Source organism: Crinia signifera, chromosome 2 (assembly GCF_055691185.1).
Source record: "Crinia signifera chromosome 2, ASM5569118v1, whole genome shotgun sequence".
Taxonomy (NCBI): domain Eukaryota; kingdom Metazoa; phylum Chordata; class Amphibia; order Anura; family Myobatrachidae; genus Crinia; species Crinia signifera.
Genome location: NC_139218.1, coordinates 69,023,566 through 69,311,923, shown reverse-complemented (window position 1 = coordinate 69,311,923; position 288,358 = coordinate 69,023,566). Strand labels below are relative to the sequence as shown.

At 44.5% G+C, this 288,358-nt stretch overlaps 4 protein-coding genes across 13 annotated transcripts in view; 2 read left to right on the top strand and 2 right to left on the bottom strand.

Moving 5' to 3' along the window:
• Positions 1 to 8,558: 8,558 nt before the first annotated feature.
• ABHD15 (abhydrolase domain containing 15) lies at positions 8,559 to 15,093 on the bottom strand. Its single transcript, XM_083172324.1, has 2 exons — positions 13,998 to 15,093; positions 8,559 to 9,460 (listed from the first exon to the last, which is right to left on the bottom strand). Exons 1-2 carry the CDS (start codon positions 14,852 to 14,854, stop codon positions 8,935 to 8,937), a joined length of 1,383 nt encoding a protein of 460 aa, XP_083028450.1. The 5' UTR covers positions 14,855 to 15,093; the 3' UTR covers positions 8,559 to 8,934.
• A 1,707-nt stretch (positions 15,094 to 16,800) lies between these two features.
• On the top strand, positions 16,801 to 35,932 carry TP53I13 (tumor protein p53 inducible protein 13). The gene is made up of 9 exons (XM_083172323.1): positions 16,801 to 17,025; positions 19,205 to 19,279; positions 21,048 to 21,083; positions 22,017 to 22,075; positions 23,757 to 23,835; positions 24,613 to 24,741; positions 28,400 to 28,606; positions 29,033 to 29,867; positions 32,600 to 35,932. Exons 1-9 carry the CDS (start codon positions 16,954 to 16,956, stop codon positions 32,707 to 32,709), a joined length of 1,602 nt encoding a protein of 533 aa, XP_083028449.1. The 5' UTR covers positions 16,801 to 16,953; the 3' UTR covers positions 32,710 to 35,932.
• A 23,970-nt stretch (positions 35,933 to 59,902) lies between these two features.
• GIT1 (GIT ArfGAP 1) lies at positions 59,903 to 198,241 on the bottom strand. 7 transcript variants are annotated; one of them, XM_083172319.1, is made up of 21 exons: positions 197,904 to 198,241; positions 118,373 to 118,506; positions 111,347 to 111,459; positions 110,580 to 110,685; positions 107,972 to 108,058; positions 106,554 to 106,684; positions 105,087 to 105,181; positions 102,274 to 102,316; positions 96,330 to 96,356; positions 90,971 to 91,019; positions 90,553 to 90,625; positions 71,544 to 71,641; positions 71,142 to 71,253; positions 70,755 to 70,882; positions 69,233 to 69,379; positions 68,316 to 68,531; positions 65,089 to 65,178; positions 64,019 to 64,095; positions 63,535 to 63,717; positions 62,739 to 62,802; positions 59,903 to 62,320 (listed from the first exon to the last, which is right to left on the bottom strand). In XM_083172319.1, exons 1-21 carry the CDS (start codon positions 197,953 to 197,955, stop codon positions 62,108 to 62,110), a joined length of 2,238 nt encoding a protein of 745 aa, XP_083028445.1. In that variant the 5' UTR covers positions 197,956 to 198,241; the 3' UTR covers positions 59,903 to 62,107. The 7 variants fall into 7 exon arrangements, with proteins under 7 accessions (XP_083028445.1, XP_083028441.1, XP_083028447.1 ...); XM_083172315.1 differs by having other exon boundaries at positions 69,233 to 69,424; positions 197,904 to 198,240; XM_083172321.1 differs by having other exon boundaries at positions 69,272 to 69,379; positions 197,904 to 198,240.
• An 85,730-nt stretch (positions 198,242 to 283,971) lies between these two features.
• The window catches only part of ANKRD13B (ankyrin repeat domain 13B), a 167,271-nt gene continuing 162,884 nt past the window's right edge, over positions 283,972 to 288,358 (top strand). For 2 of the 4 annotated variants that reach the window (XM_083172314.1, XM_083172311.1), the window contains exon 1: positions 283,974 to 284,611. In XM_083172314.1, the coding sequence (XP_083028440.1) occupies positions 284,510 to 284,611 (102 nt within the window). In that variant the 5' untranslated portion in view covers positions 283,974 to 284,509. Of the gene's footprint in view, positions 284,612 to 288,358 lie in introns of all 4 variants that reach the window. The other 2 variants (XM_083172312.1, XM_083172313.1) reach the window with 2 other exon arrangements.

The following is a 288,358-nucleotide window of genomic DNA, read 5'->3' as shown; positions in this document are numbered from 1 at the left end:
ATATATAAAAAAAACCTGCACCCCCAAAAAGGGGGGGTAGCAGACACAAATCTCTCTATCTATCACTATCTCTCACTATCTATCACTATCTATCACTATGACACTGCAGCAGCAGCAGTGACAGTTATTTATATATAAAAAAAACCTGCACCCCCAAAAAGGGGGGGTAGCAGACACAAAATATAGCTCTCTCTGTCACTATCTCTCTCTATCTCTCTCTCTCTATCTCTCTATCACACTGCAGCAGCAGCAGGAAGTCTCAGGAAGTCAGATCCAGGAAGCGTCCAGCACGCTACAAGCAGTGATCAAGTGATCAGGTAAGGTATTTGCAAGGATCAGGTAAGTATTAGCAAGGATCAGGTCAGTATCACGGCAGATAGGCACGGTGACCGCTCTGCACGCTATTCCAGACCGGAATGGCGTCTGCAGCGCAGTCACCGTTAGTTTAAATGTCGCGCCTTGGCTGTGATTGGTCCGTGGGTCCCACGGACCAATCACAGCCTTGGGGGCAGGTGGGGTGAGGGTGGGGTGAGGTGTCATCGTCACCGATGACCCCCTCATGCCCCCTGACACCCGGCGGTGATTGACACCTGTGTTACCAAGCGTCTGATTCGCTGGTAACACAGGAAAACGCTGTGAATGGCTGTTCACACTGAACAGCCAATCACAGCGATCGCCGACGGGGGGGCGGCATCGCAGCCCCCCCTGGGCATGCAGGGACATGTCTGCTGTCAGGGACAGCAGACATCGTCCCTCTGTCACTGCGTCTCGAGACGCAGTGACAGTTTAAAGTCATGACGTATATATACGTCATGTGTCGGGAAGTACTTCCCGGCCATGACGTATATATACGTCAAATGTCGTGAAGGGGTTAATAGACTGCAGCATTGCTTATTACATTCAGGTGTATGTGTTTGAGTAGTAATCAGCGTAAATTAGCAAACCCAGGCGCACGCAGGCATGCGGTATCTGTAGGGGGGGTCTGAAGTGGCGGTTGGCGGCCGCCTGTTTTGTGTCCGAAATGAACGGTGCTTTAGGCGATCGTGCGGTAGTAGCACCGTTCATTTTTGGTGCACACCCCCGTGTACGCCCATGTTTACGCCCATTTTCCCTCATTATTTCGGCCGCTCCCCTCAACACGCCCCTATGCCGCCCCCAATGCCCGTACTCTCGCGTACAGGTTTTTTCGCACGGAGAGACCCGTCCGTAAGCGTTGTGGAGTGTTCGCGCCTGCGCATTGGCGATTGTACGCATGCGCAGATCATGAAAAACCCCGGAACGTACGCGTACGGCCCGGCCGCACCAACCAGAATAAGGCCCTTAGTCAGCTAAGATGATTAGCGTTAGAAAATACACTGTGCCAAAAGTTATGCGTAGGTGTCGTGCACCAACTCAAAATGGCATGGATTGCATATGTATATATCAGTGGTAGCCAACTCCAGTCCTCGAGAGCTACCAACAGTTCACATTTTCCAGACAACCTAGCTGCTGCACAGGTGCACTCATTACTCACTAACACGTTTTAAGAGATCCACAGGTGGAGCTAATTACTTCACTTGTGATTCTGTGAGGAGATCTGGAAAACATTAACTGTTGGTAGCTCTCGAGGACTGGAGTTGGCTACCCCAGATCTATATAATAAGTTGAAGAGTGCGTGTCTGTCACATTGCGGACAAAGCTGTTTTTGGGAAATTTCACTGAAATTTAAAAAACACCAAGTTAATTTTCCCTGATTAATGCTCTGAGAAAAAAGATTGTCAATCAGGGAAATAAATGACAAAGGAACAACTACATACCTGATTTCATTGCTGTCATTGGGCGGTATTCAATGAGCCTGATTCGACATATTTTTATGGCGAATTTGTGCTGTTTGGCGAATTTTTGACAAAAACGGTGAATCACCCTATTCAATGACCACATGGCGAATACATTTGAAGGTTTTTTTCGCCATGATTCACCGAGTAGCAATCGCTATTTTTTTATGGTGAAGTGGAAGGTGAACTTTTAAAATAAAGTGTTTTGTGTTTTACAATTGGTGTCAAAAAATCGGGAATTTTATTCTGAGGAGGGGCATGCTACTTTTATTCATGTGCTGTAAGCACATGAATATATATTTAATTTTAAAAAAATATATATATATTATTTTTTTTTTACACAGCAGCCAGCAGGGGGCGCCGGAGCCGAGCCGCTCATTACATATTCATATATTCACTGCACTCGATCGTTACGATCGAGTATAGTGAATATACACTCCCCTGCTGGCACCCCCGGGGGGCAGCCTGTGCTGCCTGGCACCCGGGGAGCCCACCTGCCCCCCACAAACGTTCAGGGGCAGGCAGAGAGACTTCCATCTCTCTGCCTGGCACCCTCCTCAGGCTCCCTGCGGCATTTGCCGCAGGAACTCATATTCGCTGGTCAGGGGCAGCGAGCCCCTGACACGTTGAATACCGGAGCCCGCCGGCTCCGGAACGTGGCGAATGTGCAGCGAATCCTAAAAAGGATTCGCTGCACCTCGCAGGTATTCACATTGAATACCGCCCATTGAGTATGAATGACATTCTTACATTATGGTGAAGGCTTTAAACAATTAGGAATGATTGAGGATATACATATACCACACATCACACACACGTACACATTGTACACCACAGGCACGCAACATACATATATACGTAGCGCACCTCACACACTTACATGTGGACAGATACACACATATAACACACATGCAGTACAACACAAACCCACATGCAGTACAACACACATCCAAAAACCGTACAACAAACACACAGAACACACACTTAAATATTGCACAGATACTGAAACAAACAGAACACACACAGTTAAACATTGCCAGGATACACACAGCACACTACACTACATATATACTGTATGTAGCGCACCTCAAACACTTGCACATTGTACAGATACACATAACACACCACTCACAGTACAACTCACACCCACATTCAATACAACACACACCCAAAAACAGTACAACATAGCGCACCTGACACACTTACACATTGGACAGATACACAACACACCACTCACAGTACAACACACACCCACATTCAATACAACACACACCCAAAAACAGTACAACATAGCTCACCTCACACACACATTGGACAGATACACACAGCACACTACACACACACACACACACACACACACATATATATATATATATATATATATAAGTCGATGGGGTGGTGCGGCACTCTCAGCAAAAGAAGACTCGGTACACAAGTATGATACACCTGATACTTGTGTACCGAGTCTTCTTTTGCTGAGAGTGCCGCACCACCCCATCGACTTGTGAAACTTTCCCAGTGAGGGCACCCAGCCAAGTACAGCATTAATTAGCGCTGAGGCGCAAACGTGAGTGCCGGTCTACTACCGTTCCTATATATATATATATATATATATGTGTGTGTATAATTCCCGCACAAGGTAGAAAAATGGTCTGCACACCAATTTATGCAAATATGAAAAAAGCTTTTATAAGCAGAAAAGTCAAATAGCACATGGCAACATACTGTGTAAAAAATTCTGTAATAAGTGGGAAGGTTACTTTTCGAAGGTCCAATGCATCAGTGAAACTGCATAATCTGTAGGACACCCATCACCAATTACAAAGCAGGATACCCAGGGTAAAACAGTATAACACACAGAACACATAAAAAATAATTGCATCATAGCATACCCTCCAACTGCACTGAATTTGAAGTTTAACAGTCTGTACTGGCAAATAAAAACTGTACAGAATGTATGGGGTATGGATATTGGCTTAATTGGTGTTTGGTACACTTACAGGGGGTCCCCAATTGATGGGATATTTTCACTGCACACAGTGCTCATGCCCATAGACTAAACATTTTCAATGCACCCACTGATGCTATGGCTGGATCATTGTATTGGCACAGCGGGTGCAAGGAAGAATTTGGCCCATTGCACCCATTCCCAGTGGTGCATTGCGTCCGGGAAGTGGGATGCAGTTACAATCCCGGCGTTCAGAATCCCGATGCCGGAATCCCGACCGCCGAAATGCCGACACTTTCTCCCTCCTGGGGTGTCCACGACACCCCTGGAGGGAGAATAAATTAGTGTGCCGAGCGTAGCGAGGCACCGGGCCCGCTGCGTGGCGAGCGCAGCGAGCCCGCAAGGGGGGACGATCCACGTCCCCCCCTTGTCGGCATTTCGGCTGTCGGGATTCTGAATGCCGGGATTCAATACTGAATCCCGGGGAAGTGTGTGTCGCATCATGACATCACGTGGCCAGGCCTGCAGACTTGCTCCCGCACTAAGGGGCTGCCCCACTGTTTGGTAGTGACACCTGGTGCATGCACTTTACAGGTCTCCAGACGTCAGAGACTGCTGCAGCAACTCTTTGGTGGGAACGGTGAGGGGAGTGGCAGTGAGCTGTGAATTTTAATTAATTATGGCGTGGTAAGTAACACTTACCCAGGTCTCCATTCACTCAGCACCTGTAATTACATACCCTAGAAAACTGTACCATTGAAAGTATAGAAATGGAGGTGTGGCCACGGCCCATTCTGAATTTGTACCGATTTCTGACCCTTAGATGTTGGAGGGTATGTCGTAGGTGGGTACTAGCACGGCGCCCACGATATTTCCTCGCACAACATATAATCACATCGCATGCCATACACCCAATGCTATGCGATTAAAAATTGTATGAGCCCCCATGCGATTCTAAATTGTATAAGCACCCTAATGGGGGCTTACAATGTAAAATGCACACCCACGCCACCCCCACTATGAACGTGAACCCGAAGCGTGGCAAGCGCAGCGGTAAGCGTCCTACGACCTTTTCATACCCCCCACTATCCACGTCGGCGTGGAGTTTATTTTATATAGTGTGATGCGTATTACTTTACATGTATTCCGCGTCCCCTCGCTGCGCTCGCCACGCTCTGGGCTCGGTGGCTCGCTGCGCTCGCCACACTATATAAATGAACTCCACGCCGACGTGGATAGTGGGGGTATGAAAAGGTCGTAGGACGCGTACCACCGCCCCTCGCGGGCTCGCCACGCTTCGGGTTCATGTTCATAGTGGGGATGCATTTTACATTGTAAGCCCCCATTAGGGTGCTTATACAATGTAAAATTGCATCGCATCACATTGTATGCCATATACAATGCTATACAATTTTAACATTGTATGACATCGGGGGACATCTCCTCGCATTGAATACCATTGCATGCCTTATGGTCTGCGATGCGATGGGCGCCGTGCTAGTACACAAGTATCAATGCCAACACATTCTAACATGGTGGAGGCGGGATGCAGTGTAAATCCTGGCGGTCGGGATCCTGGCATTCAAAATCCCGACACTTATAAATTAGTGTGCCGAGCGTAGCGAGGCACTAGGCCCACTGCGTGGCGAGCGCAGCAAACCCGCAAGGGGGGGGGGGGTGGATCAACGTCTCCCCTTTGTCGGGATTTCGATCACCGGGATTTAATACTGAATCCGGTGGAGGCTTTAACAAATTACAATGTTAGGTCTTTGGCACAGCATAAGATGAAATTTCACAGCAATTTTGGAAATAAAAAAAAGCCCAAGGTTTTCCCGGGTGGGTCAGCTAGTCTATAAATCAAAGAACTCTGGAGAGCTGTTGACCCATGCTGACTGGATAGTTTCCCACAGCTTCCTGATATTTGTAATTGCAGTATCTTGGGAGCTAAATAATCTCTCCACCATGTCCTATACAAATGCTCAATTGAGTTAATTTTAGGTGAATGTGGTGGCCACGTCATTCATGTGAACTCTCCAAAATGCTACTGAAACATATTCTGGACAACTTGGGACTGATGACACGGTGCATTAACCTGCAGGAATATTACATCATTATGAGGGTACATTAAGTTCTGAAATGGGTACCAATCACTGGAACATAGCTATGAGTTATTGTGTTCATACAGACCAGCGGGCCCCAGTCATGCCACATTAACTAACTGATTAACGAACTACCACCAGCATGCACGGAGCCTAGTTAATAACTTGGGTCCATGTCCTCCTGGGGTCTGTGCCACCCCTGATACCTATAATTAGCCAGAAACAACTGGAGCCTTGACTCATTGGACTACACCACATGTGGGGCATTCTGGTGGGTTGGTCATCTACTCCCATATTTCAGTTTTGCTAGTCTGCTACCATGGACAATTCTGGCCAAACCCTGCTGGTCGCTATCATAAGTGGTCAGCCACTGTGCTGGGTGGAAATGCCTTCCATAAGGTATACCTGTTATACATGTGACACTGTAGATCAAAGTATATTGAATGCCCCATCCATCGAGCACTCACTATCATGCCCGGTTTGATAATTTGTCACCTTGCCATGAGCAGCATAGACCATGCTCAAACTGACTCAAGATGTCTGATTACAGCTGATGCAGGTCTGGCCATGTCCATGATGTCACTGTACAGTGACGCCACCTACCATCGCTTTTACTTACTGCTATCATATTGCCGATTCATTGTACAGTTGTATAACAAAAGCAGACTGTAACCATACTTTCATAGTCAAGTCAGACTGCCTGGTATGATGGCTACAATCAGAGGCAGAACTCTTGGAGGCAATGGAGTCATCTGCCGCCGGGCTCCTGCTCTCAAGGGGGCACCTCTTCACCACTGCCAGTTTAAATCCATTAATTGAAAGCCATCAAAATCGCTTCTGTGGCTGAGTTCTGAAATATATGTGTGTTCTCCCTCTCTTTCTGTATATACATACAGTATATAATATATATTTCATAATAGACTATTTTAGATATTTGAATAACGTTGTGTGTGGGAGGGGGGCACCAATATTAATCTTGCCTCCGGGCAACTGGGACAAACTTACGCCACTGGCTACAATAATCAATGTATAGAGCTGTAAGCATAATATAAACTATGGAATAAAGATAAAATAATTCCCCAATACTATAGACTACTAAAAGCATATCTCACAATAGGTGGAGGTTTGCAGAGTCCAGTGTCAGACTGAGACTTAAAGGGCCCACCAGGGAATGGAGTGTTAGGGGTCCTTGTTTAGGGGTGTGGCTAATCTCCACAGGGGGTGTGACCAGCTGCCACAGAGGTTTAGCTAATGATTAGGGAGTGTAATATCAATGAATATATAGTATACTTCTAGTTTATGCATAATAATGTACCAGATTAATAATGGCAATGGACTGTAAAAAATGCACCATTGCCCCAAGAGGAGATATGGCCCTCAGGCAGTGGGGCCCACCGGGGGTTTCCCCTGTACCCCCGAGGGCCAATCAAACTCTGGCAGAGTCCAGTTAGCTACAACACAAGCCCGGTGAAATCAAATCCCCCAGGGGTGTGCATGGTACTGATGCATTTATGGTTTATCCGGTTCCCCCGATACAACAGTTTCACTACCGCATGGACCAGTGGAAGTGAAAGGACATACCACATATGCACCCAGCTATCACTACAGTTTGGAGGAGGATGATTGGAGATATGCTAATTGTCTGAACACCTTTTTTGTGTGGTTCTCATTGAAGAGTTCCCATTTAAAATAACAACATAGGTGTATATGATATGGTTACTGTTTTCTAACTATGTGTAGTCTGTTGGGGAGGGGTGTCCAAGCATATTTTATTTTGTGGCACATTTTCTCCCCACCTCTGCTACTGACATTTGAAGAAGCATTCCTTTCAATCAGGAGCAACAATGATAACTACTGGCCCTGTCTTTGAACAAGCTGCCCAAAATGACTTGGCTTCAGGAAGACTGGAAATTTGGGGAGTATTTCATACATTAACTAATTAACATTAATTCACATTTAATGAAAAATAATAATTAATTAACAGTAATAGCCTGCATAATTAGAAGACACGGGAGAATTGCATCCAACATTTAGGATTGATGGTTCTTATGTATTATCTGGGCTCCCATGTTAAATGCACCCCATTTTTTCATACCCCTACTATCCAATTACGCATGGAGTTGATTTTATATAGTGTGGCTAGCGCAGCGAGCCACCGTGCCCGAAGCGTGGCGAGCGCAGCGAGCCCCGCAAGGGGACGCGGTCTCATAAGAAAAACGGGAGCCCAGATATTACATAAGTACCGGATTGATACTTCTAGAGATAATGGGGGAAATTTACTAAAGGAAATTTGTAAAAAATAGGTGTATTTGTATTCCGAAATTCACTTATTTTTGACTTTTACTATCCCAAAAATACGGCAATTCGTATTCTTATTGATAGCACATCATTACGAATACGAATTGCCGTATTTTCGGCATAGTAAATGTAAAAAATAAGTGAATTTCTGGATACAAATACACCTATTTTTTTACAAATTTCATTTAGTAAATTTCCCCCAATCTCTTGAAACCTATTATGGCTCCTGAATGTAAGGAATGGCTGGTAGTGAAATACACAATGTATATAACATTATAGAGGAGCAATTTAGCTACAGCAATCATTTATCGACTCAAAATCTTCTATTTGCAACTGAAAATATATTTTGGACAGTGGAAAATAATAAAAACCTGTAATGCAACACACGTAATAAGTAAGTTCTGTTATCAGATAATTTAATGTTAGACATTTGTATCTGTCTTCTATGCCATAGTTCGTATTGACACTGTAGGAATCGGTGGCATTTTGCAACTTGAAAGTGGCTTTGGGCCAGATGTACTAAGCTTGAAAAGTGATAAACCACCAGCCAATCAGGTCCTACCTGTCATTATTCAAATACAGCCTGTAACATGGTAGCTAAGAGCTGATTGGCTGGTGGTTTATCACTCTCCATTTTATCACTTTTCAAGCTTAGTACATCTGGCCCAGTCTGAAAAGAATGTTTTTTCCTAGCAATAACTTAACCACTGCAATCCAACGACTGCTTTATATATTTATTACTGTATATCAGAAAACAGTGGCTTACAATGAGCAATTATCTGGTGTAGGACCTTTTCCAACTAAAAATCTCCTCTTCGAGGTCTCTGTATACAGAGGACTCCCGCCTTTGTAAGGTTGGTCTTCTCCGCCGGCTCATTATATTGGAGCTTCTCCTTCTTGGGAACCCCTTTGTTTTTTCTTCAGTTCGGAAGAACTCTGTCATGGATCTAAAGTAGTCTAGTGTAACTTCATGACTCCATGCTACAGGAGACCCTGTAAGAAACCCGCAATGGCCGCCATAATGTGTTAGCAAAAGTAAAAAATAAGGATTTGTCCTGAAAAGTTCAATGGGAAGGGAAGAATGCGGTTGTCCTCGAATTGGATCATCTGTGCTACAGATACAAAGAACTGGCACCGCAACTTCATCCACGTCCCGCAGAGGCTCATTGCGTTCCCAATATCTGTCCCAGCTTGTCTTCTCATTCTTATGTTCACAGTACAGGATCTCGTGGAATTCTTGTACGGAACTACTATTGAATAACTTCTCAGTGGGTAAAACTTCTCCTAACGCCGTGGAATATCTGCAATGAAAAAGATATATAGGAAATGATATCAGGCCAAAAATTATGTATTTATGATTCTCCTTTAAAACACATCTGTTGAGCCAATCAGAGGGCAGGATAGGTATGTATGTATACGCTGCTTCTCCTGAGCTAATGTATTATTTATTATTATTTATTAACGGATTCTTATATAGCGCACACATATTCCATAGCACTTTACAGAGAGTATTTGAACATCAGTCCCTGCCCCAGTGGAGCAAAAAAATCTATATTCCCTACCACGTGTTACACGCACACACAGACATTCTAGGGTTAATGTTATTAGGAGACAATTAACCTACCAGTGTATTTTTGGATTGTGGGAGGAAACTGGAGTAAACCCATGCAAGCATGGGGAGAATATACAAACTCCACACAGTTAGGGCCATGATGGGAAGAGAGACCATGACCCCGTGCTGTGAGGCAGTATTGCTAATTATTACACTGTCTGTGCTGCCCAGAGAAATCATAGGGGAAATGATGGAGAAAATGACATCTACATATTCCATAAGGCCCTATACATATGGATCTGATATATTAGGGGAAATCTACTAAGATGGGATGTTGCTATGGGAAACCAGATTCTATATTTTTTCTTCTAGAAGGTGCTAAAAGTAAATTTTGATTGGTTGTCCATGGCAACATCCCATGTGAAAAAGAACTACCATCTTAATAAATTTCCCCCATTAAGTTTTATACCATTATGTTTTGGTAGATGTATGGCAGAAATGTCCAAACTGTGGCCCTCCAGCTGTTGTGAAACTACACATCCCAGCATGCCTTGTCATAGTTTTAGCATTCCCAAATAGAAAAACTGTGGCAAGGCATGATGGGACGTTTCACAACAGCTGAAGGGCCATAGTTTGGACATGCCTGATGTATGGAGATAAGAAGGAAGCTCATGCAATAATGTCAGAAATTATACAGAGTGCTGTCATTGTTGCTAAAATGGCTCTGTGACTAAATAAATAATAGTGAGGGGCCTCGTGGTCGATGGATTGCTCACATCTCCAGTAAACAGAGATCAGTGAGTTCGCTCGCAGTCCCCCTTAGCGACAGTATGATTGATATGCTCCTAAATTTCGGGGACAGTGATTGAGCAGCGACAAGAACTGTGCTGAGCTCAGGGTCTGCGTCTTCGGATACAGACTTCCTATACGCAGCGATCACTTTGAGTCAGCTGAGGCTATGCTGCATCGTCGAAGGCAGCACTTGGATCTGCGATGCCGTTGGTGCGAATTTTGTCCTCAGAGGCCTCCTGCAGCATTACAATATTTTTTCATCGCTTTTTCCATTGTGTTTGGATGCAGCAGTGATGAGAATAGTGTCAATGTCTGAATCAGGCTCAATGTACAGGACTATTTTCTTTTGTACTTCAAAGATAAAGCAAAGATTAGGACATACTAATATAGACAGATGCATTGGGGAAAATATAGATTTATAAAAAATCTATGAACAATTTATTTGAGATATTTTTACGTCAATTCTATTACCTCACTCCCACCAGTCTGGATGAGTAAGTGCTGCTATATGTCCCGCTTAGGGCCTTATTCTGGTTGAATTGCAAAGCTTTGGTTGATTCGTAAAGCTTTGAATGCAAGTCATTGAAATGCTGCCCATTGCTAATTGTTCTTTTTTTGTAGCCTGCCATTGTCGGGATTTCTTTCCCCCTCTATCATGTCATTGAATTTGGCCTTATATTTTGGGTCTGTGAATGGGGAACTTCTGCATCAGGGGGCGTGGCTTTGCGGCAATGTGAGCTGCCATGCTCCCTCCCTCTGCATGAATAGACACTGTACAAACGGATTCAGTATTGAATCCCGGCGGTCGGGATCCCAGCGTTCAGAATCCCGACAGCCGAAATGCCGACAAGGGGGGGACGTGGATGGCCCCCCCTTTGCGGGCTCGCTGCGCTCGCCACGCAGCAGGCCCGGTGCCTCGCTACGCTCGGCACACTAATTTATTCTCCCTCCAGGGGTGTCGTGGACACCCACGGAGGGAGAATGTGTCGGCATTTCGGCGGTCGGGATTCTGAACGCCAGGATCCCGACCGCCGGGATTGTAACTGCATCCCGTACAAATGCACTCACCTCTATTCACTGCTTCGCTGCTAAGCAGAGCAGCGCATGACAAGCAGACTTTCAACTGACCCCCACACTGCAGGACACTGCTGCGGGCAGGTGGGATAGCATAACAGTTATAAAAAAACATGACCTGTGAAAATCGGCACAGTTAGGCAATATGATCAGGCCTTAGAACAGGTTAGGCAAAGGGGAGAGCTGCCCCGGGCCCCAATGATCAGAAGTGCCAAAAGACTAGCCCCCCCACACACACACACACACACACACACACATACACACACACACACTCAGCCTCTGCTCAGCCCCGCACTCGCCACTGCCTCTAGCTCAGATGCCAAGCCTTGGTCAGACGCCAGAGCTACATGGGACTCGGGGAGGCAAAGCTAAATGGGGAACGGGGGGGGGGGGCAGAGCTACAGGGAATTGGGAGGCTGCTGAGCCTGAGCACAAGAGGGAGAAGAGAGGCTGCTGAAGGGCCACCCATCCAGTGAGATTGCACTCTGTGGGTGTTTTTAAAGGTAAGAGTGACTGTGTGTATATATGTGGAGTGGGTTAGAGTTAGACTGCAGGGGCGAGGTGAGGTGAGAGTTAGGCTAGTATTCATTCTAGCACCCGCTATCTTTGAAAACCTATGCAGTTCCTCTTCCCTTCCTGGGGTGTCACTGTCTGCTGTAGTGATTCTAGCTCAGTGTGGTCTATATATCAGCAATGATATGCAAACCAGACCTGTGTTAGAAACACCACAGCAGACCGCGACACCCCAGGCAGGCAAGAGGAACTGCATAGGTTTTCAAAGATGGCTGGTGCTAGAATGAACACTAGTAGGCTGCAGGGTACGAGGGTTAGGATTAGGCGGCGAGGGTAGGGTGAGGGTTAGTGTTAGTGTGAAAGAGCATCAATGTGATAAAGAGCAGACCGCGGGGTGAGGGAGTGCGTCAGTGTTATAAAGCGCAGGCTGCAAGTGAGGGAGTGCATCAGTGTGATAGAGCGCAGGTTGCGGGGTGGTGTGTCATATGTGTGATAGAACGCAGGCCACAGTGTGTCCAGTCTATGTTCCAGCATGGGGGGGTTTGATAGCGTTTGAGGGGGTGGGGGTCACTCAGAGATATCATTGTATAGGGCACCAAGATTTCTGTTGCCGGCCCTGGGTATGATATAAGCCTAAAATATGATTAAAAGTGTGGAATTAGTACTGATTTAATCCACACAATTATTACCATCCTTATGAATACAAGCTAACAGGTAACCTGATAAATTGCCCATCAAGGGCAAGAAGTTAGTTCTTGATCACCTCTGACCCGACCGGTACATGCACAGCTCAAACACTTCAGATAATTACATTACAGTGGCCGGGGTTACACATTGCATTGCACTTGCATTTAGACCACAGAGGAAAATTTAATTGAGCCCTGAAAGCATAACTGGCACTTACCATAAGTGTGTTCATTTGGTACAGTTAAAGCAGTGCCTCAAAACATGGCCTACTTGGATATTTTAGTCTCTGGAATGAATTTCAATAAAGATGCATTCCTCCCTAATTCAGTTTTTAATGAATAGCCACACCTCTGGCTATCAGTATGTATGATGAGGTTTTGCCCAAAATATGTTGCCTTTATGGAATAATGACCATGTATCATATTTTTCAGGTAATTTTGAAAGTGGTGTCAGCGACACACAATTACATGGATGGTACTGATTGCTATCATAGTGCTCCTCTAGTGGAAGTGAGTTTCATCCTAGTTACTATTTGAAGAATGACAACCCATATTGAAACAATTGATTGCTATAATAAATTACATTATACCAGTTATACTAAAAATGGTATTTTCGGATGTAAAAAATATTCGATTTGTCCTAGTCATTTATAGCTAAATGTTACAGTTCTAATGAATACACATACTGTACAATTATTTATATTGCAAATGTTTTTGTTTAGTTATTGTTCATATATATCATCTATATATATGTTTAGTGTCCATTTGTGTGCCTCCGAAACACTGCGATCTGTTGGCAGCGAGTGAAACTACGGGGTGAAATCTAATAGGATGAGAGATTCAGAAAGTGAGAGATTTCGTAAGAAATCTGCAGGGTTTTTTTTTTTTTAAAGCGGCAATCATCTACACTGCAAAACCAGTTTGATTTGGAAGTGTAAATGATTGCCACTTTAAAAAACTAGAGATTTCTTACCAAATCTCTCACTTTCTGATTCTCTCATCCTATTAAATTTCACTCTACATCTCTTTCACTCTTGCATGCACAAACACAGATGCAATCACAAGGTACAGTAGCAGACTAGCTTTCGAAGCATTTGCTTCGAGAGGGCTTACTTATAATTGGTTCTAACTCATCAATAAAAAATGACAATTGAAAATATACCGGTTATACTATACTCTTTTAGATTCTAGGCAGATTATATTGATATATTTTAAAATTACCTGCTAATGGTATGTTTCTGATAAAGTAGTAGTGCCCATTCATACAGCCTGGGCAACTTAGTCTCAAACCACTCCTGGCAGCGGAAGACTGGAGAAATGCAGGATACAGCTGTCAGGTAGCTGGATGAACCACACTCCCCCAGATAGGACAGCAGCAATCCAGACCCCAGTCCTTCGCTGACTGCAAAGAGCAAGGCACTTGGATGCCTGAAACGAATATAAGTAACAGCTTCTTTTAAGTCTCCTGGTTCCCCAAATTCCTGCAACCTATGTGTAGTTAATGGACAATCATTTTGCCCCCTTCTGTTAAAGATGACTGGATAGTAGCCTTTCCCTAAAGCCCGTAGACAAAGATGCTGAATGTTTCTCGTCAGCTTCCCAAAATGGTTGGGAATGACCAGAAGCAATGGTGGGTTGCCTGTGGAATTTGTCATTCTTCTTGTCTTTAAAGTCTGTCTTGGTCCCACTACCCAATCCAAGGCAACAATGCCATCATCCGTGAGCTGCAAGTACTCCCTGGCTAACTCCAGTGGTATGTCGGCTGGTAGTAAGTGTTGAATAAGTGTCTGAAGATTTGGCCAACTAATCCACCAGTGAATTTGCTCAAACTGTGGCAAGCGCTGAATATCTTTTAGTAGCCAATGAGCAAGAGCCGATGGTTTGCATATAAGCTGAAAGCCTCCAGGATGGGACTCTCCAGATCCTCCAAACACATCTCCAAAGCAGTCATCCTCTTCACTGTCCCCAGCACAGTCTTCTTTCTGCTTCACAGACCAGAATATGGGTCTGGTAATAAAACCAAGGAGACATTTAATGCAGCACCAGATTGAATGCCACAGGGCTGGTACTGAAATCATAACGCCTTTGTACCTTCAAAAGGGACTCCTGGTCTCCTTTTCCTGACCCTTTCGTTAGCACAAACATTTTTCTATCTGTTTACTTAGCGAATGCTTTATTTATTTAAGTTCTCAGCTGATGATTGGCTGTGTGCTTCAGAGAAGGCTGAATTCTGGCCGTGCCAACATGTTTAAACAGTGATTTGTGTTTGTCTTTAAGTGGAACCTTCAGCTATATCCTTGGTGCCAATGCACCTGGGAGCTATGACCTATTAGGAACAGTAAGGATTCATTAAGAGTATGCTAAATAGATATAGGATCAAAATGTGTATAACAGCAGGTGTACTGTACATTACAGTTTGCTGTGGTTGTGGGTTTCATTTGGGATGAATTATGTTAAGTATTAGTTTTGAAGTCCAATGTCACTTGCAGTTGACTACAGTCTGTTGGATTTGGGAGTTGTGTAAATAAACTTCTGGTTGTTCTATTGTTCGCTTTTACAGGTGCCCTGTTCACTTTGCAAACAAAATGTAATCAGACCTTTTCATGTTATAGTATATATAATTTATATAATTCCTTATGCTGAGCTTAAGCGAAGTGTTTGGATAGGGGTTAGGGGCATAACAATAAATACATGTAAGCCAGGCCTGGTCAACTTGTAGCTCTCCAACTACAAGTTCCAGCATTTGATATTAGAGTATGCAAAAACTGTAGCAAAGCATGCTGGGATAGGTAGTTTCACAACATCTGGAGAGGCACAGGTTGGTCAGGTGTGATCTATTTTTCAGGGTAGAGATTAACAAGCTGTAACTACAGTTCAAATCAGCATTAACTAGATTAAAGTAAACATGAAACTAACAGTTTATCAGAATCCAGTCACTTTGTCGACAGCTACCATATTGACTTTCATAATATCGACACCAAAATGTCAACAGTAGAATGTTGACATGGTTTAGAATGTCCCATTGGAAAAGTTTGATTCCACAATAGTACTGTCTGAAAAAGTAGTAATCGCTCAATCTATAAGAATTACATGATTATTGTAACATAGATCAATATGCCTAACTCATGGTGGATGATAATATGCATTGGTGGTGCTCTTAAGAGTCAAGGAAACAATAAAATAAAATAGACAATACAAGTTAAAATAGGACTTTTGGGGAACTAAATTAAATATAAGCATGTGGACTGATTGCCTATGTGTCTATCCACAGTGAATGGCTGTCAAAACTGTAATTGGAGGATAGCTTCAGCGTCCATCATTCAGAATGCTGAATGCCAGTGGCTGCAGCTGCCTCAGGAAAAATCACTGTGGCTGGAAGTGACTTCCTATTGGAAGTCCAACCTGCCAATCACCTTTGGCTTCTATCAACTGCAGCTTGAGCAGCCCATAGAACCTGGGGTATGCACATTTGCGTATGCGTAGTACCCAGGGCCGGCACCACCACTAGGCAAATCTAGGCATTTGCCTAGGGCGCCGGCCACTGGGCTATTTTTCAGCAGGCTCCAGCAGGAACTGAGGCCCTTATTCTAGTTCACTCTTTCTGACAAAATATTTCTTAGATGGACAAAACCATGTGCACTGCAGGTGAGGCAGGTGTTACTTGTGCAGAGAGAATTAGATTTGGGTGGGGTTTTACACCTGACTCACCTGCAGTGCACATGGTTTTGTCCATCTAAGAAATATTTTGTCAGAAAAAGTGAACTACAATAAGGGTCTCAGTTCCTGCTGGAGCCTGCAGAAAAATAGCCCTGGCTAAGGCTATATGTGAAAGGAACAGGCCAGGGACGACCATCGATGTAAAAAACACCAATCACTAATCGATGGTCATTCGAGAGCCGCTTGAATGATTGTTTTTCGATGGTGGCCATCACTGACGGCCGTACAGATGATCATCTCTCCACAGTTGTGAGAAAAACGTGTCTCAGGAAAACACAACGCAAGCAGTTGCTGTGACGATAGGGGCGGAGCCCGGCATGTCCAATAGGCGGGTACTTGCGCTATCCGTTTGCTGGTTGGCGGAGAGGCGGCCGCGCTGGAAGAACGTGACGTGCGGTTACGGAGGGGCTGCTGCAGGCCGCCGAGCAGCCTCCGGGATGTGCTGCTGAGAGCAGCCGGAATGTTGTGGTGGCTGTGCGCTGTGGTGCTGCTCCCGGGCGGCGCGGAGAACGCTGTGTGTGACGATGGCCAGGTGAGCTTGTCCTGTTCTGATGGCTACATATATGTACCCCTGTACCCTGTTCCCACATACCCGCTCTCAGGCGCCTAAGTGCAGCCTGGGACTGGAAGTTTCCCGGCTGCATCCCAATAGCTGCTGCTATTTCCCCTCCCCTACTGCGTGCTATACTCTATGCAGAGGACGCTTCCCGTGCTGCAGAGTTGCTACATGTTGTGCTTCTACAAAACAATAGCAAAGTTGTTTGTCAGACAGAGTCGCGTTCTGATTGGACCCCTCCTTCCCTATGTAACATCAAGGGGAACCATATCTAAAAAAAGTTACAAATAAATAAACTTTTTTTTCCATAGGTTCTCAAATGGCTGGTGGAGAAGGGCGAGCGCTGTGGTTGCCTGCTCTGGACTGGGTGTTGGGGTTGTCTGCATTATGTTTCTGAGATCATGTTGAATTGCTGCACTTTTATCTTCATATGTGGGATGCGGTCATTTGATCTACAGCACAGGTCTTCAACCTGTGGCCCTCCAGTTGTTGTGGAACTACATGTCCCAGCATGCCCTGGTTTTTTTTTTTGGCATGCTCTTATAGGTAAAAATGTGGTAATGCATGTTGGAACATGTAGTTTCACAACATCTGGAGGGCCACAGGTTGAAGACCCATGGTACAGCATGATGGTCCACAGTCATTAGGTTGACACCATTAGGTCGACATAGGAAAAGGTTGTCATGAGTCTAGGTCGACATAGGAAAAGGTAGACATGGGTCTAGGTCGAAAGGTTATTAGTTCGACAGTGTCTAGGCCGACACTCAAAAGGTTGACATGGGGTTTTTTGAGCCGACATGTGCCGACAGGCGGTATTTCATGCCCTACCATTCACTAGGGCGTGGTGGGAGAAAAAATAGTGTGCCGAGAGTAGCGTGGCACCGTGCCCAACGCATAGCTAGCGATGTGAGGGGATGCCGTGGATCCATGTTGACTGTGTTGACATCCAGGTAAAAAAACAGTGAAAAACCCCAATGGCGACCTTTTGACTGTCGACCTAGACCCGTGTCGACCTAATGACTGTCGACCATCATGGTGTAGACCAAATGATCCCAAGCCCATATATGGCCAAGGAGCATGGAAACAGGTGCAACTGTTTCCAGTATCTCATACACACACGAGGTGTGTGTATGAGACCTGAGATCCTCACGTGTTTTGTTCACAGCTTGTCAAAATAAACTTTTTGTTTGGGATTGATACAGCGGAACTCCCAATATAGTGTGTGTGTTTGGGGGGGGGGGGGGGGGTTATACAAAGAGAGAGTGGAGACAGGAGAAGACTGTTGTGATGATGGTTTGGGTTAGTGTGTGAATTTGGTCCGTTGCTGGTTTAAGAATGAGCAATCCTTAGTCATTTTAATTAAAATTGCCTTTATTGTAAATGAAGACATTTAACCGTATTACACACCTTCCTATACCATCATCAGAACATTCTTTCCCTTCCCCCGCTATATCGATATGTGCTTTATCAATCCCAAACACAATACTTGAATTAATGACAGGACACCCCCAGATACAGCAGCATTATTCCAATATAGAACGCAGTACACACACTACTCTCGCCATATAACAAATCTGAGCCTATTATTTTCTGTAGCAGGGCTGGGCAACACCGACCCTCCAGATGTTGATGAACTACACATCCCAGCATGCCTTGCATCAGTTTCAGCATGGCCACATAGCAAAACTAATGCAAAGCATCCTGGGATGTGTAGTTCATTAACATCTGGAGGGCCGGTGTTGCCCAGCCCTGTTCTATAGGGGTCACCCCTGTTCCTAATGCTACTTCTGTCTTTGAACTTTTAGTTCAGACTTGTGTTCCCCTGCAGTTACTGCCAGCTTGCACCACAGACTCCTGCCTTTTGGGAATAATGTTGATATACCTGTTTTAATGGTGACACAGCGCCACCAAATTACATCTTATTTTCTACCTTTGCTACTTTGGACATTGTAAATAAGGTTTCTCGTGGTCATTTATATGGGGCCACTTAAATATAATTCACTAGCAAACCCTGGCACGTATCGGTGTCTTTAATTCAACAAATACAATAGTTCTCACTGCTTTGGGCTCATTGATATGTGTGCCTTTTATGACACACCACTTAGATGTAGGCCGCTTTGGACATTGTAATGAGGCTCATACATCTTTCTTTCAGTTCAATATACAGCTGGACCTGCCAGATGACCGTGTCTATTTGTGCACCGGAGACTATATTCCTCTCCCAAAGCGGGTAAGAAAATGGCAGGTGGTTGTCTTTCATAAATTGTATTTATTTTGCAGACTTGGCTCTTTCTGGAATTGCAGTTGGTGCAATTAACCTTTCGTGGAGAATGCTGTCTGTTTTTTCTTTACACTTAACTTTAGAGCACATCACTTCACAACTAAAAAATTCTCTACGCAATTTAAATTAGTGGCATCTGCAAAGATCAACCGTTTATAAATAGTCAAATGGTTGTCACATTGAAGATCGGGGCACTTTTAGTTATTTTAACCCTAAACCTAACCCTCCCCCTGGTACCCAACCATAACCGATCCCTTCTGGCAGCCTAACCAGAAAAATCATGTAAAAAGTCATCCTTTTAACATTGTTGACCAAACTTACATTTAACTGGAGACATTTTGACTGTTTACCCTCTGGTGTCGACCTGTTGACTATCTTTCATACATCTGGGTACCATCCAGTGATGGGTAACAGGATATACGTCGGGATGACATTTCTCTTACTTTCTGCGGTAAGTTAAGTCAAAAGCAAGTGTGCAATAACATAACAAGGCATTGTAATAACGTGTTTACAAGCCATATGCAGGCAGACTAGGACGACCTGCTATCCATCTATATAACCTAGTCAGATGAACCATAAAGGTATTAGAAGACCCTTTGACATTTTATGATTATAAATGCATATTATTTTACAGCCTGGGCTTTAATATGGAAGTCTTTAGTGATCAAAACTAATCATATCACATTTTACAGCAGGTGACACATTACTCCTATTATCTAGTTCTGAGAGCAATACAGATAACATAGGCCCTTATTCATATCTGATCGCAGTACAAATTTGTTCTCAAAATGGGCAAAATCATGTGCACTGCAGGTGGTGCAGATGTAACATGTGCAGAGAGAGTTAGATTTGTGTGGGATGTGTTGAAACTGAAATCTAAATTGCAGTATTTACCCTGCACAGAAACAAAATAACTCACACAAATCTAACTCTCTCTGCACAGGTTACATCTGCTCCACCTGCAGTGCCCATGGTTTTGCCCATTTTGAGAACACATTTGTACTGCACTTCAGATCTGAATAAGGGCCTTTGTGTGTAACTATGTGGGTCTTTATATACCTTTTTATAAAACTAACTAGCTACCTGTGCAATGTCTGAGTCTATTATTAACCTAGCAATGTTCTTATCATGGATTGCATGTGGAAGGTGTGCAGACTGTTTTCACTTGCTGTTTGACCTTGTGCCTACCCTGCTGCGATCTACAGGAGGCTCCCTGAAATAGTAGAAATTTCCCTGATTTCACCTAACCCACATTACACCAGCTGTTTGGGGGGGGGGGGGGGGGGAGGAAGAGATATCTGAGAGATATAAATTCAAATGGGAACATTAGTGCCATTTCCCTGCATTGGTTAAAAGGCAAGATGATCGCTATTCATTTTAAATAAGGTTTCTCCTGGCCATTTATATGGAACCACTTCAATATAATACACAAGCAAATACTGGCAGGTATCAGTGTTTTTTCTTCCAACAAATACAGTAGATCTTACTAATTGCTTTGGGGCTCGTGTACATGTAATTCGTTCTATGACATGCCTCTCAGATGTAGCCGTACACGGCCGCGCTTTTCCAAAAGTAGGCAAGTGTGCGATGCCGTGCAGAAGGGCTGCGATTTGTGTGCATCAGTTTATTTACAAAGAGATTGATGATTCTCTCTGCATCACTGTGATTGGCATTTGTTTCATTGTTACGCTTATGTTTTGTCACTGTTCCACAACAGGTTTTACCCAGTGTTGCCATCCGGTATAAGCAGGAGGTAAGAGGCACTTAGCAGTCCTTATAACTTATGTTGCCTTTATCATAGACATTGTCGTTTTCTGCTTCTACTGTCTGCCATAATTTATCTAAATACACTGATACCCCTTTCACAATGCATCATCCACCTGGGTTATTGGTGGGTTGATTACCTATCAACCTGGGTCGAGGTGCGGTGTAAAAGCACCAAAACCTATAACCTGAGTCCAGCAACCTGGCTTTCTGACCAGGGTAAAAAGAAGGGTTAATCCTTGGTCAACCGGATCGCTGTGCAGTGTGAACCGGTAACCTGGGTCCTATTCACACTATGGAGGATGGTGATCAGGTGCTGCCCCGCCCCCAACTGTCATCAGTGACCTTGCTTATTGCCGAGTTGCTGTGGGAGTTAAAACCTTCCAAATTCTGGGACAGACCCATGTCCAAATCAGGGTGGGACCCAATATTTGCGATGTGAATGGGGTATTACTGATCTTCCTAAAAATAAATTTGTACATATACATCACTCTGCTTCACATTTGTCCAGAAAGGAAATATGAATGTACCTACCAGACATAACTTAAGTATGTTCTAGTAGGTTTTTTTTATAAAAATGTCCTATTCAGTACTTTCCACTTCTAACTTTAACTTAACCTGAAATATAGCAAATGTATAATGATTTTTAGGATAAGGGTCAAAACCCATTACTTGGATCAATTCTGACAAAGTAACTGGAGTAAATGTCATATTACCTGTTTGTTAGTAAATGATGAGTAAACATGTATCCGGACACACTTGTAGTGACTGCATCCCGATGTGTACAGCTATACTTGCTGAATAAAATATACAGTATTACCATGACTTGTATTTGTAATTCAGATTTAATAATACCTATTGCACTAATGTAAGCGAACGATTTAATGCCTTTAAAGTGCTGGTAATATCTGTTCTCTTACAGAATTCCTATCACGCTTGCATGGACACTGCAATAGAGTATACAGCTACAATACCAAACAGGTTAGCAGTGCTGCAGTCACTTGTATTATAGTGTACATGTTGTCCTCACTTTGTGGATAGGGAAGCCAATCCTGGGTCATGTTTTCAAATGCAGAATTTGAAAAAAAACGGACGATCCCGCCTGACTCCACAAACTGCTTAGAAGCAGTCCCTTGGTGAGGGGCACATGGCGAGGGTTGTCCTGTGTGTGTGGCTGCGCAGCGCAACATATAACACACACAGCACAGCCGCAAAGCATGTTTTCTGGGCAGCTCCTGAGCATTTCAATCCTGAAAACCCAGGCGAAATTCCAGAATCCCAGGAACACGAAGATCCCGGGATTGGCATCCCTAATAGTGGAAGCAGACATCCTTTTTTATTTCTCACCTGAAAAATGTGATGGGATGTTGCTATCAGCATCCAATCAGATACAATCTCTTATTTTCTAGAAGGTGCTAAGTAAATAAGTAGATTCTGATTGCATTGAGTGATTTTTATTAATTTTCCGAAACACAGAATAACAGAGCAAACATCAACAACTTTATCAACTGAAAATTCAAATAAAATAAATTAAAAGAAAGAAAATAATTCATGATTGGTTGTCCACAGCAACATCACATGTGAACTAGAACTCCCATCTTTAGTAAATTTCCCGTTATGAATTGAAAAATGGCATATCTCGGTGTAGGTGTTTTTACTTTTTAAACCAGAAGGAGGTGATGGAGTTGGGGGAAAGAAGGTAAAGGGAGAAGGGATTTCCTCACCCCTTGCCCTTTCATTAATGTTTGCTCAGCTCAAATTGGTTTTGTTTACATGTTTATCGAACTTTATGCACTACATATTAAAATTATAAACGAACAGCTGTTATTTTATAAATAATGGTGGGAAGCTTGTTATCTGCCTCAGTGTAAATATCCTGTATTTTGACTAGTTGGCTGCAACTTCCTATAATCTAGCAACCACACTAATACAGTGGTATGCCTAATCAGTAATCAGCAGCAGCCATTTTGTTCATACCCTTGCATCAGCTGCACCTCATTGGCCAGAGCTATAGTTCCTGACAGAGATATGTGTCTGCATCACAAGATCATGCACTTACAGTACTTGGCCAACGCTTGCCTGACCTTTCATTTTCACGTTCCGCCTCTCCGGTATGCATCCATTTATTTTGGACACCTGCACTGTACTGCATACAGAACTGCATATTTCATACAAAAAATGGGCAGACAATGAATGCTTTATGTGCTCAATGAATTTGGAAGATAATTACCATGGCAAATACGGGTCCTGTTGGTTTAAGTAAGCTTATTATAAGACGACATACACTTCTTTCAAAACCATTTCCTGCAGTTTCACAGCCTGGGTCCAACATAAACTGAAACAAAGTGCTAACTTTTAATAATGAATCCTTGCAACTCCACCTTCCAAGGCAAAGTGCAGGAGTCTGGGTTCAAGTGTTTTACACCATAATATGGTATAAATCAGAGACAGACAAAGACTTTTTTTTTCAAACACACTCTCCCTTGTTTGGGTGTCTTAATGACTTCCTAATATCTTTACTACAAGTATTCTGAGACTGCCCATTTCTCATGCAGATCAGGAGGTGATTCACCATAATAATGATGATGTCTTCTTATGTGCAAATTCATATCTGGTTTCCAATAGACCAATATAATCTGAATGCATTTGTCTTCTCATTCAGTGGAGCACATCGACCCATATGGGCAAAGTATGGAGAATACATGTACTGCCCACCTCAACGATGGGTCCACAACCTGCAGGTGGGTGATTCTGGGAATGTGCGGCTGGAAGGTAATGTACGCAGCATGCATGGATGACCTCCCCTTCGGATGTCCTTCTGTTACTGGTCATTACCAACTCATTTATGACTACTGAGGGTGAATCGAAGATGGGTCTGGGAGCTCAGGCTTAGCTACACAGTTGTCTTAGCAGTGGCTCTAGTTGCTCTGTACACCTGAACCGTAAGGTCTTTTGAACAGGGCCATCTTTATCTTTTTGGTTCGCACTACTTATATCCTGATCCCCGCAATGTGTATCATTATCAATAGAAAATAAAAAATATAGGTTATTGGGAACCAAATCACTACTGCCGACTCTAACAAAATGGGACCCATGTGCACTGCTGTGGAACAGCGGCGATCACACTAAAGATGGTGGTAAAATGTTCCGGGCATGAGCCCATGGTGGGAGACGAATACAACCCATGCCTTCCATCCCATATTCACTTTGCTCAGAACATCTTTCAATTACTGCTCGCATCTATTACACTTTAGTGTGAGTGTGGATAAAAGTTTCAAGTTCCCAAAAGTCGGGACAGTCTGCTAAATCTGGGACTGTCCCTCCTACATGGGAACACTTGGGAGGAGTGATATTGAAATGCACTAAATGGTGCAAGACTATCTGTGGCAACCATTTTCTTTTAGTATTCTACAACTGCTCCAGAATAAGTTATGTCATGCTTTTGTTCTATTGTAAGGAATAATAATAATAATTATTGTAATGTTGGGCATGTCATGGCTTTATCCTATGTATTGCAGCATGCAGGTGTGGCTTTCCTGTACCATCCTTGTGTACACCCCTATCTGAAGGAAGCATTCTCCTTGGTGGCCAGAAGCTGCATACCAAACCATATAATCACACCACTCCCGACACTCTCCAGAGAACGGGTAAGACTCCTCATAACCTTATCCTGTGCCCTATGGAATGCCAGATCGGTTTTTCATCGCCTAGCCATTACTGTAATCTGGGTCACCCCCTCTGGCACTACTTCTTCTGCTGCTCTCTCTGCTGGGGGTCTCACATTCTCACATACACCCCAACCAGTGGGCCGCCATGGTGGTGTGGTTAGATTCCTACCAACTCATACCCTCAGAAACATCTCTTACATTCTCTACATTTTAGGTCCACACTCTACGCCTCTTCCAACCTGTTAATCTTCAAGTCATTTACATTACACTCATATCCCGCCCCCTGGCACTCCCACAAAATTCCATACTGGCTTCCACACTTCCTCTCTTCTGACATTCCCTCCATTATTTTAGTGACTTTAACATCCCTATCAACATTCCCATAGAAAACTCTGCCTCAAAACTTCTTAACTACACATCTTCACTTGGTCTCTCCCAGTGGACCTCCTCACCCTCCCATGTGAATGGAAGCTTAACTGTCCTACCTTTTGACTCGCCTCTCTCGCTTCCCTTACTTCTGCTCTGGATTCTGATGCTCCCCCCCCCAACCACTATTCACCCTCGCAAACTAACTCCTCAACCGTGGCACACCAAATGCACTGGATAACTGTAAAAATGCTCACGTACTGCTGAGCGACAATGGAGGAAATCACGCTCCAAGGCAGACTTCCTCCATTTCAAACTCATGCTTTTATCCCTCAATGCTGCACTTTATCTTGCCAAACAGTCATACTTCAAGAACCTTATCTCCTCCAAATCTAAAAACCCCTGACACCTCTTTTGCCACGGTCAACTCCTTCCTCTGCCCACCTCCCCTCCACACTCTCTTAACTTTGCCACTTAATTCACCATAGGCAACCAACCACCACCTCTTCCTCATGATCCCTTAACCTCCCCCTTACCAATTTTGACAGACAAGAGGTGAAATTTAATTGGATGAGAGATTCAGAAAGTGAGAGATTTGGTAAGAAATCTCCAGTTTTTTTAAAGAGGCAATCATTTACACTGCAAAGCCAGTTTGATTTTGCAGTGTAAATGATTGCCGCTTTAAAAAAACTGGAGATTTCTTACCAAATCTCTCACTTTCTGAATCTCTCATCCAATTAAATTTCACCGGTACTTGTGTATTTTGGCGGCGCCCCCGATGTCCGTCGTACGATGAACGCATCGCATCGTATGCCATGCACCCGATGGCATACAATGCGACGCGATTTTGACCCCCTATACGATCAAAAATCGTTGGGTGCTTACAATGTTAAATGCACCCCCACGCCACCCCCCCACTATAAACGTAAACCCGAAGCGTGGCGAGCGCAGCGAGCCCGCGAGGGGCGGCGGTACGCGTCCTACGACCTTTTCATATCCCCACTATCCACGTCGGCAAGGAGTTGAGAATAGAATAGTGTGGCGAGCGCAGCGAGCCACCGAGCCCGAAGCGTGGCGATTGGACGCGGATACCTTCACAGGTAAACGCGTCCCTTCGCGGGCTTCACAGGTATCCGCGTCCCCTCGCGGGGCTCGCTGCGCTCGCCACGCTTCGGGCGCGGTGGCTCGCTGCGCTCGCCACACTATTCTATTCTCAACTCCACGCCGACATGGATAGTGGGGGTATGAAAAGGTCGTAGGACGCGTACCGCTGCGCTCGCCACGCTTCGGGTTCACGTTTATAGTGGGGGGGTGGCGTGGGGGTGCATTTAACATTGTAAGCACCCATTAGGGTGCTTATACAATGTTTAATCGCATCGTATGGCATCGTATGCCATGTACAATGGCATACAATTTCAAAATTGTATGCCATCGTGCACTGTCGTACGATATCGCGTCGCATCGCATACCATCGTATGCGTTATGGTATGCGATGCGCGCCGCCAAAATACACAAGTACCATTTCACCCGTTGTGTTAGTGGAAGGAAAACATGTAATGTATCAATCATAACTTAAGGTGCATAAAAATCCCAGCATGCTCTGCAACAGTTCTGCTATGAGGGAGTGCTAATTACTTTAACAACAGCTGGAGAGCCACGTCTGCCCTATATGATGGTCTAAACCATAAGCACGAAAGCACCCCTGCGTGTCATCAGCAACATCCTCTAGCGAGAGCTACACTGTGGACAGATAGGGGAAATTACTGAGATGGGAGTTCTATTTCAGATTGGATGTTACTATGGGCAACCAATAAGAATCTACTACTTATTGTCCCTGGCTTAACCCTTTGAGTGCTAATGTTGCTGTGAGAAATATCTGCTAAAAATGCCAGCATTGCTCTCAGCGACTGTTCTTTTACCATAAATAAATATAAATGCAGCCAAGTTAAATAATAGAAGTTTAGCTAAATATTGCACCCAGAACAGTCGCTGCGAGCAATGCTGGCATTTTTAGTGGATATTTTGAGGGATTCAGTATGAAATCCCGGCGTTCAAAATCCCGACGCCGGAATCCCGACAAGGGGGGGAAGTGGATCGCCCCCCCCTTGCGCGCTCGCCACGCAGCGGGCCCGGTGCCTCGCTACGCTCGGCACGCTAATTTATTCTCCCTCCAGGGGTGTCGTGGACACCCACGGAGGGAGAAAGTGTCGGGATTTCGGCGGTCGGGATTCTGAACGCCGGGATCCCGACCGCCGGGATTTTAACTGCATCCCATTTTGAGGATCTCACAGCAACATTGGCACTCAAAGCGTTAAGCATTGTTCTTTTACTATGTATTGTAAATATTTGAGTTTAGTTTTCTTTGGCAGCTGGAATCTATTAATGAATACAAATAAGCAGGCTACTGTATAACTTGTGTTAAGAAGTTTATTTAAACATTGCACGTTGGGAACAGACTTTTTTTTTTTTTTTTACAACCAGTAGCTTTATGTGTAATGAATGTTTGTCTTTGCCAGTCCTAATGTCTGGTACATTGTATGAAATTAGTGCAAGCTGATCTCCTCTGGAGGCTTGATACATCTGCCCCATAGCATTAGCTGTATGCTTGTACACATTCAGGGTAAAAAAAAAAAAAAATGTTTTTTTTTGGCTATATTGGCTCCAGTTATGTCTGACTGCTGGGTATTTGAAGTACACACATGAGTTTCTCTATAGACTAAAGCTGGGTACACACAGGAAGATCTATCTGCAAATCAATTGATCTGCAGATATATCTGTCGACGAATTGGGCAACATGTTCACCATACACACTCCCCAATCTATCCTGCCTGATGTCACAACTAGGTGGGCAGATTTAAATACGCCTGCCCAGTTACAGTCAATCACTGCGGGCTACTGTGTGGGTATATGGGTGGATTGCACCTGCACACAGCGGAAGCAGAGTCACCTGTTATACTACACAACATTAAGGAGTTTTGATTATGTGTGTGTGTGTGTGTGTGTGTGTGTGTGTGTGCCTGCAGTACAAATTAGTTATTTCTCTTTTTGTTTGGTGCCTTGATACTTCGTCCACATATAGTTACCAGGGTGTAACAGACATTAGTATCCTCCTTGCTGTCCAGTGGTGGCTTTTAGTGTGTGTGTGTGTGTGTGTGTGTGTGTGTGTGTGTGTGTGTGTATCTATCTGTTCATTATTACTCTCCCCCCCCCCCATCCTATTAATGAATTGTTACCACTGTGGGCGTGTCATTTCTGTTTCTTCTCCTCCCAGCCTATAGCCTTGGCTGCATGGTGCTCTACTTTGGAAATGTCTCACATAAATGTGACTGACATAAGAGATTGGCTGAGGGAAAACACATACAATGTTTACAATGATCGTTATAATGCTGAAGTAGACGGCTCCTACCAGCATTTACTAATCCGGCCATCATCGGCGGCCGCTGGTCGCACAGTTATGTGCTCAGAAAAGACATTACAGGTAATTATGCCTATTCTGACATTTCACTCGTTTTCTGCAAGGAAATCTAATTTCAGAAATGTTGAATAATGAAGTGCCTATCAGTGTGAACAGAGCTTTAGTTGAAACAATTATATTTATGTGCTTTTATTATTATTTTTTTCATTTAGATACCTTTGGAGATGTTAGACGATATGGTAGAGCTTTTTTTTTTTCAATAAGGCAGATTTTATATTTATTGTGCATTTAGGTAGGTTTCATAGTTATGTCCTTATGTATATGAAACATGTATACTATATATTTATAACAATTATGGCATATGAGATACAGGATGGTGACAATGAGAATCTTGGCTGACGTTTGACAGTGATTGTTTCTATTTTAATATTAATTTCCATTTTCTCCAAAATCCTGAACTTGCCCACCATTTATTTGGAATCATTTCAGCTAATAAAACACTTTTCACACCATGGAGCCAGGCTAAAGAGGCATCTCGTAAGTAAGAGGTGGAGAGCAGATTTAAGAGTCCTCTTGGGTGGTAATGCATCTACCAGCACCATCTCCGCTACACCATCTGGGATACCTATAGAGCTGGGCACCAGAAATCAAACTAACCTTTCACGTGTAGTAATGACTGGTGATCTTCCTTCACCAGATCCTGTAACACCAGTGCCTTCTCTATATGTACCTAAAGACCAGGACTTTGGGGATTCAATAGCTGGCCTCCATAGCCGAGAGACCAAAGTACCTGTGCTGCCTGTACAAACCAATGTAACCTATGTGAGAAACATCTCTCAGAGCTCACCTGACCCTATTCTGGCGCACTCCATTGGACAGAATAGTACAGAGGGAATGGGTCATAAGGAAAAGCCAGCAACACCTCCAGTTTCAAAACTAGTCTCCCCGGAATCCCCATCAAATAAGTCTACAAGCTTGTTCACCGGTGTTCCAGCTGCTGCAAAACCACCAGATAATTTAACTGACCAGAAACCTTTGCCCACCATTGCTGAGAAGCCGGAGTGCAGTTGTCAGCAAGATTCCACACCGCAAGCACCAGCCAAAGTCCTAAGGCGATTGGGTGCTGGTCAGCAGAAGAACTCCGATGTGTTTGTTTCCACCCCACGCACAGAAGAGGCGACATGGGCGGCAGCATCGCTCATCTTCCTCTTAGCATTGCTCACCTTTGCGGTCTTGTACACACAAATCTATAAGAAGTTCCGCAAGAGCCAAAGTCTGTACTGGGCATCTGGAAGTAACTCTGAAGAAAAGGAGACGGTGGCATGTAAGCACTATATTTTCTACTACTACTATGATGTGCATTATCTAGAATATGTATTGGTTTCACTATAGGATTTTTTTTTTTTTTTTAACCCTTTTAGTGCCAGCATCTGAGAGATGCGCAAAATATCTTCTAAAAATGCCAGCATCACTCACATTTGTTGTATAAATTCAAATTTAAAAATTTTGTGTTTAAAAAGATTATTTCCTATGTAAGGTAAACATTTACAGGTCATTATGATGAATAAAAATGTTTGCTTGACAATTTAACACCTATTTTGACAAAATCACTTGGCACTCAAAGGATATAGATAGGTATATAGATCGATAGATCTATCTATCTATATATAGATAGCAATTGTAAGGTGGGGCCCTTATGATGACCTTAGTGATTAGATCAATGTAGCCTTGTAGTAAATCGTAAAACAAGCAAAGTCCAAAATTTATAAACCTTTATTAAAAAAAGTCTTATTCAACACGATAATAGTGGCTGTTCCAGACTATTAAAAGGTTCATTGGTGAATTTCAAATATTTCAGAATAGCAATATGTATTTCAGCATATTCTGAAATATATTTGAAACTCACCAATGAACCTTTTAATAGTCTGAAACAGCCACTATTATCGTGTGGAATAAAACTTTTTTAAATAAATGTTTATAAATTTTGGACTTTGCTTGTTTTACGATTTACTACAAGGCTACATTGATCTAATCACTAAGGTCATCAAAAGGGCCCCACCTTACAATTGCTATCCATACCTTTCCTTTTTTCCCCCATCCAACAGGGGATCTTGTAAGTCAGGCAGCCCAGACACAGTAACCATAAAATCTGTGGCGTGAACCAAGAGTCTGATAGTAGGCAGCACCCCAAAAATCAACATAAGGCAGAAAGCCCAGAGTAAAACTAAATGCTAATGTTAACCCTTCGTTGCATGATTTTTATTTTTTGTTATATATTTACCTGCTTGTGTATTGTACTGAAAATGAAAAATAATGAAACAAATCATAGGCAAAAAATACAAGATTTATTTAGAAAAAATGCTCTGTAGCAAATGTGATACAACGTGTAATGGTATACCTATATCCCTTATTTATATGGATATGTAGCAAATTTGAAACGGTATGCAATCAACGGTTAAGTAGCCAAAGCTATGTACAGAAAGTTATAAAAAAGTGAAGAATTTTATTAAAATATTCAATTAGTGTTAGTGAGATTATTAGTAAGAGAGAAGTGTTAAATAGAATGTAATAGTGTGCCACCCCCAAAGACCTCTAGCCACATCCATCCAGGGGCACTGCACCCAAAAACCCTTTTTGACCCCAAGTTGGATCTTCTAATTAACTAGTATAGAGTCTTGTCTTGGCTGAGCTACAGTATGTGTGGGGTATAGAAAACTCTTTTTTTTTTTTTTTTTTTTTTTTTTATTGAAGCAAATATACATTAATCAAAAAGATTTGATTCAATTTCATATATACTTTATTAAAAGGAACATTCATTCAATTGCGTCAGATAGTCAATACATTAGGGATGGTCACAGGTAAATGTCAATACCAAAAACATTAACACATTTACTAAATTCTATTCTCAGGTGGAGGGCTATATACATTCTCATATGAACACGTCCCATAGGGGGCCTATATGACCTACTTCAGAGTTCATCATTTGAATCACTAAGATGGTCCCCACTAAGGGTTTATGTATTCTATCTCTTAGCTAGTTACCCGTTGGTCCTGGGGGTCTTTTTTTTTTATTAATTAGTATTACTTGAATTAGTGAAGTGCTCCATTGGGGAGGAAATTATGAATTTAATCCTAACTCATAAAAAATAGATAAATAATCATACCACAAATAATATAAAATATACAAAGCAATTAGACAACAAACAATATAAAAAGAACATATAAAACCGCTTATGTGCCGCCTGTATGAAGAGGGGTCCTCCCATAGGGTCATCCCCATATAAGTGCTTTTGATACTTTGTTGTGCCTAAGGTCCCTGATCCCCTGTGTGATAGGTGGTAACCATTATTTCTAAGATTTATTTCTTCCGATAGGAGCAGGTGCAGACAGTGACCTATTGTACAGCTTAGTCACAGCATAAAAAAATAATCCTACCAATCGCGAATTTTAGTAAATTTGGGTAGTACTTATCGGGTCTTCATTTTGTGCTATTCTCTTTTCATACCAACTCGTTATTTGGAAACATTTTCTTAGTTGTATTTTTATTGTATTTGGCTGTTTTTCTATAATCTTTCCCCATGTTTCAAATAGCTCTTTCACCCTTTTTTCTTTTTGGAGTGTCACCTCCACCCACTCCATACGGAATATGTAGAATAGTTTTTCCTCAAAAAGTTTCATTGTGGGGGCAGATCTGTCTATCCACCTGTGGAGAATGCTTTTCCTAGCTACAGCTGATATTGCCAGTAACAGTTTTTTTCCCCCATTTGCTATCTTTGTCTCCCTCCCAATTATCCCAAAAATCGCCCATTCTGGGGTTAGTGGAAAAGTGTATGCCAGTAATTTTATCGTGAACTGCCATACTTCCTCCCAGAATTTTTTAATCTGTCCACACTTCCATAAAACTCTTCTTGTAGAGTTGTACAGACGTCATTACGTAACTAGCTGCTCGCTTCTGTTCATATTCTAGTAGAAAGATGTTTAAATAGTACGTATAGTCTTTCTATTTCTTGTAAGAATGTTTCTCCGGATAATACGATTTTTGTTTCTTCAATATAGCGATTATTAAGAGGAGGTTGGTTCAAGGTCACAGCAAACGCAAGAAATGGATTGGACGCAAGAAAAGTCAAGCGAGACTGTATGAAAGCCTAAGTGAGAGTTCTGATTAAGCCCATCTATTCAATCTGGAATTAACACGTCATGTGTCATATTGTATGGTCTGCTATGCATGGAGTTAGCCATTTTGTGGCTATAATCCATATTCTTGGTAATACCATTTTGGAGAACCATGCCTAGCAACTCTGTGTTAGCATGTGTCACCGAGGCACAGTTTGAGGGACAATACTCCATCACCTGTTATGATGCTTCTATCAATCATTGTTGGAGAGAATGGTCTTTTGACTACTGCAATTGGAGTTATTGCCCCTTCAGAGCACAGGCTGGATGCTTCATAAAATGAAATGATCCTTATTTGAAAGTAATGTATCCCAGATAATCTGTGTTTGTGGGTCACAAATGACTGCACCAGCTGCCAACGCTCCCTTCTTTGTATGTCTTTATGTTGTGTATGTCTATGTGCATTAACTGAAGGTGCACACACACGGAGCAATATGATCGCTGGCAATATATTGCTCAGTGTCCCGTTTTCATCAGGGACCAGAGATGGTCACTGATGAAAATGACACACTGCCGGGAGAAGAGGCAGGGGAAGTCGCTGGTCGGAGGAGCAAGCTCCTCCGACCAGCAACTGTTAGGGGCTGAAAACGAGATTTATCGCCGGTGCACACTCAAATTGCTGGCAATATGGTCGACCATATTGCCAGCGATTATATGCTGAAATCGCTCCCGTGTGCACAAAGCTTTAGATAATTGTTAGAAAATTGTGACTAAGTACAAGACAGAGGCAGATGTATTAAGCCTTAACAAGAGATAAAAGCAAGGGTGATAAGGAGAGATAAATGTCCAGCCAATCAGCTCCTTACTGACTTTTTTCAGACACAGCCTGTAACATGGCAGTTAGCAGGTGATTGGCTGGACGTTTATCTCTCCTTATCATCCTGTTAAAGCTTAATACATCTGCCCCAAAGTGCCTAAGCATTCTGCATTCATCTACACTTACACCAGGCATTCCCAACCTCGGTCCTCAACGCACACCAACAGTGCAGCTTTTAGTGATATCCAGGCATCAGCACAGAGGGTTTAATCAGAATCGATCAGGTACTAAGTCACCTGTGCTCAAGTATGGATATCCCTAACACCTGCACTGTTAGAGTGCCTTGAGGACCGTGGTTGGGAATGCCTGCCTTACACGGTTGTGGAAGTGAGTGACACTTATTTTAGGAGTAATTTTAATCGTAATCAAAGTCTGCGTTCCTGGCTCTAGGTTTAATGGTATACTAATGATGTAGTTGGGAGAGCTAGAACGTTGCTTTTCTACATTGTCATATTTGTTTTAGAATGTTCACAAATTTAAAAAATCTATTTCTTTCACAATGTTGTCAGGTGCTTACAGGACAGGATCTTGTTACATTATTTTTTTTATACATATATTTATCTCAAAACAACACTTTACATGTCTTCAAAATGTAAATCTTTTTTTTTTAAATTAAATGGTTATTGGGCACAGTTGGTAGCGTAACATGTAACTTTGCTACTGTGCAAACCCATACTGCAATGCAAGGGGTCCAAATCCATTCAGTATTTTTTCAGGCTGGGTAAATACTAGCTACTATTGCATGTAGCCCGGAAATGCTGGATCTGTGTGGATGAATCAAGAGGTTCCCAAACCCAGTCCGTAGGTTTAAGTGTATGGACCACAGGTGACTTTGTTATTACTTCAGTCAATTTGATTTATTCATCTGTTCTGAGCCATGGATATACTTAAAACCTGGACAATTGGTACTCTAAGGACTGCTTCTGGTAACCTCTGGTTAATAGATCAACAATGTATAGGTCAATAGTGCTTAAGTTAAATGGTGCAAATGTTTTTATTTCATCTTAGCCTTCCCTAGTGGCTGCCTACCTATACATTTATTTTTTTTAAAGACCATTTTCATGATCTTTTTGTACTGATAGACCTATACATGCTGTCTTATGCGGATACCGTGCAGGACAGATTTGCTTGAATAATGGAAGTTAGATTCAAGTTTGGACACTCCCCTCTCGCATGTAATTTGCACATGTATCTGCCCTGCCTGCTGTGCAGCCCAGAATTGAAGCATGGTGTAGATTTAGGTAGACGAGTACAAAAGTTCGACCTGAACATGGTAATCACATTCTTTTATTATTTTTGCCAAACTCTAGCCTTAGCCGCCTCCTCCTGTAGCCTAACACTAACCCCTACCCCCTGGCAGCCTAACCCTAAGCATGTTAGATATAAAAATGGTCAAAATTTATTTTTCACCTTTTTTCAGGCAAACTGTAACCCTTTCAAACTCTAGTCAGGCTCAACAGCCCTAGCGCTAGTAGCAGATCCAGTGTGAGCCACTTTAAAATAAGAACATTAACCTCATTCAACATTCAATGTAGACCATATTTGAATAATAATAATAAAAAAAAAAATTGCAAAAATGTGGACTGGAAAATGTTAAGCATGGTTGAATTAATGCATGTTGACTATACAGTGTCAACTAATTTCACTGTTTTTAAATCTTTCGTCTGTATGCCATTCAGGGCAGCTTTATTTTTACACTGCCATTTTTAGATTTGAGTTAGAAGATGCCCCTCACATCTATAGCTCTCTGCACATGTTAGATCTGCCCCACCTGCAGTGCAGCATGGCTTTGCATAGGTGCACAGTTACTGCTTGTTAGTTTTTTATTTCTTCTTCTTTGTGCCCAACTAAGAATTGGCCCATGTGGCCCCTACCTGCAGGCTGGAGAATTGATGTTTCTCCGTCATTGCCATGTTGTATGTACTCCAGCAGTCTAACATGTATTGTAACTATATCCATTTAATATCTACCTCCAAATATTCTGATTGTGGGTGTGGCAAATTGATAGTGATCCCACTGGGCTGTGGCCAGTTACCTATATTGCACATGCAGCCTGTGATCATCTAGATGAATATAATCTGCTGACTGCTTTGTTAAAGGACCACTTGGCAAAACAGAAAAAAATAAAATCACATATTTAAAAAAACATTTTCACAAGCTCCTGAAAATTGTACATATGTGTGATTTATCTTTTTAGTAGGTCTTTTGTATGTCTTATTTTAAGTATAGTGGTCCTATTAAACCGCACAGGTCTCTCTGTAACAGAGAATTTACAATACAGCCAGTGAAGGCTTTCTGAATGACTATTTATAAATTACAGTATATTTTTGTACTGTTGTGAAGGATATACTCTGTATTACTCTTGTATATTTGTACAAAATAAACTATTTTAGACATTGGTTTAATAAAGTGTTATCATTTTACATATGGAAAAGCATGAAGTTGCTGGGAATGCTGATGAACAGGGATGTTATCTGTAAGGAAAGGTGGGTGTGTGTGTACATGCATGTATGGGTACTTGTTTCCTAGCATGGCGCCAGCGATTTTAATTGCATCCATCGGGACCCAAAAAACGCATGCGTCGCAAGCAACCAAATCGCGAGGGGCGGCGGTACGCGTCCTCCGACCTTTGCATACCCCACTATCTACGTCGGTGTGGAGTTGATTTTATATAGTGTGGCGAGCACGAAGCGTGGCGAGCGCACGCCCATTACTTCACAGGTATTACGCGGGGCTCGCCACGCTTCGGGCTCGCTGCGCTCGCCACACTATATAAATTCAACTCCACGCCGATGTGGATAGTGGGGGTATGAAAAGGTCGGAGGACGCGTACCGCCGCCCCTCACGGGCTCACCATGCTTCGGTTTCGCGTTAATAGTGGGTTGCCGTTAACAATGGGGGGGGGGGGGGGGCATTTAACATACACGCGTCCATCGCATACCTTAAGTTACCTTAACTTAAGGTATGCGATCACCCACGACGGGCGCAGTGCTAGGAAACAAGTATGTATGTATGTATGTAGCCAGGCAAGGAGCAACACTCTCGTTGAACATCCCGGTGCCTTTCCGATAAAGTTCCCCTGCCAGGAACCTCCAATATATAGAAATTCACAGAGGCACTCTGTAATAAGAGTCGACACCAGTAGCTTCAAACCAACGTTTCGAAGTTTTTACTTACAGGTAGTCTTCAGGGCATATGTACATATTAATATATAAGTATATATATATCTATATTATATTAATAATAATGCCTGAAGGGTGTGGACTACGCTATTTCCATTGATTGCTATGCCGTTTTTTATGCTTACAATTGGATCTTTTTTTCACAGTGGTGAGTTTGTATGTTAAGTTGATTGCAAACAAAAAGTCCAGTGCTTGTCTTTCACTCAGGATTAAAACTCCTGGTTGGATGACCAGCACAAACCTCCAAGAAAGTTACTAATGCTGAACCGGGTGCCGCGTCCGGTATGCTATGTATATAGTCGATAGCGTGGTTTCTGGCTTGTCGTCAAAGTGCGTCCATCACCATAGCAATATGTACACAAATAAACAAGTGTACATATCTAATAGAAGAATCTTATTTAAAAAAAGCATGTAAAGGAGCTGCAAACTGCTATGTACAGTAGATGCATACTATACGTATTCACTTTAACTCACAAGAAATAATTCTATATAAAATAATGTAAATGGAAAACATACCAATCACTACAATTATATGCCTTATGTGCAATATAGCAACAGGAAAAAACAGGTATGGATATAGAATATAGATAATAGGGGCCAGTTGTAATCAAAACAAGGCCTCTCTAAGCTATCGCTTCATTTACGGGTCATACAACGAATTCCCAAATTCTCATTAAGGCCTTTCGGTGAGATGGTATCTAAACGAAAAATCCATTTGGTCCCAGTGTAAAAGTTTCAGATCTCTATTGCCCCCTCTTTTATTTTAGGTGATATATGATCAATCATCCTGTAACGCAACAATGGTAGTGAGTGTTTCAGTGCCACAAAATGTTTAGGCACAGGAAGATCACATTTACCTCCAGTAAGGGCAGCCCTAATGGTGGACCGATGTGTCGTAATCCTTTTTTTGAAATTTCTTTCATTTTTGCCTATAAAAGATAGGCCACAAGGGCAGATAAGTTGGTATACCACAAACTTGAGTTCACAAGTAAGGGTGTATTTAATGTGGTATTTTGTGCCCAAGTGGGGATGAAAGAATGTTTCCTGGTATGTATGCAGCTGCAACGATTGATATAAGGTTGTAAAATGGCATCCAAATGAACAGAGACAGAGGTCGGTTGAAAAAGTGATTGCCTAGCTGTTATAATGGGGCGTCCTGGGGGGGGGGGGTCTTTTTTTTTTTTTTTTCAACCGAGCTGGGATTGCCACTATTTACCTATCTATCTAATTACACAGAGTACGAACAGTGTGGCACTTGCAGTGAAACAAAGATAACATCAGTCAAAGGGTTACATCAATGTTTCATTCTTTATAGCATTTAATTCGGATATGTACAAACATTAAACATCTCGCCTTACATGCCCACCATGCTTGTGCACACGGATGCAGTCACAATCCCGGCGCCCAAAATCCTGGCACTTTGTCCCTCTGTAGGTGTCCACGACACTCATAGAGGGAGAATAAATAAGTGTGCCGAGCGTAGCAAGGCACCTTGCCCGCTGCGTAGCGAGTGCACGGTGCCTTGCACTCTCCACCATCCACCATCCACTTCCCTTCCCTTGTCGGGATTCTGGCCACCAGGATTACATGCCAACCCCGTGCACACAGTCCTGGCGCGGATGCCTCCTAATTGACTTCACGACACTCGTGACAGGTCCCAGACAGGTCTGTTGCCAAAGAGATCAGACAAGCATAAACTGAGCATGTTATAAATGTATGCGTAACAGATACAAGGTAACTTATCATATTATTCGGTATCTAATCATGAAATCCAATCTAAAACATGAATCCTAGGCAAATACTGGCATCAAGCAAGCAAACTACTTGACTTAATATGAAGAGACTATGCACCCACTTTAGCTGCTGCGCAGAGCGTATATAAGCATACTGATAAAACATGCACCTTGCACAGACCATCACGAAGGTCACTAGAGCAGGCTAGACCAGTGCGTAGCATAGTAGTTATGTCGTTATTTTTCACCCAGTGTGCAATTGGGATACAAAATGTTGTTTTCCTAGACAGAATTACCCCTCCTTTTTGGCACCTGAGTGACATCACCTCTGATTGAGCAACTTACCAACAAAAGTGTTGCACTCAAACATTATATCAACCCGTACACAGATGATTATATAATTTTTTATTTCTTTTTTACATGCGGAAGATCGTCTACCAGCTGTACTCTGTAAATGCTAGTGCTTCATTAGGAAGAACACTAGTCCATCACTGTACTTATATGTTAGTTGGGCGCCTTCTACATTTAGTACGCTCATACCCCAACTATCCATGTCGGCATGGGGTTGATTTTATATAGTGTGGCGAGTCCTGCGGAAAACTAAGCAATTAGCTTAGTGGGCGCCCAACTAACATATAAGTACCTCCATCACTCCTGTTCAGACATGTGGAAGTGAATGGGGAAAAAAAAACTTACATTGTTACATGACTATAATAAAATACTGCTTTTGCTGTAAGCCATATAACTTCTATATGATGGAAGATGTATTTCTTTTTCGTCCACTAGGGGGCACAGGAGTTCACGCTGGGTATGAGAGGTGAGGTAGCAGAGCGTGCACCAAAGGGTTACAAAAATGTACCCAGCATGCTCCCTGCCTCCCTTCTCCCTCATAACCCGCCCCCTGACCCTGGGTCACCAGTTTTTTCTTTGGTGCCAAGGAGAGAGCAGCACCATTATCGCGGCTGTTAGAACAGCCATGGGTTAGAGCTGCTGCGGCAGGTGCTCTTTTAGTGAATCACCGGCAGCGCAGCTCCATCACTCGGCGGCGGTGGCGACTGGGCTGGGGACTTCCGTCGCGGGACCCTCTCTCGGAGGCTCCCGCATGCTGCACTCCGTCCCCGGGCAGGTAAGCGGCGGTTCCCTGCTTGCAGGGAGCCGCGTCTAGCAGCGATCCCCCCCCCGTTTGTATGGGAGTCAGCGGGGGGGCAGGCAGTGAGGGTCTGGACTGCTCCACCTTTCCACTAGATCACCAGGGACAATTAGTCAGGCTATGTCCCGGGGGTTGATGCCTGAGGGGGAGGTTAGACAGCCTGGGAACCTACAGCCATACACATTGGAAATGTTGTATATTGGGCCTGGTTAGTACTTGAGTGGGAGACCACATAGGAACACCAGGTGCTGTAGATTAGTCCCTCCCCCACCCCTGGGGAAGTGCTGAGGCTTGCTCTCTGATTGCCCCAGGTGTCCCAGCTCCTCGTTAAGGTCCTAATCAGCAGCCATTCTGGCACTTGCTGGGTTTAGAGACGGAGGCTGCGGGGATTCTCCCCCACACCCTGCTCCTAGAAGCCTGGTGTGTGTGTAGTATTTCTCCTCTCCTGCTGCTGGCTGGATTGTTGAGTTTTGCTGATGTCTTCTTTCCAATATCATTGGAAGCTGGAAGACAGCCTGGGATCTACAGCTAATGCTGTATATTGGGCCTGGTTAGTACTTGAGTGGGTGACCACATAGGAACACCAGGTGATGGATTGCCCCAGGTGTCCCAGCTCCTCATTAAGGTCCTAATCAGCAGCCATTCTGGCACTTGCTGGGTTTAGAGACAGAGGCTGCTGGGATTCTCCCCCACACCCTGCTCCTGGAGCCTGGTGTGTGTGTGTGTGTGTGGTATTTCTCCTCTCCTGCTGCTGGCTGGATTGTTGAGTTTTGCGGATGTCTTATTTCCAATATCATTGGAAGCTTGAAGACAGCCTGGGATCTACAGCTAATGCTGTATATTGGGCCTGGTAAGTACTTGAGTGGGTGACCACATAGGAACACCAGGTGCTGTAGGAGTACGGAGGGTGTAATGGTTAGCATTACTGCCTCACAGCACTGAGGTCCTGGGTTCGATTCCCACCATGGTCCTAACTGTGCGGAGTTTGTATATTCTCCCCGTACTTGAGTGGGTTTCCTCCGGGTACTCCGATTTCCTCCTACAATCCCCCCCCCCCAAAAAAAAAAAAAAAAATATATATATATATATATATATATATTTTTGCCCCAGGTGTCCCAGCTCCTCATTAAGGTCCTAATAAGCAGCCATTCTGGCACTTGCTGGGTTTAGTGATGGAGGCTGCTGGGATTCTCCCCCACACCCTGCTTCTGGAGCCTGGTGTTTGTGGTATTTATCCTCTCCTGCGGCTGGTACTCTGATGCTGTCTTCCTTCCAATATCATTGGAAGAGATGAAAGTTTGAAACACTGTCACCATTCATAGTATTGGCTTTGCATATACGGTGTCTCCCTTTCAGCTTGCTGAATTGTTGAGTTTATCTGCCCATACCAAATGGCTTTGCTAAAGCTTTGTGGGTAAGGCTGCAAGTGTGTTGCTTGGGTGTCAGTGTTGTAACTGCTGGTGTTTTTTGTCTTTTATCATGGACAGTATGCCTAAGGCGAAACCTGGCAAGGAGACTCCATCTCCGATGCAGCGTACCTGTAGGGTATGTGTGGACATACTCTCTCGGCAGGAGGAGGATATCTGTTCCAGGTGTTTGGCCCTGGAAGCAGATCTTCTGCTGCCTTCACAGCAGGAACCGGCCTGGGCTTCGACCTTGACTCAGGTATTGACATATTGACCGCTTGTCAACTCCTTACCTCCTGCGCCCCTGCCCCCTGTGCCCATGCCCCCTGTGGCAGTGGCCAACACCAGTGTTGGGGCAGCTCCTGCTTATGTAGCGCCCCCTTGGTGGCAATCCTTTGCACAATCTGTGCAGGGGTTGACGGCTACTCGGGCGGGCAGGGATTCCAGGAGGCAGTGTAGGCAGCAGAGTCCCGATGCGGGTTCTCCGCGTTCCGATTCGGATTCCAGCTCAGTGGTGGAATCCGCAGGGGCCGATGACACTTTGTCCTCAGTGGAGGTAGAGTCTCTGATGCAGGAGGTTAAGGCAGTCCTCCAGAGGGAGGATGAGGCTCCTGCCCCTAAAAGTAAAGACCTGCTTTTTAAGCGTCTTAAGAAAGTATCGGCCCAGCTCCCGCCTTCGGCCCTCATGGAGGATTTATTGGAGACTGCGTGGTCTCAACCGTTTAGAAAGTTCCAGCTTTCCAAGCGACTTACTACTTTTTAACCTGTTCCTCCCACAGAGAGGGCTAAGTGGGAAAATTCTCCCCTGGCGGATGATCATGTTGCGCGATTAGCTCGCGCTTCAGTACTGCCCATTTCGGATTCTTCATCTTTGAAGGACCCCTCTGAGAATTTCCTCAGGACTGCTTTTCACAGGCAGGGGCCATTGGGTGTACCACGCTTGCCGCGTCATGGGTGGCCAAGGCAGTGTTTGAGTGGGCGGGCAAGGTGGAGAGAGGTTTGTCCGACGGCACTAGTCCTTCCTCTAGATTTTCCTCATCCACTAAGGGAGCCAAGCCCTGCACCAAGCAGCCCTGGGCTACCAGACGTCCAGTGGCTAAACAGGTCAGGGAGGTGGTATCCAGGGGCTATGCCCTGACATTCCGGTTCCCCCTCCTCAGTGTTATTTTTGCACGGGTCTTCCAAAGGACCCAGCGAAACAACAAGTGCTACAGCTTTCCATCTGCTCTCTTTTGGACTCGAATGTCATTGTTCCAGTTCCTCAGGAGCAGAGAGGTCAGGGGTTCTTCTCCACCCTATTCTTGATTCACAAACTGGATGGTTCTCACCGTCCTATCCTGAATCTGAAGTCGCTCACTATTGTTCTGCGAGTGCCGAAGTTTCGCATGGAGTCCCTGCGTTCGATCATTCTCTCACTGGAGCCAGGGGACTTCATGGCCTCGCTAGATATACTTCACATCCCCATCCGACAGGAACATGAGCACTTTGAGGTTCGCCCTTCGGGTCGAACACTTCCAGTTCAGGGCGCTACCTTTTGGTCTATCTACGGCTCCCAGGGTGTTCACCAAGGTGATGGCGGTCAGGGCTGCACACCTGCACCGGCTGGGGGTTCGGATGATTCCATACCTGGACGGCCCACTGATTTTGGAAAGTCCCCAGACCTACTACGGAGTCATTTGCAGGTCGTGATTACACTTCTGTTATCTCACGGTTGGAGGATAACCTGGAAGAAATCGTTTCTTACTCCTTCCCAAAGGACACTTCACTTGGGAGCTCGGCTGGGCACTCGGTTGTAGAGAGTATATCTTCCAGAGGATAAGATCCACTCCCTTCAGAGGAAGATTCATTCCCTTATAGGTCACAGAAGGGTCTCAGTACACAGGTGTATGGTGGTGTCTTCGACATGGTAGAGTATACACAGTTTCACTCGCGCCCACTTCGGCTTTACACTCTCAGCCAGTGGACAGGAGATCATACTCGTCTAAGGAGTCAATTGATCACACTGCCCCCGAAGGTTCGCCTGTCTCTCACATGGTGGTTAAAGACAGACAACTTGTCTCAGGGCCGCCCGTTTTGGATTCCAACCTGAGTCTTGCTTACCACGGATGCCAGCCTACGGGGCTGGGGAGCGGTTTGCAATTCTCAATCTTTTCAGGGTCGCTGGACGGCTCAGGAGAGTCGCCTTCTGATCAATCTCCTGGAATTGAGAGCAATCCTTCTGGCTCTTCAGAGGTTGGGGTCCCTCATCCGAGGGTGCCCTGTAAAGATCCGGTCCGACAGCACCACGCCTGTGGCCTTTATCAACAGGCAGGGCGGGTCATGCAGCAAAGGAGCGATAAAAGAAGTCTCCAAGATATTCAGGTGGGCGGAGAAGCAGATTTCTGCAATCTCTGCAGTCTTCATCCCAGGGGTTCTCAATTTTGAGGCAGACTTTTTAAGTCGGCAAGATAGTGTAAGCATTCCCCCTGTTTCAACTCCTACTTCGCCTTCTGTGGAAGTTCAGGAAGGAGGGAGGAATGATGATCCTAGTGGCCCCAGATTGGCCCCGTCGAGGTTGGTACGCGGATCTATGGAACCTGTTGGTAGCCTCTCCTCTGAGTCTACCTCTGCGTCCAGACCTAATTTCACAGGGGCCATTCCGACACCTGGATTTGAGTCGCCTGGCTTTGACGGGCTGGCTGTTGAGGTGTCCCTCTTTAGAGGTTTTCCGGGCACTTCAATCGTCTCCTTTCGAGCCTCAGGAGGAGGTGGATCTGAAATCCTGGAAGGTGGCTTCTTGTTGGCTATTTCCTCAGCACGAAGGGGGTCTGACATGAGTGCATTATAATGGAAACCGTCTTTTCTGGTATTTCACCCGGACAGGGCGGTTCTTTGTACCAAACTGGATTTTCATCCAAAGGTGGTGTCTGAGTTTCACCTTAACCAGGAAATAGTGGTGCCTTCTGTTCCAGGTTCTTCTGAAGCTGAAGCTTCTCTTGATGTAGTCCGTGCGTTGCAGATTTATCTTCGCAGGACTAAGTCAACTTGTAAGTCGGGTTCACTGTTTGTGTTTTATGGGGCCAATAAGAGGAGCTGGCCCGCTTCCAAACAGTCCTTGGCGAGATGGCTCAGATCAGTGGTTCGCCAAGCGTATCTTTCCGCACTGATTACTCCCCCGGAGGGGATTACTGCACATTCTACCAGGTCTGTGGGTACATCCTGGGCCGCTAATCGAGGCGCCTCGGCTGAACAGCTCTGTAAGGCGGCTACTTGGTCCTCTTCCCAGACCTTTATCAAGTTTTATGCATTTGATACCTTTGCATCGGCTAATGCACAGTTTGGTAGACATGTGCTTTCCGCAGTCCAGGAGCGTCCCCCACCCGTGAGGGGACAGCTTTAGGACGTCCCAGCGTGAACTCCTGTGCCCCCTAGTGGACGAAAAAGAAAATAGGATTTATGGTCTTACCTTGATAAATCCCTTTCTTTGAGTCCATAGGGGGCACAGGACGCCCTCCCAGACGCACCTGGTAGCGGGGCTTCCTATGTAGGAAAGTTCCATGGCTTTAGGGCCTGTATGCTATGTGGGTGTGCGTTTGCTCTTCCTTCTTCTCTGGCTCTGCTCCTACCTTGGGCTTGCTAACGAAACTGGTGACCCAGGGTCAGGGGGCGGGTTATGAGGGAGAAGGGAGGCAGGGAGCATGCTGGGTACATTTTTGTAACCCTTTGGTGCACGCTCTGCTACCTCACCTCTCATACCCAGCGTGAACTCCTGTGCCCCCTATGGACTCAAAGAAAGGGATTTATCAAGGTAAGACCATAAATCCTATTTTCTCTTAGGTTTAGGTTTGTCTAGTCAGCACATGTTTCCAATGGTGTAGGAGTGTAAATAAGATCTACTGCCACCATGACAAAGTATAATAATCACTTGCATAATCCATAAACGGCTTCTTACTTTATTTATTTTTTTTTACACTCTTAGCCAGTCACTTACTCTTACCTGGTTATACTTATCAAACAGGCAATCTCTAGGTAATGCCACACCTATTTTATTTCACCCAGCTAGAACTGTACTGCACACATATAATGCAGCACCCTTTCCACAGGCATTGCCAACAAGTTAGGGCTGGCTGGCCAGTTATTTTTGTACTAGTGGATTTTCTAAATAAAATAATGTAGCTTGCCAACACGAACCACTAATTATAAGGGGTGGAATACAAATGGATGGCTTTTTGCTGGTTTACGTGGCACAGCAGAGGTAATGTGGAGCAGTTGAAAAACACATATGATCTGTACTACAGCAGCTAATGCCTGGAAAATGAAACCGCATAGGGCTGGAAACTGTCACCTCCCAGGAGGTCAAGTGAGGGCTGATGGAGCTGGAGCTGGAGCTCAGCATGCCAGAGCCAGGAGGGCCCGGTGGTGGTTACTCGCCTCCTCTCACCCCTGCGGTCAGCTGGATCTATCCCCCTTCTCTGCTTCTCCAAGGGACCGGGGATGGGAGCTCCACGTGCGTGCAACAATCCCCGGCCTCACCGGAAATGGTAACATACTGCAGGGAATCGCAAAGTTGCCAGTTATGTTGATGTTATCATGTGGACATTGTTTATATGTGAAACTCAAAACAAAAGGAGATGGAACAAACTAAAATATCAAATACTGTTATGGAACAATAAGGCAATACAATGTTGTGTAATTGTATATAAAATGACTTTATATATCAACTTGTTAACGAAAAAGATTCCCCATCAATTAGTTAACATCTCTTATTAGTAAAACACTGTATAAGTCAAAGGTCTATAGTGGAAATCCCCAAAAAAATAGATAAATGTCAATGGAAAAAACACTATCGACTACAAGTCCCAGAGTATGCTTTCACTACAGCAATTAATGCCCTGTTGTGCATGGCCTGACAGGGGGCAAATATAAGTGTCAATGGAGAAATCTTCCCAGTTATAATCTGCCAAGAGCCTAGACCAGTGGTTCCCAAACTGTGTGCCTAGGCAATATACATGAATGGGGATTTCCAACCATGGGCACAAGGTAGATTGAAGTTTCTGAGTCTTCTTGTGTTCTCCACAGAAGTTTCTCAACCATATAGGGAAATTTAGAAAAGAGGTTGGTGATTAGATATGACCATCCCAAAAAGACTAGAACAGAGAGATGAATGTATGATGAAAGATGGATGGGCGTACCCTACTTACGATAGGCAGGGCAGCGTAAAGGCACGTAGCAGTTTCTTTTCTTCTAATCTCTCTTTTTCCCAGGTATATTCCTCGGTTTCCGTGAATAAACGTGTGGAGGAAAAATACAATGTATAGGTTTATACTGTGTTCACTGTATATCCAGAAATAAACCTGTGAATTTTACTATCGGATCAAGAGAGGTGCTTGGATCGTACCTTACTCACCAAAGGTTCAAGTAAGGTACACATATAAAGGTTTCTTTAATCAAGAGAGACTTCTCATGTGGAGACCAATGATATATTGGCGTACCCCAACTCACGTGGAAAGATGTATCTTTGTACACGTAGCGTGTTCTTTCTAGTGGGGCTCAACTTCAGTCAATAGACCATATTTCTCTCCAAATGGTGTAGTGATAATAAAACAATATAACAAAAATGGTGTCAGTATGATTATAAGTGGTGATATACCTCTTTGAACTGGAGGTATCTATATGAAATTTTAACAGGTGACTGTGTACTTTTATATTAACGTGACCAAAGGGTACTCATATCGTACCATAACTCACACTTGGTTGTGCGAATGAACACCCGTAGAGGTATCTTTTGTAGAGGATAGATTCCCTCCACCGTGATTTCACTCGTGTTTGAGAAAATAGAAGTAAAGGAATATATACCAGGAAAATAAGGTCTCTGGAAATGCTGAATTTGCGTACGCAACTCACAATTATGAGAATGTTTCACCACATATAATGGTATCTTTTATCCTTAGATGGGGATCCCTGATGCCAATATTTATCTCCAGAGTATTCCAACCAAAGTCTCTTCAAAGTTATTTTTTATTGTACAATAGCAAAAAGATAAAAATCCTTCATCCCAACAATGGGCCTAATTCTAGTTCACTCTTTCTGACAAAATCCTTCTTAGATGGATAAAACCATATGCACTGCAGGTGGGGCAGATGTAACTTGTGCAGAGAGAGTTAGATTTGGGTGGGGTTTTTCTTCAAAGTGAGATCTATATTGCAGTGTAAAAATAAAGCAGCCAGTATTTACCCTGCACAGAAACAAAATAACTCACCCAAATCTAATTATCTCTGCTCATTTTACATCTGCCCCCCCTGCAGTGCAAATGGTTTTGTCCATCTAAGAAGATTTTGTCAGAAAGAGTGAACTAGAATAAAGCCCAATGAAAGGATCCCAATACATCCAAAAAGACTCTCCACAATAAGTCCCAAAATAGACCACAAAAACAAAAAGCAGAATAAAAAATTAAAAAATATTTTTAAAAATACATAAAGTCCAGAAAAAACGTCCAAAGGAAAGGATGATGGCTGCTCACTCTCCACAGAATTCAGTCAACGCATTTCGGTGTTTACAACACCATTTTCAAGACATCTGTCTCATCATGTCTAGACCGTTTCCCCACATGCTGCTATCACAGCTAATAGCAAAGTCAGTCATTGTTCATTCTGAAATCTAATCAGTAAACCCAGGATTCTTAGGTTCTAACCTATTCAATTATAATTAAAGTTGTATTTGTTTTATGTACCCGGGAATAGCATACTTAATTTCTGCAGGACCTAACTTGACCTAATCTGGGTTTTACTCCCTAAAATGACCTATTTTGACTTTTAGAACCTATCAAGACCTAATTCTGTTACTGAAGTTGAAACTATATACATTTACTGTGGAAATGTGTGCAATGGATAGTTATCATATGTAATTCATATATATATATATATATATATATATATATATATATATATATGTTACCTGACAGCCTTGCTGTGTAGTGTATGCTGCGGGACTGCTGGCTCCTGAGATTTGTGGGTGTGAGCCTAAGCACCCACGATTCATTAGCTTCTATGGAAAAGTTGCAGAATCAGTCTCAGGTGGTATAGCGCTCCCTTGATGTGTGCGCATCACAGGAGCAACCACTGCAAGGCAGAAGCAAGACACATCTGCAGTGGCATCACAAAGGGGATGCAGGCCACACCCAGGTGTCATCCACTGAAGGGTGACCCAACGTGATGGCACCTGCTCAGTGACAGGTGCTGGGTGCTTTACTGTAACTGTATGTGCAGCTCCTGTAACAGGAACTAGGTAAGCGCCCACACTGCAGACAAGGCAGTCTCTGGGGGCAGCCCACATCTCCCAGACCCCAGAGTGACAGGTTGGGATGTGTAGCCACGCTCCTTTCACAAAGCCAGGCTTCCATCCCGCAATGCCATGCTCCCTTTTTAATGGCTGCCACCCCGGGTGTAGAAGGGGTAAATGATGTGACTACACATCCGTAATAAAGGCATAGTGCTTCAAACATAAAATATGTTGCATATTTTTGTTTTATTTTTACGCAATGCATAAATTCCAAAAATGTAATTTTTAACACCCAACAAGAAAAGAAAGTACTATTGTGGGTGCACGGAGGCTCAAATTTAAAGGTAATAAAATAAATCTTTTATTAATTTGTATTAAAACCTAAATAATGTATTGGAAATGAAAGGAAATACGTGTATTAAAAAAAAATTGTATATGGATACTGTTTCTATGTTGTTAGGTAAGAGTTTTTCTGCCCCAATATGCATAACGTACGAGTATGTCACTTACTGCTGGTATAGTCCAATTGGGTATTACAGGTTGAGTATCCCGTATCTGAATATCCGATATCCAAATTATTCCAAAAACCATACATTCCAGAAAGCTAATTTTTTTTTTTTTTGTGCTAAAACTTACTGGGGACATCTGTAACAGCACTACTGAGGACATCATATGTAACTGGTACTATATATGTGCAAGGACATGATTGCTTGGCATTCAAATTCAGTGCCTGATATAGGCCTTTATTCAGATCTGATCGCAGTACAAATTTGTTTGGAAAATGGCCCAAACCATAAGCACCGCAGGAGGGGCAGATGTAACATGTGGAAAGAGAGTTAGATTTGGGTGAGTTATTTTGTTTCTGTGCAGGGTAAATACTGGCTGCATTATTTTTACGGATCCGATACGAAATCCCGGCGGTCGGAATCCCGACACTGGAATCCCGACCGCCGAAATCCCGACATGGGGGGGACGTGGATCGCCCCCCTTGCGGGCTCGCTGCGCTCGCCACGCAGCGGGCCCGCTGCGCTCGCCACGCAGCGGGCCCGGTGCCTCGCTACGCTCGGCACGCTATTTTATTCTCCCTCTATGGGTGTCGTGGACACCCACGGACGGAGAAAGTTTCGGGATTTCGGCGGTCGGGATTCCAGTGTCGGGATTCTGAACGCCGGGATCCCGACCGCCGGCAAATTGACCGCATCCCATTTTTACACTGCAAGTTAGATTTCAGTTTCAACACACCCCACCCAAATTTAACTCTCTCTGCACATGTTACATCTGCCCCACCTGCAGTGTACATGGTTTTGCCCATTTTCCAAACAAATTTGTACTGCAATCAGATCTGAATAAGGGCCCTCGTACACAAACTTTGTTTCATGTTTTGAAACCTTGTTTTTTGAACAAATAAAATATATTTGTGTGTATTTCATGTGGTTGATAAATGCAAGACACTTCAAAATACATAATTCAAATATTAAAATATTCCAACATATAGAATAATCTTTTATCCAAAATTCTCGTGGTCCCGAGCATTTTGGATAAGGGATACTCAACCTGTATTTCCAAAGTACTGGTATCTTTATTTATAAAAAAAAAAAAAAAAACCTCTGCCACAAATGTATCTGTGGCTATAAATAGTGGCAACTATGTTTCAATATTTAAATAAGCTGTTGCAACAAAGAGGATACTGTGCATGATTATATATCAGTATATTCCTACATTCACCTAGCAGTATATATACCAGTGCACCATTCGACCATTACAATACATGTATATCCTGCCCTTTCAACAAGGCTATTCATTCCATATCAGGGATGATCGGTAGGTATCCTAATTTAATAATCCTATAATGTGGAGGTGAATAAATCATCAATTTTTGAGTATATATGGTACATTAGGTGTATTCATTGTTTATTAATTTACTACAGTAAGTGCTATTGCATTCTTCGGTACTTGTGAGTTATCCGGGCTGCCGATTTTTTCATCGCGCCCGAAATCGTGGGCATCGCGTCGGTCGTGGCCGTTATAAGGAGCCGCGACGCGATGCCCACGATTTCCCATAGACAGTAATGTTAAAAGACACGATGGACCCGATTTCCGACCCGATTTCCCATAGACAGTAATGTTAAAAGACGCGATGGACCCGATTTCCCATAGACAGCAATGTTAAAATAAAATGACCATGTGAAATTGGCCAATATGGCCATTTCACATTGGATATGTTTTAAAAAAAAAGGTTTCATGGCCCCCCACCACCGTTAACGCCACCCCGCTATTGACGCCAACCCGAAGCGTGGCGAGCGCAGCGAGCCCGCGAGGGGCGGCGGTACGCGTCCTCCGACCTTTTCATGCCCTACTATCCACTAGGGCGTGGAGTGAGAATAGAATAGTGTGGCGAGCGCAGCGAGCCACCGAGCCCGAAGCGTGGCGAGCCCCGCGAGGGGACGCGGACACCTTCACAGGTATCCGCGTGCCCTTGCGGGCTTCACAGGTGTCCGCGTCCCCTCGCGGGGCTCGCTGCGCTCGCCACACTTCGGGCTCGGTGTCTCGCTGCACTATTCTATTCTCACTCCACGCCCTAGTGGATAGTAGGGCATGAAAAGGTCGGAGGACGCGTACCGCTGCGCTCGCCACGCTTCGGGTTGGCGTCAATAGCGGGGTGGCGTTAACGGTGGTGGGGGGCCATGAAACATTTTTTTAAAAAACATATTGGCCAATTTCACATGGTCATTTTATTTTAACATTGCTGTCTATGGGAAATCGGGTCCATCGCGTCTTTTAACATTACTGTCTATGGGAAATCGGGTCCATCGTGTCTTTTAACATTACTGTCTATGGGAAATCGTGGGCATCGCGTCGCGGCCCCTTATAACGGCCACGACCGACGCGATGCCCCCGATTTGGGGCTAAATCGCGGGCATCGCGTCGGTCGGGTGTCCTTAAGTTAACCAAACTTAAGGACAAAATCGGCAGCCCGGATAACTCACAAGTACCCATTCTTCTTCTTTTTTTTTAAACATTACTTTTTAGTGAAAATCTTTCACAAATATATGTGGTACAGAAAGAAGAAAAGGGGGAACCAATAGGGGAGCCAAGTTCACGTAATATTACAGATTCTCCAGGCTATGTTCAGTGCCCAGACTGAAAAGCCCAGAAAATTCAAGGGATTGCCACCGCTTAATGCCGGGCAGCGCAGCTCAGCCGATCACTGAAATCAGCTCGCTTCAGCACTGCCCAGCTCCCTCTGCATGTCTCTTCCTCCCCCCCCCCCAGCTGTTGTGTTACAGTCTGCGACTTGTGACATGCCGGGTTGCCAGGGCCGGGCAGCGGCTGACAGTGCTCAGCGGCGCTACCCGGCCCTGGGAGACAGCGTGGTGGGTTTTTTTTAGGGAGTGCTCCCCCTAAAAGAAACTCGCCCAGTAGGGAGTGCTCCCTAAAAAAAAAACACCACTGAAGGGGTTAAGGCCCAGTCAGCCCTTTACTGAATCATCAAAAATAACAAGAGTTAAATATAATACTGATCATCACCAATCTTAGTGGGGAGAATGTAATACAGACAAGTCAGTAGGAGAACTGTATATAGTCGAGTGTCCCATACGTTTTCTATATAGGTTCCAGCCAAACCATTTCATAAGAATAGAAGATGGAGAGGAGGAATATTTGGCCCCAGCTGTTTCTAACATGTAGTGTTTATGAATCTTATTCTGAATAACTACCAACGAAGGGATCGCCTCCGATTTCCAAAGCTGAACAATTGCAGCCTTTGTTGCAATCAAGATGTGTCCCATAACATATTTATCTCCAACAGACAACTGGTCCAGGTATAGGTGAAATAATGCTATAGCAGGGTCTTCAACCTGTGGCCCGCTGAGTTGTTTTGAATGGCCCGCCGCCTGTCAATGGCGTGTAAAAAACCTCTGCCAGGGACAGTGGCGGATTTAAGGGGGGGAGCACCCGGGCACGTGCCCCCCCTGTCATTTTGTAGCTGAGGACCAGGGCTTTCCAACGAGCCCAGCCCCGTGTCTCTAGCCCCCCGGGAACCGGAGATATCGCCTGGTAAAGCTGTAACGTTTTTTCCCCATAGGATAATATGGGACCCATCAATTCCAAACCCCCACCCGGTTCCAACGGCTGCCAGTTCCCCCCCTGGCATCACAGAAGCTTGTGGTTGATCTTATTCAATTCCAAATCGCTGGGCCTTCAATATGTTCCATATCGGTCAATCGGTTCCAGAGACATTGTGTGTAAACTGATTTTTTTATCTTTGAAATGTAATTTCATGGCTGTTCATGTTTTTGAGGGCAGATTACTCTGGAACCAAACATTCCAGTTTCACTGGACCAAAATCATTCAAAGCCCACTCAAAAGTTCTTCAATATAATACTTGTCTCATGTAAATGGGTCAGTTGGTTCCGAAGATATAACCGGTTAAATGAGATAACTGGTTAAAGGGGGGAGGGGTGGTTTTCTCTCCCCCTCACACCAGAAAATGCAGGGACTAGGCTGGTGTAAAAGGGGCCAACCTGGGAATGCATTTTCTGGTGTGAAAGGGGTATTATTTCAAATAGCCGGGACCTGCAGTGCTCTGAATACAGCCAGGCTCTGCCACTGTCAGTGGCTATCACTTCTGCCTAGCGGCGGCTGTCCCCCATTTACCGCGAGCATGTATTCCCCCTTGGCAATGAGCATGTAATCCCACATTGCAACGAGCATGTAACCTCTGGCAATGAGCATGGAACCCTTGGCAATGAGCATGTAGATAAGAAGCACTTAAGTAGCATAATTTTTAATAGGCATTATGGTGTTTGGCATAATACATAATGGACATATTGGCGTGTGACTTAACGTGTAATGGACATTATGGTGTAAATGTTTAATGCGCGCCTTTGGTGGACAATGTCCCTGTTTATGAAGCGTATTGTGAATTTTGGCTTAATCTGTGTGGCATTATGTGAATTCTGGCTCAATCTGTGTGGCATTATGTGAATTTTGGCTCAATTCATGTGGCATTATGTGAATTTTGTCTCAATCCGTGTGGCATTTTGTGAATTTTGTCTCAATCCGTGTGGCATTATGTGAATTTTGGCTCAATCCAGTGGCAGAACTCTGGGAGGCAATGGAGTTATCTGCCGCCGGGCTCCTGCTCCCAAGGGGGCACATCTCCTTCCCTGCTAAATCAGTTCATTGAAAACCGTCAATAATGCTTTTGTAGCTGAGTTCTAAAATATATGTGTTCTCTCTCTCTAAATATATATATATATAGCTACACATATATATATATATAGAACACATATATTTTATATAGTATTTAAGGTTGGTTTGTGTGTGTGTTGGGGGGGGGGGGGGGCACCAATATATCTTGCCTCCGGGCAACCGGGACAAACTTACGCCACTGGCTCAATCCATGTGGCATTATGTGAATTTTGGCTCAATTTGTATGTAATTTTATGAATTTGGCTCAATTTGTATGTCATTTTATGAATTTGGCTCAATCCGTGTGGCATTATGTGAATTTTGACATAATCCATGTGGCATTATGTGAATTTTGACATAATCCATGTGGCATTATGTGAATTTTGGCTCAATCCATTTGGCATTATGTGAATTTTGGCTCAATCCGTGTGGCATTATGTGAATTTTGGCTCAATCCGTGTGGCATTATGTGAATTTTGGCTCAATCCATGTGGCATTATGTGAATTTTGTCTCAATCCATTTGGCATTATGTGAATTTTGTCTCAATCCATGTGGCATTATGTGAATTTTGTCTCAATCCATGTGGCATTATGTGAATTTTGGCTTAATCCATTTGGCATTATGTGAATTTTGGCTCAATCCATGTGTTATTATGTCAATTTTGGCTCAATCCGTGTGGCATTATGTGAATTTTGGCTCATTCCATTTGGCATCATGTGTAAGGGTCTAGTATTTTGTTGCATAATGTGTAGAAGTTGTATATGGTGTTGTACACTACACTCAAGGACACGCCCCCTGTTGAGTGGCCACACACCCTTTTCCAGAGCGCGCCTTCGGCGCGCGCACAACTACGTCCTTCACTTTTGTTGCCATGGTGGGCCTGCATACTTTAAATGACAGGGCCTATTTTTAATCCCATTCCCACCCTCTCTCTGCTGGTCTCTTAGCATGTACACTGGAACCACTAACACCGCCCCTCCCCCACCTAAACCCTCTTTTATCATGGTGCCCCCCCCAGTCATTTTATCCTGGATCCGCCCCTGGCCAGGGACATTGCAGAAGATTCAGGCAGGTTTCTTAGGGAAGGGGAATCTGGCTAAATGCAGTGCTAACTACAGGGGTAGGGGGCTGCAATGCGGTGCTGACTATGGGGGGGGGGGGGGGGCTGGCTGGATGGCTGCAATGCAGTGCTGTCTATGGGGGAGGGTGCAGGCTGCAATGCACAGTGCAATGTGGTGCTGACTATGGGGAGGAGGCTGCCTGGCTGTGCAGTGCTGACTATGGGGGGGGGGGGGGGGGGTGGCTGGCAGTGCAATGTGGTCCTGTCTATGGTGAGGAGGCTGCCTGGCTATGCAGTGCTGACTATGGTGGGGCTGGCAGTGCAATGTGGTGCTGACTATGGGAGGGCTGGCAGGCTGTGCAATGCGTTGCTGAATATGGAGGGTAATACTGGTGGCATTTTGTGAGGGACCCTACTGGTGGCATTTTGTGAGAGGCACTGCTGGGGGCATCATATGTATAAGCAAGAGTATTGGGGGCATTATAGTGCAAGGTGCAATGGGCATCATGGTGTGAGGCATAATGTGCAATGGGCATCACGGTGTGTGGCATAATGTGTCATGGGCATCATGGTGTAATGGGCCTTCATGTTTATATGTCACTGTGCAGCATTCAGCCAACTTAAGCATGGAAGGACAACAGCCATTCCAGCTGTAACCAATGTCTTGTCATGCAGGTTGCAAAAGTGAGGTGTCAGGTAATTGTTTTCCTGCCAGTTCACTCTCTTATAATTAGACCACGCCCTTTTTAGGAGCGTGCGCCTTCGACGTGCGCCATTTCTTCAATATCAAATTATTTATGGGGGGGGGGGGGGGGCTGTATTTTTATTCTGTTCACACTGGGACCATCATTGTCTAGAAATAACCCTGGTGCTGACTATATATTGGGGGCAGGGTTTATGTGTATGGGCAGCTGTGCTAAATATCTATGCGGGGGCTGTGATGTCTGTCTATGAAGAGCTGTGCTAAATACTACAGTAGAGCTTAGTGGCCCTCGGGCTTCGTTTAATTTTTTTTCAATGTGGCCCAAACTGTCTTAAAGTTTAAAGACCCCTGGTCTACAGGGATGGTCACACCTATAATTGCACTTATCATCTAGAACACCTTACCCCAAAGAGGTTTGAGATGTGGACAAGATCAGAAAATATGGTAGATATCCCCTACCCCCCTTCCCCCACACTTCCTCCAGCAAAATTTGGATGTGGTAGGCCAAATTTGATGTTGCCTCACTGGAGTGAAGTGTACACTCTGTAACAGTTTGAAGAACATTTCTGAGTGGTTAATGCATTTGGAAAGCACAGATAATGGAACCCCCCTGATTTTCATTAAGAAACCTGCCCAAGTCCCTCTCCCACTTAACTTGAAATTTTAATTTACCCTTTTTGTCATCTAAAATTTGAAATTGGTACCACCAAGGGATTCCCCCAAGTTTGGCTTTAATGGAGGCTGGGAACACTGGTTTCTTCTGTGGATAGGAAAGATTGAAGCCAATGTCGTATTTGTAAAAACTAGAAGAAATCCTGTTTCTGGATGGCGTAATGTGTTTGCAACTGAGAAAAGGACATTAAACCATCTCCAGAAAACATATCTCCTATCGATTCTAATCCACTACTAATCCAATTATCTAGTGCCAAATTCGGTACTTGTTTCAAAGCACGGCCCCCTTCGGGGTTAATTGCATACCTTAAGTTAAGGTACTTAAGGTATGCGATCAACGCGATGGACGCGATTTTCTGTCAATTACCAGCCTTTATTGCCGGCAAAGAGAAAATCGTGTTGATCGCATGCCATTATAATGGAATGCGATGCGATCAACACGATTTTACATAGGGTACAATGTTAAATGGCCCCCAGACCCCATTTTTCATTGTATGCCCACCATTGTTAACGCCACTCCACTATTGACGCCAACCTGAAGCGTGGCGATCGGTGGCGGTACGCGTCCTACGACCTTTTCATACCCCCACTATACACATTGGCGTGGAGTTGATCTTATATAGTGTGGCGAGAGCAGCGAGCCACCAAGCCCGAAGCGTGGCGAGCCCCGCGAGGGGACGCGTAATACCTGTGAAGTAATGCGCGTGCTCTCGCCACACTTCGGGCTCGGTGCGCTGGCCACACTATATAAAATCAACTCCACGCCGACGTGGATAGTGGGGGTATGAAAAGGTCGGAGGACGCGTACCCCTGCGCTCGCCACGCATCGGGTTGACGTTCATCGTGGGGTGGCGTTAACAATGGGGGACCGTTTCATCCATGAGGGGGGGTATGCAATTAAAATTGGGGTTTCGGGGGCTTTAACATTGGTCCAATGGTAAAATGGTCTCAGGGACCGTTTTATATTGATTCCAATGTTAAAATCGTGTCGATTTGGTTGCATGCGATGAGATCGACGCGATTTTTTTGGTCCCGATGCTTAAGATAAAAATCGCTGGCGGCGTGCTAGGAAACAAGTACAAGTATCAATAGCATCAATGTCTTTAATGACAAAAAGGGAGATGGTAAGGATGCCTCCTCAGAAGCCAAGAACAATTTATGCCATACATCCAGCGTACTCCTCATTAATGTACAGGAACCCACCCATTTACGCGTGGTAGAGGGCGGCATCCACAATAGATCATGAAGGTTCCCCGGGGAACAACTACTGCTTTCCAATAAAATCCATGGTTTTGGTGTTCTAGATCAAACCAATCCCTTGCCTGAGCAATTAATCATGTAAGTGGTATTTCTCAATACCTGGAAAAGCTACACTCCCTGCCAATTAAGGCAAAATTAGAGTTCTCCTCGTTATTTTTGGTTTGGAACCTGTCTATATATATTTAAGTAAAATCTGGTTGAATCTATTGTATAGTAGTTTTGGGAGAAGGCGAGGAGTAGCACAAAACAAATACATCAGTTTCTGCAATAATACCATTTTGGCTGCTGCTATCCTACCTAGCCATGAAACCTCATGTAGCATCCAGTCTCCAGTCAACCCCAAAAAGCCTTCAACAATGGGCCATAGTTACAATCAATTAAGTTGTCCACATTTGCCATTACATTCTTCATCAAAACATCCCTCAATGACCCAGCATGAGTCAGTATTGAAATATAGGTTACAGCAGTCAATTTGTATTTTCACTGTGACACCACACAGTACCATCCCGCTCTCAGAATGCAGCCAATTAGTTCAGATACAACTAGCTCAGACAACCCTGTCAGGTCGGAAGAAAGCAGGGAGCTTTCTGTGGAGAAAAGAGAACTCAGTCATGCAAGGTCTCCTCCTCCTCCTACTCCTGTTCACATAAAGGTGTTGAAGTAAGGCACTACCAAAATGAAACAAATCGTTCATGTTTCTTCAAAAGATGCCTGCTCAGGAAATAAAATCTCTTTACCAGGTACTGCCTGCGGTAGGAATACTGTAGAGGTCCATCCCATGGCCAACACAAATTTCCTGGCTGTGACCAGCAGTATGCACAACAAGCTCATATCTATCTTTTGGACCTAAGAGCTGGCAGATTGACTCTATTCTCTAGAATTCCCTCAGGAAGTCTCAGTTCAGCTCTGTCTGAACAAAACGGCTATTTTCATACTTCTACATAATGTCGATCTCGCATTCGCTAGGAGGCAATAGACATCTCAAATTGATAAGTACAGCGGTTCATGCTCTTGATTGCCACATACATACCAGGAGAGTTAAACAACCTAGGCAATTTCTTATCCAGGAACAGGTATACCCTGGATCGGGCAACTCTCTAGTCCCTTTGGAGGTGTGGGTTCAGATGCCACCACTGGCAGACCAGAGAATTACTTAGACTATGGGTTGTCCACATTCACATCGCCATCAAAAACATAAGTTCCGACATTCATATCCAATATTTGGATTGGGAAGCTACCTAGGTAGCTGAAGTAGGCACCACAAGGGGTGTTCCGCTAATAGCTGCGGTACTTATGTAATATCTGGACTCCCGTTTTTCTTATGAGACCGCGTCCCCTCGCGGGGCTCGCTGCGCTCACCACGCTTCGGGCACGGTGGCTCGCTGCGCTCGCCACACTATATAAAATCAACTCCATGCGTAGTTGGATAGTAGGGGTATGAAAAAATGGGGTGCATTTAACATGGGAGTCCAGATAATACATAAGTACCTAGCTGCCACTAAAAACTGGGGTTGTCAATCCCAACGGCACAAAAAAAATATACAAAAAAGTGGCGCTTCGTTTGATGAAAGAATTGAAAAATTTAATAGCACATTAAAATACACATAAAATTACACACATTCACTGGAAATTGGGAATATATACAATAAATGGGGGTGAGGGTTTTTCTTGGATCTGTGATATGACTAGACCACTATTGGATATATATGGAACGGATAGATATATGCAGAGATGTAAACTGACTGTCCCGTCTCAATTGCAAATTGGTTGACGCTCAAGGTATCATGTAGTTCTCCCTCTGGTTTATTTATCAGTTACCGTATATACTAGAGTATAAGCCTACTTTTTCAGCACATTTTTTATGCTGAAAAGGCCCCTTCTCGGCTTATACTCGAGTGAGGGTCCCACTTGAGTCAATAAGTTTTCCCAGTTTTTTTGTTGTGAAATTAGGTGCCTCAGCTTATATTCGGGTCGACTTATATTCGAGTATATACGGTAGTTAACTGGTTGCCAAGTGTACCATGTGGAGATAATAAAAGCAGGATATAGAGTGAAGTACAGTTTTTAATACATAATATCCATCTCCGGGATGGAGAAATCCTAAAGGTAGCTGGACAAAACACAATTACCAGCAGCGGTGGAACTGGTAGGCAGTTCTAAAGTGCTCATGTGCAGTGTCCCGGGGCAATACACAGGTCCAAGCTCCCATCTGCAACCGGAAAATATCTGGAGTCCATGTAAGCTCCTGTACAAAACACTTTTGACCATGATAAAGATTCCAGCAGGTATTGAAACGCTTTGGTCGTGGGGGACAGAGACCAGGAGCTTGGACTACAGCTATTTGCCGTTTGCAGATGCCTCTGGCATTCTCATGCTATTATATTTTCCCACCACGCCATAGTGGATGGTAGAGTATGAAATACCGTTTGTCGGCATAAAAAAAAAAAGTGAAAAAAAAATCATGTCAACGGGGACGCCGTTACTTCAGCAGCCACTAGAGGCTTACCATTACAGTCCATATTGCAAGCTGCACATTGGTCATCCTCTTAGACATTCTGTAGACATTATAGGAGGCCTTCTGATACTCAAAGAATAGCACCACCAGGTGTGTGGTAGGTGGTATGAATTGGCAAAGATATGTTGCTATTTCTTATTGAATGGATAGCTCTCATGTCTGCAGCACAACTGCCTGCACACACCAAATAAAGCATGCTATACAGTACCTTTTAAATAACGAAGACACAAGACAAAGAAGTGTTAGTTGTTTTATTTGATACAAATGTACATTATGCATCTTTTTACATAGTACACCCAGCACCAGCTCTTACAGACGACAGTATAAGCAGAGTATGGCATTTTAGGCAAAGAAAACAAACAAAAAATCATTACATGGAGCTTAGAGGCAGGCACTACCCCAAATACAGGCACATTTCTCAGTAATGGGGGGGGGGAAAGTAATTGCTGATACAGACTACCCTCAATGTGCAGGCAGCCAGGGAGGTGCTGTTGTTAAATAGCATTGGAGAGGTGCAGGGGTGTTGCTCTGCAGGCACTGCCAAACACTTTGATGATAGGTTTGTGTTGCACAAAATCATACTGTATGACTACAATGTGATATGCTTGGTTGAGCCCCACACAGCTTCAGTAGCTGCGGAGCCTAGGGTTTCCATGCCTGTGCCTAATTGTCATATCTAATGTCTATGAAATCTGTAGATGCTCCCAGCAATCTAGTCCATATTCAATAACCAGTATCCCTCCTTGTTATCACATAAAGGGAAACCCTTTCAGTCCAGTGGTTTATATTTTACATTGATCATTCTGATAAAAGAACACAAAATCAGATATAAAATGTGTGAAATGATGCAAAGCTGGGCGGCGAGGGGGGAACCGGCAGTGGTAGTGGAGGGGGGGGGGGGGAATTGAAAAAAAAACATCAAAGAAGATCAGTGCAAAGAACAGCAGATTGGGAAGACCAGATGTGTGTGACTGTTACGCCACAATTAGGACATCAGAGTCATTTATCCTATTTACAATCACGAGGAGAAGCTCCCTACTACACTGGCTACTGTGGCACCATCTTACCATCTCCTACAGCAGTCTTAAGCAACCTGTATTTTTACAGCTTGATGTGTGAGGTACATTTCCCAGCATGCTCAGCCAGGTATATGCAAAGTATGCCAAGAACTGTAGTACAACAAGCCACAGGTTGCTCTGAGCCTGCTTTATAATAAGCTTAAAGTGGTTTTATACCAAATATGCAGTCTTCTACATTTGTGGCCTTACCACCCCAATTACAAAAAAAGAGATGTTTATAATATATTATATATATATGTATATATATACAGTTTCCAGTGTAAGTCTAGTGTTGGCCTCATTGAATTAATCACAATGACCATTTAATACACATTGCAATGCTTTACAGGGAATTGGCTGATTAATATCTTTCCTTACTGGCAGCGAGTAAATCCACCAACAAAATATAAAAGTAGTTTTGTTCTGTGCTTTCCACATCACTTGTAGCAGGTTACACTTTGTGACTGTAACCCGTGCTGCCATTGTAAGGGCACCGGGGGGCACAAGCTTCCAGTTTGGGTGGATTATGCAGTTTGGTGTCCTGATTGTGCTCCTGTCCGTCAGTCACTCATTAACCTCTAGAGCAGTCAGCAGCAGGAACGATGAAATAAGGCGCAGTCTCATTACGTAGCGTACTTACCATGTTTAAAAGCCTTATTCCAATCGCCTACTCTATTTTAATATGCTAAATGCAATACATCACAGATCCGAGATCAGAGGATATTTGGACATGTCCGTAAATGGGGCAGTATCAGGGTGGGACGGAAGGTTGTTTTTCTTGCAGAGAGTAAAAAAAAATGTATAACTCATGGCACACATCAATTAAACAATGATAATTGCATTTAATAAACTGTCCAACTACTTTGGGCTAAAAGGGTTTTAAACAGGTCCCTTACGGCCTGTAAACCAGAATATCATTGTGCTTGATGACCCGAATGATGAACTCACCGGATCCTGAATGTAAACATTAAGCAGCTAAGAGGCTTTTGGCAGAGTTTATACTACGTGCGGCCCATACTGGTTACTGACAAATAACATGAGGAGTGACTGACCCTCGATCACAGGACAATTCCTAGAACCAGAAGCTTTTTTTTATAGGCACAAGTAAAAATAACTAGGCTCTTTCTGCACACATACATACAAGTGTGCAGTGTTCTGGAAATGTAGAAGCTTGTCGATTTTTACGATGAATGTACAGCAGGGCATTTGTAGGACTGCTGCCTGAATTGTGTCATATTCGTGGCTAGGAGTGTAGAAGCCTCGGGCTCATCCAAGGCTGTGAAGAGTCCCCATGTCCTTTTGAAGTCTAGGTAGATGTGACATTTCCAAAGAACACCTGTGTGCGGCTCTAGCGAAGGACACAGGGTTCCGAGAACAACAGGTGTCACTGCTTTTTCTCACGAGTGGTGATGGTGACCAGCTGTTTAGCAGCCTTGGCAATGTCGTAGGCGCACTGGATGACCTGCTGTGTTAGAAGCTGGTAGTCTACCGTGGCCCCGGGCTCTGGCGGTACAGTTTTGCGGCACTCGCTCTGCAGTCGGTATGCACTGGCATTAAGTAGTCGCAATGAGGAGCGTACAGTCTCCAGCGCTGGCTTCTACCAGGGGGCAACGGAAAACACAGTCAATTAAATCATACAAATATTTAATGCAGTTTATGGTAAGTTCAAAATACACAGCATGAGTATCACCCCCTCCCTCTTAGGGGTATTTACTACAGTGAGAGGTTTTAGAAGTCAGTGTCTGCTTGGGCAACAACTCTCACTTTAGAAAATTGACCTCAGAGAGATATTGTCCATAGCAACCCACTGGAATGTCGTTATTATCTGAAGGTGCTAGATAAGTGACCATTAGTATCTGGTTGCTAAAGGCAACATCCCTCACCTCTACAAACTCACACTTTAGTAAAAATACCCCTTATGAACCACAGCGGGATCGATCACCTTATATTCACATCGCCCAACTGACAACAGAATAGTTTAAATGCTTAGTACATACAAAATGACAAATCTTTACCTTGGGGAAAAGTGACGCCATCTCCGTTACTGCTGAGTGAATCTTTTCTGAACAAGGGACAAAACTGAAAAGGAAATAATAATAGGAGATCTCAGTATATCCATGTGGCAAACACTTACCAGATGTGGACGCTTGCACCCAGCAATAGCATTTGCAGCTTGACGTGTTAGCTATACCTGCAAAACTCGCGTTACCCTATTCATACACAATATAATGTACTGAAAATCCATCGTTTTTATAGTGGCTAGGCAGTGTTAGTAATAAACGTGATAGTCACATTTTCCATATATAATGGAATATAAGCACCCCCACAATTGATGCTCACCCCTTCAGAAAGCCAGTGAAAATCTTCTTTCAGGTAGTAGTCAAAATGGCAATGAGAAATGTACACTGAAACAACAGCTGAAGTGAATACACAAACAGCTATATAGTGCCATGGTCACATATATGTACACCAGGATTCCAGGACATTCGTACTGAAGTAACAACATTATATTTGCTACCTATAACCTGTACAACACAGAACTTATGCTGCTAATTTAAAACTGCTACTTTTCACTTGTGTGGCACCTTGGGCATTCGGGGTGTTCTGGGTGGTCCAGTGTTGTGAGCTTGTACTTTAGGAATGTTAGGGACCCACCTGATGGTCACCTGGCTAAGAACCTCAATTTGTCTCCATGTTAAATAGAGTTTATTATAATAATTGTTGTGACTGCCATTGTTCTTAGCGCATGGAGTGTGCACCTGCATGTTGCTTTACACTAGTTACTTTGAAGAGACAGAAGGCCGCCCTCACCTGTCGTGTTTAAACTCCTGTGCAGCTCTCAGCAGCTCCTGGATGTTCTTGGTCACTTGTTCGGTCCTGAGGATCACATCCTCTGTACTAGGCAGTGTTGGATCCAGTTCCACCTCTACATCTTCAGCATCTGCATGGAAATCCTCATCCCGAGACATTTCTAGGAACCTCCTTCCATCCAGCCTGTAACCAAACAAAACAAAAAAAATCTTCAGAACCTGAAAATAAATGTAATGAATACCTGCATTATATACTTAAAGGTCCAGAGTTGTCTCTTGCATAGGAGCAGGTGACCGCACACAAGCAGCACATCACAGGTATACAATAAAAAGACTGTTGCTCACTTATTAATTCAGACATAACCAGATCTGTGCTCAGCAGATTTCTCAAGGTGGAGATAAGAATATAGATCTTTATACACATTTGTGTCCCCTTCCAGTCACACACACACAATCCACAGGTTAGACCATTGTCATCTACTTACCCACTTCCTGTGTCTGTACTTTGTGTATTGTCATAATCGCTGTCTGTGCCACTGCCATGTCGGTCTGCTTTAGTGGGCTGCAGATAAGATACATACAGTATTAGTTGCAGTCTAGCTTTCCCTGCCCATGTACATATTTCTGCACCTCATTCTGTGCCCAATATCTTTCCAAGAGACAAATGTCCCAATTCCATTAGCCACACACAAGATGCCCACCACGATAATACATTTAACTCAAGTTAAGAATTGGCCAACAAGACTAATGATTAGTACTATATTTAAAGTGTGCAGGAGGTAGCCAAATCTAGCTAAACCAATAGGTATAGAAAAAGGGTAAATACATAATTTTTTCCCCTCCGTGATGACACGGCTTTCTAGTCATAATAGTGGATCAACCAATGCAGTGGCTAACTCAACTGTGTGCAGGTGGCAGGTCCACTGTAAAGACAGAAGACATCTTTTTCAGGACATTGCTCCTTTAAAAAGTTGTCACTGTGGTGTCTGAACATAGTAGATTGCATAACTTATAGGCTAAATCAAGAGGAAAAATGCTCCTTCCAAATGCACTGACTGTGACAGCTGGATGTTCCAGTAGTGGAATAGTTTTTAAAAATCTGTTTTAACAGCCGAGATGGACAAGGCAATGTAAACACAACATGTACCGAGACAAACACGCTATGTAGACTAAGGACATGCTACATCCTGGAAAAAATCACCTATTTCTGCATTTAAGTTATGCCAGACTAATATTAGTGTTAAGGAGCCCATACACGCTCCGTTCTGCGCCGTCCGTTCTGTACCATGAGATGCGCGCTCCCGCGCATCTCATCATACAGCACAAAAAGTATGTGCTGCACATACTTTTTGTACTAGCTTTTCATCGCATCGCATGCCGATGTGTACTAATTAAGTACATAACGGATCCGACGAACGGACCGTGTATGGATACCTTTACACTGAGATGGGGAATTGTGAACCCTCCTTGTAGTATAGAGAACATAATAACATTAAGAAAACATTTTGCAAAGTTAGTAATCAAATATCAATACAAAGGAGGGGGGGTACATCACCATATTCCGGGTACTGTCCGGGGGTCCGGAGAACAGAGGGGAAGACAAGGGGGGGAAGGGCACAGAAGAGGCAGAGATGCCTTTCCGGATCTAGAACAGGAAGGGGAATGTCAGGGAGCATGCACACAAACAAGTACTCTATAAACAAACTACATGCGACAATCATTGCACGTTTCTAGTGACTTCACACAGAACAGAGACACCTTCACCAATGTACACTACACAACTGTACGCAGAACTATGTATGCAGGACAAACACAGGGTGGATGCTACAGGTAGGGAAAGCAAATACATGCTCAAGGTCTGGGAGGTCACGGAATGTTAAAGCTTTTCTGCGTATAAGAGAATATTGTGTCTATTAAGCACAACGATTAGAACAATTTGGTTATTTTGCCTCTCATTTAGTATTTCCCTTCCCCTCAGTTCCCATTTATCAGGGGAAAGCATCAATGGGTAAAGGCTTGGACAATGTCCTCTCTTGCTTGGACCAACAGAGGCGATTCAGGTCCCCAAAGACTGGAGGTACAGGGTAATTGCCACATGATAGGAGCAAGCCTGGGACATGTACCACAAAAAGGGGCATATCTAGGCCGTTATTCTTCCTGCCGGACGGGGTGATGCAGACAACTGGGCAAACAGCCGTCTTCAACCAACATCTGATTGGACTTTTGGTACTTGTTTCCTAGCACAGCGCCACCGACTTTAATTGTATGTCATCGGGTCTGAAAAATTGGTCGCATTGCATTTCATGCTACCAAATCGCATGCGATGCGACCAAATCGCATGCGATGCGACATGACCGACCCGATTTTTACATTGGAGCCAATGTTAAATGGTCCCTTAGACCTGATTTTACATTGGACCCAATGTTAAATGCCCCCCAGACCCGATTTTTATTGTATACCCACCCTGATGGGTAATTACTATGTCAAATGCCCCCCCATTGTTAACACCATGGCACGATCAACGTCAACCCGTGTTGAGCGCAGTGAGCCACCGAGCCCAAAGCGTAGCGAGTCCCGCGAGGGGACGCGCATTACTTCACAAGTATTACGCGTCCGCTCGGTGGCTCGCTGCGCTCGCCACACTATATAAAGTCAACTCCACGCCGACGTGGATAGTGGGGGTATGAAAAGGTCGGAAGACGCGTACCATCGCCCCTCGCGGGCTCGCTGCGCTTTGGATTGATGTTGATCGTGCCATGGCGTTAACAATGGGGGGGCATTTCACATAATAATTAACCATCAGGGTGGGTATACAATAAAAAAATCGGGTCTGGGGGGCATTTAACATTGAATCCCATGTAAAAATCGGGTCTGAGGTACAATTTAACATTGGGTCCAATGGCAAAAATGGGTCGGTCGCGTCACATCGCATGCCATTATAATGGCATGCGATGCGACCGATTTTTTAATTGTACAGGAACATCTAAAAAGCCCGAAAATAGGGTCGGTCAGGTCTGATCGGGTCCCATCGCATACCTTAAGTTATGGTATGCGATAGGACCCGACGGACGCCGTGCTAGGAAACAAGTACCGGACTTTTTCATCTGATCAGACGATGGCCGCATTTAGCAGTGCATGTGGTCAACCCCCAAATGTATGGACCTTGCCCCAAAGCAACCTGCTGTCCAGCCAAAGCACCAGACTCAAACTTGACCCCAATGTGGACAAATCATGGTTTTGGCTCTTGGGTGCATCGGTCACAGAGCGATCGGCACTGGCAAAAGCAGCATAAATAAAGAATATCCCTATATAACTTGGCAAGTGTAATTGCTCCTCCTCTGTGTTCTGGGTCAGTGGCTCTTCAAGTAAAACCTTTTTTATTAAATACATTCCTAAATGTCCATGATAACATACAAGTGCAGATATTATACATGTCCCACATCAGCCATGGTCATTTTATTTTCTCAAACCATTATTGCTTTATTTCTCCCAAAGAAATATGGCTGAACTTAATAATGACATTTTTGCTTGAAAATAATGTTGGCACCTGTATATTAAAAGAAACATCAAACCCCCAAAATGCAGAGCCCAGTAATAAAAAGGTACAAAAACACATTTGCTGTAAAACCCAAAAAGCTAAATGCCCTGGTTCCATGAGATTTTAAACTCAGGAACTCTGTTTGGGTTCCTCAGGAAGTTCATGTTTTCCAGGTCACCCTCGGATCATTAAAATGTGTCAGTTGCTTATACACCTGTGCTCCTGCTGGGCGACCTGGGAAACATGAACATTCTGGGATTTACTGGGACCAGTAAATCCCATAAATATTTACACTGGAAAGATTTTCATTGACATGTACTGTGTTACCTATGTGTTTATAGCACAACATCTAAGAGTATAGCAGTACTATCATGTAAGAAGACATTCAGGGTGAAGGTATAATGTAATATTGTTATTACTTACTCAGTATTAACCCCTCCCTCTCATGCTCCTGAATGGTATTACTAAGCTAATTGAGCACCTGCCACTATCTATATGTATGTTGTGAGAGGCAGAAAGGAGACTGCATTATTAGGAGATGCAGGTCCTGATACAGTATGCCACATGGAGTATTATGGGGTTGCTCCAAGTTATCATGTGGCTCCTTGCTGTTCAAAGTAGACCCGATTTAGGATAACAGAGGTGTGGGGTGCGGTGCCCCTGGATTGGTTGGGTTGGATGGCACATCTTTACATTCTATAAACACTTTGCACTTACTATTATTATTTTGTTTTAACGAACACTCTCTTTTTTACATCCTCTTTTTCACTCTTTATATAATATATATAGCTTCAGCTTCCCATCACTAATAATTTATGAACACTATAGTTTATTCACTGGTGTGCTGCTCTGGTCTTTATGGCTAATGCTGATTTTTGGGGTGTGCTAGGGTCCCCCAATATACAGAGAAGAATATACAGAATTTGCGCAAATATATGTAACCAATATCTCTGAATTCTATTATCCTGTAGTGTTCAAGAGTGGTTACTAATACCATTCAGTGAGCTGGAAGAACAATATATTTATTACATACTCAGTATTTACCCCTCCCTCCCATGCACCTGAATGGTATTACTAAACTAATTGAGCATCTACCACTATGTATATGTCTGAAGGTATAATGTAACCTGACCCTTACAATAGAACATACAGAGTCTTTCTGGAATATTCTGACAGATGGCGCTGTAAGCTTAAGCTCTTAGAAGCAGCGGGAAACAATGCAGCCAGCAGATCTACATATTTACCCCAGAGTGGAAAGGCTGAAGTCGACTGTTCAGGTCGTCAGTGGATTGGCCAAACGGTTTTAGGGCTGAGCCGGGCTCATACATGGAGAACGCCTGCCGGTCTCGTCGGTGGGCTGCAGGTAACTGGTGCTCAGTCCTCTCTGGGTTTGCTGGTGGAGGCGGGGAAGGGCCTGTCTGGTGTCGGATCTGTGAGTTCTCGGACTGCAGTTTATGAATCTATTGTAAAAACAATATAGTGAGTAGGAATATAAAGAGGTACTTACTAATCGCATGCTGCCAAATAGTGCACAGAAAAGCAAAAAAGGAATAAGCTAAACCCAAATTCAGAATAGTATATGTAAAACGATCAACCCCCCTAATAGCACTGGTCTCTGATGTAACAGGTTGGGCTTACAGATGGGGTGCTGGACGGGATCCCGACTGTCAAAACATAGACAGCTGGGTTCCCGACGGCCACCAGCTATTTTCCCTTGTGAACCCCATAGAGGGAGAATAGAATAGGTGGTTCGCATAGCGAGCCCGCAAGGGGCTTTGTTGCGCTCACCATGCTGTCTGGGCTCGGCCAGTCGGGATCCCGACGTCGGGCTAATGACTGTCGGGATCCCGACGTCGGGCTAATGACTGTCGGGATCCCGGCTGTCGGACCCCTGTACCACACCCTTAGAGATGCTCCCCTGCAGGGTCCCGGCTGGCTTACTGGCAGGAGGTACTGTATGATCCGCCTGAGAACAAAACCCCTTCCATATAGATCCTTTCTATAAGAATACTGTTCTAGAGAATACCATTCAGACACTTTAACTACATACACATTATACAGAAATAAATCCCATATAGGTGTACACATATAGAACAGCAAGGTTGACCTGTTCCAGTCAGTGACGTTCTGGTATCTATTACAGACAATGGATATTACTTGCAGGCAGTAGTGTAATCAGTCCATGAGAAGGCGTCCGCACCTCTCTCTGAAGCCGACGCAGCTCCTCGCTTAGGTTGTTATTCACTTTCATCAGCTGTTGCACTTTGGCGTCCGACGTTGCTAGGGCTTTCTTCACCTCCAGATATTCCTGCAAAGTAATGGGGCCATCTGACAGGTCTGAGGAGTCCATGCTCTGGTACAGAGGGAGAATCAGTTCTCATTACATGCCTCACCGCTGTATCTATGTGCTGCACAGTCATCTTCTCTTTTACAACTAGAATAAAAACCGGCTGAGACCATTGTTTACCTTCACTAGCTGGAGGTGTAAAGCCCTGTACACGCGGTGCTATTCACTTTGTACTCAATTCCGATTCAATCAGGATTGAATCGCATGGCGCAGTGTACGCATTCCATTTGGACGATATGGTCTTGCCTGCACAGTGTATATTTCTATTAGATATCAATGCTGCACATCGGGATCAAACCAGCATCTAATGCGGCTGAAAACAGTTTGATGGCTATTCGATTGCGATTACATTTGGACTATATAGTCAGAATTGAATTGAATCCTAACCCTAATCGCACCATGTGTACGGGGCATAAAATAACAGGAGAATTCTCCTCTCTGGTTGGAGCTTCTAATATTCCATATGTATAAATTCACTTAAGCCCACTATGACCGATGTACAGATGTGTTATAATACAGCTAGCCTCAATATACCAGTGAGCTGCACGGAGCAGTATAGCGCTCCTTGTACCCAAATGTGTGTCAATCGCTATGTCATATGACAAAACTGCTTTATTTTATTTAATATGTTACACTTGTATATCTCTGTGCGACTGAGTCAGACATCCTATACAGGTTCTCAGCCACATGTAATGTACATGGTTTGGTGTGACTATGGGATATGGAATATGTGGTACTTATGTATTATCTGGGCTCCCATGTTAAATGCACCCCATTTTTTCATACCCCTACTATACAACTACGCATGGAGTTGATTTTATATAGTGTGGCGAGCGCAGCGAGCCACCGTGCCCGAAGCGTGGCGAGCCCCGTTAGGGGACGCGGTCTCATAAGAAAAACGGGAGCCCAGATATTACATAAGTACCGAATATGTTTGGCTTGACTACAACAGTAGTTCATGAGCACACATGTATAGACTGGGGATGGGACCTTTCAGCACTATAGACTCAATGTTACACTTATCAGTGTAGTAACTCGCTCAAGGAAGATATTGCTGAATGACCGCAAACAAGGAACTACATCTCGGAAAGTCTAACAGCAGCTTAGTACTTGGGGTATTGATTGCATGCCTGCTAACGGTCAGGTTAGCAACCTTCATGCGGCCTGGGTCATAAAGTCTGCTTCCATAGACACATGCAACAAACAGACCCAATGCATACACTCACAGGACTTTAAACTAATCAGTATTACACAGAAAGCCATGCAGTCTATCAGCATTGTGTGATGTCTATCAGAATCCTGCACTGCATGATGGGATATCACCAGGCCCTCTCACCCTGGCTCTGTTGTTCCTGGAGTTCCTGAGCAGGTCCTGGTCTGTGTCTTCATCAGATGCTACACTGTCATAATCGTGCTGGTCATCACAGTCATTGCTGTTGTTCCTCAGAGAATAGTCAAGATTGTCTAAAGAAAGACGTGTCACATACTAGAAGCATAACATTCTGTTCAACACAACATTCTGTGTAACGATATAGTTATAACACATAGGTAGAACATGTATATTGGATAGAACACACACATTCAATTACAAAAAAAAGACTATTTCTGGACAGTTTTGCTGGAAAAGAAACAGCAGTTAAGTGATTATTAACTGAGCATTGTATAATATTGTTAAATATCCCACGCTAAATGTATTACTCATCCCTCCAATATTGGTCTTTACCTGTTGAGATCACTGGGGTTTTGCCTTGCTGCCGTCTCTTGGCTTCACTGAGAATATCGATGATCAAAGTGGCAAATTCTCGGGCGTTAAACCGTGCCAGTTTCTGGCGACCCTAGAAAAATAATATGATCATTCATAAGGGGAGATTTCTCAAACAGTCAAAAGAGGACAAGTGGAGGCACCTAGCAATCAACCAATCAGATTCTGGTGATCGTATAACTGGTGCAAACTATAAAAAGATAGCTGGAATAAGACTGGTCGATATAGGCCACACCTCCAGGTGTCCCCTTTAGAGGGCTTAGTAAGCATCCCATACAGGAATAGATCTAATATAGTCATTTTAGAATAATTTAAGAAGAGCAGAGAGATGGTGAAGAGAAGACAGGAAATAGAACAGCGTACCTGATTCCTGGTGGCAGAGTACTCGGGATTAACAGGCAAGAATGGCACCGCGCTGCGTTCTGTGACCAGTGTGCTGTGGTTCTGCGTGGTCAGCCAGACTGTTGGGGAATGGCACAGATTTGGAAAGATGAGAGAGGACAAACATGTTTGCTCACGGATACATTTGTGTAATGGGATTTGTATCTATTCCCCACCCTGCGGCATATGAGCACAGTGTGATATATACTCTACATTCCATTTACACTCTGTACATTTTCGGTGGATAAGCTAAATTCTGATTAACTTATAAAAATAACTAAGCCAAATCTAAAGCATTTCTAAATCGCAGTGGCTGGGCAGGGAGGGTTGAGAAGTGATTTAAATTTATTAAAAAGTGGCTTGGGTTTAGAAGTTTGAGCAGAGATGAGAAGCTGGAAATATATTTGTTTGGCAGTGTCCAGGGCATTACGATAGGACTGGTAGATAGTCTTATACATGAGGTAGTCGATTGGAGTACAAGATTAACGCCACTGACGTTCAATTTTTAATAGGTGTCCTGTTAATTTAAGAGTGCCAAGGTTGACATCTAGGCTTACGTAGAGTATGATGGGTAGCTGGAGTTACTTCACCAAGGGCAGAATACCGCCGCGTACACATCGCTAGCCAGCTCCCAATGACTTCCATGGAACAGCGGTGCATGTGCATCGCGGCATCAAAGTAAAGGAACATCAGAACTTATTATTTTCTCTGCTTTATTTATCTCAAAAGTTTGATGCATCCCCTGTGTGATGAGGCCCTGTACCAAACCATTTACTCCTACTCAGTGACAAGTAACAATGGGCCTTATTCTAGTTCACTCTGACAAAATCCTTCTTAGATGGACAAAACCATGTGCACTGCAGGGGGGCAGATGTAAAATGTGCAGAGAGAATTAGATTTGGGTGAGTTATTTTGTTTCTGTGCAGGGTAAATACTGGCTGCATTATTTTTACACTGCAATATAGATCTCACTTTGAAGTAAAACCCCACCCAAATCTAATTCTCTCTGCACATGTAACATCTGCCCCCCCTGCAGTGCACATGGTTTTGTCCATCTAAGAAGGATTTTGTCAGAAAGAGTGAACTAGAATAAGGCCCAATGTGTCAGAGATTTGGTTCCTGACCTTGTGCATGACAAAACCACGTACATACGTACACGCAGAGAGACATGTACTCAGCCCCATAGTGTCTGCAGGCAGTACTGTACCCCTCTATGCTTACATCATACATCATTAAATTCTCCAGGCATTCATCTAGGGGCCGAAAATGCTCACACACACTTTACCATGGACAGATTGATTTTTATTCATGTAGGGACAATTTGAATGACCAGAATGTACTAAGAATAACAAAGGAAAACTTTGCAAACATCTAGCTGATTAAAGAAAGAGATAATTAAAGAAGGGCATGAAAACGGAGCGCTGCAGGCTGGCGGGAGCTAGTGAAACACGTCTGGCTTGTCCAAGAGAAACAAAGAGGTTCTCTCCCCCATTACAAAAAAAAAAAGAAACACCTGTACTTGTAGCACTCCAGGCTTCGCAGAGTCAGCACTAGTTTATTTCTCTGGGCACCCAATCACTAATTACATGGCTCGCATTAACCCCACGCTTGTTTTCCCAGCTGCTGCTATTAGGAGGATACAAAACAAAAAGCATATTCATACTCCCGGCTCACCCCACTACGCCCTGCCATCCCAGGAAGCAGAACTCTTTAACTCCACACAGACCAAGTAGGGTCAGATGTACTAAACTTTGTAGAGGGATAAATTGGTGCGAAATACCAATTTGCTTCAAAATGTAATTTTTAAAGATGACCTGTAACCTGTCATATAGAAGCTGATTGGCTAGAGCACCATTTAACATTCATAATGTGTGATAGCCAAAAGAAAATCCTTCTAAGATCTGCCCCCTTATCTATTTCCACTTTATCACTCTTAACATGCCCATAGACGCTCCGATGCGGGCGTCCGTTTTGTGCTTAAATAGCCCGCATCGCATCGCATGCCTTGTGTATGCGATGCGATGCAAAGCATGTACAAAAAGTACGTGCTGCGGGAGCGCGCATCTCAAAGTACAAAACAAACACCGCCGCATCGGAGCGTCTATGGGCACCTAAAGCTTAGTACATCTCCCTCTTCCCGTTGAGTGTTATTGGATGTTTGGGCACAAGCTACAGTCTGTACTCCAGGGATAGTGGATAGACACTCACTAAGGGATACATTTAATAAGACAGGATATTGCCAATATCAACCAATTAGATTCTACTTTTTTTATTTAGCTCCTTCTAGAACAGGCATGTCCAAAATGTGGCCCTCCAGCTGTGAAACTACACATCCCAGCATGCCTTGCCATAGTTTTAGCATTCCCTAATAGTAAAACTGGCAAGGGATGATGGGACTTGTAGTTTCACAGCAGCTGGAGGGCCATAGTTTGGACATGCCTGTTCTAGAAGATGCATAGAATCTGATTGGTTGCTATGGGCAACATCTAATCATCAACAGAACTCCAATCTTAGTAGATTTCCAACTAGGATTCTGAATTGTATGTTAAAGCCTGCTTATGTATCTAAAGGCCCTGCGCATCACAGTAGGTCTATTACGAAGAAGTCCCAATCCCCAACTGGGGGGGATGCTCTAACATCCGCGCCCCCTTACCGCCGGCTGCCGCCGGCTACCGCATACATAATTATTGCATATGCTGTAACATATGCAAAAATTATGGCAACGGGAAGCTCTTGCGTTAAGAGCTGTCCTTTGCGGTGAGTCAGTGGGTCCGATCAGGACCCGGCGGCTCCCCCCTCCCTCCCTTACCCGGTGCTGTGCTGCTGCTGCTGTGACGGGGGGGCTGGCTCTCCTCCTCCCTGCACCCGGAAGAGGATCATAGTGCAGGGAGGAGGAGGTCACAGGTCCGGGCAGCACAGCTCTGTGCTACCCGGACACAGGTGAGGGTGGGTCGGTGCGGGGCAGCGGGGGGCGGTGCAGGGCAGCGGTGGGTCGGGCGGGTCACGTTAGAAGCCCATAGGCTTCTATGGGGCATCGCCAGATTTTCCTGGCGATGCCCCCCGCCATGGTAACCCGGCAGGGGATGCTTAGAGCATCCCAAAATGCGGTTAAAAACCAGATAACAGGGTTTTTACCACATTTTTAGTTTAGAGAATCTCCCCCACTGTCTGGTCAGGAAACAGTGCTTGGGACTGGATGGGTGGGCTGGGTACAGTGTGATTATAAACAATCTATATGTGTCTACATTATCAGCATCACACTCAGAGGGGTTTATTTACGAAGATGTGAGTTCTATTTCAGGTGGGATGTTGCTATGGGCAACTAATCAGATTCTATTGATCCTCTCCTAGACTGTGGTAAATGAATAAGTAGTAGATTGACTGGTTGCCAATAGCAACATCCCATCTGAAATTGAACAGCGTTTGTATGTCAGTGTTCTGTTTATGCAGGAAATGTGTTGTTTACAATCCCAGAGCCCAATCCCCATTCTCCTCCCACACATACACAGATGGGGGTTATTACTGTTAATGCACTGTATAATATAATATTTATTATAACACTAGGTGTTTCATTGCGCTACGGGCGCTCTTCACACCGTCGTAAGGGGCTACGCCCCATTAAAATTATAAATATATTTTAATGTGAATTATGTTTGTTATTTGTGGATGAATGTGTTGAATTTTGGGTGGGGCGGATGGTGTTGGCGGGAAGGGGTGTGTTTGGTTAGGGATTTTGGTGGTGTGTCTGCGTGTTGACCTGGGAAGTGTGTAAGTGTAAGTAATGAGTACACCTGTGTGTCTGTGCGGTGACCTGGGAAGTGACAGTGAGTAATGAGTACACCTGTGTGTCTGTGCGGTGACGTGGGAAGTGTGTCAGTGAGTAATGAGTACACCTGTGTGTCTGCGTGGTGACCTGGGAAGTGTGTCAGTGAGTAATGAGTACACCTGTGTGTCTGCGTGGTGACGTGGGAAGTGTGTCAGTGAGTAATGAGTACACCTGTGTGTCTGCGTGGTGACCTGGGAAGTGTCAGTGAGTAATGAGTACACCTGTGTGTCTGCGTGGTGACGTGGGAAGTGTGTCAGTGAGTAATGAGTACACCTGTGTGTCTGCGTAGTGACCTGGGAAGTGTCAGTGAGTAATGAGTACACCTGTGTGTCTGCGCAGTGATGAGGGAAGTGTGTCAGTGAGTAATGAGTACACCTGTGTGTCTGCGCTGTGACCTGGGAAGTGTGTCAGTGAGTAATGAGTACACCTGTGTGTCTGCGCGGTGACCTGGGAAGTATACAAGTGAGTAATGAGTACACCTGTGTGTCTGCGCGGTGACCTGGGAAGTATGTTGTGAGTAATGAGTACACCTGTGTGTCTGCGCGGTGACCTGGGAAGTATGTTAGTGAGAGTGAGTAATGAGTACACCTGTGTGTCTGCGCTGTGACCTGGGAAGTGTGTCAGTGAGTAATGAGTACACCTGTGTGTCTGCGCTGTGACCTGGAAAGTGTGTCAGTGAGTAATGAGTACACCTATGTGTTTACGCCGTGACCTGGGAACTATGTGTTTACGCCGTGACCTGGGAAATATGTAAGTGAGTAATGAGTACACCTGTGCGTCTGCGCGGTGACCTGGGAAGTATGTCAGTGAGTAATGAGTACACCTGTGTGTCTGCCCTGTGACCTGGGAAGTGGGTCAGTGAGTAATGAGTACACCTGTGTGTCTGCGCTGTGACCTGGGAAGTGGGTCAGTGAGTAATGAGTACACTTGTGTGTCTGCGCTGTGACCTGGGAAGTATGTCAGTGAGTAATGAGTACACCTGTGTGTTTGCCCGGTGACCTGGGACGTGTGTTAGTGAGTAATGAGTACACCTGTGTGTGTCTGCCCGGTGACCTTGCTGCTGTGTGCAGGTCGGGGAGGGGTGTGTGTGTGCAGGCAGGGGGGGGGGGGTGGTGTGTGTGCCAGGGGTGGGTGTGCAGGCTGGGGGGGAGGGGGGAGCGGGTTGCTGCTGCCTTGTGCACCCCCCCCCCCCCCAAGTTATTATAGACAACCTCCTCCTCTCCCCCTCCTTCCCCAGACTTGCTGGCATCCCCCTTCCACATGTGACATACCTGTGGCGCCTGACACTCACAGGGCAGTCTTGCTTCACCCGGCCAGCGGCAGATTGGAAATGCCTGAGAGGAGCTACAGCCAGCCCAGAGCTTTACTATAAAGGAGGAGGCAGCTCTGCCGAGTCACAGCTGCATCATGCTTCTGCCCCTGGCTGCCAGAGGCTGCTATGTCAGCACCACAGATCTGCAGCTGCGCAGACTTAATTTATTCACTGCACTCCCTTCCGCCCCCATCGACGCTGGCTGAGCTACATGTGTCTGTGAGTATTATAATAGGTGTGTGGTATTGCGGGGGGTGTAGTGCAGGCAGGCAGGGGCCAATATGTGTGTATTAGCTCTTATATATTAGGCTACATGTGTGTGTGTATTATTTGTGGTGTGTGTGTGTATAAGGCTGGGTGGGGGGTGGAGTTTCATGTGTGACCCTGTCCAGCGTTATACACACACTCTCAGGATGATTGACACATGTAGCCAAATATATAAGAGATATTTGCAGATTACTGTATAACTGTATAATATAATATATATTATAACATATTTGCTGATTTCAATAATGCTCTTCTAGAAGGAGAGGAGCAGGAAATGGGACAGGTTTCCAGGAGATAGACATATGTATTTTTTTATAAAATATATACTGTATTAAAAAAAAAAGTTTTGTTTTGTTTACAAACCATCCATCTTCTCCATCGTAACCTTTGTATTTGTAAAGTCTGTAACAAAGCTCCCACCCTGAAGCCTCAAGACCCCATACACTACGCTGATTTGACACGATCCATATGGATTGGGCTGAGTAATCGTCGGGTCCAATGTTGGAGGTTGCACCTGCTGCCAGTCAGACCTCTAACTCTGTCCCCTTCCCAGCAGTGGGGAACAGGGTTACATGTGATACATCTTATGTGAAAGGACCACATGCGATACATTTCTGCAAGATCAAAAGGATGGCCATGCTGCTCAATGCAGAATCCGCCCTCCCTCCTGACCAATGCCGGCAGCAGTCGGTATTGAATCGGTAAAGGCAGCCTCCGGGTCAAGCCTTGTACACAGTGCAGGTTTTAGTGATGTACAGGCTTCAGCACAGGTGTCTAAATCAAAATTGCCGAAGTACTAATTAAGTCACCTGTGCCGAAGCATGGGTAGCACTAAAAACTGGACTGTTATACCAATTTCACATCGCAAATGCCGGGTCGCACCTGGGATGTGGACACAGGTCTGTTGCGGAAGCGGGCCAGCATTTGCGAGCTGAAGCTCCCTGGTCGCTGATGTCATTGGGCAGCGTGCCGGAGAAACGGCGCATCATTAGGGGGTGGGGGAGGAGGCAACACTTGGAACTGATTCTGCCTCCTCCCTACAGTGTAAACAGGAACCTGGGTCTGACCCGGGTAAAACTCTTCTTTTAACCTGGGTCAGATTGCCGGTTTGCTGGACCTGGGATTTTTTAAAAGGCCCTTTACCAACGCACAGTGACCTGGGTCGAGCCGGCACCAACCTAGGTCGGATCTGGGTTATTTGTGCGGTGTGAAAGGGGTATTATGCCTGCTCTAGGGTGATGGGATTCAAGAAAGTCTGGGACCCACTGCACGGATAATTACTAATGGTTGGAAACATTTTACTTGTCAGTGACAGAAACATTACAGAATATAACAATGGAATTATACATAGTATTATTTCATAACCTGGTGCAAATAGCTAATCGCATTGCAAGCTCAACCAGACATCTGTTGTAACTTGTACTGACCTGAAGAAACTACCTGATGGTTCGCTCTCAGTGCAGCACATCCACACATAATATTGCGAGAAGCTTTACCGTTATGTTATATTTTATTCTGCATTTCATTTCTAGAAATTGCTTGAATTCCCCATTAAATTCCTGTGAAATTTGTCGATTTGCTGGAATCCGAGATTAATAGTTTACACAAGTATGAGGCCACCTTAAATTAGAGATGTGCAGGCTCTGATTTACTCTGATTTCAAAGCAGGATCTTATTGGCTATCCCAAATCACATGACAGTTGTTGACAGTTGATAGCCAATAAGATCCTGCTTTGAAATTAGAGTAAATCAGAGCCTGCACAGCTCTACCTTAAATAACCAGAAATTAACAATGACACCCGTGAAATACTGTATGTAAAGATCAGCTTCTTTCTGTGAATATTTGTTAATTGTGTCGATCGGTATTCATTCATAACCAAAGTGTATGCTGTCATTAGCGCAAAAAGTTCGACACATGAAAAATTTGACATGAGTTTTTCATGTTTTTGTTTATGCAGTGTGCAACCTATGTGTACCCTATGTGGGTTAATCATCCCTAACCCTTAAAAAGTGGCAAATAAGAAAGCAGGACAGTGTAGACGGCTACAGTGACCCTAAGCAAAGTAACAGGCAACTAAATGGTGTCAAATATTCCCTTTTGTGTACTTTTCAAAAATGAGGGAAATGGCAGCAGCTGTGTTTCAGCAAATAAAAGTATCTAGAGAATGTTGGGTACATTACAGGGTCTCTAAAATACATCCCATCTGCTAGTTCAAAAAAACTTTCCAATACAACACAACATACAGTACATACAGTGAAGAATGAGGGTAATTCAGGCATGCTTGCTAGGCTGCGTATTTCAGAGCCTAGTGAGCAGGTTAATACCGCCCCACCGAACGCACGCCCCCCTGCCCGAATCCCCTCGCTATGCTGTGAGCCCGCAAGATGAAAAGTCCTCCGATGGTTACTTACCATTGAAGTATTTTTCCTCTGCACGCAGCCGAAAGGAAGCCTAGGACTTACTTTGCGGCTGCATAAGTGCGGATCTGCAAATTGGGGGCGGGTACTGACGTCATGTGACATCAGCTACCCACCTCGAGCAGGGTAACGCTTGCATACCCTGGGGGCTGTCCAGCGTTTCTATGGGCATGCCCACGAAATGTCAGATGTCCACCCCAGAATACTCCCTGCCTGTCAATCAAGCGGGGAGCGCCCCGGAGAATTAAAATTTCGCCTAAAGTAGTTTGCAGTGAGGGTCTGTACATGCGCATTTGCACACATGCGCAGACCAACTCCACCGTCAGAGAGGTTGAATTCATGCTCTACGAACAAGTCGAAATTGGCCTGTTTTAAGACCAGGAAAGGTCCGAGGTGTAATAGGAAAGACATATCCAGTCACTTGGGGATACACAGGAGTATATCCAGGAAAGTCAGAAAACTAAATCCAGAATCGCACAACTGCAGACAGGGGAAATGGAGGAACTTTTGGGTGGACACCAGCCTCATCAGAACCGGATAAATCCATCCTGGAGAGCCCCCCCCCTCTGCACACCACCAAACATGTTAATAAGCCTGTCGGTAGAGGCATATATAGCGTGCAGGATTTTTTGAATAGAGGTTTCCATAATTATGGGAAAATAGTTGCAGCCAGAGTTACAAACTTGGAGGAGAGCAGGCTAGCTGCTGTAGAGGATCACTAATATAAAATGGCGGTAGCTAGCACACTACCAAACGTACTGAGGAGGCTGACACAAGTAACACAACTGGCTGCAATCACGCTGAACTGTAACCAGATGGCGTGCCATAGGGAAAAATGGTTAGAGTCACCAAGATGCTGTCCACACTAGTCAGGGGGACCACAAAATGGCCATGATCGCACCCGGGGAAGAACCGATCAGCAGCCCAAGGGACCACTGCCGGACACCAGGAAGACAACCACAGGAGCTCCAGAGGAGAAACAGAACTAGGCATCCACCGGACACAACTAATCAGGCCGACCAGGCCACAGAGCGCACCAGGATGTATGTAAGAGAAAGTACCACAACAGATGAGGGATTTCAGAAGAGATTGCCCCATCACTCTGCCCAACCCGGAATGGAGATCTCTGCTGAAAAGCAGGATTGAGGAGGGCGAGCTGGCAAACATGACCTGCTGCTAGATACTCCAGGCCACTCCCATCAAGAAAAGTATTTTAGATGTAATCTTAGTTTAATATCTCTCTTGCTATCTTCCGTACACTTCTTCCTCTCATAAATGTACTTCTCTGCCTCATTTAGGCAAATGATTATGATACTTTATTTATATAGTGCCACAAGGTTTCTAGCAGCATCTTATATAAAGAAAAACAGGATACCAAAACAAGAAAAACAATACGCAGTGTACAAAACATAGCAGAACATGGACAACAAGGTTTATAAACACTGCTGCATCAGCAGCCACAAAACAAATAAGCAGCATAGGCTTAACTTAAGGGTTAGGTACTGCCACTGGCATTAGGGCGGAGATGATGGTGTGAGTGAGGAAAGGCAAGGCACATGTAGAAAGAGGATGTTGCTGGGGAAAGCTTGACAGTGATAGACAGACAGGGGTGACACACAGGAAGAGACAGTGAGCAGGAAGCAGTGGGTTAGGATGAGTCAGAAAGCTTTGATAAAGATGTAGGTCCAGAGAACCCATTTGAAGCTTTGTTGAGAGGTGGAGAGTATATGGAGAGAATTCCAGGGGTAGGGAGCAGCATGAGTAGAATCTTAGAAGCAAGAGAGGGTACATGCATTTAAGGAGCGAAGTGAACTGGTGGGAGTGTGAAAGAAGATTAAGTTAGAGACGTAAATGGGAGAGAATTGGGTGTGAGCTTGAATTAAAAGTTCATAGAGGTTGGACAACCAGTGTAGGGTTTATAGGAGCAGCAGCATTGCCAGCTTGAACTTGATATTGGGTGAACTTGATGGACTTATGTCTTTAATAACTATGTTACTATGCATTAATAAAGAGAGGTGGGAGATGAAGACCAGATAAAAGGAGGTTAAAGATGTCCAGCCTAGAAATGACCAATGAGTGGATGATCTTCTTATTTGCCTTTGGGGTGAGAAAGGGTCTGACCCTGGAGATACAGTATTTCTTAGACGGATACTGCAGGACTGCAAAAGGTACGGAATGTGCAGTTTGATGGAGAGGGTGTAGTCAAGGAAAACTCAGAGACAGCACACTTTGGGACTAGAGGAGATGGTTTTGCTGTCAGTAGCTAATGAAATTTAGGGTGGGAAATGATCAGCTCAGTCTTAGGCATGTTAAGTTTAAGAAAGTGCTGAGACATCCCAGAGGGAAATAGCAAAAAAGACAGCTGGAGATACCATTGGCGAGAGAAGGGGTCAGGTAAGGAAAAGCAGATGCGAGCGTCATCAGCACATAGATGATATTGGAGGCAAAGAGAGTTGGTGAGCTCATCTAAAGAGGATGCACTGTATAAAGCAGGGCTGGGCAACATCGGCCCTCCAGATGTTGATGAACTACACATCCCAGCATGCCTTGCATCAGTTTCAGCATGGCCACATAGCAAAACTAATGCAAAGCATCCTGGGATGTGTAGTTCATTAACATCTGGAGGGCCGGTGTTGCCCAGCCCTGGTATAAAGGAAGAATAAAAGAAGTGAATGAACAGGACCCCGGGAGACACCAATTGGCAGTATTAACTATTCTCCAGTTCATCACCGTTAGGAGTAATGAATATTATAGAAAAACTTCCTCCTTGTTAATGTCACGGAGTTGACATTTTCAGCTATAAACCAAGCAAATAAAATATATGGTTCAGTGTGTTAATCTGACATTACACTGCAGTGTTTGCTAAGAACTACCCACTCCCTTCCAGAATACCTTACTGTACCCTCACTTTTAGGACATAAAGATAAAATATCTGAGGCTGCAGTTATTTAAGTTGCTGTGACATCACTGCCACTCTGAACAAATCAAACAGTTCATGCAGTGCAGGTCTGCCCAGCTGTTTTGTCAGAGAAGAACCAACACACTGATCTTATACAAAACAGTTTAAAAGCGCAATAGGGATTATTTACAGTAGGTTAGTCTTCACTTTATTTTGTGCATACTGTATTGTTCAGTTCAGTAAAACAGTCTTGGATAAACCTTAATATAAAATATTTGCTTTACTTGCCTTTAATATATTTCCTTATTTGTGGGTGTTACAAGAAGAACCTCAACTTTTTATGCAGGAATAAAATCCAGTTCCCCTCTACAGGACAGACATATTTGCCCAGTGATACAAGGAGTTGTTGCTGCGTCTTACTGGACACTACTGTAATTACAGGACAGACATATTTGCCCAGTGATACAGGGAGTTGTTGCTGCGTCTTACTGGACACTACTGTAATTACAGGACCAATCTGTATTAAATGACTGCTGCATGCAAGCCAAGTCAATTCACTGATGCTTTTGAAGTTCTCATTAATAGTGGCAGACATAGGGACTATAGCGATTACCGTCTACTTGTAGCTGAAACTTTAGGAGGTTATTCTGGTCCACATGCAATGCTGCGTGTGAGGATTAATAGCCACCCGCCCCTGCTCGTCAAGTTCCCCGCATGGCTGCGAATGGTTGTTTTGCATAAACATCCATTCGCAGCCTTGGGGGCCAAATAATTTGATGGTCGCCAACCATCAAATGATTTGGAAGGTGCATGCAAAACTAAGACACTCTCTGGTGTCTTAGCTTTGCGTGCTCCTTGTACGGGAAGAGGGCGGCAGCCTTTCATGGGAACACCTATGAAATGCTGGGTGTTCCTTTGGGTGCAGCCGCCCCACGTCCCCCGCACTGGTGGGAGCGAATAGGATGCCGAGCCTGCTCGCAGCCAGCGTATGCACATGCACAGAAATGTGCATGCACATGCGTAGAAGAAAAACATTGCTCCCCCGAGCGTATGAACCAGTATAACCTCCTTAAGATGTCATTTCTACATTTTGAAAAGCGAAAACTCTGTTTTCCTGATGTACACACACTCAGCAGGGACAGAAGTTCAATCCGTTGTGCCACATTGCACAACATCTGCAGGCTTCACCAGGAAGCAGCTATTTATAAGCCGATAAACAGTTCCTATATGAGTAAGTAGTCTTCATGGTAGGTCAGTAGTACTACCCCCCCCCCCCCCCTCTTTTAATAATCACACACTAAGTGCCCAATTATATGTACTTTATATAAGGACTTCATGCCATTTCTCATTTGCCAAACACAACAGAGGACAAACAAAATGAAAATTTATTCTATAAAAGATTACCCATATAGTCCAAACCAGTGGTAGCCAACCCTAGCCCTCGAGAGCTACCAACAGTTCACATTTTACAGACAACCTAGCTGCTGCACAGCTGCACTCATTAATCCCTGACACATTTTAAAAGATAAACAGATGGAGCTAATTAGCTCCCTTGTGATTCTGTGAGGAGACCTGCAAAACATGCACTGTTGGTAGCTCTCGAGGACCAGGGTTGGCTCCCCCAGGTCCAAAATAAGTAAATAAAGGACTATAAGGAATTATGGAATGGATTTAGGCATTTCAAAAAGCAACATTTCTATAAACTTTCAGCAACAAATGATAATGATAAAGAATTAATTTTTACTATTAAATCAGCCATATCACATAAGAAGTAAGCCACTTGTCTAATCAGTATAGACTTTTCCTCAGGTAAAAGTGGATAAATTTAGCCTACCTATCCAGTGCCGTAGATATAAAATACCACGAAAAACCAGAAAGGTCTGGCTTCCGGCAGTTACGTGTCACCATCCAAATCAGAGAGCTTCCCAAGTGGATCACAGGGAATCAGACATAGGAAAAGGGCGACGGGGAGAGACGCTGCTGGTTTTCTTACAACAGAGCGGAGAGATTAACCAGCTGGCGATGTGGTCCAGTGTCTCGTCTGCACTGGGGGTGAGTAAGGAGATGCAGCATAAAAGGCTCCGTCTGCTTGCTTAACATGAAAACCTCTGTTAAAGCCTGCTTACACTGCTGAGAAATTGGCAGCTACATGGAATGTGGGATGGGTCAGGAACTGGTTCATTTAAAGAAAAAAAAAAAGTGTATCAACCACTATGTAAGATTTTTTTTTTCATTGCGCTCTTGCGGTTTACACATTGGTAGAAAATGTACATTCTGACAGTGAGGAAATTTAAAGATGAACAGATTGTGTTCCATGCCTATGGAAAAAGCGCTGGTTTAGTGTTAGATCATTTCTCTTCCCACATTCTCTTTGCAGCCCGGACATGTGACGTCTGTCTGGAGCAAAGAGGATGGGTTGTGCCAGGGCAAGAGAGAAAAGGAGAAAGGAATAAAGTTTTGTTGACAAAACTTTTTTCTTAAACTTCAAATAATGTCCAGAACCTCAGAAGAACACACAACACAGACTCGAGAGATAAACAGGAATAGGGAAAGCAGATACAATATACAGAGGAATTCACGGTCACCATAAATGGGTAACAACCATACAGTATCATACAACATCACAGTGCTTTGATCAAAGAATTCCTTGATTACTTCAATATTCCCTAAAATGTATATATGAGTCTTAGGGGGTATTCAATCCCCCGCCGTTATTTCTGACGGGGGAAATAGTTGCGGGAAGCTATTCAATGCTGTCTTTCCCGACAGCATTGAACAGGCATCTCGGGAAAACAACCTGACTTTAAAAGCAGTCGGGCTCCTTTTGCTGAGAGCGGCCTTGAATTGTCGAACTCACGGCCGGATCTCGCTGATCCATGGACGTTTCTTGGCACTTGGCAGACAGGACATTGAATCCCGCCTGCCAAGATGCAGTCGAGCGGGCCGAGAACGGGACCGGGTCACGACTATCTTGCCGGCCGGACAGTCGTGACTCGGGATTGAATACCACCCTTAGTCATCATAAAAGTCATGATAAAATACTACTTATATATTTGATATGTACCCTTTTCTTTAAATGATGTATTATTTTGCTTAAATATAAATTACACATTCTTTTATGCTTTTATCTTGCTGTATCCTGTTTCTAAGCATTAAAACCTTAACTGAAAATGAAAAGTTCCAGCTGAAGTTAACGTAGAGATGGTAGATATTACCAATCAAGTAACCCTGGTTTCTAACCAACACATTTCCCTTGCTACTGCAAACTTAACACAGAGTATATTTCGCACATGATTCTGGCCATGAGACAATTACACACTCCTCAGTGTGTTGAGCTGCATATATTAGTTAAGAGAAAATCGGGTGCAATATCTATACACTGTATATACACACACACTACATACACAGTTAATACACACACTGGATCGCCTCTTAATTGGAGTTGCAGCTCCTAACAGTAACTTGGAAGAGTACTTGGTAAAGCTGAATGTATTTAAAAAGAGCACAAATCTAATTGATAATAAAAATACAGGATTTATTAAGCATATTTTGCGAATGATTTGGTTTAAAATAGCATATAAAATATGTACAATTCAATATAAGATATATATCGCATCACAAACACAATACCACTTTTTTAATTCAGTTCAATTAGTTACAGAGCGCTATGCTTGACCTCCTGTTTAATGTCCCGTTAATGCTGGGAATAAAGTTCCTTAATTCGCATTTTAATATATGCAAATATATAATGTGGATGCGATAAATATATTATATCGAATTGTACATATTTTATATGCTATTTTTAACCAAATCATTAGCATTATACAATATGATTAATAAATCCTGTATTTTTATTATAATTGGATTTGCTCTCTCTTATATAAAACCATTTGCATATGTTAGTTGGCAGCAAGGATTTCGATCTGTGGTATTGCCTCCTATTTGTCGGGCTGTCAAAATTGACATACCTTAGGCGGGGTGTGGCATAATGGTAATGTGGGCGTGTTTAGTGTGATCGGTGCTAACAAATTAATACATAAGCTGTTCGTGGCATGGGGTGGATCACGGGAGAGAGATGTAATTTAATCCCAGAATTGGCTTTTTCAAATATTAGAATTAGATGATTAACATATCTTGGTATGCAAATTATTATTTAAGAAAACTTTAAATGGAAAAATAGTTTTATGCATATAGACTTGGAATTTAATTACTTTTTAAATACTAAACCACAAAACTGTTCTCTAGAGAAATGAGACATGACTTTAAAATACATAGCCATTACTTAGTGTTATCCTGACAGACTATTGTGGCTGTCTATAATCATAAGGTATTACCACACGTATTACCATAGACCACTAAAAAATGTCCAATATCTATATCACAGTGGCCAGGTAGGTTCTCATACAGGTCAAAAGCTAGAGGGTAGCCATCTTACTTGTCCTCCCAGCCAACTTTTCTCATAACACATGCGCTGAAGCAGATTGTTGCATTATGCAGATAGATGCAACAGACATCTCTCAGGATTGATGCAAGGACTATAGGATAAATGTCTGCCCTCTGTTCATAGAAATGAACATATCTGATCAATCTTTTCTATGCAGAAGAATTATAAAGGTACATATGTCAATATACTACTACTTTGGATATGAAAACTAATTAGACAGAGGGGTAAACTTTTGCCCATTTATTTCTTCAAGGAATGGGTTCTATAATTACATGAATAAAGCCGTTTTAGGATCAGCATGATCTGCTGCACAGTATTGCCCCCATCATGTCAGCAGACAACTAGTCAAGACTTGAGTTGATTTGAGAGTCCCAAAGCCACAAATGCTGTGTTATGTCTGGATGGTTTTGGCATCTCATACTGCATAACCAGCATGTGTAATTAGACCGGGCTTTTTACACTGGTGTGCAAACGTGTACTGTGTAGCAAACATATTTCAGTACTTACGCAGCCATTAACCCACTGAAGACAGAATCACTACTGCAGAACACAGTAATAGATTGTTACACGCACTCATATAACCTCGGAGATTCTATAACCACTTTGTTTATTACACAGAGAGGAAGAGGCCTATAAAGCAAACCAACTAGATAGGTGAAGGCTGCACCCATGATAAATATATGAGGAACACATTGCTATGTACTAAATTTATCAGAGCCACACACAACCTATTCATAATCAGCTATAGCAAAGATGTAATTCTTTTTATAAAGACAATAGAGAAGAGTAAAGACATGGGGTATTTATTTATCAGTTTCTTATATAGCGCACACATATTCCACGGCGCTTTACACAGAATATTTGAATATTCACATCAGTCCCTGCCCCAATGGAGCTTACAATCTATATTCCCCACCACATGCACATGCACACACATACATTCTAAGGGAGCCAATTAGCCTACCAGTACATTTTTGGATTGTGGGAGTAAATCCACGCAAGTACGGGGAGAATATACAAACTCCGCACAGTTAGGCCCATGGTGGGAATCAAACCCATGTGCTGTGCCGGGTGCCTATTCGTTGCCGTCTTTCCCGACAGCAGTGAAGAGGCATCTCGTCAGAACGGATCTGACTTTAGAAGATGTCGGGCCCGTTTTGCCGAGAACGCCGGTGGATTGTCGAGATCACAGCTGTATCTCGACAATCCAGGATAGTTTTCGGGGACACGCCACCTTTTCGCCGATCAGTAGGAGGGACATTGAATCCCATCCTCCTATATACAGGCGAGCAGGCTGAAAACGGGCCAGGGTCACAACTGTCGGGACGTACTGACAGTCCTGATTGAATACCCCCCATGTCAGAGTAAAAGACATTGTCCTCATGCACCAGGTTTCAGTGAGAAAATGTAACCATTACTCTATAGCAAGAATAGGCCAACAGGGGACTTTCATCTGTGGTCCCCCAGCTTGTACTTGCTGCACTACACATCATTAATTTGCTCTGCTGTAGTCACAGCTGGCCCAGGCTCTAATAATCTGCTGTATTCCCAACTAGGCTTCACTCATGTGCTCAGTTGTTATGGCATAAGTGAGCGAAGAGGCTGTTTTAGAGAAAGTTTGGATATTTAAGAGGTGTTTGGGGTTAAATGGGTTCCAAAATAACAAAGTGTATGTGCCTATATGGAGCATTTTTGATAGGTATGTGGCTTCTTCTCTAAAGCATGTGGTGTTTCTTTCCTTGATTAATTATATTATTTTAACTTAAAAGGCCACACATACGGCTATTGAAGAGTATCAGTTTCTTCGGTACTTGTCTAGTTTCACGGTGGCAGCTACGTAGTCAGCGTAGCATCCCTGTCAGAATGAGCGTAGTGTTCCAGCGTCCAGCGTAGTTAAAAGTAGAGTAGTGTTTCCACGAGCGTCCCTGTCAGAATCAGCGTAGCATTGTGTTCCCGCGGCTGCTGAACGTAGCTGGAGAGGGGATCATGCGGGCGCTGGCGCTGTATGAGGTGCCCACTAGGCTTGCCAGTGACGCCGGGACCAGAGATGCAGTTCCCGGCAACAGTACGGTGAGTAGCTGCCTCACGGGACACTACGCTGACTACACAGGGTTGCCGCGGAGTCACTACGCTGACTACGCTATGCAGCCGTTGGGCTACGCTGATAACGTAGCTTAGGCTGCCGCCGTGAAACTACACAAGTACCGTTTCTTCATTGCTGCTCTACAGTTTACAAGACAGTGTTGGCATATTAAGGCCATTGTGCTCAAATAGACAGTTAATTTACAATGAATTTATAAATATGGGACTTGTACCCTTCTTAAAGTTATTAGTTTGAACAGGTTTTGTAAAGAACTGCTATGATTTTATATAATCAGTTGTTTTTTTACAAAAAATAGCTGAAAACAGAAGAAAGCCACATAAATTCAGCAAAAGCTGCACAAGGGTGCCCAAAGCCAATGCAATGAAAATATCTGATGGTGGAAAAGACGTCTAAATGCTATTTTCATACAATAAACAGATCAAGGGCCATTGTTAGGACAGTCAAAAAGTGTAGTGTCAAAGAGACATTTTAATTTTACACATTCACAAAACATGTTGATTCTATAACCAGAGTATAATACTATTCTCAAACCGAAGTTACCATACTCCCAGGCAACAGCAAACATTTCACGACACACTAGTCTGTTACAGACTGCTCGAACTACTGTGGGATGATGAATGCTGCATGACACTAAAAGGATGATTTCTCTGTAAAGGCAATATAAGGCCCCCTTGTGGGGACCCTAGGTACATCATACTGCCTACTACTTTCCTAATAAAGGTAAAGAAGGGCGCTAGAAAAGTGATTGCAAGGAGATTATAGAACAACAAATCAGCTCATCTGTAAAGAACAAAAAATCTTGTATCATATTATTTATGGACTAGTATCAGATCCAGTAGGAGACCCTTCAGCAACATTTGGATCAACAACCAGTGTACACACACAAGGGTTATCAACACATAGGGGGATATTGAATCCCGGGTCACGACTGTTGAGCTGATCCGACAGCCGTCACCCTGTCCTGTTCTCGGCCGGCTCGACTGGCAATCTGCAGGTGGGATTCAATGTATAAACGCCAAGAAGGGGGGCGTGGCCAATATGGCTGTGGATCAATCAATCATCAGCTTGACAATCCATGGCCATTCTCGACAGAATGGGCCCGACTGTTTCTACAGTCGGGCCCGTTCTGTCAAAATCCCTGTTCAATGCTGTCGGGAAAGACCACATTGTATAGGGCCCTGACGCTTCTTCCCCATGCCGGGAATATCGGCGGGAAATTGCATACCCCCTTAATTGGTGCTCTTCTCTAACAAAGAAAGGCCACGTCCAATAACTGTCTAAAAATATAATACTGGATGGCTGTTTCTAGATTAAACAAAGATGTGATGAAACTTCAGTCTGCAGAAAAAATAGTTCACATAACTAAAAAAAAAAGGAACACAGCACAATCTATTTCCGTATAAAGCAGATGTCACAGTTAATCACTTTTCTGTAAGGAAGGAAGATGTGTTCCAGCAAAGGAACCATGGTGCTGGGTTTCTGACAATCACAGTCAAGGTGGGAGCGAAACACGTGTGCAAATGGGGAAAGGAATCGCCACTGAATTTTGGAGGGTGATTTTGCTAATGATATTGTATTCAGTTTACAGATAAAAGCTGTTATATTTTATGTTTGTATTCTCTGTGTCGCTACGGTGAGGAGTAGGTCAAACAGACTGGTCACTTTTTATGCAGGGTGAACGTTCACTAAAAAGCGGGGCTGTGTTACCCCAAATTCTCTACCTGCATCATTTTCTCTTCGATCTACTTCATCGTAGACATCCATGGCTAGCTCCTCAAAGAGCCTGTTACTGAGCTGTGAATAAAGAGAGTGCCTGGTTAATCAGGAGGAAGCAACGGGGAGTGGGTAAGTGTCTATCAGAAGACAGAATACAGCATGGAGATGCTCTAGATAAAGAGATAATCACAAAGCAGAATTACCCAGCATGCAGATGAACTGACAGCTCTATAATTATAGTGGATTGCTGCAGTAAGTGGCTAGACGCACAATGCCACTCAAAGTAAGGCAGCAAGAAACCTTGATAGACCAGGGCAGGGAACATGGGAGAAGGGATGCTCACGTCCAGAAAGGTAATGTCAGTGAAACAGCCTGCAATCCGATGTACACAGAGAACACGCCTTACTGGCTCAGAGAACTTACAGCCTGAAGCTTCTTTTTGGCAGCTTTTGCGAGCTCAGACAGGTCCAAACTGTAACACAAAAATATATATTAACATACAGCAATGAACCATATTAGCCAAAGCCACTCCATATTGTGATAATGAGAAGACAGGACAATAGAGTGGGCACTGGCTTTTAATTACAGAATTAATATACTGTGTAATACAGGCATGTCCAAACTATGGCCCTCCAGCTGTTGTGAAACTACACATCCCAGCATGCCTTGCTATAGTATTAGCATTTCCTAATAGCAAAACTGTGGCAAGGCATGCTGGGATGTGTAGATCACAACAGCTAGAGGGCCATAGTTTGGATATGCCTGGTATAATACCATCAGTAGGAAGTGGCACAATAATAGGAAATGGTCTGGACCCGAACGGCAGGAAGAACATGTAGTATTCACAGCATCAATGACAGGAAATGGGGGTAGTTAGTGTTAGAATGACTGACCTGACTGTGACTTAATTTAGCAAATCTAATGGTAAATGAAAGTAATTATGTCATTAGCATGATGTTTTTTTTTTTTTGCTTTGTTCCAGTTTATTTTGAATGCCCATACAGGGAAAAAGTTATAGAAAATAAGTAAAATCAAATTAGATTTAGCCCAAACTTCATCTAATTTTATAGAGAAACACTTACTAAACATATGCATATTTATGTAGTTATTAAGATAAAGATGACTATTTTTAACCCAAGAGGCACACCTTCAGAGTCACAGGAGAATCCAGTAACCACCACTATTTCCAAAACCTTTACAGCTATTGTAAATTGATAGCAATGGAACCTTATTGCAACTAGTAAACCGTATGACTGTATTAGATGCATTGTTCCTGGAGCAGGTCATGCAGAAATGCGAAAACAGATATTAGCCCAGCTTCGCACTTCTGCACAGCGCCTGCAGGGCACATGCACTTGGGTATTCAATGTCGATGCGAGTGGCCGGCGAGGGGGTTAAACTGCGAGGATCACAGAAAACCAGTGATCCTCGCAGTTTAACCCCCACGCCGGCCGCTCGCACTATGCAACGTTCAGGGGGAATCCTCGCCGTCACAGAACGGCGAGGATTCCCCTAAACTGCGAGAGCTGCGGCTAGTGCAGCAAACTCGCTGTAATTAGCCTCGGCTCTCGCAGCTTTTGGAGGCACATACGCCAATTCTCCCTCGCTCAAAAAACGGAGCGAGGGGAATTTGCGTATGAGGGGGGTCAGTTGAATACTGACAGGGTGAGCGGTGACTGCGAGCAAAAAGTCCTGCTCGCAGTCACCGCTCGCCCACGGCATTGAGAAAGTGTCACAATTCAATTGCATCACGGAAGTACTAATTACTGTAAGTCACCTGGGCAGAAGCAGGGATATCCATAAAACCTGCACTGTCAGAATGCTTTGAGGACTGAGATAGGAGGAAGGTTTCATAAAATATCTCCTAATTATCTAAAAATGGGAACTTGGACTTTTTCAATTAGGAAAAATTTTAAGAAACTCAATTAGCGACACTGATTTCCTCTCCCACAACCAGTTTGGTCAGTGACTACATAGCATGTTTCAGTAATGCCCTGTACTACACACTGCACGATATGCCTCTTCAGTCCTGCCTGTATTATTGCTTTAATATTGGAACCCAGGCGTGTCGCTGTGAATTGAGGGTCAGCATTCAATAAAACACAGTAACTATTAGTAATGCATTGACATGCATGCAATTGTTTGCAACAGTATGTACAGCTTATAAATAGGTTGAACAACGGTTTGTTCTATTCGCTAAGCGTGATACACTGGGATCACTGCAGAATCCCCAATGTATTCTACAATTGCCAGCACAGTTCATAGTTGCCTGGAGACCCCAGCTTGTGATACAGACTCCTTTAATCCCTCACAAACGGCCTTTTGTTTGGGATTTCTTTGTTTTACTCAACTCCATATGCAATTGGCCATACAGAAATCTGTCACATAGAGACCCGCAAACCATTATGCCACAATTCCGATCAAGACCCTTACAACAATTAACATGTTCGGGTCACAGCTTATATTTATCATTTGGACAGTTTGCAGATCACCAAACACAATTAAGCCTTGTATGTGGGTATGTAGCCCGCACAATTCAGCAGCGCTTCTACATATTCATTAGAAGACCTTTTGCCACAAGAGACAAGGGCATGTAGAAAGTAGAATATAAAAAAGGTTTATATGTTCATCTATCCCAAGTATGGTCCCAGCATTCTGCACTATTATCAAATTATAGACAATATATTAATCTTGTCGTCTGGCACTAAAATGTATTTTGTAGAGATGGTTACACAACTAAATTTAATTGATGGTCCTATTAGGTTTACTAGTAATATTCAAGCTGACCAGGTGACGTGACACTCTGGGCATGACTGTGTTTTCAAAAAGTACGGATAGAAACAGTGTTATTTGCAACAAATCACCACCCCAGTGCATTAAAATAAGGCCTCCCTATTTCTCAATTTATAGAGTTGTGCATTAATACTCAAACTAAGGTGGCTGCAGTCGAATTACAGAAAAGGGTGACCCGTCTTAATGAGAGCGCTATTCTTCAAGAGTGGTGATCAGTAGATCCCTAAACATCTACAGAAAAGGAACAATTGAGAAAACCGCCAGTGGTCACCACACAGTTTGACACCATGGCACCTGCATTTGCTAGGTCATTAAAGATGCATTGGCCAAGTATTTATTCTGGGAAAACCTTGCAGGAAACGGTGTTTAAAGGGAGGGACAAATCTAAAGCAGCTTCTGAGGAGATCCACAAAAAAAATATGTCCATAACAAGTCTGGATGCACCTGGTTACAGCTTAAAAAAATCTGGGTGCATCAGATGCACCACTTGCAATGGTATGGTGCCTGGTGGTGAATGTACCAATCTGCATACTGGCGCAGTGGTGAGAATATATACATTGGCTCACTTTTACGTTGTCATATGTAATTTACATCTTAAAGTGCCCTTGCTTATTGTATTATGTTGGTAAGACATCGAGGAGTTTTTGTGGCCATATGGCCAATTAACATCTGTGAAGCACTAGAGGAAGGACAAACCGACAAACCAGTGGCATGACCTTTTATGCTTGGGGAACTCAGGTTTTGTCTTTGAAGTGCATGTTAATTATGTTGCAATAGGAAGCAAAATGGATTTTTGAATATCCACTTCCACAAGGGAGTATTCAAGAGCCAAATAGTCGCATAGCCAGAAAAACGGAACTAATCTGATACTTGTCTATTCAATTGCATGCGTTTTTTATGCTATTGAAGGCATTATTTTGCCACTGTCTTTTCACTTTCTTTTTTCAGCGAAAAGGCTTTGATGGCCAATGCCTCAAAATCACTGAAAATGAAAATCACTGAAAAAAAGTTTGCTGGCAAAGTGGCAAAAACAAGTGTATCAGCAATTCATTTGCCAATTCAGGTATTCTATGCCACTTTATAATTTATCCAGCCGGCGAATCCCCATTCTCCCTAAAAAATTTGATTTTTCTCATAGATCAAAAATCTGACCTAATTAAATACCCACCTAAATGGTTAAACAAAATGCAATGTAAGGCGAAACAGAAATCCAGTTACGGGTATATACAGTAAGTGTTTTTTTTATACCTAAAAGCACAAGGCATCAAAATGTTGCTTGCTTATCAGATGCACCTACAGATTGGAGTACTATGCTCAATAATTGTTAGGTAAAATGTAGGGCTTAGGGAAGTCAAGCTCAAGCATGGATATCCTTAAAGCCTGGACTGTAATGGAAGATATTAGGAAGCTCTGGTTTAGGGCATGTGGCTCATAGATGGCTATTTTAATTGAGCCGCTTTGCATAACATTTACTTGCTATGCTATAGTACTGTGCTATATATGTACTTATATAAGGAACTATATTGTTTATAGTAAACGCAGGAAGTGTTTTAATCTTGTTTTAAAAAATATATTATGCACTAAAAAGGTGGATATCCAATTACCCCAGAAAAAACATCCCGATATTTTTTTGTAATCAGGCTATCCAATTAGATTGCCTGATCAAAAACAAATTTTCTCCAAAAACACAGATTTAGTGAAACCTGTGTGTTTTAGGACACCGCATCCCCGTTTTTATTAACAACTGGGCTGCTTTTGGGGATCTTGCTTTTCCTGCCTTGGGCAGGCGAAATAAAATCCCTGCTAAGCTGCAACATGCGCTGGTTTAATCGGAACTAATTAGATAGACCCAGGTAATTGGATACTGCCCGTAATTTGGATCTACGGTCGTGGTAACAGAAAGTTTCTATGATATCCACCTGGCTATCAAAGCCCCTTGCAGCACGCCACTTCCACCTACTCCAGCTTATGAAAGCTCCCTCTAGTGATCATGCTATTGCTTCAGTAATAGGGGGACATTTATCAAAACTTGGAAAGAGATAAAGTACTAGCCAATCACATCTAAGTGGCATTTTAAACGCTCTTGTTAAAAGACAACAGGTGCTGATTGGTTGGTACTTTTTTTCCCACTTTATTATTCTCCATGCTTTAATAAATATATCCCATAATAAAGGCCCATACACATTGGGCGATTTTGAGCTGACTGATGCTCAAACTTGGTGTTTTGAGTGGCTTTCAGCTCAAAGCCGCCCGGTGATGCACGTTCCCGCATCATCGCCGGGAAAGCCATACGCTGACAGCGTCGGGCAGGGGGAAAGCAACTCAGTGTGTATGCACAGAGCGGCTTTCCCCCATCGATGACAGTGATCATTTTGACAGGAAAATTGCCCAGTGTGTATGGACCTTTAGTGACAGGAATCATGTGACTCATTATTATAGGAGTGTTCTTCCTATTGTTGATTATGACAGAAGCCAGAGATCAGTAGATGGAGCTTCAGCCAGCAAAGATGATTCGACAAAAGATGCCCCCTATTTAAGACTCTCTAGGGTTACCTTACTGAACCACATTGCTATTCAAATATTAACCTTTGCTCTGACTATAGAACATAACACAATACAAATAATGCTGCTTTATCTAGAAACAAGCGAGGAATTCAAAAATAGAATAGTCATCTTCTGTACAAACCTGTTATTATTACAATTACTCTTTTATTATATACTTAACAATGACATAGAGTATGTCCCCTTTATTATTTGCCACCTTACCTTCCACCACTATAGAGATTGACCAAGGTAATTGAGTCCCTGGGCAGATATCCCCCTTTAATTATCAGTTACTCATGTGTGGTTTTAACAAATATAAAAATGTAAAGAGGAAAGTGGTGATCATTGCAGTTATAGCGAAAGGCTGCCAGAAACCATTTATCGGTCTGATTAGTCCCTGCATAAAAGAATGATAGGTCATTGTCTACTATAAGTCACATAGTACCTCTGAGGCACACCCCTGGGTCGAGTTCTACATCCAATGCAGCACAAGAAGAAACAGGAGAGAGACAAGAGGTTAGACAGCAAGATATTGTTAGACATAAAGAAAGACAAAATCATTCAGAGAAGCATAATCATGGAAATTGAAGACCGAAAATGTACAAAGTATATTATATCAGATGTAACATGTGCAAAGAGAGTTAGATTTAAGCTAGCTATTTTGTTCCTGTGCAGGGTAAATATTGGTTGCTTTATTTCTACACTGCAATTTAGATTCCAGTATGAACACACCTCACCCAAATCTAAAGGTCCACACTCACTTTTACCATTTGAGATGCTTTTAGTGTGTATGGCCCGGCAATGAGCGCTGATGCACGCTCCCACATAATCAACGGCCGCTCATCTTCTGGTATTAGTCGCAGATGAGCGGCAGAGCGGCCTGCTTTGGAAAATCGTCAACCCCTGCGAAAATCGATTGGATGGGTGAAATTCGCTCAGTGTGAATGCACTGAGCAATTTTCAGCATCATCGCTGTCCCTATAGACTGTAAGCTTGCAGCAGGGCCCTCCTACCTCCAAGTCTGTCTGTTGTTACCCAGTTTGTCTTATCACTGTCTACTAATGTAAAGCGCAACGGAATCTGCTGCGCTATACAAGAAACTTTAAATAAATACATACATACACGCTGGGCAAAAAGGCCCAGTACCTTAAATCTCTCTGCACGTTACATCTGCCCCGCCTGCAGTGCACACAGTTTTGTCCATTTGAGAAAGATTTTGCTGTCATCTCTGAATCAGGCGCTATATACTTGTCTGAGATCGCATGATCATGAAAGATATACACACCTCATTTAACATGACAATGGTTCTCGATCAAGGTGCAACATGTGAATAATCGGATTAACCAAACATAACATTTTATAAGGCTTACTTCCAGATTAAACAAAAGTTACATATTGCAATTGTACAATCACATTTGTTTGTCCAGTAAAATAAAGTTTCATCGTGCAAATTTTAAGTTGAACATAGAGTAGAATTATATACACTATACTTTATTTGCGTGATTGTGGAAATATATGAATTATTGTATATGATTTTTTTGTTGCAAAAATAAATAGCATATCATCAAAATTGCACATGATTTATGATAGCTTGCAGTTCACAGACTTCACCCAATGAGGGAGCTCCAGTGACAGTAATTACTGGCTAGTGAATGCTGCAACAAACACTGCAGGCTGTGTTCATTCTGCACACATTACACTGTGTATACAATCATGTTTATGGTACTGATTAATGACAAATAAGTGGGTCTGAGGGATAAGAACTGCATGAAGTAAGGTTGTATCACGGTAAGTTTTCCCAAACATGTTTTTATAAATTGAGGGTAAACCAAAAGGCGTAATTCAATTATAAACGCAATCGAATATGCTTTGCGATATAAGAAACTAAACTATATAAATACATTTTCCAAGGCCCTATACAGAACCGTAAACGTCTTATCTGTCAGACACTCCTCATGCGACACAAACGTGACAAGTTTAGAGGTCAATGTCATTTTACTTCTGTATGAAAAACAGTGATTCCAGTAGCATGGTGACTATACTGCGCCTTATGTACTTGTGTGTGTCTGGACTCTCTGTCAAGCACAATGTGTGCATTAACCCTTTGAGTGCCGACAGACCTGTGAGTAATGCGCAAAATATCCACTAAAGATGCCAGCGTCGCTCACATTTGTTATATAAATTCAAATAACAAATGCTATATAAACAAAGACTATATATACTTCCCATATCAGGTAAACCTTACAGGTCATTATGATGAGTGTGTGTGTGTGTGTGTGTGTGTGTGTGTGTGTGTGTGTGTGTTAGTACATTTTTGGATAGCTGGAAAATGCCTCAGGAGGCCTTAAAACGATATATCCAATAGACGAGACGTTAACATCAGTGAACCATGACCCCTATGTTACCTTGATGATTACTGATCTTTTGGCTCCATGATGTAATTATCAATGAGTCACTATTCAAGAGGTGCATGCATCGTGGCTGCTTCATACATACACTACAAGCTATTACATATTCAGCCAAGTGATAGAAATTCCTCATAATAATTCCTTATTGCAATTATTTACAGATATCCGTTTCTGCATAGGTTAACTAACATGCAGGTGAACCAAGGTGATAACACACTTCCTTACGCAGTTATTTTACGGTGATTAAGAAGTCACTTAACTCATGTCATTCTTTCCTTTAAAGTTAGGATCATTTGTTGAGAATTCCTTCTCTGCAGTATTTATATGCAGCGCATACATCAATGATAAATTGCAGTATACTTTGCCTTTATCACAGCACGTAAAAATGTTAAATACGTATAGTAATTATTACAATGCAGCATTGATAAAACACAGAGGAATTTTCCAGCCCCGTGATGCTTGGCACTACCATTAAGTAAGTAAACCGTGCCAGGCACCAGCAGCATTCTAGGGTTCAGACCAGTTTAATTTCCTTTACCTGCCCATGCCATGATAACTAACCAAATACAGGATGAATATCTGATGTAAATCAATCTCTGAAACAATGGATGCTAGTGACTTCTACTGGAATGGAGAAGCTGCACTCTGTGCCTCTACTACACAACACAAGCAGGCATTGTACACAATGAATGCACACATAAACAATCTACAATACAATACACAGAGGAAGCCATGCAAGTCAGGTGTTCTCCGCCTGTCCGCATGTAAATTCCAGCAAAGACAAGTACATTAACTAGATATATATTATATGGCTCAATGCAAAGCACAAAACTAATTAGAAATCTCTACTTCATACAAACTAGCACCTTAAAAATTAAAGTACTTGCGTAATCTCTGGTATTTGGAACTTAATAAACAACATAATCAACCAATCAGCTGCTGTCATTTTCAGCCTGTAAAATGACAGTTAAGAAAGGTACTTTATCTCTCTCGGCTTTATATATCTCCCCTCAGAGGAGATGTGATGCAGTGGAGGGAATGATAGACAGCTGCTGGTGGTTGTAGCAGGTATGAGTCACCCACACCTAAAATCGACACGCAATGAATCGACCACATGGGCTCAGGTTGACCCCTGTAAAGGTCGACATGGGCTTACTGTAGCTTGACAGGGTCATTAGATTGAAACAAGCATTAGGTGGACATGGGCAACGTTGACAGTCACCAGGTCAACATGGCTTTTTCACTGTTTTTTTGTCCCAAATGTCGACACAGTCAACATGGACACCATATTGGTGCACCGCATCCCCTCGCATGGCTCACTGCGCTTGCCATACTTTCCACATACTGTTATTCTCCCTCCACATCCTAGTGGATGATAGTGCATAAAATACTGCCTGTCAGCACGTCGGCTCAAAAAAACTGAAAAACACATGTCGACATTTTGACAGTCGACGTTGCCCTTGTCGACCTAATGACCCAGTTGACCTAAGCTGACGACCTTTCAGGTGACGACCTAAGCCTATGTTGCTCTTCAGAGGTCGACCTTAGGTGTGTTGGCCTAATGACCATATACCATTGTAGCAGCCCTCTCGTAGTTGTGGAGAATTTCGTAGAATTGAGTGAAATACACCTACACCTGCAGCAATCCCGCGTGTGGGTACAAGAAGATTAGCAGCGGACTAAAAACAGGATGCAGATAGAAACGGTCACTTCCTGGTCACAACACAGACTTCACCCGCTCGGAAAATAAAAGGGAAAGGAATACCCAGACAACACAGCACTTAAAAGAATTTCACGGCAAAGCAGAAATAGGAACAATTAACTTAATTCTATGGACTCAAGCTCGAATATAGATTTTATTGTAGTCCCAATTGCAGAATATGACCTTCGTTTTATTAAAATGGAGTAGTAACTGTTAAGAGTACTATTGTATAAAACAAAGCAGGTATAAGTGTAAGTATAACTGTTCCCGCATGACATTGTAAATTCTTGCTACATGGGGATTTTCAAGGTTTGATTCTGGTCAATCAGATGTCAGCTTGTATTCAATGTTCCAACAGCCGGAATACAATTGGATTGTTGAAATCCACGTGTATTTGGTCGAAATGGCTGCAGGTTTGACAAGCCAGTGGTCATTTTTGACTATGCCGATTTGATTTATTTAGAAAGTGGAATCTGACAGGCTTCCATGAGGTCAGAAACGGTTGCATTGAATAGATGTGTGCTGATAGTTCCGACTGTCAGAAATATTGCCACCCTATATGGTTATATGTGTGCTTGATAAAAATATGGTTAATGTGAGACGGCCCATTATAAAACCATAAGTTATGGAGTACATACGAAAACAAACAAATCTAATAACAAGTAAAAAGCTATTTTAGTCAATGGAAAAATCGAGCTAAATTGAGGTGATTAACTAATTGCAAATTCTTTTCTTTTTGTATAATTAGATTACAAATAATGGTTTCAGTCATCTTCCAGGGAAACCCCCCAGAAACATTTAGTTATACTGTGTTTAATATAGCCGGCGAGACAATCCAGCTGACATCTGTCAAGGAACCTTAACAAGCCAATCAGACTCTCACAGTCCTCCTAGCTTGACTAATTTATTACAGACCTTGGAAGTTGGCCAGCTCTTGCTATTCAGAGATGTCAAGCCATCATAGTGGGCTGACAAGTTTAAACAATATATGGTAACTGTAACATGAAAAGTTAATAACAAAAAACTGATAGATAAGAATAGACTTTGAAGTTGTACAACATTACTGGCTTCCTTGGTCATCGCTACACACCTGCGCATCACTCTGCAAGTCCCTACACTTGCTTCCTCCATAACCCAGTTTAAATGACTCACCCTTACTTCCAAAACTCCGAAGCAACACAAAAAACTTTCATAGATCTTACATTTAGGGGTATATTTACTAAGGAGCACATTTTTTTTAAACTCACAATATTTTGCAGATTTAAAAGGGCAATAATAATACTAACCTGAGATCTGCCAAAATCAAGTGTTTTGTAGCCCTAACCTAATCTAGCCCTAAACCTCCCCTAAGTGCCAAACCCTAACCCTACCCTTAATGCCTAACCTTAACCACCTCTTCCCATGGTCTATTCCAACATTTTAAACGTTAACATTATGTCTACATGCCCCTGGACTGGTCGGGCTGGGTGGCTTTAGTGCGGCATGCACTTACATTCTATTAACACTTTTCCCTCACTAACAATATCTCTCTCTTATTTTAATTACATTTCATTTTTTTATAGCTTCGGCTTCCTATCACTAATTATTAACACTATAGTATCTCACTGGCGTGCCGCACTGGGCTTCCTAGCTTATGATAGTTTTTGGGGTGCCGCACCCTGCACCTAGATGTAGCGCTAGGGACCCCCAATATACAGAGAAGCCTTGACGCGGCTTGGGGGCATATCATACACCTGCGCAGGGATATGTAACCAATATCTCTGAATTCTATTATCATGTAGTGTTCAAGATTGGTTACAAATAATACTCAGTGAGCTGGGGGAAAAATGTCTTGTTTACTTACTCAGTATTAACCCCTCCCTCATGCATCTGAGTGGTATTACTGAACTAATTGAGCATCTACCACTATCTGTTTGTATGCAAAAAACAATATCAGTAGTCTGTGTTGTTACAATTCCCAAAAATGCTCTGTGTCCGGATTAAAAGAGGTGCCGGACAATCAGATAACGGATAATCAAGATAGATTTTTTTCAGAGGTGTTTCTGAATTTTCAGCATTGTAAGGGTTAATTGTTCCTTTAGAAGATTTATTACATTTCTCTGGTTATTTAATGTTTTATGTGTCAAATTTTATGACATGGCAAATTTGATATAAAGATAATGATATTTCAGCTGTAGAACACAGACTATTAGGACACAAGAGAAAGCAATTACCTGACAAACACATTTCTGCAATTAAGACTTTGGTGTACAAGTACAGAGGAGTGCAGATTCATTTACCTGTCCGCCATCTGAGGAATGATATAATGTCCATTTTTATGATCTAAAATGAAGAAATAATAAAAGAAAAAGAAAGGTCTAGTTAGCAGCTGAATAAATAAAGGATATTCTCTAGAAAACTGTCTGTAATCATTAAACAACATGGTTTAGTAAACTGCATTATGTAACCAGGTTTGCACAGCGGCCCTTATTCAGATCTGATCACAGTACAAATTTGTTCTCTAAATGGGCAAAACCATGTGCACTGCGGGTGGGGGCAGATGTAACATGTGCAGAGAGAGTTACATTCAGGTACGTTATTATGTTTCTGTGCAGGGTAAATACCAGCTGCATTATTTTTACACTGCAATTTAGATTTCAGTTTCAACACACCTCACCCAAATCTAACTCTCTATGCACATGTTACATCTGCCCCACCTGCAGTGCACATGGTTTTGCCCATTTTGCAAACAAATTTTTACTGCGTTTAGATCTGAATAAGGGCCATTGTCCATTATAAAAGCCCTCAAGTTCAAGTAACTGCATCAAATGCAAAATAATTAAGCTATACAGTCATCCATATTTCCCCATTCTGCTTTTGACAAGTTGTGTGCCTTTTCAAAACAAAATACAAAAAATGAACTTCAGACATATAATAAATGATGCGATTTTGTCTGGTAGCATGTAAGAGGTCTGTCTACATTTAAAACTTTGCATATGCAACCAGTGTTCACACACACACACACACACACACACACACACTCACCTCCTGTTGGGTTTATGCTCAACAGTAGCCGTCAGAGGCATAAACCATATGCACATCAGGATACGACCCAGCTTTGGTACTTGTAATTGGAAGGCACTCAGAGCAGAGTGCCGGTCCTACTCTATTGTGTGTGTGTGTGTGTGTACACACACTCCTTAGTCACCGGCACTCTAACTCCCCAGTGGGGTATCCTGCTCAGGTACCCTCTAAACAGGGACGTGGTCTGGTATGGATAGCAGCGAACACCCTCTACGTTTTAGGAACATATCCCTTTTGTCAGGACTAAGTACAAGTCTCTGAGTGCCGCTGGTGTTGTTCGCTGATATATATGGATGTGTGTTTGTGTACACGTGTGTAAAAACAAATTATGCACTTTAACTGTGTATACAACAACAATATAAAGCCTGTAAAGTGCTAAGGAAAATCCATATGTACGATGTCCAAGCTCCTCGTTTGGATACACACCACCAAGGGAGGTCATTTAAATTGGGTTATGGAGGAAGTCTAAAGGCCCCCCATACATTAGGCTGACTTCTCCTTAGGACAATTCGGACCCAATTCGCCTGTGAGCCGCCCGGCAGCTCCCCGGGAGGCTCACATACAATTGGGCACATGATGAGCCAATTCACATGTGATAAATCGCTTGCGATTTATCACATGTAACGGGGAGCTGCAGCGGGCAGTGAGGAGCAGGGGGCGGGCGGTGACTGAGGAGCAGGGGGCGGGCGGCGATACTTATCAGTGGGGCAGGCGGCGATACTCATCAGTGGGACGCCGGAGCGGGCATCGGGTCCTGACACTTTAACTACTGTAGCAGTCGGCGGTGGCGAGTGGTGACCTGGCCAGGCGGTGTGTGATGATTGATCACAGACATCAGCAGCGGGGACGGGCAGTGCAGTGGCGGGCATCCGATTTTTAAAATACCTGTCAAATGACTGGCCGTTCTCTGATTGGCTGAGAGCTCTCAGCCAATCAGAGAACGGCCAGTCATTTGACAGGTATTTTAAAAATCGAATACCCGCCACTGCACTGCTGATCACACCGCCCGGCCAGGTCATCACTCGCCGGCGTCGCCAGCTATTTAAAGCGTCAGGACCCGCTGCCCGCTCCGGCGTCCCGCTTATGAGAGCTGCTGATCCCACTGCTCCCCCGGTCAGTCATGAGGTCGGACGTGATCTTATGGGCTGACCGTCCGACCTCCCTGATCCGATCCGATACGCACGGGACCGCGCATCAGATCGGATCAGATGTCACACATCTGCGATTTTGGGACGATTTCACTCAGTTATCGGCCCAAAGTGCCGAAATCAGATGAAATCGTCCCAAAATCGCATAGTGTATGGGGGCCTTAAGATGAGATACTACTCCATCAGGATGAAGTGCGTTAGTTAGACCTACACATTTCAGATCAGCTGCAGATCAGCATGCAAGCATTTTTATTTGTTCTTGTCTTGTAAATTGCAATATATGTTTTTTTTTGTTTTTTACGACTTTTTGGATTTGTATCAAATTTGTGAATATCATATTGCTGATGGCTTCATGTGGAACACCCTTAAGTTTAGCGATAAGCTTAATTTATTTACCATTTTAATCAGTAGAGGCAGCTAGTGCATACCATTTGTATAGCGCTGTGAATAAGCTACATTTATGGCAAAAAAGGATACCCAACATTAACAGTATGCCCCGGGTGCTGCTGGCACACACTTGCCAGGCATCTCGCTCCATCTGGCACATTGTGGCTAGATGTACGAGTATCTGAATTATAGCCAGCAGAAGAAACCTTGGGCAACAGCATTATCTGAGATCTGCCAGACAGTACTTGAATTACTGACAACAGTATCAGCTGGTATCATCTTGTTGACATTATCGTATAAGACTAAAGGAAAAAAAAAAAACTACTGTGGCTTTACCATGCAGAACATTTACATGAACATCACAACAGTAAAGAACAATTAAATCATATTGTTACTGGCAAGTAACATATAAGACGTGTACACTCAACAATATATGACGAAAATGAAAATGTTTGATTATAGGTCTAGTTCAATGTTATCCGATGAGCACTCACCTGGCTTTCTCCCACACAGATAGAAGGCCAGCCTGTCCGTAAGTTCATACTGACACTCCACCAATCTATCTGCTAGATCATGGTGACCAGCCTGCCTGTAAGACATGAGTTCCCCGCTCAGACATATAGACACTAACCAGAAACTTAGCAAACATTTTTTTAGACAAAAGCTTTGTGTCCTGTTTCCCCTTTGTGGACTGCCTCTCTCTAATACAGATACTGCACGAATTATAGGTTAAAGAAATCCTGTTACTCTCCCAGCCTGGGAACATGAAGGTTACGACAGAAATCCTTTGCATCGGAGAGTGAGCGTGGAACCGTTGCCCAAAGCCCTAACTAGCAAAAAAATTTTTTAAATTCCTGCTAGAAGCTGTTTGGGTGCATTGGGCAACTGCTTCACTCTCGCTCTCCCAGGTTTGGTACATGTGCTTTCCTTGTGGAATATGAACTTTGTTGCATACAGACACACTTGCGTCAAACAAAGCTCATATATCTATTACAAAGTCCAATCTTTCTCTATATCAAATTTAACAAATCACTGTCCTATTTCAATGCAAATAAAGGAATATTCTTTAATATTATAGTCCAATGGGGACTAACTTTTTCCCATGACTTTGATGATTCTGTTATACAAACATTTGTACCCAAAATATGTACTGTATGTATAACAGAATCATTATTGTTCTATGGAAGAATGCTTTACAAATATAGGGGAGTGGGGAGATGTAGTCTGGATGCTCATGTATTGCAGTGTACAATGTGAAATCACTGCTAAAGCTTCCCATACACACAGTCTTTAGATGACCACTTTGTCAATATCTTTATGAAAAGCTGAGACCAAAGACAACAGAATACAAACACTGCTTAGCATTGCTGCTTCATTGCACTTGGGCCATGGGCATCATTCTGTCCAGGAGTTTGTATGACCACTCACTGGGGCAGATGTATTAAGCCTGGAGAAGAGATAAAGTGGAGATAAAGTGAAAGGAGATAAAGCACCAGCCAATGAACGGTGTTTCAAAATGACAGTTGGGAGTTGATTGGCTGGTGCTTTATCTCCTTTAAGGCTTAATACATCTGCCCCCATGTTGGAATACCTCTCACTCCCATATGGCAAATCATGGTGACACCGGGTGCACTTTATGGCAGGCTGAATTCGCTGGAAAGTGCTCACACCTCCATAGTGGTGCAAGTAATATCCAGCGAAGTTTGCCCTGCAAAGGGTGCGAGTTAGGGTTCATTTGGGTGCCGGTTTCAGCGTTAAAACGGCACCTGAATGGCAACTTGCACCCTTCGAGGTTAATAGGATCGCCCCCATAGACTGCAGTAATTGGGCACACACAATTCTCTTGGAACTCAAGTCCAAATTCACCCATATATATCAATATGGTATAATAGTTAAACACTTAATCAGATGAACATTACCTACGTGGATACCTATTATACTCTGCCACACTGGCATCTTACCTGCCATAATCAATGGGTGTTCTACCATTCACATCAGGGGCTCCAGGGTCCGCGCCATACACTACCAGAAGCTCAGCCTGAAGCACTTGCCCAGCTTTTGCTGCTACATGAAGTGGGGTGGTCCCTTTCTCCTACAAACACAAGGCGGGTTACTAATGATAGACACCAAACAAGGGTATAAAGATGGTGGAATATGGTGCAACAACGTTTTGTGGTGTTGTATGCAATGCACTCATTTACTATAACAAAATGGTGGTTGCTGTGAGGATGCGGTGCTTAGAAGCTGGACAGACCAGTGGCCTCCCTAAGTAAAAGCTTCCTCACATTCCTCATCTTATATAAGAATATGTTTGGAAGGACAAAATAATAAAATGAGACCCAAGCGGTAGAAAAAAATTAAATGGAAAAAGAATTCCCATTAGCAGTTTCTACCTAACAAAACATTTCCTAAGATTTGAAAAGAAAAGGCCTCAGACTTTACCAGGGATAGGCAACTTTTGGCTCACCAGAAGCTGTGGAACTACACATTCCAGCATTCTCTGAGAGTTTTGCTGTATGTACATGGATACAGATTTGTGCAGCCCACTTTCCATCAAGTCACAGCTAACAGACCAACAGAAACTGGTCAAATCTATTGATTTCTTCAAAAGTGATAAAATGGAGAGTGATAAACAACCAACCAATCAGCTCCTGCCTGACATTTTTCAAACACAGTCTGTGACATGGCAGGCAGGAGCTGATTGGCTGGCTGTTTATCACTCTCCATTTTATCACTTTTGAAGCTTAGTGCATCTGGCCCCCTAACAGAGTACAATGGTGCTTCTGTGCACTGGACCTTAACAGAAAATATTAGAGAACCTGATTCAGAGTGATAATCTCTTTCAAGAGATTTACGCTAATGCCGCCACAGCTACGAATGTGTATGCAGCGACTGTGCAAAACAATGCAAATGCCTGGACTTGTATTGAGACGCTCACCAGCGGCTTTGTAAGTTCCAGCAGCTGCAGATAAATCAATCATTGATTCCCTATAGCCACCCAGGATGGCAGCAAGTAAGATGCCAGAGCCATCGCGGTTGTGTAGAGTTTGTAGTCACAGGACGAGACCCGGCCAAAAAACGGTCACAACATGCCTACATTTTCATCACATTCCTCTTGATATTCCCCAAATGATCCCGGACTGCCAAACATTTTGCAAAGAAATCCTTTTTGCGACCACTGTCGCAAGGTCCCGGCATGTGCGCAGTGTGACTTACACGTGGTTGGCCTATAATCGTTCAACCGCATATCAATAGAGTTTGCGTTCATCTCTGAATCAGGCCCAGAATACACAAATGGACAGAGATGGGAGAATTATCAGGAAATAGCAGTCAGATGACACAGTAATATGATATCAGCAGTGTTGAGAGGAGTGATTACCGGGTGGAAGAAATTCGCCTGAGCTCCAAGAGACAGCAGACGTAAGCAGGTTTCCAGATTTCCAGTCCTCACACTGGAGTGAAGTTGCTATAATCAGCAAAACAAAGCACAAGAGATAAGATCAGGGGCAGCCCAACAGCACAAACCACTTACAGGGATTCCTTTCCACCCCGTTACATCATCACTGAGCATGGAACAGTATATGATAAACCAAAACAAAAACTATTTCACATTAATACAACAAAAATACATAGAACTGAAATAAATTAGAGCACAGGAGGTTTTTCAGCATAATGTTACAAAATATTTTAAGGCATAACAAATGCTTCCATTACCTATGATTAAATACTACGGTTACTTATAGATGATAGATAATGTCTAGGTCGACCACTAATGACCCTATGACCACTTGGGTAGTAAGGTATGAAGAACCACCTTTTATTGAAAAAAAATCATGAAAAACACATGTTGACCTTTTGACCATCGACCTTGCCTATGTCGACCATAAGCTTGTGTCGACCCTTTCGCAGAATCAATCGAAGGTATGTCGACCCTTTTTAGGTGTCAAGGTAGTCACTACTGTCAACCATTTGTGGTCGACCTAGATATCGTCTATCCACTGACTACATACCAATTACTAGTTGGCAAAAGGTTATCTAAATAAAAACCCCTACAGCAACCAATCAGATGTAAGAATCCAGCAGACTCAAGACTAATGAACGCCACCATTTTACCGTTTGCTATGATAAGGTTTGCAGATTGCATTAATATAACAGAAATGAAACGTGAGTGGACTTATGCCTTCAGAGCAATGTACAGTAGTTAATGACATCTGACCACGACTGGTATGGCATTATTGGAGATTAAGAATGATTATTAAGTTACAAACAATTGCTAAAGAAACAGCTGGAGTGGGTTGAGGAATCTACAAAAGCTTTTTGAGGATGAGAGAGACTGACAATATGTAAACCACAACCAGCATGGGAACAGGAGAGAGATGAGTGAGAGACATGTTGTTAATTGTCAATTTGTCCTCTAGCACATCTTATTATAAGCTCATCGTGGCAGGTATTTTGTAGGTTTGGGAGACCAGAAAGTTATATGTATGTCAGCCTTCTGTCCATGCCGACCTATGGTATGTCGACTATTTCAGGTGTCCTAGACATTGCCGACCCAGGGACCACATACCCTTTTCAGTATAAGGCCTATTTAAACAAGAACAACTTATTGAAAACTACAAGATATTAGCACAAATCAACAGGGATTTTGAATATGTCCTGTTTTCCAAGCTAAATGTATTAAGCAAAATTACAAGGCGTATTAAACCAATAGGTGGCAGGGATGTTATTCAGCAATGTGACAGTTTACTGCATTACTAAAATTGACCCAAGAGACTCCAACTATGCTTTCCAAGAATGCAATTATTGGATCTGTATGAAAATGCTAATGTAGTCATAAACCAAAATAGCTTTTAGGTTCATTATAATTCAATAGAATAAACTTTATCTGTACTTTATTGCAGGTAAAGTAGTGGAAAAGTTCTTAAAACAATTCTATTCTTTGTATGGAACCCATAAAGAAGAAGCGAGGGATCTAAACTATAATACCACACTACCAGGAAATCAACCAAAAGCTAGTGAAGTGGAGGGAAGCAAGAAAACAACCCGTAACAGTTTATTTCGAAAGAAGGAGCAGAATATTTGATGGACGCTGAGGGCATCTAATCAGCAGCTCTTGGCAATGAAGTCTTCAGACCACAAAGACTGATATCAGCACCAGGAGAATGGACTGCTACAGAGTAGTAGTAGTACGTTTACTTATGGGTTTGGGTAACAGGAAGATAGTAAGGGCCACTGAAGTTCAGCATCTACCACACATCATTTTTACCCCTTATGTTTGCAGTAATAATATCTGCACTTAGCTTATTGCATTTGTTATGAAAGGAGCACCGATGGCTGATTAAGCTAGAGGTGACATAAATCACGAAGGGGGATCATGCTGCCTTAGGGAACAGTTAGTGAGGAAGGGCTGCGTCTGGCAGCCAATGGGTGCAGTGGGAGGAGTTATTAGGGGAGAAAGGTCTGCTGACCAGAGAGTTGCTTCCTCTCTGGAGATTTTCCCCACCCACCCATCCCTATTTTCTGTCTCTATTTCTTCACTTGGGCGGCGGTAAAGAACGGTCAATTGTGTAGATGGAATGTGTGTAGATAAGTGGGTGCGCTCTCCAGGCATCGATTGTCACGAGCCATACTTCTGTGCACGGAAGATGGCTGCCTCCACCGACACTGGTGGTTGGCTGGGAGAGTTGGTCACCAGCGGTGTGTGAATGCTATGGTGATCCTACCCACCCCCTTTTTCTTTAATCTGATCGTTCTTTAGTGCCGCCACCAATATTATAGTCTTTAGTTTGTTGTCAAAATAAATTTGACATTCGTTATTTTGAAACGCCAGCACTTGTGTCCGTGTCGTTATTTTTAGATAAGTTAGTAAGTTAAGTGTTAAGGGTTGTTAAGCATGAGAGTACCGATGGTGAATTTAAAGGATAGCAAGCATACAATACTGTTTTCAGTGAAAAACGAAAGCACTTATTTTGCACTTGTTACTATACCTTGCTGAGATCTTTGGCAGTCACTCCGTCATCATCGCGGCAAGGTAACTTGTGCACATACGCGAGCATTTGATACTTGGCACGAATAAACTCAGACTTCGTAGGACTAGAAGGTAAACAAATAGCAGATTCTAAAGTCAAAATTTCTCTCAATCCTATTCTCAGCTGTCGCCTTACTTCCTGTAGTGTTGTCCCCTGTCTCCCTCACAATAAATAAACCTCTCCGCTCCTTCCATGTGCACAGATTTCATTTCTGCAGCGTAATCATAAAAATCTTCATTTTTGCACAGGATAACAGCAGACAGACCCATTATTTCTCTATCAGGCTACAGTAGGTTCAACTTATCCGGCATGGCCTGCTTTATATAAACTACTCTCAGTACATCCATTTATGAGATAACTTATCATTGCAATATAGGATAGCTACTTATATATATATATATATATATATTATATATTATATATTATAGTAAAGATAATATACAAACGCAAGAGAAGCCAATGTTCTGCTCTTGGTGGCGGTGTGAGACATTGGTTGCAGTCATAATACCGCTGGAGGACCTAGTGGATAATGGTCAATTTTTCCAGCAAAACTCATGAATACTGAATACGCTGCTTTATTTCTTATCTCTATTAAACTAAACCCTATAGAAAACTAGCATCAGGTAACACAAGACACTGTTAGGGAGTCAGCTACATGCCCTGATTATATATTCGGAAGATGGCGGATGTCACCCTTACTGTTCATTTGGGGTAACAATACTCACTGAAGTTTGTCTTGAGGGTTGGCTTTACGTCGGCCGCTCTGAACCTGTGCTGGGTCCAGCAGAGAATGTTCCCAGATGGAATTTGCTCCATTACTTGCCAGTGTGTGCACCATCTGGAGGGACAAAAAGTGTAAAGGATGAAACAGCGATGATAACAGGAAGGAGCACAAGGTAAACTAAGCCTAACACCGCGCCTCACCTCTATGGTGTGCCGGTAGACACAATGTGGCATGTGAGCTCAATTTGGGAATGCGCACACATACCTAAGCATTTTGTAAGCCAATGTCTGTCTGAAGACAGTATGGACATGCTATTGAAATAGTTCAACATGAGTTTTTCACCCCAAAAAAGGACTTTTTAATTCTTTATTAGTTACAGGTTCTTATATAGCGCAGCATATTCGGTTGCAATTTACAATTGGAAACAACAGCGATTAAACAAACTGGGTAGAAACAAATAGACATAGAGGTAGGAGGGCCCTGCTCGCAAGCTTACAACCGTTACCATCCCTGTGGACGTAGGGAGGAATATAATAGAGTGCTGAGTGCAGCAAGCCATGAGAGGGGACGTGGGACACGCTATACGGTGTCCATATCAACCTACATCAACATATAACACCAAACAATAAAAAAAACTCATACAGTTCTTTTCAATGTCGACCTTTTGACCATGTCGACCAATAGTGGTCGACCTAACAACCCGTAATCACAACATCAGAAGATTAAAGGACCGATTCAGGTTGGCTCGGTAGGCTGCGAACATCGCAGCTTACCAGGCGCCTGAGATGCTGCTCATCTGAAGGCCCCAACCCAGCCGCCAACACCGATTCCATGCGAGGTAAGATGCAAAGGGAAGACACATCCCCCTCGCATGCCTCCGCTGCAGGACCAATCATTGGATGGTCGCCGGCCATCCAAAGATTTCTCCTGCCTTTGCAAATATAAGTCAGTGAAAATTAACTATTTTAGTGTGCGTCGAAGACATTGAACGGCCGCGTACTGATGGGAACAACCAGCGTTTTCAAGGGGAAATCCATAAAACGTTGGGCATTTCCATGGGCGAGCCTCATTCACGCAGCCAGTCAACCCCGCCCCCCTCCCCGCAACGAATGGCCCAGCGAGTGTGTAACTTGCCGAGGCCGTTCGTTGCCTGGGTCTGCACATGCGCAAATACGCGCTTGCGCAGACCCCAAAACATTGAATCAGGCCCTAGATACAGAGAAAGCAATACTTCAGTGTATTGTCAAAATGAACAACAACTTCTGATTACAATTTTCTGAGCCCCATAAAGGTTCTCTCTCATACAGACATGTTCACTTTAAATATAGAATACACAGACATATGGAAACATTAGGTTTTTCTTGGATTGCATAACCAGACATAAGTAACACACCCCAAATCGTTCCAGAATAAAGACCGTCAATAGCAACATCTGGTGATCAGTTTCACACTCTCAGCTGGAATGCAGTGAAGTCATGAATTCCCCAAACACTACAGACATATACAGTATACTATAGTTATGTGTATAGTAAAAAGCCCTAGGGATGATTAGTTTTATCTCGCCAACAGGAGGTTTTTTCCCCCCTTAATACTAGAAATGTTTTACCATACTATTCATCTTATATTTTAAAAACCAGTCCTATTGCAGGAAAAACATTTTCTAGAATAAATCGTATATGGTGCACAGCACATATGGTTTCAGCATAGGATTCTTCTTTGCTTAAAACGTCTCAACACACAGAAATATATATATGTTTACTGGGACACTGCATGTTCCAACACACATACACATTCCAGCCAAAACACTGCAGCAGCACTATTTAAAAAGTAAATAAATGAGGTGTTCTCACTGAGGAAATTTCAGCACAAGTGAAACTCTGGTCTGCCAGTATATAATCTATCCAATACAATGAAATTACTATGACCTGCTCATATGAAATAAATCTACTGGTTCAGTCCAAACTCTATCTAGCTGGGTATTTATAGCATGCACCCCTCTTGGACGTTGGTTTGATTGATGTGTCGTGTCATCAGTGAGTTTGAACTGACGACTGTGAATAGATCTTTGGATCTATGTAAATGGAATGGTAAAGTGTACATTGTCTATACAATATGTATATATTGGACTCCCAGTACAATCTATAAGAAATAACTAATAATGTTTTAGAGTGACACAAAATGGTCTGGTAGTTGTTTAGAGTGCAGGTAAGTACTGTAGGGAAGACTTTCTAAATACAGCTTCTTTGTGAAGCTACAGTGCACACGCAAGGTTCCTTTTTCAGACAAGTGCGGAGTGCCAATTCATTTTCCAATACTACACAGGACGGGAATTGAAACACAAAATTTCCAGCTCAGGACTAAGCCAGGAGTGCTATAAAAGAATGAAAAATAATAGTAGTAACGGAATAAACTACAAGTGCTAAACCTGTCTACACTTCCCCTTTGCCATCTGCTATATGTGCAATTCCGGCATTTAAAAACCAAGGAAATTGATATATAAAGCATTATACACACACACACACATACTGTATATTACCTCAAGAAAATATTATTAAATGCAACAAAATTACATATAACAACACAAACGTTTCAGTGCCTCTTGTGTACTGTTTTGAATGCACTTTGCAAAATGACATGACCTGTCTCTTCTTAGAAAATGGTGCACAAGCTGTACGGAAACGTCAGTGGTGTAATAGGTCGTATAACTATGGTAGCCCACTGTCTATACAGGTTGTGGCATGTGATGCCTCAAACTGCCCTGTTAACGGTCCAAACACACCTCCATTGTCCAGTCCATGCCCAATGCCGCAACACTAAGACTGAGGTTGCATTTTGTGACTGCGGTTTGAGGTCTTGCGCATGCGTGCTGCACCGTGCTTAGGATCGCAAACTTCGACAAATAGTGAGGTTTACTATTCTGCATTTGAATTAACCCCACAGTCAATCTTTAGAATTCTAAATATAACCTACTGTATAACTCTTTACAGTACTGCTTTCTTGGTACTTGTGTATTATCACGGCGCCCCCGATATTGATCGCGCAATGTTTTCATCGCATCGCATGCCATACACCCGATGGCATGCGATGCGATGTGATTTTAGCCCCCTATTCGATTTAAAATTGTATAAGCACCCTAATGGGTGCTTACAATGTTAAATGCACCCCCACGCCACCCCCCACTATAAACGTGAACCCAAAGCGTGGCAAACGCAGCAAGCCTGCGAGGAACGGCGGTACGCGTCCTCGCTGTGCTCGCCACACTTTATAATATCAACTCCACGCCGACGTGGATAGTGGGGGTATGAAAAGGTTGTAGGACGCGTACCGCAGCCCCATTAGGGTGCATATAACATTGTAAGCACCCATTAGGGTGCTTATACAATTTTTAAACGCATCCCATCGCATTGTATGGCATTGTATGCCATATACAATGTCAAACAATTTTAAAATTGTATGACATTGTACGATATCGCATACCATCACATGCCTTATGGTATGCGATGCGATGGGCGCCGTGATAATACACAAGTACCGCTTTCTTAAATAAATCAAAACCCTGGTCTTTAGCAGAAGTTTGAATGCATGAAGGCCAAGTAACTGGGGTCAGCTTTGTAGAATGTGATGTCTTACACACACCAAAATAAAACGGTACTTGTTTCCTAGCACGGCCACACCGATTTACATCGGGGTGGTCGTGTCGGAAAAATCGGGTCGATCGCATCGCATGCGATTTGGTCGCATGCGATGCGATCGACGCGACCGACCGATTTTGGACCCGATTTTTTTTTTTAATGAAATGTAAATCGGGTCCCTGGGACCCGATTTTACATTGGATTCAATGTAAAATATTCCCAACCCCCCCCCCAAATTTAACGGCGTACACCGCACCCCACGATAGACGCCAACCCGAAGCGTGGCGAGCGCAGCGAGCCCGCGAGGGGCGGCGGTGCGCGTCCTCCGACCTTTTCATTCCCCTACTATCCACGTCGGCGTGGAGTTGAGAATAAAATAGTGTGGCGAGCGCAGCGAGCCACCGAGCCCGAAGCGTGGCGGGGCGCGTGGGGACGCGTATACCTGTTAAGTTATACGCGGCCCCTCGCGGGGCTCGCTGCGCTCGCCACGCTTCGGGCTCGGTGGCTCGCTGCGCTTGCCACACTATTCTATTCTCACCTCCACGCCGACGTGGATAGTAGGGGAATGAAAAGGTCGGAGGACGCGCACCGCCGCCCCTCGCGGGCTCGCTGCGCTCGCCACGCTTCGGGTTGGCGTCTATCGTGGGGTGACGACGGGGACATCTATAATGTGAAATGGGTCATATTGGCCCTTTTCACATTTTTTCACTATTTCAATGTTAAAAAATATTTTAACATTGAAGCCTATGGAAAAATCGGGGGCATCGCGTCGGGACCATTGTTAATGGTCCCGACCGACGCAATGCCCCCGATATTTTACCTTTCCCGACACGATTTCAATGTTAAAATATTTTTTAACATTGAAGTCTATGGGGAAATCGGGGGCATCGCGTCGGTCGCGTCGTGACCATTGTTAATGGTCCCGACCGACGCGATGCCCCCGATATTTTGTCCTAGCCGGCCAAATGGACCTGATTTCAAAGGAAATCGGGTCCATCGTATGGATCGTGTACCTTAACTTAAAGGTACACGATCCATACGATTGTGGCCATGCTAGGAAACAAGTACCAATAAAACAAAGTCCATAAATTAAAATAAATCAGAATGAACAGCATGCCAGACAAGGACATGAAAAACAAAAAGATCACTATTGTACATGCTGGTAAATGCACTACTAGCTTGTGTGAGTGTTGTCCTTTTCCAATAACGGTGCCAAGCAAATCTAGGAGAGTGGCCACTGGTTGGCGCAGTGCTCTGTATAGCAGATTTTCATCTATGTGACTGGGAATATTGGAATCTGAACTTGTTCAGGAAATTGCCTCTCTTATCTATGGACCCACATTACTTCTTTATTCCCTATTTGTATTTTTATTTGCATCACCTCCCTTTTCATTGCCCTATGCCCAAACCAAACTTACAGTAACTCATGGCCCTAGCTCTTGATTAAGGGCTGATGCAGTGGGTAAAGCTTGGTCACAAAACAGAGAAAGCTATTTCACACACAGCAGGATTCACCTTCTAGAAAAGATTCCAGTAGTTTTTTGGGCATTTTCTTTTCTTTCAATGGAAGGGAGAAATACATTGTGGTTTTCACATGGCACAAATACGGCAAGGTCGCCATGTTGCAGCCATGATAACCCGGACTAGGATGGCTGCCATGCCATCAGGTGCCGTCTCCGGAACATAGCGAATCACATGACTATATGCATGCTGTTCTACACAACCCATTACAGTCAACATAATACAGTGACAGTAGGGCAAAACGGTTGCAATTTGTTAAGTCTGAAATGGACCTAAAGGTGGGCATACACTACTGCGATGTATCGCAGCAGCGTACAGCCATCCAACCCCCCCTGAGCCACCCGGGACATTGCATCGCATGCGGTCCTTTCCAATGCGTACGGGACCGCGTATCGGACACAAAAGGGTAGTCATACACATCTGGTTAGAGACAATTTAATCGGCCTGGTCCAATGGGATCGGGTGAAATCGGCCCAAATCGGACTAGTGTATGGGGACATTTAAGACATGATCTCATTTATTGCCAACTTTTGAATCACCTGAAATCTCCCTACAACCCGGGAGGTCAACCACCACCACCATCACCTGGTGGAGCAGGGACATATCATATCCAGGCCCCCTCTTCTCTAGTCAGCAGCTCAAGGGAGTAGCACCAGAGTCTACAAAGTATACACAGGTCTCCATAAAGCTGGTGCAGTGGCCATTCTACCAGCGATTGTTTGATTGCACATTCGTAAATCACAGGAAAAGTGATTACAACACCATTACCTAGGTGATCTGTTCAGAGTAGTGGTACTCGGGAGAGGTAAATATTGAAGAACATGGGTGCAAGCTGTGGGGTGCAGCCTCCAATGCACACCCTGCCCCCATTTTAGATCCACCACTGAGGAGGAGGGATGTGTGGTTTAGATCATATTTACCTGCAAATTTGTGAAGACTTATTTTGGAAGGTGTTTTGATATTGGCCACCTCCAGTACAGACTCCTTGTAAAAGGTGAGCCACTTCTGGGTGCAAGGCAGAACAGATATATAGACTGCAGAGAGTAAAGCATAGTGGTATATTCAATGCCTTTGGGCAAGCAGTGCATTGGAACAAGGTAATATTTGTTGTACCTTTTATAGTAGCGCAAAGGATCTTTCTTTTAAAATACTTATGCACTAAAATCCCTGGCAATATGATATGCTATTACACCTTGAGATCTCTTTGATGGCTCTTTTCTAGGTGTATAGAACTGCATACAGAGCCCTTGAGGTGTATCATGTGTTTAGTCACTGATAGAAGGGAATCGGTACATCTGTCAGAATGAACTTAGGTCTACAGTCATTAGGTCGACCCCACTAGGTCGACTGGCAGGAAGGTCGACCTGACTTAAGGTCGAATTTGCATAAAGGTCGACATGAGGAAGGTCGACTGGTCATAAGGTCGACATGGGTTTTTCACTGTTTTTTTATCCGAATGTCGACACAGTGGACATGGACACAGTTGGCAATGAGAATCGGACCCTCGCTTCGCTCGCAATGCTGCGCTCGGCACACTATTTTATTCTCCCACCACGCCCTAGTGGATGGTAGGGCATGAAATACCGCCTGTCGGCACATGTCGGCTCAAAAAACAGTGAAAAACCCATGTCGACCTTATGACCAGTCGACCTTCCTCATGTCGATCTTTATGCAAATTCGACCTTAAGTCAGGTCGACCTTCCTGCCAGTCGACCTAGTGGGGTCGACCTAATGACTGTAGACCTAAGTTCATTCTAATAGATGACCGCTTCCCGATAGAAGATAGGAGTCTGTTCTGGGACAGTTACAGTAACCATAGCTGCCTATTCTGTGCTAGTGACTTTTTAAAGTGAGAGTGATTTTAAGGACCTGACCTGTAAAAGAGATGATGGCCAGGCGCTATGCCGAAGATGTTTGACAATTGAGATGTGTCTCCCCAGGCTGCGGTGCACGCTACAGCATTCATCACAGATCAACACTCCGCGGTTTATGGACGCCCAGCCAGGATCTGTTTATGAGAACAAAGAAGATCATTAGCAAAAAATTACATAATAATAATAATAATAATAAAAATAATAATAATAAACAACAACAATAAAATGTGAGTCAGCAAAGGACAACATGTATATAGCAATTAAACCATTGATTTAACGGACAATTGATGCAAAAACAAGCAAACAAGGCCGATGTACTGTATTCTACCTCTACCACAAACGTTTGTCAAACACAAAATTTAAATCATTTGCATCATTGAATAAAATATAAATGATTATAGTGATCACCAATACCAAATGTTATAGAATGGCTTAACAAGGTATGAGGAGTATTAACTTCCACAGCTATGCTGCACCGTGTATTGTTGCGGCTTTAAAATGGACAATAATAATTGTATATGAATAAGGTGCAAATGTATAAACCCCCCCCCATAAAATAATGTAGAGCCTGAAGTGTGTGCATAATTGTATGGTTTGTGGCTATGTACTAACATCATAATGCAGATTTCACAGAAATACTAACTCAGGGTTGCCGACTTTTGTAATCTCCTCTCCGGGAGAAGCCCGGAGAGGAGACTTTCAGCAGGACTTCAGGGGGTGGGGCTTGAGCGTGATGTCATTAAGTCCACCTTCAGGATGGAAAATAACCAGTTTTGCCAATCTCTGTGGCTAAAATGACGCGATCATGACACTTTAGCATCGCCCCCTCCTCAGAGATCGGCAATTCGGGTTATTTAAACGCCGTGGTCAGGGGGCGGAGCGGGGGTCCCCCAGAATCCAGGAGGGTTGCCCACATTTCCGGGGGGGGGGGGGGGGGGGTGTCATTCCGGGAGGGTAGGCAACCCTGTGCTGACGACACCACTAGGTTGACATGCATGGAAGGTCAACAGTCAAAAGGTCCACATGGGGTTTTTTACCTTTTTTTGTCCCGAACTTCGACACTTAAATGTAGCACCGCGTCCAATTGCCATGCTTCGGGCACTATTTTATTCTCTCATCACGTCCTAGTGGATGGTAGGGCATAAAATACCGCCTGTCAGCTCAAAATAAAAGTAAAAAACCCCATGTCGACCCATGGCAGTTCCACAATTATCAATACATAGGTCTCTTCATCATAACTTTATTATTGTATTTGTACCATAGGTGAAAATGAACACATATCTCCTGCTTACACCTTTCACTCGCTGTATGGGGACCTACATTCATAAAGCTCTGAAAATACGAAAATTCAGAGCTTTACTGCAAGACCATTCGCCATCTTCAGATGGCTTTTGTTCCCACACTTCGATTTACCTATTGGAAGGAATTTTGGTTGTGAAGAGGGATCCCTACCACTGTCCAGCTTGCTCCGCTGGAGGTCACACACATGTGAACCCAAGTTCACTCATGCACAAAAGCACTACAGAGTCAGAAGAGTCAAGTTTTGCAAAAAAAGATTTAAGCAAAAAGACTTGCATGGAAAGCTGATTTTCGTACCGCCGGTCTCCTCACTGGAGCAATGAATTGCTCTAGCACTCACTGCCAGTAAAAAACATAAAATCATCAGGGGGCCATCCGACCATGATATTTAGCATAATGAATCGGCCTCTAAACGCTCTAATATTTAAAAATAAACAAACATTTGTGTTCTATTTTAAAGTGTTTTTTTTTGCAGTATATTACTATTATTTTTGTTTCTTGGGTTTTTTTCTTTAAATGAAAAGACCACACCAGGTTGTTTTCACTTTTAATCTAGCACCTTTGAATTCCACTGCAAAATCATTTAGAAATCAGTACTTTACAAAGTAGGGACCTATTACATTTCTCCCCTTCCTGGTCTAAAAATGATAAGATAACTAATTTTAATGTTTTGTTCGTTTCTGAAAATGTTACGGTACTTGTGTATTTTGGCGGCGCCCATCGCATCGCATACCATAACGCATACGATGGTATGCGACGCGATATCGTACGATAGTGCACGATGGCATACAATTTTGAAATTGTATGCCATTGTACATGGCATACGATGCCATACGATGCGATGAGATTAAACATTGTATAAGCACTCTAATGGGTGCTTATACAATGTAAAGCACCCAAATGGGTGCTTACAATGTTAAATGCACCCCCACCACTATAAACGTGAACCCGAAGCGTGGCGAGCGCAGCGAGCCCGCGAGGGGCGGCGGTACGCGTCCTACGACCTTTTCATACCTCCACTATCCACGTCGGCGTGGAGTTGAGAATAGAATAGTGTGGCGAGCACAGCGAGCCACCGAGCCCGAAGCGTGGCGAGCCCCGCGAGGGGACGCGGATACCTGTGAAGCCCGCGTTTACCTGTGAAGGTATCCGCGTGCGCTCGCCACGCTTCGGGCTCGGTGGCTCGCCACACTATTCTATTCTCAACTCCACGCCGACGTGGATAGTGGGGGTATGAAAAGGTCGTAGGACACGTACCGCCGCCCCTCGCGGGCTCGCTGCGCTCGCCACGCTTCGGGTTCACGTTTATAGTGGGGGGGTGGCGTGGGGGTGCATTTAACATTGTAAGCACCCATTAGGGTGCTCAAAAGCACCCTTTAGGGTGCTTATACGATTTTTAATCGTATAGGGGGGCAAAATCGCGTCGCATCATATGCCATCGGGTGCATGGCATGCGATGCGATCTGATCCGTTCATCGTACGACGGACATCGGGGGCGCCGCCAAAATACACAAGTACCAATTTTACAATATATTTGAATTACATTCATTGCTATTTCTTATTGTATATTTATTTTATTCATTAACAGATTTATTAACAGATACAGCACAGCAAGTTCTGTTGCGCTTTATAATTGGAAATAGGGATAACAATCTGGGTAGTTACAGACAGTCAAATTGTTAGGAGGGCCCTGCTCGCAAGCTTACAATCTAATCATATATAGACTAATTAAACAGTGCAGTCATTTGCCAGAAATGGGACAAAGCCACTGTACTCTCTGCAATGGATACAACTGTACCCAAAGAGTACATTTATAAATGAAACTCTCATAATGCTGGAAAACCCTTTGTAGTTCTCAAGATACTTTTCTGCTGTCATTGCTTCAGTGAGACGCATTCCTGCAGTGATGTCATACAAGTGGGCCTGTATAATGAATGCCGAAGGAGAGGCAGGTGGAGCCAATGAACAGGCAATGGGTGAGTCAGAGGCCCAAGGCAAACAAAATAATGTAGCTTGACAAAAGTGAACACACAAAAGTATGCAACAGCGAAGTCCAATTGGGATGAATATTGTGTAAAGGAGTGCAATACATTCCAATGCTTTACAACATCATTACTTCTCTACACCAGAAAATGCAAATCTGTATTCACCCCCTCACTGAAATGTAATATTACTAACGCAGAAGTGAGCAGATGAAAACCAGCAATACAGCAGCATAAGGAGAAATATTTACTATCGGGTGATTCAGAGTGATTGGCACCAGTAAAGCTTACATTTCTTTAGATACAATATTTGAATTACGTGTCACTGAACCTTTGGCTCCCAGACATATTTTCACAGGAGGCAGCTTAAAATAAAACTGTTATCAGTCAGAGAAAGACAATTATATGCAAACCCAATGTCTCTGTGGTAATAAAATGCACAATCACTTTGTATTTTCTCCTGGTATAAACACGAGGACTCCAGCAGCACATATACCCTTATACCCTTTTTCCACCAACCTACTGTAAATATCCCGGGTTTTTGCAAGTGAATGTACACAACCTGAAAGTTTTGTCATGGGAAATGGTGATAAGTTAAAAATCCCAGGTCTAGTGACCCAGGATTTTTACCCGGGACTCAAGAAAAAGGTTTTTGGCAGGTAATAAATAACCGCATAAAAAGCCGTGGAAATGGCTCTTATCCACGTTTTTTTGACTCGGGTACGGGAGGCTGGCCATTGTGCAGACGCATCCCGCCTGTTTCCTGCCCTTTTGCGGCTGACTGCCCTGCCAGTGCCCGCACGTTGCTTACCGCTCCCCGTCAGTGTCCACCCACCGCTAACCTTCTGCTGCTCACCTCATGCCCTGCTTTCCGTATTTAGTGGAAAAGGAGACAACCTGGGAAAAATCCATGGAAAACAGGGCAGCGGAAAGGAGACATAGGAAGGAGATCCACCAAAGCCCAGGTCATAAATCCTGTGTGTGACCAAGGATTTTGGTGGAAAAGCAAGAACGAGATGAGCTCTCCAGAGCAGAATAATTTGAAAGGCCACTTGCATTTTCTGCAGACCTTTTCAGCAAATTCATTATTAAGGAAATAAATTGCTGTATTCAGGGGTTACAGTGTATCCTTACAATGGTGGTAGAGATATCTTAGGTAGAACCAACACCCACTGCAATGCTTACAGAAACACGCTGTGCAGTGCCTGCATTATATTGAATACATGGATATAGTTTTGTGTGACTTCATGATGGCTTCTGTTAGATCTTCTTTGCCTAGTGGAAAACCTTTTAAACTGCTCATTAACCTGCGCATCCCAACTGGAGAAATCACACCCGGGACGGCTAGCTCCAGCCTGCGCAGCATGATAATCAAATTCACCCAATGACCATACAGAACCATAAAAGATTTATTCAATGAAGAATTCATGCACCTTCATCTTCCTTGTAAGCATAGTGGGGGAAATTTACTAAGATGTGTATTCTACTTCACATGTGCTGTTGCTATAGGCAACCAATCAGAGCCTGTCTACTATCTTCTAGAGGGTGCTAAACAAATAAGTAGATTTTGATTGGTTGCCCATGAAGTAGAATATACATCTTAGTAAATTTCACCCAGTGTCTCTAATGACCACTAAAGCAACGTACAGCAATGGCAAAAATATAAATTTTCACAAAGTTTTCTGCCTCAGTTTTTATAATGGTAATTTGCTTATACTCCATAATGCCATTAAGAGTGCAATTAATTGGAATTCATCTGATCAAAGTCCCTCTTTGCCATGATACTGAACCTAATCCCAAAACATAATAATTTCTACTGCCTTTTTGCCCTGCCACAAAAGGACCAGCTGTACATTATCATGTGCGTGATTCTCCAGTTAACACCGGTGAGTGTTGATGAGGACAAGGTTGGCTCTATCGGTCATGCTCACCGAGTTAGAATAAGCTAACTTATTAATAAGCTTTAAAAAAAAAAAAGGGGTGGTGCTTGAAAACATTGTTCTTCCTCTGTTAACCATGGTTACGTGCAAGGAAACATACAGTCTTCATTGCTTAGAACAAAAAGGGCTTCACAGGCAAGGATATTGCTGCTAGCGAGATTTCAACTAAATCACACATGTATCGGACTAAGAAATTCAATGAGAGAGGTTCAACAGTTGTGAAGAAGGTTTCAGGGCACCAAAGAATATCCAGCAATTGCCAGGACCTTCTCCTAAAGTTGATTCATCTGCAGGATCTGAGCAACACCTGTACAAGCTTGCTCAGGAATGGCAGCAGACAAGTACAAGTGCATTTGCATGCATAGTGAGGCAACAACTTTTGGAGGATGACCTGGTGTCAAGAGAGGCAGCAAATAAGTAATTTGTCTCCAGGAAAAACATCAGAAACAGAATGACAAATGTACAGCGATTGCATTGCTGAGCACCGGGGTGAAGTCATTATCTCTGATTAGTCCACTTTTAAGATTGTTTGGTGCATCTGGAAATATGCTCGTCCGAAGAAGGAAGGGTAAGCGATATCATCAGATCTGTTTATGCCAACAGTAAAGCATCCCGAGACCATTCATGTGTGGTGCTGCTTCTCAGCCAAAGGAGTAGGCTCACTCACAATTTTGCCCAAAAACACAACCATAAATAAAGAATTGTACCAAATCCTCCTTTAAGAGCATCTTCTCCAGCATGATGGAGCATCTTGCCATAAGACCAAAGTGAAAGCTAAGTGGCTAGGGAAAAAAAAACTGGCCAGGAAACGCCTCAGACTCCCATTGAGAACTTGTGATCAATCCTCAAGGAGGCGGGTGGACACACAAAAACCCACAAATTCTGACAAATGCCAAGCATTGATTAGGCGAAAGTGGGTTACATCAGTCAGTATGTGGCCCAGAAATTGATTGACAGAATGCCTGGAGGAATTGCAAATTTTCTCAAATTATTATTAGATAACCAACGCTGTATATGTGCTAAAATATGCAGTTTATGTAGGTTATTTTTTTTGTTTTTTTAAGACACTTATGCCAATTTTGAGATCAACTGTAAATCAGCTCCAAAATGCACAATCTGTCATGCCGCAAAGGAGGAGCAGAGAAAAAAAATCCCAGAACCTAGCCCACATCTTTTCATTTACAGAAGCGGAACATGGGCATAACTAAAAGCAAAGATACAATAGCACTCATAGAACATTAACAGAATGCTTTAGGATAGAAATGGACAAGAGTTCTCTGATGCTCACATACAAAAAAATTAAGTTCCGGAGACTTGTGGACACAGGATCTTGCTGACAACATAGCAGTGTATGTACCCAGTGCAACTCTTACATGATAAAGCAGTGTTCACTATAGGTAAACAAACTGCCTTCAGGTCAGGAAAATTTTGGAAAGTTCGGTACTTATGTATTATCTGGGCGCCCGATTTTTTCATTGCATGCCACTACTTAAGGCATGCAATGCAATTTTTCATTGTACAGACCCGATTTTTAATTGTATAGTCAACCATGGGTGATTTCATTCCCCCACTATCCAATTACACATGGAGTTGATCTTATATAGTGTGGCGAGCGCAGCGAGCCCCCGAGCCCGAAGCATGGCGAGCGCAGCGAGTCCCGCGAGGGGACACGGATTACTTTACATGTATTCTGTGTCCGCTCGCCACACTTCATGCTCGGTGGCTTGCTGCGCTCGCCACACTATATAAAATCAACTCCATGCGTACTTGGATAGTGGGGGTATGAAATCACCCATGGGTGACTATACAATTAAAAATTGGGTCTTTACAATGAAAATCGCATCGCATGAATTGTATGCCACTATATTGTATGCAATGCAATGCAATGACAAAATCGGGCGCCCACATATTACATAAGTACCGAAAGTACTCTTCAGCTGCTGCTCATATACTGTTGTTGCATGCATGCATATAATGGAGTCATTACTTGGTAACCCCAGGGTGACCTGCCCTTCCCTCCTACTTAATCAAGTCCCAGCAAGCGCCAGAAATCAGAACTCCTACTACAGGGAGATAGTGAAGTCTTTATAAAAGAACACACTATGCTGATCAGTCTTCACTGGAGTGGTCTCTGCTACAATGGCAACTACACAAGGCTTCTAAACACAATGCAGGCAGCCTGAAATCTATTCCAGTGGTAGGCAACCGGTAACCCCAAAAGTGGAACAACATGTCACAAAATGTCCTGCATACAAAAGCCAATCTAGATAGTACATTTAATACACTTCTATACATTTGCTTACGACAGTATGCAATGACCAAGATACATAACATTCATGGGCAATTCCATAAAAAAAAAAAAAAACTACAGCTTAATTATAAAATGGAACCAACTAATAGAGTCTGCAACAATCAGATTGTTACGTGTGCAGTTAGTTTATGTGTCTGCGGGTCACATAATTGACAGCATCACCTCAAGACATTTTAAAAGGTTTTTTTTTCCTAGCTATTTTATGTCAATTTTTTTAGCACACACATTTTAATAATCCCTGTGGCATGCCGCCACAAGCTGTGAAATCAATGTGAAAACCCTTCCGTCAGGAAGTGCCCTTTAATTGCGTACTAAAGAAAGTAATGTGTGCTGTGAGTTCCACAATCAATTAGGTTTAATGGCGGAATGGATTATGTTAGCTCTGTAAAAGCAAACCTATTTTAAAAAAAAATATTGCAGAATTTTACACACATTTGGATGGCTGTTTTTGAAGTTTAGAGATTACAGTAGGCCTCACAAATCTAAAATTGCATGAATTCTAATCTTTTTTATAGAATTTTTGTAATGTGGGATTGGCCACATGTGGCCAAAAACAGGTGGTTGTTGTTATTACACTTCAAATTTCTGGTAGTATACCTCCCCTCTCAAAGATAAAATGAAGAGTGATTAACAACCAACCAATCAGCTCCTGTCTGACATTTTTCAAACACAGTCTGTGACATGGCAGGTAGGAGCTGATTGGCTGGTTTATCACTCTCCATTTCATCACTTTTGAAGCTTAGTGTATCTGGCCCATACAGATCCCTGAAGTCACAAGAGGGCACAATTAGGTAGTGGGTCTTGACCACTGCTTAACGGTCTGTCAAGCATTTATCACTTGGAAGATTGGGAGGAGATCCCCACAATTTTTTAAGTCGCCCAATAAGATGGCAAGTGTGTATATCCTAACACACAAACATACTTAAATGTAGGGCAGTATGTATGTGTAAATGTTAACAATACAACTTCACAGCACTCAGAGTCATGGATTTGATTCCCATCAACTGTGAGGAGTTTATATATTTTCCCCATGTTTGTATGGGTTTTTGCTCCAGGTATCCCAAAAAATGTACAGGTATGTAAACTGGTTCACAACAAAAATGAATTAAAATGTATAGTGTGTGCATGTACATGTGTTTAGGGCAGATTAGACGGGTCAAGGGGTTCTTATATACCATTAAACTCTATGGGGTAGATTCAATATGCTATATACTAACTCCGACTCGTGGGTTTCTGCTCGCTCCCTTCCTGGGTTTTGAGCAGAAATCTGAGAGAACTAGGATGGCGATGCGGTTTTTAAGTCCTAGAGCAGCGCAAACAGAATCGGTGAGGGGCACTTAAGTCGGAAAATCATACTCTAACTTAGCAGCATGCTGTCTAGAATAGGTCCGGGAGTTGCTCCCGGCTCTGGGAGATTGCACACCATATTAAAATCGCCTCCCAAGTTTCTATGTTTATACCACCTAGACACAATGGAGGCTGAATGAATATTTGTGAGACTGTAGCTATGCTGTCCAATGACATCACTGAGGCACATTACCTACATGCAGTGAGCATCCTCTAACGGACTGTATTTCTAAGGGGCAAAAAATAACTAGGGAACGAATTCATCAACAATGCAATATTATTACCCAGGATCGCATTGCAGAATGCATTAACTTCAGGTGAATGATTCACCCAGCACAGCGATGTGTTGAGTGCAGTACCGGTAGCTTCAGGCAAGGCCACCATGCTGAAGCTACTGCTATCTGAAAATGGTAGTAGTTGTACATCCTGGATATTGGTAAAATGCTGCAGCCCCATCTTCATACATCTGGGGTGCCTTGGAGCACTTGCAGGGGTGCCTCAGGTTGGTGGTCCAGAATCAATTCAAGTTATTTATGGCCAATGCAATAGGCAAAATCAGTGCTACGGTCATTTGGTCTAGAGTATGTTGGTCGACAAACATTGGGTCACCACCAATAGGTCGACATGGGGATAGGTCGATATGGGTCTATATATTTGAAAACATCAGCTGCCATCTGTGATTTGGAAAGAATACACTTATCGTAATAGGAGATTTTTATATAAGGGAAACAAATTCAAGTGATTTTTCCATATCAGCATTCCTCAAAGGTAAAGACTTGCACTAAAATGAAAGGTGCATACTGTACACACTGGATGTTTTTACCCAGAATGTCTGGGCTGGAAATCGCTGGGCTGAAAATCTCTCAGGGCATACACACTGAACGATTTTTGCCCATCCAAGTGATTTTCCAGGGGGTGGACAGCTTTCTATAGCAGGACGGCTGGTATGATGCGAAAGCGCACATCAGTGTTCATCGCCAGGCCGTACACACTGGGCGTCTTTTCAGCTGAAAGCAGCTCAACAGGCAAAACTGAACTGCTTTCAGCTAAAAATTGCCAATGTGTATGGGCTTAAAGCTTGCATAGTCAAACTGCTTAAAATTCACTAATACTACTTTTACACCAGATATTCCGGGTCCCACCAGAGTTTTGGACACGTCTCCAACCTGGGAGTTGCTCCCTTTTACGCCAACATCATTTCCAAGTGCTGGGAAACCCACTAACCGGGACCCCCGTGATGCTGACCGACACTCTGGGAGCAAGCTCAGCCTCCGGGAAAGCTGCAGGGCTGGCCCCAGCCTCTGTACGCCCCTAGCTTCGTTCTGTGAAGTGAATGGATGCCGCATCCATTCACCGCCTCACAGCCTCCGCTGCTGTCTGCATAGCCCCCTGCCCAACCACCGGACACTACAGTCCGGAGGTATGAGCTCTCCTATTGGTTGAAATGGGTCCCTGGGTCGGATGACCCGGGTTACCCATTTATACGGCCCCTGACTCTGGGGATGCCCCGTGTCCGACCCAGCGCATTTGCCGGGTCAGAAACCTGGAGAAAGGGACCTTTTTTTTTTTTTACCCCAAGCCCCGGCCCAAATTGGATCGGCAATAACTCGGGTTGAGGCTCTGGTGTAAAAGGGGTACAGTTCAGCAACAATATCCTGCTATAAACACCAAAGCAAGTGGGTGAGAGCACACCATCTAATATCAGCCATACGTACAGGTCACTACTAGTCATGGACTGTACATTTCCTCTGCAGACATCTATAACAATGAGTGATGCCATTGAAAATCACAGGAAGTAAAGTTGTAGTGGGAAATAACCAGGGAAAGGAAAATCAAATCAGGAACTATCACTATCAGAGAACATATTTTCCAATTAATTATTATAAAACAGAGGCGGTTTGTTGTGAGAGGATCAAAGTGTCAGGCTCTTCAGCAGTCAGCCTTGTATTACACAGCATTGCCAGTACTAATACGTTCAAAGGGGTGCCAGACGGGGTCCCGACAGTCGGGATCCTGACAGTCATTAACCCGACGTCGGGATCCCGACTGTTAAAACACAGACGGCCGAGTTCCCGACGGCCGTCGGCTATTTTCCCTCGTGGGGGTCCACGACCCCCATAGAGGGAGAGTAGAATAGGTGGCGAACTTAGCTCGCCACCGTGCCCGCAGCGTGCTGAGTGCAGCGAGCCCGCAAGGGGCTTTGTTGCGCTGGTCACACTGTCTGACACCAGCCAGTCGGGATTCCGAAGTCGGGATAATGACTGTCAGGATCCCGACTGTCGGTGAAACATACCACACCCATTCAAAGATAGAGGCCACAATGTGATAAAGACTCCACAGCAGATAGCGACACCCCAGGCAGGAAAGGTTTTTAAAGGTGCAGGGTGCTACGACATATGAGGCTTACTAGTAAATGGGGCATTACTGGTAAATGGAGCATAGTATAGAAAACTAAATATGAACAATACAACTTGTCAAAGGGTATTAAGAGAAAGAAAAAAAGGATGATATCACAAATTCCATTTCTGGTCATTTTGGGGCAGTACGGATGATGTAATGGTTAGCATAACTGCCTCCCAGCGATAAAGTTCTATTCCCACCATGGCTCTAACTGTGCGGAATTTGTATATTCTCCCTGTACTTGCGTGAGTTTCCTCCGGGTACTCCGGTTTCCTCCCGCAATCCAAAAATATACTGGTAGGCTAATTGGCTCCCAACAAATTAACCCTAGAATGTCTGGGTGTGCGTGTGTGTACATGTGGTAGGGAATATAGATTGTAAGCTCCACTGGGGCAGAAAAAAGGGGGGAGGTGATCAGTGCGCTACTATCTGCAGCTGGTACTAGGACTTGTCAGGTCCTTAAAACGTATAGGAAAAAAGGGGTGTGTGTACCAGCGCGGGCTGAAAAGAATATAATGAGCAAAAATTTGCAGAACGGTATCCTTTACAATATAGAATTTATTAAAGATAAAATTTAAAAAGCTGTAATAGCATATGAAATTTTGCAAGTCATAAAAGGGGGTTACAATGTTGTATAAAAATGTAAACCTGTGAACATTCAATTCTCAGCACAATTTATAGTTAAGAGTATAGCATATAATTTGCATATTACCACACTGACATCTGAAGGTGTAGTCCCATAATAGCAGGTGACCAGGTGGCCAATGGCGATCCCAAAACAGAGTCCAGATGGAGAATTAGGTGTCTCTGATGGGAAAGATGGTAGAACCTGGAGGATATGATGATTTCCGTGTCTGCCTCGGATAATGAGTCCGGATGGGATGGTGCAATGCACAAGTAGATGTCCTGGTTGGTGTGGATAAACTCAGGTTGTAGCGATGTGCTGGAGGTAGAATGGTCCACTTGATAAAAAGGCTCAACGCGTTTCCCTGGGCCAAAACACCCAGCTTCTTCAGGAGCAGGATATAACTGAGTCCTTATGCTGGGCTGTATAAATACCCCAGTAGTGATTGCTGAAGTGATTACAGCTGTACATTTGTGAAAGTGAATATAGGATACCGTTCATAATAATAATAAGATAATGTCATACTAGAAGGCAGAACTGACTTATTTCTCAATACATGAATGTGAACATCTAAAATTATGTATAGAAAGCACTTTAAATTCATTTTTCTTATTTTATTATCACTGAATGTGCGTCATGTGACCTGTCATGTGACCTGTCATGTGACGTGTGTGTCATACCCGGAAGTCCCAGTGCAGGTTTACATGGTTTTTTTTTTTTTTTTCCTTCTTCCTCATTCAGTCACATGTGTATCAGTAACCAATCCTGGGTCAATCTCATAGAATATGTTCAGAATCACGTCAATAGTATTAGGAACATTGTCTCATCGTCATAGAGACCAGATGTTAATTTATAACAAGAGTAAAGTTTAATCTTCTATTGCGTTTCTTCAAAATAGGAGATAATGTGTTTTTTGCAAAAACGATATGATGAGTCTTATCCATCGTATTAGTCATAATGGACATTTAACAATGTGTCAAATTAGTTGTGGGATGGATGTCTCACAGTCATGGACCGCCACTGTCCCAGTCCAGTCGTGATTAGACGCAAAGGCTGGGGCAGTCTTGGAGGTCCCGACCGAAGAAACATTCACCCCAACAGAAAAGGGAGCAAGAGAATATATTTTAATAATTATTTATAACAATAATATTAATTAATGTACAATATGATGGTAATAGAGAGAATTTTAATGAAGGGAGGGTTGGGGGAAATAAGAACCAAATTCATTATACTGGTGTAGAGAGGCTATGAATGTTATATATAAACAAGGGGTTATACACGATGATGCAGATGTCATTGGATTATTGAATTCAACTCCATACTTTCATTCAACCCATCTGGGTGCATGGAGTTAAACTTCAGCATCCAGTACACTTCCCGTTTACAAAGTTTATTAAATCGGTCACCTCCTCTTTGTGTTCTTTCAATAAGTTCGAGGCCCACTATTGTTAAAGAGGAAGGATCATGGTTGTGGCTTTTTGAAAAGTGTCGAGAAACACTGTGTAAATTATTTTGATTGATAATATTGCGTCTGTGTTCCATAAATCGGACGTGGAGGGGCCTGATCGTACGTCCGATGTATGGGAGATTGCATCCACATTGAAGTAAGTAAATAATGTAATTGGAATTACAATTCATAAATGATTTTAGGTTATATTGTTCACCTGTAATGGGTAAGTTAATTGTATTGACCCTTCGCGGGATATGTTGGCACATCGTGCACCGACCCTTTCCGCATTTAAAGAAACCTTTCGGTTTATTTGTTAGCCAGCTGGTTCCATCTGTTCCTGTGGTGGTTTTTTGTAATGTATTAAGATGGCTAGGTGCCAATAATGACTTGAGTGACCTATTTTTCCTATAGACCACCCTAGGGTTTTTGGGGAGAATTTCGTTAAGGATTTTATCCTGTTGTAGTATCCTATAATTTTGGGATATTATTTTCTTAATTTTGGGGGCTTGGTTGTTAAATTTGCAGATGAAGGTTATGTTATCAATCTCTTTGGATTGTTGTATTTGGGGGGCTCTTTTGACGAGGAGTTCTTGTCTGTTCATTTTTTGGACTTCCTCTAAGGATGCCTCAATCAGTGTATTAGGATAACCCCTATCTCTGAACGATTGTTTAAGGTCATCAGCCTGTTGTTCAAATGTATGGTTACACGTGCAATTGCGTTTGAGACGCATAAATTGACTCTTTGGAATGTTCCTCTTCCAAGGTAAATAATGTGCGCTGGTGTAATGCAGGTACGAATTAGTGTTGACTGGTTTGATATAATTTTGGGATACTATATGGTCATTATTGGAATGGAGAGTCAGGTCCAGAAAATTAATGGTGTGGGTGTCAAAAGTGTGGGTAAAGGTTAAATTAAACTGATTATTATTGATTTGAGTGACAAATTGTGAAGCAGAGTGAAGGTCCCCATCCCAAACAATAAAAAGATCATCTATGTAACGGCCATAGAAGACCAGGCTGTCACCCCAGCCGCCGCCCCACACATGGGTGTCCTCGACCTCCCCCATGTATAGGTTGGCGTAGCTGGGCGCAAACCTGGTCCCCATGGCCGTCCCATTCACCTGAAGAAAGTATTGATCCGAGAAAATAAAATAATTATGGGTGAGTATGAATTTAATGGAATCAATTATAAACATCCTATGTTTGCAACTGAGGTCAACATCGGCCTGTGATAGTCTTTTTTCTATCACTTTGCACCCTAGGTCGTGCGGTATGTTGGTATATAGTGCACTGACATCTAGGGTCATGAAGGCATAGGTGGGTTTCCAGACAATATTTTGGATTTTGGTTAAAAGGTCTGTTGTGTCTCTGATGTATGACCTCAGTTGCATAACATATGGCTGTAGAAAGTGATCAACGTAAAAGGATAGATTGGAAGTAAGAGAATTAATACCAGAAATAATGGGGCGTCCAGGAGGTGCAGTGAGTGATTTGTGGATTTTGGGAAGGAAATAGAAAGTGGGGGTGGTGGGAAATTTGGAAAATAAAAAAGTGTATTCTTCTCTGGAAATGACTCCCTCTTGTAAAGCCATGGTTAGTAATGTTTTGAGGTCAGATTGGAAGGTGGTAGTGGGGTCATGCGAGATGATGTTGTAAAATTCTTTATCTTTTAGTTGCCTGTCGGCTTCGCTAATATAATCTGCTCTATTCATGACCACCACTCCACCTCCCTTATCTGCCTCTTTTATTATCAAATCTTTATTTTCGGTAAGTTTTTTTAGGGCTATTTTTTCCTGTTTAGATAAATTCGAAGGAGGAATAGTTTTTTGAGAGTTGGAACAAAGATTCTTAAAATCTTCTAAGGTTATCTTATAAAAGGATTCAATACTGCTGCTTTTGGCAGAAATAGGGAAAAATTCTGACTTATTTTTAAAAATATTTTGTGATGTTTGTAAATCAAAGATTTTTTTGTATGGTTGGGTATTATCTGTATTGTTAGATTCCCATAAGTCTTCTAATATTGTCAGCAATGCGTTGTCGGTAGAGTCAAGGATTATTGGCACTGAACTATCTTCAGTTTTGTCCAGATGTTTTTGGCAAAAAATCTCTTGCGGCATAAAGTACGAATATATCTATTGAGGTCCACATATAGATCGAAAATATTAGGACCCGATGTTGGAGAGAACTTTAGCCCCTTTGACAAAACCGACAATTCATTGCTGTTTAGTTGTTTATCTGATAAATTGTAAACATATTTTTTGTCATTGATTAAGGTTTTATTTTTATTATGATTTATCTGTAATTTCTTTTGTATGAGTTTCCCCCCTCGTCTTCCTCTGGGCTTGGTTCTCTTCTTCTTTTTGGGGTCCCTCTTTGTTGGTATGCTGGAATATTCCAGCGAGTGTTTTTGGGTCTTGCCCCTAAAAAATGGTGGTGATGGGGTTCATCACTTCTATTCGTAATTGGCTTTTCTTTATGTGTATTCTCTCTGTTTCCCTCTGATGGAGTAGATCCATTGGATGGATGATCTAGTGGTGAATATCTATTCGTTACTGGAATCTCATAATTGCTATCTCTACTTATATTCTTTTTATGTTGGTCTCTGTTGTTAGATTGGTTATAGTCCCTTCTCGGATATTTTTGTACATTGGGATTATTAGTTCTCCTATTTCTAGAGCGTGATCTGTTTTTGGAGTATGACCTATTTTTGGTTCTATATGATCGTACTTGATCATTTTCATAGTCATAAGAGTCTCTCTGAAACTTTTTTTGTTTTATCATTAGAGTTTCTTTTTCATATCTTATGACTCTTTCATTAATTGTTTTGTCCTTCTCATTGAAGCCTTCCTCATTTTTATGGATATCCATGGATTTTTTCAACAGTTCTATTTCTTTTTCTATAGCATAGACTTTGTCCATTCTGTATCTGACAATTAGTTTCATTAATGATATAGAGCAGGTGTCAAGCAACTGGTCCCATTCTTTCTGATAGGTAATATCTCCCTGAAATATGGAGGGTTTAAATAGCCTGAGTCCCCTCGGGATCATTTGCTTATCAATATACTGCTGTAGATTGTTACTATCTAGCCAGTTGCGAGTTTCCGCTTTAAGAAGGTCTTCTAGTTTATAGAAGTCCTTTTGCCACTTGGATTTGTCAGGTACAGAATTGACAATATTGACCTCAGAGAATTGTGACATATAGTTCTGCCTTCTAGTCTGACGGTCTGAAAAGTTAGTAAAACAGCTCATAGTTGCTGCACTGATCGTATATGACAGCAAGAGAAAAAAGGGGGGAGGTGATCAGTGCGCTACTATCTGCAGCTGGTACTAGGACTTGTCAGGTCCTTAAAACGTATAGGAAAAAAGGGGTGTGTGTACCAGCGCGGGCTGAAAAGAATATAATGAGCAAAAATTTGCAGAACGGTATCCTTTACAATATAGAATTTATTAAAGATAAAATTTAAAAAGCTGTAATAGCATATGAAATTTTGCAAGTCATAAAAGGGGGTTACAATGTTGTATAAAAATGTAAACCTGTGGACATTCAATTCTCAGCACAATTTATAGTTAAGAGTATAGCATATAATTTGCATATTACCACACTGACATCTGAAGGTGTAGTCCCATAATAGCAGGTGACCAGGTGGCCAATGGCGATCCCAAAACAGAGTCCAGATGGAGAATTAGGTGTCTCTGATGGGAAAGATGGTAGAACCTGGAGGATATGATGATTTCCGTGTCTGCCTCGGATAATGAGTCCGGATGGGATGGTGCAATGCACAAGTAGATGTCCTGGTTGGTGTGGATAAACTCAGGTTGTAGCGATGTGCTGGAGGTAGAATGGTCCACTTGATAAAAAGGCTCAACGCGTTTCCCTGGGCCAAAACACCCAGCTTCTTCAGGAGCAGGATATAACTAAGTCCTTATGCTGGGCTGTATAAATACCCCAGTAGTGATTGCTGAAGTGATTACAGCTGTACATTTGTGAAAGTGAATATAGGATACCGTTCATAATAATAATAAGATAATGTCATACTAGAAGGCAGAACTGACTTATTTCTCAATACATGAATGTGAACATCTAAAATTATGTATAGAAAGCACTTTAAATTCATTTTTCTTATTTTATTATCACTGAATGTGCGTCATGTGACCTGTCATGTGACCTGTCATGTGACGTGTGTGTCATACCCGGAAGTCCCAGTGCAGGTTTACATGTTTTTTTTTTTTTTTTTTTTTTTTTTTCCTTCTTCCTCATTCAGTCACATGTGTATCAGTAACCAATCCTGGGTCAATCTCATAGAATATGTTCAGAATCACGTCAATAGTATTAGGAACATTGTCTCATCGTCATAGAGACCAGATGTTAATTTATAACAAGAGTAAAGTTTAATCTTCTATTGCGTTTCTTCAAAATAGGAGATAATGTGTTTTTTGCAAAAACGATATGATGAGTCTTATCCATCGTATTAGTCATAATGGACATTTAACAATGTGTCAAATTAGTTGTGGGATGGATGTCTCACAGTCATGGACCGCCACTGTCCCAGTCCAGTCGTGATTAGACGCAAAGGCTGGGGCAGTCTTGGAGGTCCCGACCGAAGAAACATTCACCCCAACAGAAAAGGGAGCAAGAGAATATATTTTAATAATTATTTATAACAATAATATTAATTAATGTACAATATGATGGTAATAGAGAGAATTTTAATGAAGGGAGGGTTGGGGGAAATAAGAACCAAATTCATTATACTGGTGTAGAGAGGCTATGAATGTTATATATAAACAAGGGGTTATACACGATGATGCAGATGTCATTGGATTATTGAATTCAACTCCATACTTTCATTCAACCCATCTGGGTGCATGGAGTTAAACTTCAGCATCCAGTACACTTCCCGTTTACAAAGTTTATTAAATCGGTCACCTCCTCTTTGTGTTCTTTCAATAAGTTCGAGGCCCACTATTGTTAAAGAGGAAGGATCATGGTTGTGGCTTTTTGAAAAGTGTCGAGAAACACTGTGTAAATTATTTTGATTGATAATATTGCGTCTGTGTTCCATAAATCGAACGTGGAGGGACCTGATCGTACGTCCGATGTATGGGAGATTGCATCCACATTGAAGTAAGTAAATAATGTAATTGGAATTACAATTCATAAATGATTTTAGGTTATATTGTTCACCTGTAATGGGTAAGTTAATTGTATTGACCCTTCGCGGGATATGTTGGCACATCGTGCACCGACCCTTTCCGCATTTAAAGAAACCTTTCGGTTTATTTGTTAGCCAGCTGGTTCCATCTGTTCCTGTGGTGGTTTTTTGTAATGTATTAAGATGGCTAGGTGCCAATAATGACTTGAGTGACCTATTTTTGTGCTGAGAATTGAATGTCCACAGGTTTACATTTTTATACAACATTGTAACCCCCTTTTATGACTTGCAAAATTTCATATGCTATTACAGCTTTTTAAATTTTATCTTTAATAAATTCTATATTGTAAAGGATACCGTTCTGCAAATTTTTGCTCATTATATTCTTTTCAGCCCGCGCTGGTACACACACCCCTTTTTTCCTATACGTTTTAAGGACCTGACAAGTCCTAGTACCAGCTGCAGATAGTAGCGCACTGATCACCTCCCCCCTTTTTTCTCTTGCTGTCATATACGATCAGTGCAGCAACTATGAGCTGTTTTACTAACTTTTCAGACCGTCAGACTAGAAGGCAGAACTATATGTCACAATTCTCTGAGGTCAATATTGTCAATTCTGTACCTGACAAATCCGAGTGGCAAAAGGACTTCTATAAACTAGAAGACCTTCTTAAAGCGGAAACTCGCAACTGGCTAGATAGTAACAATCTACAGCAGTATATTGATAAGCAAATGATCCCGAGGGGACTCAGGCTATTTAAACCCTCCATATTTCAGGGAGATATTACCTATCAGAAAGAATGGGACCAGTTGCTTGACACCTGCTCTATATCATTAATGAAACTAATTGTCAGATACAGAATGGACAAAGTCTATGCTATAGAAAAAGAAATAGAACTGTTGAAAAAATCCATGGATATCCATAAAAATGAGGAAGGCTTCAATGAGAAGGACAAAACAATTAATGAAAGAGTCATAAGATATGAAAAAGAAACTCTAATGATAAAACAAAAAAAGTTTCAGAGAGACTCTTATGACTATGAAAATGATCAAGTACGATCATATAGAACCAAAAATAGGTCATACTCCAAAAACAGATCACGCTCTAGAAATAGGAGAACTAATAATCCCAATGTACAAAAATATCCGAGAAGGGACTATAACCAATCTAACAACAGAGACCAACATAAAAAGAATATAAGTAGAGATAGCAATTATGAGATTCCAGTAACGAATAGATATTCACCACTAGATCATCCATCCAATGGATCTACTCCATCAGAGGGAAACAGAGAGAATACACATAAAGAAAAGCCAATTACGAATAGAAGTGATGAACCCCATCACCACCATTTTTTAGGGGCAAGACCCAAAAACACTCGCTGGAATATTCCAGCATACCAACAAAGAGGGACCCCAAAAAGAAGAAGAGAACCAAGCCCAGAGGAAGACGAGGGGGGAAACTCATACAAAAGAAATTACAGATAAATCATAATAAAAATAAAACCTTAATCAATGACAAAAAATATGTTTACAATTTATCAGATAAACAACTAAACAGCAATGAATTGTCGGTTTTGTCAAAGGGGCTAAAGTTCTCTCCAACATCGGGTCCTAATATTTTCGATCTATATGTGGACCTCAATAGATATATTCGTACTTTATGCCGCAAGAGATTTTTTGCCAAAAAACATCTGGACAAAACTGAAGATAGTTCAGTGCCAATAATCCTTGACTCTACCGACAACGCATTGCTGACAATATTAGAAGACTTATGGGAATCTAACAATACAGATAATACCCAACCATACAAAAAAATCTTTGATTTACAAACATCACAAAATATTTTTAAAAATAAGTCAGAATTTTTCCCTATTTCTGCCAAAAGCAGCAGTATTGAATCCTTTTATAAGATAACCTTAGAAGATTCTAAGAATCTTTGTTCCAACTCTCAAAAAACTATTCCTCCTTCGAATTTATCTAAACAGGAAAAAATAGCCCTAAAAAAACTTACCGAAAATAAAGATTTGATAATAAAAGAGGCAGATAAGGGAGGTGGAGTGGTGGTCATGAATAGAGCAGATTATATTAGCGAAGCCGACAGGCAACTAAAAGATAAAGAATTTTACAACATCATCTCGCATGACCCCACTACCACCTTCCAATCTGACCTCAAAACATTACTAACCATGGCTTTACAAGAGGGAGTCATTTCCAGAGAAGAATACACTTTTTTATTTTCCAAATTTCCCACCACCCCCACTTTCGGGAGTCATTTCCAGAGAAGAATACACTTTTTTATTTTCCAAATTTCCCACCACCCCCACTTTCTATTTCCTTCCCAAAATCCACAAATCACTCACTGCACCTCCTGGACGCCCCATTATTTCTGGTATTAATTCTCTTACTTCCAATCTATCCTTTTACGTTGATCACTTTCTACAGCCATATGTTATGCAACTGAGGTCATACATCAGAGACACAACAGACCTTTTAACCAAAATCCAAAATATTGTCTGGAAACCCACCTATGCCTTCATGACCCTAGATGTCAGTGCACTATATACCAACATACCGCACGACCTAGGGTGCAAAGTGATAGAAAAAAGACTATCACAGGCCGATGTTGACCTCAGTTGCAAACATAGGATGTTTATAATTGATTCCATTAAATTCATACTCACCCATAATTATTTTATTTTCTCGGATCAATACTTTCTTCAGGTGAATGGGACGGCCATGGGGACCAGGTTTGCGCCCAGCTACGCCAACCTATACATGGGGGAGGTCGAGGACACCCATGTGTGGGGCGGCGGCTGGGGTGACAGCCTGGTCTTCTATGGCCGTTACATAGATGATCTTTTTATTGTTTGGGATGGGGACCTTCACTCTGCTTCACAATTTGTCACTCAAATCAATAATAATCAGTTTAATTTAACCTTTACCCACACTTTTGACACCCACACCATTAATTTTCTGGACCTGACTCTCCATTCCAATAATGACCATATAGTATCCCAAAATTATATCAAACCAGTCAACACTAATTCGTACCTGCATTACACCAGCGCACATTATTTACCTTGGAAGAGGAACATTCCAAAGAGTCAATTTATGCGTCTCAAACGCAATTGCACGTGTAACCATACATTTGAACAACAGGCTGATGACCTTAAACAATCGTTCAGAGATAGGGGTTATCCTAATACACTGATTGAGGCATCCTTAGAGGAAGTCCAAAAAATGAACAGACAAGAACTCCTCGTCAAAAGAGCCCCCCAAATACAACAATCCAAAGAGATTGATAACATAACCTTCATCTGCAAATTTAACAACCAAGCCCCCAAAATTAAGAAAATAATATCCCAAAATTATAGGATACTACAACAGGATAAAATCCTTAACGAAATTCTCCCCAAAAACCCTAGGGTGGTCTATAGGAAAAATAGGTCACTCAAGTCATTATTGGCACCTAGCCATCTTAATACATTACAAAAAACCACCACAGGAACAGATGGAACCAGCTGGCTAACAAATAAACCGAAAGGTTTCTTTAAATGCGGAAAGGGTCGGTGCACGATGTGCCAACATATCCCGCGAAGGGTCAATACAATTAACTTACCCATTACAGGTGAACAATATAACCTAAAATCATTTATGAATTGTGTGGAAGTCTAGGTACACACACGCCATTTTGTGATAGTATGGCCGCCATTTTGGTTCGCAGAGTTGCGCAAATAAAGTTTCCATACCCGAGTATGTGTGACAATGTGGACCAGAAGAGTAGACATACTATCACACGTAAATTCATAATAACACACTTACACGAAAGGAAATATAGTTAAAAGGTTTAGAACGCCACACATAGCTTAGTTAGCCCTGCACACATCTGTCTGTATCGTGTTTAGTATCGTTCCGCTCAGCTCATCACGCAAAGTATTCCGGTCATTGCGAATATTTCGCAATGTACACTGTCCGATAGTTATGGACATAATCCATAACTCCAGAGACAGTTTCTGTTGTAAGTAGTTAACAAAGGAAACTAGCTCAAACCGGTTCTTATCCTTGCTGACGCCGAAACCACCAAACAAAGGACTCTTAAAGTTCCCTCCCCTGCACCTGGTCAGACCAGGTACAGCGTCTAACCTCCAATCACAGTGGACCGGACATATGATCTCTGGCCAATGAGAATGGCCTTTTGACCTCCCCCTTCTGACCCTATAAGATATGCGACCCAGAGCAGCCAGGGTCTCTTCGGCACAACTACTTTCCCTGGACCTTCCTACCGGACTATCGCTCATTCCTGAACGATAGTGAGCTCTGACCGGACTGCTTTTCACATACTAGATGACCACGGTAAACGGTTGCATTTTCACGGTATTTATTCTTAAAGTATTGTTAGCTGATTGTGTCTTGTATTTGTATTCTTTCCCCTTAGCAGAGTTTGTTTAGTATTCATTGTTATTGTATTGTATCACTTGTTATACCTGTTTATTCTTATTTCTGTAACCCCCTTTTGTCCATTAGGGACTTTAATACAATCTTTTTACGGAGTTCTAACCTCCTTACTTCTATTCAGTGGTCGTGTCTAGTTATTCGCATAATAGCGATAAGGTACATTAAGGACTCTGTCCTTACATTACGGACTCTGTCCTTTAAGGTATATTCGCACAATTGGAGACAAAGTCCTGCGAAAGGATCTCTTATTAAGGTATCGGTTCTTGGTGTATAACATACAATAGACTGTACGCTGCGCTGCGCTACGTTTTGTTCGCACGCAGTTAGGTATAACGGGTAAGCAGGTTACGGACACATTACGTAACCTGCGCTTTCCACTTATTGTCTCCTTGGTCATATCATATCAACATTAACAATTGGGGTGCTCGCCCGGTCGTTTCACAGTCCAGAACTCAGTACCAGGCGTGCGACTCGACCTATACCAGCAAAAGGGTGGAAGTATTTATTTGTTTCCATTGCTGGATAGGCCGATTCCACGGCGGTGCGGGGTTCGGGAAGTGCTAGCGCTGAACCCGGAGTACAATAAGTGAAAGCCACATGTTTTAAAGCATATCATACCTAAGTGTTTAGTAAACTGTACTTCTGCCTGCCACAAGTAGTTTAACGGGGTATAGTGTCTTGGGCTGCTTGTTTATTATAGTATATGTACCACGTGCGATAAGGTTCGCACACGTGGAATCTGTGTTTATTATAGTACATAGAGGATCCCCTCTGTGCAAAACTATAATTGTTTATTGTTAGCTACCGCAAAAACAGGGACTCCGCCACGTGGCGACAAGTCCTGGGCCTTTTGCAGTAACGTAAAGCGTCTATTGTGTATTACGCAAGGTGCGCGCGCACGTGCCCACATCGGGAAAGTTTCGCATCTTTGTACGTGGTTTACGGATTAAGTACGGGATTTATTTCGCATCTTGATACGTAACTCTCGGACAGAGTTAAGGGATTTATTCCACATTTAGGCGCAATTACTGCGTATAGCGAAACCCGAGCGCAACCTTGCAAATACACTATAGAACACGTGGGTGGCCGATTCATCGGCGGCCTGTGAACAAGCGCACGTACACACGTGGCTGTTCATTGGTACTGCACACGCAGCACACATAGGAAGAAGTGAACAGTATTTAAATCACTAGCTTTATTTAAACAGTATAGTAATATACTGCGAATGAAGCGGTGATTTAAGAAAAGAAAATAAGGTTTTCTTTTTGTTCATTTTCTCATAAGCAAGCAACTCAAGCATTATTTTAATAGATTCCTATAGCTTATTATAAGGGATTTATACCTGCATAAGAATCTAGTGAAAAGCTACCGGCCTGGGAAAAATTTTCTGTACAGAAATATTTCAAAAATAAGCATAAGACCTAGGTGTAAATAGCGCCCAGTGTGAAAAAGAACTGAGGCGGACGGGTGTGGGACGGACACAACCCAAGCGCAGTGTAATAGGACAGGTCCAGTTAGGACAGGGTGTACGTGCCGACGTACACATAGGAACTGCCCCTTCAGTGGAATTAATTCCGCTAGGAGGGTACAAGAAGATATATCGGAACGCACTTGTTTCCGATTAGCTACTTTAGAAATCCGATTTTTGGGGGTATAGGAAAACAAGTTTGTTATACCCTGGAAAAATTGTGCCGCATCAAGCAAGTTGGCTAGAAGTTCGCTGCTAGTTGAGAGCTTGGTGATTGAGTATAATACCTCGTATCCTTCGCACCTGCTTGACTGTGGGATGTTCTAGGAAGCTGTAGAAGTGAGTGTTTGGGGAGCTCTCAGATAAGTAATAACCCACCGATATCTATTAAGCTGTGAACGTTTATTCCTGTAACTATGGGTAATAACGGGTCACGCTGTGATAACGTGCATGTTAGGGAGGAAGCAAGCCAGCCAAAAGGATCGGCTGCTTTTATTATGTGCAAGAAGCACGGTGAACTCGCAGTTGTTTACCAAAATAAATGGAGAAAAATGACACAAGGCAGCAAGTTAGAATTTCCCAGTGTTGGTAGCTTCGATCCAGAAATCTTATCGGCAGTAAAAGATGAAATATGCCTACTCTCCAGCCGTAAGGAGAGAGTGAAGCATATAGATATTCTTAAATTGTGGCAGAAGGAAGGACAGGAACAATGGGGAATCAAAGGTCTGGCAATACCGGACACAATCAGCCACAATAAAAATGCAACCGTTGCCGCAATAGAATCAGCTCCCCCACCCCCATATGTGTCGAAGGGGTTAATGACTTATAAGAAAGACATAAGTAATAATGTATCCATTGCTAACTTGTACCCTGTTTTTACCCTCTATAAGCAAGATACAGATCCACAAGGGAGATTCCTGACATCAGCCATCCCTTGCGAAGCTAGCGGAAAGGAGAGAGAGGCTGAGACAGCCCAAGCTGCTGTTGCCGTTCTGGTCGAGGAGATGGCTGATGCCAGGAACACGATTGGAGACACAGGTAAGTACACACAACACAGCACAGAGATAGTTGCTCCTGAGATGTTGTCCAATGGTGCAGGGGGGATACAGATCCGCCCTCTGCACACAGTGGAACCTCCTTGTGGACGGGGAGACGGGGATGAGGTAATGCCTGTAAAGGATAGTAACATGCACAATACATGGACACGATTGGAACGTCATTCAATCATCAAAAATTTCCCTGATCCCAGCAAAGATCTGGCAAAGTGTCAGAAATTTGTAAGGGAGCGAGGAAATTCAGATGAGCCCACCAATAAAGATTGGCGATACATGTTGAGAGCTTGCCTCCCTTCGCACATAAATGTCCAGAAGTTCATTCGAGACAGTGGTGTGGAGGGCGATAAGATTTTAACTGAACAGGGCAACCAGGAAAATATACGCCTAATAAATATACAATTGGGTGTATATTTCCCAGGGACAGTTGAAAATACCCTAGGGTTCACCATCACACAGAAAGATGGTGAAGTAGCTAGCGAATATTTCAACCGGGGTTTGATGGCGATATCAAAATACACTGGTGTCTCTAAACCTAAGGACGACCCCCACTTGAGGGAGCTGATTGTGTCTGTGCTGGTGGAAGGGCTTAACAAAAACCTGAGAGCCAGAGTCCAAACTTCCTTTCCAAATTGGCGTGGAATGACAGTAGACGCCCTACGGAAATCTGCTGTGGACCACGACCGCAACATTAAGAAGCACAGGGAACTGCAAACTGACAAACTAATGATGGTTAGCATCCAAGCCCTTACTAATGCCCCAAACAAAGCTGCCTACCAACGAAACACCAGGGACACAGGTAGAAAGCCAATTATCTGTTACAACTGCAATAGGGAAGGTCACTACTCAGCTCATTGTAGGTCAGGAAACCCCAGGAGTTATCAAGACACATAAGCGAGAATGGGAATCTCACAAAGGTGAGACACGGAGATACCCAGCCCCTAGACAATGGGAGGAGACAGACAGGTCACGCAACATGCCTCCTCCCCATCTGATGACTGACACTGTGCTAAGGGCAACCCAGGTCAGACAATAGGAAGCAGGTCATACCTGCATCCTACAACCAGTTAGACTAACTCAATACCTTAGGGAGGAGCCTCAGATATGGGTAAGTGGAATAGTTTAAAAATAAAGTTTTTTTGTATCAAACCTGTTAACAAAATTCCCTCCTGGTCTAGGTTGTGTCAAGCAATTAGTAGCAGCAAGTGGGGTAACAGGAAAAATACAGCATTACCCACTGACAAAACCAGCAGATGTTACAAGCGAGCCTCTGCATACCAAACACTCTTTTCTGTTAGCTGCAGCGGCCCGACTAACCTCCTGGGTAGAGATTTACTATGCAAAATGGGATGTGTCATCTATTACACCCCTGATGGGGTATTTCTGGACACTCCTAGAAATCTTACACAAGAAGTGCAAGATATGCTGGACAGTCCTCAGAGGCTAATGTTGTATTCCACTGTTAGAGAGTCAAATCCATCTAAGGTAGCTAAAAACTACAGCACAAATACCGAGTTCCCTTTGAACTAAAGATGGGAAGGACACAGGATCAATGGCAACCATAGCTTCAATAGAAACCCTGTTAAAAACAGAAAGTATAGCGCCCCAAAGTACAGCTTCACCATTCGAAACCTGAGGTTGAGCTGGGAAAATACCCAGTGAAATAACAAGGTTCCCAAAAGAGAACTTTGAGCTAAATACCCCTAGACACAGCCCATAGTCACAACCACACTGGGAAACAGAAAGAAAGGGAGGGCTTATGAATCTGAACAGGAGTTGAAAAGGGTAAGAACCAAATAGTTGAGAGCCAATTCCCCCATAGTGCTAAATCCTGGCGTCCTCAAAATAAAAGAAAAATGTTTCTGTAGAAAATAAATGTACACATTACTGTCATAAATATCTTCTACCCTTTTTGAGTTTATCTCTCTCTCTTTTTCCAATTTTTTTCTCCTTCCCCTACCCTTCTGTTCCAGAAACCCACAAATCATAGAAAAACAGTTCGAAGAATCTGTCGCACCCCCAGCAGAGAAATACCATTGTGAATATGCGGTACCCTGTAAAGCGAGTAGTCACAATATAGATATTTTTCAGTAAATCTTGAACAAAGTCCAAATAACTTTAAGCATTACTCCTAATGTTGCCCAGGGCAACCACAGCCACCATCTTGTGAAAAGCAGTCCAAGTAATGCACAAAGCATTCCCCTTCTACAAAGAATGAAAAGGGTTGTAAAACGCATTTACATATAAATAGGTGCAATCACAATACCCATGTCTTCACAGACAGATGTGGACAATAAAGAAGGAGAAACAGGCCTGATTACAGCTTTTTGCCATGGGTAAAAACTGACACAAGAGACCATGTGATTTAGAATATTAGACCTGCTGAGGGGGCGGCAGATATAGTGACGTAAGAAACCTGGTGATGCCAGCCTGACCAATGTCGTACTGCAGTGTACAATTAAACCCTATTACTTAAGCACTTCATATTTGTCTACACAGTGTAGTTGCCATAGCACTACTGGTAAACAAAACTGAGAATGTGGTGTTGGGGTGTGTTTTAACTGTTTATGCTCCTCGTATAGTCTGGACACTCCTAAAATTCTGCCTAAACATGTGAAAAATATTCATCAGCCAAGTTCACTAAATGGGAACCTGCATTGATGTTACCAGTAAAAATGGGTAGTATTGTAAACCCAGCAACACTCTTACCAGGTGTGCCCACTAAGGCACAAAGGGTGGAGTGGTGCTGAGGTTGCTGGAATGGTGGAATTTAGTGGGAGCCGAGACGAATATGATTGCATGACATGTTTGAATCAGACCTTTGCAGCATGCCCCCAAAGGGTGGTAACAACCCATTGGAAGAGGTAATTCATTTTAATTCATTTTTTTTTTCGTTCTTTCCACAACACCGAGAGGGAAAATTGTACACTGGCTATACCGTAATAGATGGAAAAGGCATAGTAGAGGCTGAACCCATTGGACGGCTCACTCAGCAACAGCAGTCTCATTAGTAGTACTGCGGGCTGAGAGGAAAACAGCCAATATTCATGCCGACTCCAAGTATGTTTGTTGGGGTAATACAGAAGATCGTAGGCCCTATGGCGCCTCAGATGTTCTGTTTCAGTAGCTGGCACTCCAGTGGCGCAAGCGTTGTAAGTTTAAAAGATTTCTGACAGTCACACAGCTGCCGGACAGAGTGGCTGTTATCAAGTGTAAAAACCACATCCTCAATGAGGATTCAGTGTCACTTGATAATGAACATGCTGGCAAGGCAGCTGGGTGAGCCATGCGCTCTGCGGATAATGTTTGTGGTCCCCCTATAAATGTCAGTATATTCACATAGTAATACAAGATTTGTGTCCCCTGCAGGAGAAGCAGTCTGGAAGCCGAAGGGATGTGGACAGGAATAGAAAGATGGACAAGGTAAACCAGTGACTCTAAGAACATGCCAAACTGTCAGGACAGAGATAGCCCATGGCCTGATTTGTCTTGACAGGGAAGGTATGTGGAAAAATTAGTCCAAAATTACTGGTGTGCCCACAGACAGGTAAGACGACAGAATCATGCCTTACTTGTCTGGGGGAAACAAACTGCAACGGCTGTTCCCACAGAGCCATCTCCACATCCCTCCTCCAGCAGGATCCTCTGCAGGTAATACAAAATTGGCTTTGTACAGTCCACTCTAGAAGCATTTAAGTTATTTCTTTATTTTTATATATATATATATATATATGTTGACGTTTGTGTGTATAGATATGGCAGCCCAGAAGCACCCTTGAGTATGCAAATATATATAAAAGGTTTAAGTCATGTGTTAACCTTCAGGGACTGATGGTACACCCCATAATCTCCTTTTGTAGTAGTAAAATCACTCTCAGAACTCCACCTCATTGGTCCCCATCGAAACATTGCTTGGCGGGCAGCCACAGGTTATGGTAATCCCACAAGGAGATCCTAGACCACAAATGCAAGTGATGTATCCACACCTGGAAAACTGCAGAAAAAGGACTTTGTTGACACCTGTTGTGAACTATCATAACCATGAACCAGGAGATGTTGTTGTTGTTTCCCCTGCTTTGCCATATACAGGTTGCTTGATAGACCTTTGAAAAAAACCACCCCAAATCTTGTTGACCAGCACTACCTCAATAACAAAGTCGCAGAGAGAGAGATTCGGGTACGTTCATCCTACTGCCAAAGGAACTGAAAACCAGAAGGTCCTTACACTCGAGGGCGAAAGAAAGGAATCGCTAAGAGGCACCATTTCGGGAGGACTGGAGAGCAGCTAAGGTCAAGCAACCTGTACAAGCTACAAAAGGGACTGTGACACACCCCACTGGTAACAGGTTGAAAGGATCACTAACAAAATTTTTCCTTTCTCAGTTTTCTCTATTGTTGTGGGTCCTATTCTTGTCTTCCCCCCCACTATCCGTTCTTATCCTCAAAAGCAAGGATACCGCCGCCGCCCTGCTGCCAGGCATTGGACGGACGATACAGAGTTCTGAGAGTGTGTTACCCGTCCCAGCTTAGGTTAAGGTAGAATCTATAAACTTGACACCTTACCCAGGACCGGATGTTTAATACCATCATACTTAAAAGCATACCAAAAAGAGAGACAACAAAGAGTTCAAGGGTCTGTTGTCACAAACAATACCTACCAAAGGATGCCATATTTGTGAACGTGTATATGTTGTAACCACCCCTGTTTTTATTTTTATCCCAAAATTGTACATTATCCTTCGTGACCCTGAGTAGATTGTTCGATAAATGCGGCCCATCGTTTATCCATGATCCTGGATCGGCCGAGAGCAGATGGTTTACTCCCCTTATATGTTTATTTCATGGATCCCAATTTCTTTGTTAGGATTATGAATTTCTGTTTTGTCGTGTGAAATATTTTGTAATGTAACAGTTTTATATTTACTGTTAAAGGGTGGACTGTGGAAGTCTAGGTACACACACGCCATTTTGTGATAGTATGGCCGCCATTTTGGTTCGCAGAGTTGCGCAAATAAAGTTTCCATACCCGAGTATGTGTGACAATGTGGACCAGAAGAGTAGACATACTATCACACGTAAATTCATAATAACACACTTACACGAAAGGAAATATAGTTAAAAGGTTTAGAACGCCACACATAGCTTAGTTAGCCCTGCACACATCTGTCTGTATCGTGTTTAGTATCGTTCCGCTCAGCTCATCACGCAAAGTATTCCGGTCATTGCGAATATTTCGCAATGTACACTGTCCGATAGTTATGGACATAATCCATAACTCCAGAGACAGTTTCTGTTGTAAGTAGTTAACAAAGGAAACTAGCTCAAACCGGTTCTTATCCTTGCTGACGCCGAAACCACCAAACAAAGGACTCTTAAAGTTCCCTCCCCTGCACCTGGTCAGACCAGGTACAGCGTCTAACCTCCAATCACAGTGGACCGGACATATGATCTCTGGCCAATGAGAATGGCCTTTTGACCTCCCCCTTCTGACCCTATAAGATATGCGACCCAGAGCAGCCAGGGTCTCTTCGGCACAACTACTTTCCCTGGACCTTCCTACCGGACTATCGCTCATTCCTGAACGATAGTGAGCTCTGACCGGACTGCTTTTCACATACTAGATGACCACGGTAAACGGTTGCATTTTCACGGTATTTATTCTTAAAGTATTGTTAGCTGATTGTGTCTTGTATTTGTATTCTTTCCCCTTAGCAGAGTTTGTTTAGTATTCATTGTTATTGTATTGTATCACTTGTTATACCTGTTTATTCTTATTTCTGTAACCCCCTTTTGTCCATTAGGGACTTTAATACAATCTTTTTACGGAGTTCTAACCTCCTTACTTCTATTCAGTGGTCGTGTCTAGTTATTCGCATAATAGCGATAAGGTACATTAAGGACTCTGTCCTTACATTACGGACTCTGTCCTTTAAGGTATATTCGCACAATTGGAGACAAAGTCCTGCGAAAGGATCTCTTATTAAGGTATCGGTTCTTGGTGTATAACATACAATAGACTGTACGCTGCGCTGCGCTACGTTTTGTTCGCACGCAGTTAGGTATAACGGGTAAGCAGGTTACGGACACATTACGTAACCTGCGCTTTCCACTTATTGTCTCCTTGGTCATATCATATCAACATTAACAATTGTAATTCCAATTACATTATTTACTTACTTCAATGTGGATGCAATCTCCCATACATCGGACGTACGATCAGGCCCCTCCACGTCCGATTTATGGAACACAGATGCAATATTATCAATCAAAATAATTTACACAGTGTTTCTCGACACTTTTCAAAAAGCCACAACCATGATCCTTCCTCTTTAACAATAGTGGGCCTCGAACTTATTGAAAGAACACAAAGAGGAGGTGACCGATTTAATAAACTTTGTAAACGGGAAGTGTACTGGATGCTGAAGTTTAACTCCATGCACCCAGATGGGTTGAATGAAAGTATGGAGTTGAATTCAATAATCCAATGACATCTGCATCATCGTGTATAACCCCTTGTTTATATATAACATTCATAGCCTCTCTACACCAGTATAATGAATTTGGTTCTTATTTCCCCCAACCCTCCCTTCATTAAAATTCTCTCTATTACCATCATATTGTACATTAATTAATATTATTGTTATAAATAATTATTAAAATATATTCTCTTGCTCCCTTTTCTGTTGGGGTGAATGTTTCTTCGGTCGGGACCTCCAAGACTGCCCCAGCCTTTGCGTCTAATCACGACTGGACTGGGACAGTGGCGGTCCATGACTGTGAGACATCCATCCCACAACTAATTTGACACATTGTTAAATGTCCATTATGACTAATACGATGGATAAGACTCATCATATCGTTTTTGCAAAAAACACATTATCTCCTATTTTGAAGAAACGCAATAGAAGATTAAACTTTACTCTTGTTATAAATTAACATCTGGTCTCTATGACGATGAGACAATGTTCCTAATACTATTGACGTGATTCTGAACATATTCTATGAGATTGACCCAGGATTGGTTACTGATACACATGTGACTGAATGAGGAAGAAGGAAAAAAAAAAAACAAAAAAAAAAAAAACATGTAAACCTGCACTGGGACTTCCGGGTATGACACACACGTCACATGACAGGTCACATGACAGGTCACATGACAGGTCACATGACAGGTCACATGACGCACATTCAGTGATAATAAAATAAGAAAAATGAATTTAAAGTGCTTTCTATACATAATTTTAGATGTTCACATTCATGTATTGAGAAATAAGTCAGTTCTGCCTTCTAGTATGACATTATCTTATTATTATTATGAACGGTATCCTATATTCACTTTCACAAATGTACAGCTGTAATCACTTCAGCAATCACTACTGGGGTATTTATACAGCCCAGCATAAGGACTCAGTTATATCCTGCTCCTGAAGAAGCTGGGTGTTTTGGCCCAGGGAAACGCGTTGAGCCTTTTTATCAAGTGGACCATTCTACCTCCAGCACATCGCTACAACCTGAGTTTATCCACACCAACCAGGACATCTACTTGTGCATTGCACCATCCCATCCGGACTCATTATCCGAGGCAGACACGGAAATCATCATATCCTCCAGGTTCTACCATCTTTCCCATCAGAGACACCTAATTCTCCATCTGGACTCTGTTTTGGGATCGCCATTGGCCACCTGGTCACCTGCTATTATGGGACTACACCTTCAGATGTCAGTGTGGTAATATGCAAATTATATGCTATACTCTTAACTATAAATTGTGCTGAGAATTGAATGTCCACAGGTTTACATTTTTAGACAACATTGTAACCCCCTTTTATGACTTGCAAAATTTCATATGCTATTACAGCTTTTTAAATTTTATCTTTAATAAATTCTATATTGTAAAGGATACCGTTCTGCAAATTTTTGCTCATTATATTCTTTTCACCCCTTTTTTCCACTGGGGCAGAGACTGATCTGAATATTCAAGTATTCTCTGTAAAGCGCTGCGTAATATATGTGCGCTATATAAGAAACTGTTAATAAATAAATATCCTAATGACTTACATTTCCCATCTGTTCATTCGCTTTGCATCTTGTTTATTGATAAAAAATTTAATATTAGCACTTCAGTTTTTGAAAGCATCCCTAAATTTACAAAATCTTTTAAAAAAGTGAAACATTTGGATGTTGCCCTTAACAACCAATAAGATTCTATCATTTTCTAGGATGCAATCCTAGAGAAATTATAGACCAAGAGCGAGATGTACTAGACCTTGAAAAGTGATAGAATGGAGAGTGATAGACCACCAACCAATCAGCTCCTACCTGTCATTTTTCAAACACATCCTGTTACATGACAGTTAGGAGCGGATTCGATTTTGGTTTATCACTCTCCATTTGATCACTTTAAGTTTAGTACATCTGGCCCCAAAGCTGAGGATGCTATGGACAAAATCCTCTTTTTTGACTTTTAGAAGATATATACAAAACACAAGTCAAGTTCTTCCAAAGCAAGCTGAAACCATGTCTTTATAGTCCTTGCTTTGTGTGCTGGGGCATAGTCATGTTAGAATAGAAAATGGCCTTCTACAAACTGTTGCCACAAAGGGCAGTATTCAATGCTCTTGTGCGAGCTGTGACGGCGAGCAATACTGAAGCTCGCCTTAACAGTTCGCGGGTCAGTATTCAACTGACCCCCTGCACACGCCGTTTCACCTCGCTGACTTTTTACAGTGAGGTGGAAATGGCGTGTGCGGCCGCCAAAACAGCCAAAACGGGCTCCCTGCATTAGCCGCAAACCTTGCCGTTTGGGGGAATCCTCGCCATCCTGACAGTGAGATAAGGGGCAAGCTCAACCCTAAAAAACAGCACTGTACCCTTATCACTCCACCTCCACCTTATCACTCCTCCACAGTTGGTATAATGCAGTCAGACAGGTAACGCTCCCCTACATCCACCAAACCCAGACCTGCCCATCTGACAGAGAAGCGTGATTCGTCACTCCACAGAAGATGTTTCCACCGCTCCACAGTCCAGTGTCGGTGTGCTTTACACCACTTGACCATTTGGCATTGGACTTGGTGATGTGAGGCTTGCATGCCGCTGCCCGACCATGGAAACCCATTCCATTAAGCTCCGACCCCACAGTTTTTATGTCAATGGTATTTCGGAGCTCTGTGATTTCACATGGTCTTCCGCTTTCATGGCTTAGCTGCTGTTGTTGTTGTTCCAACATTTCATTCATGTTGCTAAAAAAAAAAAAAAAAAAGACAGCACTATAGTAGTGTTCATTCTAGCACCCGCTATCTTTGAAAACCCATGCAGTTCCTCTTCCCTGCCTGGGGTGTCGCTGTCTGCTGTTGTGCTTCAAGCCCAGTGTGGTCTGTATATCAGCACTGATATGCAAACCAGACCTGTGCTAGAAACACCACAGCAGGCAGCGACACCCCAGGCAGGGAAGAGGAACTGCATGGGTTTTCAAAGATAGCGGGTGCTAGAATGAACACTATATACTGTAGCATGGGGATTTCAAAAGCTAAAATAATTGAACAACAGCTAGTAAGTTAACTGGAATGTATAGTACCCAATACGATTATACAGCCATTTACAAAAAAGGGATTTTTGTAAGAACTTACCGTTCGAATCCCTTTCTCTGATATGGTCCTGGTGACACAGCTCAACACTGGGATGTAGGAGGGTCCGAAGGAGCCAGGCACCTATTCTAAAGTTTTAGAGGGTAGGCTCCTCCCCTACTGCATCCCTGGACTCTTCAGTTCATCTTTCAAAGCCACTGGAATACATTAACTCAGTACAAACGCCTGCACATATTATATGCACATTTTATAACAGAAACTGTTAACTTTTAACCATTTTAACATGAACATCATGAACTTCTGGCATACTTACTGAGCGTAAGGGAGGGATCGCTGTGTCACCAGGACCATATCAGAGAAAGGGATTCGAACGGTAAGTTCTTACAAAAATCCCTTTTTCTCTTTCAATGGTCCTGGTGACACAGCTCAACACTGGGACGTTCCAGAGCCGGTCCTTTGGGAGGGTACGCTCAGGTCTGCAGCTCTCAGCACTGCTCGCCCGAATGATGCGTCCTCCGACGCGAACTCATGGAATCTATAGAATTTGGCAAATGTGTGAACAGATGACCAAGTGGCAGCTCTGCAAACCTGCTCAGCTGTGGCCCCATGTCGAACCGCCCAAGAGGTGGCAACTGACCTGGTGGTATGCGCATTTATTTTGGCCGGTACTGGTCTACCCACTTTGGTGTATGCAAAGGCTATAACAGACCGCAACCACCTAGCAATAGTCTGCTTAGATGCAGGCCAACCAATTTTGTGTACGTCATACAATACCAACAATGTGTCAGTCTTCCTGACACTCTTCACTCTGTCCACATATATGCGTAAGGCACGCACAACATCCAAAGTTCTCAACTTGTCCCTTTTCTTAGAACCCTCTGGGGGTTGAAACACAGGTAGAACTATCTCCTGATTTAAATGGAAGGTAGATACCACCTTCGGTAAAAACTGAGGCACTGTTCTTAAAACAGCCCTGTCATCATGAAAAATTAAGAAGGGAGATTTACATGACAAAGCTCCCAATTCTGAAACTCTTTTAGCAGATGCTACTGCTAACAAAAACACTAGCTTCCACGTGAGAAACTTAAAGTCAGCCGACCTTAAAGGTTCAAAAGGTGCCTTTTGAAGGCATTCCAAAACCAGTGATAGATCCCAAGGTGCTACTGGTTGCTTGTATGGAGGTTTCAACCTGGATACTCCTTGTAAAAAGGTTTGAATTTCCGGCAAAATGGCTATCTTTTTCTGGAAATAGATGGACAAGGCCGAAATCTGCACCTTCAGTGACTGAAGGCTTAGGCCCGATGAAAAACCATCTTGTAAGAATTCCATCATTCTTGATAGCTTAAAATGAGATGTATGAGCCTTTCTTCTCTCACACCATCGAATGTAAGTCTTCCAGACTCTATAATAATTTGCCGAAGATACAGCTTTTCTGGCTTTTATCATCGTCTGTACTACTGCCTCAGAAAATCCTTTTCTTTTCAAAATGGTGGTTTCAATAGCCAGGCCGTCAAAATCAATCGATCGGAATCCAGGTGATTGAATGGGCCTTGTCTTAGAAGGTCTGGTCTCAGAGGTAGTCGCCATGAGTCCACAGACAACCTCTGAAGCCTCGAGTACCAGGACCTCCTTGGCCAATCTGGGGCCACTAAGATCACTGGAACCTTCTGCCCCTGTATTTTCTTCAGAAGTCTCGGTAACATTGGTACTGGTGGGAATGCATAAAGGAGATCTCCCTGCCAGTGAATAGTCATGGCATCCACCGCCTCCGCCAGTGGATCCCTCGTTCTGGCATAAAACCTGGGCACTTGACGGTTGACCCTGGATGCCATCAGGTCCACATCCGGGATTCCCCACCTCGAGGTGATCTGGTGAAACACCTGAGGGTGTAAGCTCCATTCCCCTTCCTTGAGCTCCTCCCTGCTCAGGAAGTCGGCTTCTATGTTCTCTATTCCTGGAATGAATATAGCCGATACAGCTGGAACATTCTGTTCCGCCCATAGGAAGATTCTGGACACTTCCCACATGGCCAATCTGCTGCGTGTACCTCCCTGGTGATTCAGATACGCCACAGCTGTGGCATTGTCGGTCTGAATCCTCAAAGGGAGGTTCTGTAACCTGTCTCCCGCCAAGGAAATCACTTTCCAGACAGCTCTCAGCTCCAAGATGTTGATCGGTAACGCTGATTCCTCTGCCGTCCACAAGCCCTGAAGCCTGAGATCCAGGACTACTGCCCCCCAGCCCCTGAGACTGGCGTCGGTAGTTACTACCAACCAGTCCCAGGTCTGTAATGACCGACCCCACTGAAGGGAATCTACTTCTGTCCACCATTTCAAGGATTCCTGAGTGTCCGAAGACAGCACTATCATCTCGGATTTCATGGTCAAAGTGTTTCCTGACCAGGCTGACAAAATGTTCCATTGGAACATCCGAGAGTGGAACCTGGCAAATTGAAGCGTCTCGAATGACGCCACCATTTTCCCCAGGAGCTTGAGGCACCTCCATACTGAAATGCTCTGAGCCCTGAGAATCTCCTGGACTAGGGTGACCAGATCCCTGGCCTTTATCTCCGGGAGGAAAACCCGATGAAGATGGGTGTCCATTATAACTCCCAGGAATTGGAGTCTTTGTGACGGTACCAACTGAGATTTTTGCAAATTTAAAATCCAGCCGTGAGCCTGCAAAAAACTGATGGCCTCTGCCAAGTGACTCTGCAGCATGGCTGCTGACTCCGCTTTGAACAGGAGATCGTCCAAATAGGGTATTACTGTGATTCCCCTGAGCCTCAGCACCGTCGCCATCACTGACATTATCTTTGTGAATACCCTTGGCGCGGTTGCTAGCCCAAAGGGTAACGCCTGGAATTGTAAATGCAGGTCTCCTATGGCAAACCTCAACAAGGTCTGATGCTCCGGGTGTATAGGGACGTGCAGATATGCGTCCTGGACATCCATGGACGCCAAAAATTCTCCCTGGTCCAGACTCAGGAGTACTGACCGTAGAGACTCCATTTTGAAATGGTCTACCCATAAATGAACATTTAGAGACTTCAAATTTAGTATTGGTCTGAAAGACCCGTCTGGTTTGGGCACCAGGAACAGCGTGGAGTAAAAGCCTTTCTTCCACTCTGTCTTGGGGACTAGTGTAACCACCCCTTTTTCCAAAAGGGAGTGCGCTGCTCTCACAAGAGCTGTACGCAGCCGTGCCTCCTTTGGTAAGGATGTGGGAATGAACCTCTTCGGAGGTGGCCCTCTGAAAGGGATTTTGTAACCCTGTGTTATGATGTCTAGCACCCAGGCATCCTGGCCTAGAGAGGCCCAAGCGTCCCTGAAGAGTGTGAGACGCCCGCCCACTTTTGTCACTGTCGGGCAAAGCCCCTGACAGTCATGCAGAGGGTTTATCCTCTCCTTTATTGGCAGGCTTCTTGTGAAAAGAGCCAAATTTTGACTTTTGTGTCTTGCCTCTAGAGGGCTGAAACCTTCCCCTGAAAGACTGTCCTCGAAAGGACGCACCACCTCTAGGGGAGGGCCGAAAGGACGGCTTAAAAGCAGAAAATCTGGATGTCTGTTTTGCTGAGGAGGCCGGCAGGAATGTACTTTTGCCGCCTGTGGCCTGTTTTATAATCTCCTCTAATTCGGTACCAAAGAGTACCTTTCCTTTGAAGGCTAATGTTTCCAGAGCCTTCTTGGACTCATTGTCTGCTTCCCAGGCTTTAAGCCAAAGCACTCTCCTGGCATTAATGGAGACTGTGGACACTCTGGTTGCCATTTTAATAGCTTCCTCCTCTGCTTCAACTGCATATTCTGCTGCTGCCTTAATCTTTTCTGCAAGCAGTAATGCACCCGGGTCAGCCTGCAGCATGGTGCATAATTCACCAGCCCACTCTATCATGGCCTTAGAAACCCAGGCTGAAGCAATAAGGGGTCGTAAGGTAAACCCCACCCCTTCAAAGATAGCCTTGAGGTTTCCCTCCAGCTTTTTATCCACAGAATCTTTAAAAGCTGCACCGCCTTGTACTGGTAATACAGTAGCCTTGGACAAACGTGCCACTGAAGCGTCCACAACTGGGACCCTTTCCCAGAGCTCCGCATGAGACTCTGGCATGGGGTACAGACTAAGGAATCGTTTTGGCATCTGAAGCCTCTTATCAGGAGTTTTCCAAGCCCCTTCTAACAATTCCTGTAACCCCTCATCTGAAGGAAAAGTAACAGCCTCCTTCCGCTGTCGCTTAAAAACACCTTTAACAGGAGTCTTATCCTCCACAGTCAGCTTTAAAGCCTGCTTCACAGCTACAATGAGATCCTCTATACCAGCAGCAGAGTTCTCTTCCAAATCATCACCCTGATCCCAGGGGATGTCAGTATACTCTCCTTCCTCTTCATCTACCACAGTAGTTAAAGCATAAGACCTTCTAGGGGTCCCTGCCACATCATCCATTTTGTCCAGCATTTCACTGAACCTGTTAATCCCTTTTGCAGTATCCTGCATCACCTGGATAAGTGCAGGATCTGCCTGGGTAAGAGGCAAGGAGCCAGACGACTGCTGAGATGATGGCATAGGTCTCTGTGATTCTACCAGCCCATCACTCTGCCTGTCCAAAAGCTGCACCAAAGCATTTACTGACCTGCCTAGGGCCCTGGCCCACGCAGGTTCCATCTGCTCTGCCCTATGGGGATCACTGCCCATGGGTCTCACATCAGCGCAAGTAATACATAAGCCCCCCTTGGCCATCTGCTCAGGGACAAACTTTTGTGTGCAAACATTGCACGCGCTCAGTGCATTAAGGGCTCCCTCCCCCAAAACCACAGCCTGATGCTCAGACATGATGCAAGTGATAAATGTATATCTATCAGTATACACAGTGCAAACAATGTACAAGCGTTTATACAGAGCAATGCACCCAGTCACTTATCTGTCTGTTGGTTTCAACTGCGGGGAAGCGATGCCCAGGAAATCCAAGTCACTCTGCCAGGATCAGTAAGCCAGCTCAGCTCCGCTGCAAGCGTTCTGAAAGGCGCCAAAGTCAGAGTGAAGGAAGAGACCACAGGTCCCTGCTGCTGCGGGGTCCGTGACCTTTTGGCGCCAACCACCCCCAGCAAGCCGCTCCTTAGGTAGGATTTCCTAGTTCCAGTGTCTCCCCCTCAAATGGGGATCACTTGGAACATGCCTGTCACAACGCTGCTGTCCTCTCATCTAGGAGCTCAGCGTGTAAGCTCCGCATAAAATGGCCGCCGCCATCACGGAGCGCCTGTCCCCCATGATCCCCACCTAAACGTGGAGCCGGTTTCAGGGTACTCCGGAGCCCAGGCAGCCTTTTAGAAAAGGCTATAAGCGCTGCACAGGGAGACCAGACAGTGTCTCCCCTGTGCACAGTGAGCTGACAGGACGCGCTTCTGTCAGCTCCTGCTGCGCAAGCAGTGTGAGGATTCACTATGAGAATCCTCACACTGTGCCTACCTAGCTAGGGTAAAAGTTAATAAAATAATAAAAATCCCCTAACTACTCTAATTCTTCGGCTGCTCCTGCAGCCCTTTAGAATAGCACCCACTCCAGTGGGCACCTAACACGAACTGAAGAGTCCAGGGATGCAGTAGGGGAGGAGCCTACCCTCTAAAACTTTAGGATAGGTGCCTGGCTCCTTCGGACCCTCCTACATCCCAGTGTTGAGCTGTGTCACCAGGACCATTGAAAGAGAAATCAATGAAAGAGCTGCAAGAAACAATGCCTTCCTACCACGGGGGGCCCCATTTGTTTATGAAATATGATTAGTAAGCTGCTGACAAAATCCGATATGTACAGGGCATGGGATCGCCACAGAAGGGTTATTCTGGACTGTAACACAAGTCTCACACAGGGAGAGTTAATGGGAATTTCATAGCTTGGTAACACACTGTTCTCCCTTCTCCCACTCACAGCTGGGTCTCCTCCCACCTCCATTATAACAGCTTGAATATATCAGGGTGATAAGAGGCTGCTTTGCAGATGGAATGAAACTGTGAAGAGAAAGGTTTATATACAAAGTACAGGTAATAGTGTCAGTCACCGCCCTGGTTTTATATAGACAATTAACTGCCAAATCCTGGCTGTACACACCAGGGAAGACCAGTGCAACACACACACACACACACTTACCATGTAAGGATTAAGTTACAATGGTGCCTGTCACAGCGACTGAGCTGTAAACTGCCAATCTGGCAACATTATTTTGTAAACCGCCCCATCAACAGAGCCAATTTGTATCTGACAACTAGGTATTGTTTCTTACGGAACATATTCCATAAGCAGCTTATTCAGCACTAAACTATGGAAGCTATTGTCATTTACAGAGCGTCTCGTGTGACAGGGGCTGAATACAGAGGACAATGCCTATATATTGACTGGTAAGCTGGACCCCTGGTCTGTATAACTTCTCTGTGTGGGCTCGTACACCACTGCTTTCTTAAAAGTGTTCTATGTGCATTCCGAACAGTCTTTATTGCACTTTAATGTATTAAAAAAAAATTACTTGTATACACACACACACACACTTTCTGATTAGTGTACTCATCCTGTTTCGATGACCATTACTCTCCGGTAACACACACACACACACACATATGGCAAGTGACAGCACTCACAACTGCAGCAAAAAGGATTTGAAATATTGTGCAAGATCCATTTGAAGCCATAGACATACTGTACCTGTCTGTTTTACAGAGAGGAAGGATCAGCACTCATAAGATAGATAGCTAGATAGATAGCTAGATAGCTAGATAGCTAGATAGCTAGATAGATAGATAGATAGATAGACCTGTAGTGCCATTAGACCTGTAGTGCCATGTATAACTTAACTATTTCAGAACAGAACAGAATTTTATTGATGCCAAGTGTATCAAAGATGCACAAGGAATTAGTTTCTATTTACACAACTTCATAATGCACCACATACAACATGACCAAAACAGGCACATCAATAATAACTTCAATGAAACACAAATCTTTATAGCATAACACATACATATTGCTCTGGCTGATCTACTATGATGATGCTTTGAAGCTTAAGGTTCAAGACCCCTAACCATGTAGCAGTATTCAATGCTGTTAACGAGCGGTGGGGAGGGGGTTTGTACGGAGAGGATGGCTTTTTTTGGTGAGGAAAAGCCATCCTCACCATCCAACGCCCCCTCGCCTTATTTAATGTTTTGCCCGGAATCCTGCCCGAATTGAATATACCCCATCGATCTGTAAAATATGGGTTCCCCAGTTCTCCCTAAACCAGACCGGAATTTAGGTGGTTAACTGCTTTTGAAAAATAATCTATTTCTATGACGGATAGTACCGTCCGCCAAATGGCAGCAGCTGAAACAGCTCATGAGCAGGGTGGGAATGATCATTAATGATCATCCCAACCTATTCCTCATTCTCGCCACATAGATACCATTAACTGAAGGGAGATTTGACCCTATGATTTTTTCTGCTGTCATAACTGCTATTTCTAGTGTATCCTTGGTGGTCCCCAGAACTTTGTATATCGCGAGCACCCGCGAGGGGGCTGGATGGCGAGTATGGCTTTTTCTCACCAAAAAAAGCCATCCTCACAATACAAACTCCCCCCTCACTGCTGCTCACCAACGGCATAGAATACCGCTACATGTTTGATGGTCCTGAAGCTTAAGCTTCAGGGACACTTCATAGTAGGATCAGCTCCTGATCAGAGCATTCAAATCAGCCAATGTCACTAGAATTGCATTAGAGTCATTGAACACATTCTCCAGTGCAGTTACAATTACTGTGTATCTAATTGAGGTGCCCCACATCACACATTCTAATTCTATAAAGGACAAAAGAACAGCATTGCTTTCCCAACACTTATACCAATATCATTAACAATATATAGCAAATATACGAGTCTAATGTATATGCTCAATATGGTTATTCACTCAGGCCTGGACAATGAACAATTACTGCTCAGATCTGTCCGATGCATGCAAATTCTCTCTCATTGTATGTTCATGAACTGTAATCGTTCAATATTAAAAACAGTAATTTTATTAATTATTACGTTAATTATTATTAATTTTATTACGTGAAGGGGCATGCAATTTGGATTCATGTGCTTGCAGCACATGAATATATATTTAATTTAAAAATTTTTTTTTTTTTTTTTACACATTACGTCAACAGGGGGCGGGGAGCCGCTCATTACATATTCACTGCACAATGGTCCCGCTCATTACATATGCATGGAGAGGGACCAGTGCAGCGCTCCCTCCACAGCGACCCCTGCCAGCTCTCCCGGGGGAGGGAGCTTCTGCTGCCTGTGTCCCCGGGAGCCCTCCTTCTCCCCCACACAATCTGGCGCAAGAATTCGCTGCACAGGGTGAAACAAATCATTGCATACATACCATTGTGTGTGTATTGAGGAAGGCAGTGATTGATAATACATTATGTACTTCTATTGAGTAGTGTATGGCCATCATAAAATGTAGAGCAAAGGTAATTTAAGGCTCATTCCTCAACATGGTGCAGGGGGTGTGGCACAGGGGTCCAACGTCGGGATCCCGACTGGCCGGACTCCAGCATGGTGAGCGCAACTAAGCCCCTTGCGGGCTCACTGCGCTCACCATGCTGCAGGCACGGAGGCTCGCCACCTATTCTATTCTCCCTCTATGGGGGTCGTGGACCCCACGAGGGAAAATAGCAGGTGGCCGTCGGGAACCCGGCTGTCGGTGTTTTGACAGTCTGTATCCCGACGTCAGGTAAATGCCTGTCGGGATCCTGACTGTTGGGACCCCGTCCGGCACCCGGTGCAGGAAGCTGTGGAATATTCTATAAAGAGGAAATGAAGGTTCAAACATTGAACTAAGCCAACTTGCATTTAATGTTCAGTTTACATCAACTAACATGAGGAAGACATGCAGCAACACGCAGCAGATTTTATATAGGAGTAGCACAATATTACAGAAAGTTACAATGCCATATTATTATTATTGACAATATTACTTGCTATATTATACAGGCTGAACATTTTCCTTGCATTATGCTTTGGCAGGTAGGGGACATCACTGTGTGGTCTAAATAATCCCTTCTAGAAAGGGAAACCAGTGCAGCTGTTTACTCTGATAAGCCGTCTCCCTACTATCTGTGCTCCTGTTGCAGATAAGTCATAAGTATTATTGTGTTTTATTGCATTTTACTTTATGAAAAAAAAAGGGGATTTTTGTAAGAACTTACTGTTCAAACCCCTTTCTCTTTCGTCCATCCTGGTGACACAGCTAACCTTGGGACGTTCACGAGCCGGTCCTTTGGGAGGGTACACTCAGGCTTACAGTTCTCATCACTGCTTTCCCAAATGAATGGTCCTCCGACACGAACTCATGGAACCTATAGAATTTTAAACAGTTGGGATTCTGTTGTTTGTCTACTGACCATTGGAATGCTAACGGTCATCCGGCACCCCGAGAATGAACACTGTAGGATGGATTGTAGTTGCTATAAAGGAGTTATGGGAAGGTCAGATTAAATGTAGTTAGAGCACCGGAAGCAGATAAGGATGGATAAAGTGAGCATATTCCTGCAATGTTCTGAAGAAGTGGATTGAAAATTGTTTCAATGGAACATTTATTCCTACGGTTCTGAAATTTCAATGGATACATATAGTTCACGTCTCTATTTCCATGAAAGGGCCATTGGATTGAATGTTACAAGAAAACAACAGAACAACATTGGTTAAACCACTCATGCTAATGCCTAGTATGCTCCACAGAGATCAAATGGCGTTGACAGGCTTTCAAAGTGCTTAAATTGCAACAAGCCATTACGAAAAACATACAGCACTGTAAATGCCCAGAGATGCATTACGAACACAAAAGGGTATGAACAAACTGAAAAGATGCATGTCCGCTACAAACGCACATTAGGGATATTACCCACTGGGGTATAACATTACCCATAAGCAGCCACGATCTAGACTTCCCCACATTTGTCATTTTTATTAGAAAGCTACTGCTGAACAGCGTAATTGAAAAGTCAAATAATCAGTATATGCTCAGTGATAAACCCGGCATAAAAGTGTCATCAGATCATTATATATATAAATAAAGCCACTGTTTGATACTGATATATTAAGTAATTTATAGCACTGAATAATGTACAAGAAATAACTGATTTATTTTGAATTCACTATATACTAGGACCATCATGCTCTGTTTTACACCTAGGCATTATTATGCCCAGTTAGTCAGAAATATCTTTTTCCATTTTGAAACAGCAGAAACAGAATGATTGACAGCTCTGCATAATTGGTCCTTGTGTAGTGGTAAGATCACACATAGGAGCAGAGCCATTTGAGAGGATTAGGATTATACTGTAGGTCGACAGTGGTGTCAACAGTCAATCGGTTGAACCATATCGTTAACATGTATAAGGTTGACACACAAACTGCAACATGGCTTTGGCCGACACATGAAAAGGTTGACATGCATTTATTAACAATATTTAGATTTTTATTTTACCCTCTCATACTTAGCCATCCAGTAAACAGTAACAGTAAAGTGCACCAAGCAGGGCAGTAGTAGAGCGTGACACCTTTCTGAAGCATAGCGAGTGAAGCGGTACACTTATGAAGGTCCATGTCCTCATGTGTCGACATTGACACCAAAATAAGTGATACTCATATCGACCTGTGCTTGCGTTGACCTTGTGCATATTGACATTTTGGGGTCAACCTAGACACTATTACTGTTGACTCCATGATCAACACCGCAATTTGAGAGCAGTTTAAATTACTTCAATCCTAGTAGTTCGAACACTACTGGATCCAATGATTGGTTACACATTTTTGGTGTTCGTTAAATGCAAGCCAATAGCCTAGCCTCTATAATTATCAGGGTTTGCAACTATGCGCTATAGCACGTATTTTACCCAAAAATGGACCAGAATTGCCGGGTCCCCGAGGATGCGCTCCACTGGCTACTGCATAATCTACACCTCCATGGCCCGGCTGCAGACCATAGCCCTCCATCCCCAGCTGCCCTGCCTCCACCCCGCACACTCCATCTCTATTGCAGGCAGCACAGTCTCTCCGAGGGGGGAAGGGCGTGGCCACGAGAGGACCGTGCATAAACTACATAAACTGGTTGCTAGGGGATGCAGCTGATGACTTATTAATACTGTAATATACTGTGAGTGTCCACGCTGAAGTGCGCTCTCCCTGTCCTGTCACCCTGCAGGGGAGCATACAACTTTTATATATTAGTCAAGAAGTAAGAAACTCACGCTTTAGATGGAAGAACATGTCCCATAATTCACTGCAAAACTAAGCTGGTCTCTGAGCCTGTATTTTTGTAAGGAAATATGCAGCCTAAGTAAGCCTTGTGCTATTAGCATGAAAAAAATAAGTAATTTATACATTTACTGGATCGACATGAAATATATATATATATATATTTATATACACACACACACACATACAGTAAAGAGGCAACCATCTGACAAAAAAAAACAGAATTTATCCATCTGAAAAGCAGGCAAGAATTGCATGGTGTCTAGGAGTTTTGTTCTAGGCTAGGCCAGTGGTTCCCAACCTGGGGTATTTTTTTTTTTTGGGGGGGGGGGTGTTTTGGGATCATTTGGTCTACAGCATTATGGTAGAAAGTTATTAGGTCGACATGGGGAAATGTCGACATGGGAAAAGGTCGAAAGGTCATTAGTTCGACATTGTCTAGGTCGACAGTCAAAATGTTGACATGGGGTGTTTTGGGATCATTTGGTCTACAGCATTATGGTAGAAAGTTATTAGGTCGACATGGGGAAATGTCGACATGGGAAAAGGTCGAAAGGTCATTAGTTCGACATTGTCTAGGTCGACAGTCAAAATGTTGACATGGGGTTTTTCATTTTTTTTTACCTGAATGTCAACAGTCGACATGGACACAGTTTAAAGGCACGCTGCCTCGCTACGCTCGACACACTATTTTATTCTCCCGCCACGCATGAAATACCGCCTGTATATGTCAGCTCAAAAAACAGTGAAAAACCCCATGTCGACCTTTTGACAGTCGACCTAAACAATGTCGAACTAATGACCTGTCGACCTAGACCCATGTCGACCTAATGACTGTCGACCATAATGCTGTAGACCAAATGACCGCATCCCGTTGGGGGTACTTGAAAATAATATCAGTAATGGCGGAAGAGGAGAAAGAAGTCTCCCATTGCCGTGGAGATGAACCATGTTGCGTCACTTCAGGTTCTGCATCTCCTTGTGCTTTTGATACCGCTCACTTCCACTCCACTCATAAGTACTTTGGATATTTCAGATTGAGGGGGGGTACTCATAAATGTAAATCCTAATCAATGGGTACGGGAGAAATAAAAAAATTTGGGAACCGCTGTTCTAGGCTTTTTCTTGCATTTCTTATATGCGTAAAAATTAGTATAATCACTTAGAACATTGGTTTTCAACTCGATTCCTGAAGTACGCAGGGGCGCCAACAGCTAGGCCGGGCCCGTTAAATTAAGAAGGGGCTGTGGCTACTGGGCAGGGGTGGGGCCACATCCCTGTAAAAAAAAAAAAAAAAATGGCGTCGAGAAATGACTGCTGCTGCTGCATCTCTCTCTCCCCAGCTCAGCGCACAGCACTGAGCAGTGTGTGCTGAGCTGGGGAGAGAGGCTGTGCTGCGGCTACAGCCTGTCATCTTTCTCCCCACTGTCCGGGCCCCTCTCGAGGCCCTGGAAGAACTCCCAACTTTCTTTAATCATGCACATCAGATTCTCTGTGCCATAGAAGGGGTGCAGGCAGCACGAGTTCCACACTTGTCCCTATCTGCTTACGCTCCGTATCGTTCCTATATTTATTGCAAGTGTAAAGGTAATGAGTTGGAAAATAAATTTTGCTTCCTAGTTTTCTGAAGTGCATTTCACATCTGCTCATATAATAAATGGTGGCACAGAGTGGATCCCCAGTAATACATTCAGCATAGGGTGGTCTTAATCCATCTCTGATACAGCATGATAACAATGTAACCAACGTCTTTGCTAAGAAAACATATTACAAGAATGATTTTACAGTATAACAGAAACAAAAAAAGTGACATTCCATTAATTATTTTTCTGTTTGCAAAGCAATTTAAAAATAAATCTGTAGTTCATCTGATGTCTGTAGTGAAACTAAATGGATTATCCCCGCAGACTGATTTCGCTTTGCAAATATTACATTAGCAGCTTAATGTTTCCACTGCATAGTCCCCGTATAGTCTATATTTAGCACACAGCGTGACTTTTGTTCTGTCTCCTCACTTTTAATTAGGACGCATTTTCTCCATGTGCTCCTCTCTTAGCCGCACGTGAGGCAGATGCCCAAGACAAGAACATCTGTGTGTCTGGGTTCGGTTATTTATTTAGTTACAGACTTTAAAACAGACTTTCCTAAAATCGCTAAACCTAATATGCAACACAGGATTAGCACTATACTGTATCATTTGTATCCGTAAATAGAGAAGATAGCAATGATGCGATTGGTGACAGCAATCTATTGGGGCCTACACACGGGGAGATGTGCTGATGAGTGTTCGGAGCATTGCTAGATCGCTCAGCACACAGCGCTGCATAGCAATCTGCCCATTGAGCGATTGGTCAGGGCCAGTACTCTCCAGTGAGAACACGGGCCCTGACACTGGCGATTATAGATTTATCCAGCATGCTGGATATTAATCGCAGGGCGATAGCGACGCATGGGTCTATGCATCTCTGTGGTCCCTACACACGGAGCAATCTAAGCGATCTGCATACCCTCCAACTTAACCCATTCCTTTAGGTACAAAATGCTGTTCCTGGACTTCCCTGACAGTGGCAGTTACAGGGGTGGGACTCCAGCACAGTCCAATATTCAAAGAGGAAGGGGGGGTCACATCAACTGCCAGTGAGTCCAGGCAGCAATGTTTGAGGTGGCAGTAGGTGTGGCTCCCCTTTTTGAATATTGGACAGTGGTGCAGTCCCGCCTCTGTAACTGTCACTGGCAGGGAAGTCCAGGAACAGAGAATTTTGTACCGAATGAAATGGTCCATGTTGGCAGATATGGATCTGGTGAGATGGCTTAGAAAATGTCCCTAAATCGCTACGTGTGAAGGGGCCATATGAACTATGAACTGCAAAGTGGAAGGGGTAATATTAAATTAAGGTAATAATACATTACATTTTATGTTATATACAGTTACAGGAGATCGTGTTTATTCTAGATCCTGCACCTGTAACAACCCAGCAGTTCCTCTTTTCTGCCTGGGGTGTCACACATCTTCTAGCATACTCTGGTTTTTAGCTCAGCGCAGAGATACAGACCAGAGTGTGCTAGCAGCATCAGAGCACAGCGCTACACCCCAGGTAGGAAAGAGAAACTGTTCAGGTTGTAACAGGAGCAGGGTGCTAGAACGCTTACTCCCCATACACACTACATGACAGTGGGCACAGCTGATATAGTTAACCATATCGGCCGCCCAATATTGTCCATACACACTGAAAGATATCATCCACCTAGATCTTTCAGCGACGTCACCGGGGCCCGCTAAACATGCAGGTCGTTTGATTATATTGGCAAATTGACCTGCATGCTTGGGAAAGCATCAACCATCGTTAACAGTGCGCGGAAGCACGCATCGTTAATGAAAATGAGTGTACACGCTACTCGATATTGTGAACAATATTGCTCAAAAGCCCTTTTCTAAGCTGTACAATATCACCTGGTGTGCATGGGGTGTAAGGAGAAATGGAGCATATTGGTTCCATACAGCGATTTGGGTGACAGTTAAATTAAATGCATTATCCAAACCGATTCTTTGCACATTCCCTTTCACTGGCCAAAAATCACCACAAGGAGGTAGAGAGGGACGCTTGGACAGATAATGCATATTCACAGCAGCTATTGTAGGTCAGAAAATCACAGTATACTAGTAATGCTATCTCTGCCATTTATTTAGCTATACATGTATTTCTGGATCACACATCAGACAGCTTTATGACGGGAGGATCACAAGTCAGTGGGATTGCATCACTAATAGTTTCCAGAGAAAACGGAGAGTGCCTTGTTAATAATGCACAACAGCCAACATGACCTTTAATTCATAATGCTGTAGAAAGCTTCTACAAAACACTATTCAAAAGGGAGTAAGTGTGTCCCAAAGTCACAGCTATGTTTTCAGCTGGGTAATTTAAGTGACACAATAAGGGTAATCTTCAGGGGATGCGGGCTGCAAATGATCAACAGTAATACAGTTGACAGTCAATAGGTCGACACATAAAAAAAAGGTAGACATAACTTACGTCGACATGGTCAAAAAGGTAAACACCAGCAATAAGTCGACGTGGGAAAGGTCAACAGGAAAAAAAGGTTGACATAAGATTTTCAATAAAAAAAAAAAAAAAAAAACACGTATACGGTGTCCCTGACGACCTATATTGACAAACACCCAAAAAAACGTGAAAAAACTCATTTAGATAGTTTCCATGTCAACCTATTGCTTGTGCCGACCTTTTGACCAAGTTGACATAAGGTATGTCAACCCTTTTCATGTGTCGATATATAATGGCCAACCTATTAACTGTCAAGATTGTTACTGTTGACCCTATGACCCATACCCATCTCCAGCCGTGCATGTCCACTTCAACCAAAGTCATATAAACCCTTAATCAAAGCTGGGTACACACCTGTAGATAAATCTGCTGATGGAACGGGCAGTGTGTTCTCCATACGGAATGTGATCATTTGGTCTACAGCAAGTTGGTTGACAAGCATTAGGTCAACATGGTTCAAGGTAGACATGGTTCTAGGTCGACACAAGCATTAGGTCGACAGTCAGAAGGTCGACATGGGGTTTTTCACTGTTTTTAGACCCAGACACAGTCGACACAGTTTGAAGTGCACCGCATAGCTCGCGATGCTTTGGGCACGGTGCGTCGCTGCGCTTGACACTCTATTTTATTCTCCCACCACCCCCTAGTGGATGGTAGGGCATGAAATACCGCCTGTCGGCACATGTCGGCTCAAAAAAACAGTGAAAAACCCCATGTCGATCAAGACCATGTTGACTTAATCCTTTTGTTGACCTTGAACCATGTCGACCTAATGCTTCTCAACCAACATGCTGTAGACAAAGTGACCGTATCCCCTCCATACACACTGACAGATCAGTCTTCATTGGCGTCACAACCGGGCGGGCATTTACATGTACCCGCCCAGTTGAGCTGTCAATCCCAGAAGGCTTACGCAATGATTGTACGGCAGCCGGCATATCACCCATACACCATGGCTCTGTGCGGCACATGACAGGTGTATTTATTCTTTTTATCAGCACTTAAGAGGTCACTGAGGGAACTAGACAGAACGAACGTGGGATACATTATGATTGGTGTCATTTCAGTAGGAACAACAACATGATGAAGTTTGTATTTCAGCACCATCTTTACACTGCCCACACCCATTCCGATCATCTTCATGTATTTCCTGTTGATGTGTGTGCACTATGAGGTGGTGTACAGTATAAGGTGTGGAATAGTAATCACCAGTGGAAAGATCTGCTCGAGCACAAACACCATGAGCAATTACTATACCGTGACAGTAGAAAAACAAAGTGACACTAAAGTCCTGTAACACAACTTTGAATATACATTCATCCCTTGATTTGTAACCATATATTTGTATTTGTTTAATGCGGGTATTCCAGACCTCAGTCCTGGAGGCACACTAGGAGTACATTTACTAAACCTTCTAAAAATGTAAAGAGGTGATGTGTCCCATAGCAACCACATTCTGTCTATCATTTCCCGATTTCATACTAGAAAGTGATAATCAGAATCTCATTGGTTGCTATGGGCAACGTTACTTCTATTCATATGTAGAAGCTAAAGTAACAACCAGCCATTTGCTCCCAAAAGCCGTAAAATGGGCCAAAATGGTCATTCAGATAAATTGGTTAAATCAAATGGATTTGACTAAACATTATTTTTGTCTGTTTCTCATTAGCATGGAAGGAAGTGTATTTACCAATAGCATGTCATTGTTTTTTAGTGTCAGCACAAGTAGAGTGTGTTGGTGAGGTTATTGCGTGTAGAAGTAGTATAGTTAGTATTAGGATAAGCTACTGTATACATACAGTACATGTGACATATACAAGCATTACTGTTATGCTGGGCACACACTAGACAACATGAAAATTATACAACTTCAGTCACTGGATCTTCCAGAGAATTTATAAATGTATATATCCGATCCGATGCGCACAGGACCATGCATCGGATCGGATGTCAAAAATTCGATTTCACTGCTCGATACATCAGAATCAGGTAAAAAGTGGCCAAACCAAACTAGTGTATGGGGGCCTTAACCCCTTCATGACAGAGCCAGTTTTTGCCTTCCTGACAGAGCCCTTTTTTTCAAATCTGGCATGTATCACTTAAGTGGGGATAACTTTTTTTTGCTTTTACTTATCCCAGTGATTTTGAGATTGTTTTCTCGTGACACATTGTACTTCAAGTTAGTGGTAAATTTTCGTCGATACAGTCTGTGTTTTTTTGTGAAAAATACCAAAATGTCGTAAAAAAATGGAAAATTTTGCGATTTGCAAAATGTTAAATTTTCTGCTTGTGAGACAAATAATCTTACCACTCAAAATAGTGAATAACTAACATAGACCATATGTCTACTTTATGTTGCCATCATTATTTCAACCTCATTTTCGTTTTTTTGGACACTAGGAGGCTTAAAATATGAATAGCAAATTCTCAAGAAAATTTTTTAGGGACCAGGTCAGTTATGATGTGACTTTGAGTGACTTGTATGTGAGACACCCCCATAAATGATGCCATTTCAAAAACTGCACCCCTCACAGTATTCAAAACAGCATTTTGGAAGTTTGTTAACCCTTTAGGTGTTTCACAGGAATTAAAAGAAAGTGTAGGTGAAATTTCAAAATTTCATTTTTTTTGCAGATTTGCAATTTTAATACATTTTTCTAAGGAACACAGTAGATTTTACTAGAGAAATGTGACTAAAAATTGATTCCCCCAATTCTTTGGTTTTCATAAATATCCTATATGTGGCCCTAGTGTGCACGGTGACCAAACCACAGGCTTCATAATAGAAGGAGCACCTACTTGATTTTGGAGCCTCCTTTTTATGAGATTATTTTTTAGGCACAATGTAGGTTTCTAGGCACCATAAGATGCTAAAAGTTAGGTACCCCCCCACAAATGACCCCATTTTGCAAACTACACCCTTCAGGGAATTCATCTAGGGGTATAGTGTACATTTCAAACCCCCAGGGGTTTCACCAATTGTGGTACAACTGGGCAGTGAAAATGAAAAAAAAATTAATTTTTCATTTTCACAGCTCAGTTGTATCAAAATTGGTGAAACCCCGGGGGGTTTGAAATGTACACTATACCCCTAGATGAATTCCCTGAAGGGTGTAGTTTGCAAAATGGGGTCACTTGTGGGGGGGTTCCACTGTATGGGTGTTTCGGGGGTCATTCAACCAGAATCTGTGCTGCAAAATCCAAAAATCACTCCTTCCCTTCTGAGTCCTGCCATGCACCCAACTGGTATTTTTTGGTCACACATGAGGCATTGCCGTACTCGGGAGAAATTGGGGCACAGATTTTGGGGTGCTTTGTCTCCTTCATTCCTTGTGAAAATGAAAAATTTTGAGCCAGATCTGCATTTTTGTGTAAAAAAATGTAATTTTTTACAGAAAAATGCAGTTCTGGCTCAAAATTTTTTATTTTCACAAGGAATGAAGGAGACAAAGCACCCCAAAATCTGTGCCCCAATTTCTCCCGAGTACGGCAATGCCTCACGTGTGACCAAAAAATACCAGTTGGGTGCATGGCAGGACTCAGAAGGGAAGGAGTGATTTTTGGTGGTGAAATGAATGGTGGGTGCTATGTCGCATTAGCAAGACCCCCGAAGCACCAATACAGTGGAACCCCCCCACAAGTGACCCCATTTTAGTCACCAGCTTTGGGAGGGGGGCTGGCGCTGCGGCTGGCGGGGGGGTGGGAGGGGTGCTGGGGCAGCCGGGTGGGTGGGAGGGAGGGGGGCTGCCGGGTGTGTGTGTGTGTGTGTGTGTGTGTGTGTGTGTGTGTGTGTGTGTGTGTGTGTGTGTGTGTATATATATATATATATATATATATATATATATATATATATATATATATATATATATATATATATATATATATATATATATACATACTTACTAGGTGATTCATCGCGCCCTACGGGCGCTCTTCACACCGGCGTAAGGGGCTACGCCCCTTAATTTGTGAACATTTGTATTGTGAGAAATATGGTTAGAATTGTATGAAAGATGCCCTGTATTGCAGCTTCTGGCAGTGGGTGAGGGTCCAGCGTGGCAGCACAGGAGTACCGGACGGTGGCCCTGAGTCAGTGTCTCCTCCTACTGGGTGGGAGTTAGGGTGCATGAGAGCAGGAGGCTGGGATATGAGGCATGATAGGGTTATGTGGGCAACACAGCGTCAGCGATTACCCAATGGTGGAAGTTACGGTTCAGGAGAGCAGGAAGCTGGGTAGTGATAGGGGTGTGTGGGCATACGGGGGACTAAAGAGGGTGGTGGACACTGTGGAGCTTCTGCCAGTGGGTGAGGGTCCAGCGTGGCAGCACAGAAATACAGGAGTCAGTGTCTCCTCCGACTGGGTGGGAGTTCGGGTGCATGAGAGCAGGAGGCTGGGCGGTAAAGCATGATAGGGGAATGTGGGCAACACAGGGTGAGGGGGTCTCCACTGGCGGAAGTTACGGGGCAGGAGAACAGGAGGCAGGGCAGTGTCCTCCCACATTGATGGCAAAAGTATTCAACATCGGCCATAAACCATTGATTATTTGAAAATCATTGATGGTCGATGGGCATCCCTAGAACTGGAGGAGGGTGGGGGACAGTATGCAGCTCCCGGCAGTGGGTGAGCGTCTCCTCCCACTGGGAGGGAGTGAGCGTGCATGAGAGCAGGAGGCTGTATAATAGTGGTATGTGGGCAAGACATTGATAAAAGTTGTGGCGCTGGTGCAGAGGGCAGTGGGGAAACCTGCAGTGCGGCAGCCAGGGCCGGATTTCCCACCTAGGGGCGGTACCTGCTTGTGGTGGTACAGGATCCCCCATTGTCACGGGAGTACGTGAAATGCGGGAGAGGGGGCCGCGGTGGTCCGCTGGGGGGTGGAATTGCCGGAAGGGGGTCTGGGGGGTCTGCAAATTGCGGGAGGGGGGGTGGTGTGTGGGGATCCGCGGTTAGCGGGAGGGGGCGGGGGTCCGCAAATCGTGGGCAGGGGCGTGGGGGGGCTTGAATCGTGGGAAGGGGGTTCCGCAAATTGCGGGAGGGGGGTTGTCGGGGTTAGTGAATTGCGGGAGGGGGGGTTGCGGAGGTCCGTGAATTGCGGGAGGGGCGCGTTGGGTGCCGTGAGTCAAGGGGGGGTGGTGCGGGGTCCGTGAATCACGGGAGGGGTCATGAATTGCAGGAGGGGGGGGTCGTGGGGGGGCTGCGAATCTCAGGAGGGGGGGTGTGGGGGGTTGCCGTGAATTGCATGAGGGGGGCGTGAATCAAGGGAGGGTGGGCGCAGGGGGGTGGTGCGGGGGTCCGTGAATCGCGGGAGGGGGCATGAATCGCGGGAGGGGGGGTCGTGGGGGGTTGCGAATCGCAGGAAGGGGGGTGTGGGGGGTGCCGTGAATTGCGTGAGGGGGGCATGAATCGCGGGAGGTGGGGTCCCCGAATGTGTGAATTAGGGGGCGGTCGCAAATCGCGAGAAGTGCCAAAAGGGCCCGCAAATCGTGGGAAGGGGGCGCTACGGGGGTTCCGTGAATCGCGGGAGGGGGCGGCGCGAATTGCGGGAGGGGGGTCGCAAATCACAGTAGGGGGGGGGGGGGGGGGTGTGCCGTGAATCGCGGGAGGGGGGGTCGCGGGGGGCCCTTTAAATGCCGGGAGGGGGGGTCGCAGGGGTCCGGCGAATCGCGGGAGGGGAGGATGCAGGGGTCCTGCGAATCGCGGGAGGGGGCTCGCGGGAGGGAGGGGTCGCTGGGGTCCCGCGATTTGCGGGAGGGTTGCGGGGGGCACGCGTTTCGCGGGAGGGGGTGGTCGCGGAGGTCCAGCGAATCGCGGGAGGGGGTGGTCGGGTCTGGGACGGATATTAGACAGCACTTACATCGACACCATTAGTTCGACAGCTCAATAGGTCGACATGGTTTTAGGTCGACATACCATTAGGTCGACGTGTCATTATGTCGACAGCTCATTAGGTCGACAGCTCATTAGGTCGACAGCTCATTAGGTCGACATGTTTTTAGGTCGACACTGCCATTAGGTCGACAGAGTCTATGTCGACAGTCAAAAGGTCGACATGGGTTTTTTCACTGTTTTTTTTTGCCCGAAATGTCGACACAGTCGACATGGACAAAGTTTGAAGTGTACCGCAGCCGCTCGCTATGCTTCGGGCACGGTGCCTCGCTGCGCTCGGCACACTATTTTATTCTCCCACCACGCCCTAGTGGATAGTAGGGCATGAAATACCGCCTGTCGGCACATGTCGGCTCAATAAACAGTGAAAAAACCCATGTCGACCTTTTGACTGTCGACATAGACACTGTCGACCTAATGGCAGTGTCGACCTAATGAGCTGTCGACCTAATGAGCTGTCGACCTAATGACATGTCGACCTAATGGTATGTCGACCTAAAACCATGTCGACCTATTGAGCTGTCGAACTAATGGTGTCGATGTAATGGCTGTCGATGTAAGTGCTGTCTAACAATAGTCCGGATACCGGGGTGGTCGCGGGGGTCCCGCGAATCGCGGGAGGGGGGTCGCGGCAGAGGGTAGGGATGTGCAGGAGTAATGGTGGATGGTGGGGGGAGGTGATGGGACTGTAGCCCTGGCTGGGTGGGGGGAGGTGATGTCAAGGGGGTGGAACGTCAGACACATGAAAGTGAAACTGTCCTACACAGGAACGTTCTCCACAGGGGTTGAGTGACAGATCTGGCTAAATATATAAGAGAGATATATATATATATATATATATATATATATATATATATATATATATATATATATATATATATATATATATATATATATATATATATATATATATATATATATATATATCTCTATATATATATATATATATATATATATATAGATATATATAGTTTTTCAGTGCATATATTTATTTTTTTTCCTTTTTCTGCAGCTTGATGCTGCTGCTGCGGGGGGGAGGGGGGAGGAGGTCATCGCTGCGTGCGCTTCAGACGCTCCGGGGGAGCCGGGGGAGCTGCTGCTGCTGCCGGGTGAGTGCCCGGCGGGTTCGAGGGGGGGCTGCACATCGGAGGTGATCGGTGCTGTACTTGACAGCACCGATCACCACCGATCCCTGTGTTACCGAGCGGCTTAGCCGCCGGTAACACAGGAAACGCTGTGAATGGCTGTTCAGATTTGAACAGCCAATCACAGCGATCGCCGACCGGGGGGGGGCACCCCTGCCCCCCCTGGGCGGCGAGGGGGGATGTCTGCTGTCAGGGACAGCAGACATCACCTAACTGTCACTGCGTCTCTAGACGCAGTGACAGTTAGAAGTCATGACGTATATATACGTCATGTGTCGGGAAGTACTTCCCGACCATGACGTATATATACGTCAAATGTCGTGAAGGGGTTAAGTCCTTTCAGCCTGCAATCAGATAGCTGCCACCCAGACAGAGTGAATTCCCGCCCCATGCAGTTCTGCAAATGAATCACTGATCTGCAAATCCATTTGTAACTCACTCCCAGTCTTTGCAAGTGTGCGCAGATCTGAACCTTCCACAATTCGGTGATCGAAGCCGGAAATGACCACACCGACACTCAAGGAAAACGCCAGTTTTTTCTTTTTTTTCTGATAATCCCAAGAAAATGGACGGTTACCACCCCAAAGGCCAGCTTCCTGTTAGTCAAGTTGTGTGGGGACTGTGGACAAAGTAATCCCTGATTTTAGTCTCTGTTTGGCCTTGCACATGAGCGCTACGCATGCACAGTCATTAAATATCCGATCGGCTTGCGAATTTACACAACAGCTATCAGGTCTGAATAAGCCCCTTCATACAACTATATCAAATTCAGAGTACCACTGTCATATTTGGGGTAATGAAGACAACACGCCTGAAACGTATGTACATATACGGTATAAAAAAAAAAAAAAAAAACATAAGATACAAATGTATATACATTTATTATTTGGAATCTACATTTCATTGTCTTTAACATGGTCTATACATGATTCAGGGCATTTTCTAAGTGATCTCACTAGATCGCTTAGAAAATGCAAGTATATTGCTCCGTGTGTAGGGTCCATATCAATGCATGTCACTATCGCCCAGCGATTAATATCCAGCATACTCACCAGAGAGTACTGGCCTTGACAGATCACTCGGCACACATCGCTTACACAGCGCTGTGTGCTGAGCGATCTTGCTGCGCACACTGGCCCTTATTCTAGTTGACTCGGACGGATGCGTATTTTTGGACGGCCACCGAGTGTTCTTAGCCCCGCCTACCGTACGGATCGCTCACACCGTCGGAATGCGGTAAGACACTGAGCAAATGGAACGCGAGTGGCTGTTTCATGTGAACACCTCCCCCATCTGTGGGAACCTCCCCCATCCTCCGATGGTCGCCGACCATTGAATGATGGACCGAGCGGTCAGACAGCTCAGAGTGCTCCAGACCCTGTGAAAGCAGGGATATGGGCGGGCAGCTGGCATCCGGCTATATCAGCTGTCCGCCCCCCACACGTGCGTCACGGCTGGATTACCATACGTACGCCCAGCGTTTACATGGGAACGCATATGGTAATGAGCCCAAACAGCCCTTCACGCCCCTCTCCACCCCCTGCCCGGATTGTTCTGACTGATCATTTTCTGTATGGAATTCACGTCGTATTCGGATGTGCGCAGCGTTCGCACATGCGCAAACACAATACATCGGCCGTCCGACCGAACACACAGCCGTCTGACTCAATCAGAATAAGGGCCACTGTGCGAAACAGCATTGCTCAGAAAGCTCAGCAAATCTCCTCAAGTGTAAGCCTCTTAATGGAGCTTCCCAGATTTATGAAGAAGAGTTGTGCACATTAGAAGGCTTAGTGATAAAGCAATGAATTTTCAGAAACCTAAATGAAACAAGAAGCAAAAAGTTTTAAAAAAACAAAAAAACAAAACAAAGAAACCATTATTCCTATGTACCTGTGGTTAAACATTCTCTAAGTGTACAAGTTAATAATCAAACAAGACAGAAACCTACAAAACGGAGCTTTAACAAAGGTACTTAAATTGTTCATCAGTGGGTGCTCAGTTAGAAATAATGTTTTCAACATGGTTCACATTAAAATGTTTTTCATCCCTCAAAATATAGAAGAAAAAAAAAAGGTGGTATATAGTTACAAATCTTCGACCCGTCCATTACAACCATTTCATGGATTGCTCTGATAAACCAACCCCAGCCGAATGGAGAATTGCCCAAGTTCTGGCTGATGCATAGGCCCCAATGCACAGTGTCACAAATGATCAGACATGAAGACTATGGGGGAGATTCAATCGCCGTCGAGCATCTCCCGTGGGGGAGATGCTCGACGGGCCCTATTCAATGCTGTCTTCCCCGACAGCATTGAACAGGGTTTCCTGTCAGAACGAGCCCGACATCTCTAGCTGTCGGGCTCGTTCTGCCGAGAACAGCCGGGAAGTGACGAGCTGCCGGCTGCAGCTCGTCACTTCCCGGCCGCAACTCGCGGCCACGCCCCCTTCTCGCCGCTCGGCGGCCGGGACATTGAATCCCGACTGCCGAGCTCCAGGCGAGCTCACCGAGAACAGGACAGGGGCACGGCTGTCGCGCTAGCTCGACAGCCGTGCCCCTGACATTGAATACCCCCCTATGAGAAGTTTAATAGCTGTTCAGGACAAGTGGTTATGACTAAAGAAAAAAAAAAAACACATAAGATGTACAGTATATATGCTATGGATATTACAGCATGCCTTTTCATTCATATTGTAGATCAGTGGTTCCCAACATCATTCCCCACGCAGTTCATGTTTTTCAGGGCAACCGGCAGGTGCACAGGCGTACTTATAAATCACTGACACATTTTAAATGATCCACAGGTGTAGCTAATTAATTCACCTGCAATTATGTGTGGAGACCTGGAAAATGCAGTCCATTTTCCATCCCTGGAGTATCACTCTCCCTATAGGCCTATACATGCACCGATCCCGGCGTGCGTTCTGGGCTAAACTAGTATCCATCGCATCGCATGCCTAGTGCATGCATTGTGCATGCAATGCAATGCGATAAAAAGACAGTACAAAAAGTATGTGCAGCACATACTTTTTGTACTGTGCGATGAGATGCCGCGGGAGCGTGCACCTCATCACATAGCATCGCACTGCCGGGATTGGTGCGTGTATGGGCACCTTTAGATCTGTATTTCAGCACTGATATGCAGACCAGACCTGTGCTAGAAGCAACACAGCAGGGAGCGGCACCCCAGGCAGGGAAAAGGAACTACATGGGTTTTGGAAGATGCAGGGTCCTAGAATGAACACTATGACATATCTGTATAAGTATTTAAGTGACCACACTGGGTAGATCTGGTCTTACAATGAGTGAGCAGATCACATATGCATAGAATCACATTCTAGTAACATCTCATTTAATCTGGTCTGTACCGTGTACGATTTTGGGCTACCAGTCCATATATAACACACATCCTAGCAAAGCAAATCTTGGCATGAAAGTGCGATTACAGAAATATTGTGACTGAACAGAAAAAAAAAAAGGTTATCAGAACCGTTTTCAGTGTGGAGCAGGCTAGCCCGGTCCATGTGATTAGTACTGGACCTATAGTAGCTTTCCATTTTTCCAGAGCAGCCACAGGATTTCTTACTCAAAACGTGTAATCTGGAGAGGTGTTTGAAATTTGAAATTCATGTTGCGCATAGACGAGTGGAAGTAGGAACAGATTACAAAGCGATATTTACAGTATTTGGTGCATGGATAGACTGGTTATCTATTTCACACATATGGGAGAACTACATATGGCACATAATTGACATGTGTCAAGTCCTAGGGGCTTTTACAGTACTCTGGCCTAGATCCCATGCAAAAAAGCAGTTTGTGATCAAATGACCAGCTGTTCTTTTAAAAATAAAAAACAAAAAAGTTAGTGAACATAATAGATAACAAACGGTATAAGCAAAAACAAAAGATGAAATGTGAAACTATTTGGCCATGCTAAAACTGTAACAGGGCATGCTGGGATGTGTAGTTCAACAACAGCTGGAGAGCGGAAGGTTGAGGAAGTGCCACCCACGTCTATAGACATAGACGTACCCCCTCACGTGTGGTGCCCGAATCCCAATGTGGGTGCAGTCTATGGCTCCCAGCACATTAGGAAATGCTAAGAACTGATAGAATACCACCTTCAGATCCCGCCACTCGGACTCACAACATGGGAATGTGATATATGTGCGCCACAGCTTCTTCAAGGCATATAACACCTGAGTTAAATGCTTATGCCCCTTTCAGACCGCACTTTGGAAACGGTATATTGCCATTTTTTTACGGTTTTAAAACGGTAATCTGTGCGGTCTGAAAGGTGCAGATTCAATTAACCGGTTTGAAAATACCGTTTTTTCAAACCGGTTAAAATGCAGGGTCCTACCCGTTTCAGACCCGGTATTTTGGGATCAAAATCGGGTCTGAAACGGTATTTAGGACCCAGCCAATGAGCTGGGTCCTAAATTCAGCGCAGTGAATATTTAATGAGCGCTCATTAAATATTCATAGCACTGGAGCCGCCCGCCGCGACCCCCTTGCGCGCGTTAACATTACCCGATCTTCCGGGGTAACATCCCCCGATCTCCCAGTGCAGTCTTCACCCCCCCTACCCTCCGTGCAGCCGGTACCTGAGTTCGGTTGCAGATCCCGGCAGTAGTAAGGACCAATGCGCTTATAAAAAAAAGTGACTTTCGGAAAATGTCTGCCCCATAGGAAAATCCATTTTAAAAAAACTGTCTTTCGTGTGGGGGCAGCCATTTTCCGAAAGTCACTTTTCTTATAAGCAGCAGCTTGCTCCCTCCTCCTGCGCAGCTCCTCCAAATGGGCAGTATCCCAAATGACCAGCTCTACTCCAGACAGCAAAACCTTCAGCTCTCAAAGCCTCACAGGTGCTCTTGATGAGTTTCTGATTATAGTAGAGGACACCTATGTAAAAGTTAATGATTTCCATTTTTAAGTTGGTCTGTTTCAAAATCGCCCATCAGAACCTGGTCTGTTCCTGTGGCGACATTTAGTAAAAATTTAGAGGCAAATTCCGAATTTACATCCTATTAAATCGTCAATATGTATACTTTATTGAAGTGAAGTGCAAATTCAAACTGACAGGTAACCATGTGCAAATTGACCGCGGAAAAATGAGATATTAAGCGCAATTCGCATCCTATTAAGTTGTCCATTTCACAAAAACGGGTGAATTCGGACGTTTTTTTGACTAACAATCATAAAAAAGTCAAAATATCTCATCCCATTAAATGTCACCCATAGTCATACTTGCCTACTTTTGAAAACTAGTTTCAGGGAGATTATAGTTGGTAGTAGAATTGTGCACAGTGCCTCATTGACGGGGCGTGTCATGCTCCATCCAAAGGGCGTGTCTAGTTCCATATATGGAGAGATTGTGAACGTGGCACCTAGAAGCGTGGGTGTGTACTGCTACATCTGAGAGGAATCTTTTTAAATTACTTATATCCAAATGTAGATGATCCCCAGAGCAGTTAGTAAGAGTTACTATACTTGCTAAAGTGCTGGGAAATGGTGCTGATGATTCAATGTAAATGTATCTCTCTCTCTCTCATTCCTTTTTCCCCAAAAATGCAACAGTGTAATGTGGGCAAGGTGACATGAGGGAGATTGCTAGACTAATTAAGGAGAGCGGGAGATTGCTGTTATTTCAGGGAGTCTCCTGCAGAATGCAGGAGGGTAGGCAGCTATGCCCATAGTATGTTCAGTATAAGGAAATAATGAGTTTTGAAAGAGACAAAAGAAAAATGTCAGAAAAACATAAAACAGGAGGGACGATCTATGGAAGCCAGATTCAACAATTTTATATATGCTATTGCCTTATAAAACTATAGGTTTAAGTAGACCTATTTTGCATTTAATATGGTCTGCAAAATTAGATACAATGAGGGGAAGTGAGTTAATGGGACAGTAATATCAGGATTAGTATGATAATAGAAGTAAAACTCTTACTTAAGAAACAATAAAAGAGAGATAAAGAAGGTCGTAACCACACCCATTTGTGACTGACCACAGCCCCTATGACATAACTTATCTAACTAACCATACGTCCCTCTGTCATCACAACACAGCATAAGTTATGATTTAGCAATTTCATATTCATTAACAGTTATTTATATAGCGCACACATATTCCGCAGCGCTTTACAGAGAATATTTGAACATTCACATCAGTCCCTGCCCCAGTGGAGCTTACAACCTATATTCCCTACCACATGTACACACTCACATGCATTCTAGGGTTAATTTTTTATTGGGAGCCAATTAACCTACCAGTATATTTTTGTATTATGGGAGGAAACCGAGTACCTGAAGGAAGCCCACGCAAGTACGGGGAGAATATACAAACTCCGCACAGTTAGGGCCATGGTGGGAAATGAACCCATGTCCTCAGTGCTGTCATTCAAAATCTGTAAACATTAAGGGGGGTATTCAATGCCTTGACGGCAAGCTATGGACAGTGAAAACTGTCAATTGCTCGCCATCAGTGTATTCATCTCACTCCCCTTCACTCACTGTTTCAACCTCACCTGTTCCCTGAGGCTAGGTGGAAACGGCGGATGTGGCCATTAAAATGGTGGAGTTCGCCGCAAAATGCGGCGGACTCGCTGCATTTGTGGTGAACCTCACTATTTAAGCGGATCCGCGCTGGCGAGGATTTGGCCCTTACATTAAATTAGGTGAGGGGACGGCAAGGGGGTTTGACGGCAAGGATGGCTTGTTTTCCTCACCGGCCGCATTAAATACCCCTCTAAATAATGTATGTAAAATACAAGAAGCATTTGCATCTAGGAGGAGTCTGTTTCAGCCTAAAAATGTTTACAGCTCCTGAATCATTTTTATTTCTTCTTAGTTTAGTGCAACGGTTCCCAAACTTTTTGGAATCACAGTGCCCTAGAGCAGGCATGTCCAAACTATGGCCCTCCAGCTGTTGTGAAACTACACATCCCAGCATGCCTTGCCATAATTTTTGCATTCATTTATAGCATACTGTAACTGTGGCAAGGCATGACGGGACTTGTAGTTTCACAACAGCGGAAGGGCCATAGTTTGGACATGCCTGCCCTAGAGTATCAGAATTTTTTTTCGCGGCACCCCTAGTATAAAAGTTTCTAATTGAGAAATGTAGTATTTTTTTCTCAATTAAGTAAATTGTGTTTGTCACCCGTATTCAGTTATGTTATGAGGGACAGGATTTGTTTGTTCACATAGTTTGATTGACAGTCACCAGCCCTGATTTTGCCTATCACAATGACCATAAATAATTATTATTGGTCCTGGACCACCAGCCCAAGGCACCCTTGCAAGTGTCCCTAGGCACCCCAGGGTGCCACAGCACACAGTTTGGGAGCCACTTGTTTAGTGTATATAAAGTGATCATTAAACACTTTGCTTCAGCCAGGGATTCCCAGTGCAAGAGACAAGTAGCTGAAGGGGTGTATCAGGAAGAGAGGATGGATAGACAGGAAGGGGGGGGGGGTGATAATAAAACCTACAGTCACACCCCATGGAATAAAAACAGTGTCGTGAGTTCTCAATAGTCTTGTCTCAGGGGCATTTTTAGAGAGTGTATGTTTCATATAATATTTGGGGTTATGTCCTTTTTCAAAATACTGACTTAAGTACAAAGAGAGAATTATTGTGCTAGGACAGCTGTAGAGTGACAGGAAGACATTAAAACGGATGCCATCAAGATATTTTAGAATGTGTAATTGGCTCCATGTGTATATGGGCATTTAACTTCAGCTATATATTTTGACAGACATCTATAAAAGCCCACAGGTTTAACACATACAACTATTTTCGTTTAACACTTCCTACATAAAGTTCTGCTAACCTAAAGAACATGTTGAGGCATTTATTACAACCAAAGATTGGCAAAAATAGATAGCTTTGCCTACCAGAGTATGCAGCTCTCTCCACGCCAACTCTCATGTGTGCTGCCATTACCCTCTGCTAGCGGCAGGTGTGTGGGACTTTACTTATAGCCTTTGTAATGTGATCGCAGCCATCTCTGGAGGTGGGCTGTTCAAACCTAGCTTCCCAAATGTTCTACTGCTCTGGGAGCAGATGGTTGTCAGAGTACTGGACCCACTACCTAGCCCCAGCATAAAGATTTGCTATCTATTTGATTCTGTGCATGTTTGTGCCTTCTCTCTACTTATTAATACTATTATCATCAGCCTTTATTTATACGGCCCTACAAGGGTTATGAAGCGCCGAACAAAGTACATAAACAAATGAGTAAAACAAGAAAACCACAACTCACAGTACAAGTGATTACACAACAGTAGAAGTGCGCCCCATTTGTGGCAAAGGACACGCAAGCGTGTGAGATGCTTGCGCATCCCTGTCCCGACGAACAGCGCAGCAAGAAGAGAGCAGCTCCATCGGTACTTACAGTTCCAGTGTTTTGCGCACCAGCGGCCACTAGATGGCAACATACAAAGCAATTCAAGTGTTGCTCCATTTGGGCGCACAGCCTCCTTCTCTGGCATTATTGTTCTGTTGCTCCGTCATTTTGATGGGCTGGTAACTTTTGGTATATAAACATTGATGTATCAGCAGTCATGACTCTGAAATAAGCATCAGGGTGGTAAAGACAGAGGGCAATGTGCCATTGTAGGGAGTATGTAGGAGATTATAGTCTAAATAAGGGAAGGGAAGGCACATGAGTAGAGGGGGCCCAGCTCGTGAGATCTTACATTCCAAAGGAAAGGGACCAAAAAGACAGAAGTGGCACAGATGGAGTTGACAGTTAGCAATAAAGATGATTTTGATGAAAAAATGGGCACGTTTAAAGTTTTAGGGCGAGATGTACTAAGCCTTGAAAAGTGATAAAATGGAGAGTGATAAGTCACCAACCAATCATCTCCTACCTGTTATTTTTCAAACACAGCCTTTGACCTGGTAGTTATCTGCTGATTTATCACTTTCTATTTTATCACTTATCAAGCTTAGTAAATCTGGACCTTATAGAAAGGAAGAGTTCAGTAGGCAGATTTAGAGAAATTCTAGATAGGGGCAGCAAGTACAAAATCTTGGAAGTAATCAGTTGGCAGGAGAAACAACAATTTGTGGATTGAAGAGGGTGGGCTGAGTGTGAAGGGTGAACAGGTAAAGCGGTGTATACACGGTGCAATATATTGCTCATTGTCTCCTTTTCATCAGGGACCAGAGATGGTCGCCGATGAACAGGAGACTCTGCTGGGGGAGCTGAAGAGGGAAACAGATGATCAGCGACCATTAGGAGGCTGAACACGGAAGCGTGCACCCGGCGTTTTATTGCTGCAGCACAAACATATTGCCAGCGATATTGCACCTTGTGTAAACAGCTTTAGAGATGGTAATGGGAGAAGAATGGATGAGGGCTTTGTAAGTGAGAGGTAGATGTATGAAGCAGTGATAAGGGAGAAGTGAGCCAGAGGATAAGTGGCGCATGGCAACCAATCAGCACTGAAGTAACATCTATAATTTGCATAATACAACATTTTAAAGAACAGCCGATTGGTTGCCATGGGCCACTTCGATTCTGGCTCACTTATCCTTATCACTGATTCATACATCTACCCCTGTGTGTGAGAAGATTGAATTGGATTCTGAAGAGGAGCTAGTGTGGGGCTTGTACGAGGGGGAAGCAGATGTAATACGTTTGGAGAGGATTATGAGCTACTGTAGGCTTGCAGCACCAAGGACAGATTGGAGTGGAGAGAGCCAATAGTCAGGGAGGTCAGAAAGGAGATATCAGTAGTCCAAGCTACTAGTGAGTGAATGAGACCTGTGAGTGATCACCAGGTATCTTCACCTTGGCTTTGCTTGTGCCTGATCTTGGCGTCTCCCAGTGTGCCAACTTTGTACTCAAATCTCCTTGTCTTACCAGGGTCTTCAATACCACAAGCCTGGTATTATCAACATCTCTACATAACTGCTACCACTGATCTACCAATTATAGAAGGGGACCTGCATACAGGAGAAACAAGCTGCAAAACTCCTTGTGATGGTCCCTGGCAAAAATCCCCATAGCCTACACACCCTGATCCCTGGTTGCACTAATACTGGCTGGTGGAATTAATCCATTAACATTTATTATTACATATATTTGATACGTCTCCTATGTTTAAAAGCCTCCTATGTTTCCTCTATGCCAAGCTGGGTTTGAAACAGCTCTGAGAAATTAGGCATTGTTTCATAAATGTCAGAAGCTCAGCTCCGAGATATTTGGTCAAAGCCATACCCCATTTTAGCAATAGGACTGGGAAAAAAAAGTGGCACCAGCAGTAAAAAAGAAGCAAAGACATCCTCTCCAAAGTCCCTAATACCCCTTTCACATCGCACTTTTAAAACGGTATATTGCCGTTTTTTTTTCAATTTTAAAACGTTTAAGGCTGCAATGTGAAAGTGCCAGAGTTGATTTACCGGTTAAAGTTAACCGGTATTTCAACACAGTTAAAAATCAGAGTCCTACACGTTTTAAAGCCGTTTTTTTGGCAGTTTGAACAGCTCTATTTCATTGGCTTGAAACATGTCCCTTGGGGTTTAAACGGGTTGAATGTTTGAATGGTATTAAATGATTTTTAAAACGGTTTTCACCTGCAATGTGAAAGGTCTCAAGGCTCGCACCCGTTTTAAAGTCCCATTTAAGAATACTGTGTCATTACCCATTTCTGCAATGTGAAAGCAGTATAACTGTCCCAACCTGTGGGGACTATCCCATGTGTGTGCACACATGTCCTGACTCCAGAGAAGCATGCCCCTGCTCATTATAATGTTTGGGTGCCTTTGTTGCACAATTCAAGGGTTACTTAAAAAAAAAAGTTGGTTAGGACTGGCCCATTATGATGCACCAATTTATTTTTACCGGAGAAGGCACAATATTTTCCTTGTTGGGGGGTATGTATTCACATGTTGTGTATAGCATCAACCGTAAGTTTTCTGATAGGGATCTGATGAGAGCTTTAATATGTGTCATTGTATATTCTACATAGTTTTTTTTTATGTAGAAATGTAATTATGAGAGCTTACAATCAAAAGGGAGGGGCAGACAGACCAGGGTGACACAGATGGGGTAGACAGCAGAACAGAGATGGCTGGGTTTGATGAATTGGGTCCTGCACACCTCTACTAGTAATTGCAATTAGCCTGTATGAGTTTTTTTTCCCTTTAACAAATCTTAAACCTACATCCCAATATTGTGGACCCCTTTAGATGGTCAATCTGTGTTCCACTGACAATGGTGGTTGCCTCATTGAAAGTAATTTGATATCAAAATTAGACATGGAGGGGAACAACACGATGGGGAATAAATTACATTCCCCTTGGTGGGTATAGAAGCATTTCTCTGGCAGCATGCTACAGCAGAGTATTACTCTCTAGATTTCCCTGGGTGTACACCCAAATAAAATATGCTGCACAAGCTTATGTTTTTGAGAATTGCCCTTCTTAAGAAGCATTGAATTGTTTTAGCAGTTGTTAGCTGTGGTGTGGGGGTGGCACCTGACTGGATGGTTATGGCACCTGTCCAATCAGGACCTGGCTTCACTCTACAGCTACCATCAGCAACCAAAGACATTATTCTGTGAGCTTCCAGCCATTTAGAAATTACTGCATTGTATCTCGCTTCTTACCCCTTTAATCAATAAGCCTGAATTTTCCCCGGGGTTAGCTCTTCGTACCCTACCAGGGCTTACTCTATAGATGTGTCTTACCTGGGGCAACTAGTAGATAAGTCTGGACTACGTTCTTTTGCAGACCTGCATACAGAAATTGGTCTCCCGGCAGACCTCTTTTGGTTCTACCTTCAAGTTAGACATTATATCTTCTCCCTTCCCAAACGGAACCAACTCCCTTTGAATCATTACTCCTTTCCCAAGAGTTCCCAAAACATCTGATTTCTAAATTCTACCAAATATGTCTAAGTAATCTTCCAGATTTGACACCTGTCTTTACTGTGGCTTGGAACAAGGAGCTGGGCCGAGATCTGATGGAAGGACCAATGGAATCAAATATTTAAGTATATCTTTGCATCCTCTTCCTCAGTCCAGACATTGGAAACCCAGTATAAGATAATGTCTCGTTGGTATAGATGCCCGTCCACACTGCACCAAATAAACCACACTCTGCCTAATCTATGCTGGAGATGTAATCAGCCTACAGGCACCCCTATACATATCTGGTGGTCATGCCCAGTTATTCAAGAATATTGGAGTCAGATCCACAATATTTCTGAAAAAAAAAACTAACTCTTCACTCCCCTTTAGCCCATAATTTTGGTTGCTTAATCTTATTAGACACCTAATGAATGCAGCAAGAGCAGTCATACCTTGCCACTGGAGGTCCTCGACACCCCCTCCTCTCTCATATAGAATGGACCTGTGCATGACTATGGAAGACCTGACATCCTTTTTGAAAGATTCCACCCAGACCTTTAATGCCCCCTGGTTCGGATGACTTGCCTTCAAAGAATCCCCTGATTATTCCCACCATGCCTCATTAAGGCAGGTTTCTAATACGCAATGATCCTTAGGCACATTCTTCCCCCCTTCCCAAACTCAACCCTCCTCTTTTACCTATTAATCTTCTGCCATACCACTTTCTCTCTATATCTCAGATGTGTATTTTTTCTAGATGAGTGGCATTTGTAATACATCTATGGCCCCACTGATAAACATAATTACATTTGGTACTTGTGTATTATAGCGGCGCCCCCAATGTTGGTCGTGCGATGTTTTTATCGCATCACATGCCATACACCCGATGGCATGCGATGCGACGCGATTTTTGCCCCTAAACGATGAAAAATTGTATAAACACCCTAAAGGGTGCTTTTAAGCTATCCACGTCGGCGTGGAGTTGAGAATAGAAAGTGTGGCGAGTGCAGCAAGCCACCGAGCCCGAAGTGTGGCGAGTGCAGCGAGCGGACACCTTCACAGGTATCTGCGTCCCCTCGCGGGCTTCACAGGTATCCGAGTGCGCTCACCACGCTTCGGGCTCGGTGGCTCGCTGCGCTCGCCACACTTTCTATTCTCAACTCCACGCCGACGTGGATAGTGGGGGTATGAAAAGGTCGTAGGACGCGTACCACTGCGCTCGCCACGCTTCAGGTTCATGTTTATAGTGGGGGGTGGCGTGGGGGTGCATTTAACATTGTAAGCACCCATTAGGGTGCTTATACAATTTTTAATCGCATTGCATTGTATGGCATTGTATGCCATATACAATGTCATACAATTTTAAAATTGTATGACATTGTACAATATTGCGCGATATCGCATCGCATGCCTTTTGGTATGCAATGCGATGAGCGCCGCTATAATACACAAGTACCTTACATTTTATTGCCGCTCTTAAATATTGCACTTGATCTTTGCATTGTATTCTTATATTGTCTGAAAGTGCATTGCATTGTTTCACGGTGATGATGTTTTGTAACTTTATCTCAATAAAAACTGATTGCATATAAAAATAAAGAAATTACAGCATTAACACATGGGGCTTACAGAATAAGCAGTTACCAATGTAGGGACTCCATTTTATTGCTACAAAACATTTAGAATTAGTTTGCATTGTACATCGTCACTCATTACAAGTGAGACACAACAAGCTTCACAGACTATAAAAAGGTACGACACTTACTTCATCCTATTTAGTTTCCTGATTACTGCTACAGTTCTGAAATGACCTTGACCTTTCAAACTCTCTATTAAGAGGAAAAAGGTTGCCTTCTTCATTAAAAACAGTGACCATTTACATCAGAAATTTATAGCGTATGGGAAATGCACAACCACTACCACAGAAATAAATAGCAGAGGGACTACATACATGCGTGTGCGATGTTTAAACTCCAGAACATTCATGGTTTGGAGACACTTGAAAATCAAAGTCTGTACCTAATTAGAAAGCTGCTTTCATCCAATCTGGTTTGTTCTACATTGTCGTCAAACACTGGGACAGCAGCATGCTGTACAAATGGACAGAGGAGGGTACCAGTAAATTCAAACCAGCCGATCTGAGTAACCCGGGCATCCTCTGAGGCAGACAGCCCATTCATAAATTCAGTTACAGATGTATTTACAAACATTGGCACTTCAATTTGGCATGAGTGACACCTTCCCACTGCACTAGTTAATAGCACTCTGTCAGCACCACTCATACTACATGAGAGCTGCACAGAGCAGTTGCACGAATGCCAACTCTACAATTAAAAGAACTGAACTCCGAAGTTAAAAAGCATGTATGATAAATGATTCAAAAAATAAAATAAAAAAGGAATAACTGAAAGACAATTGCATTTTCCATGTAAATGTAAAACTTGCATTCTCTGTGGGGAGGTTGAGGAATATATTTCTAAAAATCCATTTCAAGGTGCGTACACACGTACAGATTTTTCTGTCTGATCTATCTGGTGGGAACAAAAACCTGAAAATGTATGGAAGCAAATGACAATCAAAAAATTGTTCCCAAACGCTTGAAAACAGTCAGGGATCAGTCAGACAAATTGTTTAAATCATTCTGATATAACAATTTTATCAAAGCATATATTTTTTCTCTGTTTTCCTGCATTTGGGTGGAAAGATTTGATTGTCATATGCTCCCATACATTTCCAGGTTTTTGTTCCCACCAGATAGATCAGACAGAAAATCTGTACGTGTGTACGCACCTTTACCATTTTATTTTTAAATTGTATTACCCTATTAGGCTGACCAGCAAAAAAATGCCTTTTCCCCCCGAAAACACACTGAACCTGTTTGTTTTCGATAAAAAAAAATAATAATAAAAAATTGTTCTTGTCTTTTTTAATCAGCTACCATAGCACTTATCAGGATTTTGTTTTGCCTGCCAGAGGTAGGTAAAACTAAATCCCAGATAGAGGGATTATCTAAAAAAAAAAAAAATTGATTGGTATAAAATTGGTATATTGAAAGAGGAGGAGTGCAGTCTCTGGCCATCTCTTCTCTAGCAGGCAAGGACAGTACAGGCTCTGAGAACTATGAGCACAGTACAGAAGTCTCTAGGAAAATGAAGCTGTTGCCATCTTCTCAGCAATCCTACTTTGTATGCCCAAAATGCTGGAAAAATGTCAGTAGTGCCATTTTTCCTGTAACTTGTGCCGCATTGTTTCACAAATTCAGGACTTCAGTGAGGAAAGTATTGGAAAAAATGGGTGCATTGTGTATGCGGTTTTGGCCCCCCATAAAGTTGCAGTATAACATCTCTAGTACACAGTTGCTACTAATGGCATATGTGATACATCTTCCATACACACTTCCAGATTTTTTTTTAAAAGATATCACTTAAAAGCGCCCTTCTGAGTTAAATCTTTCAAAAAATGGCTAGTGTGTATGCTCAATATCATTATAGACACCCCCTCTCCCTCCAGTCGACTGAACATGTGCAGTAGGTCAAATTTGGCTCTGTAGCCAATAACCTGCATGTTCAACAGGTTCCACCTATGCCACTGCCAAAATTGTTAACAATATCGTCAGTGCCGTTGGTCAACTGGGGTGTACAAGGCTTTATCAGAATATAAACAAAAATATGTTACTCTACCCCTCTCGGAGCATCTTAGTTGTGCTTGACACCATGCGCCATATAGCATACAGATGCCATACACTTGACTGACTTCTGCCCTCGGAGAAGATGCACGTGACCCCCACTTGAGCCGCCTGGAACCTTAACGCCGGCAGATCTCTCCTGCAACCGGTGAGACTCACAGACTCCGGGCGATGCACACAACCGCGCATCCCATCAGACCCGATGTCAATCACATGTGACTTGAATAGTTTTCATGCAAATTATCACCGCAATCGCACAAAATCGCATGTGACTCACTCTACTGTATGGGAACCTTAAGCGAGAAAACATCTGTATCAAGGTTACACTAATCTAAAGTTCTGCAGAAAATGTTAAAGAAACATAAAACGTTTTTGGCCTCACGATCCTTATCATATGGATATTGTTCAATCGTGTACCAGTATCTCTGCTTTGTTTTGAATAAAAACAAGTTTAAAAAAAAAAATGTGTTTGGCCGAATGAGGCAGCCAACTAGATCAATTCTACATTGGTGGCCGCCTTAACCCAGCTGAGTGCCGGCATCGGCTGGCAGGGAGAGAGAGGCGGGGCAACAGAGGGGGGTGCGGACAGTATGGCCCTCATTACGAAGCATAGTCTATATCTACAATTGATTCTGAGGTACTTGTTTCCTAGCACATCTCATACAATCGCATCGCATCCAATATAGCGGCATGCGATGCGATTCGATTTTTAATTGTACAAGCACCCATCTGTGCTTGCACCCTCATTGTCAACGCCACCCCCACTATCAACACCAACCCGAAGCGTGGGGAGCGCAGCGAGTCTGCGAGGGGTGGCGTTACAAGTCCTCCGACTTTTTCATAACCCCAATATCCACGTCGGCGTGGAGTTGATTTTAGATAGTGTAGCGAGCCACCGAGCACGAAGCCTGGCGAGCCCCGCGAGGGGACGCGTATTACTTAACATGTATTCCGTGTCCGCTCACCAGGCTTCAGGCTCGGTGGCTCGCTGCGTTTGCCACACTATCTAAAATCAACTCCACGCTGACGTGGATAGTGGGGGTATGAAAAGGTCGGAGGACCTCTTGGGGGTATGAAAAGGTCGGAGGACCTCGCGGGCTCGCTGCACTTCGGGTCGGCGTTGATAGTGGGGGTGGCGTGGACAATGGGGGTGTATTTAACATTGTAAGCACCCATCAGGGTTGTACAATTAAAAATCGCATCGCATAGCATGCCATTTGCTGGCATGCGATATTTAATTGTACATTCAGGGTAATTTTTCAGAATATTGCATCGCATACCTTATGGCATGGTATGCGATGGGCGCCGTGCTAGGAAAAAAGTAAAGATTCTGATGCTGTGAGGTCACGCATCAAGGTCAGGAGCTACCAAGCATGGTGCAATCTGCACTATGCGATTTTGACTATACAGTCAAACTCAATAGTGCAAATCTTACCATGTGGACACACCAAAACTCTGATAGACTCCTTTTGAGTACTTTTCACACATATGCTTAAATTGGAAAAAATCTGTTTTGGAGCATAGAGATTTCCCATTATTCACAAACTAGTGCATGGGTCCTCAAACTGCGGCCCTCCAGATGTGGTGAAACTACAAATCCCAGCATGCCTTGCCACAGTTTTCCTATAAGGGAGTGTTAAAACTGTGGCAAGGCATGCTGGGAATTGTAGTTTCACAACATCTGGAGGGCCGCAGTTTGAGGACCCATGATAGTGCATCAGTCGGGTTAAACCTGTATCAAAAAGTCTGCATGTAAGGGGGCTAGGCAGGATAGATCTCCCTGAGCAATTGATAAAATAATCACACAGACAGGGCTGATTTAATAACAAAGGTTAAATCATACACTAATCCATGGCAACTAATCTGCAATCCAGTCTAGAGTACATTATATTAGCAAATGGAAATATACAATTTCTTCGCATTTGCTCCTGTATTATCAACACACATGCATTTAGAAAAAAAAAAATGGATCATCGCAATTAAACTGAAATTAGAGTTAAGAAATGTATTTGTAAATTGCTCATATATGTAAAACCCACATTAAGTCGCCAATGTGACTCAATAAATAAATACACAGCCCTCCTAGCAGTGATATATAGGGGTATATTCAATGCAGACGGCAAGGGAGTTTGCATGGCGAGGATGGCTCGTTTTCAGCAAGGAGCGCTGAAAATAAGCTAACCTCGCCGTCAAACCCCCTCGCCGGCCGATCGCCATATTCAATGTTCCAGCAAAATCCCTTAAACTGTGAGGTTTGCATTTTGTGGTGAGAACCCCGGTTTTGATGGCCGCACTCGCCGTATCCACCTCGCTGAAAAGAACCAGCGAGGTGGAAACGGCGAGTGAAGGGGACGTCATTGTATATTCTGATGGCGAGCTATCGGCACTGTCATAGCTCGCCGTCCCCATTCAATATACTCCATAGACTATTTACCTTTAAATAATTTGAGAAAGAGAACCATAGCTGAAAGGGAATGGGTCATAGGGTCGACAGAACTTAGGTCGACAGTCATTAGGCGAACACATGAAATAGATCGACATGCATTAGGTTGACATAAGAATACAACTGCTTTTGAAAAAAAAAAACGGTACTTGTGTACTAGCACGGCACCCACGATATTTGGTCGCACGACATATAATCGCATGGCATACACCCGATGCACTGCGATGCGATTTAAAATTGTATAAGCCCCCTATATGATGTTTAATTGTATAAGCACCCTAATGGGGGCTTACAATGTTAAATGCACCCCCACGCCATCCCCACTATGAACGTGAACCCGAAGCGTGGCGAGCGCAGCGAGCCCGCAAGGGGCGGCGGTACGCGTCCTACGACCTTTTCATACCCCCACTATCCACGTTGGCGTGGAGTTGACTTTATATAATGTGGCGAGCGCAGCGAGCCACCGAGCCCGAAGCGTGGCGAGCACAGCAAGCCCCGCGAGGGGACGCGTATTACTTTACATGTATTCCGCATCCTCTCGCCACGCTTCGGGCTCGGTGGCTCTCCACACTATATAAAATCAACTCCACGCCGACGTGGATAGTGGGGGTATGAAAAGGTCGTAGGACGCGTACTGCTGCGCTCGCCACGCTTCAGGCTCACGTTCATAGTGGGGGTGCATTTAACATTGTAAGCCCCCATTAGGGTGCTTATACAATTTTAAATTGCATACCATTGTATATGCGATAGAATGGCATACAATTCGATGCTATACAATTTAAAATTGTATAACATCGGCTGCCATCGCATCGCATGCCTTATGGTCTGCGATGCGATGGGCGCCGTGCTAGTACACAAGTACCAAAAAAACCTGTAAAACACATGTTGATCTTTTTCATGTCGACCTAGTGACTATGGACCTAATGCTTGTAGACCTAGAGACCGCATCCCAGTTGAAAAGTTGTCTAATCTGTATTACTCTATGTATATTCCGATATATCACACTAAATAAACGCATTCTAGAGACAGCAAATGATAAGGATGTACTGCAAGTCCGCATTAGGCCTCATATCCACTGGTGAATAAATAAAATTAAAGTCAAATACCTTTCACATTCCTGCCTGTAATGCTGACCACACATCAGACCAACTTTCCTCCAACCATCCAACTAGTTGCTTGGATGGAATAAAAATATGGTACTGGATGGGAGCAAAGGACAATCAGAAATGTGCTCACAAACCCAGGAAAATTGGCAAAAAAACCATTCAGTCAAATTGTTTCAAACAGGTTCAACTACAGTACCGTGTATGAGGGACAGTTTTTGTCCTTTTCCAGGTTTTGGGAGCAAATTTCTGAAGTACATATTACATTTGCTCCCAGCCAGTACCATATTTTTATTCCATCAAATCAACTAGTTGGATGGTTGGAGGAAAGTTGGTTTGAGTGTGTGCACAACATAAGGAAGTAACTAGAATTGCCTAATGCACCAACCCATCTCAAAAGACATGATTTAATGCAAAACATGTGTATGTGTAACATTGTTGTGACGTTATAAATAATTACTAATTCAATTTTAAATACTCGTCTTTCATTTCTCTGAAAGCGATTTCACCACAGATGTCTTGTACATGGACCAGTTTCATTTATTGATATTAATTATTGATATTAATTATACAGTAATCCATACAGTAATAATTTTTTCGTAAAGTCATGATCGTAAATAGGCCCCTTAGTCTTAAAGTCAATAAATGACCTGTTAGAGGGGCGAGTTCCCACTGTGAATGGACAGAACCAGCAGCACCCCACCTTTACAGACCAATCTCATTTGGGACTCACAGATTTTTGTATGCAGACCTTTGGGGCTGCAAACAGAAATCAGCGAATCCGTAGCTACTGTATGCAGTCGCACTTCCTGGCACTGAATCATGATGGGGTTCTAATTGAATTGACCGTAGTAACTATCCAATCTGGCAAAGTCCCCAAATTTCTGCATAAGAGGAAGACATACAAAATATACAATAATTGTACACTATAAATAAATCTATTTACAAAACATCTGATAAAAAAAAGTGTATATTCACAAGAAAACTTTACCGAATGGTTACATACGGTATGGGTCATTGGGTCGATATGCATTGGGTTGACCACTGAATGTCAACATGGCTAAGGTCAAAACAAGCATTAGGTTATCGTGGGTTTTTCACTTTTTTTGTCCCGAATTTCGATAGGGTCGACATGGACACCGTCAAAGTGTACCGCTGCGCTCGCCATGCTTCTGGCACGGTGCCTCGCTGTGTCCGGCACACTATTCTATTCTCCCTCCACCCCTAGTGGATGGAAGGGGATGAAATACTACCTCAAAAAAGTGAAGTACCCATGTCGACCTTTTGACTGTCGACCTAATGCTTGTGTTGACCTATTTCATGTTTCGACCTAAGCAGTGTTGACCTTTAGTGGTCGAACCAATGCACGTCGACATTATGAGGGTGGATCAATAAGTACCTAAACTAACCTATGCATTAATCTGAAATTAGGTATGGCGTTGTTTGAAAGATGGTAGTACACGATAGGAATACCAACTGTCCTCAAATACGCCACCTGTCTTCAAAAGCACGTACTTATTGATCCACCCTCGTATATGTGTGTCAACCGAACGACCATATACTTCCTAAAACAAAATTTCTCAAGCATTAAACACTTTTTGCACCAAATGAGTGAGTACAAGCCATCAATTGACTAGCCCATACAACTTCAACTTGCCACCGATAGTAACATTGAAAACAAACCCAGCACAGTGAAAATCACGTACTGTGCAGACTACAATTACAGATGAAATCCCATTTTAACCTTTTCTCAATGTGACGAGTACTCAGGAAAGGAAACAGTCAGAAAAACTATTATCCAATCGTTACATAACAGGCTGTCTTGATATTGAAGACTGTGACAGGACCCATGGCTAGCTGTCCCGGCCTCCCCAAAATGTTTCCTTGCCAGACCGGAACAAGCCCTGACCTGAGTGAGGCCATTGTGCCATACTCACAGTACAAATAATTGCTGCATTGTGTTTTCTAATATGCGTTTTGTAACAACCTGCAAAGTACTGCAGAACACAGGGAGGGGGGCGGAAGAAAATTTAAATCCTGCTTTCATTCTGATTTAGGCATATAAACCATGACAAACCTGACCTCTCCGACAACAGCACAGGAGCCAGCTCTGTGGGTACTTGGGCACCCCCAAAAATTCTGGTGCCAACCCTCATCTCTATGCATATCATTTCTCAGTTATATGGGATGTTGTACACTCAATGATTCTAAAAAGTTGATGCACAGCAATAGCTTCTTTCCAAACTTTTCCTGTAATAACCTCAATAACATAAATACTTTCTTGCAACGAGCACGAATATACAAAAGCCCAGTGCAACCATCATTAGACCACAATACAATAATGTATATTTATATTGCATGTTTGTGTACACTGTGCAGAAAGTAACAAGGACGGTGGCCCAAACTGTTCATTTACTTGCCAAGTTTTACCACCAGACGGTGTACAAAGAACTAAACCTAATAATACAGACATGATGTGACACACACACTAGGGATATGAGATAAATCCATTCATTCCCTGGAGGCACATGACACCATATGTGCACTCTTTATACCCAGCATCTGACAGGCACATCAAGCATACAATGCACCAGCAGTGACTTCACTTTCCACAGTGTAATCATAAATAGCACAAATCTGAGCTGTCACAATAGCACAACAAAGAGGAAATGGCTGTGGAACAGAGAGATGCAGTGTGTGTGCCCCAGCCATGGTCCCTGCAGGGAGTAATGTAGGTCACTTTACACTACTGCAAGGAGGAGGGTGAAGTGCAGCACTACAGTGCTTAGGTTACCTCCAGCACAAGTCAGCAACATAGGGACTGTGCAGGGAGCTCAGTACTGCTCCCTTGTTTCTTACAGTGTTCCCGCAAGGACTCCCACAGGCTAACCTGAATGAATGCCTAGGTTATAGGCCCATGACATGCCCGCAGAGCCCCTTCTGTGAGGCCCAGGGAAAGCTGCCAGAATGAGCGAGTACGGCCAGCTGCCTGGCACAGGGTGCCTTACCTGGGGCACTGCAGTCTGCACACACCTCGCCCCTCTGCACCTTCCGAGACATCCTCAGAGGAGAGGAGGGGATCACCTTCTGAGCCAGGGTGCTGCCTGCAGCCTGCACCGCTCCGGAGAAAGCCGAGAGCTGCTGCTGCCGTGCCGGAGAGAGGTATCCAGGAGCCCGCAGCCTCCTGCTGCTATTAGTACTACGGTCCCGGGGATTATCTGTCAGGGGATCTGATCTCTCCTCTATCTCTGCAGTTTGCACAGGGCTGAGGGTATCGGCTACTGCTGCTGCAGGAAACTGAGCGAGGCCCGGCCCATCCAACGGGAGGGGCCATATCCCAGGCTTCACCCCCCCAGGGGATGGGAAAAGGAAATGGGAGAGTAAGCAGGAGGAGGAGGAGGAAGAAGAAGAAGGAGGAAAGAAGAAGGAGGAAAGAAGAAGAGGGATAGAAGAAGAGGGATAGAGCTCTGCTGCTGCGTAATAATGAGAAGAGATATTAGACACAACCTGGGCTGTGCCGATACTATTATGTATCATTCTCTGGTTGTGGAGAGTCTATTCTAGGTTCACCCTCACTGCATTACTACATGGGGCTATGCACACACTGCCTGTATCACTACATGGGGCTATGCACATACTGCATGTATCACTACATGGGGCTATGCACACACTGCGTGTATTACTACATGGGGCTATGCACACACTGCATGTATCACATGGGGCTATGCACATACTGCATGTATCACTACATGGGGCTATGCACACACTGCGTGTATTACTACATGGGGCTATGCACACACTGCATGTATCACATGGGGCTATGCACACACTGCGTGTATTACTACATGGGGCTATGTACACACTGCATGTATTACTACATGAGGCTGCGTGTATCACTACATGGGGCTATGTACACACTGCACGTATCACTACGAGGAGATGTACACATCGCATGTATCTGCATGGGGTCATGCACACGCTATATGGGGAGATGCACACACTGCATGTATCACCACATGGGGCTATGCACATGCTGCACGTATCACTGGATGGGGCGATGCACACACTGCATGTATCAGTCTAGAGTAGACAGTGTATAACTAAAGTCGTGTACACACAGCAGCGATATGGGCTGAAATCGCTGCTGTGGGAGTGTGCCCCGGCGATAAATCGCTCCGCCGGCAGAGGTTTCTTTTCATCAGCGACCATCTCTGGTCGCCGATGAAAAGGAGACATTGAGCGGTATATCGGTTGGCGATATATCGCCCCGTGTGTACGCACCTTTTGAATCATAGTATAGTAAGTTGTGTACAGGCAAGAGGAGGCTATTATAGCGCAAAAAAAACTGGAACCGTTTCATATTTATGTGATTTTGCAACATTTTTGTTTTGTTTGGTGCTACTCAGCCTACGTTTTGGTATACTTATTTATTTATTAAACCATATTTATATAGATAGCTGTCTGCTTAGTACTACTAGTCCTAGTATGCCATAGAATCCCCTTGCTTCTTATTGGACAGCCTGGACCTTCCTCTGCGCTGCATCTTCAGTGGTCTTCAGTAATGTTAGCAGGACCGAAACTAGGGTTTCCGGTGCCTGGGGCAAGGCAGTCATTTGGTCGCGCTCCCCCCCTCAGTGGGGGGGGGACCAAATGACTGCCTTGCCCCTGGCGCCGGAGGCTGAGCGAACCCTGCGCCCACATTCCTCTGTTGTGCAGTGGGAGACGGGCAGCGGGGGTTCCGGTCCGGGCAGCGGGGGTTCCGGTTCGGGTAGCGGGGGAACGGGCAGCGCCGCAGTGGCTTTCACTTGTAGTAAGCTATGCTATTTGCCTGGCGACGGGAAGCGCTGCTGATTTTGAAAAGACTTGCCGAATGCTGATTGGCTGAGAGAATTCAGCCAATTAGTGTCCGGCAAGTCTTTTAAAAATCTGCTTCCCGCCGGGCAAATAGCGTAGCTTGCTTCCAGCTGCAGCTACGCCCGTCCCCAGACCCCTGCTACCCGGCCCTGTCAAAACCCCCCCATGCAGAGGCCGGTGCGTGTGACCCCCCAGCCCCCCCCCCTTCCTAGTTACGGCCCTGATGTTAGTAAATGTTAGTAAAATCCTGTTATTTTTTTTATTGCTGGCCATACGCAAGGTGATTGTGGGTTAACCGGCCATTTTCTGGGAGTGCCAGTGAAAACGCAGGCGTGTCTGGGCATTTGAGGGGAAATCGTGTGGCGTCGGCAGCGGCCCTGAACAGCCTGTTTATATAGCAGCCACTGTGTGCGGTCTGGGCTACTCATATCTATAAGCACATGAGGTATATTTATCACAATCAGCATTTTTAATGCAGTTGTGATAAATATATTTTGCTAAATATGTAAAGTGAAAACTAATATTTTCACAAAAATTTACTCGTACAACTTTCACGTTGCACAAATAATCCGTGTTGACCAACCCGGAATTTCAACCCCGGTTATAAGAAGGGTTAAGCCCGGACCACCCTATAATGGTCCCCGGGTTTAATGTGAATGCGGGGACCAGGCTCACTTGATAAATATGACCGCTTCGCAACCCATTAAAAACTATACTATTATAGTATAAAACTGTACTATTGAGCAAAACTGTGCCATTTGTGCATATGTTGCCCATTGGGTACAAGTCCAGGATCGTTTTGCTTTCCGGAGCTTGATACATATGCGCAATGTGGCAGTTTACAGAGGTCTGACCGCATTTTACCCTCAGTACAAATGTTACAACTGTGTCATGCTAAAAATTGAATTCATCTTATTGATGTAATATCCGTAATAAATCTCAATCACATATTAAGTATATTTCAATATAATCCATTATTGTATATTTATTTCACATTATTCACAGTATGCATAAACAATAGTATGCCATATAATGGTGTTTAGGGAAAAGTAGGTTTTAAAATAAGAAATGTATGATTGGTGGACAGTCATGATTTATATAGTCAAAAGGTGCGTACACACTGGCCAATATATATCAGCCATTCGACTGAACACCCAATATATCGCTGGAACATCGTTAAGTGTGTAGCGGCGATATATCTGTGAATGGCATCGTATCACATCAACTGTGCAACACAGCAGATGCCTGATATATCTATAAAGTTATAGTATATTGGTGCATCGTGAAGTGTTTAGGGACATACCGCCGACCGACCGCTCAATGAGTGGGCGCATGCAGATACGCCCCTCCATTAATAATGTCAGTCCTGACAGATCGAGCAGTGTGTATGGAGAACACGCAGCACGATCCATCTGTAGATATATCTGCAGATATATCTGCAGATCTATCTTCTAGTGTGTACCCATCATGAGAGCCCTGCTCATTTGATGTAATGAATGTAATATAACTGATCACTCCATCCCACTTTCAGTACTGTTGTACATAGTTATACTGGCTTGTTACTACAACTCCTTATGAAATGTGTTGGCACTCTGTTTTCTGATCCGTTTGTACCTGACTACGATATAATTACATAAACTGCGGAAATTATCAGGAGAAGTCATAATTACAGTGATTAATGTACCCACAGACGTTTCATCCAATTGTTTTATATAAGCCTCGCCCAAGCTGTTTAATCCCAGCTGACAGCCAGGACCTACTTTAGTATGACACAAAAATTTTCTACCATTTAGCTGCTCTTTCATTTTTTTTTGTGCCATAAAAGAGTTTATAAACTGTATGCACATGTGGATATAAAGACTGTCCAATGAAACAAAAAATGTAACAAGTGACCCCTCCTGCTCTCATTCATAGCTCAACAGCCGAAAAGTAATACACAATGGGGCAGATGTATTAAACCTGCCGAAGAGATAAACTGGAGAAAAAGTGGAAGGAGTTAACGCACCAGCCAATCAACTTCCAACTGTCATATTTCAAACACTGCTGATTGGCTGGTGGGTTATCTCCTTCCACTTTATCTCTTCGCCAGGCTTAATACATCTGCCCCATTAGACCTTATTCAGGTCTGTTCGCAGCAGGGCTGCGTTCGCACGGGGACCGATGATGTTTTACTGTGCATGTGCATACGCAGGGTGCGTGCACTCACACCAAATAGACTGTTCAACGGTTGCATGCACCAGTGGCAAACGCAGGATTTTCAGAAGGGGGTTTCCAGAGGGGCGGAGCAAAGCACAGAGATGGACACTTAGGTGACCCAGTATATGCCGGGTCATTTAAAGTATTATAGATAGACCAATATATATATATATATATATATATATATATATATATATATATATATATATGTACATACAGAAGCGTCAACAGCAGTGTAGACCCCTGGGCATAGCAATGTATTGGGGCCACTACTGATCCTCCAGCGGTAGGGGTGGGGGAAGCTTTGATGTCCCCCGGGTGGTAGGGGGTATTATATCAACCGCTCAGCATGTAGCGCCTGGATCAGTAATTTCCATTAATTACCCCTTTACTGTACAGATGGTGGGAGATGGGGTGGGAGAAGAGGGCATTGGGCTGAATGAAGGGGCCCTGACACATAACTTCCAGGGTGGTAGGAGGGGTGTATAGTGGAGTGGGCATATTATCCATAGTTTTCTGGTGGGAGGACAGCTTGCTTGACTGCAGATATCTCCAGTTCCCAGAAATAGATTTATTAGATTTCAATGGATTTAAAAACTAGAGAATCCCACCTACCAAATGGTAATGGGGGCTAGGGGATCAGAGTTCAGGAGGCAGAGCAATCCGCCAATGAGAATATAAAACTACATACCAGGTGTGTGGAGCTGGAGCAGTAACCAGCTGCTGGAAGGCTGATATCTCTGGTCCTGGGCACAGTAGAGACAAGCTACTAGTGTCCACCAATGGGGGAGAGTCACAGCTTTTGAAATATACCCTCAGAGAAACTCTGAGTCAGACAGAACCTGAAATATCTGGGCCCTTAGACTCCTGGGGGGGTTTCTGGGTACCCAGAAACCCCCCCTGCGTGCGCTACTGTGCACCCAGGGCGGGGGGCGGAGAGGGGTGACGCCATTAGTCCGTTTCATGGGCATTCCCATGAGAACTCTGGGCATTCTCATGCGAATAAGGCCAAGACGTGTGTCTCTCTACACATGTTACATCTGCCCCTCCCGAAGTGCAAATGGTTTTGTCCATTTGAGAAGGAATTTGCCTTTGCGACTGAACCAGAATAAGGGTTGGCGGTTTTCATGGCATGGCAGTGCTGCAAAAATCACAGGTGCATGGTAGGTGCTTTAAAATGTTTTTAGTGGGGTGAAATTAGGGATGCCAATCCCGGGGCATTTTTTCAATCCCGGGATCCGGGATTGAAAAATGCTCAATCCCGGGATTCCCGGGATTGGCATCCAAACCAAAAAGTCCATTATTAGCATTGGACCCACCCCGGCCGACCCGCACATCTACTTACATAAGGGAGCGGGCGGGCGGCCGGGAGTGGGTTTGGAGGTGCACGGTGCCTCCCGGCAAGTGCACCCTCCATCGAAGACAGCAGGCAGGTGGGCGGAGGCAGGCTGGCGTGCAGGCGGGCGGCGGAGAAGAGGCGGGCAGGCGGGCGGTCACTGGTGACGTGTGGCCTGCGCAGCGCGACCTCTACTGTCACGCTACGCAGGCCGCACGCCGGGTCAGCTTACGGGAACAGCCGGGCAGCGTCTGAGCGAGTGCTCAGACGCTGCCCGGCATTAGACTGCGCATGCGCAGTCTAATCCCGTAATCCCGGGATTGGATTCTCCAATCCCGGGATTGAAATCCCGGACTTTTTTAGACCAAATCCCGGGATCCCGCCGATCCCGGGATTGGCCACACTAGGTGAAATTGAGGATATTTATGTAAATGAAAATAAATATACCATAAGATGACAGTATTAACCTAGACAGTATCTTCATTAGCTTCCAATATGTATAGGAGCCAATTTAGCCCTGATTACAGGGCTGTGAATTTGCTGCCCTGACAATAATCGGAGGTCCGCAGTGCGCATGTGCGGCCACAGCCAGTGAAAGCCTGTGATCGCCGTCCGTACGCTGGCTGATTGACAGCTGTCCGGCATCTGTGGGCAGCACCACAGTGTTTTCTGAAAATGCCACACAAAAACACCCACGGGCCAGGCCGTTGGGAGGGCCCACCTGCCCCACGGCTATCACAGCGCAGAGTAAGTCTTGGCATGTGCGGTGCTGCACATAGGGGGAGGGGGTAATTCCTTTTGACGGTGAGTGATTATGAAAGGAATTCTGCTTTGCATGGCTGCTATGCCATTTACAGCTGATCCCACTCGGGGAGGGGGCTATCTGATTGCAGGGCTGAATCGGACCCATAGTGCAGCAGCTGCTTGAGAGGGATCTGGAGAAACTAGTCTGTAAGCACCAGCAGCAAACACCATCTGAATTTGGCTAAACTATCAGTGCTAAACCAGGGCCAGATTAAGAAATGGGGCAGATGGAAGTACAGCTTCAGGCCTCCAAATCAGGCCCATCATAATGGCAGCATGTTGATGGCCAACCACTCAGCTGGCCACACAGTCAACCATAAATCATAAGTGCTAAAATAGATTTTCTAGCTTTCTAGGTAAATGATGCACTTGAGGAATCAGTGGAGCTGAGAGGTGTAGGGTGTGTAAGCATCAACATCGCTATGTCCACACACACACACACACACACACAGCACTGGTTACAGCTCCTCCACTTTTTACAGTAGGGCCTTGAACATTTTCAACTCCAGGCCCATGTAGCCCATTATCCGCCATTTGTCAAGCTCTGAAAAACGTAACAAAATAATATTTCCAAAGACTGCAGTTCCCATTGACATTGAAAATAATGGGGCCTTTATCTCTGCAATAGATTTGTATGAGTTGTTCCGTTGTACAGAGCACAAGGCTGTGGTGGTGGTGGCATTGTCCCTGTCCCGTGGCCCTGTTGGCTAGCAGGGTACCTAGAACGTCCTTTAGCAGTTTTTGAAGCCATTGAATTTCATCATAATGTCATGCACTTAGGGAGTGGGGTGAGCACAGGTCGCTCTGGTGCCCCGTTTCACCGCTGCTCTGATATCTCCTGTATTCAGCTTACAGCAAATAGCAGGGTGTAGATCATATGAAAACTACCACATTTATTGGGGTAAGAGGCATTAAGTACCATGATTCTAATCTCCAAAACTACTAGCTTCTACATACAAGTACTTTGTTATGCAGAACAAACTGTGCTCCTTTGTCATTTACAGACATTTTGACCTAGTCCATAATGCATGAATCAAATTTAGAATGAATAAGCCCAAGAGCATGTCATAACTAGAGCATGTAGGATCGCTGGGGACTTTCTTACTAGAATGTCACTGGCACTTTGCAATAGTGTGTTTTAGACATCACGCGGTGTAGACTAAGAGGGCAAATAGCATCACAATGCACACAAATGGAAATGATTCAGTGGTGTCTATTCGTGCCCTCGATTCTACCCCCAAAAGCCTCTGTCTGTCAATCAAGCAGAATGCATGGTACTTGTGTTATATCTGGGCACCCAATTTTTTCATTGGGTCGGAAAAATCGGGTCGATCGCATCGCATGCTACGCAATCAACCCGATTTTTACATTGGATTCAATGTTTAATGGTCCCTGAGACCCGATTTTACATTGGGTCCAATGTTAAATGCCCCCCAGACCCCATTTTTAATTGTATAACCACCCTGATGGTTAATTATGTGAAATGCCCCCCCCCATTGTTAACACCACGCCACGATCAACGCCAACCCGAAGCGTGGCGAGCGCAGCGGTACGCGTCCTCCGACCTTTTCATACCCCCACTATCCACCGAGCCCAAAGCGTGGCGAGGGGACGCGGAATACGAGCCCGAAGCATGGCGAGCGGACGCGGAATACATGTTAAGTAACCCGCGTCCCCTCACGGGGCTCGCTGCGCTCACCATGCTTCGGGCTCTTATGTCGCGTCCCCGTGCGGGGCACGCTGCGCTCGCCACGCTTCGGGCTTGGTGGCTTGCTGCGCTCGCCACACTATATAGAATCAACTCCAAGAGAACGTGGATAGTGGGGTTATGAAAAGGTCGGAGGACGCGTACCGCCGCCCCTCACGGGCTCGCTGCACTCGCCACGCTTCGGGTTGGCATTGATCGTGGCGTTAACAATGGGGGGGCATTTCACATAATTAACCATCAGGGTGGTTATACAATTAAAAATGGGGTCTGGGGGGCATTTATCATTGGACCCAATGTAAAATCGGGTCTCAGGAACCATTTAACATTGGATCCAATGTAAAAATCGGGACCATCGCATGCAATTTGGTCGACCCGATTTTTCCGACCCAATGAAAAAATCGGGTACATCGCATCTGATTGCATGCCTTAACTCAAGGCATGCAATCAGATGCGATGTACCCGATTTTTTCATTGGGTCGGAAAAATCGGGTCGACCAAATTGCATGCGATGGTCCCGATTTTTACATTGGATCCAATGTTAAATGGTTCCTGAGACCCGATTTTACATTGGGTCCAATGATAAAAAAATTGGGCGCCCAGATATTACACAAGTACCGAATGCATTGGCGAAACTGCAAGAACGCAGAACGGTTCCTGTGCATGAACACCCGTGATCAGTGGCGCCGGAACGGGGGGGGGCGAGGGGGCAGCTTGCCCCCCCCAAAATTCATGAGGCGCCAAAGCAGACGCCAGTGCGGAAGCCAGGGGAAGGAGACGTGACGTCTCCTTCCCCTGACTAGTGACCGTCCCATCGCGGCTCACGTGGGTGGGGGCTGACGATGCGGCCAGCGCGCGCCAAGCCCGTCCGCCCTCCCGCCCGGCGCTGCCCGGCCGTCCTCTCTGCTGCCCGGCCGCCCTCCCTCCCGCACGGCGCTGCCCGGCTGCCCTCCCTCCCGCCCGGCGCTGCCCTCCCTTCCACCCGGCGCTGCCCAGCCGCCCTCCCGCCCGCAGAATCAAGGAGCCGCCCGACCACCCACCAAAGAGGTGAGCAAAATTAAGGAGCTGCCCAGCCTTCATTGGCCCTGTATTATCAGCATTGTCCCTGTATTCATTACAGGGACAATGCTGGCAATACAGGGACAATGCTGGCCTGTATTGCCAGCATTGTCCCTGTATTGCCAGCATTGACCCTGTATTGTCAGCATTGACCCTGTATTGCCAGCATTGTCCCTGTATTGGCAGCATTGTGCCCGTATTGCCAGCATTGTGCCTGTATTGCCAGCAGTGTCCCCGTATTGCCAGTAGTGTCCCCGTATTGCCAGCAGTGTCCCCGTATTGCCAGCATTGTGCCCGTATTGCCAGCAGTGTGCCCGTATTGCCAGCATTGTCCCTGTATTGCCAGCATTGTGCCCGTATTGCCAGCAGTGTCCCCGTATTGCCAGCAGTGTCCCCGTATTGCCAGCAGTGTCCCCGTAGTGCCAGCATTGTGCCCGTATTGCCAGCATTGTGCCTGTATTGCCAGCAGTGTCCCAGTATTGCCAGCAGTGTCCCCGTATTGCCAGCATTGTGCCCGTATTGCCCTGTGTATAATGCCCATGCATATATGCCGCTGCCCTGTGTATAATGCCCATGTGTATATGCCGCTGCCAGTGTGTATAGTGCCTGGGGGTAACATATAGCAATTTAGGGGGCGCCAAAATGAGATTATATCTTGCCCCCCCCCCAACCTAAAAACGTTCCAGCGCCCCTGCCCGTGATCAGTAGTGAATCGGGCCCAATATTCCCTGAAAACCTTTGAGCTAATTTTGTGATTATTGTTAATAGACCCCTAGTGTATTTACGCCTCCTGTCCTATTCCGATCACATCTGTTCTTGTTATTTGCAGGGAAGGAAGGTGTATTTGCAATTTATGTGCATCTGGCCACATACTGTATCATGTTTGCGTCTCCAGAGCATTTTTCATGGGCATATTTTATGTTTGCGCTTTTTTGCACATTGCATCTAACCTTGAATTAGGTTCTATACATGATCTGTTGTATTCCTGTGCAGTTCACATTCCCTGTTTGACGTCCCTGCCATTTTCATTTTTCCTTGTAGCTCAGAATGAACCTTAGACTTAAGCTGCAATTAAACGATGAGATGAAGCTATTTTAAGCCTGTGGATAAGACATGTGAAAACCTACGCATGCTCACCAAACGGCAAGTGTAAAAATTGCAGGAAGAAACAATCTGTGCCCGTCTGAGAAAAGGAATGACAGATGTAAATTGGAGGTGTGACTTACAAAAAGATGATGTCATATCTCTTAGGATAGTTGGCAAACTGATAATGGAACTACAGCAGGTGGCGCTAGAGAGAAGTCATTCACATACTGTATGACAGCACTTGGAGGGATTTTTAAATTATACTAAAGTCTGACAAAAGCAAATAGGAGAACACAGGCGACCATTGTTCTTGGAAATAATTAAGCATGTTCAATTGCTGTTTGTTAGGTTTACATAAGCAGCCAGCTTCATGTCGGTAGTAGTGTGATGTTATCCCTAGGAATATTTATTAGTGAGGTACAATGAGGTCAGTGGCTGCAAAGACACTGGCTAGTATCAAAATCAGATTTACACACACACAATGTTTAGAATAATACAAGATGATTTATGTTATTCATCTCTTTTTTATGTATTCTCATTTTTATAATCAAACCTCTGTTCTATATATATACGCTTGGCTCTAGGTCACCCCCAGGGGCAGGCTGGGCCGGGGGGCAGGGTGCCATGTGCCCCCCAGGCCGCTCTGGCACGAGTGCTGCGGGCCGCGGCCGCCTTACCTACGTTGCACTGCCGGCGGCCATGTTTCTGTAGTCTTTAAAAACATGTCTGCGGGCTGCGGCTACAGAAACATGGCCGCCGGCCTCCACAGCTACGTGGAGGAGGGCCCGGGCCGGCAGCCTATTCCCTCTGACCACCCAGCACTTGCAGACGCTGGGTGTGGACGTCATGACAATGACGCCTCCCATCCACGCGTCTGCAGACAGTGCACACTGCAGAGAAAGGAAGCAGGCAGGCACGCACGGCACGCTGGACTGAGTCTGGACGTATCGGGGGACTGATCTGTGGCTGCAGCAGGAAAAATTCAGTAAGTGAGAATCAAACTCACTGAGGAGTCCTGCGGTCATGGCATTACTTTTATATTATACAGGGAGAGCAGCCTGTGGTGTCATAGCATTATTATTATTATACAGGGGGAGCAGCCTGTGGTGTCAGGGCATAATGCCATGACACCACAGGCTGCCCCCCCTGTATAATATAAAAGTAATGCCATGACACCACAGGCTGATTCCCCCTATATAATAATAATAATGCCATGACACCACAGGCTGCTCCCCCTGTATAATAATTTATGTGTCATGGCATTATTTTTATTATATTATACAGGGGGAGCAGCCTGTGGTGTCTTGGCATTACTTTTATATTATACAGGGGGAGCCGCCTGTGGTGTCATGGCATTATTATTATTATACAGGGGGAGCAGCCTGTGGCGTCATGGCATAATGACACCACAGGTCGCTCCCCCTGTATAATAATAATGCCATGACACCACAGGCTGCTACCCCTGTATAATATAAAAGTAATGCCACGGCACCACAGGCTGCTCCCCCTGTATAATATAATAATAGTAATGCCATGACACAAATTATTATACAGGGGGAGCAGCCTGTGGTATCATGGCATTATTATTATACAGAGGTTGCAGCCTGTGGTGTCATGGCATTACTTTTATATTATACAGGGGGAGCAGCCTGTGGTGTCATGGCATAATTATTATAAAGAGGGAGCAGCCTGTGGTGTCATGGCATTACTTTTATATTATACAGGGGGAGCAGCCTGTGGTGTCATGGCATTATTATTATACAGGGGGAGCAGCCTGTGGTGTCATGGCATTATTGTATAATAATAATGCCATGACACCACAGGTTACTCCCCCTGTATAATAATAATGCCATGACAATACAGGCTGCTCCCCCTGTATAATATAAAAGTAATGCCACAACACCACAGGCTGCTCCCCCCTGTATAATATAATAATAGTAATGCCATGACAAAAATTATTATACAGGGGGAGCAGCCTGTGGTGCCATGGAATTATTGTATAATAATAATGCCATGACACCACAGGCTGCTCCCCCTGTATAATAATAATGCCATGGGACCACAGGCTGCTCCCTTTGTATAATATAAAATAATGCCATGACACCACAGGCTGCTCCCTCTATATAATAATAATGCCATGACACCACAGGCTGTTCTCCTTGTATAATAATTTGTGTCATGGCATTACTATTATTATATTATACAGGGGGAGAAGCCTGTGGTGTCCTGTCTTTTACGCAATGGAGCAGCCTGTGGTGTCCTGTTATGATTATAACACGGGGAGCAGCCCGTTGTGTCCTATTATACAGGGGGAGCAGCCTGTGGGGGTCTTTATATTATACAGGGGAGCAGCCGGTGGGGTCCTACTTATGGGCCAGTGCTCTGGACTTGCCCCCCAGGCTAAAAGTTGCCAGCCAGCCCCTGGTCACCCCCTCCTTATGTTTCATTTCCTTTCTTTTTCTTCCTTTTGTACTCACTTATCTTGTTATATACTGATACAGAGCTAAGTGATTTTGGACTTTCTAATACCCCTTTTACACAAAAAACCCTGGTCGGACCCTGGTCTTTGAACACTGGAGTTTCCAGGGTCTGACACTGCTTTATACCCCATTAATACCATTCACACCAGCCTAAATTCCCGGGTTGAGTCCGGGAACAACCCGGTACTAGCGCTGGTGTGAAAGGTTCCCGGGACAAAATCCTGGGCAAATTTCAACCCGGCTAGGTACCAGGGTTGTTCCCGGGTTCAACCCGGGGACCTGGCTGGTGTGAAAGGTACAGGTTATACTTACCCGGGTTGCCGTGTCCTCGGTGTGCTGTCTGGACGGGAATCCACGCAGGCGGCGGGTGCAAATGACGGGACAGCCAGTGGATGATGATGACACAGTTCCCCGGCGGCAGTGAGGATGCCGGAGAGCTGCGTCATCTTCATCCGCAGCCTGTCCCGTCATTTGCGCCGCCGCCTGTGTGGATTCCAGGCCTGCACAGAGGACCAGCAACCGGGGTGAGTATTCTCCCCACCTCTGCCTCCATCCCGCCGACTGCCCGCCTCCTCCACGCCCCCTTCTCACACCAGAAAATGCAGGGACATTTCTAGTGTGAATGGGTCCAAACCCGGGAATGTCCCTGCTTGTCCCGGGAACTGAATTCCCGGGTTTGTCCCTGCATTTCTGGTGGATGGGGTATTACACAGCACTTTGACCTGGGTCGGACCAGGGTCTGCACCATTTACACTGAACCTGGGTCAGCCCTGCCTTTCCTCGTGGATGTCGTTAAAAATGCTTGCTCGTTGCCAAGGGTGGTATAAGATATATATATATATATATATATATATATATATATATTTATATAAATATAATATATATATTTATATAAATATAACATATATATTTATATATATATATATAAATATATATATAATATTTATAAAAATATAATATTTATATATATTATATATATATATATATATATATATATATATTTATAAATAATATATATATTTATTATTACTGCTTGAATAAAAATTTTGAGGGGGTAGATGGGGGAAGCTGTCCCCGGGTGCTGGGAGGAGGGGGGTCCCTGCGGCTGCTGAGGGGAGGGGGGGTACCTGCCAGCCTGAGGTCGGAGGGGATGATGTGCGCCGCTGCTGTACCTCCCCCCGCAGCCGCGAAGTTCCTGCGGCGAATGGACAGTCAGTGGTGGGGGTCCCTCCAGCACATGGGAACTAGTACTAGTTCCCATGTGCTGGAGGGACCGCCGACACTGACTGTCCATTCGCCGCAGGGACCGGCTGCCGGGGGGAGGTACAACAGCGGCGCACATTATCCCCTGCCTCTGCATATACTACAGAGGCAGAGTAGAACATTTGCCTGTTTGTGGCGTGTATCTTGCAGGAATTTGCACTTTGCATACCTCCCAACTTTAGAGGTTGCCGAAGAGGGACATCTGTGCGCGCCGAAGACACACATCCATTTTTGGGGGCATGGCCTCGTGGTTGGGGAGGAGTGGCCTATAATTGCGGTACTCATGCGAGGCTGTGAGCAGCTGGCAATGCCTCCATCCCCTCTGTCTATCTGAATAGACACTGTGCGCTATTCCCCGCTGCTCAGGGCGGGACACGGATCTAAAAGAAGGGACGGTTTTGAAATGGTGAAATGAGGGAGATTGCTAGACTAATGAGGGAGAGGGGAAGATTGCTGCTATATATGACTTAAAGCATTGGAAGGAAGCATCTCCTCACGGACTGGAGCTGATTTCATTCAAGACTGATGTTGCAGATTAACGCCACCCTGCCAACCCAGAAAACGCACGACACCCCCACCCCTGCAGCTGAGCCCATGCGCAGGGCTGTGATTAGATGTGTATGCGTGCATTCGCACAGAGGAGAAATCTTTCCATGGTTACTGACCATCGAAGGATTTCTCCTCCTCTGCCCATCACTCGCAGCCACTGCGTGACCCGTCACTCGGCGACTGGTCATGTGGACGCGATGGTCCATACACAAGGGGACCCCATGCATGTGCACAGCATACTGAGCGCATGTGCATGTTATCGATGTTCAGATGGGCTGAGAATATGCAGACCTCTGAGCAGGTCTGAATTGGCCCTTTTGTGTTTGCAAGAAAATAAATAAATCATAGACTGCACAGGCGCCGGACCAGGTATCCACACACAGGGGAAGATGGCTAGAGCATTCAGCTTGATGTGACTGTCATCAGTCTATCTGTGAAATGAGTGTTTGTTAAAGGGATGAATGTCATAAAAATATATATAGCCATTACGGAAGTAGAGCAACTATTATTAAAATATATGTACTACGATAGATATGACATCTTGAGACACTCAGAAGTTCCTTCTTCAAGATTCTATAGAGTATGGAAACCGTTTATAGACAGCCGACCCCCGGCTTTGAGAAATTCCATTAGTGAACTTCTGGAAACCCCTCCAACTCACCCTTGATACAAGGAGCAATTGTATGATATTGAAATATTAATGCTGAACACCCCCCCCCCTCCCCCCTCCCATTTCATCCACTCCTAAGTTCACTCAGAAAGTTTGATGCAATTTAAAAACTAGAAAAAACAGGTTTGTTATTTTATATAAATTCATTGATGTATGTATGGGGTGCTACAGCGCAAGATTGAACTTACCTCCCACTTGAGAGAACTCCACAACATCTGATGTCACTCCAATTGTTCTGTCCACACTTTATGTTAATTCCCTGCATATATGTTATTTCATGCATACATTGCCTACATGTTTGTCAGAAACGGAAAACCTTATTTCAGGTTTGTCATAAACCTGAAATAAACATATTTTCTAGAAAAAAAATGTATATAGCCATGCAACCAACATGTGGATAGATGCACTCCCTAGGAAACTGCACATTTTGAAAAAAACAAGAAGCAATTTAGCAAATGAAGTGCTCTGAAAATTACACATATCACATTTTCACCTGATTCATCAAGCTCTGCTGAAGTGTGGAAATCACTAATCACCGATTTCCGCACTTTTGTGTATGCGCAGCAGCGAGAGCATTTAAACTGCTGTCTCATTCCGAAAAATGCGACTGCAGTCTAAAGGCTTATACACACTAGACCTGGGGTAGCAAACCCTAGTCCTCGAGAGCTACCAACAGTGCATGTTTTGCAGGTCTCCTCACAGAATCACAAGTGAGCTAATTAGCTCCATCTGTGGATCTTTTAAAATGTGTCAGTAATTAATGAGTGCAGCTGTGCAGCAGCTAGGTTGTCTGGAAGATGTGAACTGTTGGTAGCTCTCGTAGGCTAGGGTTGGCTACCACTGCACTAGACGATTTTCAGCTGAAAATCGTTCATTTTGGCCTTTTGAGCGTGTGTGGGCCAGCGATGGGAGATTAGCGATGATGCGCACTCCCGCATCATCGCTAGCAAAGTCTCCCGTCTGCTGGTTTTACCAGCATACCAGCGATGATGGTTGGTTTATCAGCCATTATCGCTGTGTGTGTACGCCCCTCACAGCCGCCAGGCTGAAAGACTTGCCACTTTGAGCCCGGTGGACCACCCCGCTCTGTCCTCTTCTACCTACCCCTAAAATGCAGCTCACTCTCTCCCCCTGCTCCATATACCACCGCACAGAGGAGGGAGGTAAAAGCCGCTGCCATCAGCCCGCCCCCATCCGCAGCAGCGGCAGCACATCCTAGTTCCCTTCTCCCTCCCCAGCTTCCCCTCCATATACTCACAGCCGCCCGCTGTCTGCAGGGCCAGCAACGTATATATTACTGGCATAGGGGTGCGCAGCACATTTTATTAGGGGGTGCACTGTCACAGCGGTGTGCCTAGCACCACCTATTGGGCATGTCTAACACCGCCATTGGGTCTGTCTAACACCGCCAATCAGGCGTGCACTCACTACAATATAAAACTCAGCCACACCATTATATCCTGCCTATTTCAGTTTTAGGGCGGGATGTATCAATATTCACTTTTCTGTAGTGAAGTGGACTCCGTTTTTTCGCGATTGTTTTGCGATGATTTTCGCGTTATTTACGATGATTTTATGCACATAAAATGGTCCGCGGTAATGCGGACCTCTCCCGAAATCTTTTCGTTTTTTTTTTTTTTTTTTACTGCGATACTTCAACCCGGCGGAGTTTTTTCAACAACAGAAAACGAAAACTTTATTAATACATCAGGCGAACAAGTGACGAACGCGAAAACGGGATGTCAACGCCACGGTAAGCGTTGATACATCCCGCCCTGTATCTTCTAATTACTCTGTGTAACAGTACATGCAAATAAAGCCAAAATCATATCTGGATGACACAGATATGAAAATGGTGTAATACAATTAATAATGCAAAACACAAATATTTGATTGATGGGCGCTTATTTTAATGGAATACACTACAGGTCTAAAAAGCAAAAGTCTTTGGTAAAAGGTATTGCTGGTATTACTAGCAGCAATAAGTGTGGGGGTGGGGGCACAGCATTAGGGGGTGCCTGTGCACCCTTAACACTCAATGTGAGCACGCCTATGATTACTGGTACCACTGCGCACCAATGTACAGTATATTGATTAGCTGGTAATATATACATTTCTGGCACGGGCCAGCAACTTATATATTACTGGTACCCCTGCCCACCAATGTCTGTTAATAAAATGAGGTGGTAACGTAGGGCCAGCACTGTATACATTACCACCACCAATGCCCACCAACGTATATTATGTTATGGGGGTAACACATGCATTGCTGGCGTTTGCGGTCTTATTGACAGCAGGCAGACATTTTGCAGCGTGCCATTACCATTTTCTTGTAGTTCATCAGAAAATGCAGGTGGTCCTTAGCCATTCCGAGTCATCAGCGCCCACCTCCCCCCCACGGCCATCGCAGGGCTGAGTAGTCCTGGCTTACTCGGTGCACAGGGGGAAAGCCATTTGATGGTGAATGGTTTCTCCCTACAAATGAATATACGCAGCCCAGCGATCAGTTCTGAATCAGAACAGAAATGCACAGAATAAAATGGCCCCTGCTCGCTCCCACCCTTGGAATTCAAACCCCGCCCATTATGTAAATAGCCTTTTATATGAAAGATTTTCAGCAAAGTCTTTCACCTCCTGAAATTCTCTTGCTCTTTGGGAAAATAGCTCAGTGTGTATGCACTACTTTGGTGACAGATATATCTATCAGAGATTTTGGCAAAGTATTTTGAAATGAAAATCTCCTAGTGTGTATGGGCCTTAAGTTCAAGAGGGGGGGGTTCTGGAGTGTGAGTGTGTGGGTGTTAATCATACCTCCCAACAGTCCCGATTACAGCGGGACAGTCCCGATTATCAGGGCCTGTCCCCCGGCCGGCAGTGTCCCGCGGTGAGGGGGGGGCTGTTGGACTTGGGAGTCCCCCCTGTAGGCTGCTAAGCAGCGGGGAATAAACGCTGTGCGCATGCGCACAGCGTCTATTCCCGTAGCCAGGGGGCTGGGGGCATGGCTAGAGGCTCACAGAGCCTCTGGGTCATGCCCCCATAGCGGCGTGGCCTCGTGGGGGAGCCACAATTGTAGGCCACGCCCCCGAAATTTTCGGCACGCCTCCGGGGCGCAGGAGCAGCGTCCCGCTTCCGACTGGTCGAAAGTTGAGAGGTATGGTTAATAGAGGTGCCATAGATTACAGAAGCGCTGGGGAAACTTTGGCCCTCCACCTGTTGTTGAACTTTCCAGCATGACCTGCTACAGAGGGCCAATGATAATCCCCATCCCTAGATTACAGGATGGGTGAAAGGTGAAGAGGTTGTATTCAGTGGTTGTAGTGATACCAGAGAGAGAGCAGCACATTGCTTTTTATGTTGGAATGCTATGAATTTACTTTGATAGTGTCATGGTATATTATTTTTGCACAATGTGTAAATCCTCTGCATCTGTATAGGTTAATTTAAAGGAAATCATTATTTGTTGATGATGAGTTCACACATATGCACAGTGTGCCCATATTCTGGTTCACTTGCAGAGGCAAACTCCTCCAATGGACAAAACCATGTGCACGGCAGGTGGGGCAGATGTAACTTGTGCAGGGAGAATTAGATTTGGGTGGGGTTTTACTTCAAAGTGAGATCTATATTGCAGTGTAAAAATAAAGCAACCAGTATTTTCCCTGCACAGAAACAAAATAACACCCAAATCTAATTCTCTCTGCACGTTACATCTGCACCACCTCCCCCTGCAGTGCAAATGGTTTTGGCAGTTTGAGTATGAATCTTTCTTTGCGAGTGAACCAGAATAAGGGCCTCAATGTAAAGGGTGGAATGGAGCTGCTGCACATGCCAAGTGTTTGTGTGTGTCTTAGGGCCTGATTCAGACCTAATGATTGTAAACCAGGGTTTCCTACCTGACCCCCCTTCATGGAGAAAATGCTCTGTTCCTGGACTTCCCTGGTAATGTATGATTGCCATCACCTGTGGTGAGCTAGGTAATTGATAAGAAAGGTGTTTCACCACAGGTGATGGGAATCCTACATTACCAGGGAAGTCCAGGAACAGAGCATGTTCTCCCTGAAGGAGGGTCGGGTAGGCAACCCTGCTGTAAATTCACACAGTGGCCGATTATCAGCGATCAAGTCCTGCTAATTACCTAATGACATTGTACACCCTATACAATATAAATAAAAGAGCACTGAATACATTACATAGGAAAATCGCATTGCATCGCACGGCACTTACAATGGACCATGCGATGCGATGCGATTTCCCTTCGCAGAATAGCCCATTAAGCAAATAGCTTAGTGGGCGCGGTGATAATACACAAGTAACAAAAATTCTTATATTGGATTCATATTTACTTATTCACTCCGTAGCATAACACTAAATTGCATATAACAAATATGATAGGTTGTACACCACAGGTGAGGCTCTGAGCAGATGCTCATTTGCCTTGGAAATTGGAAAAACACCTGGTACCTCTCGTTACAGTGGGTGAGGTGTGGTGAATGAGGGGTTGTTAAATTGAGGTATGGTATCACGGAACTATGACTTAGGGATATTACAGAGGGTGTCACATAGGGGGAAATTTACTAAGATGTGTATTCTACTTCACATGTAGTGTTGCTATGGGCAACCAATCAGAATCTACTTCTTATTTATTTAGCACCCTCTAGAAGATAGTAGACAGGATCTAATTGGTTGCCCATAGCCACATCACATGTCATAATGTAAAAAAAATGGAGGTGAATGAGGGTAATTGTTAAATTGAGTTATGGTATCGGAACTATGATAAGTTAGAGGTATTACAATGGGTAAGGTATGACGCCAGGAAGTGCTGGCAAATGAGTACGGTATGAGAGGTATGGTATGAAGGAACTATAATGAATGAGGAGAATTTCAGTGGGTGAGGTGTTAGTGAGTAGCAGTGCATATGAGGTACCATTTTACTGTTCCTATGACATCTGTATTTTAGTACAGAAAAAGGGAATGTTAATTTTCCTTATTGTGATATGTCAGTTCAAGAATTGCGGTTGAACATTATATGATGTTTCAAATGCTAAGTAAAATTGAACCGGTTCTAGTATATATACAGAGACATACAGTAGGCAGTATGATGTGTGACACCGCCATGGGTAACTATTATCTCCTCCAATAAAATAAAAGGGGAGGATGCCAGTGCTGTGCTTCCCCCAGGGCACTAAAATGTGTGCTTAACAAATGGGTGACTAAATTGGATGAGCTCTAGCAGTATGCGCAGCTGGATCTTGGAACAATAAGCGCTGTGATACTGGGCCTTTGCCCAATAAAAGCCATGCTACTACACCATGTGTAGTCAGCAGGGACAGCTCAACTATTAGGCAGCTTTTGGCAGCTTCCTAGGTTGCTGAAAATAGGTGGACACCTATCACAAAAATAGTATGTCTATGACAAAGACATCTTTTTGTACCTGCAAAAAGATGGCTGTAAATGCCACCTCCACACTTTCACTTGAGGGCAAGGGGGGAACTACCATAGGTGCAAGGGGTGCAGCTGCTATGAAGCCCAGAGCGATGCCATATACATGTATTACCATCAGTTGCTAAATAGGGGACCCTTACAAACATTTGCTATGGGGCCTACGAATGTCTATTTCCGCCCCTGCTTGAGGGGTCTGGTAAATTAGTATTTTTGGCAGTGTGGGGTTGGGGGCAATAGGTTGATGCTTTTCCTAGGGTGCCGAGAAGCCTTACTCTCGGGCCTGGTAGTCAGCTTTAGTGGTCTGGTTGAGTCAGACAGTGTTGGTCTCTACTTGGCATGTAAAGGGTAAAGTGCTTTTATTGTCTTCTGGCCTTGTAGAAGCTGTGGGCGTTTCACAGTGTGGTTGTACATTGTCAGCTATTTATAATGCATTCTGACATCCTATTTATAGTTCATTGTGTGAGTGTGACAGTGTCAGACGGAAATACGACATGAAGAAGAAAATTAGAAATCCTTACTAGTCTACAGGGTACATCTTACCTCTATTACTACACATGGGGAGATGAGATGCATGAAAGGTTGGAGAGAGCATAAGTGGAGATATATAAAGTACTAACCAATCAACTTATAACTGCCATGTTACAATGACATTTTAAAAAAAATATGAATATGAACTTGGAAAATAGACAAAAAGTATCACTTTGTGCCCAAAAAGTTGAACATCCTAGGACGGTTTTAGAAAACATGTTTTGTAACACACTACATAAAAACATTACGTATATTGTACAGGCTCTGAAAGTCGGTCCAAAGGACCCCCAGTGCATGTTTTGACCTGGACTTTGAGAACCACTGGTATCATAAAACTAACTATATGTATATAAAAAAACATAACCACATGACTGCTCCTATAGGAAATCACACAGCCATAAACAAAGAAATAAATAAAGTGCAACCTTTTAAAGGATTTTCTAAAGAAATGAAGTGCAACCTTAGGTCAAATTCCGGTACATGGAAAATTCTGGGGACTCTAGGATTTGCAGGTTGCTAACTGTACTACTAGTCTCATAGTTAAAATTGGTCTCTCTGTATTCTGGTGGCTGTTGGTTTGGTTGGGTGTTAGTAGACGTACCAGGATTGAAGCTGACCCCTCTATTTTTAATGGTCATATGGGTTTGGTGGGCAGTTAGGGGGCTGTTGGGGAAGTGGCACATGCTTCATGAAAGCACTGGAAAATGTGTGTTCTAAAAAGGACATTTGTCTCTCTTGCATAGCCATTAAAGTGTTTCGCAGCGCCGTACAAAGGAACAGTACAGGGAGACAAAGCTTGGCATAACATTGAATAAATAACAAAAATAGAGTACAAATAAAGAGCGCCACAGTTCAATACACATTACAGCTTAAATATAAGTAGTGAGGACTCAATCAACATACTATAAGAGGCTTGAGGCCAATGATGGAGAGGAGTATGCGGACGAAGATGGTCACTGAGTGTTTGAGTATAGGAGAGCTGTGAGTGAAATGTGAAGAGAAGAGGGCTTTAACAACAGGAGGGAAGAGGAGCTTACAATCTAGTAGGAAGGGGAGACAGAGATTACAAGAGGTGCCCATTTGAAGCTTTGCAAGGTCGGGGAGAGTCTAATGGAGCGAGGGAGTGCGTTTCACTGAAGGGGTGCAGCACGGGCAAAGTCCTGTACTCTAGCATGGGAAGCAGTTATCAGGGTGGAGGAGAGATGACAGTCGTTGGCCAACCGTAGAGGGCGGGAGGGTGTATGTATGAATGGAGATGAAGTTAGAGATGTATGGAGCAATGGAAATAGAGATGGCCCTGTATGTGAGTGCGAGGTGTTTGAAGAGGATTCTGTAGGGGAATGGGAGCCAGTGCAGATTTTGTTGAAGGGGAGTGGCAGAATTAGAGTGGCGGGAGAGGAAGATAAGCCTGTCTGCCGAGTTGAGGACAGATTGGAGAGCAGCCAGTTGGGATCGAGCGAGGCCGGTGAGAAGAGCATTACAGTAGTCAAGCCGTGAGATGACCAGTGAGTGGATGATCAGCTTAGTTGCACTTTGTTGCGTAACTGGAACCGGCAAGAATGGGCATGGGCTTGGATGTGGGGTGCAAAGGAGAGGGAGGAGTCGAGAGTGACACCCAGGCAACGGAGTTGGGGAACGGGGGAGTTGATGGTGTTGTTAACAGTGATAGTGATATTAGTAGGGGGCATAGCTCTGGGTGGGGGAAAGATAATAAGTTTGGTTTTGTCCATATTCAGCTTCAGAAATCACTCAGACATCCAGGAGGAGATGGCAGAGAAGCAGTTGGAAACCTGAGAGAGAACAGTGAGGGACAGATCAGGAGAGGTAGCTTTAGGTGTCATCAGCATAGAGGTGATATTGGAAGCGAAAGGAGTTAATGAGTGCACCCAGAGAAGAGGTGTACAGGAAGAACAGAAGGGGGCCAAGGACGGAACCCTGAGGGACCCCGACAGAAAGGATGGAAGGTGGTGAGGTGGAGCCAGAGGCAGAGACTGAGAAGAAACGGTTGGAGAGGTAAGAGAAAACCAGTTGAAGACCGTGCCAGAGAGGCCAATGTTTTGGAGTGTGTGGAGGAGTGTCAAAGGCAGCAGATAAGTCCAAAAGGATAAGCAGGGAGAAGTGACCCTTGGATTTGGCTGACAGCAGGTTATTGGTGACTTTCACTAGGGCAGTCTCAGTGGAGTGAAGTGGGCGAAAGCCAGATTGAAGGGGATCAAGGATGGAGTGGTCAGACAGGTAGCTGGTGAGATGCCTGTAAACCAGCCGTTCTAGTATTTTAGAGGCAAATGGGAGAAGAGAGATAGGGTGGTAGCTTGTGGGAGATAAAGGGTCCAGGTTTGTTTTGTTAAGAATAGGTGAGACCAGGCATGTTTGAAGGGTGAGGGAAAGATGCCAGTAGAAAGAGATAGGTTAAAGAGGTGAGCAAGGTGGGAGCAGCCAGTGGGGGAGAGGGAACTGAGGAGGGGAGAGGGTCCAAGGGACAGGTAGAGGGGGGAGTGGATGAGATGAGGGAGTGGACTTCCTCAGCTGTAGTAGGGCAGAAGGATGACAGAGTTGGGTAGTTGGCAGGATAATTGGGTGGGCTGCAGAGGGGGTATGGGAGGAGATATCATGTCGGATTAGCCATCACTTGAGACATAAATGCCTGTTGATTCTGCCTCTCCGCTTCCAAATATTTGTCCATGCAAGCATCCTCCTTTGCTTGGACCTCAGAATCCAATTGGCGTAGATGTTCCACTATCATCAATGTCATTGCTTTAGCAGCTTGTTCAGACTTTTCTTTTTGGCAGGAACGCTGTACAATGCAATCACATTAGACACTTCCATGACAAGTGATATATAAAAATATCCGTATTGTTTACGTAAATGTGCTAATGGCCTTCTTCCACCTGCACGCTAGCAACATTCTGCATCAGATACTGGGCGGCATCCCACCCCCAGTTTGTATTTCAGTGATTTTACTATGTGAAATGGGTATAAATAAAGAATGTCTACTTACAATTAGAGCGTAATGGAGTGCTTTGCTTGGGAAGCGTTGTCTGACTGTTTGCTTCCACAACATCATCTATTGCTGCTTGGACGCTGTCAGAATGCATAGAAAAAACCATAACATTCTCTGCTCCACCATCATCACCAAACAGCGGTGATGCTGGGCTTATGTGTGCTGACGTCTGAATGGCTTCAGAAGCCGGTGGGTAGTCGGTACGTCATGGCTATCCTGGCTATTGTCTGTCTGGCTGCAATGCGGTGCAATGGAGGAGGACAGGGCTACTGGGTTGCAGAGTGCAGTGTTCCCAAATGCACAGGTCATAGTGCACCCAATCGGGCCTAGCAGTACCGCTTTTCTTGTGCTTCAGGTCATGCACTTTGCTGAACTGCTTCCCTAAAGATTTTAATTTATTCACAACCTGTTGTGAGATGGATACCTCCTGGATTCCAGTAACTCCGATTATTGCGATTCACCTCCGCGTCCCTAACGGTGCCGGCCATCTGACGCCGAATCTCCTCATCTGCCCTGATTTGCAGGAGCTCACATGCCGCCTTATCAAACCAGTTGCTGGTAGTAGACATGATGGTGCAGGTCAGGTTTGGGGTCTGAAACACAGTCAGGTTGAGGGTGATGCTGTGGGGCACACTGCATGGCAGCCAGCGTGTGTTGCTGCAGATGAGGCTGTAAACACACTGGGGAGAGTGCTTGCAGCACAGACTGTTGCTGTAGTGTAGGGTACAGGCTCTATGCGCTGTCATGTGCCTTGTGCGGGTCTCACCATAACATCATCTGCCAGAGCCACAGAAGCACCAATCAGCTCTTTGCGGCCTTCTCACCGCCAAATAACCCGGATAAGTACCATTTGGCGGTGAGAAGGCCGCAAAGAGCTGATTGGTGCTTCTGTGGCTCTGGCAGATGATGTCATGATGAGACCCGCACAAGAAGTATTTGGCCTTCTCACTGCCAAAGAACCCGGATAAGCCCGAGCTCCGGATAAGCCCAGTGTCTGACCCTGAACATTTGCCGAGTCAGATTCCCAGGGAACAGTTCCCGCATTATTTTGTTTTCAGCCCATTTACACCGTGCCCCACCCTGGACTGGAGCTGCAATATCCCGGTCAAGGCTCTGGTGTAAAAGGGGTAATAGGAGACCGTCTCTCTGCCTTGCTGCTGCTGTAGGAGCCCGGCTCTTCTTCCTGCCACTCCCAGAGCACAGCTGTCCTCCCTGCAGCTGCTGGAGCCCAGCTCTCCTCCCTGCTGCCCTCTCCCAACCTTCATCCTCCTCACTCTGCATCCCCTTCGTTCTCACCCTACATCCTGTCCCACCCTGCACCACCCCTCTCTCTGCACCACCCCTCTATCCCCTCTGTCACTCTCTTTGTGTTCCCGCTGTCAGTCTCTCTGTTGTCATTCTCCCTGTCTCTTTGTCCTTGAATTTTGGCTCGTAAGGGGCACTAGTACTAGATAGTATAGGGGTCCTACCAGTGAGGTATATAAGGGGTATGTAGTGTGGCCCTTTTTCAGTGACCACACTCCCTTTTCCAAGTCGCGCACATAACTTTAACCTTTATTTTTCCATACTCCCACTTTAAAATTTCCACTTCGAGCACTGCTGCTAACAATAAAATATGTGGACAAACAGGATCAAAAACTTGTCCCTCACTACATAAATAAACCTAAAGATGACATATGAACACAAATTTTTGACCTAGGGGTGCTGTGAATAATATTCTTATACTATAAGGTGCCTTGATTCAAAACCGATTGGGAACCACAACCACTGCCCTAATGGTTTGTACTTTATTTCTCTAGATGCTTTGATACATCTCGCCCTTGGTGGGGTTACCATGTACACTGTGCAACTGATTTAGAAAACGTCTTGCTATTGTATCCCATGACAGAATTTGAATGACACAATGAATTCAAGGAAACAATTAAACCTGTATTTGTAAGGTTTCCTCACTGCTAATCTCATTGGCTAACAACAATGTCTAAAAATGTAAGCAAAAACATTTTTTAACCTATAAGACTAAAAAGTGTTGGTATTTATATTTAGGGTGAAATAAAGGTAAGTAATATCTGTGGTACCACTTATGACCACCAGATGTCTAAAGATGTAGAACTTTTCCACTGTATTCATAGTATTTCTTTTGCAATGAATAGTGTACGCTGTGCTAGGGAAACATTTATTCCAAATCTTTATTCTGTGTGTGTTATGCATATCTCTAAAAGCGTGTAAGATAGAGCATAATATTGTTCCTTATTATTAGCAGTAGAATTCTTTATTTATAAAGTGTTGCGCTGTACATTGGGCCTTATTCAGACACAAACGCAGATCTGCGCATGGGTTTACTGCAACACTGCGCAAACACTTAAACTGTGATTGACTCATTCAATTGCATTTAAGTTCCAATAGGGGTGATGACAACGCAATGGGGGTGATGATGCGGCGTTCAAAGGCCTGTTAAGAGAAGTGGAGGAGGTGAGGCCAATGCTATGTAGAAACCATACACTAAAAGCCCCAATGTCTCCCTAAATATATAAAAGTACGGTACTTGTTTCCTTGCAGGGCGCCCAGTATGCAATTTGCGTACTGGGCTATTCTCCGTAGTGAAATCGCATCGCGCAGCGTGTATAGTGGTGTGCGATGCGATGTCCATATAAAGTGCACAGGAGTGTTTCTGCAATGAAATATCGCATGCGATCTCAGTTCATCAAATGCGATGCGATATTTCATTGTACAAGCACCCATGCCATGAGATGTGATTGGTGCTTACAATGAGATGTGATGTGTGCATAGTATGAAATGTTATGGGTGCATAGTATGAGATGGGATGGGTGATTACAATTGTAAGCACCTATGCCATTGTTTAGCGTCACCCCCAGTATCCATGCTAGCCCGAAGCGTGGCGAGCGGTGGCGGAACGCGTCCTCCGACCTTTTCATACCCCCACTATCCACGTTGGGGTGGAGTTGATTTTATATAGTGTGGCGAGCGCAGCGAGCCACCGAGCCCGGAGCGTGGCGAGGGGACGCGGAATACATGTAAAGTAATCCTTGTCCCCTCGCGTGGATAGTGGTGGTGTTTTATGAACACATTCACACCTGCAAAATCATGCAACTGACACAGTAATGACGACATGTGTTGACTAAGAACTATAATTTACTTAAATAATTAAAAAGCATAATGTAAATGGTAATATGAAGATGAATTAAGAACATGGAATCAATTGTAAACTGTGACACATTATTTAGGAAACAAATGATTTAGTCTTCCTTAGGGAGAAGTGTCAGGGTGTGCAGGATACGATTAACTGGGTTATCCCCACCCAATGTTTTTCGCCACATAAACTCCTCCAGGCACGATTGGAGCACGTGTCTTGCGGTGCCCCGATGGTGTTTATTACGCCATTTGCATGCGCCTCACATTCTTTCTATGTTTTGGGTATGAACCCCTGTGGATGGGTCTATGAAATTATAGCGGTGGTTAACCTGGGCGTGCTGATATCCTGCCAATTGGAGCAGATCAGTGCTATATGCCCTCCAGCAGCCTTCCTTCACACTTAGGCGCATTATGTGTCCATTTGCACAATTCTGCGCCACCGGTAGGAGATTATGGCGCTGAAAAAAACTCAATAGCCTCCTCCTCCGTCTGAGGCAACGAGAACATATTCAGCGAAGCAGCCATATCGTCACCTTTCACAAAAGACGAAAACTCTCTCACAGTAAAACAGCAGCTCAGAAATACACTTACACTCCTCTCAGAAAATCACCTCAGAATGATTTCTGAGAGGATGTGACAGGGGGCGGGAATCACAGTGAGCCAGGGAGCGGTACTGAAATCACATCGCACTGCAAAAACGTATTGTGCGATGTGATGCGATTTCACTATGTTCGCGCATGTAAGAAATCTGGGCCAAAAGTACATACCAAGTACCAAAAGTACATACATTGCATAAATATTTAAAACAGGAATGCAAAACTGGATTGGCCGGGAGGCTCCCGAAAATTGGGTCCCCCTCCCGAACCACCGGAAAGGTGGGCAACCCTCCCGGATCCTGGGGGACCCCCACTCTGCCCCCCGACCTCGGCATTTAAATACCACAATCTGCGGGTCTCAGAGGAGGGGGTGGAGCTAAAATGTCATGAGTAAGACATTTTAGCCTCGCCCCCTCCACAGAGATCTGTGAAATAGGTTATTTTACCTCCTGGGGGTGGGGCTTAATGACATCATGCTCAAGCCCCTACCCCCGAACTGCTGGAGAAGCCCGGAGAGGAGACTGGAAAAGTTGGCAACCCTATTTTAATACTTATGATTTATGGCCAGCTGGTATCTGTCAGGTGATCATCATTTTGTCATGATGATGGGCCTATTTTTATGTGGAGGCCTGAAGCTGCAGCTCCATCCACCCCATTGTTAATCTGGCCCTGCATCTACCTGTCGGGTGCCTCACAAACCTTTGTCAAGTTGAGCCAGCCCTAGAATGCTTGCCCCTAGGCATTCCAAATGCCCTGGGTCTGAATTAGGACCATTGATTGGCTCATGATGACAAACACATTGCATATAATGGCATGAAATAGAAAGTGAAAGTATCACTACCCAAATAATCTGACAATATAATGCCCTGTACACATGGGGCAAGGGGAGCAGTGTGCAGGAGAAACACACACAGGCTATTTTAACCATGGTTGCCTTCCTGACCCTCTCCATGAGGGAGAAAATGCTCTGCTCCTGGACTTCCCTGGTAATGTAGGATTGCAATCACCTGTGGTGAGCTAGGTAATTGATAAGAAAGGTGTTTCACCACAGGTGATGGCAATCATACATTACCAGGGAAGTCCAAGAACAGAGCATTTTTTCCGTGAAGGAGAGGGTCAGGTAGGCAACCTTGATTTTAATAATAATATTAAAGGAATAAAAACCCAGACATACTGTACTGTAGCCCTTGTTCTGTCATTTATTAATTACAACGTTATCTAGGGCTCGTGTAATCCTCAGTCCATGAAAAAAAAAACTACACAAATTCTTCTCATCAGGACTGATTGATGATTTGTGCAGTGCTTTACATCTGCTGCCGATTGAAGGTGGATTGCCATTGAATTTTCTGCTGAATAGAAGGTTGTAATTCCATGGATAATGAGGGCAGATGACAAGTTACATTCATAATCGATGCATAGTAAAAAATGTTCTTTCAGATTGCAGTCTGCCATTGATGAATGTTGATTTCAGCTAGACATCATGGGTGACATTTTATGGGATGAGATGTGTGTTTTTTGGCGATTATTAGTAAAACAAATGGCGACATCGCATTTTTCCATGAAATCGCATATTTAATTGGATGCGCTAAGGGCCGGATATCGCATATTCTGTGCCATAACTCATGCGGACTGAAAGTGTGGAAAAAAAATCGCACTTTTATCGCATCCAGATGTTTTCGTACAGAAAAGTATACATATCGCTTATTTAATGGGATGCGTTTTCGTAAATCGCACTTTTAAGGTGTCTAATAATCGCACTTTTTTCAGACCAGGTTCTGTTGGTTGATTTGGCCCAGAACTCACTTTGGTGCACAAATGGTTAATTTCAACACAGGTGCCCTCAATTTCACTCAGAAACACCCCTACATATACCCCAACATCATTAAGGACACCTGTTTGGAGTTGCTTATTTGTGATGTGGCCCATTTGGAGGAGCTGCGCAGGAGGGAGGAAGCTGCACCAGATCCAGGTAGCCCCCCGACTACTGCGTACCCCACGTATGTATCATGCTCAGCTGTACCTGGACTCCCTCTCGGATCAACAGGTTGTGGGGATGTTTAGGCTGAACCGCATTAACCTGTTGGACTTATATGAGCAGGTGAGAGAGGATTTGGACCCTTTTGGGGGAGGCAACTATGCAGTGTCTGGTCTGCACAAATTAATGTGTGCCCTCTACTATTTGGCCACAGGCTCCACTCAGTCTGTGACCTCATGGTCCTTGGGGGTATCACAGCCCACTTTCTCTAAGCATTTTACTCAAGTGTTACTTGCTTTAAAGTAGTTGTGGCAGACATACATCAGATTCCCACATTCTGAGTTGGAGTGGCAGGACCACAAGGTGGCTTTCTATAGACTCTCAGCATTCCCTCACGTGCTGGGAGCTATAGACTGCACACACATTGGGATTCGGGCACCGCACGTGCGGGGATACGTCTATGTCAATCGCCGTTGGCGGCACTCTTTGAACGTACAGGTGGTATGTGATGCTCATCTCAAAATCCTAAGTGTAGTAGCAGGCTTCCCTGGGAACTGCCATGACGCCTATACTCTGAGGCACTCAGCCCTCTCCAACCGATTCAACCAACAACTGATGCCAGTGCTCCCTCTGCCACTGCTCCTCTCCATGCACCTTACTTCCTATCAAAGAGTGAAATGGCGCCAGTGCCCCTTTTATATAGGGGGTGTGATGCATAATGGAGGGGACAGAGGTGGGACAATAGGTTAGGGGGTTCTTAGTCATGCGGAGACAGTCTTGTAAATCGCACTCCGGTTGGTCCAAAACTCGCACATGACCGGCGAAAGAAATCACACTTTTATATGTCATAAAATCGCACCACTTCGCCGCAAATCGCACTGCATCGCACTTTTCAGCCTCCAAAGCGCTTCCCATTAAATATGCGATTTATTACTAAAAAATGCGATTTCAGAAAGTGCAAAGAGCGTCGATGGGGAGTGAGATAAGAAAATGCGCTGGTACTTATGTAGTATCTGGGCGTCCGATTTAGAAATCAGATCGCATCGCATGCGACCAAATTGTATGCGATGCGATGGTCAAGATTTTTCCATAGGATTCAATGTTAAAATGGTCTGAGTCCATTTTAACATAGAATTCAATGGGAAAAAGGGGTCCTTTTCCTTTCCCCACTATCCAAGTGGGCATGGAGTTGGATATAAACCTGTAGCGAGCCACCGAGCCCAAAGCGTGGCGAGGGGACACAGAATACTTTTTAAGAAATATCACTTCGCTCGCCACGCTTCGGGCTCGGTGGCTCGCTGCGCTCGCCACGCTATATAAAAACTCTATGCCCACTTGGATAGTGGGGAAATGAACAGGACCTTCTTAACATTGAATCCTATGCAAAATCGCATCGCATCGCATCTGATTGTATGCCTTAAGGTAAGGCATACAATCACAAAATCGGCAGCCCAGATACTACATAAGTACCAATGCGCTTTTATCTTATACCATAGAATGTCACCCCAAATCTTTAGGTTTAGTAAATAACTCCCAAGTCAAATCATTCTCAAAAATCTCAGATGTGGGTTTAATCAGCTATGCTTTATACGTGATATGCAGGAAGAGTTTTCTAATTGCCCAGAACCCCATTTTCCCATAGTAGCCTGGCCAGCAGGCACTACATTCAGGCCCGTATTCTGGTTTACTCGCAAAGGCATATTCATTCTCAAATGGACAAAACCATGTGTACTGCAGGTGGGGCAGATGTAACGTGTGCAGAGAGAATTATGCCGTGTCCACACTGCGAGTGTGTAATACCCGGCTTTTACCCGGCCTTGTAATGCCGGGGACTGCTCCGACGGACCGCCGTTCTCACTGCTAAGGCAAATTCCCAGGTGAAGCAGTTCTACCCGGTAATTTGCCTTTTAACACAGGTTTTTTGCAGTGTGAATGGGTCAACCCGTGTCTGCAAATCTGGGTAAAAAAGCAGGGTTGTAGACCCAGGAATTTTGACACGGGTTGACTCATTCACACTGAAAATAAAAAAATGTGTTAAAAGGCAAATTACCGGTCGACATGCAAGACACAGGAATTTGCCTTGCAGTGAGAACGGGGTATTAGATTTGAGTGAGTTATTTTATTTCTGTGCAGGGTAAATACTGGCAGCTTTTTTCTTTATATACTGCAATAGATATATCACTTAATGACGTAAAACCCCACTCAAATCTAATTCTCTCTGCACATTTTTACATCTGCTCCCCCCCTCCCTGCAGTGCACATGGTTTTGTCAATTTGAGAAGGAATTTGCCTTTGCCAGTGTACACATTCGATTTACTAGATCGAATTCGCTATTTCCTTGGCTGCACAGTAGATTTTTCTGTTCGATTTTGTGAAAACGAGAGTGCGCATTTGATCAAATGTAGATCGAAAGTGACACAAAAACCCTTCGATTTCGTTTAGGATTCGATACGATTTTGCTTCTATAAGCAAAATTGAATAAAAAATCGGGAAAAATCGATGCATGTGTACAGGGCTGAAGTCTCTAGCTACACTGAGCCTGGGATGGCTGGTGCCCAGTGCAAAAATCATTTGATGGTGATGGGATTTGGACATTTTTGCTCAGCTCCAAAGTCTTGGCTAGCCATACTGTACATATTATTTCACAAGGCAAGATTTTACCACAGCAGGGCTGTGTCTACCTGATCCTGGTCGTGTGATCAGGTCTGAATTACCCGCTTAGTGATCGCACCAGAGAATGTGGTCAGTGACTTACCATGATCATTGGGCCTTGATATGTCTGAAGTACTGTATAATATCAACTGCACTTTTTGCTGAATTCAGACCCAATCGTTCAGGGCCACATTTGGCCCCGTTTCTGATTGTGCGGGTCTACGCATGGTCTATGTGCTGACCACCTGTACCTTTGGCGAGTATCCGACTCGCCGAGGCATTGCACGGAAGGGAAGGGGGTGGCAGCAGGGGAACGCCCAGTGTTTTATGGGCTTCCCCATGAAAATGCTGGGTGTTTCCCTGTGATTGATGCCTGCTCGTATGGATTGGTTGGCAGTTGCTATGGGCAAGGCCACCTTTTGCCTTTGTATCAGTATCATACACACTGCACAATGGGCCCTATTCAGACCTGCTCACTAGACTGCGTATATTTGCTGCCTAGCGAGCAGGTAAATGCCGCACTGCCAAACGCACGCCCCCCTGTGCCGCCCGAATCCCCACACTACCGTGCGAGTGGATGTACTTACACATCTGCTCGCATGCAGCCGCACAAAAGAAAAATCATTCAATTGTCGCTCACCATCGAATGATTTTTCCTCCCTTCACAGATAAAAGTACATCTATATCCTGCACAGAGATGGCCGAAATGGGCACCCTAATGGATTGCTGGGCGGCCCATCAGAATGCCCCCTGCCTGTCACTCAGGCAGTGGGCGCCCCAGCGAATGAAAAATTAGGGGTTTGCACATGCGCATAATTGAATTCGGACCACAGCGTGCAGGTATGAATCACCCCCAATGTGCTTTCTTATTGGAACAATATACTCATTGGCTGCAAAATGAAAAAATGTTCGGCTTTATTTGGCAGCAGTTATTTGCATTACTTTACCATTCTGTGTGAACAATATACATTTTGGGCCTCATAGGTGCCGATTTATGTTTTTGCTGGTGGGTGCTCAAGCCAAAAATATAGAGGAGTGGCTTCATGGGGTAGGGGTGTGGCCACAAAATAATACCAATTTATATTATGGAGCACAGTTGTCTCCAGTATTCAAATTACGGCAACAGAGTTCCACATACATAAATGCCCCCACAGTGCAGGTACATAAATGCCCCCACAGTGCAGGTACATAAATGCCCCCACAGTGCAGGTACATAAATGCCCCCACAGTGCAGGTACATACAGTAAATGCCCCCACAGTGCAGGTACATAAATGCCCCCACAGTGCAGGTACATAAATGCCCCCACAGTGCAGGTACATAAATGCCCCCACAGTGCAGGTACATAAATGCCCCCACAGTGCAGGTACATAAATGCCCCCACAGTGCAGGTACATAAATGCCCCCACAGTGCAGGTACATAAATGCCCCCACAGTGCAGGTACATACAGTAAATGCCCCCACAGTGCAGGTACATAAATGCCCCCACAGTGCAGGTACATACAGTAAAAGCCCCCACAGTGCAGGTACATAAATGCCCCCACAGTGCAGGTACATAAATGCCCCCACAGTGCAGGTACATAAATGCCCCCACAGTGCAGGTACATAAATGCCCCCACAGTGCAGGTACATACAGTAAATGCCCCCACAGTGCAGGTACATAAATGCCCCCACAGTGCAGGTACATAAATGCCCCCACAGTGCAGGTACATACAGTAAATGCCCCCACAGTGCAGGTACATAAATGCCCCCACAGTGCAGGTACATAAATGCCCCCACAGTGCAGGTACATACAGTAAAAGCCCCCACAGTGCAGGTACATAAATGCCCCCACAGTGCAGGTACATAAATGCCCCCACAGTGCAGGTACATACAGTAAATGCCCCCACAGTGCAGGTACATAAATGCCCCCACAGTGCAGGTACATAAATGCCCCCACAGTGCAGGTACTTCGTGGACAGAATACACTCTTCCCGGCATACGGTTTCAAAGGTGGCGGGTCCGGCATTGTAGGTGCTGCAGCTGCAAATTAGCAAGTTAATATGGCGTCCCTGCAGTGGGACTCGGGCCCGTGGGTACTTAACAATTTCCGTGGGTGCTCGGGCCCTTGAGCACCCACAGAATCGGCACCTATGTTGGGCCTTATTCTTATTCGCACGAACCAGAGTATTCGCAGGGGCTCCGATGGTGGGCATATGCACATGCGCAGGGTCATTTCTGTACATGTGCATACGCTGGGTGGGTGCGGCCATGGCTAACAGGGCGGTGGGCTGGTCCATTTGCATATGGGAATGCCCAGCACTTCATGGGCATTCCCATGAGAACGCTGGTCGTTTTCAAGCAAATGCCTTGAAGACACGTGTGTGTGTGTGTGTGTGTGTGTGTGTGAGTGTGTGTGTGTGTGGGGGGGGGGGCAGCTGCCCACCCACTTCCTCCTGAGGCGTCCACGCATATGTAAGGCTACGAATGGATGAAACGTCCATTCACAGGTCTTGCGAGGGAATCGCCCTTGCTAATGCCCGGCCACCATTTACAAGGTGGGGTTTGGGGGACTCGCAAGGCTGCGAATTTGCAGCCTTGAGAATCAACCAGAATAACCCCATTTATTTCATGGACATAATATTTCTTCCTTGCATTCCCATAGTAATTGTAATGTGAAAATGACCTTCAAAGTCATCAACACAACAAACTGCGGGATTATGGGTAAAAGAAAAGAGCACCTGTCGTAAAAATGTGAAATCAATGTGAAGGATGGAAACTCTATTAAAATCAGGTTATGGAAGAAGGAAAAAACGATTGCTTATACATATATTGATTGCAAGTGAGACTAAGAAGGTCCCCAGCCAGAGCTGTGCGGAGAGCAGATAGTCTGCATAAGGCCTTCACATAAATTGACAGCGCTTATCAATGCAACCTCAGCACAATATTCAGGGGAAATAGAGGTATCACTAGAATTTGAACAATATTACCATATCTCAGCTTAACTGTTTGCCTGCCATTCAGCATTGTGCTTTGATATATTAATACAGGATGTGTATGTGTATCTGTATACCACTATGTAGACAAAAGTGGATGTACGCCCTTGCATAGGCATCCGGTCTATTGGTCGCCAGTGCCTAGGTTGACAACCGATAGATCGACCACTATTGGTCAATATGGTCTAGGCTGAAATTGGCAAAAGGCCAATACAAGCATAATGGTCGACACAGAAAAAGGTTCACACAAGTTTATTATGATTTCGTTTCTAAAACCGACTTGCTTCGTGCTCCCAGTGGATATAGGGATAGAGAATATATTAGTGTCCTGAGTGGGGCGAGGCCCCATGCGAGGGGACAGAGTACACTAATAAGGTGTCCATGTCGACATAGACACAAAAACATGAAAAAAACGGTGTAGATCTACAGGTAGCATTGCATCAGAATAAGAGGCGAGTACCGGGACCATCGTCGTCCCGAAGGTGAGAGACGGAGGATAGCGAGGTGAGTACGTGCAGCGAGTGTTGGCGCAGGCCCCGGCCCCGTGCCTCTTACATGTACACATAGAATGTACTACTTGCGGCTCTATTAATGCTGAGTTTATAACACAGTTTTCCCATATGTGCATTGCGTCCATGTGTGGCTTATCTCCTACAGCATAACCATCGTAGGGCACCCAAAATGGCTGCTTTATTTGGTATGCCTGCGGATAGGATGAAAAACACATGGACCAGATGGTTGCAGTCGGACACTAGCACTAGGATGCTGAAACCATCTCTTCTGGGCGTGACCTATTTCTCCCATGTTAATCCTACGTTGTGCGTCCAAGACGGCTGCCACACCTGGTACCTTTTTATGGTTGGAATATATAACCCATAGAAGTTATTACCCAAAATGTCTGCACCAACCCAGCAGTATGCTTAATGTGCTCTTTACGTTAATACTTATTTGTCTCTGTTTTTCAACTTCATGCAATTCTAATGCCTATGTTCAATTTACCATGTTTTTGATGCATTTTAAGCGACTTTGAGTCCTATGGGGGAACAGCGCTATATAAATAAAATTATTATTATTATTATTACATCATTTGAACAAAATGGCTTGCTGGAAGGAGCTAACCAAGTTTGAAAGGAGCGTTATCATAGGCGGTTCAGTCAGAATTAGGAGTGTGAGAAGCATTGAGGATGTTATAATAGGATGCAGTCAAAATCCCGATGGTCAAAAATAGGAATTTAATACCTACCGGTAATTCCTTTTCACGTAGTCCTTATGGGATACTGGGAATGGTCTCAAGACATTGGGTATTAGAGGGTATCCGCAGGAGACAGGCACATCTATAACTTTGAAGCTGGGTGTGCTGGCTCCTCCCCTCTGATTCCCCACCCAGGAACCAGTTAATGAAAAACTGTGCCCGAAGGAGAATGTACATATGAGAGGAATAACTTGTGTCACCTATGTAAACATAAGTGTGAATAGTGTGGTGAGATTTATGCAGCACACCAGCATTCATACAAAATAAAAAACAACTATAATACCACCAACTGGATGGATTTTCTTTAACAAGGTCACTGAACTAGACCTTAGAACCAGAAGACCATAGGTTAACTTCTGAACTTTATAAGCAGAATAAAGCTGCAGCCAGACCCCCGCACAGGGCGGGCGCCCAGTATCCCATAAGGACTACGTGAAAAGGAATTACCGGTAGGTATTAAATTCCTATTTTCACTAACGTCCTTGATGGGATACTGGGAATGGTCTCAAGACATTGGGGATGTCCCAAAGCTTCCAGAACGGGAGGGTACGTGCGGAGACTGCTGCAGTACTGCCTGCCCAAACTGGGTATCTTCTTTGGCTAAGGCATCAAACTTGTAAAATTTTACAAAGGTGTGTTGCCCTGACCATGTAGCAGCTCTACAGAGCTGCAGAGCTGACACACCCCGAGCAGCCGCCCAGGATGCGCCCACCGATCTGGTGGAATGAGCCTTTAAAACCGGAGGTGTCGGCATGCCTGCCGTCACATAGGCTTGTTGGATTGTGGTCCTAATCCATCTAGCAATGGATTGCTTAGATGCAGGGTGTCCTTTCTTTTGTGCGTCATACAGAATGAATAGACAATCTGTCTTCCTGATTCTTGACGTCCTCTGGACATACACACGCAAGACACGCACAACATCCAGGGATACCGGAATATCCGGTGAACTAGATGCAGACGGGACTACAATTGGCTGATTAAGGTGAAAGGAAGAGATCACCTTAGGAAGAAATCGCGGGTTAGTTCTCAACTCCGCTCTGTCTGAGTGAAAAATTAGATAGGGGCTCTTACAGGAGAGAGCTCCCAATTCGGACACTCTTCTAGCCGAGGCTAGGGCCAAAAGGACCACCGCCTTCCAGGTGATATACCGCAATTCTATCGACTCCAACGGTTCAGACCAGGAGGATTGAAGAAAATTAAGAACAACATCCAAACTCCAAGGAGGTGTAGGAGGTACAAAGGGAGGCTGGATGTGAAGCACTCCCTGAAGGAATGTTTGTACTTCCGGGATGGTAGCCAATTTCTTTTGGAAGAATATGGACAGGGCCGAGATCTGGACTTTTAGTGAGCCCAGACGGAGACCCAAATCCAATCCCGCTTGTAAGAAGCACAATAACCTGTTTAGGTTAAACTTCGCTGGGGGGACCTTCAGCTCCTCGCACCAACCCACGTACTTCCTCCAGATCTTGTAGTAGTGGGTGTTTGTTACCGGCTTTCTGGCCTGAATCATCGTGGTGATAACTGATGAATGCAGACCCTTCTGAGCTAAGATTTTCCGCTCAGCCTCCACGCCGACAAACGTAGCCGCCCTAAATCTTGGAAGACGCAAGGGCCTTGTGTGAGTAGATCTCTCCTTAGAGGCAGGGGCCAAGGATCCTCGATCAGCAGGCTCTGTAGATCCGAGAACCAAGCCCTTCTTGGCCAGTCCGGAGCCACCAGAATGGCTTCCACTCCCTGACTTCGAACCCTTTTTCGAACTCTTGTCAGAAGCGGTATGGGTGGAAACAGATACACCAAGGAAAACACCCATGGAATTGTCAGGGCGTCTATTGCCACTGCGCAGGGATCCCTGGTCCTTGTGCAATACATGGGGACCTTGTGGTTTAACCGGGATGCCATCAGATCTATCGATGGCTGGCCCCAACGGTCCACAATTGCTGCAAACACCTGTGAATTCAGGCTCCATTCCCCGGGGTGGAGGGCGTGACGACTTAGGAAGTCCGCCTCCCAATTGTCCACACCCGGGATAAAGATGGCCGACAGAGCCACCACGTACGTTTCCGCCCAGGTCAGGATCTTGGAAGCTTCTTTCATGCAAGTCCTGCTTTTTGTGCCTCCCTGGCGATTTATGTAGGCCACAGTTGTGGCATTGTCGGACTGTATCTGGAGCGCCCGACCTTGGAGGAGATCCTGGGCTTGTAACACTGCATAGTATACAGCTCTCAGCTCCAGGATATTGATGTGGAGTCTCGCTTCCCACCGAGTCCACTGACCTTGAAAGGTTCTGTCCATGGTCACAGCACCCCATCCCTGCAGGCTCGCATCTGTCGTGAGTCGCACCCAATCCTGGATGCCAAATCTCCGACCTGCAAGCAGGTTCGACTCCTGAGTCCACCATAGAAGGGACTGCCGGGACTGATGCGACAGAGAAATCCTCTTGTACATCAGGAGATGAGAGCCCGACCATTTTGCCAACAGATCCAGTTGGAACACCCTGGTGTGAAAACGTCCGAACTGAATGGCCTCGAATGTGGCCACCATCCTGCCCAATAGCTGGATGCATTGGTGAACCGACACCTGAGGCTTTGCCAAAATCACCATCACTAGGGATTGTATGGCTTCCATCTTCTCCCGAGGGAGGAAAATCCTTTTCAACTCTGTATCCAGGAACATTCCTAGAAAGAGGATACGACGCGATGGCGTCAGGGAGGACTTGGGGATATTTAGGATCCACCCATGCTCGGATAAAATCTGCCTGGTCTTTGCTATATCCTGCAGCAGGACCTGTTCCGACCTTGCTTTGATCAGCAAGTCGTCCAGGTAAGGGATAATGTTGACACCCGACCTCCTGAGCAGTACCATCATTTCTGCCATCACCTTCGTGAACACACGCGGCGCTGATGACAGGCCGAATGGCAGCGCTCTGAATTGAAAGTGCAGATCTTTCAGCGCAAACCTCAGGAAAGCCTGATGTGGACCCCAAATTGGTATGTGGAGGTAGGCGTCCTTTACATCCAGCGATGCTAAGAACTCTCCCTCCTCCAGGGTTGCTATTACTGCCCGGAGGGACTCCATCTTGAATTTGTAAACCCTTAAAAAAGGGTTTAGTGACTTTAAATTTAAAATGGGGCGCACCGAGCCGTCCGGCTTCGGCACGAGGAACAGATTGGAGTAGTAACCCCTTCCTTGTTCCTGCAATGGGACAGGTGTGATAACCTGTGACGTCAGCAGGCGTTGTATTGCCTGCTGCAGGTTCACTCGGTCTGCTTGTAGAGCCGGCAGACCTGATTTGAAGAACCTGTGAGGGGGAGGCTTTTCGAATTCCAACCTGTAGCCGTTGGTAATAAGATCTCTCACCCAGGAATCCAGGTGAGAGACTGACCATACTTGGCTGAAAGCTGACAGGCGACCCCCCACCTCGCAAGTGACTCCAGGGTCGGAACCCGAGTCATGCTGCCGGCTTAGAGGCGGAGGCATTAGCGGCACGATCCTGAGATCCTGTGCTGGCGGGCTTCCTGAACCTGCCCCGGCCCCCTCTGGTGGCCGAGCTGGAGCCTCTCGCCCTCTGCCTGGGCCTGGAAGGCCGAAAGGACTGAGACGTATGGCCCTGAAAGGGACGTTTAGCGTGAGTGGAAGCCGTCGGCAGAAAAGTCGACTTGCCGGCTGTAGCCTTGGATATAAGGTCGTCAAGTTCGCTACCAAATAACTTTTCTCCCTTAAAAGGCAAACTTTCCACGCTACGTTTGGACTCTGGATCAGCTACCCACTGTCTTAACCAGAGGGCCCTGCGGCCTGAAACCGCCATTGCGGAAGAGCGAGCATTTATAGCTCCAAGCTCCTTCTGCGTGTCACACAGGATCTTTGCAGTATCCTGGATATGGCGAAGTCTCTCTCCGACCTGCGCCATTGACATATCGGCCAGCATGCCTTCCTGGATTTGAGAAGCCCATGTATAAATGGACTTAGCCATCCAACAACTGGCGAGGACAGGTCTCTGAGACGCCCCACTCGCAGTGTACATGGACTTAAGGGTAGTATCCAGTTTTTTGTCTGTACTATCCTTGAGTGTTGCTGCCCCTGGGACGGGGAGAACCACCTTCTTGGACAGTCTGGACACTGATGCATCCACAACCGGAGGCTCTTCCCACACCGCTCTAGTGGCGGGATCAAAGGGAAAATTGGACTTAAACCTTTTAGACAGTTGGAAACGCTTTTCAGGTTGTTTCCAAGCCTCCTTAAACGTCTCATCAAGGTCAACTTGTTCAGGATAAACAATTTGCTGTTTCCTTTGGGACCCAAAGAACGGGTCACCTTCCTGCATGTCTGCTAAAGGAAGGTCTAACACTTCTCTTATTGCTGTAATAAGAGGTTCTGGGCCTCTAAGAGATGACTGTGAATCAGGGATCAGAGCCCCGTCGTCCACATTATCATCTGTGTCGTCACCCGCCTGCAGATCATCATCTGAATCAGGCAACATGGCGGTCGCAGCACGCTTCCGTGACTGGCCCGTGGTGGTGCTTATATTATCCACCCGTGCGGCTAAAACTGTTAAGTCCTGCTGCATCTGTTTGGTCTGCATTGTATTTGCAGCCAATTGTGTTGACACTGCCTGCAGCATGGTTTTAATGCCTGCCGCCCATTCAGGCTCCTGTGAGTCTGATTGAGGAGTAATCTGGGATGAACCCCCTGTCCCACTCGTTTGAGTGGACATGCATTCCTCACAAGTAATCTGTGAGGTGGATTTAGGCACAAACTTGCTGCTGCAAATGAGACAGGTTAACTTCCTCACCATGTTGAAGGAATAAGTAACCTTTCTTCCACAAACACACCACAATCACAATGAAATAAATATATATATATATTCAGTGTGCAGTGTATAGCAGCTATATATGTGTGAGCTCTATCACTGGAAGTGTGTAGCTTAACAAGCACGTGGGGGAGCGCTCAGATTACACTGAGGAGACCAGCACACCCTGTACAACCTTAACTCCTATTTAGGAGTTGGTAACACGCATAAACACAGAACAGTGTGATCAATTAAGCGATCTTAGCGCTAAATACACTTGCTGTTTTCTGCAGATTTCCTCTGTCCAACACCTCACCGCTGAGGAGTGTATCTGGAGACAGTAATGGCGCCCAGGGAGAAGCAGGAAGTAGTGTATGCGCGCTCAGAGCTCTGGCCTCGCTCCGCTGAAGCCCCGCCCCCCTGTGATGGCGCAGGGGCTTCACTGATCTTTATACTGGCGCTGGCTGTCAGTTTTAATGGCGCCCTCACACTGAACAGCGTTTTATAGTGGGATCTGCCCTGGTAGCCCAGGGACTGTCACCCGCAGCCAGTTTGTGACAGGGGGTCTGCGCAGCCCCTGTGCAGGGTACCGCGTCTGCCGCCGCCGCCATCTTGCCGCACAATGAGCCGGGGTACCCCACTGTGGGGACCCCGGTTTCTACTCACCACAGACGTCTTCGGACTGTGTCAGGAGTGTGCGGCATGCTGGGGGTGAGTATCACTGCAGCGCAATGCCCGTGAGTACAAACACCCTCTCAGGACAGTGGTCCTGCAGCAGGGACAGCTCGGTACCTTAAGAGGCCTGCAGCTGAACCCTCCTCAACTGACTCCCTCGAAGCAGGGATACTGTGAAGTCCAACACAGTAACCCCAAAATAATAAAAGAAAATAAACTGAAGACAAACTCTCTGGAGCTCCAGCAGTGTGCATCCTCTCCTGAGGGCACATTTTTCTAAACTGGTTCCTGGGTGGGGAATCAGAGGGGAGGAGCCAGCACACCCAGCTTCAAAGTTATAGATGTGCCTGTCTCCTGCGGATACCCTCTAATACCCAATGTCTTGAGACCATTCCCAGTATCCCATCAAGGACGTTAGTGAAATACCAACAACCATTGACCGACCGACGGTCAAAATCCCGACATGGTCAAAATCCCGACAAGGTCAAAATACAGACATTTAAAAACCCGACAAGGTCAAAATACCGACATATAGAATGTAGACAGGTGAAAAAGTCAACATGACTTTCGGTCGACAGGTGCGAGGTCGACATGGGTTTTTTTCACTGTTTTTTGACCCGACATGTGCCAACAGGCAGTATTTCATGCCCTATCATCTACTAGGGCGTGGTGGGAAAATGGTTGCCCCCTAACAGCAGACCGTTTTTGAGGATGCTAGAGGAGGCCACCGCCTCCTCTAGCATCCTCAAAAAGTGTCTGTTGTAAGGGGGCAGACATTTTGTTATGGTTATTTTCAAGCAGCAGCCAGGAGGAGCGCTGGGACCCAGACTGCAGACAAGGAGATTTGCGGGTCCCGGCAGCGGCACCACATTTGAGGGGGTTAAGGTAGTCTGCTGCTCCCGAGCAGTGCAGCGTAACAATAGCCTCGCAGACCCCCGGCACCCACCCTTAACTCAGCGCCTCCCCGCGACTGTGGGGCCTGCAGGGCTATTGTTACGCCACTGATAGATAGATAGATATATATACTGGCAGATGCTCAATTAGTTTAGTGATGTCACTCAGGTGCTTGAAAGGAAAGGGGTAATACAGAGTAAGAGAAAAATACATTGTTTCCCTCCAGCTTACTGAATGATATCAGTAACCAGATTTAAATACTACATGATAATACAATTCAGAGATGTTGGTTACAAATATTTAGCAAATGTATGATTATGCACTCAAGCCATCGTCAACTCTATGGGCATAACCCTAATACTCCATCCTTGCAGTCTAACTCTACCCCCCCAGTGCCTAAACCTAATTCCACCCCAGGCTAACCCGCCCGCATACTTACACTAGTAGAATTAATTCTGGACACTTTTAGGAAACATTATAATCACTTATCATTTATACTCCAATAAAAGTATATGAGAGTATAATCATTACCGTTTAATTTAAAGTTGTCATTTCCAGATGAAAAATATAAATTTCCAGTGAAAAATTAAGTAAAACCACAGTTTTACGGGTATGCTTTTATAATGAAAAGAAAATGCAATTTCAGCAATACACACAACTAATATTTCATTAGTTAGCTTCGATTTTGTTGAGGCATAAAGTGAACCAGAAATCCCAGATATTAAGGTGAAATCACAGGGAACCAGGCCGGGATTATGGCTTCGATCAGCACTCTCTTGTTTCTTGGATTTTTTGTGATACCATTACTCAATGCCTTAACCAAAAAAATTCTATTGGATTTAAATCCGGACTATTTCCTGGCCAACTCGGGACAGTGATTTGGTGATCACCGAACCATTTTATGGAACTTTTGGCGGTGTGGCATGGCGCTCCATTCTGCTGAAAGATACACTTCCGTGGGTCACCTTCAGACAAATCCTTGATTGGGGGCAACAGTTTTGCCTCCAGCACTTCTTGAAACTTTATGGCATTGACCTTGCCATCAACGACAGCCAAACGTGGCTGGGGCGGTACAACTGTCAAACCATAACGCAGGTGTCCTAAAGTGAGCTCAGGAAGGACAGAAACTTCCCGTGGAGCAGAAGGGCATGGCAGGCAATGCTGCTGCACAACATCACACTCACTGGGTGCTTCATAGTTGCTCTGGTGAGGTGTGTTGGAAGTGAAATCTAAATTGCAGTGTAAAATTAATGCAGCCAGTAATTACCCTGTACAGAAACAAAATAACTCACACAAATCTAACTCTCTCTGCACATGTTACATCTGCACCTGCAGTGCACATGGTTTCGCCCATTTTCCAAACAAATTTGTACTGCGATCAGATCTGTATAAAGGCCTTAGTCCAGTGGTCGCCAACCCGTCGCTCGCGAGCTACCGGTAGCTCGCGGAAGCGAATTGGGTGGCTCGACCACTGCCGCCCGCCTGCCCGTTCGCCTGCCCGTTCTAACTCCCTCCCGTCCGTGTAATCCACCGCCGCCGCTAGGGTAGGAGAGCGCATTGCGCGTCTCTCCTTCCCCCTCAGTGTGTAGCCCTGTGACTGGGCTGCCATCAGCCAATCAGAGCTCGAGGGCCGGCAGCCAATCAGGAGCCGGCCCGCGAGCTCTGATTTACTGACGAACGGCCCAGTCACAGGGAACGGAAGCGGCACTGAGCAGCACTGCAGTGCAGCAAGCCAGCAACCGGGACCTAGTCCTCCGTGAACCACATCCCCCTCTGTGCTCCTGCAGCCCGGCCACCGCGCAGTCGGTTCCGGAACCCCGGCCTATGCCAGCAGCGTCTCACTGTCTGCTGCTGCTAATCTCCAAGAGCTGCTGCTGCTGCGGTCACAGCGCTGCCTCCAGTACGCTGACCCACAGTGCGGCTCGAGTGGCAGCGGCCAGTACTGCGAGACCGAGCCAGCCGGGCACCACTATCTCATCCTGTACCCCTGTATAATGCCGCCCTACTGCACACACGTCACTTGTGTGCCATGTTATCATACCACAGTATCCTCCTATCACCCTCTCTATAACACCATCCTCACATCACATCACCCTCTGTATAACACCATCCTCCTATCACCCTCTATATAACACCATCCTCACATCACCCTCTCTATAACACCATCCTCACATCAGCCTCTCTATAACACCATCCTCCTATCACGCTCTCTATAACACCATCCTCACATCACCCTCTCTATAACACCATCCTCCTATCACCCTCTCTATAACACCATCCTCACATCACATCACCCTCTCTATAACACCATCCTCACGTCAACCCCTCTACAACACCATCCTCACGTCAACCCCTCTATAACACCACCCTCACATCACCAGTCACAGGGTAGGGAAGCGGCAGCACTGCAGCAAGCAATGGAGGACGGAGGAGCCAGCCAAGCACCGGACTCTCCTATCCCCGGCAGAAGAAGGAACAACAACAGTGAGTTCTGCTGCTGCTGGCACAGTGGGGGCATATCTGGCACTATTGGGGACATATGTGTATCTGGCACTATTGGGGACATATGTGTATCTGGTACTATTTGGGCATATGTATATCTGGAACAGCACTATTGGGGGCATATGTATATCACACACCCATTTCCCATGTGGCTACACCCATTTTTTTGCGCGCGCCTACGGCGCGCCCAACACAGTACGGCTTGTGGCATGAGTAATGTGTCAGGGGCATTAAAGTGTTTGTCATAATGTGTAAAGGGCATCATTTGGTTATTAGGCAGATTTTTTTTTTTAAATGTTAGTAGCTCTTCGGGTGGTTTATTTTGCCACGAGTAGCTCACATACCAAAAAAGGTTGGAGACCACTGCCTTAGTCGGTGGTTGTGATAGAAGCAGTTGGATCAGGGCTGGAGATGATGTCACACACCTTCCCCTAAAGCTCCTGGGCTCACCTGCGTTTTCCCTGACACCCAGAAAACGGCCATTTACCACTCCCAAATACCGGCTTCATGTCAATCAACTTGTGTACGGGCAGCAATCAAACAAAGTAGCATGATTTTATCTCTGAATGACATCGCGTATGCACACTATGACTCATACACATGCACAGTCTATCAATAATCAGCTGAAAATTCACAGCCATACGATCAGATCTGAATAACCCCCTATGTAAATGTTTTCTTCTTTTTCAAGCTCTATACTGGCTCGTCTTCCCCTTCCGAATCTAATTCAAGCTTCTCACACTCACTTACACAGTCCTCATCCAGTCATCTCCCACTTACATATCTGACTTTATCTCTCTTTACACTGCCATCCATCCTCTTCACTCCACACATGCACACTGCATCTCCTGCCAACTGATTAACTCCTCACATTCCTGCCTCCAAGATTTTGGCCATTGTGCTCCCTATATTTTGAATAAGGCGCCTAGTGAATTATGCTGCTTGGCCTATACCTTTACTTAACTCTTAAGCCTAGAAATAACTCGCACTGAAACACCTTATCCTAAAAATAAGACATGGACACCAACTGCGTTAAAGTTTAAAGGTCATAGAATATTTATTGTAACTGGTATGACCCTATTTGTTAAGGGATGGCAAAGAAAAGCACATGAGACCAGCACCCCCTGCGGATGTTACTCATGGCAGCGCCCAAGGCCCCCCCAAAACGCTAACATCTCTCCATTGTGGGTACAGCCTGCACTGTGACGGATATGCCACACCCCTCCTATGGCCTGACGCGGACACTTCCAGGAAGTGGCCAACGCCCCACCGCGTTGAGTCGGGACTCGCCCGCCATCCTGGCAGAGGGGGGCCACACCGCACAGAGACCACCTGACACCGCACCTGAGTGCTGGTCGAGAGCGCCTTCTCGCCAATTAATAATTAAAGCTATCAAATAAATTTGGTGAAAGGCCCATGAGCCAGGTAGCATATGGAAAAGGGAAGGGAGGGTGGGGAACCAGACTCAAAGAGGAAGTCCTTCCTATCCACTTGCCTATATGTACCCCTCTCTAAGCTACCTCCCCAATGCTACCTGATTGGCAGATCTAACTGCCACTCACCTGAGATTTCCTATGGCCTTATCCTATCTTTCAATAGCTTTATTTAACAATCACAAATTCACAGGCTCTTAAATACACTCAAGCCCTTGTTCTATATTCTCTATATCTCCCTATCTCTCATCCTAACCTTCTGTTTATATTTTTACTTCTATTTCTTCTGTGTCACTACTGTTTGTCTGCCCCTCCCCTTAACCCCTTCCCGACATATGACGTACATTTACGCCATATGTCGGTTGGGGGTGAATCAAGCCAGCTCACGGAGTGAGCTGGCTTGATAGAGAGCAGGTAATGGCTGTATATTACAGCCATGTCCCTGCTCTCACGGCCACGAGCGGCGAGTTCGCCGATCGCGGCCGTTTAACCCTTTAAGCACCGCGGGCAAAGCGCCCGCAGTGCTTAAATAGCTGATCGGAGGGGGGGGCGCCCCCCTCCGGCGCCGATCGGGGCCCCCCGCAGCGCGATCGGAGGGTGCCGATCGGTTGCCATGGTAGCCAGGGGTCTAATGTAGACCCCTGTGCTGTCCGTGTATTCATACCTATTACATCCTGCCTCAGGCAGGATGTAATAGGAAGTGCAAAAAATCACTACGTTCAGCCATAGAGCTCTATGGCTGAACCTAGTACAGGCGATCGCGCCCCCTAGTGGTCAAGTACACTAGGGGGCCTTGTAGTAAAAGTAAAAAAAAAAAAAAAATAAAGTTTAAAAATAAAAAAAAAATAATAAAATATTAAAAGTTCAAATCACCCCCCTTTCCCCATTTCCCAAATAAAAATAAATAAATAATAAAAAAAATAAACATATTTGGTATCGCCGCGTTCCTAAAAGTCCGATCTATTAAAATATAACATTAGTTATCCCGCACGGTTAAAGGCGTAAACGGAAAATAATCCCCAACGCCAAAACTACGCTTTTTGGTCGCATCGCGTACCCAAAAAAAAATAACTAAAAGAGATCAGAAAGTCGCCCATATCCCATAATGGTATTAATTAAAAAGTACACTTCAGCCCGCAAAAAATGAGCCCTCACCCAGGTCCGTAGGTGGAAAAATAAAAAAGTTATAAGCCGCAGAACATGGCGACGCGACGCAAATTCGAAAAACCGTAACATTTTCTATTTTTTTTTTTAGTGGTAAAATGTAACGAAAACTATATAAGTTTGGTATTACCGGAATCGTAACGACCCATAGAATAAAGATAACCCATCATTTTAAACGAACTATGAACTCCAAAAAAACCGTAACCAGCGCAAAATTGTGGAATTGCGTTTTTTTTTTTTTTACCCCACATTGAATTATTTCCTGATTCCCCAGAATATTATACGGTATAGTAAATGGTACCATTAGAAAGTACAACTTGTCCCGCAAAAAAAAAGCCCTCATGTGTCTATATAGCCGGAAAATTAAAAAAGTTACGCTTATTTGAACACAAGGAGGAAAAAAAAAAAAAAAATTACCTTAAAAGGCAATGTCGGGAAGGGGTTAAAATGTAAGCTCTCATGAGCGCCCTAGTGCCAATATGCAATGCGTACAGTACTGAATATATTCTTTTTTTTTGCTTCTTAAACTGAAATGGTTACATTTGCTAAATCATGGAGAAATTATTCCAAAATCTACCCTGAGGTAGAGAGAATTCCTGTCTTGAGAGTCAAAGCAGCACAAAAATGTAAAATGGCTGCTATGCAGATGTTTCTACCAATACGTTTACATTCCATTGTTTGGGTTATTTATATATGTGTTGCAGTGGCTGCATGTGCTATTTTGAGCTGTGGTAGTTTATTTTACAGTTTATTTTATGACCTAGCACAAGCAGGGTGCACAGGTTTAAATCACTATGTTCCTCCATTATGCTGTTTTTACTTGACTTCGTGTGTTGTTTTATGCTGCGATTTACTTTTCATGTGACTTTTTATCCCGTAGAGAGATTTCCTCGCCTGCTGCCTACTCGCTTGCAAAAGAACTGCAGAAAATCAAAGCGTCTTTGTTTTGTGAATTACACATAGCCATTACACATAGCCAACGTAAGCTTGCAAAAATCAATACTTTATTTCATCCATGAGAGAAAATAATGGGTCTGACTAAGAGAGGTACAGTACGTGATTATAGAAAGGCTTTAGTGTGGATGAAGTACTAATATTCCGAATCTACATTTCCAATATATTGAAATTAGTTTTTATTGCAATCTAGTAGAGTTTGCTTTCTGGACAGCCAGCAGAAGGCATAAAGCGCTAATTCAAAGGAGGAATTGACAAGTTCCGGTGAAGTTTAAGTTGTATTTAATTTTGGGAGACCGTTTCCTGGTTTTCTGATCTAATGAGGCTTGGACCTCATTAGATCGATGTCCTGTTTCTGTATTTAAAGGGCTGATTGTAAGACATGTAGGGGGAAATGTAATGGGATGAGAGAATCAGAAAGTGAGAGATTTGGTAAGATATCTGCAGGGTTTTTTAAAACGGCAATCATTTACTCTTCAAACCAGTTGGATTTTAAAGTGTAAATGATTGCCGCTTTAAAAAACCCCTGGAGATTTCTTACCAAATTTCACCCATAATTTCTTGACCTGCTTGAATTGTACCACTGTGTATCATATGTACAGTCTTTCAGATGTCTGTCTCCACAAAATCAGCCAGCAGGGGGCAGTTCACGGCATGACACACTACAGGGAGCTATGCGGGAACTTGATGGTGAATTTTCATCATCATTGCCAAGATGACTGGCATTGCTGTTAGGATCCGTAGAGTCCCCGCCAACCCTAACTCCGTTGCCTCCGGATAGAATTGACGGACGCGTGCAAGGGCTAAGGCTTCACCTATAATAGCCGCGTTCGACAGAGCCCGTTAGTCAGGCTCCGCCCCCCGATGCCACCAGGTCTTACTTGTGACAACGCGCCCGTCAAGGCCAACGGAGGACAAGGGGAACTACTAACTGTAACCACAGGCGAGGACTCCCTAGACTAGGAGATGATAGAACTTGCCAGCAAGGCACTGGGAGTAACAATACTCTAGAGATGGTATTAGCAGCAATAAACGATATATGCAAGTAACAATACTCAAATGATGGTATAAGAACAATAACACGAGTACAGGAGTAACAATACTCAAAGGATGGTACGTAACACGAAATGGCATACAGGAGTAACAATACTCAAGGATGGTATTACAAAAATAACAAGAATGACCAGGAACAAAATGAGATGAGAATAACCCCCCACTTATCTGAGAGAGGTGGAAACAGAACGGGAAGGGTTAATCCTCAGCAGCAACACAGGAACAGACACTGGAGTGCTGGAAGCATAAACTCCACACAGACATAGGCATTCATCCACACTCACCCCACTTATCTAAGAAATAAAGACGCGTACAACTGAATGGGCTTAAAGGGGACGGCTTATTTATTTTGAGCAGGGGCGGCCTATTTGAATCTAACTAAAATTTATGTCCCTGCTCTAACTAAGGTGGCGGGCAAAGAACGGCATGCAAAATAAATAACATTGCTGGAAAATAACAAAGTAATAAAAATAACAAACTCCGGATCTAAGGGCCAATTGCCCTTAATTGCCAAGGACCGGCCACCTGCCAGCGTCCAAGACAACGGCTCAATATGAAGCGGACTTTTCAAAAGGGGCCAATTGCCCTTAAGGCCAGGGGGTTGACCTTCTGCTTCTGCCCCTGACCTCGCAAATAGCACTAAGGCAGAGCTCACCACTCTGCCCGAGACATCAAAAAATTGGGCCACCTGCCCTAAACTACAAATGTCCGCCAGAATTTACGCTATCCGAAGTAGATGATCGTTAAGGTCCAGATGTGGGCCCACCTGGGTCGGTGATGCCCAGATCCCGACATCAACCAGCATCTAAGTGTAAATACAGCTCTAATTTAATTACCGTTCTTTCCGCCAACACAAAATAAGCCGACAACAACTAAACGAATAATGCAAACGACTTCTCAACAACTAATTCTGACTAATAAATGGGGCGGGCGGGAGGGCAACGTTTCCTGAAGCAAGAGGCAGAATCTTCTGGAAGCAAGAATATCACCCCATCAATCTCCACCTCTGACCTCAACCAGCCTATCCTGAACCGTCATTCAAATCAGCCAACCCGTCAATCAAGACAAGCCGAACCCTCAAGCCCAGATCAAGTGTGTGAGCTAAGGATTCCTGCCAATAGCCAGGTGAGTTTATGCTGTTTTCAGCCAGACAAGCTGGCTTCTACAGTCTTAAACTCCACACAGACATAGGCATTCATCCACACTCACCCCACTTATCTAAGAAATAAAGACGCGTACAACTGAATGGGCTTAAAGGGGACGGCTTATTTATTTTGAGCAGGGGCGGCCTATTTGAATCTAACTAAAATTTATGTCCCTGCTCTAACTAAGGTGGCGGGCAAAGAACGGCATGCAAAATAAATAACATTGCTGGAAAATAACAAAGTAATAAAAATAACAAACTCCGGATCTAAGGGCCAATTGCCCTTAATTGCCAAGGACCGGCCACCTGCCAGCGTCCAAGACAACGGCTCAATATGAAGCGGACTTTTCAAAAGGGGCCAATTGCCCTTAAGGCCAGGGGGTTGACCTTCTGCTTCTGCCCCTGACCTCGCAAATAGCACTAAGGCAGAGCTCACCACTCTGCCCGAGACATCAAAAAATTGGGCCACCTGCCCTAAACTACAAATGTCCGCCAGAATTTACGCTATCCGAAGTAGATGATCGTTAAGGTCCAGATGTGGGCCCACCTGGGTCGGTGATGCCCAGATCCCGACATCAACCAGCATCTAAGTGTAAATACAGCTCTAATTTAATTACCGTTCTTTCCGCCATATCAGTTCAGCTTGAACTGACCCGCCACCAACCTAATCTCGACTACTCCCTCAGCTAACTTCTCAATGCGTCTATTAAATTCTGGAAAAACAAATCCATCCCGACCAAAGAGAGATGCACCCCATCCGGCCTGTACAGGGTCTCGTTTCTAAAGGAAATGGCCTCGTGCCTGACGACCACTCCGCCCTCCGTTGCTATAGCCCTGCCGACTACGGAATTGATCCGCCTACGTACCAAATCAATGGCGCCCGGATTGAGTGCATCTCTCCAAACCCTCCTAGGTATAATCTCTGACCAGAAGAAACGGCAAAATCTCCATTCTCTGATCAGGTCCAGCAATAAATTCCTAATCTCAAATCGAATATTGAGACCGGAATTATGCGTGAGGTCGTTGCCCCCCAAGTGGATGATGACAAACATTGGGTAACCAAACGCCCTAACTGACTCATCCAAAAGACCCCTCAACGCGGACCACCTCATACCTCTACGCCCCAGCCAGCGGATAAATCGCGTCTCAGGGAAACGTTCCGTATCCGTGGTGACCTGGGACAAGGACAACCAATAAATAAATGAATGTCCCACCATCCAAATCATATTGGTGTCCAAGCGTTGACCTGTAAGTTGAAATGATATATACCGTTAGAAAATTTGAAATCATGGCAAACCTCTGGCAACATTTTCAAGGGGAGCCCGGGAGATTCCCTTAAAGGTGATTTTGCAGTTCTATATTAAATTGTTGATAACTACTAGGAATGTGATTTAGGTGATCTATTTAAGACTAGTTTGATTATTGACCCACTTGAATTATGTATAATCCCTACCCGTTGTACCCTATTCTACTGGGGGGGGGGGGGGGGGGGAGGGGGGTCACCCGATTTGACTTGAGGCAAAAAACACAAATCTTCCACCAGTTGGCTAGAGCCTAATTTAAGACTGGTGATAACACAAAAAATTCCTCAAGGCCCCTCAAACACTAAAGCGTGTTTGGGCGAGCGGCTACTCCTCAAATGGGCTCACTGGATTATGTCGGCCTGATGTATCGCTTAAATGCACCAGACCGCCATCTTCCGAGTGCTCGTATGTCGACCTGAGACCAACCCGCCGCAGCGGCTGCCGAAGCGGCGCCGATACGAAAAGAGTGTGTCCCAAAGTCGGCTGGAGAAAGACCCTGATGCAATATACAGCGCCTGAAAACCGACCTGAACTGGAAGTTAGTAAGTGGGGACCCGTCGATGTGCATCAGCCAGGCCCCGGGCAATTGAGGCCGCAACTCCACGTAAGCCAGAGCCGCCGCCACCGGACAAATCCGGCGGTCGCCACTCCGACCCAAATGGACCCACTGCCCCCTGCCCGCTACGTCGGTCTTTGAGCGCTGAATCTTGCACCATAAACCGTCGTGGTGCACGTCGACGTGGCCGAACAGCATAGGCGAGGGAGATGCCCTGGTTGCGGACACCAACTCGCCTACTCTGAACGCCCCATGGAAAGCCATGGCAAAGGCCAGCCTGAAAAGTCGAACCTCGTAATCGTTTGAGCAAATTACTCTTAGGGACCTCGAGATTCGACGCAACAGGCTGGCATCAATCGGCCGTCGCCTGTCGGGCAAAACCGGCCTGGCTCTGGCCCATCCCTTTAGCATCCTGGAAAGCAAGAAAGACTTGGTGATGTCTCTCTTCCCACCAAGACGCAAAAAGAATGATATGCCTGCCAGAGAGCGTCCAACAAAACTTCTGGACTTACCCTCCGTGTACAGGCTCCATACATAGGCATTAATAAGACGCTTATAGCTCTTACCTGTGCCACCCTGTTCCAGCAAGAACTCGCTCCAGCGCTCCCATGAGGCCAGATAAGCTCTAACTGTTGCTGGCGCTAGCGACCGCAGGGCCAGCTCCTCTACCCCTCCAGAGGCACCTGCCATAAAAAAGATGGACATTGTTCACCAAACTTCTGGGCTAGCGGCACAAGTTGCCTGAATCTTCCCCATTCGAAACGGGACAATGCATCTGCAACTTCATTAAGTACGCCAGGGACGTGCTTGGCTCGCAACGTAATATTGTTCGCCAAGCACATCAACACTATCCGTGCTAGAATGCGCAAAACTGGGAGAGAGGTTGACCTTAGTTGTGTAATGGATTGGACCACCCCTAAGTTATCACACCAAAAGACAACCTCCCTGTTTCCCAATTCTGCGCCCCAGAGCTCTAAGGCGACCATTATTGGAAATATTTCCAATAATAGCATATTCTTGGTCATGCCGTCTCGTGCCCAAGATTCGGGCCAAGCCTCTGCGCACCAACGTCCCGCATAAAATGCGCCGAATCCGGAAGATCCTGCTGCATCCGTATATAATTCCAACTCCGCATTTGCAACGGCTGGAGCTTGCCATATGCATATGCCGTTGAAATTATCCAAAAACATTTCCCACACTTTCAGATCCCTCTTCATTTCTGAAGATAGACGTAGAAAATGGTGGGGTTTGCGAATCCCGACGGTCGCTCGCTGCAGCTTTCTACAAAATATTTTGCCCATGGGTATTACTCTACATGCGAAATTAAACAGGCCCAATAAAGATTGAGCCTGTCTAAGTGTTAACTTAGCAGCCGCGATGGCATAAGTTATTTCGTCATGTAACCGGTGTACTTTATCTAATGGAAGTTTACACAGACCTCGCTCGGAATCAATTTCAATTCCGAGGTACACCAAATCAGTAGTAGGTCCCTCGGTTTTTTCCCCTGCCACGGGAACCCCGAAATCCCTAAATAACTCAAGCGCTGCTTCTAGTAAACTAAGGCACAGGTCAGAATTTGGAGGACCCACTAAAAGAAAGTCGTCCAAATAATGAGTAATGCTGTCAACTCCCGACACTTCCTGCAGGCACCACTGCAAAAATGTGCTGAAGCGCTCAAAATAAGCGCATGAAATGGAGCAACCCATGGGCAAACATTTATCTATGTAAAAGCCCCCATTTAATTTAAATCCCATGTACCGAAATGCGTTCTTATGCAAAGGTAATAGTCTAAAAGCTGATTCAACATCCAATTTGCACATGAGGGCGCCAGGACCAATTTTTTTAATGATGCCTATAGCATCCTCAAATAAACAATAATTAACTGTGCATAATTCATCATCGATGGCGTCATTGACAGACGACCCTCTAGGACAAGAAAGATGCTGAATCAGCCTGAACTTTCCCTTAACTTTTTTGGGAACCACCCCAATAGGGGACAAAATTAGTCCCTCCACTGGTGGTGTTGCAAACGGGCCTGCCATGCGACCTAGTTTTACCTCGGCTTCAACTTTCTGTGATATTATGTCAGGGTGTTCCATGGCCGAGCGTAAGTTTCCCTTACTACCCGTACTAATTGGAGCGGAAACAGGTAATTGAAAACCCTCTGAAAATCCGGACTGTAAAAATATTGCTCCATCTCTGTCCGGATACCGTTCCAGCCATGGTAACATCCTGACCAATACAATTGGAGTTGGGGCTCTATCCAACGACAGGTGCCGCTGGACCGCGGCTTTGTTTTGTCGTGGACTGAGCCCCACCTCCCCCACCAGTTGGAGGTTTTGTGCAATCCTTGATTGCGTGTTGACCTCCGCATCTGATACAAAGGTGCCGAAAACGACACCGGTTACCCAGGTTGCATTGCCCATTATTAAATGAGTAGCACCTACCATGGCCATGTTTCGTATTACCTCCCTTATTAATATTATTGTAAGGCCTGCTCCCATATTGCCTTACCCACCCCTTATTCTCAGGAGCCCTAATAGGTGTAGCCGATTCGGCAACTTCGCCGTATAATTCTACGTCTTTCTTACCGAAATCGTACACCTCCCGGCCATGCTGCTTCCTCCTAAACTCTTCGTCATAGACCCGCCAACCGGGTCCGACGTAAGAGGTGTAGAGTTTATGAATAAGGAACTGGTATCTTACCAGGTTCACATACTCATCTGGATGTGTCTCTAAATAACAGGCCGCAAAAATAAGTATGCCTCTCACCCAATTATTATAAGTACGAAAGGCATCCTCGCTAGCTGGTCCTTTCTTCCTTGCGGCTAGGAGGGCCCGCCTATCTTTGCTTGTTAAAGCAAAGATATCTACATAGCGCCCTTTTCTGATCCTATCCCTAGCCCTAGGACGCAAACCCCGCTTAACAGCGGTGTTTGCGCATTGGACCGCATCGGACTCGACCGATACGTTCGAGGATCCTGAGCTATGGGACCTATATTCTCTACGCCTTTTCCGCCTTCGTCTCCTCGCGACGCCGTCCGAAGATGACTTATCCTCGGAAGACGTCGATGCCAATGAGGAATCAGAGGTCTCATTTCTGCGCCGTCTCTTACGAGACTTTGCAGATCTTTTCCTCTTAGCTTTCTTCTCTACCGATGAATCCTCTGACCCACCACTGCTAGACCCTGCATTATCATCCTCTGACCAGTCAGGATCATTCGTGGACTCACCAGTATCAGATGATGCTGCCCTTCTTCTTCTACGTTCACCGCCTCCTCGACTCGACGATGGGCCTTCCATGACTTGTTCCGTGGAATCTTGACCTGTCAATAGAGGTTCGTTAACAACCCCCATCACAGGTGGAACATTCGGCGATACCCTTTCAGCAGAGGAAATGGCATTTCCCCCTCGCGCCGCCGTAATAGTCGGAGCTATCGCCTTGGCTATGAGGTCAGATACTGACTCCAAAGTAGCCGAAGGGGCAGTTTCCCCCTGTCCACCTGTCCCGGTGGTTAACAGAGGAGCCACTGCCGACACCACCGCTGCGCATATAGATGTAAGCGCCGATGTGTCTAATGACACAGTGTTACCCTCTGTGTTCCTTCCTGCAACCGCGTCCGCATATGAGCGACCGGGTTGCGTCCTTGCCCCCTGTGCCGCCATATTGGTCTCCCTAGCCTTCTCCGCGACCAACCTTCTCCTTGCTGCCCGTCTAGATCTGGCGTTAGAATTTCTAACCCCTTCTACAGGATTCCTTTCCGAATCACTTTGCAGGTCCCCTTCACTAACCCCACCTTCTCCGTTTGACCCAGCAAAGGTGGCTTGCTCTTGCATACCGGATTCACTGCTCTGCGAATCCACTTCGTCTGATTCGCCGCATGAGGATACGGATTCGGCCGAATCCTCGCTATTATCCCGCCATGCAGCTACGGCCGACTTAAACATTTCAAATTCGGCATGAGTTAACTTATGTCTCATGTCCTCTATAAATTTCCCCCTGGGGTTGCCATTATAATTAATGTCACTAGATGGCGCTGTTGCTACATTGCCATTTTTTCCTTTTCTATGTGACCTCCTGCTATTCTCCCTTTCTCCAGCAGAGGGCGCTCCAGGCATAGAAGCGCCTGCAACACCCTCCTGACTGCGGTTAGTGTCACCCCTGCGGCCATTTCTGTTCATCCTACCATTACTCCCACTACCTCCAGCGCTTATATGCCCTGTGCCATTTTTATTATGATGTGGGCGCGCAGCGGTCCTCTGACCGCTGCGCTGTGCCCTTTGTTTTACACTAAACCTCCCTGTGGATGATGCGGCAGCGACAGGCCTAGCGCCTGCGCTCCGCTTATTGACCCGGCTGGTTACCTCTACAGGAGGGACGGACGCCGGCTCTGACGCCAGCGTCCCCGTCGCTCTCCCCCTTTTCCCTGCCTTCACAGGCCGGCTCCCAGCACGGAGCCCAGCCCCTACAGCGTCCCCTGACGCGGCGGATGCTTCAGGCCTAGCGCCTGAGCTCCGCCGCGTGATGCAGCGATGCACAGTGGGGAGGGGTGCCGGCTCATCCCCGCCAGCCGCTCGCCCCCTCCCCCGTGACTGGCGTGAGCGGGCTGCCGGAGGGATTCCTGAGCCTCCGGCAGCACCGCCACGTCGCCCTGACCTGCCCTGCACATTCCTATTCACCTCCGGAGCGGGCGGTCCCGCCTGCGCTCCGACAGCCCTCCGTCTGGGGGAAGGGGATAGTCCCCTCTCCCCACCTCTGGACGGAGGCCTGGCTCTAGGCCTGTTAGCTTGCCCTGTCTCACCTAGCGCAGCGTATCTAGCGGGAGCCCCCGCAGTGCGCTTAGGCCTAGGTGACATGTTAGGTTAGATATAGACAAAGGGGAGAATTTTTAAGTGGTGAATATAGTTTAGTAGTGATAGTATAGATAAATGGGGTGAAAGAGAAAAGAAATGTAGAGAGAATATAGAAAGAATAGGAGAGAAATAAAATTGAAATATAGAATATCAATAACAGTTATTAATAATAATGTCTTTGTACTCAACAGTCCTCCTCAACGTTTCCTGAAGCAAGAGGCAGAATCTTCTGGAAGCAAGAATATCACCCCATCAATCTCCACCTCTGACCTCAACCAGCCTATCCTGAACCGTCATTCAAATCAGCCAACCCGTCAATCAAGACAAGCCGAACCCTCAAGCCCAGATCAAGTGTGTGAGCTAAGGATTCCTGCCAATAGCCAGGTGAGTTTATGCTGTTTTCAGCCAGACAAGCTGGCTTCTACAGTCTGGACAGGAGCCAAGACCACCAGAGACCAGGGAACCGGGAGCACTCTGACCAAGCAAGGAAGGACTATCACCGGCGTCAGAGAGTGGTGCCCGGGAGTTTAAATAGGGCGCCAAAAGGCATCCCCGGCAGCTGCTGCAAATCAGCTGCAGACTGTCCCCTCCTCTCCGCGGCCGCCTGGCGTCCCCCGCCGCCTAGGCAACCGTTGCGGCAGAGGAGGAAGGAATTGAGAGGACACCGCTGAGCGCGCGTCAACGTCCGGCGGAAGTGCGGGACTGATGACGCGGCGGCGTCCCGGCTGCCTGGCAACAGCCGGGGCGCAGGGAGAAAGACTAGCCGGAGCAGTGCTACTTGCACCCGCATCCGGCGGAAGCGCAAAGGGAATGACGCGACGGCGTCCTGGCCACCTAGCAACAGCCGGGGGCGCGTCACCCACGGGCCACCGGAGCCGCGCAGCCCGCGCTGCTCCTAACAATTGCATAAAAGAAGGCATGGTTACAATGACACAATTCATTAAAAATCACTTCATTTGCTTTTCGGTTGATGGGAATGTGACAGCAGAGGTCAATCTGGCAGCAATCCAGGAGACTTTTCCGGGGAGCTGGGAGTGCCACCCAATTATTGTGATCATTCTGGTTGGAGAGTATGCTATTCTGTTTTCTGAATGTTCTGGTTTGGGACAGCATGTGCAAGCTCAAGCCCTCTGTCAGCTTCCCATTCAAGACTCGTCCTTAGAGATAAACTAGTGGTAATTAGCAGGCACAAATAAGGAGGTGTTGCAGCAGCGTGACCACAGCTACCCAGATGTAATGATTTCTAGATGTGAGTGTAGGAGCCTGGGTGGAACAAGTAGTTACAGGTGTCAGTGTAGGCTGGGTAACACACAGTGTCCATTTGCAGAGACAGAGTAGGAGAGGGCATGGCTAGTAGGCACAGAGGTCGTCTGGCCATGCCCCAACAATGGCTTGTGATTGCAACATTGCTGCAAAGACATAACCCCCTTTCCGGAAGACCCCTTTGCAGGAGTGCGCGAATACGCACAGGAGTCTTGCTGACCAGTCTGTAGACTGTTAGGGGGTGTGGTAGCAGACTTGTCTCACAGCATTTGCAACTTGTCCTAAACATCTTCAAGCTACGCTTGAGCACTAACGTATTGTTGGAAATCAGTGACTATAGCCTTGACGGCTAACCTTGACACTCCAGCATGCTCTGCTTCAGTTTTGCTATTTTGGCCATGCTAAATCTGATGCAGAGCATGCTGGGATGTGTAGTTCAACAACAACTGGAGTGTCAAGGTTAGCCATCAAGGGACTATAGGGTATCAATACTGTATATCACAGTTACAGAGAAAGAAAATACTTATTTTACGATGTCATAAGTGCAAAGTTTTCTGAGATGTTGAAAGACGGACAAATATGCCTCCTAAAGATAACTACTGTAAAAACAATAGATTCTATAAAGGTTCTAAGGCAAATAGACTTTCTCACCTCTCCTCTGCTCTGCTGATAAGAAGACTATAGTCCGTAGCTAGCCACATATGTGTAAACTGTGATTTAAGCCAGACAGTTGCTAAAGAACTGTTCTAAGCGTATGGATTGTTCAATAATGATTATAGAATTAGAGAAGGATGTACTAAGCCATGGAATTTGATAAAGTTGAGAGGAATAAACTATTAACCAATCCGTTCCTAACTGTCACTTTTCAAACAGACTGTAACATGGCAGTAAAAAGCTGATAGCCTGGAACTTTACCTCTCTCCACTTCATCAATCGCCAAAGTTTAGGGGTTATTCAGACCTGATCGCTAGGCTGCTAATACGCAGAGCCCTGTAATCCGATAAGCGCCGCCCAGCCATAGTTTCATTTTGCTAGTGCAAGACAGTGAAAAGCTTGCGAGAATATTACAGCCCTGCGATTAGCTGCAAATCCATTTGCAACCGCTCAACATGATTCTTCCAGTGTGTGCAGTCGGTACGTAGCCTAGGACCTACATGGCCAGTGCGATAGAAACCGACTGATGTCACACACCCTCCCTGAAAACACCTGGGCTGCCTGCATTTTCCCTGACTCTCTCAGTACACAGCCAGGTGACACCCACAAACACCGTCTTCCTGTCAATCAATTGCGTATGGCCAGTGATTTAAAAAGATGCTGGATTTTATCGCAGATGGCCTTGCGCATGCGTCCTGTGAGCCAAATGCATGCCCAGTCATTCGATAATCGCCCAGGCTAGAAATTCGCCACTGTGCAATCAGATCTAAATAAACTCCTTTTTTCTGCAGTTTTGGAGTTAGACCTTAAAACTTATTAAATGTGCTGATTCTTTAATGAAAAGACCTGTACAGACATACTTTCTGCCAACAGTTCTATGCGGTCATTAGTAACATTGCACTGAGCGGCATTGAAACTTTCAAAAATATACTTCTAACGCTCTGTTAAAGGTGAGGTCAAAGGCTATTGATGTATCAAGCAGTGAAAAGAATGGATAAGTAGACCAGCTTTGAGGTTGCATTTATCTAGTGCATTTTATCAAATGTTATCAAATGATAGGTAGAAGCTGATTGGTTGCTATTGCCAACTTTTCCACTGGTCTATGCCCCATTCTTTTCACTTCTTAATACATTAACCTCAAGGTTTTTAGATGGACAACACACAGCCTGTAATGTGCATTTTAAATTATATAAATATATCAAAGTATTAATCATCCGGGAGAGAGCACTGGAGGCAGTGGTCTTGGTGAGATGCGATTGCGTCATTATAGTCCAGCCCCCCACTTTACCATACCCACATTACAGGCAGAAAAGTGTGTGTGTGTGTGTGTGTGGGGGGGCAGGGCTATCATGACGCAATTTAGCGCAAATCACGAGTGAGCAACTGGATGAGGGTGGGCGGGGTGGGGTTAGTTGCCGGTTGCGGGGACTTGCCCTCTTTACCTAGGGACGAGGAGCACCAAGAATTTTCCGAAATCTGGCCATTGTGGGAGAGTAGGCAAGTATGGATTCAACACATATTGGACCCTATTCTAGTCCATTCGCAGCCAGCGTTTGTTCGCACGGAGACCGCTGTTTGATGTATGCGCATGTGCATACGCCGGGTGCGTGCGGCCATGGCGAACAGACTGTTCACTGGGTGCACGCACCCAAGGCTGCGGCCGGGGGCGCGTGTGGTGGCAGCGGATAGTCACGCCCATGGGAACACCCAGCATTTCATTGGCATTCCCATAGTAATTGGGCCATGACGTCGGTGCCGGGGGCGGACAGCTGACATCACTAGATGTCAGCTGCCCGCCCACTTCCTCCCGAGGGTGCACGGAAATCTATGTGCAAGTTCCACATCATTCGATGGTCGGCGAACACAGGCTGTGAATGGATGTTAATATTAAATGTGCATTTGCAGGCCCTGCATGCGAACACACGCTGCGAGGGGGGTGCGGTGTACCCCCATTCGCAGGGTGGGTTCTGGTTGACTCGCAAGGGTGCAAATTCGCATCTGAGCGAATCAACCAGATTAACCTCCATTATGTAAATTTTTCTAATAATAGACAATGAACAAAAGTAAAAGGAAATACATAAAACATACTTGAAAGTCATTTCCAGTGAAACGTTGCAGCCTGCACCTGAAAATCTATATATGTGTCATGCACAATTCTGTCTTGCTGGGCCTTGGTGTTCTCTCTGACAATTCTTTGCCAGCCACACATAGCACTTTTGTGTTTAATAAAGTCATGTTCAGAGTTTGCAAAGAAAGGTGGCATTGGAAACAAACTACACTAGCATTGGGTTTTTTTCATATGCTTTTTGAACACACTGTTCTACCAAGATGCCTGCTCCCTGGCAACTGGTTGTACATTTTGCTATTGTATTTTACTGGCGCCACATTGTGAATGTAGGTTAACATAGAAACATAGAATTTGACGGCAGATAAGAACCACTTGGCCCATCTAGTCTGCCCCTTTTTTTAAACATGTTACCTCAAACCATATTTGATCCTTATTTTTTTGTAAGGATATCAATATGCTTATCCCAAGCATGTTTAAATTGTACTACTGTATTTGCGTCTACCACCTCTGATGGGAGGCTATTCCACTTATCTACTACTCTTTCTGTGAAAAAATTCTTCCTCACATTTCCCCTGAATCTTCCTCCCTCTAGTTTCAGTGCATGTCCTCGTGTTCTGTTGCTCCTCTTCCTGTGAAGAATGTCTCCCACCTGTACCTTGTTAAAGCCCTTGATATATTTGAAAGTTTCTATCATGTCCCCCCTTTCCCTTCTCTGCTCTAAAGTATACATATTAAGATCTTTTAGTCTTTCCTGGTACGTTTTGTGATGTAGGCCATGCACCATTTTAGTTGCTCTTCTTTGTACAGTCTCTAATGTATTTATATCCTTCTGGAGATATGGCCTCCAGAACTGAACACAATACTCTAGGTGAGGTCGTACCAATGACCTATACAGTGGCATTATTACTTCTTTCTTTCTACTGCTGATACCTCTCCCTATGCAACCAAGCATCTGACTTGCCTTCTTCATTGCTTTGTTACATTGCCTACCTGCTTTTAAGTCCCCTGAAATAGTGACACCTAGATCCCTCTCTTCCTCAGTAGTTTCCATTATAGTGCCATTTATACTATATTGAGTCTTTGGATTTCTGAGACCCAAGTGCATGATTTTGCATTTTTTGGCATTAAACTGTAGTTGCCATTCTCTTGACCATTTCTCTAATCTGCCTAGATCCTCAATCATTTGTTTTACCCCTCCTGGTGTGTCTACCCTGTTGCATACCTTTGTGTCATCTGCAAAAAGGCACATTTTACCCTCAATTCCATTTGCAATATCACCAATAAAGATATTAAAAAGCACCGGTCCAAGTACAGATCCCTGGGGTACTCCACTTGTAACCTTTCCCTCCTTTGACTGTACTCCATGTACTACAACTCTCTGTTTTCTGTCCTGCAACCACGCTCTTATCCATTCAACTATCTTAGAATCCAATCCCAAGCTTTCAAGTTTATTTAACAGTCTGCGATGTGGGACAGTGTCAAAAGCTTTACTAAAGTCTAGATAAGCTACATCTACAGCCCCACCTTGATCTATTACTTTAGTCACCCAGTCAAAAAAGTCAATAAGATTTGTTTGACATGATCTTCCCCCAGTAAACCCATGCTGTTTTGGATCCTGTAAATTGCTGGTTTTGAGATATTCTACAACTCTTTGTTTTCAGAGTGTTTCCATCAATTTCCCTACTACTGATGTAAGGCTCACTGGTCGATAGTTGCTTACCTCTTCCTTGCTTCCACTTTTGTGCAGTGGGACTACATTCGCTGTTTTCCAGTCCTCTGGGATTACTCCAGTAGCTAGTGACTGGTTGAATAACTCTGTTATTGGTTTTACCAGCTCCCCTTTAAGCTCTTTTAGTATCCTTGGATGTATCCCATCTGGCCCCATTGATTTATCCACTTTCAGTTTTGAGAGTTCTGTGAGGACTTTCTCCTCTGTAAATGTACTTGCCTCTCCCTCAGTTTTCTGACTATACTTGCAACTTAACTGTGGCCCCTTCCCCTCTCTTTCAGTAGTGAATACTGAGCAGAAATAATTATTAATATTATCTGCTATTACATTGTCCCCCTCAAGAAAACTTCCACTCTCTGTCTTCAGTCTAATTATTCCACTTTTTGTTTTTCTCCTTTCACTTATATACCTAAAAAAAGTTGTACTAGGTAACCTGCAGAGTCTGTTAAATTCAACACATATTTCTCAACTGTTAACATATTAAAGGGTCTATTTATTAAGCTGACAATTGTGTGGAAACAGATATATGAAATACCTGTATCTGACTTTACAATCCCGCACATTCCCAGAAAGGGGTCGCAGCCTCAGGGTAAGGGGCAGAGCCTCAAAGCACCCCCGCTTGCATCACTGTGGGGATGTGTCTAGCGCTCTCTGAGATGCTCAGCTGCCCCCCAGCATCTCCCTGCACTGGGAATAGATGCTGTTAATGTGGCAACTGTAACAGGTCTCGGAGACCTGGAGAGGAGCACCCGGGGAATCGGCTCTCTTGTGTCATATGAAGCTGTCACAAGTGCAAATGTGATTATATTTGGCTGCATGAATCTGCATGATAACATTCTCAGACTTGTAAATTTAATTCAGATAGTATTTAACACTAGCACACACATGGGTGGTTCTGAGTACCCAGAAACACCCCTGACAGACCAATCTTCTTTTTTTAACGTAAAAGGAGGGGATGCAGTGTAAATCCCGGCGGTCGGGATCCCGGCATTCAAAATCCCGATGCCGGAATCCCGACCGCCGAAATCCCAACACTTTCTCCCTCCAGGGGTGTCGTGGGAGAATTAATTAGTGTGCCGAGCGTAGCGAGGCACCGGGCCCACTGCGTGGCGAGCGCAGCAAGCCCGCAAGGGGGGGCAATCCACGTCCCCCCTTGTCGGGATTCCGGCGTCAGGATTTTGAACGCCGGGATCCCGACCGCCTGGATTTAATACTGAATCCAAAAGGAGCTGCTGCCATGAATTAAACCACCCCCATCTGGCATTAGGTCCCACACCCTTTAAAAGACCAGTTTGAGCAATTTGCATTTGTCCTCCATGTGTGTCCTGTCACTGGCAGCTGCTGTAATGTCCTACACGGGTGCCGGATGACCCCCCGACAATTGGAATGATCTCTACTGCTCTGGGCACATGCAAGGGAATGTGTTCTCACAACACATCCCCTCGCATGGTTGTGAGGGGATACAGCAGCACGTGTGCAAGGGGGGGGGGGGGGAATACGTGTATTCACCGGGGCGCTGGTCTCCGGGACTTGGTTATCTGTGAGCTTGGCAGCTTACCAAGTCAACCAGAATTATAGCCATAGTCCCGTCACTAGGGTAGTAACCATTCTAACCCTAAACCCCCCTTTCTAGTGCCTAACCCTCTTCACCCACCCCAGAACCCGGGTGCCGGACGGGGTCCCGACAGTCGGGATCCCGACAGTCATTAACCCAACGTCGGGATCCCGACTGTTAAAACACCGACGGCCGGGTTCCCGACGGCCCGCGGCTATTTTCCCTCGTGGGGGTCCACGACCCCCATAGAGGGAGAATAGAATAGGTGCCCACAGCGTAGCGAGCCCGCAAGGGGCTTTGTTGCACTGGCCACACTGTCTGGGCCAGGCAGTCGGGATCCCGACGTCGGTGAGTCATACCACACCCCAGAACCCTAACCCCCCTTCCCCCACAGACTATCCCTAACCTCCTCCTTTATAAAAAAAAAAAAAAAAAATTATAATTATCTTAAATCTTTCATTCCACTTTAACAACATCTAATACAACATCAGATGGCAGAGCCAAAGTGGAACAAAACTTTGACCCTGGCATGTAAAGAATGCAGGTGCACTTCAGGGCCAGTGTCCAACTCCTGACATCGTGCAGCTCACTGCATCTTTCAGTATGCGTGCCATGATGTCACCAGGGCCGGCTCTACCATTAGGCAGCTTTAGGGCACTGGGATCTGTGGGAGGGGGGTGCCAATAAGTCTACGTATCACAAAATTAAGGATGTCTACGAAAAATACATCCTTGTTGCAGCTGTGAGATGTCTAAGATGCCACTGGATTGAAGTATTGTCTAGGGTGCTGAAAAGCTTTATACCTCCTTTGGATGTCACGTTGTACTTCCATTCTATCAAGCAAAGCATTGGGAGGCAGATCTGCTTGGCCAGAATTTTGCTTCTGACTGCTGACCTAGGGTGGATCTGGACTACTCTTTTGGGGTGCTGTTTTAACAAATAAAATATACCCATATCCTTTCTATTGCTGATAACTATCCCATTTACACTACCGCAATAACCCTATTCTTCATGCATGCCACTAGTTGGACAGTGATATTGCAGAGGAAGTCAGAAGGATGATGCTGAGATCATATGCAGGTTAGCCACAGCCAGATAGGCCGTGACTATAGCAGGTTAAAATAATTTACAAGATCTGGAGGATAGACAAATGCAGGGTTACAGGCATATACTGTAGCAGTAGACACTGTCGGACTGAGGTAGTAAGGGCCCCTTGGGGGAATGCAGTAGTAGGAACCCATGTTTAGAGGTGTGGCCAGCCACCATAGAGGCCTGGGTAACCATTATTAAAACATGGAATGGGCCCATTGATAACTATAAACAGTATATACCTGGGGTAGCCAACCCTAGTCCTCGAGAGCTACCAACAGTGCATGTTTTGCAGGTCTCCTCACAGAATCACAAGTGAGATAATTAGCTCCATCTGTGTATCTTTTAAAATGTGTCAGTGATTAATGAGTGCAGCTGTGCAGCAGCTAGGTTGTCTGGAAAATGTGAACTGTTGGTAGCTCTCGAGGGCTAGGGTTGGCTACCACTGGTATATACTGTACTACTGGCGCATGGTGATGTACCTGATATTAATAACAACAATGCACTGTAGAACATACTCCATAGTCCAGTGCAGTATAATGTAAGATATATTCCCAAGGACACCTCTATTGTTCATGTGCGAATTCATGGAAAATGTCAGCATTGGCTATTTTCCCAGTGATTTTTGCTGCTGCACTGATGTAGAGGTGGGTATAATTCATTTGGTGCAGGGTGTGCGGGGCACACCATGCACCCATTATAGATACGATAGTGCTTTAGAAATATACAGGAACTATGGGTGACATTCTATGGGATGAGAATATTAGACTTTTGCAAGTTTTTTCGCAAAAACGGCCGAAATCGCGTTTTTTTTCATTTTCGCATATTTAATGAGCTGTGAAATGTGAAAAAAGTGTGATTTTGGCCAACAAGTTGGACACACTAAAAATGCGATGGCTGCTTTTCGCAGCACATCGCATCCAGATGTTTTCACATGAAAAAGTATACAAATCGCATATTTAATGGTATGCGATTTGTATAAAGTGTGTCTATAATTCGCCCAAAAATCAGACCAGGTTCTGATGGGCGAATTAGCCAGAACCCTGCACAGATCGCAATGATCTGTGCAGGGTTCTGGTGTAAAAATCAGTTTAAACAGTTAAAATAAAAAAAAAAACCAGCGCGGGGTCCCCCGCCAGAGCATAACCAGCCCCGGGCTCATTGAGCCGGTGCTGGTGACATAAAATCAGGGTCCCCGACAAATAGGGGTCCCCTTGATTTAATGAAACCAGCACCAGGCTCAAGGTCCGGCGCTGGTTCCCGAAATACGGGGGACAAAATTACTAGGGGTCCCCCGTATTTTAAGAACCAGCACCAGACCCAACCAGCCAGCAGGGTAATGCCACAGCCGGGGGACACTTATTATATAATGTCCCGCGGCCAAAGCATTATCCCCGTGGCTGGTCAGCATGGGCAGGGGTCCTGGGGAAGTGGGGACCCCCCCAATGAAGGGGTCCCCCCCCTCCAGGACTTACCAGCCCATGCTGAAAGTCCAGGGCTGTCCCCGATGCCCCTGGGCGGTGGGCATCGGGCTGATGGATAGTGTAAAAAATAGAAGAAAAACTATTGTTTTCTACTGTAGAACTATGAGTCCCAGCAAGCCTACCCCGCATGCTGGGACTTGGAGAACTCCAAGTCCCAGCATGCGGGGCATTAAAGGGCCCGCTGGCACTTGTAGTTCTACAGTACAAAAAATAGTTAAATAAAACACACTGACACCCTGAAAAATAAAAGTTTAATACACACATAACACACACACTGATACTTACCTACCTTGAGCCCGTAGGTCGGTCCCTGGATCCTGGGCTCCTGGACAGAAGAGTCTGGTTCCGGGGCCTTGGTCCGGGTTCCGGGGCTGGTCCGGGAACCTGGGCTTCAGGGCTGATGTCTCCGGGGTCCAGGATCCGAAGAAGTCCAAAAGGGGTACCTAAGGAAGGAAATCCTACTCACCTGGTCCCCGGAGACATCACCTGGTCCTGTGGCCCTTGCTACTACTACTACCGGCCTGCCTGAAGAGTAGCTAATTATTGCTTCCAACTTCACTCCCAGTTTAGCCCATAAAGCTAGCTCTAGGTTCCTGATAAGAATCATCTTTGTGACAATGGATATTGCATGCTGAGTGTTTTTGAGGAGGAAATTTATTATGAGTAAGATCTACAAATCAGTATTCTCAGAAAGTAAGTATGCTGATCACAGAGTCTCTGTGCTAGGGGAGGTCAGACCACCCACCCAACTGACGTTAGCCACACATGAATTGGCTTTAGGTGCATTCTTGATATAAAAAAAAATCACTGACTCTGACCTATTGAACAGGATTAGATATATAAAAAATTACCAGGTAAGGGATTTCCCAGAGACTATTAATCATCGTGATTAGGGTTACCACCTCATCCCTTTAATTCTGATAAACTGGGGCTATTATCTGCAGCAACATCACCTAATGCAGCATCATCAACAGCTGCAAGGATTTGGCCCAATACCACCTACAGACTATAGGTGGCAGTGCACTGTTAGCTTCATATTCTTTTTCACTTATTGCAGTCAGCACCTGCTGATAGTCATTCCAATTTGGATTAAGAGCTGTCTCCAGTAAGGATTCTGTATAAGGCCCATCTATTAATCTATAGTTTTGCTTGATTTACTTATTTGTTGACTTCATCTTCATCCCTCATGATTCTATATGAGGGGAAGTTCAAGTCAAAATTAGGCTCCCTGAATATGAGGTACAGTATGACAAGCTGGAAATGACATACAGTATGATGACAACAAATGGGTAGCAGCACAGCGCTAGTTTAACCCCTTACCGCCGCAGCCTGTTTTTGCCTTCCTGACAGAGCCCTTTTTTTCAAATCTGACATGTATCACTTTATGTGGGGATAATTTTTTATTGCTTTTACTTATCCCAGTGATTTTGAGATTGTTTTCTCGTGACACATTGTACTTTAAGTTAGTGGTAAATTTTGGTCGATACAGTCTGTTTTTTTTTGTGAAAAATACCAAAATGTCGTAAAAAAATTGAACATTTTGCAATTTGCAAAATGTTAAATTTTCTGCTTGTGAGACAAATAATCATACCACTCAAAATAGTTAATAACTAACAAAGACCATATGTGTACTTTATTTTACCATCATTATTTCAACCTCCTTTTAATTTTTTTGGACACTAGGGGGCAGCAGAGACAAAATTATACACAGAACACAGAAAACGCTGCAATTGGCTGTTCACATTTGAACAGCCAATCGCAGCGATCGCCGATGGGGGGGGGCATCGCTGCCCCCCCTGGGCTACGAGGGAAGATGTCAGGGACAGCAGTCATCGTCCCTCTGTCACCGCGTCTATAGACGCGGTGACAGTTTAAAGTCATGACGTACATTTATGCCATGCGTCGGGAAGTACATCCCGGCCATGACGTAAATGTACGTCAAATGTCGGGAAGGGGTTAAGGAGGAATGATAACCATGGTATAAAAAATAAATTTTTATAAAAACACACATAAAAATTCAATACATGAAAAATGACATATAAATTATATAAGTAATTTTGATAAAGTGATCTCACTGTCAGGATGGCTGTCGAAGGCACCAAGAATTGGAAACTGTAGTTTGGTTCCTATTGATAAATGGAAGGGGTAGTGTCCAGCGTTTTTTGTATTCCAATGATGGAGACGGTAGAAAGGGAGTTGTGTCAACTCAGTTCTGGGAATATCCCCTTGAGGGTCTCAGAGGGAGCCGATGTGGTGAGTGGTGACTGGATACAAAGGGGTCTCAATGTCCTGTGGTCACTCAGTGGTCACTGGGGAATGGACTGCAATATGCAACAATCCGCTGACCTGCTTTCAATTTGGTTGTCTGGTATCCACCAAGAGGGTCTGGAAGTGAGTGCAGGTGGACGGGCTGGGGTCCGCACAAATGGGGCCCGGGGGGACTTGACTGGAACAGGTGGCTGAGATGGGTGGGCCGCACCTGGAGGAATTCCTCTGTCAGTGGTCCCAGCTGATGTAGAGTCTCAACGGGTGGCCGGTGTGATATGGCTCACCTGGAGAAAAAATCTCTGAGATGTGTCCCAAGTGCAGATAAGCTGGTCCGGTGAAGGAGTTTTCCCAGCGGCACTGGTGGGGGTGGGGGGTGATGCATGGTGGCTGAATCCAATCCTGAGAGTGGAGGGGTGTTAGCTAACACGTTTCACCAGTTCAACTGGCTTTATCAAAGCCAGTTGAACTGTCAATTGGATTTATCAAAGCCAGTTGAACTGTTGAAACGCGTAATGTAACACCCCTCCACTCTCAGGATTGGATTCAGCCACCCTGCATCACCCCCCACCCCCACCAGTGCCGCTGGGAAAACTCCTTCACTGGACCAGCTTATCATGCCCTCGCGTCCTAGATTCCTTTCTTGTTAAAAAAAAGGGTGTTAGCCAGTTCCTTATATTGGCCCCTGATATATTTGTACATTTTGAGCATGTCCCCCCTTAAAAGTCTCTTTTCTAATGTAAATAGTTCCAATCTCTCCTCGTAGCTTAAAATCTCCATTCCCTTAATAAGCTTTGTTGCTCGTCTCTGGATTTTTTCTAATTCTATGATGTCCTTTTTATAGTGTGGGGCCCAGAATTGTACACCGTATTCGAGGTAAAGTCTCACCAATGCTTTATACTAGTGTGGCCAATCCCGGGATCGGCGGGATCCTGGGATTTGGCCTAAAAAAGTCCGGATTTCGGGATTAGACTGCGCATGCGCAGTCTAATGCCGGGCAGCGTCTGAGCACTCGCTCAGACGCTGCCCGGCTGTTCCCGTAAACTGACCCGGGTGCGGCCTGCGTAGCGTGACAGTAGAGGTCACGCTGCACAGGCCACACGTCACCAGTGACCGCCCGCCTACCCGCCGGCCTGCCTCCGCCTGCCCGCCTCTTCTCCGCCGCCCACCTGCACGCCAGCCTGCCTCCGCCCACCTGCCTGCTGTCTTCGATGGAGGTGCACTTGCCGGGAGGCACCGTGCACCTCCAAACCCACTCCCGGCCGCCCGCCCGCTCCCTTATGTAAGTAGATGTGCGGGTCGGCCGGGGTGGGTCCAATGCTAATAATGGGCTTTTTGGTTTGGATGCCAATCCCGGGATCCCGGGAATCCCGGGATTGAGCATTTTTCAATCCCGGATACCGGGATTGAAAAAATGCCCCGGGATTGGCATCCCTACTTTATACAGTGGCATAATTACCCTTGAGTCCCTAGATTCAATGCCCCTTTTAATGCATGCTAAAATTTTGTTGGCCTCTTTTGTTGCTACATTACAATGGACACTACACTCCAGTTTGCTGTCTATTTGGACTCCTAGATCCTTTTCGAGTACTGAACTACCCAGTTCCTCTCCGCTAAGGTTATACCTAGCACACTGTGCCGGCAGCAGTAGATTGGGCTGCTGGATGGTCTCTAATTGGTCTGGTCCTGTGTCCCCTCTCTCAGTAAGCTCCCTCGTGCAATGCTTGCTAAATCACAGAGTGTTAAAGAGACGTGGCCACTGGGTCCTTCAATAGGCCACGCCCCCAACTTTGCCTGGGTAGTCAGTGTGCTGCTGACTACTACAACCACTCGACCTGAAGGAAACCTGCCTGTGTAGTGGTTAAAGGGGAGGGGAGACAGGCTGTGTGTGTATGTGTTACCCTAATATATGTGTAGGCACTCTTATATGGGGTCACCCTTGTTTGATTTTACACTTTCCTATAGAACAGGGAGTAGGAGGCAGCAGCCAGCCATGAAATAGCACAATTAATTTGCACAGTGCCACCATCAGTCCACAGACAGAGGCAGCCGCAGCACTAAGGCTGCCACTGCAGCCAACTACCAGCCTGCCAGGTTGATTACAATGGCGCTGGGTGGCCACAGATTTCATCGTCTCTGAAAAGCTTATGCGCAAGCACTGGCCGCAGGAAAGAGCCAGGCCACGCTGCAGTTACACACAGGCAATACCGTCACAGACTTGGGACAGCTATCTCTCCTGGTGGAGCACGTCTCACTCCAGTCACCCTCAGTGCTGTCCGTGGCCTGCATCGGAGGCAGAGGAGAGAGTAAGTGGTGGCGCAGCTGCCGGACTTTGCCTGTTCCCAGACATTGTATAGGTGGTAACCCTAGTTAGGGGTTCCAACCAAAAGCTTGCCCAGGGCATCAAAATGGCCAGGGCCTGCACTAATGCACATATGATGAGCTGGATATAACGTATGACAAGCTGAATATGACGTATGATGAGCCAGATATAGAGAGAGTTAGAGTTGTGTAAGTTATTTTGTTTCTGTGCAGGGTAAATACTGGCTGCTTTATTTTTACACTGCAATTTAGATTTCAGTTTGAACACACCCCAACCAAATCTAACTCTTTCTGCACATGTTACATCTGCCCCACCTGCAGTGCAGCATGGTTTTGCCTGTTTGAGAAAGATTTGTAATTGCAATCAACTCTGATTCAGGCTCTATATTTGCTGAAATACACTTTTTTCTGTAATTCATATATGTATAGGTCACAAACCGCAGCATTAATGTACAACATCCGCCATAATAGGTATTAGGATTACACGTCATGAAAATATCCTGCAAAATGCACATAATGTTAACCTGCAAGCACATAACCTGCGGCTAACTCAGTGGCGTAGCTACGTTTTGGGCGCCCCCCTGCCGCCGCCCCACCAAGCACCCCTACCCCCCCGCCCCGCCGCCCATGCAAACCCCCCCCCTCAATCCCCCACAGCCTTACCTATCGCGCTGGTCCCGGCGGCTCCGTTCTTCTGCTGAGGACCACCAGAAAATGGCCGCCCCCATACAGCAGACAGTTTCAGAGAACTGTGTGCTATATGGGGGCGGCCATTTTGTGGTGGTCCTCAGCAGAAGAACGGAGCCGCCGGGACCAGCGAGATAGGTAAGTCTGCGGGGGATTGGGGGGGGTTTAACTATAGCACCGCAGCCCCCGGCGCACCCACATGCACAGCGCCCCCCCCGCGCGGTGGCGGGGGCTGCAGTGCTATAGTTACGCCTCTGGGCTAACTATATCTCCCTCCTGAGCTCTGGGCCTAATTCAGCATGGGTCACTAATTCGAGAATTCACAGTATGGATGATTATTCAATTAGTGCAAGGCACAGCGTTTGCATTGTACATACGTGAATGCAGAGCTGAAAGTGATCCTGGAGAGGTGGTGGAACTTATTTCCCCTGGCACCATACAGTAGTGCCCCTTATTCACACAGTAGTGCCCGTTATTCAAGTTATACTACACAGTAGTACTCCTTACACATATTGCACACAGTAGTGCCCCATATATTTATAATATCCACAGTAGTATCCTTGTACACAGATCTGTCTCCAGCAGCTCATTGCCCATGTCCTTCCAGCAGCTTCCCCTCCTATCTGTGTCCCTCCATCCCCCTCTCACCTTATGTTTAGCATGCACAGAGCCTGCGCCTTAATGGCTCTTCTTCACTTCAGTGGCAAAGATGGCACAACATCACATACTCTGTGCCAGAAAAGGAAGCCGCTGGGATTCGCTTTACTGATGGAATTACAGTGCAGGGATGTGGCGGAACTCAGTTCCCTTTACCATTACAGATGATGGAACTCAGTTCCACTCCTCCCCCCGCCCTCCCACACACACACACACACACACACACACACACACACACACACACACACACACACACACACACACTTTACCCCCTGTGTGTATGCATATTGCAAATAAATAACTGTACACATAGCAGTCGCATCACAGTATGATTGACCGGAAGCCAGTGTTTAGGGTCGAAAACTTGGCGCTTTCTGGTTATATTTGTGAAAACGCCTGCATTTTTGTGGTGAGTCCTTGATTGTTTCTTTTGCAGATTATTAGAAGCCTTAGATTGAAAAAAACTCTTCAATGTTTTAGTTTTTGTGAATAGATCGCAATTATGCAATGCCCATTTTTTCTTTCTTTCTGGACGGTGACTATTTGATCGCAGGCAACTTCTTTTTCTCTAATTACCATTCCATGCTGGTAATTGTAGCGGTATTTGTTGGACAAAGAAGCTGCACAAGGCCTTCTTGTAGCAGGGGTCACTAAATTTATATATCGGTCCTCTTCATCAGTTTTCTTTTAAAACTTGTCAAATTTGGTGATGTTTCTCTCAGAGGGGGATATATATCAAAGCCAGGAGTGATAAAGTGGAGAGAGATAAAGTACTAGCCAATCAGCTCCTGTCATTTTGCAGGCTGTTTGAAAAGTGACGTATGCTGAATATTTGGTACTTTTCCCTCTCTCCACTTTATCACTATGCAAGCTTTGATAAATCTCCTAACTAAGTATCCCACCAGACATGTCTTCTAGCAGGAAATGTCGATTGTTCATTTATTTAATAATGTTCTGCTCAGAGGCAGAACTCTGGGAGGCAATGGAGTCGCCTGCCACCGGGCTCCTGCTCCCAAGGGGGCACCTCTCCTCCCCATGCAAGTATAAATCAGTTATTTAAAAGCCAACAATATTGCTTCTGTGGCTGAGTTCTGAGAAATATATGTGTTATCTATATTTCTATATAAATATATATTTTATATAAGGTTTTATTGTGTTGTGTATGTGTGTGTGTGTGTGTGGGGGGGGGGGGGGGGGGGGGGGGGGGGCACCAATATATATCTTGCCTCCGGGCAACTGGAACGAACTTACGCCACTGGTTCTGCTAGAAATCCCCAAGCTTCTTACAATTGCTAAATGTCATATCTTCCAATACATCAAAGTTATAAAATATAAATGTATAGAATTCTTTTCCACATTCCATATTGGTAGTGCCAGAACAAATCAAATAGATCTGCTTTGATTGATGTATTGTTAAACAGAAATCCTATTTATATATGAAAACAAACCAAAAAAAAAAGTACCTTAGTTCAAATCATCTGTTGTTGTCTTACTTAATCACTTTGGAGTCCTACTGCATGTTAATTCGGTAATTATTTTATGGAAGAGACCGTGTCAGATTTTTATGACATGCCAACCTTTGGTCACTGGTCAAGCGGGAAACTTTTTGCGCGCCCAAAATGAGGGGGCGTGGCTTCACAGCTAGGGAGCATGGTCTATGATGGTGGCACTTCCCACAAGGCCACGGCACGCCCCATGTTCTCCACACGCTAGGAGCTGCTGGATACGCACTTCTTACCCTTCTACCTATGTCAGCATCTATTCACCGTTCCTCTGCTAAGCAGTGCAGCGAGTGAAGCGAGTGAAAGAAGCCCCCCCCTAAAGGCAAGGGATGCCTAATCCCTGATAAGTGCAGAGAATCGGGGTTAATTGGACAGCCCCCAGCGAATCTACTAGTAGCAGTAAATGACCATTTCTAATAGGAGACCAGCCTATAAGTGTATTGGGATTTGCTTTCTAATCTAAACTATTGGCTTTTTGGATTTCTCTTGTTATTTGTGATGAAAGTGTCATTGACTTGGATATGATGCCCATATGACAGCATTAAGGAAAACGGGGAATATTCTGAAACCACAGGGCCTCAGACAAACTGTAAAGCTCTTTGGGATATCTGATATGATCTCAGCTGCATGGCAGGAAATTACATTTATAAGCTAATATTTATTGAGAGAACAATACAAAATGAGCTATACAAATGTATTTTTAAATAAATTTGTAGAGAGGAAATGAACAACACAATTGTTGAAGAGATATTTTGAAGATGACCACACTTTAAAAATTGGTCTTCAAATCCCTTACTTCTGTAAAAGAATGGTGTTTGTTTCGCATTATATTATTTATTACAACATTTATTTTAGAATTCTACCCTGTTTTTTAAATGCATTTTTCGTAGTAGAGCTCATATTGCATTGAAAAAATGTACAGTCTGAAAGTAGACATGCATACCTCCCAACTTTGAGGAGGGAGGAGGAGTGACGCGTGTGCGTGGCACAGGCACACCCGAAATTGTGGGGGCATGGCCTATATCCACAATGTTAATACAAGGCCACGCCCCATTTTCTACGCTGTGGGGGTATGAATAGGCACTGTGCGCATGCACACAGCGTCTATTAATGGTTGTCAGGGCGGAGTTCCAACTGCCGCAGGACACTGCAGGCCCCAGGCAGGGCGCTGGAACATCCCCAAAAAACAGGACATTCCTTCGGAAAGTGGGACAGTTGGGAGGAAGGGACATGTAGAAAAGTCAAGGGCATGAAATTGCACATTCACGTGAATATGTACAGCCTGATGTGAGACACAAGTACTGTACCAGGTCTATGCTATGTTGGAAAAGAGCGCTCAGCATCCTGTCTCCATAGTTTCCCCACCAGTAAGGAGCCCACAGGCTGCCTTCTGCCCCTGCAGCCAATGTAGCTAGCACAGGGTAGCCCCAGCGTCCCTATTCGCTGCCACTACACTGAGTGACAGCGTGCACAGCCACACAGCAGGGCAGCATCCCCTGACCCCTTCTGTTTCAGCTTCCTCCTCTGAGCTTGGAAGAGTGTGCCGGAGAGTGAGAGACTGCATCCTCCCATGCGTATAGAGCCTGCATCCCGTGCACCGGAGTGTGTAATCAGGGAGTCCTGTCATATCCCCGCTGCCGGCGCGTCCTGTATACGGAGGGATCCATTAATCACCCCAAAGGGCTAAAGGGAGAGAGAGTCCGGTCCAGGCTTCCCAAGTGTAGAACAGTCTGGACGCTCAGGGCTGCCGCCATTACCCCATAAGCTGCAAGGAACAGATAAGTAGACAACTGCACCATATATCTGCTGAAAATCACCTGTATGAGATTGTATCTGTGACTGTGATCCATGCACCAGTTATATCCATGCACCGAAATTAACCTCTGCAATAACGTTGTACATTGTGTGCATATCATTTAGAATAAACCTTAAGCTGGTTAAGTCTTCTGAATTGTGTCGTCTAACAACCACAAGCACCATTGCCAGATACTCTGCCAATAGGTTATGGGCCCAGGCACACCACGTGCTGCGAAGATTAACCCTTAAAGGTCAAGCGGGAACACACTACATAAAAGAACCCAAAGGAATCTTTTCTAAAGTGACATTTATGAGATTGTTAACGAAGATGCATAGCACAGGGCAGAGCATGAGTTTAACTAAACTCAAGGGCTCAGAGAACTACACAACGTGGAAGTTCGCTATGGAAATGCAATTTAAAAGGGAGAAATTATGGAAGGTCACGATAGCCCCAGCAGATAATCCAAACCCAGAAGAGGTAGATAAGGCCATCGGCACGATAGGCCTGGCAATGGAGCAACATGTCTATTCTATGATTTGTGGGATACAATCCCCTAAGGAAATGTGGATAACAATGAAAGATGCTTATGAGGATAAAGGCCTATTGAGGAGGATAAGCTTAAGACGCACACTATACGGAACAAAGTTGAATGCATGTAAGGACATGAACGATTACATCGACAAAATCTTATCGATAGCTCAGCAATTGGCATCTGTAGGAGTAAAGGTGGATAAGGAAGAAGTGGCGATGGTAATGCTGCAGAACTTAACAGCAGAATTTGACTTCCTAGTTGTCGCACTGGAGTCAAATGAAACCAAGCTTACAACCGAAGTTGTGAGGGCCAAGTTACTTCAGTTCCAAGAAAGAATCCACGTGGAAGCCATGGCTGAAAATTCTGCCTTAGTAGCGAAGGGTGCAAAAACCAAGAAATACACATTCAAGTGTTACGTGTGCCACAAAGAAGGCCACAAAGCTTCTGAATGCAGGATGAAGAACAATGGTGGTGTGCAAAAGCGACATGAGAAGAAAAATGAGTCAGCATTGAATGTAGCAGACAAGCCAAGAGAAGATTGCTGGTACATGGACTCAGGAGCCTTCAGCTGCAACAAGCAATGGTTCAATTCTTTGACACAGTGTACACAAACGACAGTTACAGGGATCGGTGAAAAGATCCTTACTGTACAACAGATTGGGACAATCACAGTGAGGCTAAGAATTGAGGGACAGACAGTCGTCACAGATATCCAAGATGTCTTTTATGTACCAGAATTAGGAAGTAACCTCATCGTTATCAGCGTACTCGAGGCGAAAGGTTACAAAGTTCAATTTGCAAAGGGCAGATGTATGGTGCACAACAAGAGAGGGACTGTAATTGCTTCAGCAACCCGATGCAACCAACTATACGTCCTGGACACAGAGGAATGCATGGCATTGAAAACCTCTGATGAAAGCAAGTCGATGGAACTCTGGCACAGATGTTTGGGACACTTGGGATGGGATGGGATGGCAACAGGAATCACAGTGAAAGATGTTAAAAGACCTATGAGATTGTATCTGTGACTGTGGGGTAGATTTATTAATATTCCCTTACCGTTCCTTAAGGGCGCAGGTTCGCTTCACCACTTTATCGTGGTGAAGCGAACCTGACTTTCGCCCGAATTTATTATTGTGTGGCCGCACGTTATGGGAGTGCGTTATCCCCTCCTGCCGGGGATACGCTCCCTCCCATAACGAATGATGCGTTGGCGTCCGGTGGTGTCTTCTGCGCATGCGCCGGATACCTTGGTCTCGTGTTGTGTACCCATGCGCAGTTTTCAGCTTGCTGGTCTCCGGCGTCTGCAAATTCAAACTGTGCATGCGCCGGGTAATGTTCGCCGGGGATGCCGTGTACCCGGCGCATGCGCAGTTTGAATTTGCAGACGCAGGAGACCAGCAAGCGGCGAAGAAGAAAGCAGGAGAGCCCCACAGCGCCAGATAATTCTGGCGATATGCCCATGGGAAAAACAGAGGAGCGCGCGGCCATCCAGCATCTTAATAAATAAGGTATATTAGGCAGGCGCCCAGTTAGATAACGTATATAACGTTATCCCTCCTTCCCCATAGCGCCGCCGTTACAGCACCCGCACAGCGGGTTTGATAGATGGGGGAAGCGCTATCCCCTGCTTTAGCTCACGGGGATAGCGCATATGCCCCATAGCGCTGTTTGATAAATCTACCCCTGTGATCCATGCACAAGTTATATCATACCAGAAGTTAACCTCTGCAGTACCGTTGTACATTGTGTGCATATCATTTAGAATAAACCTTAAGCTGGTTAAGTCTTCTGAATTGTGTCGCCTAACAACCACAAGCACCATTGCCAGATACTCTGCCAATAGCCTACCCTTCCCTGTATAGACTCTCAATCGTAAAATGTCATTAGTGTATGATGCAACAAAATCTGCACATTGGACGTAGATTTATGTGTATGGCTTTTTTTGTCATTTACACATGCACAGAAAGAAAGTAATACCACTTTCACAATGCAATGCCGGGTCACATCTGGGATTTGGACATGGTTCTGTCCCGGGAGCAACCTGGCATTTGCACTAACTGCGGTTTATTGCCGGGTTGCTGATGTCATCCGGAGGGCAGATGACTAGACATTTAGGTGCCCTGGGCCAGAAAGAGAATTGGTGCCCCTGCCCCTCCAACATATAAAATATGGTGCACACCAAAAACATAGGGGCGTAGCTCGATGAAAATCGGGCATAGCCACAGAATGGTACCAATTCATATTATACCGCACAGATATGTTGATTGTTCACATTATACCACACAGTAGTGTCAATTAGTCACATTACACTCCACAGTAGTAACCCTTAGTCACACTTCACCGAACAGTACTTCACCGAACATGTCTCTATGGCCAAAATGTATATGTATCTTTATATTTTCACATACAAAATTGTGGGTTTTAAGGCAGAATAATAGCAGAGGTTTGGTAAAAAAAGAACTGTGGCAAACCTTAGTTTTTCATGGCTGTAGTATTATCATGGCTCATTGAATATGCCTAGCAGCAATAATAAGATTATATTATAAATCAGTACAATACAATATACTTTTGTATAGCATGTATATACAAACTGGATCGCCTACTCCCCTCACCGATGTTTCAAAGCAGTGACGTGTGATGTATTTAGACACACGCCAACTTTTCAAACCAAATGAGAAAGAACAGGAGAACCAGAATCAGGCGCACAGAATCCAACAAAATATCTAAAAAATAGGGAGAGTGTGACACCTGCTGCTCTCAAATAGGGAGTTTTCCGCAATCCACCCCCAAAAAGTGTAAATATAAATAAAATATCAGGAAATATTTAGAGAGCACGTGTGTGACACTATTAAAAATAACACTCCTTCCTTCGCTGATGTAACATGTATAGAGAGAGTTCGATTTGTGTGAGTTGTTTTGTTTATGTGCAAGGTAAATACTGGCTGCATTATTTTTACACTGCAATTTAGATTTCAGTTTCAACACACCCCACCCAAATTTAACTCTCTCTGCACATGTTACATCTGCCCCACCTGTAGTACACATGGTTTTGCCCATTTTGAGAACAAATTTGTACTGCGACTAGATATGAATAAGGGCCTAAGTCGCCATCACCAACTTTTGTTTTGACTATACAGTACTTATACCTATTGCTCCTGGTGTTGTATACAAAACAAACCATACCGCATAGTCTCAGTCACTAAATACAGCCAATTTTGTTGGACATAATTACCTTTCAGAAAATGTATATATATATATATATATATATATATATATATATATATATATCTATCTCACCCTTCTATAACTTCTATAAGATATTAGGAGATATTTTCTTATTAGGATATTAGCAATCAGAGGCATCTTGTTCCAAAACCAGTGTTGAAACTTGTGAGTGGTCTGCCCAGGTGCAAAAAATAGGATTTTAATACCTACCGGTAAATCCTTTTCTCGGAGTCCATATGGGATATTGGGGATTTCATCATAAAGTATGGGAGAAGAGAGGTATCCGCAGGAGACAGGCACATAGAAGCTCTTTCACTGGGTGTACTGGCTCATCCACTCTACTTTCTCCCTACATGACCAGTTAATATGAAACTGTGCCCGAAGGAATGGAAAGTATATGAGAAAAGGATATAACTATGTGTTAACATATATAATGTATTAAAGTGGTGACATGCAACCAGCACACCCATAACACAGTAATGGCCAAGAACAAGATTGGCAATATAACTGAAGCCAAGAAAACAGTAACAGAATAACTGTAGTTCAAGAGAACAGCAACAGGATCCATTATTCAGGACCAACAAGGCAGCAAGATCCCGCACTGAGGTGGGCACCCAATATCCCATATAGACTCAGAGAAAAGGATTTACCGGTAGTTATTAAAATCTTATTTATTCTATCATCCATATGGGATATTGGGGATTTTATCATAACGTATGTGAATTATACCCAAGATTCAAGGACGGGTGGGAACGTGCGGAGATTGCTGCAGCACCGCATTCCCAAACTGAATGCCCTCCTTGGCAATGGTGTCAAATTTATAAAATTTGACAATTGTATGTTGGCTCGACCATGTAACTGCCCTACATAGCTGCAGAGCCAAAACACCCCGGGCAGTCGCCCAGGATGCACCCACTGCCCTGGTAAAATGAGCCCTAACAGTAGCAGGGCCAGCAGGCAGGCCAGCCACAGCATAGGCCTGTTTGATAGGAGTACAAAGCCACCGAGCAATTGATTGCTTTGAGGCCAGATGACCTTTTTAAAAAAAAATATTTTACTGTACAATACAGAGTATGAATTAGTATATAAAATGCAGAAGGGACACATAACATAAAATACATATAATAAACATGTGGTAGAAATGTGTAACAAAATCAATAAACGAGTGGTTGATTTTTGTTTGGTCGTTACATAAACTATCCATCTTATAGTACACTATACATCACACGGTATGTTGCCAACAAATATGAATAAGGAGACATAGATTTAGGCACACTGTTGGAGAGGCATTTCAGAATGGAAGTGTGTTAAATTGTAAAGTTGCAAGGTTGTACCAGGACGTTAACTGAACAGCCTTTCTTAGACTAGCTTTAGTGGATGGGGGCAGAGATCTAACATAGGGTAACCACACTGCGAAAAATTTCTTCGCTTTTGCATCTTTATTCAGCGACATCTCCAGCCAATCTATTTGGAAGAGGTATGCAATCCTAGGTATGGATGACCTTTTTTTATGGGCGATGTAAAGAAACAAAGAGGGAATCTGTTTTGCGAAGCCTAGCCGTCCTCTGGACATACAACCTGAGAGCCCGAACCACATCCAACATAGCAGATATGTCCGAGTGAGGTCCACCTGCTGGAACCACAATAGGTTGGTTCAAATGAAAGGTCGAAACAACCTTTGGAAGAAACCGTAGGTTCGTTCTGAGCTCCGCCCTATCCTCATGGAATATAAGGTATGGGCTCTTGCAAAACCCTTCGTGCTTAAGCCAAAGCTAACAAAACTGCTCTCTTCCACGTCAGGAACTTTAACTCCACTGAGTTCAAGGGTTCAAACCAGGATGACTGTAAGAAGTCTAATACCACCTCTAATTCCCATGGAGGTGTAGGCGGCACAAAGTGGGGTTGAATACGCAGCACCCCTTGCAGTAAAGTCTGGACCTCCGGCAAGGAAGCCAATTCCTTCTTGAAGAAATTTGTGAGGGACGAAATCTGTACCTTTAAGGAACCTAAACATAGGCCCAACTCCAAACCAGACTGCAGAAAATAAAGGAAGCGGTCCAATTTAAATTCTGCTTGTGGATATTTCAATTGTTCACACCAGCCCACATAATTCCTCCAAATGTGGTGGTAATGTGAAGAAGTCACCGGCTTCCTGGCCTGAGTCATCGTAGAAATGACTGACGCATGCAATCCCTTGTAAGCTAAAATCTGCCGCTCAACCTCCAGGCCATTAAACGTAGTTGCTCTAAGGCCCGGCAGACATAGGTGTTATGGATCTGGGTGTGAACCCACCGTTGGAGTCCTGAGACAGGGATGTGAGGATGTTGGTGGTGGGCTGAGCCCTCAGCCGGGACTGCTGTTTAGAAAGGCCACGGCGAAGCCCTACACTAGCTCTGTTGGCCGTCCCGGGCAGGTGACCACAGGTTGCAGGGTGATAGGCTTCTCCTTTAGTCGCCGCGTTCAAAGGAGCGAGTTAGGCCCGCTCCAACCCGATGCAACCAGGTTTTAAGTGGGGACAAACCCACAGCGACCGTCAGGGACTGGACCAAAAGGAGAATCTAACTACCAGGGCCTATCTGGACGAAACGCCCTAACTAACGGCACCTGGCCAAGGACAGGGAGCGTGACCGAGTCAGCACCAGAACACACAATAACGGGGTGCCACCAAACACAAAACAAGCCAACATTAAATGGTACAATATCGGTACCCCAAACCGGGCATGAACCCACTAACATGGGTTTCTCCTAATCACGGAGACCATGACCAGGACGGTAATAATACACGAAAAGGGGGTGGTGGTTCCTATGGTAACTCTCACGAGTGGATAATTCACAATCTCCCAGATGGTATTAGGGAATGCTGGAATGGCGGGTGTCCATAAACCTGACCGGATGACCAGGACCTGATCCTGATGGAGTTGGGATACTTGGTCTCAGTCCTTTAGTAAGGCAGTCCGGTGAATAGCAGGTGGTGGTGTCCCTGATGGTGTCCAGTTAAAGTTGTCCCAGATGGAAAAACTTGGGGAGTGGAGAGTTAGTCCAAGTGAGGATAGTGATTGTTTAGAGTCCAATTAGGATGGTATCTGTTGGAGTCCCAATGTCAGACTGAAACACCTGGTCTGACGCGTTTCGTTGTCCACAGACAACTTTTTCAAAGGTACCTTTGAAAAAGTTGGACACCATCAGGGACACCACCAGGGACACCACCACCTGCTATTCACCGGACTGCCTTACTAAAGGACTGAGACCAAGTATCCCAACTCCATCAGGATCAGGTCCTGGTCATCCGGTCAGGTTTATGGACACCCGCCATTCCAGCATTCCCTAATACCATCTGGGAGATTGTGAATTATCCACTCGTGAGAGTTACCATAGGAATCTAGCGCTCCACCACCCCCTTTTCGTGTGTTTGTACCCTGTTTTCTGGGGGCTGACCTCCCCACGGTGTGAGCAGCTTATCAAAACAACTCACCCAGAAGCGCCTGAAATACACTTTTCCACCTAGGTGGTCTAGTATATATTTTTTCAGGATGGTAATAATAACTGAGGAGTAAGGGCCGCTTGCCCGCAGAAATAAAGGGTACTTGTGACTTACTCACCTAAAAATCGCGTCAAATCGCATCGCATACAATCAGATTTGCCGCGATTTTAATATGTGAAGGCACCCAGATGCCTGTTTCATATGTGAAATGGCCCCCCAGACCCCATTTTTTAATTGTATTCCCACCCTGATGGCTAAATGCCCCCCATTGTTAACGCCACCCCACTATCAACGCCAACCCGAAGCGTGGCGAGCGCAGCGAGCCCGCGAGGGGCGGCGGTACGCGTCCTCCGACCTTTTCATACCCCCACTATCCACGTCGACTTGGAGTTTATTTCATATAGTGTGGCGAGCGCAGCGAGCCACCGAGCCCGAAGCGTGGCGAGCGCACGCGGATACCTGTGAAGCCAGCGAGGGGACGCGTATAGCTGTGAAGGTATCCACGTCCCCTCGCGGGGCTCGCTGCACTCGCCACGCTTCGGGCTCGGTGGCTCGCTGCGCTCGCCACGCTTCGGGCTCGGTGGCTCGCCACACTATATAAAATCAGCTCCACGCCGACGTGGATTGTGGGGGTATGAAAAGGTCGGAGGACGCGTACCGCCGCCCCTCGCGGGCTCGCTGCGCTCGCCACGCTTCGGGTTGGCGTTGATAGTGGGGTGGCTTTAACAATGGGGGTCATTTAGCCATCAGGGTGGGTATACAATTAAAAATGGGGTCTGGGGGGCCATTTCACATATGAAACAGGCATCTGGGTGCCTTTACATATTAAAATCGCATCAAATCGCATTGCATGCAATACAATAGCATACAATGCAACAGCGATTTTCTCTTCAAGGAAATTTCAAGGGAAATCGCGTCAAATCGCATGCTTAGGGTACTGGCATACAATTTCAACATCGGGCGCCCAGATAAGTCACAAGTACCAAATAAAGAATAATAAAGCAGGCTCCACTGGAGCACTTACGTGACTGGACCGAGACTGGACACAAACCGCAGAAAGATGGTTTTTAATTGTATAGTCACCCATGGGTTATTTCATACCCCCACTATCCAACTACGCATGGAGTTGATTTTATATAGTGTGGCGAGCGGATGCGGATTACTTTACATGTATTCTGCGTCCGCTCGCCACGCTTCGGGCTCGGTGGCTCGCTGCGCTCGCCACACTATATAACATCAACTCCATGCGTAGTTGGATAGTGGTGGTATGAAATCACCCATGGGTGACTATACAATTAAAAATCGGGTCTTTACAATGAAAAATCGCATCGCATGAATTGTATGCCACTATATTGCATGCGATGCAATGAAAAAATCGGGCGTCCTGATATTACATAAGTACCCATACTTTTTGTACAGTGCGATGAGACGCCACGGGAGCTCGCATCTCAAAGCACACATCGCATCGGCAGTATCGCGACATGTATGGGCACCCATAGAACGGATGCCAAGCACAAAATATACAATGTGCATAGCGCAGAATTGCACTTGGCACAACATGTGCAATAACAAAGGGAGTGTAATAATAAAACATTTTGTGATTTTAACAGGAACTGAGCAAATAATAATAACAATAATAATAATGAATGCAAGTGATAACAATAAAGCAAGCAATATAAGGAAAATATTTTTACCATGAGGGGGAGACTGCAGACAGTCTTGTTTGCCACTTCTATTACCTCTGACTGAATCACCATGTTTAGTATTTATAAGGAACTGACACATAAATAAGCCCTGTATGTGTGCATGATATCTATCCCGTGTGCAGACAAGCTGATTCAGCCGCTTCGCGCAGTAGTAACCATACACAGCTATGCACTGTATGGAGCAGCCGCTGCCGCACCTGCCAGAGGAGAAGTGAAATAGGAACTACATCCCCCATGATGCAAATGGGGCTCTGCCTGTCACAGGCAGCAACACTCTTCACAATGCACAGACAGCAGCAGAGCTGAGACAGCGCTGCCAGGGAGGAGTCCTGAGCCCACCAGGAGCCCCTGGCACTGCCTCACCCTCTCCTTACTGCCCTTCTCTCTCCCTGCTACTGATCCGGGGATCCCCTGCCTGTCATGCCCATAAGTCTCAGCTGCTCCTGGCTGCAGTGAGAAAGAGGAGAGCTGCCAGCAAGTGCCCGGGGCTCAGGATCTGCTGTGCCCGGGGCTCAGGATCTGCTGCTGCTGCTCTACCCATCCCCGTGCAGGAGCAGCACACACACATACCCAAGCACATAGACCTGCACCCACATCTTTTAGGCTCCCAGTCTATTCCACAGCCTCCCACGCTGCCTTTCTCCCCACACAGTTCTGTATGGTGATTCTGGAAGGACGGGTGGGCAATCCAGCATGAGACGAGGATGATGCCAGCAAATAAAGGTCCGGAGAGCAGATACCCCCTGCACTATCTGGTGTGGCACAATAAATACCGGGAGCTGGAGAAGGAGATCCCGGAGAAGCAGGTGGGTTTTATACCATGTTCTATCCTCCCAGTTTGCAGGTTTATTGACCACCTGGCTGGAAATGCTGTTGTGGGTGGTTGGCAGAGGATATTGTCATTATTAGGCTTGTGATCTGCTAGGGCATAATGACAGGTGACATAAAATTCAGACGGTGGCATGGTGCTAGAGCAGTGGGGGCAATTACTGCATAGGCAGGGAACATGTCTGTGGCTTGTAGCACTCAGCTTCATAGACTTATTCCTCTGTCAATTGCATATGCCATGTCAGTATTATATATCAGTCATCTTATTTTGAAAATAGAAGCAGGAAAATATGGGATATATACTGTTTATAGAAAATAAAAAAGTATACTTGGTCACATTGACATTAGAAAGAAAAACACAACATTAGAAAGAAAAACACACACACATACATTTATATATATATATATATATATATATATATATGAATCTATATGTGTGTATATTTTGTGTTTGTGTGTCGATCTACCTATCTATATTTAAATACAGTATATGTATGTATGTATGCATGCATGCATGTGGGAATAAATAATATGTGTGTGTATGTATATGATTGAGGTTGTATGTGGCTGAAGAGGGATGGGCACACACTGTGTGTGTAAGTAGTTCAGAGCACATACATGCTTTTACATTGCTGGGAAGGTTTAGTGAGATCTGTCTATTGCTAGAACCACATCCCCTGCCTTATCTCATTGTCAGAGTTGTGCATGTGACTACAGCAATTAGTCACATTATTCCATTCCATCCTCTTCCAATATTTACATTATTATGTTCTGAGAATTTCTGGGTAGTTTAGGAGTCTTCGGGTTTATTGGTAAAAACAAAGAAGTAGAAGTAGAACGATTGTTGACTTTATATATATATATATATATATATATATATATATATATATATATATATATAATATGTATTTTTCTGTATAAATGTAATGTTTTCTCAAGAGCATCTGTATTTTTTTCCTACACATTTGACCCCAGAGTACCAAAGCCATACCATGTATTGTATATTATTATATTTGTAAGCATCAAATGTATAATGCCAGTTTACTTAATTCTGTGAATTACCATGATGATATTACTTCTATCTCTTAATTTTGTGCTGGTATTGTTCTTCATATTAGGAGTTTTCCCTCTCATGCAAGCTATTGTGATTGTGAGTGGAAAAAGCAGTACAGTATATGCAATGAGTATATATGTGTGTGTGTGTGTATACAGTATCTATCTATCTATCTATCTATCTATCTATCTATCTATCTATCTATCTATCTATCTATCTATCTATCTATCTAGATACAGTAGATAGATAGATAGATAGATAGATTTTATATCTATCTATCTATCTATCTATCTATCTATCTGACGTAAGGGCCACATGTTTGTCCTCTTCCTAGTAATACCCACACTCAGGCCCTTATTCTGGTTGGTGCGGATATGTTCGCGTGCGTTCGTTCCGCCGATGTTTTGTGTTTGCGCATGTGCAGAGGCATATCTGCGCATGTGCGAAAGGGACATACGTACAAATTCCGCATGAATTGTTTACACTACGAACAGGGGGAGGAGAGGGGCGTGAAGTGCTGTTTGGCCTCATTAACATATGCATACGCCCCGCGTTTCATGGGCGTTCCCATGAAAACGCTGGGCGTACGTATGGTAATGCGGCTGTGACGCACGTGTAGGGGGCGGACATATGACATTGCCGGATGTCAGCTGCCCGCCCAGATCCCTGCTTTTGCACGGAGAAATGCCCGAGTGGTCTGAGCTCGCGGGAGCTGCCTGACCACTCGGTCCTGCATTCGCTGGTCTGCAACCATCGAATAATAGGGGAGGTTCCCAGAGATGGAGGAGGTGTGTGTATACATGAGAAATCCACTCGTGCTCCGTGCGGTCAGCGGCTTACCGCATTCGGACGGAGTGAGCGATCCATACAGAATGCGGGGTTTAGGACGCACGGTTCTGGCCGCATATTCGGCTCCGGCCGCACAGACCAGAATAAGGCCCTCTGAGTGAACTTTGTTGTATAAGTTAAAAAATATATAAATTATTTTAGTTTTTAATACACATATTAATTTTATACATCTGGGTCCTGCAGCCAATTCCATGTTATTCTGTGGAATAGAAAACATCTTTCCAATTGCTTTTGTTTAATTCACAATACTTTTTAGTATGTGTATTTCAGAGACTTTTAAAATGGCAACACTGGTTTATATTTACTATGCCTAAGATAGACCAATGTGTTATGCATATCAATTCTTTAGCCGTGTACACACTGCTGCGATAGGGGCTGAAATCGCTGGGAATATGGTCGCTGGCGACCATATTGCCAGTGATGGGAGTGTGCCCCGGCGATAAATCGCCTGGTGCGTGCTCCCGTTTTCAGCCCCGTTCTAATCGCTGGTCTCCTGCGACCAGCTGATTACCTCTGCGGCACCGCCAGGAGACAATGAGCAATATATCTCCCCCGTGTGTACGCACCTTTTGCCAAGTATTAAATCTGTCTTAAACAATGTCTAGATGGCTACTATAGATTTTATATTTACAATGCTCTTTCGTTTTATATAATTGTAATACTCATTCCAAATTAAAGTTTGCAGTGGTGGAAATATCAAACTGGACAAAAAAATTGCAATTGTGTCCATTGTAACAACATATATTACAGTGCAGAAGCGCTTCCATACTGTTGAATGAATTTGTTTTCAGGCATTCATACATAGGTGGGATTTCAATTGTCTCAGCTGCTGCCACTAGATTGCGCCCGGCATAGCAGTTAATTTTTGTGCTGAACCATTGGGTAACATATTTCAACTCACAGCCCCCCCTCCCCTCTATGATGTGCAAAAAGTTTCCCTTTATGGCACCCAACCGGCACTTTTTGGGTTGCACTCTACAGTTTGGTTGTTCTGAGCTGTTTTACTGGGCAAGAGCAATGCAAAAACAACCCAATTTAATATAACCCCTGATCTCCCATCACAATAGGCCAAATGGACAAAGCTTCAAAAGTGATAACATGGAAAGTGATAAACAGCCAGCCAATCAGCTCCTATCTGCCATGTCACATGCTGTGTTTGAAAAATATCAGGCAGGAGCTGATTGGTTGGTTGTTTATCACTCTCTATTTTATCACTTTTGAAGCTCAGTGCATCTGGCCCTTTAGGAGCAATAAACAAATGAGTTGTCCCCATAGAATCCAATACAAGTTCCCAGACCTACCTTCTGTATGTGTATGCAGTGTTAACACTGTCAAACCAATCAAAAACAGGCTATTATACTCCTTTCTGGGGGACGTCCAAAGAGAAGTTGCAGATGATCACTCCAAATGCTGGGGCGGACTACTTACATAACTAGGCCAAGCTCCATTGCAGCACAATGCAAAGAATTGCGGGTCTGTCATTGGGGCAGATGTATTAAGCCAGGAGAAGAGATAAAGTGGATGTAAGGTAAAAGGAGATAAAGCACCAGCCAATCAACTCCAAACTGTGATTTTAAAAAAACAGTTAATTGTCTGGTGCTTTATCTCATTTCACTTTATCTCCACTTTTATCTCCAGTTTATCTCTTTTCCAAGCTTAATACATCTGCCCCATTATGAGATTCTCATAGAATTGTGTCATGTTGCCCCACAACGGGTGCCGGACGGGTTCCTGACAGTCGGGATCCCGACAGTCATTTACCCGACGTCGGGATCCCGACTGTCAAAAAGCCGACAGCCGGGTGCCCGACGGCCACCCACTA

Coding starts and splice junctions, on each gene's coding strand:
- ABHD15 (XM_083172324.1), bottom strand. CDS start 14,854: ATGATTTCAGTACCAGCCCTGTGGCATTCAATCTGGTGCTGCATTAAA. Junction 9,461..13,997: donor CAGAAACATACCATTAGCAG/GTAATTTTAAAA, acceptor TTTTCATTGCAG/ATATTCCACGGCGTTAGGAG.
- TP53I13 (XM_083172323.1), top strand. CDS start 16,954: ATGTTGTGGTGGCTGTGCGCTGTGGTGCTGCTCCCGGGCGGCGCGGAG. Junction 19,280..21,047: donor ATATTCCTCTCCCAAAGCGG/GTAAGAAAATGG, acceptor GTTCCACAACAG/GTTTTACCCAGTGTTGCCAT. Junction 21,084..22,016: donor CCATCCGGTATAAGCAGGAG/GTAAGAGGCACT, acceptor GTTCTCTTACAG/AATTCCTATCACGCTTGCAT.
- GIT1 (XM_083172315.1), bottom strand. CDS start 197,955: ATGTCTCGGAAGGTGCAGAGGGGCGAGGTGTGTGCAGACTGCAGTGCC. Junction 110,686..111,346: donor AACCCTCAAGACAAACTTCA/GTGAGTATTGTT, acceptor TTTACCTTCTAG/TCCTACGAAGTCTGAGTTTA. Junction 90,626..90,970: donor CCAAAAAGAAGCTTCAGGCT/GTAAGTTCTCTG, acceptor CTTTATTCACAG/CTCAGTAACAGGCTCTTTGA.